This window comes from Zosterops lateralis (assembly GCF_965231275.1).
Source record: "Zosterops lateralis genome assembly, chromosome: 21".
Lineage (NCBI taxonomy): Eukaryota > Metazoa > Chordata > Aves > Passeriformes > Zosteropidae > Zosterops > Zosterops lateralis.
Window position 1 is genome coordinate 2,141,718 of NC_139781.1, and position 245,057 is coordinate 2,386,774.

General features: G+C 41.1%; 3 protein-coding genes and 1 long non-coding RNA gene across 7 annotated transcripts; 2 read left to right on the forward strand and 2 right to left on the reverse strand.

Annotated features, from left to right (window-relative positions):
• The first annotated feature begins 4,209 nt into the window (after positions 1-4,209).
• Positions 4,210-33,642, forward strand: TMEM164 (transmembrane protein 164). The gene is made up of 6 exons (XM_083876418.1): positions 4,210-4,676; positions 14,335-14,384; positions 15,348-15,414; positions 21,169-21,247; positions 28,840-28,940; positions 29,383-33,642. The coding sequence occupies exons 1-6, from the start codon at positions 4,311-4,313 to the stop codon at positions 29,587-29,589; spliced, it is 870 nt and encodes a 289-aa protein (XP_083732544.1). The 5' UTR covers positions 4,210-4,310; the 3' UTR covers positions 29,590-33,642.
• Positions 33,643-38,661: 5,019 nt separating this feature from the next.
• Positions 38,662-118,658, reverse strand: AMMECR1 (AMMECR nuclear protein 1; the record flags this gene model as incomplete). 3 transcript variants are annotated; one of them, XR_014591517.1, is made up of 7 exons in its annotated part: positions 38,662-39,024; positions 39,402-40,316; positions 42,051-42,147; positions 43,750-43,840; positions 49,407-49,521; positions 68,068-68,178; positions 96,967-97,991. XR_014591517.1 is itself a non-coding variant. In XM_083876507.1 (7 exons), 7 exons carry the CDS (start codon positions 118,656-118,658, stop codon positions 40,202-40,204), a joined length of 1,227 nt encoding a protein of 408 aa, XP_083732633.1. In that variant the 3' UTR covers positions 38,662-40,201. The 3 variants fall into 3 exon arrangements, 2 of the variants coding, with proteins under 2 accessions (XP_083732633.1, XP_083732632.1); XM_083876507.1 differs by adding an exon at positions 118,487-118,658 and having other exon boundaries at positions 38,662-40,316; positions 96,967-97,492; XM_083876506.1 differs by having other exon boundaries at positions 38,662-40,316.
• On the forward strand, positions 96,788-106,487 carry LOC310917896. Its single transcript, XR_014591518.1, has 3 exons — positions 96,788-96,841; positions 98,078-98,155; positions 105,596-106,487. It is a non-coding gene; the product is annotated as an uncharacterized lncRNA (long non-coding RNA).
• Positions 118,659-149,193: 30,535 nt separating the features above from the next.
• On the reverse strand, positions 149,194-181,276 carry CHRDL1 (chordin like 1). Of its 2 annotated transcripts, none has more exons than XM_083876521.1 (12): positions 181,254-181,276; positions 178,443-178,588; positions 176,614-176,726; positions 172,697-172,790; positions 162,762-162,904; positions 161,914-162,007; positions 160,285-160,352; positions 159,415-159,589; positions 155,980-156,174; positions 154,183-154,350; positions 152,976-153,065; positions 149,194-151,723 (listed from the first exon to the last, which is right to left on the reverse strand). In XM_083876521.1, the coding sequence occupies exons 2-12, from the start codon at positions 178,537-178,539 to the stop codon at positions 151,593-151,595; spliced, it is 1,368 nt and encodes a 455-aa protein (XP_083732647.1). In that variant the 5' UTR covers positions 178,540-178,588; positions 181,254-181,276; the 3' UTR covers positions 149,194-151,592. The 2 variants fall into 2 exon arrangements, with proteins under 2 accessions (XP_083732647.1, XP_083732646.1); XM_083876520.1 differs by having other exon boundaries at positions 162,762-162,907.
• Between the last annotated feature and the right edge of the window lie 63,781 nt (positions 181,277-245,057).

Consider the following 245,057-nt stretch of genomic DNA (forward strand, 5'->3'; position numbering starts at 1 on the left):
GACATGCCTCACCATGGTCCTTACACGGACTGCAGGGGAATCTCTCTCCAGCATCTCCTTCACCGACCTTGGCATTTGCAGTTGTTTCTCTCACATCTTCTCACTCCTTTCTTCTACTGCAGTTGCACAGGGGTTATTGCCCCCTCTGAAATCTGTTATCCCAGAGCTGTTGTCTCTGTTGGTGCTGGACACAGCCTTGTCCATCCTGGAGCCAGCCAGCCTTGGACATCAGGGAAGCTTCTGGCAGCTTCACAGAAGCCACCCCTGTAGCCCCCTCGACTATCACAGCCTTGTCCTGCAAATCCAATACAAAGGGATCAGAGCAGCCTTTTGGTATTTTAAAGCATCTCATTTCAGGGGTTATATTAACAGAAATGTTCAAGTGTGTGACTGATATCTGTGCATGTTGATAAATGATTGGGAGGGTTTAACAGAACCCAGGTTTGGCTCAGAAATCTTTGTGAAAAATGGACACTGCTCCATCACTCACTGTAAAGCTGAGGTATCCAACATCTCCTTCCCAAATATCACAAATATCATAAAAATACACTGTGATAACACAATAAAATAACACAATAGATGTGGCCACATAATATTCCGTGATAGAACAAAATGGTACAAATTTAATACTATTTAATTAAGAGATTACACCATGTTACAGTTCTTCTTCCTACCCTTCGTGTTGTTTCTGAGACTGCCATTACATTTGTTTTACATTCTGTTAAATATAGCAGTTCCCTGACTTTGAACACCAAATATCACTGTGGTATTAATAACAAAGGCAAATTCCACACAGAAGGTTAGGGAAGACACAGTGTTCTGAATCTCTCGTGTTGAGGTTCATGAGTAGTGACAGTGTCTCATGATCTGAAATTAATTCTTAGTTTTAAACCTAGGAACTCAGTCATAGCCAAAAGGGTTTTCAGTAATTCATCATGGATGTCAGTGTGCTCAATAAACCAGCAAAACAGAACAAAAATAGAAAGCACACATTCTTCTGCCTGCATATCTATGTAGATTTGGAGTGTACCTCCTACGTATACCAGTCACAGCTTAAATCAACTCTAACAAACAATTAGAGGCTGAGAAAAGTGCTGGTGAGGCTCAGCTTCCCAGAGAAAGAGTTTGGATGGTTCTTTGTAAAATGCCTTTTATTATACTTAGTGATAATATGGGGCTAGTACTGGACATAAAATAAAGCAACTGCCTTAAAAACTGAAAAATGGCTGAACAACACAGGACACAAACACAAAAGGGAGTGTTCTAAGGCATAAATGTTTGCTTGCAGATGTGTGAAAGGAGCAGTCATCTTATTTTCATTAGTTCTCAAGATAACTCAAGTTTAAGGAGAACATATGGATGGAAACTTTAATTTTCTTAAGAGCACATGTGTTTTATAGCAGATCCATTTTTCAGACTCAACAAAAATATATTTCCCCAAGCTCCAAACAACTTCAGATATTGTGTTTACTCATTTAGCACATGAATCTACAAAGAAATATTCCCATTTTCAGGTGCCTCCTCCACCTGTATTGCAGACTGACTGTACTGTTTGACCTCTTAATTTCAACACAAGTAATCAATGTGCAGATGAACTGTCAACTATGATTTTCTTTATCTCACAGCAAACTTTTCTTATTCATGTTAGTTTTGTACTTTCCTCTCCTTTTGCATCCACTTTTTTTTTTTTTTTTTTTTTTTTTTTTTTTTTTTTTTTTTTTTTTATCTATTAATACTGCAGCATTTTATGTAAGGGGAAAGCAGCATTTTATGTAAGGGAAAAACTAAATCTCATAGTGCAAACATGACAGAAATGTGAATCAGTGAGAGGCTGGTTCATGCAGTTGTCATTTAGCAAGTTTCTGCTGATGCTTTACATTGTTTTCAGTCCATCAGGTTAAAAACATGACAACGTGATATGGTTTTTAAACTTCTACTGTGAATGTTTCTAGTTGACATTGACTTATTTTTCAGTATAGTCTAGCATATGTTCTAGCAAAGTTAACTGACAGGGAGAGATATGGTAAATGCAACAGACTTTCATCTTTGTCTCAAGAAAATTCCTTGAGAGGAAATAAGCAATTACACTACCACAAGCCTTGCTTTAAATTCATAAAAAATGCATGGGAGCAACTGAGTCAATAGAAGGAAGTCAGGATAGCTGATGGAAGAATCTTTATGAACCTAGATTTGTAGCAAGGAGAAAAAAAAATCCAACAAAACAGAAAAAAAAAAAAAAAAAAAAAAAAAAAAAAAAAAAATCCACCCTGTAGTGAGTGGCTTGCTGTGTCTGCATCCCCTGGGACCACAGAGGTGTCCTGCATGGCAGCTCATGGTGATATCTATATATGTGTCTATACAGAAATCACTTTGAGCCACTATTGATATCTAACTGGTCTTTTCAAAGTTATTTGTGGAACTAAGCTTTTATTTTTGATTAATCTGGCTCGACAGTTTGGCCAGTGATGGTGCTGTCCTGCTGCTGTCCTGTGGAGAAGGAAAGCCCTGAAATGATCAGGTTGGGGAGAGTGATGTGCTGTGTGCAGGTAGTGTGAAATAAAATCTGTGGGAGACAGCTCTCAGGGGATGTCCATGGCCCTGATTGCCTTGAAATTATCCCCTTAACCTGCAACTCTCTCTGCATCTCCGCAGACCTTTGCGCAGAGTTACATATTTGCAATAAAACCTCTTCGCAATGCTACAAACCAGGAAGCAAACCCTGACTCTGCTGCCTCGGGCACGCACAGCAGTAAATCATCTGAAAGCACAAAGACAGGTGGGGTCTGTGCTCTGTGCAAGGACTGGGCACACCTGGCTCAGGTACCTGTGTGTGACACTGGGCACACCTGGCTCAGGTACCTGTGTGTGACACTGGGCACACCTGGCTGGAGGTGTGTGTGTGTGACACTGGGCACACCTGGCTGTGTGACACTGGGCACACCTGGCTGGAGGTGTCTGTGTGTGACACTGGGCACACCTGGCTGGATATAGCTGTGTGTGACACTGGGCACACCTGGCTGGAGATGCCTATGTGTGACACTGGGCACACCTGGCTGGAGATGCCTATGTGTGACACTGGGCACACCTGGCTGGAGATGCCTGTGTGTGACACTGGGCACACCTGGCTGGAGGTGTCTGTGTGTGACACTGGGCACACCTGGCTGGACATAGCTGTGTGTGACACTGGGCACACCTGGCTGGAGGTGTCTGTGTGTGACACTGGGCACACCTGGCTGGATATAGCTGTGTGTGACACTGGGCACACCTGGCTCAGGCACCTGCCCATGTCCACACCGGAGCTGAGCTGGAGCCCCGCTCGGGTTTGTGCCTCCTCAGCCGATCTGGCTCTATCTGCTGCAACGGCACTGGAAAAACCCGTTTATCGAGTTAAGGTCGCTGCTGGGGCCGGGCACAGGACCGCCGGGCGCGCAGAGCTGTGCCCGGTCCCTGCCCCGCCCGGCCGTGGCACTGAGGGGGGAACCGCGGGCAGCGGCCATGAGGAGGAGCAGCAGGAGGAGGAGGAAGGGGGTCAGCGGGGCGAAAGCAGCGGCAACAGGCGTGAGGGAGCCGGGCCGGGGAGCGCTCGCCCGCCGAGGGAGCCGCGGCCGCGGCGGCGGAGGGAGGCGGAGGGAGGCGGGCGCAGCCTGCAGGAGGGAGGAGCGGGCGGCCGGGCGCAGCCAATTCGGGGGACTCGTCCATTTTTCGGCGTGAGTCAGGCACGTCGGTGGGGTGATGCTGCGGCGCCGGGCAAGGGCCGGGCCAGCCGCGGGGAGCGGCCCGCCCGCCGGGGCCCCGAGTGTCGGCCGTGCCCGCGCTGCCGCCCAGAGCAGCGGCGCTTCCTCCTTCCCGTCCCTCGCCGGGGCCGGCGCCATGGCCGGGGGCGCCGGGCCTGCCGCTCCCTGACACCGCCCGCCCGCCCAGGTACCGCGGGGATGTGGGGCGGGATGGGGGGACAGCGGGGCGGGCTGGGGGGATGGATACGGCGGGATGAGGGGATGGACACGGCGGGATGGGGACAGCCGAGGGCGGGCGGCAGAGCCGGGGGAGAGGAGGGGTCCCGGTGAGGGGTGTACAGCCGGCGGGCTCCCTGCAGCTGCGGCCTCTCCTCTGCCTCCCCCAGGCTGCGGCGTGCGGGGCTCCTGCGGGCGGCGGAAGGGAGCGGGAGCTGCCCGTGCCCCAGCGGAGCCGCGCCTCTCCCGGAGCCCGGCAAGGGACAGTCCTGGCGTTCCGTGCCTGCTCAGCCCGGCAGCGTTTTGGCTTCGATCCCGGCTTGCTCCTGCCCGTTCCCGGAGGAGAGGCACCGTCCCGCCATGTCTCGGTACAGCCTCCACAACCTCCTGGACTGGCTGTACGGCGGGGTGGACCCCAGCTTCGCGGGCAATGGAGGGCCGGAGTGCGCCGCCTTTCTCTCCGGCCGCCAGCGCTTGCTGGAGAGTTTGGTTTTCCTCAGCGTGGGCGCCGTGGAGATCCTGGTGTCGCTGTGGAAGCTCCGGCAGCAGCACCTCCGGGAGCTGGAGAACCTGCTGCAGCAGCCCCAGGCCAAGCAGGAGAGCCTGGGCAAGAACGCGCTGCTGGTGCTGCTCTGCCTCGTCTTTGGGCTGGAGGTGGGGTTCAAGTTCGCCACCAGGACTGTCATTTACCTCCTGAACCCCTGCCACGTGGTCACCATGATGCAGGTAAGGCTTGTGCAGGGTCGCCTGGAGGTTTGCTTTTATCATGTACTTGCGGAACAGTATTTTTTCCCCACCCATGGCCGTTTGTGGACCAAAAGTGCCTAGCAAAAGTACAAATGTCACGAATGGTGTAATTGTTTTAAACTTAGCTGTTTAGTCAGTTGAATTGAAATCTATCAAAAAATCCAAGTCAGATGAAAAGGTGACATTGTAGCTTTAACTAATGTCCGGGTCTCTGGTTGAAAGTGTAATTAAGACTTTCTCATCACTTGTCTTCACCTGGTCCTTGCTTCAAGAACAGAAGGTGCTGTTTTCACTGACAGCAGTGCTAAAATTTGCACCAAATCTAATAAAAGCAACATTGATGCAAAACCAGCTATGTAATTTATGTGCAGCTTTTTCAAGCAAGTGCCTTCTAGGGGTGTGATTGTATTTTGTGAAGGTGTTGGAGAGACTAATTACTCATTGTGCAGATAATGTTGGTTTACCTTTCTAATTTTAGAGCCTGAATAGTAAAGAAACAGGTATTACCTGTTTGTCATCTGTGAGGTGAACAAACTGATGTGGCCTAATACACCTTTAATGACTTGTGGCATGGTTGTTGATGTGTAATAATGTGCAGTTTGTGTAGATTTCGAAATAATGGATACACAGTTACTGAACTGGGCTATCTAAAGCTTATAAGCTGTGTTTGTTAATAGTCCTGTACATATACTTAACTATCTGTTTTGCTGAGCTTGTTAAGGAGTGTGATAGATGTCAAAAATATTATTTTTTTGCTAATTTTGTACTCTCAACATTGAATAGCTTAAAAAATCCACGGTCAGGAATGAATCGAAGAACGTCAAAAAGGCTTTCATAAAAGTTGCCATGATAGCAATGTCTGTCCAGGATCAATAATAGATGGAAATCAGATCAATGGCATTCTGGGTCTCCCATTGCAGTGATGTGAGGTGATCTGGGCTGAATCAGATCTAGCCAGTTGTTGGATTTACACCTGGGAAAATATCTTTTATGGTTATTCCAGTGGTTCGAGGGAGATGAGTTTTATTTCAAGTGGGGCAACAAGCTACTCCAGCAATATTCAAGACCTTTGCAGCAATTAATTTACAGTTCCAGAGATGATTAGTAGGTTATGTAAATTCCTTGGCTGTGATGCAGTGTTTGCTCAGTAATTTACAGCATAGGACATTTCCTTCCCGTGAAGTGATAAGGATTGTTGTGAAATCTGTCTGTCAGTATTGGGAGTGAAGGTATATAAGGGCTGTGTAGAAATAATTAAAATAATACAGCCACATTCGATTTCTAGGCAGTACTCATTGATAAATGGGAAATTTTCCTATTAGTTCTGTGGAGAAGAGGTGAGGATATATTAACAATAGGATTTGAAAGTTTAGTTGTCTTTATATTATGATATTAACAATAATTATTCAGCTGAATGCTTCCACAGACCTGGGGCAGCTAGATCTGGTCATCTCTTTCAATAATGCCTCCTGAAAGGGAGAAGGAGTCTGTTAAGAGTTAAGCTCTGCAATCAGGCATTGCCATTTCTGAATCTCTTTTTGACTAATTATGAAGTTTTTAGAATAAGCCTATGCTAATTACTCACTTGAAATGAGCATTTATGACATTGAGAAGGTGAGCATGTTGGCAAAATGTAGAAGTCATGCTGCTTCATCCTCAAAAAGATGTCATAGAAATAGGCCTGGGCTTGATGTAGAGAAAGAAAATAATGGCAAAACCAATGGCTTTCAGCAGACAATGAAAGTTTGATCCAAAGATAGTTAATGACCTCCGCCAGCAGACAAAAAATACATAGTTGGAATCTTGAAAACATTGTTTTTCTAGCCTGAATTTGCTGAGGGCAACAGATTTGTAAGAGGAAATACATGAACATATAATTTGTCCTTCACTTCTGTTCTTGCAGTAGTGTGTACATAATCCTGCTGTGTCTGAATAATAGAATGAACAAAGCAGAAGGTGAAGAGATGAAATGTGCTACAACAATCAAGATCACTTCAAAGGCAAGCCAACAGTAGCTGTTGGTTAAAGGTCTCTTCTTTCACTCCATTTCTGTTTTCATTTTCTTCAGCTGAGACTGTTTCACCTCAGCAACAAAGACTCTGGGCTCTGAGCCAGAAATATTTGAAACTGAAAATTGTGCTTCACATTTTCCCTGCATAAAAGCAAAAGTCTTGTTCTTAAAAGACCTAAGACTGAAATAAGATCAAAGGAAAATGGAAGTTAGATGTGTGTGCATTTGGGCAGACAGAACTGTGTAATGTAATGGCTACTGAGTTTTAGACATGGGTCTGTTCTGGCCAGGTGTCTTAATTTCTGCCTATCATGCCAACCTGTGTTCAAATATTTTTGTAAATGGGAAGAATTTGTTGCCATCGTGTCGTCTGGCGGAATTACCTAAAAGCCATGGCACTCATTTCCTCTTCTGGGTTTTGGCTTCTTGCTTAGCTTTTGGAGGAAGAAGAATGTTTCTTCACCACTGTCATGCATGCAGCATCATTGAGAGAGAAAATCCTTCAAGTCTTAAAAAATTGTATATATTTTGTAACAAAGGTGAATGGAAATGGGTGTGATTCCTCTGCCATCTGTGGGATGGGGCTTGTTTGTGCAGCAAGGGGAGAGGTCTGTGAAGGAATTCATACTGAACTCTTTCTTTATATAAAAAATGGTCTTTGTGAAAATTATTGGAATACCTTTGTTAAAAAAGAAAACAAAACCAAGCCACAAACCCCTCTCCTTTTAGGACTAGCAATATGATTGGATCAGTGCTGCTGCAGACCTGGCATAAAAAGGAAACATTAAATCTCTGTTCAAAACCTATTTGCCTTTCCATAGCAGGAAACAAAAATCCAGCATATGTTTAAGGAGCCAGGTGTTATATTTTCAAGACATTGATCCTTTCTAGTATTTTAGGAGACGTAATTGTGGTATTGAAATTGGCTGTGTGAAGGAAATCTTTGAAGTCTCTGATTGAGCAGTGTGAGAGGGAGGATTTCCTCAAGAGCTAAAACAGCACTATTGATTTCTTTACAAGCTTTGTGAAGGAGACTTTGAGCAGCAGCCAGAGTGTGCTTGTTGGGAAGGATTGAGAAGTTCTTGTAAACTGTTGCAGATTTTGAACTTGATTTTAGTATTTCTAGGCCTTCTTCCAGAATGGTGGTTTATTACCAATCTTAAAATAAATTTTGTAATTTTGTTTCATTCTAGAAAGAGTTTTGCAAAAATCATCTCTCAGTGCTAAATTCTCAGCTGGTCAGTTGTTGTAATTCTCTTCCAGTTCTTCACCAAATTATTCCACTTCAGCCAGTTAAGCACTGACATTTTTTTTGAATAAAGAAAAGTGTGTTTGTAGGAAACATCTGCTTTGCTGGGTTATTGCTTTGGTGATCTTTTTAGGCAAAGAAAAGTAAACATAAAGGGGAAGGAAATATGAGTTTCACCCAGTTATCTTGGTCTGATGTCTGCATTAAAAAAAAAAAATACAATAATTGAGTGCTAAGTGCATCTACAGCTCAGTAAATACTAAATTCTGTGTTCATTATTTCCAGTTCTAGTTTCTTTAGAGACCTGGATCCCTTCTGTCCTCTGCAAAAGAGGTTACTGTTTTTTGAAACAATGAGCTGTTTTCAGAACTTACATAATAAAGATAGCTTGACTGAATTCTGCATCATTTGGGAATATGTCCCAAAAATATATCTGATTAATTACTTACTTCCTCCTTTTTTTTCCTTTAAATTTGTGTACATGGTTCCTAAATGCTTAGTAATATTTGGAAGAGTCAGTTAAATTGTGTGTTTTGTAATATTCTGTCTCTTCAAAACCTTGAATTAAGGGGCCAAAATTGCCTACAAATACATATACATTTTTCAAAATGTAAGTTTATGAACGTAAGTGGTTTTTGTACAGCTGCAGGTTAACTTGTAATGCTTTTTCTTACAGCTGATGGCTAGAGAGGAAATTCATGCTGGTGTGTGGTGAAAAAGGGCAGATGAAGAAGAATTAAAGCACTGGCAGCAGCAGTGTTTCTTGGTAGCAAGCCTCATTTCTTGCAGAGGAGAGCATTTTCCTTCCAGGAAGATTATGGCAGCCTCAGAGACAGAGCAGGGAAGTGACAGCTCAGGAGACAATCCAGCAGTTCTTTATCCCAGCTCTGCAGTGCTCCAGAACCTTTGGTTCACAACACCAGGACATGCTTGGATTGCTTGACCTGCCCCTGGTTCCCAGAACAGCCATTTTTTTTTTTTTTAATTGTTACTTTGGTCTGAATTTGGTTTATTTGTCTTATTTTTAAGCAGTGATTTTGTTGTGTTTAAAAACCACAGTCAACGGAAGTTTGGAGGTTTTTACTGATACTGCAATTATTGTAGTAGTTTCACATAGGACTGAGGAAAAGCTTTTCTGTGATAGCTTTAACACTGTGTATACTTTGTTTCACCATTGTGTTTATTTTTAGCCAATCCCAGCATATAGTAAAGAAATGGAGAAATATAGAGTGTAGGCAAGGTTTCTTAGTCAGAAATAAGAGTAATTTTTTAATTTAGTATAAAGAGGATAGCAAATGTGTTCTAAGGCTGTGATTCAGTTTTCTTTTTTTAAAGAGATTATGGACGAGCCTTTTTAATTTAAACAAGATTTTAAAGCCAGTGATGTTTTATCCTAAGCTTTAGTCCAGGGACCAGAGGAACTTGTTGTGATGCTGGTGAATGTTCTAGTTCAGGAACTGGAGTCTAAAGCTCTTACTCAAGCCTTTGTTTTGAAGTTGCTAGAATATGGAAATACTCATGTGCTGCAGGCTGTAATGCATTCTTTGATAATTCTCTCCTTTATTCTGAATATTCTTAGGAAAAAAGAATATAAAAAGTAGGGAGTTGACAAGGGATATCTTGCTCTCTAAGCAGGAGTAGGAACTGCATGACTGGAAAGTGTGGATGGAAATGCTTAGCTTTCTCTGACCCCCAATATTTACACTGAGTGTTATCATCTAACGGCCACTAGATGAATGATTAGGTAACCAGATATTGGTTTGTTTTGATGAGATCATCACAGATTTAAAGCAAATATCATTCAAAGTGTGACAAATGTAGTTTGAGCAACGTATTAGGGAGATAAAGGCCTCTTTTTGTTTCTTTTTTCTTCTTCTGTTTAGATTTTTATTTTCAGAACAGATCTGTTAATAATTGTTTCCATCGAGTGTTATGATGTATTGCTGTTGGCTGTTTTAGGATGGATTTTTTTCTCCTATTTGGCAGTTTCACACACCATTCCATGTAGGTTGTTTGTTGGTAGCTCAGACTGATGTTTCAGGAGGAGCTGCCTGAGGCCATTGGGATTTCATGGTGAATGAGAACAGCAGCAGTGACCACACTGGACACCAGGGATATAGATACAGATTCCAGGGGCTGGGATGTCTTTTCTCTCATGATTTCCAGTCTAAGAAACCCTTATTTGCTGTCTCCCTGCCCTGATGTCAGTGCTGACAGTCCCAGTCACAGGTGATGGGTTTTACTGAAGTGTAAATTAAAGTATTGTGGTGTGCTGATGGTTGTACAGCAGCCACAACTCCTGCAGCAATCTGAACCCTGTTCACCAGGAACGAGTCCTGTGCCAGGAGTTTGAAACCTGCAGGGTGTAATGGCACTCCTGTTTCTGGTGGCACTTCCTCAGGGCTTCAGATTGATGTGGTGGATGGCCAAATCAATAGTGTCAGGCAAATTTAATGGTTTGTATTGTAGTACTTTGTTGGTTAGTGAAATGCCAACTTAAATGATCAGGGATACCATGTTGTCTGCCTCAACTTTTCATGGATTGTGTTACCATTTCGTTGGTAAAAGTTGGCTGTAGGAAGGCTGTTACTGTCTTCAGTTTTTAAAGACTAAAAATTTCTGTTGTAAAATCCTACAAAATGAGGAATTCTGAACTGTGGCAAGTAAAAAGGCATTGGTGACTCAAAGCAGAGTAGAGCAGGGTTTTTATATGATGATTTTGCTTTGGTAGGAAACCAATACAAAACATCCTGCTCAGGAGGAAAAGATAGAAAAGTGAATATGCACATGAAAATCTTCTTGTGAACTTGTGTCACTTACAGAGGGAGATGCAAGTTAATCTAAATTCAGTGTAAATTAAATTTTCTTAAGAAATTGGAATTAGGATTTTTTTTTTTAATTCAGCCTCTTTGTTCTTTTACCTCAGATACTTTTTTAATTGTCAGGTTTTGTTTAAGCACTGATTTAAGAATGGGGAATGAAGTAATCCACTACTAGTGAAGGGCTGGTGCAGATAGTAGTCAGAGAAAAAGGAAAAGTAACTTCAGTGACCTCTGAAACACTAATTCCTGAGGTGTGATAGCTAATGCTACTGCACTCATAGAAAGACCTGAGTCCTGTGTCAATAATTAACCCTGAACTCTGAGAAGTCTAGAAATCTTTCACCTAAGACTCTAACAGGGAAGGAGGTGAGTATGGGTTTGCTGAGTAAACAAACCAAGCCTGTGCAAGGAGAGACTAACCTGGAATGTCCCAATGAACATGTATAATTTACAGTATATGAGATTGTGGGGGATGGAGGCTGTTCAGCCTGCTTCACCTCTTCCATCCCTGGGCAGAACTGAGAAGCTGAAGGGTTGGAACCAGGGCCAGGCAGCTCCTTGTGTTTGGTTTATGTAACACAGAAACTACTTTTACTGTGATATTTCTTAAAGCTCTGCCAGAATGTTGCTTTGAATCATGAGTATCGTTAGCACTGGATTAACAGGGGACACATTAATCCCTGAACCTGTCTGACAGCTGCAGTGAGGCAGCAGTGATTTTTATGCTAAAATATTGAATATATTCAACTTGCTCCTGTTTAACAATTAGAATGTAACATCTTTTGGTATCTTTTTTTTTTTTTTCTCCCAAATTTGGCAGTCTGAACTGGTCAAACCGTAGATATGTTTTTTATTTTTTATTTAAATTCCCTTTTAGAAGGCAAGTGATGGCTTTTAAGTGGTAGCTGTTCTATGCTGAGTGGATAGTTTGTACAGAAAGAAATGCTGACTCAAAGCTGCATGATGGAGATGTTAAATTATTGCTTTTTGATAAATGATAGAATGATTGTTTTGAATTTACTTAAAAATTAATTTTAGAGTTGATTGACAAAATCTTTTACATATTTTAAATTGTCCATCTGGGATCTTCCTTGCCTTATTGGGAGGGAAAGTGGATGATTTTTACAAGTACAGTAGAGTACACTTAAACTTACTACCATGAGGTAAGTGTACTTCAGTATATCTTAGCCTTTTAAACATTCCTCTTAATCTCTTCTGCTCTGGAGAGTATTTTGATAGACCTAACTGAGTGAAAAATGTTATTTCAATGGAGATTTATTAAAGCCTATCTCTATCTCTTTGTTCCTTTTGGTTTTAAATTCATTCCAGTTTTGGATGAATCCAGTTCCAGGAATTTTTCACGTTGCTCTGAACATTGCCAGTAGAAATTAAAATACAACCTCTTCAAGTTTTCATTTTGAAACAGTACAAAAAACTAATCCATTTATGATCTGGTTAAGTAATTTCATGGCTGAAATGTTTGAAAAAGAAGGATGTGTTTCCAGTGTGTAAATCAAAGAGGCTGCTCAGGGACAGGTAAATGAAATATGTGCTGCAGGTTGGGGGTTTTAGGGACAGTGTGCTCAGCTACTCAGACATCCCTAAGTGTTCCCATTGCTCCCACCAGTGCTGCTGTGGTGTTACATCTGGAATGGTTGGAATTGTGTGCCTGGCTCTGTTCTTCTCTGGTACCTTTTCAATTGTCTTTCATCTCTTTAGGTTTATGATTAAACAAGATGATCTTTGTTGTGCATGTTTCTGTCTCAGCAGGGCTAGGGCTGGTAGGAGAAAAACCTTTCATGACCAGTTTTGACTGTGCTCTCTGCCTCAGTGTACTGAAAATTAATGTCAAAATTAAAATACTTTTGAGGAGAGCAGAGCAGGTGGGAAGTATAGTGAGATAATTTCTGATTTTTCATTTTCATCTGGGTCCTCGTGGTGGAAGTGAACTCCTGTGGATTGACCAGTGTCATGAGATTCTCTGCAATTTTCTGCCTGAGAGCAGTTGTAGAATCTTCTGGTCCTGTGCTTCTGAAGGACTCAGCCATCCTGACTCTCAGTATTGTCTCCTCTAGGACTTCTTATCTCTGCATTTCCTCAATGCCACACACAATTTTGTACTTTCTCTCAGACCCATTATCCTGCAGTCTTTTACAGATAGTAATCCCTGTGTGGAAGATATTCTGTAACTTTTTTTTTTTTTTTTTTTTTTTTTTTAGTGGTGGAAGGGAAAGGCAGTGGTCAGAACTATGCTCATAATCCAGCCTATCAGACAATGTATATTTTGTAGTTAATTTTTCCCATCCAAAATAGCTAATTTTGTCCATTTGGGGCTAATTCTTTTGTTCTTCTTTCATTTGTAAGGTGAAAATATAACAGGTGACAGAACTGACAGAAGAAGGGGAGGGATATTGAAGTGGTTTCCTGGTGTTTCTTCTAAATTGAAAGCTGAGTTATTCTGCCTTGGGCAAGGAGATCCCATTCCCTGTGCTTTGCCATCCACACTGCCTATGTCTGCTGGAGCTCTGCAGTGCCAGCTGGGCTGGGGGACTCTGAGAGCCCCCAAAACTCAGGAGTTCTGCAGGAGGGCAGAACTGATTTAACTGAGGATTCTTCTGTTTATGGAACAGAGCTGCTCCCTCCTGCAAGGCAAAGGGTTGGATTTCCAGTGTGACAGTGAAAAGTAGTAGGATTATGGGATCAGTGTGGGAACACTTGTGTTGGAGCTTATGAGCTTGTCTGCTGTGAACTGTGTATTTAAGACTGCTGATACTCTGAGCTGAGTAATGACACCCTTTATACAGATCTTTGAAAATCAGATACAAGTGTGGCCTTTAGAATTTCCCTGACATCCACAAAGCAGACATGCCCTCCAAATATTCTCACTTCACTCAGTGATCATTTGTTTTGTTGGTTTGGTCAGTGAAATAAGGTATTGTGACTTTATTTTAGGAACAGCAATACAACTGTGATCCATATTTTTGGTGAAATACTGAACAGTAAACCAGAGTCTCTTCTTTGCAGTAGTGGACAACATAAAAAAAAATTAAAACGTTACTGAGCATTTATGTAGTAATCTCCTCATATCTAGAACAAGACTTGCTAACATAAAGTCTTAACAGTTACTGTGTGAGGTTTTGGCACTGGTGAAGGGAAGGACAGTGGTGATGTTGTTGTAAATGCTGATATTTAACACAGCAAGGACCTCACCATGATTGAGGGAGCTGCTCTAAAAGATTGGTGATACAGTAATCTGGTTCTTGAGAGACCTTTATAATGACCTTTTTATAATAATCACTGGCTCGAATTTGGTTTCGTAGGCACTGGCAGAAGCTGAACCCTCACTGCTGCTCATACTGCTCACATCTTTTTATATGGAGGTAATGGGAGACCTTTTGATTTGGTAAAGACTTTAAGTCTTTTCCAGCTCTGCTGTAAAACATGTCTTCTGGCAAGAAATGATTTGTGATGTACAGAACTGACTGGGAAAGATTTAGAAAATGGATTCTAAAAGAGGTCACTGTCATTAATTTAAATTTGTTTCTGACATTTCAGATTTTTCTCCTTGCCTGTCCCCCATGTCGGACTGCAATGATTCTCTTCAGGTAATGCCTCTTCCTTACTGTATTTCTGTCTACTTGTACAATGTATTTTAGAAATTAATCACAGCTTAATTTATAAAATACTAAGGGAAATAGCAAGTTGGAAAGGCATATTGGTTGGATTGAAAACTGACCCCTTGAAAAGGTGTGAAAAGTTTGTCTGCTGTCCAGGAAATCTTTGCTAAGACCAGTTGTAGGGCAGAGGCCACAATATTTGTTGTTTTTCAGAATGGATATATCTATTTTCTAACACGCTGACAGCATAGAAATTATATTTGAAAATCTGTTTTAAAATTTTCCTCCTTTTAAGTAACTTTTAAATTCCTCAGAGTTTGACAGACAGTGGTGGGAGACAGTTTGTTCTTTACTTTGTGTCTGATGTAAAGTAGACTGAAACAGTTCTGATACTAATTTTCTGTTGCTGTGATCAACAGTAGTTTAGAAAAAGATGGCTAAAAGCTATAAAATTACAGTGTATAATACTACTTCCCTGCCTTGTGCTTTGCTTAGGACTTGCTGTTGCATTTTGAAAAATGTAATTCTTTTATTTAAAGGACTTCTTTCAAATTCTTAAAGCCTTACTTTGAAGCTGTTCATGCACAGCAGTAAAGAGCAGTAAAACCCTTTATCAAAGGTGCTATTTTAAGCTCTGTAAGACAAATGAACAGCAGAATTCCAACTATTTAGCAGCTTGCATCATGGACAGGATTATGGGCAGTCCAGGCTTTCTAGGAATCCAAAGCTCATTATAGAAAGCAGTCCTACTTTAGAAAATTCTTTAAGTGTGTATTTAAAGATAGGATTTTGTCCAGTTTGGTTGCATTTAACGGTGACTTCATTCAAATTCAACCCAAACCATTTTTGAAATGCCTTGCTACCTTTTATTGAAGAGGCACTACATAAAATACCTGAAAATATTACATTTTATTTCCATCTATGAAAACAATATCCCCTCTCTTTTGCAAGGTTGCAGATGCACATGCTGAATGGGGCCCTCTTAGCTCTGCTGTTTCCTGTTGTTAATACACGCCTGGTGAGTGCACTGTGGTTTTCCTCCTCCTTTTCTTATTTATTTCTCAAAGATTATCTTTGGAGAGATGTCAGATGTTTGCTTTGCTTGGCCTTTTGAAGTTCATTTTACCAGGCTGCAGACTCCTGGTCACTCTAGTGGAGCCAAAATTGCAATTTTAGATTTTTGGATGTTTGTAACTCAGCACTGCTGTATTGAGTGTTAATTCCATTCTGGCCACTAATGGAGGGAAAACTTGGCTTTGAAAGAGGCTTTCACAGGTTAACCTTGTGGTCAAAATTCAGGCTGACTTTCAGGCTTTTCATACTCTATGTAAATGTAAGATTCCTCAGGCCTGGAGAATACCAAATGTTGTTGTTGGCTCTCACTCCTCTCCCCCAAGATTAGGCACAGCAGATACTTTTTTTTCCCCATACAAGTTTTAAAACCTGCTGTAAAACTTCAGTCTCCTGGACAAAAAAAATTAGCCTGTTGGTGTTCCTAGTGAGATTCTTAAACCCATTGAGAGTTACAGGTGAAAAAAGCTATTTTGAGTGTGAGTGGAATGAAGTATTTCTAAGGATTATTTCAAGAGCTGTTATCCATACATATGTAGAGGGGGTATATATGTATGTGCACATATGACTAGATGCTTTTAGTTTTTTTCATGTGATTTATCTGCAAAAATCTGTTGTTGCAGCTATTTTAATGTCTGTTTCAAGACAGATATGAGTACTTTATATTTAAGCAAATTATGTCCGTAGTAGAGGGTGAATTAATATTGTTACCAAAATGGTTGTGGGCTTCAGACTCCATTTCAGGTTTTGTTGGTGGCTCTCCACTTGCAAGTCTAAATTAGATTAAGTATGAACTTATCCTTATGTGCAGTTTGCAATTACATTTTATTAAAACTTGGTCCTGTTGAAGAGGCAACAAATTAATAAAACAAGTGTTATTTTACTGATAAGGAAAACACTTTTTATTTTGTATTTAAAACCATCTAGTTTTTAATTAAATATAATCTTAGGCATGACAAAATTGGTCTGGGTAACCTTTGAAGAAAAAAATGTTGAAGTATTTAATAAATCATTAGCTTGTATTTTCTCTGCCATTATCACAGATCTCATTCATATTAGGGCACTGATGATTAAACAAGGAAGACATAGACTGCTTATAAATTCTTTCTTGCAATTGGGAACAGAGTAGCCAAAAGATACTGCCCAAGAGTAAATATTTTTGGAATAATTACAACTTAGGATATTTTTGGCCTAACAGCTGCTTGCCAGGCTTTTCACTTTTCCATGTTTCTTCTGGCACAGGATAACATGGGTGATGTTGTACAGCCCTGCCTCCATCCAGATTCTTTCATGGCACACGCACATTCTGCTTCACAACTCTCGCTGTGCTTTTAACACCAGCTTTGTCCTAAAAGCAGGAAATATCTCCTAAAATATAGTAGGAATTAAAAAAAAAAAACCAACAAAAAAACAAAAACACCAAAAAACCTATCAAATTTTTCTAAGCTGACTGCTCTGGTTTTGTAATACCTAAGTGAAGAACTTTTGATTCAGTCATTCAGAATGAGAGGCAATCATTGCTTCAGCAGATGATGGGAATCAGGATTTGGGATGTGTTAATTTGTTCCAAGTAATTTCCAGAACGCCTCTTACATTTTGTGGCACAGTCTGTTAGGGTTATGTGGTTTTGCTACCAATTACATTATTTAATGAAATATAAATGTCTTTTTGTAGATATGCTTCAGTGTCAAGTTAACCTGAAGTAGAAGTTTCTGGCATAATTTCATGGTTTCCATTTTCTTATAATGTATCTGCTAATTTATTTTTTTGTTTGTTTTTTTAGAACCTCAGTAATTTCAAATTTTTTTTTCAAACAATAGTGTATTGCCAGTGAAAATGGAGAGTTGAGACATTCACTGAAACTACAGTAGAAAGTTTCTACCTTCTGTTATTTTAATCTTTCAGTCAAACTGTGCTAAACAATGCAGTTAAAAATCTTGTTGGAATGTAACAGGCACCTGGGGTAATGTTCCAGAAAATGTAGCCTGAAAGGTGAGGTCAGTCTGTTCTGTTCTTTCCAAGAAAACATTTCCCTGCCTTGGCATGAGGTTGAGGTACCAACAATTAACAGATTTAAGCAACAGATGCAGCCACTTGTATTTGTTTGGCACCTAAATATTGCAGTTATTTGCTACATTCTTTGCCATGTGCTGATGGAATTAAATTCTGTGCTTTGGGATAGGCACTGGATAAAAATAAAACTGTTTCTTGTCCAGTCAGTACTTTTGTGAGTTCTTCTTACCCTTTCAGAAATAAAGGAGAAAAAGATGCTGAGGGAATTGGCTTGTTAGGCTCCCAACAGGGGCCAGTAAGGCATAAGAGGATATACAAGAGCAGAAAGATTTCTTTTAATTCTGTATTTATATTCTGTGGCACACAGTGTAGGTCCTGATAACCTGGCTGTGCATGTAAATTCATTTAACTGCCACAAAGGCTCCAACTGTTTGGACAGTAACTGGGTTTGCTTGAGCTTTCATGTTGCATTAATCAAACTTTAACAAAAAGTCTTTCCACTGGTTTAAAAATGGGGATTTTTTGCAAGCTGATGTCCTGAAAATGTTGATATAGATAAAGTAAAATACAGGACATGTCCCCAAAAATGTTGGATACATGGGTGTCAGCTCACATGGCTGATATGGTGCAGTTCTAATGCTTCCAGAAGCTGCTATATTCTATTCTTAGAACTATTTAGCCCGAGAGGCGCACATTCTAAATCTGTGTTGGGGTCAGAATCATACTCTGAGCAGGGCTGTGAGTACATCCCATCATTGGCTGCTGTGCTGTTGATTTTTAGAGCAATAATTCACTGCAGTGCCTTGCCTGTGCTGGGTGTGCCTGCACAGCAGGATGGAACAGGCTGTGGTAGCACATTGTCATCTCCAAACTGGCTTAATCTGTCTGGCACCAGGGAAAACAACAGCAACAGCAACAGTGGGGGCTGTGGAGAGATTGGGCTTGGGTGGCTGGGAGGTGATAAAGAGCTTGTGCATATTCGGGCACTTACGCATGCTGTGTGCATTAAAATGGTATGGGTGTGTCATTTACTGGTAATGGCTAAGAAGGTGGCTGGTACAGTACAACATTGGGTGGTTTTTTAGGCTGTGTTCTAGGTGTACTACAGGAAAGACCAGAATGTGAGAGTTGAGCTCCTTCTATTCCTTTTCTGCCACACTCTGCAGTCTTTGTACAGAATGGCAGAGGAGCTGCTCTTGCACAGTGCCAGGGTAGAAATGATAAACAGAGAGGGGAGTGTTTCTGTCAGAAACCAGAGCAAAGTGTTAACCTGTGAGCCCCCTGAAAACCAACTGCTGTGTCTGAGGGTTTAATCTAAACTGGTATTATGTTCATACTCTTTTGGGGTGAACTGAAAATATCTGACTTCTGGGCTCCAGTCTGCTGCTGCCTTGGAGAGATTTTTCTAAAGCTGAGTTCAGTGCATGGAAAGATCTCATTGTTCTGTGTGGGCAGTAGCTGGTTTAAGTTAGGACGTGAAGTCTTGTTTTCACAAAGAGATTCATCAAATCCTTGATTGATGGGTGATCCCTTGTCTTCATTTCCAGTTTCTCCTTGCATGTGAAAGGTGCTTATGCTGAGTGAATCTTTTATTGATAAAACTGTTTATAGACAAGGCACAAGATGCAGGTGGGTTAGTTGCTCTGGAAAGCTTTTTGTTTGTTGTAGCCTGGCTGTACAACTTGAGTGCTTGGCCGTACAGCAACTCTGCAGCTCTAAAGCAGGAAATGCACTTGCATAATCAGCCAGCCTTCAGAACAAGCCATCTTTTACAGTGGGGAAAAAGATGTTTTGTTTTACACACAACAAAATACTGTCAACACTACTGCAGCATAACAACTGTTAGTCTGTTCTCAGGAGTGTCCCCACACAGTGTTTGTGTAACAGATCCTCACAACTCCACGGCTGTGGAAGCCCTTTTGACACCACAGATAAATGGAGAATGCTCCTTGGCAGGAGTGAGTGCCACATGTTGTGGTGTTTATTTCTGAAGTGGGATAGGTACAGCTTTTCCTCCAGTTAGGAACACTGCTTTAGCCCCATCCCAAATAATTTTAATTCCCTCACTTTGCTGTCTGTGTTGAAGGACAGCAGGAAAGGTTCAGATTTAGGAAACCGCACCATTTTCATGAAGTTCTTGTTTTTGGATACTGTCACCTTGCATGTGTTTGTTTTGGTACAGAATGCTTGGAATGAAATAACCCAACAGATTGTACAGGAGGGTTGTTTTAGCTTAGTCCCCACAGGAGCTGGCTGACCACCTTGGAGGTTGCCATCAGGACACAGACAGTGTCCAGTGGGGGAGTGCCAGGACTGCCATAATCCAGTTGTTGGGTTTAGAATCTTCTACCTGCAAAATAGGATATAAGAACTGTAGTTGAATTAAAAAGATCACTATGTTGTTTGCCAACTGTTTGACTGCTGTTTAGGAAGGAAATTAAACTCTTCCAAGCTCTCTTCTGTTGATGTAGAAATTTCTGTGATGTTTTAGTTTCAAGGCTGTGTCTTTAGTGTCAGAAAAGGAAGGTTTTCTCCCCACTCCTGCTTCCCAACACACAAACCACAGTGGTAGGTCCTGTGCCTGAATTCTTCTGCTGTAAAATGACAGAATCTGCCTTTGAACCAGGGCTTTTCATTATTCCCATGGGATTTCATACTTGTGGTATTGTCCAATTTTCAATCAAGAAAAATAATGCAAGTGTGGCTTTTCAGCTCCACACTAAAAAGCTGAATTCTGATTTTTTGCATGTTTTCTACTACTGTTCAGTTTTGTGCAGTTTTAAATGTGCTGCTTTAGTGTCATAAATAGATATAGGCTAAGGTACTTACAGATGGGAGTAATTTTCAAATACAGCGCATCCCTTTTGATAACTGATAAAGGGCTAGAAATAGGTGTGGATTAGGAAGCTCAAACACAAACTTATGGTTGAAGTTATTTTTAGTGTTATTTAGGTGTCTGACTTCTTAGAAAAGAAATTACACTAATTCAAATAAACACAGAAATTACTAATTGTAATTTCCCACAAGTTGGCAGCAGGTGAGAAATACCTGATTCACTATTAACTGGTAACCTGTTCACACATAATTCTGCAGTTTGTCTTAAAAACCAATAAATGAGTGGCCATTTTATATTTTAATTTAATTTATATTTGGTCAAGCTTAGCAGGTCTGTGCATGCATGCAGGATGCTATAAATCAGGTCTTTTGATTTTTTTTTTGTACAGACCTCCTCAGTAATTACTTGTATATATATATTTATATATTTTTATATATAAAATACCTCACTTATAGAATTCTCTCAGAGGGTGACAAGTATATTTTCTTTCTAAAAAGACTGCTGTGGGGATGTGCCTAGTTTCTGATTTAATTACTTGAGTGGTTCACAGTGTTATTGGTAATTCATGCTAGCATAGAAAGGGAAGGAGCAGACTTATGTTATTCCTTCTTTGTTGTGCTTGTGGCTAATTTTGGGAATTTCCTACTGGAAGTGCTGTGTTTGTGTTAAAGGGGGATGGAATGGGTACAGTTTGCTGCACTTCCAAAGCACTGACCATTAATGTTTGTTATTATACACAGATGATAAAATAACTGAACTGAAGGCATTGCCATGAGTCAGAAAGAGAATTTTTCCCTGGAACTTGGTTGTTAGCAATGAAAAATACTTACAAATATTTTCTTTATTCCACAGCTTCCATTTGAAACAGAGATTTATTACATCCAGCATGTGATGCTCTATGTTGTGCCCATTTATCTGCTGCAGAAAGGAGGTAGGTGGGCAGTTTATTCCTTATGGATTGAACTGGTCCTGTGAAATTAAAACACTCTGCTTACTGGATACCACTGGCTTTACCCTCTTTTTTACCAATTTTCTCTGTTTTTAATTAATAGTTCTTGATGTTCTAATGTTGGAGTTTTAACCCAGGTAATGAATTATGTCAGGCACTGAAACAAAAATTTAAAAAATCATCTTCTGCCTGAAGGGATATTTAGAATGTATTTGCACAATGTGCATTGTCTTCTTGAGCAGCATCTCTGCCATCTTGCAATATTCTCAGTTGTTGGTGGGATGTATTTTTAATATATTTATTTTTATATGTATTTTTAATATATTTTCTTGGCTGTCTCTTGAGAAGTACTGGAACTCAAAATGAGCCAAAAAGAAAAAAAAATAAATTAGTTGTCTAGTTAGATAAACCCCAGAAATTCTGAAGCTCCAGTGGAATGTAGTGACACATATCATTGGAATGAACTAGATTGCTTGTTATCTCTTCTGACAGGATTGCTGCCTTGCATTCACTTATGCCATAATAGTTCAGTGAGTCTGGGAATCCTAAAATGTTTCCCTGGCCAGTGATTTTTCCAGTTGTGGATCCTCAAAGGGAATGCAGTGCATATTCAGCTGCTGTGGTGCTCTGACCCCCTCTAGTGCTGATGTGCCTCCAGCTGCATTTTCTAGCAGAGCTGGATTGTTCCACCCAGGAAATAAAATATGATCATTTGTGATCCACAAGCCTTTAATGAAAGCCCGGAGGGATGCCAAGCAGTGAAATACAATCAGCCTCTTCCATCCTGCTGAATCCATTTTGTTTTATAGCAGGAGTCGCTCCAAATCCTTCACTCTATTTCACTGTAACCTTTGTGTTGCCTGATTGCACTGTGACCTGCTGAGTGAAATTAAGAAAAATGATTCAAAGGAAAAGTGAAATCTCATACTTCAAAAGAGGATTCTGTTTCTTTCTTTTATCAGGGAAATATGCCAGCCATGTTTAATGTTAATCCACCCTTGATATCCTAAAATTCTGGCAAATAATGCCAAAGTGAAGAGTATTTGTAGGAGGTACACAAACTCATCATCTTTGCAGGAGGAGGGTGAAGAGCAGGAGGCAGAAAACATTAACAGCCATGGAGTGAACTGTAGGCAGTGACAAACAAAGCTCTTGTGATGTCAGTAAATCACTTGGAGGCCTTGGAGTTCCCATCTGAGGTCACTTTTAGACATGAATGTCCTTTGCTTTAACAAGGCTTGGCCTTGGATGACGCTGGTTGTGTTCTTTTCAGTTTTGATTGCTTGGTGGTTTGGTTTGGCTTTTTGCTCATTTTGAAATAGAGCTTCTCAGGGTTCTTCAGGAGCTGGGGCTGAGGAGAACTGGATTTGCAGTTTGAAGGGTTTGAAGGTTGTTAAGTTTTGACTGGATTTGTAATTTGAAGGGTTTGAAGGTTGTTAAGTTTTGGTTGGATTTGCAGTTTGGAGGGTTTGTTGTTGGACAGTTGTCACCCTGGCTCAGCATTCTGAACGCCTGCCCTGTGTTCATGGACAGGTATTTGCTGCCATCTAATGTTGATGCGGTGGCAGTAAAACTGCTGAAAGATCTCTGTTGGCTAAACCTGACAATTGAGATTGCTCTGGGCTGTTTCACCAACAACTGCTGCATTTCTTATGCACCTGGCTCCTTATCACTTAACTGGCTTTAATTAACAAAACACCCATGATCTCCTGCCACAGATGACCTAATCATCATTTTTGATGAAAAAATGATTTGTTAATTTTGTAATTTCACTACCACCTCTGTTTAAGTACCTTCTGAGTAGATCACACAGGCCTTTGTCCTGAGTCCTGTATCTTGTGAAAATTGCTTTTTCATGGCTGACATTGATCAGCATGCAGCTTGATTTCAGTATTGTAAATAGAAATTTCCATCAGTGAATCTGTGGATTATGACTGAGAGAAGTAATTGAAGGGTAGGAAATTGAAAAAAAAAAAAAATGAAAAGTAATTTTATTTGGAAAAATATGCTACTTCAGTTTTATTGGGAATCTGCCTATGTTGCTGGTGACCTTGATAGGATCCAAACATTTCTCAAAGGTGGGGTGAGCAGAACCCCTGAAGCAGAGTGGTTTTGAGGCTCAGGCTATAGAGAGCTGCACCCTCAAGTTTGCTGACACCCTAATCAGGAATTGCACCAGCCACGCACACAGATCCAACTCCCTGCTGAAGTGTTTCCTCTTTGAAAGGAAACTGGTGACGGTAAGCAAGGGCTGTAATCATTTATTTTCTTGCTTTTCCTGCTGTTTTTTACAGTGGTGCAGGCTGGTCATGCTGCACTGGCAACCTTCATACATCAGACTGCTGTGTCTTCAGAGCTGATTTGCCACTAAATAAATGAGTTGTTTGCTGGGAATAGAAGCAGAATTTTCTTCTTAGGCAAGTGCTGCATCTTTCTAGCAATGAAGAGCCAGTGTCTGACTCAAGTCCTAAAGCCCTTTGTTGATCTAAGTGTCTCCAAAAGTGGCATCAGAAGAGAAGCTCTGTGGCATTGTCACACAGTCAGTTGCTAATTTTATTTCCCTTTTCTTCCTTGGAGAATGCCTCTGTTGTGCCCAGCACAGGCAGCTCCCTCAGGGCAGGGCAGTTCCTGGCCTCAACCTGCACTTGGTGGAAGATGCAGCACACAGATACCAAGTACAGATGAAAGGATCATTTTTTCCTTTGGTTGTAAATTAGGAAAGTGCAATTAAAACACTAAACTTGTGTTTTCCACTTGCTGGTAGGACTTGCTTGGGGATCACTATATTTAAAGACTTTTTTTAGCTGTTGCACCTTTTATCAGCCACTTTCCCACATTGTGACACTTGCCTGTATTTAGCCAATTCTTTCCTTAGCTTTTGAAAGGAGTTATCAAGCAGGCTACCTTTAGCAGTAATCCAGGAGAAATATCACTTTATGTTTAGATATACTTAGGTAGTCATAAATCTAGTCCATCTTGATCTTCATTGAAATGCTTGATAATGTGTGGTACAGCTCTTTTACTGAAACTGAATTACTTAGAGACCTGCCAACACTTTTGTGTTCTTCCCCTACTCTGCTTCTATGTTCCTATTCCAGATTTCTCTACCTGCTGAATGCCAAGGACTAGACACAAATGTGTGATTTGCTGCTGAGCTGTGCTTGTGCTGTGGCACCTTGAGCAGCAGGGTAAATCTGTGTGCTGTCACTCTCTCTTGTAGCTTGAATATTGGAGGATAATCTTGTTTGATGATTTAAGAGAGAGGAAGAGGAGAGGAGAGGATGCGTCTCTGTCCTGTGACCCTCCGAGCTTTATGCACTGGGCAGTTACAGTCAGTTTGAAAAATGAAATATCTCTCCAGGAGATGGAGAAGTTTAGAAGGGCAGGTGCCAGTATCTGGAAGAACTGCTGCTGTATGAAGGTAGAGGAGGAGCTACTGCTGCTGCTTTTTGGAATATCAGAAATGATCCTGAGAGAAGCAGGTACTGTAAGAGCTGGTTCTGATGAGAGGAGCTTGCACTGAGGGGAAACAGAAACCTCCCGGCACAAGGTACTTGTTTGAAACCTACACATGGAGTCAGAAGAGCTGTAGGGGAAATGTGGATTTCAGGATCATCCTCTTGAAAACATTTTTTTCCTGTTTTCCCCTGTAAAGGAAGTTTTATCTCTAAGCTAGCTCAGTAGGCCACTCAGCTGGAATTAACCCTCTGATCAAGGGAAATAAAAGGAAAATAAATTTGCCCTCACATTTTTGTAAGCTTGAAAATGAGAGAATTGTAATAGTTGCCCTGAGTTTTGGATTAAGCAGGTCTACTTGTAATTGTAAGACAAATGAAAGAGAGTGTGCAGCAGTGGAAAACTCATAAAGCTCTATCAAATGTAGTGGGAATGAAAGCAAGACATTAAGAGATTATTTTAAACCCTGCTAAATTAAAAATTCCTACTATATTTAGATTCTAATTCTCTAATTCAAGCAGAGGAGTAATTTTCTCCTGCATTATGTTTTCACAGAAATACAGAAGGAATATTGCTTTCTATTAAGTTGTGTTCAAATTTTCACAAGCCTGTGTATTGAGAATTTTAAATAAAAATAATAGTTTGAACCAGCACATTGTGGGGAGGGAGCAGCATTTAAAAAATGGCATCTCTTTGTTGATCTTTAGTTTTTTAAAGCCATGCTTCCATTTACTAGATGGCAAAATGAACAACTTGGCACATTCAAGGTCAGCAAAACCTTGTTACAGAAGCAGATGAAGAACCCCCAACTCCAGTCTCTGTGGAATCCTTCCTATCAATGCCACTGAAGTAATGAAGTTTAATTTAAACTGAGGGATCCCCTGCCAGGCTGTTTCACACAGGAGCAAACCTGCAGCCTACCTAGATGGGCCCAGCTTGGAATGGTCTCAGCTGGCTGGCTCTGGGTGTTTTTGAGAATGAGATCAGGGCCAGACTAAATTTCTGTAAGTGATTCATGTATAAGAACTGCCCATGACCCTTCATTAACAGTGAAACTCTCTGCTCCCACCTCTTGAAATTGATTTCCTGTGCAAGGAGCTTTTGCCAAAGCCAACACAGCCCTTCAAACAACCACTCAGCTGGCTCTCAATTTTCCTGTTTGTGTTTTTCTTTTAACAGGCTGTTCTATGGAAAATAGACCTCACTGCTCCATTGAACAGCCATCTGTTAAATAGCAGGGCAGTAGAGTAATAAAATCTATAGTGGGTAAATCTCATTTATCTAATGAGAAATGTACAGAAAATATATGTACAGAAAATGAATTTAAAATTAGTTTCCCAACACACACTGTGGAATTTAGAGTGCTCCAAAATGTTTTTGTGTGGAGCTCAGTGTTTCCTTTTTTGTCCTTTGATGTCCAAGTGATGCTATTGCTGAAAATCACACCATTATTTTCAGGATTGCAAAGTCTAATAAGGAGAGATATTTTTAGCATGAAGCAAGACCAAAAATCTGTAGGGAGCAAAAGTTGCTGATTTTTTTTTTTTTTTTTTTTTTTTTTTTTTAATAGAGCAAGGATGTAGCAGAGTGAAATTCTTTGTGGGGGAACCTGAACAGCTCTGCTGAGGGTCCTCTGAAATGCCATTCCCTGGTTAGACTGAAGCTGAACATGAAGAAGGTTCAAAGCCAGGTTGTGCCATGGGTGTGTGTTGTCATCCTGTGCAATTTCCTTAGACTTTTAATGACTGTTGTCCCCCTCCAGTCTCATTTTATAGCTGAAGTCCCTTGCCTGTTTTAGTATTTTTACCCTCCCTGCCCTGTAAGTCACCTGGATATGGAGGTGTCTGGATTTTAGATTTCCTGGGTGCTTTCCCCTTTAGATCTCAGCAGGCTTTATTAAATACTTTTGAAATAACACAGGCAACTGCCAACAGAAACCTAATTTGGTTTAGCACTGCTCAGCCAGTTCCCAGGAGCTGCTTTGATATCTTATTTAAATTTCATGTTGTGTTTTGTATCTAGGTTAAACACGCACCTAAAACTGCAAGGACAATATAAACATATTTTGCAAGTCAAAGCAGTGTTTTCTTTACAGCAGAGGAGGGAGCACAAAGAGTTTCTGTAAAGCTTGACCAGGTCACCTAAAGCTGGTGCAGCCAAAAATAGAGCCATGATGTCCTGCACTCTGCCACCAAGGTTCATTCCTCCTCCTTCTCTCTGCAGTAAAAAACCACATTTAGGGTGGTGTCACCTCTCTGAAGTTTTCAGGCCATGGAGTTTAATGAATATCATTCCTATCTAAGTCAACACTTTTGTGCCATTTTGTAAATAGGATGCCAGCTCTCAGCTCACACTTGCCAAGTGCATCCTAAGAATTTCTGCTGGGGTTGTTTCCCTTTACCTGCAGGACTCAAAGTGATTCCTGTGAGTTCTCTTATACCTTTGGTTTTACTCACTGTTCAGACACTTTTGACCTTCACCTTCCCACTGGATAAGGAACTTTACAAGCTGCCCTCTCCTTTCCAGGCAGCTCCTGTGCCCAAATTTATCATGGGCTCCCCAGGCTCCACCTGCTCAAAATGCTGTTTATTTGAACTTATTTCAGGTAGTTACTGCAAAATCAATTTGAACTGGCATGATGGGTACAAATTATGGAAGGAAACTATACAGAAAATAACTTTGAAAGGGCCACAGAGCTTGAGGCAGAGAATTTCTCTAGAGACCCTAAACCTGAGCTGGGATGCAGCATTAAACAGGGCTGTGGTCACAGCAGTTACTTGTATTTATCCCCACAGGATGCCATCCACAGGCATTTCCAGAGCAGCTGTGGTCTGGTGGGTGCTGTGGTGGCTGCTCTGCATGTGGAGTTATTTCAGTTCCCTGTAGCCTTGTACAGTGTCTGCTGAAGTCTTTAATTACTTCCTGGTAATTACAGAGTGTGCTGGCTAGCCAAGGCCAGTATCAGTATTGCATTCTGTGCTCTGAGCTGTCCTTTGAGTACTGGATACATGTTCCAGTATTTAATAATATCTAATGGATCAGAGACCAGATAAAGGCAGATAAAAATTGTCAGTGTGTTTTTATAATCCTCTGAAACTCTTGCAGCAGCCAAGCAACATGACATTGTGCATCTTTCTTTTCTGCCCTCAAGCTAAGTTATTAAAGTCATAAGGAAAGTAATATTTCTCCACACATCTTACAGTGCAATTTTCATGGCTGCTAGTAAGAGTCTAGAGAACGCTGTAAACTGGTTTTGTTCTTACCATAGGAAATTTGAATATTTAATTCCCAAAATAGTCTTGTGTCTCTGAGTACTTTTATTAAATCTGATTCCCTTGGTACATTCTAGATCAGGGAACATTGTGTTTTGTCAGGAAAACCTGGTTTTGAGAGAGTAGAGGAAGGTTGGAATAATTTATCTGCTACTTCATTTGAAGGGAAAAGGTATTTTACAGTATCTGTGATATCTACTGATTATAAACCTATTTGTAGTGTATATCTGAAAATATCTTCACAGCAGTTTCCATTTAAAAGCACAGCCTGTCATTATTGGATTGAGCACCTGATACAGCTTTTCTCTTCCTTGGCATTATTGGTGCAAGTTCCTTTTTAATACTTGTTAAACAACCATAAAATTAGGAGATGCCAAGCTGTGCTCTAATATAGAGGCTGTGCAGGACCTGCTGCTGCCCAAGTCACTTCTGTGCATGCTGAAATCATAATCCCTGCCAGAAGCAGGTGATTAAATATAAATAACCTGAATTTTTTTTTTTTTTTTTTTTTGAGATTCATTGTATGCCATCATTGCATTTTATTACTTCTGTGGCAGAAGGAAGAATGAAGTAAAAATCATTGATGTTGGTGAAAAATAGACAGATTTAGTGAGGTAATATTGTATATTTCACTGCTGGACAAGGAGGAGGGAAGGAGCTGATCAGGATGCTTCAGGTAAGAATAAAGCACTCAAATATTAATTATTATAATGGCATTGAGGAGGTTATCAGCTCAAGCCAGATAGCCAGATGTCCTGACATGCAGATAGCAGGGAGAGAGAGGATTATTCACTGAGTGTGTGATGGGCACAGCACTGAACATTAATTTATTCCTTTCTTTTCAAGGTATCTACACCCCTGAACCGCTCTGCAATTTCTGGTGGGCCCTTTTATCCACGGGGTTCATGTTTGTGTATCATTTCAGCATCTTGCAGATCCTGGGATTGGTAAGTACAGCCAGGGTAATAAATGGATAGCCTGCAAGTACATTCAGAGTAAAAAACATTCAGAGTAAAAACTGAGTAGTTTGAATGTCCAGGTCTACATGGATAAAACTTCTTGCATGCAAATTTTTGATTTAAGTCAGCTCGTATGCAGATTGCATGTTCTAAATAGCATTCGTGTCTTATATCTATATTTTACCTTGTATCTGGTAAAATATTTCATAGTTTGGTTATGTACCTGCATAAATCCATTTATTAAATACAAAATGGAATTTGGATCTGAAATCTTTGTTTCTGAAAGCTGCCCTGCTTGTGTTGAGCAAATCTGTGTCACCAGAACGTTTTTTTAATAATTATAGTAATTCTCTAAATTTTCACTGGTTTTAGGTGAATCAGTGCAAGATAAAAATATTGCTAAGTGATAAATTTATTGTTGCTTCCTCAGGTTACAGAAGTGAATTTGAACAACATGTTGTGCCCAGCCATCTCAGATCCTTTCTATGGGCCCTGGTACCGAATCTGGGCATCTGGACATCAGACTCTCATGACCATGACTCATGGGAAGCTCATAATCCTGCTGTTCCACAGTGCTGTCCCCACCTTCAGATGGAGCATGGACTTGCTTAGACTTCCAGCTAAGAAAATAGACTGAAATTTCTCCCCACAGAATAGCTCATACAGGAAGCAAAGATATACTGGAAAACAAAGAGGGGGGATCAGAGGACAATGGCTTTATACTTCTTCCCAGAGTTTTTTGCCTCAAAACCAACTCTGTAATGAAGTGAGGTTTTTTTTGTTTGTTTGTTTGTTTTTTACCTGCTGTTTCTCACTGCCTATTGCCAATGGCAAAATTAGTGGCCTTATTCTGGGGAAGGTTGGTGTTTTATACATTTTGTATAGATTACAGTAGAATCTTGCTAAGCCACCATTTAAAATGAGGCCAAGACCTGTCCACATTCCAGCAGAGAGAGTGGCAGTGCTACCTCGTTTGGACTCATTTTCCATTAAACAATAAAACACTTCTAGGATAGGAGATTATCTGAATTGTAGCACCCCACTGGTGTGAACCAACATGCTGAACTGCATCATCCTGGCTCAACTCTTAAAGCTTGAATGTTCCAAAATGGTCACAGGAAATGGTGCACACTTCATCCTCCAGTCAGAAGTGCAGAACAGTGAGGTTCTCATGTATTTTCCTTAGGCTGGTTGAAAATGTTGGGGAACAATAACTCATTAAAAAATAATAATTAATCAACTACTTAATTTCTAAGCTGCAGTGGATAAGTATCTATGTGGTGAAGTCCCATCATGATGCTTTGGAGATGTTTTTATTTTGGTGAGGGGGGAAAAAAGAATGTTGAAATAATTTCAAAAGCCTATGTTATGTGTAAGCTGTGATAAGATATTGCATTCACTGTCCTGACTTTGAACAAAATGTTTTTTTTCACTTACCTTGGACTGGAGAAGGAGTGTAGATACAAAGTCCAATGTAAACATCTTTTTTTTTTTTTTTTTTTAAATACTTAGTAGCTTTTGAAACATTCCTGCTCTGTGTGCTGATCCTCAGTGACCAGTCTGGTTGGTGAGAAACCAAATGAAACTCTGTTCTCTCCCTACAGCTATGCTAGATCATGTCTACTGATTTTAAAATACAGGTCTAGAAAGGAATGTCAGATCAGTGCAGGCCTCTAGTGCAAAGAACATATTCCAGTTTTTACCATGACCCATCAAGATTTCTTTTGGAGAACAGGATGTGGGTGGGCAGAATGATCAATTGTGTGCACTTGCTCAAATTCTGCAGGAGGAGAAACCACTGGGCAGAAAAAAGGGAAATCCTGACTGTGCTCTTCCAGAACTGTGAGCCCATTGTTCAGACTGTTGTGTTTCAGGGCTGCAGGTTTTTCTTGTACAGAAGATTTGTGGGAATTTCTAGATTCTTTGTGTTGTCAAAGCTGCGACTTGTAAGATAAACCAAAACCATCATACCTCCTCCAGCTGGATCACCTGAAGGTTTGTGCTGAAGTTAAGGTACAGATGTTTATACCTCAGGAAGCAAAAGTAAGTTGACTTTTTTTTTTCCCTTAAAAATTTTCCTTGGTGAAGGATTAAGTGGCTACTTCAAATATTTTTACTCAAATATTGTACACCTCAGTCAGAAATACATTGTCCCATATTCTGATTTACAAACTGGTTTCTGGCTTTTTTCCATGCCTTGCTCTGTGTGTGTGTGTGTGTGTATACATGTACTATATGCTCACAACTTGAGAGCATGCAGCATGTACCTAAACTATCCCTCAGGCATACACAGCTGGTGTTAGTTAGTATTACAATGGAAGGACTTCAGACAAATTTTGCAAATACTATTTAGCATTATCATTTTTTTAACTTAATGGTTTTGGGGTGGGTTTTTAAAATTTTCTCTCTTTTTTAAGCATCTTCCCTTTTTTTTTTTTTTTTTTTTTTTTTTTTTTTTTTTTTTTTTTTTTTTTTTTTTTTTTTTTCTCTCTGTCAGGATATTGTAGTTACTGGACACACTTCCTAAGTAGGAACCTTTCCTTTCCTTTCCTTTTTTAAATTATAGCACTTTCTATCTGCAATCATTGCTTCAGGGCCTTCTAAAGAATAAAGCAGCTGCTGTTTGTCACCATGGATGGCCTCCTTCCCCATGCCCTTCTTTGAAGGCTTTTGGAACTTCATGTTGATTTTTGGTGACCCAGCACTCAAAACTGCATCAGCATAGCTGAGACAGGCTCCACAGAAGGGGAAGGACAGGTCAGAATGGGAGCAGAAAAGAAAAAAAAAATTTAAAGCAATTTTTGTGGAACTTCAAATCCTTCATTTCTCACCTGTCTCTGGTATGTGCTGGGAATGTGCATTAGCCAGAGCTTGCTGTATGTGCAGGGAATGGGAAAGCAGAGAACTTCATCTCTATAGCACTTAGTTGTTGTTTTCCCTGGCAGAAGCTGATTTTTGTTTTCCCTCAGTCGTTATTTTATAGGCAGTTACACTATACAGATTTCTTTGGTTGCTTTATGCTTATTTACACTGGAAATGAAAGCACAAAACTCTACTGCTGTTCTTGAGAGGTGATTGCATCCTCTCCTGGGGTGTTACACACCCAATCCCTGTCAAAATAACTTGAAGCAGTTGCCCAGTACCTGGTGATGAGATTTTACAGTGCTGCAGTGCAATGCACAATTAAAATGCACAATTAAAAAGGGTTGTCTGGGCCTCCTGGTCAAACATGCCCAGAAGCATCCTGGCACTGGGAATTTCAGCAGCAGTGGCAGCAGCTCTGGGGCACAGCCAGACCCAGTTCCCAGCAGCTGAAGCAAACTATAAAATTTCACCCCAGAGTGGCTTCATTTGCTGGCCAGAATACCCCAAAAAATTCTTGTGCAGTGTCACTGCCTGGCCTTCAGAGATGTGGTTTGGGTTAAGGGGCCTGTACAGAGTTGTTAGTATTGGGGCATTTCAAAAGAAACAAGGAGTTAAATTCATTATTCCAGTTGCCACTGGCTGCATTCCCTCCAGGTGTAGCCATGAATGAAGCATTATTAGCTGTGATAAATCTGTTTACGGATGGGTTTATTGACGCAGCCTTGGAGTAAGTAGCCCTCCAGAACCAGAGGTCAGCCAGTAACATTTCTGTCCCCACCACCTTGTGCCATGGCTTCAGCTGCTCAGGATCTCTGCAGTGCTGTTTTTCCAGAGGTTCAGACACTGCACAGTGCCTGAGATGGATCTATTTGGTTTAACTTCCTCTTTTAAGCACCAAAGGAGAATTTGCATCTTGTTTCTTTTGAAGGGTGCAAAGGAACAGCTCTTGCCCATGTGTTTATAAATGGATGAAAAGCCAGAGTATGAACACGCTCCTGGAGCTGGTTTCGGTTCAGCTTCTTGGTTAAAAAATGCTGCCCATAAGCAAAGCTACATGTGCTTGAGCAGCTGCTGCCTTGGTGAGCCTGGGAAACAGGAAAAGTCACTCCATTTGCAGCCCAGTCAAACCTTGAGGTCTGAGAGTACCTCTGAACAGAGAGTAGGTTTCTCTTTCTGGCCACAGAGTTTTAATATTTCTGTACATTTGATAATTTTATAAAGTTCAATGGTATTTTTCAGAAATGGCAACTGTAAACTGACTGTACTTTTATGTCCTAAGTCTTGCATCTAAACCAGAAGCATTTGTTTTCTATGCATCCAGAGCTAATGGAAAACAGTTGTGTTTTCTTCAGTGTTGCAGTTGTTTCACTCCAGGTGGATCCTTAGGAATTAAAGGATCCTTAGGAATTAAGAAGCTCTGAAAAAGCCAAACCCAGGAGGAGGGTGTGTCAGCCCTGGTGGAGGTTTCTGCAGGCACACAGGTCAGCTTTGGTGTTTTCAGTTCTACAGTGACAGGACTCATAGCAAATCTGTTGATTTTTTGTGATCTCGTACTTCAAGTGATATTGCTGTAAATCTCTATTGCAGCTGTTGGTGTAACTTAGTCAAAGCCAAGCTGTTTTATAAATAATTTTATTTTTCTTCAGGGTCAATTTTGTACTTTTGAAAACTCTTTCTGCATTTCCTGAGTCGTTTTCCCAATGCTGCAGAGGACACAGCAGGCAGAGCAGTGAGCACACTCTGCTCTCCCCAACCACGCTGTGCCAGGGGCTGGGCTGGAGCTCCTGGGGGGCTGCAGGAACTTGGGGGGGGCTGCAGAGCTGCAGGAACCTGGGGGCTGCTTACCCCACACTCCAGTCCCAGCATGGCATTATCCTGGCACAGAATGGGTTGGTGAGGGCAAGGATGGATGTGGATGGGCTCAACTGCCACATAATGCTGTTAGTTCTGAATAATTTCTAAGAGTGTTATCAATTTTGTAAACTTTTTAATGTGCTAAACTTTGGTTATGAGGTAACATTTACAAATAAGGGGTAATTTGTGTACTTGTTTTCGTATTTTTGCTCTGGTGGGTTTTTTTTTTGTTGTTGTGCCCTAAAGTCCAGATCATTGGGCAAATAATTGTTAAACCTCGGAATTAAAACAAATAAATGCATTTTACTGGATACTGAATAATTTTGTCATCATTCTGACTGTGCCAGGGCTGAGTCTGTCTTCCTTAGGACTTTTTATAACTAAGTAAGAATCACAGAGGCACATAATATGAGCTCTTCATAAATCAGGTAAGAAGATGGAGCTTCTGTCCAGCCTGATGTTGTCTACCTTGCACACAGCAGTTCCTGGGAGCACAATGGGATTTCTGGAATTCTGAGCAGTTCAGTCTGACTTGTGCCTGTTCCCTGTCAGCCAGGAGCAGTTCAGGGCCACAGCTCCCTGCAGGGTATAAATCCTTTCATCACTGTCCTTGTGTTCCAGGTGCAGAGCTCAGGGAACTGGTCCAGGACAAGGATGATGCTTCTCCCCAGCCTGGGCAATGTCCTGCGGTTCCCCTTTCACACCCCTTCAGCACAAGGTGGCAGAACAGGCACAGAAGTTTCCAGCTCACGCCTCTGTTCAGAAAGCTGCTGTAGCACTCAGTCCCACACAGCAGGATGGCAAAGGAGTTTTAATGCACTTTGCAAGTGCTGCTGGCTGTAATAAACATGATTGCAGCCTAGTTAAATGTATTCCTGTGACCCAGAAAATCTCAAACAAGCAGGTTATTGCCTTGAGTGCAGTTCTTGGCAAGTGCTCTTCCTGGAAAAAGAACATACTGGATGTGCCCACCTTGTATGATTATACATCCATTGCAGAGGATTCAATTTTTCATGTGGCTGGGGAAAAGAATCAATTCTCCAGCCTAATTTCTCTGCAAGAGTACAAAGACTGATGAAACAGCTTAAGCAGAAAGTCAGTTTGAAGTGCTGTATGGCAGCCTGAGCTGAACCATTTCCCACTGCAGGCACTGCTGATTATTGTCAGCAGCTCTCTAGAACTAATTGGAAATCAGTTTTTTATTGTTTAATACCAACAAATATGTAAGAATAAGGTTTCTACATCTGAAACACCTGGCTTGAGTTTTACAGCATGGGAATTGGAGAGCTCCTAAAGCACTGAGAGGAGTGGAAACTCACTGTAAGAAGTGGTAACAAGCTCTGCCTTTCAATGCCTCAGGGTTTTAGGTTAGGTTTAGTGTAGGTTTTACACAGTTCAGACTAATGGCACTAAATCTCTGGGCCAGCTTCCATCACTGGTTTAGTATTTACCCACGCAGGTTTCCCTTCAGAGGTTTGTTAATCTCTTAAAGCTTCAGAGCAATGAAGTAATGGCTGCATCAAACTTCAGCATCCAAAAGCTCCATGGATTCTATTGCTCTGCTTTCAAAGACTTTGCATCTGCAGCCAGCAGAGCTATTAAAGAGTGTGAGGCAAGCAAAGCCCTTCTAAACTCAGAGCTGAGTTCCAGGGAGATGGAATGCTTTGTCTCAGGAATTATCCTACAGGGGAAACATGCTCCCTTTATCCTACAGAAGAAATATACTCAGTAGAAAGTGTCTCTCAGGAATTCTCTCAAGAATTTGGCTGAGGGACCCAAGTTCTCTAACTGGATTTTGGCATTAGCTGTGCTGCTGCTTTGACAGAGGCTCTGCAGTACCCGCTGGCACAATGTCCTGTTGGACAATCTGGCTCTAGGGGGGACCAGTGCTGTATACCTTTCTGCAAAGGAGTTCTGCTTCAAAAGACTGAAAACCACTTCTGCCTCTCACAGGAGGGAGCTCAGGCCTGGACAGAATTCCATGTGTAAAGTTAGACTTTAGAAGTATAAAACTGAACTGACAATTGATATAAATATTTATAAATATCCTGAGATAAATAACTGATGGAGCTGATATAAATGGTGATTTCACTGGGAGTGTTTAGCTGCATGTACCTGTCCCCAGTTCGTTCCCACAGCAGGCAAAAGGGAAAGACAGGAAAATATTTCTAACACCCCATCAGCCTGTGGCACTAACACCAGGTACAAATGGTTCAATAAAAACATGGACCAAGCCACACAATTAAGCAGAGAAACATAAAAAGAAATGGTGATTCTTTTTCCTTATTTTATTGGGTAAATGATTTAAAAGGTAATAACAATAGTGTTAAAACTACTACAATATCTTTCCACAGCCATATCTCACAGACCCACAGATAACCTTCTAGCATTTTTTTTTCTTTTTTCCTCATTTTTCTCTTTTTTTAAGCCGTACTGAAAAATGCCCATTTCAACAGTTTCTTCACACTAATAGCAATTCAATGTGGAAGGAAGAAGGATCTAGTTATAAAGGAAGGGGGTTCAGGTAATCTGTGATATTACTGTCATCAATTGAGTTGTTAAGGAAGGAAGGAAGGAAAGGACTGAGGCTTTCCAAGCTACTCCAGGTAGCTCTGAGCCCACTGTGTGTCACCATGGCATTGGAGAGAACTCAAGATACTGGTGAACAATTTTAAGTTCGTTGGTTTTTTTTGTTTTTTTTGTAACATATAAAACACTAAAATAACTTAGAAACTAGATCCAAATATCTTGAAAAGAACTTTGATATACAAAAACAGTCGTAAGTTCTTACAAAAGTTTCAAACAAAAGTTTTTCTCAGTGCGTTTATGTACCAGCGCAATTACTGAGTCCAGAGCAAAGAAAGAGGTTTTTCTCTTTTATTTTTTTTCTTTAACAGTAATAAAAAATGAGGAAAACATATCTTTGTATATAAAGAATCATTGCTGGTCTTAAGAATAAATGTAACCAGAAACCCTTAAATCTGAGAGGCACACTTTGGGTTTCTCTTTTTTTTTTTTTTTAAACTTTTTTCTTTTTTTTAACATAAAATGAAAGTCACCAGTTTATTTAAATTGAGGAGATACTCAGACTCCCCAAATAAACTTAATTCAATTAACATCACTAGCAAAAATCAGTTAGAAACTGTACAAAAATAAAAAAGTTAACACATTTAATCCTGCAGGGATTTAGTAAGGACTGGAAGGCAGGCTTTAGGAGCAGCATTTGGGCATGGCTGGAGGCTTCTTTGGTTCGATCTAACACACATAAGAGATGTAACCTACTCCAGACAAGAGTTTTTAAAAACCCGCACAGTTGAAGACAAGAAGAGTCCAGATACAAACTCCAGGTGTGCCGGGGCTGTGCCCACCTTGGTTCCAGAGGGGGCTGAGGTCGGGTCCACCCGCGCCGGAGCAGCGTCGCTGGGATGGCGCCTGGAAGGACACTTGAAGCATCACCAAGTAACAGCTTCGTGTCAAGTCTATGGTTTGGTTGTCTCACTCAGTTTACAGAACAGAGTTTTTAGGAACGTTAGGCAAAAGAATGAAAAACAAACCCCAAACAAACAGAAAAACAAACCAAAAGCCAACAATCTCTTCAATGGAATAAGGCAAACTGAGTAGTGCTCATAAAAAAAATAATCAGCATTTCAACTTAACAAACAGTGAAATAAGCTACTTGGTTGTACCTTAATTTCTATAAAGTACCCCAAATGAAAAACAAATCTGTACTAACCCCAACAATACAGCTAAGAGCTACTCAATATAACCACGAGGGAATGACATCTGTGAGAGCAATTGCTGATCAGCTTTAAGCAGACAGACCTATTCTGTGCCAGTGCATGTCACAGTGAGCTGCACGTTTGGTACAAAGAATCCCACAATTAGAGAGAAACAATCTGCAGCAGTTCAGCACAGTGTGCTGAGGAGGTAGGTGCCCTAGAAACACTGTAGGTAGACTGATTATTCCAATCTTAAAAAAAAATAAATCATACAATCTGATTGACCACAGACTCTGTAACAGTTTTTTTTTTAATTAGTGATACAAAACTCTGGTCCAGAAGGGTCTGGCATGAGCTCGCTTCAAAAGCACACCTTTACAGTTTGTATAACACCCTTGAACTGTATTTTTAAGCAACAGCTACTAAGAGATAGACAAAAATGCATTGTGCATTAATGCTGTATACAAAAAGGAGACAAAACTATCCTTTTCTCCCCCAAGCCATGGTGGGAAGTATTGCTGACCTTGTCCTTCAAATCCTGCAGGATTGTTTTATTCATCAGTATATCATTATTACACTGGTAAGAAATTCTGTATAACATCTGCATATATTGAAGATTTCTTAAAAAAATTCTGATATGATTTTAGATCCGCATGACCAGTCACGTGACCTCCTTGAGGTTGATTAGCACCTTTCAATACATATATATTTTTATATAGAATAGATCTTTCTTAAAAAACTTCTAACAATGAGCTCGTGCAGAAGCGCGAGCGAGCTGTTAACGAGATGACAGATAAAGATGGGCTTGGATGACTTTTTTTTGTTTGTTTTTCGCAGCAGAATGATTCAGTTTTGTGCTCAGGTTTCCCTATAAGGGCAAGAAAAAAACAAAAAACCACAACTCTAGATCAGGTAGCCACTTGTTCAGATTTCCACTTGAAGATTAATTCATCTAAAAGTGTTCCCCAAGTAGAAACAAGACAACAGTATCATCCAAAATAGCCTCTGTATAAACATCTACTCATTTTTGCAGCTTCTGGCTGGCATCTCTTGGCTCCTGAAATTTCAGGCCCTCTGCTTAAAAATTAAGGCATCGCAACTGAAAATAGTAATATTTGGACATAAATGCTGTGGATGAAGGAATGCCAAAGACCTTCTACAAGAACCTCCATAGAAATTAAGTGGCAGACCTAACCTCACATAAGGGAAGAACATAATTTATCCTTATCTGACTTTGAAACTCTATTGAAACACTTTTACAGTTAATCCAATTTCTTTTCTTTTCTTTTTTTTTAACAACTGAATTTTATATATTTGATTTTTATGTATCTGTGTATTTACAAACATTCATTATTGAAAGTAACTGGGATTTCTGATTCCTGTGGTTTACTCACACAGATTAGGAAGGTCTTTTCTGTACCAGGCAGCCTGTGCTGCAACAGGCAGCAGTGGGAGTTGTGCAGGCACAGGAGGAAGGAGAGAGCTCCTGGCCTTGCAAATAGACCACACATACCTTTGACTAAATCCTATTTTTACAGCAGAAAAAAAGTTCCAATGGGTTTTCTTTCTTTCTTCTATCATGTGGAGGGGAATCAGAATTATTACACAGTACTTACAGCTCTCAAGCACTATTCCTGCAATAGATGAAAACATGGAACATTATGGCATACTTGTCCTGGCTCTGTCACAATAGTCTTTTTTTCTTTGATTAAACAGAAGTTAACTTGATTCATGACTTAATAAAACTCAATAAGTTCAAGATCAAATGAAAGAACAAAACAGGGATTTCTCTTTTCCAAAATCATAATTATAATAAAAAAAAATAAATCTCACTTCAAAGAGGAAAAAAAAAGTGTCCAAAACCCTGATGCCAGAGCAGCCTCGACAGGGTTTGCTAGAATGTCTGGAGTATGTTTTCTATGAATTTTATATATAAGTATATAATTATGTTATAGTCAAAGGCACTAAAATCTAAATCCATTTTCTTCCTAATATGACATCTGCTACTCACCAATCTGTTTTTAGGACACAAATTTGAGTCATCAGGAAGGCATCATCTCATTACAAATGCATTCTGGTGACTACTCCTGACAGGCCTGGGCTGCCTGTGACTGCCAGCACAGGGAGGGACACAGAGTGTTGGACTGTGCCCTGTCATTGAGGCCACTTGATTCTGAACATGCTGCCATGTTAACATCACCTCTTGCTGAGTTGCTTCTCTTCATGTCAAAAAAGCATTCTGTGTGTCAGCCTTGATGTTGGGGCTGTTTGTGCTGGATCTGGAGATCCTGTACAGAGCTACATGGAATCTTTACTGTGAGGGTGAGATATTGGACACAAAACGTCATTAAGAATATCAGGAAAATGCAATTCATTGTCTACTTCAATACCTGAATCTGATATGTTTCATTCCCTATCACACCCATTAATGCAAAAGCCTTTTAGCTAAGCAAAGCTTCCCTAACTGCAATTCCTAAACTCTTCCTTCCATCCACAGTTACAAAAAGCCTTGATTGATATAATTCAACGTTAATGAAGTAGAAATTTAAATTTCCATAAAAAACCCAAGGGGATAATGCTGCAAAAAAATCTGCAGTGACTCAATAATAAAAAGGTATGGGATCTTGGTAGTAATGCAAGTTTTCCCTCCCGTTGCCACGATGAGCTGAACCAACTAAGGAGCCTCAACATGGCAACGGAAACTATCATCATAAAATGGTACAGTAATAGAGATAGCTAGACCAAGAAGGGGCAGGGTCTCCTGGGAAGAGGTCTGCAGAGAGGTCCAGTGACTGGTCATGCGGCTCAGTGTCAGGAATAATGGTTGTAGGGTGGGAGGGGGTGCCCAATACCATTCTGGAAGTGATGGTGCTGACGATGGGCAAGGTACTCTGTGTAGCTCATGGTCATCTTCTCACTGCGGTACCTGCAAAGAGGAGAGGACAGGTCAGGGGTGGTACCAGGGAGTTGCAGCAGCAGCAGAAATGCTGCACTGCTGGGGTGGTTGGTGGGAAGAGCTCTGTACTTCTGATGCTGATAAGACTGAATTCAGCTGCACAAGGGAACTGCCACAGTTGTCAGGGTCATTTCCTGACTCTTATGACAAATCACAACGTAACTGCTTATGAAAAAATACTTTAAGCAAACAGAATTGTTTAAAAGGGTTGACTACTATGTTGGTTGAAGTAGAGGAAATAGAGAATGTCCTGTATCTTCAGCCAAACCTCTACAGAAACCTACTAGGAAAAACCATAAACAAGAACTACAGATTTTTGGGCTGTTTTTAAACAATCAGTGTCAACCGTCTGCCAAATTCTGCTTTTAAAATTATCCCAGCTACATTAAATGTAGTTACATTCTTTTTAGACTAGAATACAGAGTATCTCCAGTTGGAAGGGACCCATCAGGAACATCGAGTCCAGCTCCCCACTCCTCACGCAACTACCTAAAACTAAACCATCTGCTTAAAAGCATTCCTCAGACCCCCTTGGCCTCCAACAGGCTCCATGCCATGACTCTGGACAGCTTGTTCCACTGCCTGACTACCTTCTCAGTAAAGAATATTTTCCTAATGTCCAGCCTGAACTCCCCAAGGCAGCTCCATTCCCTTTCCTCATGTTCCACTGCTGCTCACCAGAATGTGGAGATAAGCAGCTCTGTTCCACTGCCCCCCAGGAACCTGCAGACCCCAATGAGGTTTTTCTAAGCCCTCTCCAAACAGAACAAAACATGACCTCAGCCTCTCCTCTTAGAAGAATCCAGAATGCCAAACACTTATTGAGACCCAAAGTCTTTATGCCCTTGAAGAAGACAAGTGGTCAAAACTTTCTTATAACCTAAGATTATAAAAAAGTCCTATTTCTCCATGCATGACTAAATAACTGGAGTTCAGCAGTTGTTTTACACTGCAGGCTTATACCAATAAATAGCTTTAGAGCCATTCCTACACACTCCTCTACCCTTCAACATCTAACAACAATGTTATGGGCAGAGCATCTGCTGCTAATTCTGAAATAGTTTGGCTGCCACACACTAAGGAGCCCTCAAGGGCGCGTCGTAATAAATTAGCAAAACTAAACTAAACTAGTATGAAATAAAATATTAAATTCTTGTCCCCACTCCTGGGAATTCCCTGCCAAAGTTTCACTAATGCCCTGGCTGTCAAAGCAGGGCATGGCTGGCATGTCTCGCACCTTAAGATAAGGGAAACCTCTACTCCATGGGGCATAACCCAAAGGTTTCTCTGAGGATCCAGCAGATCAGGGATCTGAGGAGCCTCGATGACAATACAGCAGCAGTCCCACCATGCACCATCTACCCAAATAAATCTAACAGGAGTAAGTAATCCTTGTTAACCACAGCCCTGAACAACCACCACAGCCAAAAACCCCTCAGTGAGAACCCAGAGCTAAAGCACTACTGTGAACGTGCAGAGTTATCTACCAAATATGCAAATATCCAAATACTGTGCCCTGGTGTTAACAGCCACCTCCTCCTCCTTAGTGCCACTCATCCTTGTGCAAGGCTTCTCCTCAGTCTGCTCTTGTCCAAACAAAGGAATCATGAATGAAGAGTTCACCATTCCCATCTGCAGGAGCACTTACCAGGAAGGAGCACCTCCCAGCATTACAGGGGCAATGTGCAGGATCCCAGTGCATACCTGGTTAGCTTTATTGTTTTCCTGAATTCATTAGTAATGGGAGCTTTGTAGCCTCCTTTCCTCAACAAGGAATCTATGGTTTGAATGTGGTCCCATCCTGTTGAATTTTACAGTAGCACAAATTAGTGAGAAATGGAGCAATAGGAACAGATGTTGCAAAAGCAGAGAACAGTGTGTGGTGCTGTGAGAGCACAAGGGCTCTGCTGGCATTTGGGATAAACCAAAATTCAGAACAGCTGAAGGAAATACCACATTTAGGATTTCCGTACACACACAACTCCACAATTATTTTTTATCTCAGAGCTGAAATATATTAAAAGTGAACCCACTCTACCCAGGTGTCCTGGACTGGGTGTGGGATACAAAACAGACCTTTTCCAAAATATTCAGGTATGATTATGTATCACAGCCACTTCAGACATTATAAATGGTTATGACAATATGGAAAACTAAATTTCCGTGTAACATTTAAAATAATTATTAGCTGAACATGTGCAGGGAACTTGAAATCAGACTTCTACATATTTACAGAAATATGGCTGATTTTAGAACAACTATGTATTATAGGTGTCTGGGTAATTAAAGAAGTAATGGATTAAAAATACAAATTCATTACTGTTCTCAGTAAGATCTTCATGCTATCCAAACTTCCTATTTGTTTAAAAACTCTCCTATTTTAAATAGCTGTTAGATATGTTATTTCCTAAAGATGCAATAATTAATCACACTGTTGCATAAAAAAACCTGCAAAAACCAGCGGATTTGGGCACATACAAAATACAAATGAGTAGTTCTGGAGACTTTAAAGAATCAGAATGCAATTCAAGGTCTACTAAAACTATTCAGAAATTTAGACACATTCCCCTCACAGTTCCTGATTTTTTAAAAAGGCCTGGAACACCTCTAGACTTTTAAGAAACTGTCTGGAAACAGAATTATCAATTAAAAAGAATTCTCAGTAAAGATGCCAGCTGAACCCTTTGTAGACAAATTTATATATAAAAAGGTGAAAAACAGAAGGGCATAAGCAATGCAAACTGTAAAAGACTGAGACAGACTGAGACACTATCAACCTTGGAAATAAACAATAGTGAGTGCTCAGAGTCAGCCAAAGACTGTTCAACAAAATCTACCATAATTTTTTAAATTCACAAACTTAAGTCTGTGCCTCTATTGAAAGGGACTTTTAACAACATTATTTTGTACTTCCATATTGAAAATAATTTCCTTCCATCCATTAAAAACCCTGGGAAGTCTGTGTTTGTAACAGGAATTGAAAGTACCTAACTGAAAAACAATTTGATCACCAGGAATGCAGGAATAAACCAGGGTTAAGGTAATTGCCCAGCCATCCCAACACTTAACAGAGCTTCTGCATCTCCCTTACAGCCCAGCCCAGCAGCCACACACAAATTGGAGGCTTTGCAGAACTGTTAGCCTGGCTGACAGCACTGTACCACCCCTCACATTTGATTTTCCTAGAGCTAGGCTGCATTTATGACTGGCTTCAAAAACAGCTCACTGAATCCCTCTAGGAGACTGACACAGGCATTGAATTGGCATTTTATATAGGAGTCTTCTTACAATTGAATATTGCTTCATCATCTGACATCAGTGCAAGGTCAAATACTTGCATTTTAGATTTACAGACATGTTTAAATTCTTCAGCAGCTCATAGGAAATAAAGTGCAACAATGACCTTGCTCCTTGGCGACCTCGGGCAGGTAGGTGGCCGTGCGCTTTGATCCTTTCTCGTTGATGAATTCTATCCTGATGCCGTGGACACCCACCTGCAAGAGATGGGCACCTTGGTTAGGACACAGCCAGGGAAAAGACACAGCAGCTTTCTGGTAAAACCCCAATGTGAACCTTTCAGTGGTTTAACAGCATTTCACACATGGTTTCAGGAGTGGCACTGCAGTGGGTGTCATCTTTTGGAGGTGTTCACTTACAGCCAGGTAAGCTCAGCTGCAGCACAGGATGTTCCTCTGCTCCCCACATGTGGCTTCATCCCTGGGCTGGAGGAAGTCCAGCTGAGAGCTAAAGTTGTTCTGTCTCCTCTGACACTGTCACCATTGTTGCTGATAAAATCACCTGGTCACCAGCTATAATCTGCAGGCAAAACAGCTGCCAAATCTAATGAGGCTTCAATTAAGAGCATTAATTTTGTTCAAAGCAGCAACTAAACAATCAAAGCTTTGCCACTCTATGGACTCGAGTCTGGAGCCTTCAAAATTTCTGCTCACGTATGAGAAGGAAATGGGAATATTACAAAGCACCCAGCCTCAAACTCCTATTTCTGTGCTACTGAGAATTGTAAGGTGACAAAATGACAGCACAGAAACCAAGATTACTAATACTAAGGTGCTGGATGCAGATAATCAAAATGACAAAAACACTGGAAAAAAACTAACAAAGAGGCTGGACACCTTTCCAGGGCATTGTCTAAGCCCCTCTGTTTTCAGGTTACAATAATTCTGTGGAGAGTACCTGCACTGGGATCAGGCCATTAAAGATATTCCATTGCCAGAAGGTTTTCAGTTGCTTTTGAATTCTGTGCACAAACACAAAGCATTATTAGATGGCCATTTTTATGCCCACATAACCAAGACGTTATTTCCATTTGAATCCAAAGGTCCCAATGCTGCATGTGAAAATGAAGAGTCAATGTTTTCAAACGGCATCATGTTGTTTGGTGTGGCACATCCTTGTGGACACAAATTTAATCAAAAAATGCTTCGACAGTTTCTCCAGTAATAATTTACTTACTTTACCGTAACTGCAGGGCAGTCACAAAACAAATATGGAATATTTATAAAGCTCTGCCATTTCTTCAATTAACATATTTGCTTATATTAAGACTTTAATTTTAAAACTTTTCATTCTTATTATATATGATATAAGCAGGGGAAATGGGAAGAAGAGTCTCTTGTGGCTGGCCATAGCCAAAACCATTTTTCCCTATGAATCTTACATTGTTCATATATAGGAAAACCGTAACTTTGTGACTAATTAAGTCACTGCAGCTTTTAACATGTTATTTCATTACCAAACACTTCTAAACTCCAACTTTCATTACATGGATATATATAAAATCACTAGAGAGATCAAATACTCAGAAGCTCAAATAATTGAGCCCAAAGGCCTGAAAGTAAAATGAAATAATGTCAGAAGCTAAAAAAAGCTTACAGAATTTATGCCCAAACCAACAAGTTTCTGTAGCTGGTGATTTTGTAACTGTGCATATTCAGTATTAAGATGAAATATTTCCAGGGTTTGCACACCTTTAAATCCTGCATAATATGAGATTCTAAATGCTACACAAGTGTTCTGCATAATACTGACAGTAATATTCATGAGTGACCAACCAGGAGCACTAGTGAGGTATTAAGTATGATGCAACATTCCAGTTGCATCACTGCTCTGGATGTTTCCCATTAACCATCTGAATAGACTTTTAGGCCCATGTCAGTAGAAAAAAATGGGAATATACAGCAGAGGGAAATTTCATAGCATCCTGTGGAGCATCAGTTCCAACTGTGTAGCTGAGCAGGACAAACAGCTTTTCATTGTTCAGCTGCAGTTACCAGGCTTGAGTTAAATAAATGGAAGCAAAATAAAAATGATCCACACTAAGACTGGCATGGGCACAGTGTGGAATTTATTTTGACTTCTTCAAGAGACTGGTGTTCAACTGATGCAAACTTCCGTGAGATTTCCCAAAATAGCCCTGTCCAAGATGGGAGGGAAGGCATTAACTGCCCTGCTACCAGGACTGGCACACATCTTCCTACACAGCCTCAGGTCTGCTCCTCAGACTAAAAATACTGATACACCACAGGCAGCATTCTGCAGAACAACATCATCTGTCTGTGAAGTTTAGAAAAACAAACCAATCTTGTGCAGATGGAGCTGAGTTCTGTCTCGACTATTACCATTTATTAGGGAAATGACTGCCTACAGGTATCCTCTGGAGCTGAAAAGGGACCACACAATTGCTGCTTCAGCCTCCCACGTGGATAGGAATCTATTTAAATTGTTGCTACTGGGAGAGAAAAGCAAGAGAAGGAGAAAAACTTAGGCAAAAAACAATCTCTGCCAATAGAGATATTTCTGTAGGGTTTTACAGCATGGAATACTGTGTCCTATATAAGCACTACTTGTAGATATCAACTCTGATCAGTTGTGTAAGTGGCTAGAGGCTACCTAAAATTAGGTTTCATGACAGTATTAACTAAATTAAGAGACTTTTCATTACATTTAAGGATTGCATCAAGCTACATTATTTTACTTCTGAAATGACCTTTACAAAACTTCAGATTTCTCAGTTCTACAGAAGAGAAACTGAGAGCCACTGGTGTCGCTGCACTTGCGGGCAGGAAAGAACTTCCACAACTCCTGAATATACCCACTTCATCAACAATGAAAAGCTGCCTTTCAGTCAACATTATTGGCTACAAGTATTTCAGCTAATATTTAAACCAGTGCACACAGGCTAAAGGCCTTTTGTGTCAAGACAGCATGTACAATTCTGCAGATTTAACTTCACTGAAGGACAGCTACTTCAGGGCAAAGACCTCTTTTCAAGGTATTTTCAGGAAGAATTACTGCTCAAGTCTAGCCAAAAGGTTTCTTAGTTATAATCACATGCAATTGCAACGCTTTAGGATCTTCTAATAAAAATCAGGAGAGGATCTGAACCAGCAGGTCTGAATTAGTTTATGTAGGGAAGGAACAACTGCTATCAATAGCATGTGCTTAGAAATAAGTCATCTTTATGACTTGTCTTGTAACTAGTCCTTTGCTGTCTGATCTTTAATAAAAGAGCAGTAGCATCACCAAAAAAACCCTGTATCTTTGAGTTTTTCATTCTGTCCACTTCTCTGAGATGGAAAGGCTGTGCAACTGTGCAACTCCACCCCAACTGGAGCACAGTGGTCTCTCCTGGGCTCTGTGAAGCAGAACTGGAGATGCAGTTCTTACACTCCTAGTGTTCCTTTCAAAGCCCTGCAATTCAGACAAAGTCACAGGTATGTAAGAATGCTCAGTTGTATTTTAGGAAGCATCCTTGTGAACATGGCATTGAAGGGGTCCTTTAGAGACCATTTTTCCCCAGTTATTTTCATAAAAGGTGAAAATTGAGCCATTTGAGAAGTCATGTGGGAGCCACAGCAGTGAATTCACACAGATCTCTGTTTACTTGATGGAAGCTTCTACTGCAAAAGGATCTCACGTTGCTTTTTACAGCTGAAATACTAATTTATTTAGTCTGGGAAGGTAATTCTTCAATGTGACAAAACATCCACCACTGCTTCAGGATAGAGAAAACACTCCTGAGTTGTCCTCAGACAGCTCCACTCCTGACTTCAGGTGACCTTGTCTCTAAGCCCCTCAGAGCACTGAGTTGTCTGAACTGGCAATTTTCAAATATTGTGACCTATGTCAGCAAATTGCTGACCTGGCTCCAACAAGATCATCAGCAGGACACCTACAAAAGCAAGGACTCCTAACTAGCCAGATGTTTTTCAGGATGATCTCAGCATGACAGGAGATGAAAGATGCAGAATCTCTCTTTACATCATACTCTAGACATCCTGAAATGCCCTTTTCCCATTAATAATGTATAACTGCATCTCCATTAAAAGACACATGGGTGACATAAGCAATCTCACTGCCAGGCACACACAGTGAATGAATCATTCTTTTAAGGACTAACAATTACAAATTTTATAATCTCATATTTATAGGTCATCCCCCTCCTCTGGACCTTGTGCATGGAAACGTAGTTTGTGACCTTTCTTAGAATTGTAGGAATTGATAAAAGGTTTTAAAAACTTATCATTAGAAAACCTTAAAGGAAATAGGAGAAAACAACCAAGCAACATCAAGGCCTTTTATAATTCTGACCCCTGCATTCTTCTCTTGTAAGTCAGGGCTTTCCAATAAGAACAACTGTAAGAATCCATAACATCAATCAGAATTCAGAACACTGGAGTTCTGCATTATGCTTATTTACACAAGTCTCACAAGTTCTGCAGCAAAATATAGAAAGGGCACAGGAAGTAAAAGTCTCTTTTTTTTCCAGTATTAGTTAGGAATCAGCAGTTGCCCAAAGAACAAAGGTAAAACCAGGGATAAAAAAGCCTCTCCCAGGGAAAGTGGATTTTTGAACTCAGGCTTCGCTTTCAGTTTTTCCTTAAGGATGAATACTGGGGTCATCTTAGAAGTTTATTATTGACACAATGAAACAGCACCTAATGATATTTATAGACTATGGCATGCAAAGACCTGAATATGGTTCTTATGGTTCTAACAAGTACAATTTCTACTGAATATACATTTTTTATGTTTAAATACAACAGAAAACCTCTCTTTCTCCAAAGTTCTAAATACTTAGGCAGGCTAAGTTATTATTAAAAGGAAATACTGTAGCTTTTTGGTGTCTCTGGCATTATAATGTCTGCTATTCTATGACAATTTCAAAATTTCTTATGTCCACTCAAAAATAGATTCAAAGAAGAATGAGGAATGAAACATGATGACTGAGATGTAGAGTTCATCTTAAGTCAAGTACCTTGTTTTTTGCAAGCATCTAATGCCAAATAATTTGGAGAAAAGAACATTACAGACTAGTACTTCCATCAGTATACACTGTCATACACACGTCAGCATTTGCTTCCTAATCTCTTTTCTGCTGCTGTTCCAAGAGGATGCATGCAGGTTTCCTAGAACCTGGCAATTAGAACAGATTCAGCTCCATGTGTAAGCAGCAGGAGAGCAGCGATTTATGTGGCCTCAGTGTATCAAGGCTTTGTGAGGTCTGGGCAGGACACTCACTCTGAAAGCACACAAAGTTTGGGGGAAGATGAATGTCTCTACAAGCTAAATGAAGCAGCTTGTTCTGGGATTGCAATTTTGTGCAGTGCTTGTTTCCAGAAGCAGACATCAGACTGTTAACTTCCATACTGGAACACTCCTTCCCAGAGTCTGGGAGTATCCCAGAGTAATGTACCAGAGTCTGATGTACCACCCTTGCTCAGACAGCACCTTCCTTAATGGAGTCTTAAACACCAGGACAGCTGTGCAGACCACTCTGAGTGCCTCTGTGGGCAAAACCACAACTTTATTCCATTTGCACAGCTCAGACTCTTGAGGTGATGATGGTTTTATCAAAAAAAAAAAAAAAAAAAAAAAAAAAAAAAAAAAAAAAAAAAAAAAAGTCTTTTGAATATATGCACATAACCACGTGTAGAGAGTGCAATCCAGTGGCAGCTAAACTAACATGTGCAGATCATTTAAACAGTGTCACTATAGCTATAGATATTCATTTTCATAAAAGATATCTGACATTCTTACCTCCCAATCCATGTAGTCACATACATCTTCAAAGTTAGTGAGCAGAGACACTGAGCAGAAAAGCCGTGGCAGCTCATCCCTCGTCACTGGGGGGAAACGACTATCTTTAAGGGCACTGTTGGAGACAAAACACAATTTCAAAGGATTTTTTTTTTTTAATTTCAAGGATCTAATCTGAAGAGTATAAAGGAGAAAAAAGAAATCCTGATGAAGTGATGACCAGTTTGATAATCCAGTCACCAGTGTAACACTGATCAACATTCTCAATTTTTTCCTTAGACATTTGTTTTGGTTTTGGCTGGCCAATCAGGTATGTTCTGAGGGTCATTCTTTCCTGAGCTGGTTTTGCCACTGTGACAATCTTATTATTATAGCAGCAGAAAGCTTTTGGAAAAGAGTTACAAAAGCAATAGGTCTTCCACTTGTAAACCCCATTCAAAAAGGATTAAACTTCTCAACACAAAGTGGAGGGGGAAGCTCTACAGATTGCAGTGATCAAACACTTAATACAGCAATCAAATTGTAAAACTTAATTATTCAGTGAAAAAATGATCCAAACAAGCAGAATATTCTCTAAAAAAAGCCTAACATTCATGCTTACTAGCAGAGGTGAACATAAAAAAGTGAAAACATCCAAGGGCTCTAGAGGCCTGTAAACCTACAGGACTTGAGGAGGTTCTGCAAAGCAGATGTCATGATTAGTAACAGGAAGCTTGCAAACAGCTAATCCATGGCTGACATACCATTCTACAGACAAACACACCTACTGGGGTAAAATCCACATCAAGGGAGCTACCTGTGCTCAGCACAGCAAGCAGTGCAGGAGTAAGACATCTGTAAAAACCTACTTGCATAAGTTTGGTTAAGAACCAGTTAAATTGGCAAAGGGAAGGTTAAAGTGAGGATGGCATCTCAATCTTTTATTCTCTTAAGCTCTGATATGAATACAAACATGCTCATCTCCAACAAAAAGAGCGATCTGTTCACTGAGCTTTTGGATGAGTAAAGAGAATTTAAGAGACTTACTGAAATACTAGCAAGCTCTTTACATGTCTCATTGTTTCATCTAACAGTTAGATTGTTCTTAATCGTTTCACTTGGCCTAGAGCCATTGGCTGCCCCTTAGCTGATATAATCACAGCCATGGCCACGGTGTTAGAGTAATGGCTAAGGCTCTGCACCAGAATTCACTGTTTTGTATGAAGAGTAATAGAACTTCATTAAAGCAGACCATGTAAGGACACATGAGAAAAAAAAAAATGTAAAGTTTAACTAAAGGAAATCATCATATGTATAACCAGAAATAGTCTCCCATCAAGAGCTAACAGCATACACTGAAGAGTTGTATTAGACCCTATGTTTTTCTGGGGTGAGGGGGAAGGTGAATCTTTTGTTGTAGGTATTACAAAACACAACACAACAATACAATACAATGGTATTGGAATTCAGACGCTGAAGTCCTTTTCACAGACCTGTGAAGAACTGGGAACACTAAAGAGATTTAAAGCATAAGGCCTATGATATTTAAGTAATGACTTCCACTGAAGATGGATCAAAAGTAGGTAATGCTGATGGGATTTTCCAGGCTACCTTTGAAACTGCTGGAACCAGGCAGAATTCCCACCCTCTGCTCTCTGGTGTTCAGAGTCACATCAGAGACACCTCCTACAGCCACAGTGTACCAACAACATCCCAAAATACCAATAACCCAATTCAGCTTTCAAATCCCTCCCAGTGGAACAAGAGGATGGTGCCCAGTAGTTCCTCAAGGGCAGCTTCCATATTACAGAAATCTCAGCTCCCGGTGCTTGACAGGCTGGTGTCACTCTCAGAAGTGTCAGCAATGTCAACACTTAGTCATCAAGGATAAAAATCCTCACATGAGCTTTTACTTTCACCACTGCTGTTCTGGGAAGAAAGGGAATCAGTTTTTACAGGCAGCAGTTTAGCCCTTACCACACAATTCACACACTCTATCAACATCTGTGGATGGAAATTCAGACCTCTCCTGACATGTCACTGCACTTGCCCAGGTGCCTCCTGGTGACCAACTCCAGGCAAACAGAGCTTTTTTTTTTTCCTCAAAAGCTTCTCATTGCTCTGAACTAAAAATAAAAAAATCACCATCTAACTGTGGGTCATCAACATTCTGAACTGGAATCTGGAGAATCTGTACATGTCTATAATTCTGCAGCCTTAGAATTTGATATTACAGTCTTATTCAATGCTGTATTTTTCTGTCAATTCTTCTGTTAGAAAAAGCAATGAAATCTGGCATATTAAATACCAGGTTTAAAAAATACTAACTCCAAAATTTTTATCTTAAACTTAGAATTAAGGAATGGTAAGTGGCAATAATCAGCAAAAGAAGTTGGAAAAATTAGGTGGAGCTCAAAACTGCTTTTAAAGAAAAAGCCCAACAATTGTAAAAGCATTTCCTAGGCCATCTGTTCTTTATTCCTTCATGCCCAGAAATAGATTACATATATTGCTGCTGACTAAATGGAAGTACACAGTACTGAAGAGTTGAAGAGAGGTGGTGCCAAGCAAGGGGAATTCTAGCTGGCCAATAAAAGGGCATTAGTTTTTCCACACAGAGTCTGTTGCATGTTAAAAGTGAAGCAAGTCAAGTCAGAATTGAATCCTGTTCAAGGAAAACTATTTTTAGATACAAAATGCATGCACGCATACGCATGGCCTTTCTAGTTAAATATTTATGCAGTCCTGGATGTCCTACTCAGATCAAGTAATTGCCAGCTAGGAAAAAAGCCAAAACAAAGTGTTATTCAGCTATGAGTTTTTCTTCAGCTGAGCCATACTATACAAATCTCAGCTTTTCTTCAAATGGAGTTTATTTGGCTATAGGAAATGTTTATCAGTAATTTCATTTTCCAAGGATCACTCCTCCTCATATGTGAGATAAAGAAAAGCTTGCAAACACTTTAAAGATACTGAAAGTATAAAAAGAAAGGGGAATTGTTTGAAGCATTTTGAGTTGCTGTGACAAGCAGCATGATGATTCCAAAAAAAGAAAAAATTCCATTCCTTACATATTTATGTTCCTTAAGACTACACCTCGTTTTCTATAAAATACCACTAGAGAAGCTCTTACAACAACCTGAAATGATAGTATATGTGCAGGTGAACCAAAATGAAATATATCATTGTGTTCTCCCTACATAATTTCTGTAGGCTATAAAAATGCCTAAAAAAAAAAGTCAGCTTCAGTCTTTAAGAACCACAGGCTCTCACCTGTGATGTGGCAGATGGGTAACAAACAGTAGGACACAAACTGGGGAAATAAGAAGCAGTAGTGGAGTTTCACTGCTCTGTTGAAATGCCTCAAAATCCTTGTGATTGAATTAAAAAGATCCTTTAAAAAAGTTTGATAGCATATAAGCATCAAAGATAGTAAAGAAGGATTTTGATGCAGATGAATGGTGGCATTAAATGAATTAAATTCCTAGTATTTTACTCACTGTTATTTAATAGCAAACATTAACAATGAAATTTCCCACTAAAGCTCTTTTTTGGGGATAGTCCATCTACAGACCTACACTGGACAGAGAGTTTGGATAAAGCTGGACACAGTTCAGTACATTGCTGGAAATTACTTCAAAGGCTTAAACATGACACGGGAGGAGGAGATGCAAAGGAAGCTGTCAAACACTGGGCATGATGTAAGTAATACTCACTTTTATAGGAAGTGTGAATGAGGCAGAGACATGAACTGACTCATGCAATTTTAGGAGGCTTACACAGTGAGTAAGTGACAGAATTGAGAATAGAATCCAAGATCCATGACTCCTAAAAATCTCCTTTTTGTGACAGCCTCTCTTTCAGTCTGCTCACCCTACCCTGTAGAAATGTAGCTCCCAAAAGCTTAATCAAACAGAACTAATACATTTAATCCAATTTAAAAATTAATTTTCCATTACTTTTTCAGTTCGCTCTTTTGCTGTCAATTCTCTTTTAACCAGTTTCTGATAGCAAAAACAGTTAAATCAAACCATAATTTTCTGGCATTTAAACAATTCTTCAAATATCATCAGCAGACATATGAAAAGTAGGCTAAAGATCTTATTTTACAAACTATTACGTTCTTCTGATGAACAGTACCATGGCACTACTTTCAGATGGTAGAGAAAAGACTTAAATCCTACCAGGTCTTCATTAGCTCAGTAAGTGCAACCCCGGGATTCTGGAATTTTCACTAAGTGAGCTGAGCTTAGTAGAATTACCTTTAAAGAGGTATTTAACAAAGAAATGGCCCTCTGTCAATGAACTCAGCCCAAAGGGCTCAGATATTGTTCTTCAATTAATTCAAAACCTCCTTAAACTAATGAGTGGCAAACTCACTGGATTTCAGAGAACAGTGAAGACAAGACAACAGCAAGAGATACTTGGTGCCAGGGTTTCAGAAGAAAACAAAAAAAAAAGTATTTATTGTCCCATTGCTGGGTTACTGAGCAGTGAAGTTAGTTCAGATTTTTACTTTTTCATTCAGTAACTTCGAGAGGAAGAAATTAAGGAACACTTAAGCAGACCACCAGTATTTTCCTAATGAAAATCAGCTCTCATAGCTTGGTTTGGCAGAGACCAGAGAAAACTAACAGCTTCCAAGTCACGACATGCAATTAATTTTTAAGCCAGGAAAGCAGGGCAGAGTGTGCTCTACTTCAGAAAGCAGAAATTATTATGAATACAATCCTCCTAGCTGTCAGCATAAGCTATCAGACAGCCCAACACAACCCACAGGTCAGCCTTCTACAGACTTTTATTTATGAATAGCAGAATTCTGCCAATTTAAATGGAGATTTCAAGGAGTAATTTAAGTGCAACATCAAATCACTTGAATGCAAGCAAAAAGCACTTATTTTATATTGTTGTCTTTTTTTGGGTCAGACTGGAAAAATTTCCAGGAAACAAAACAACTGTGAATGACGTGCTTTTCCTGAACCCTCCCTTACATTTGGGAGACAGAAAGGGAAAGAACAACATTTATACTTCCTGCATATTATGTTGCTGAGTGGTAGTCACAGGATAAAAAAAGAAATACAGACTTGTGTGGCACAGAAGGACATCTTTGAAGTTTCTCAGCTGATTTTATCAGCACAGTGCAGCAGGTAACAGCAACAGCGTTCCAGGTGGGACAAATAAAATACTGATCTAGCATCTCATTATTATTATTATATATTATCATATTTTGGCTCTTAAATTAATTATTTTTTTTTTACTCCACAAAAGTGAAGTATGCCAGAAACCAGTCTGTCTGAAATCAGACATGTAACATAAGAGGAAGGAAAAACCTGCTACTTTATTTCAGACAGTTATTTTAGCTTTGAAAAGAATACCATTCCTTTTAAGACAAATCAGAGCCATCTATAAATTAAGCATTTAGAAAAGCTCATCAGAAAAGGCAACCTACGCTGGCTACATAAGACAATTAAGTCTCTATTTTAGACAGCCAGCAGCTCCTAAAATAAACTGTCTGTATGCTCTCCTCATTTAATGGCTTCAACTACATTAAGAGTATTTTTATGTGCACACATGTATTGTGGAAACCATACCCACAATTAAAAATCAAACCATACTGGCATTGCTGGTAAGGTTCCTTGTTTTTCCATAAAAAAGTCCACTAGTTGTTTAAATCAAAAGAAGCCTTTACAGAATGTTTCTAGGAGTATTTAAAATTTCCAGACAAATTCTTATTTAATTTCTTATTCCGGCTACATGATACAGATCCACTCCAGAGCACACATGAAGGACTGGCATGGTCTGAGATGCTGCTCTGACAATTACTCAGAGAAATATTCCATCACACTGGATTCTTCCAAATAAATCTAGTTCATCACTATGCCTATGATGTTACACTGTGGACATGACGCCTGAAATTAATTTCTCTTCTTTCTGCCATAAGTATAGAGGGAACAACAAAGGTTTGTATGGATAGGTTCTTAAAGTTGAGGAGAATTCTGTGTATATGCTGTTATGGACTTCAAGTGGAAAATTATGATCACAGGAGTCACAGCTCTTGCAGCTTGCTCCCATCAAAAAGTTCAGTTAAAACTAAAAAGATCCACCAAGTGATATTGTAGGTTCCTGATTACATTCAGGAAGCTGAAAGGTGTCAATTCCCATGGAAATGTTTGGTTTGCTACATAAAAACTAAATGCACAGCATTTAAAGCAATCTCCCAGCATAACACAGTCGGTTTGTCACAGTGATTCCAGACGCTCCTTTAAAAACTGAGCAACAAAACTGACCAGGGTTTGGTGTGTAGGTTTTTGTTTGGTGAACACATAATAACAGACTCGTCAGAACACCCTAATTGAGCTCCAACTGGACTAAATTATAATGTCACTAAAAGGCTTTCCAGCAGATGGCAAAGTTTAGATAATGAACAAAAATGAACTGCTCAATTACACTTAGAACCACACAGCTTGAGCAACATTAACCAATCAAATCTATAGGAATATAAAAAGAAATCTCTAGAATACTTTACATCTCCAGTACATCTCTCAACATTGACCTAAGACCATTATTTTACCCCAAAACAGATAATGAAGTCAAGACAAAAATCTTTTAAGGCCACATAGTTGCTGAGTTCAACTCTCATTTAAGTGATTCACAAAATACTGTTCCCCCACTAAAGGTGCATTCAAAGCCATAATTTTATAAAAGAACAAATTAATGAGGTATTTTTAATTTATTATGAACTTTGAAATGACCTCATCTTAAGTACATACAGAAAAATATTTCTAAATGTGTCAGCAATGAAGTTATATAGAAATACAGAAAGATAATTTAAATATTTACACTTTTGAATTCCTGCAGCTTGTAAAAAAGAGGGTCTGCTGCTGAGATTTTAGAACACAAGAGTGCTTAATTTTCTCAACACTTCTGTCACCAGAAACACTGTATTTTTATATAAAAATATATATAACAATGGAATTTTTATTCTTCAGCTTCAGTAGTTTGCCACAAACACTGAAACTGCTTTTTGATCAGGACTTTGAAATCAGTGGACAAAATAAATATATATATATATATAATCAGGTTAAATATAAAGAAAGCAAAAAGCATGGTAGATAATGCAGTAAATCAATTAAGAAGGACAAATATTGCAGAATCACAGAATATTTCTGGAAGTGACCCTAAAGATCATTTCATTCCAACCCTCTGCTGTGGGCAGGGTCACCTTCCACCAGCCCAGGTTGCTCAATTGTATTTGCTTATGTGAGGTATTGCAGTAAATGGTTCACAGAAAAAGATTTAGACAAGAAAATATGCTAAAATATTAAGGTATTAGCAAATATAGTCTGAGAAATGAAAGGTGACAGGATCCAGTCTTGAAATTCTGTAACAAACACAAACTGAGAATAACCCAAGGTCCACACTGCCTTCCAGACTGGAATATAAGCACCCAAAATACAGAGCACAGAATAATATCCTGGCTGATTTCCCAAGATGTGTTTCATCAATATCACAACTCCACTTGGATTGTGTTCAAACCAACTGGTTTTTAGCTAAGCACAATCTCTTACACATCTCCTGTGAGTACATCTGCAGAGACACGCAGATCTGAGTGCTGGCAGCGTGGAGGGTGGCAAATGAGCTCAGAGCATCTTACTAATTCAGTGTTTTTATAAATACAGTGCAAGATAGGCACAAGATGACTCCCTTGTGGCACATCACATGTAACAAGACCTCAGGGAAAGAAATGGTCCCTCCTTACTTCAGGAGACTTTTGTTTCTAGGCACTTGCTCCCACTATCATGAAACTATTCTAGAATGCAGCCATTAGAATTGCTGCATCAACAGAATTTAATTCCTATTTAAGGCAACAAAAAGGTTTAACACTTTTTTTCTGTTCATTTTGTACATGTGCAGGTTTTTACTTCATGTCTGAATCTCATTAAAAGATCGAGCTATGATTGTTCATTACCTCTACAAATCTCCAATTCAAAAACAGAATATATTTTAAATACATTAACACATTCTATATATCTGGAAGCTTTGCTTCCTGCATTTCCTTCCCTTTTACCTTGCACACACAAAGAAGTTGTCTGTAAGCCATCTTCTTATTCTCGTTTTAGCAACTCTGCCACTTCTCCCTCGCTCATGAGAGCGGGTCACGATTCCATCCTTTTATTCCTTCCAGATTTCTGTCACAATTCTGTCGACTTGGATGGCACGTTCTGTACCACCTGCAACCCACTCAGCTTCCAGAAGTGCCTGCATGGGGCACTCACAAACCACTCTTAGCTAAGGTCAAGATGCCCAAGCAACAGAACATTTGCAAGCTCAGCTAAACAGCACATTCAGCTCCAAGTCTGCCAGCTGTCACTCTGTAGATGTTTTTCTCTCTAAACCAGGTTTTGAGTAGCAAATAAAAACAGCTGAAGTGGAATGAAAAGGAAGTTCTGAAATTAAGAAAAGGCAAAAGGCCCAGGTTAGGCTACATCTGTCCACAGCCCCAGGAACTGTAACTCAAGTATTCAAGGAATACATTTACATCAACAAGCATTCAAGGAATGCATTACATACATTGGAAAAGTCTGCTTATGAATTAGATATTTTAAATCACATCTTCCTAGAGAAACTACAGGTCAAATTGTTTTGCCTTTGAAGGTAGTAGAGTTTTGCCATTCACTGCAGTGAAGCCTAAACCAGGAAAGGACTGTTCTGTCCATGTGTCTATTCAGCTTTTAACTACCATGAATATCTTGCATTGCTACATACGTTTAACTAAGGGACTTGTACTGAGATCAACTGAAGCCCAAATATTCAATGTTAAATGAAGATACAGTGTGGACACACAAAAAATTGCTTTAAGTCATAATCATACCATTAGAGATACAATTCAACACATCTATCTGAAGTGGTTAATATTTAAATGGAAATAGATTTCATCACCTTTCTAAAAAGTGACTCACGAAATGTTTCACCTCCTGAATGTCAGGAATGCTTTAGTCAAACACAGTCTTGTGAAATCATATGTAACAGCTCTTGGAAACCTACATTTTTGGGGAATTAAAAAAAAAAAACCATGCATTGTAGACTTCCACAAAACTGAAGAGGGTTTTCTGAGCAACAAACTAGAAAGTCACCCTTTCAGTGATAGAAAAAGCTGAGCACACAAAGAGGGGTGGCTCTGGCAAATGAGGCTGCATGTGGTGCAGAGACCTCCACAGACAAAGCACAGCTGCTGCTCTTTGCAATGAGGGATTAGCAGTCTAGGTCAAAGGAAAAAAGCCTCTCTGTAGCTAAGTGAGCAAACTGCAGAATGCATCCTCAGCACAGATGAGAAAGGGCCAGCTAACCAGCTTGCAAACTGTGCAGAAGCTTCTGGAACAGAAACAAAACCAGCATTAATTTCTTGACAGAGCATGTAAAATATTTCTGGTAAAAAGCAGGGATGCCCTGCTGTAGAACCAAGGTTACAGTGACCTCTCAATTCTTTAAAATTACATTTCTCCTTTCCCTTCTTTGTGTTCACTTATATAACGAGCATTTTTTCTTCATGGCCAAACGAACACATTGCATGTGGGGCTTTAACAACAATACCTGGAAGTAACTGGCCTAGAGATAACACAAGCAGCTCTTTTAACTCTAGTTCAATAAGAACTGAAGCTGTTAAATGCATATACACATGCATACAGAATTTTTTTCTTCCATACAGACATATTTTTCAACGTTTGTACAGTTGACTCATATTGTATTTTGGTTGTACACTGACACTTCAGTTAAATGGGATATAAGCCAATATTTGAAGAAAATAATTTAACCTTTTTTTACATACTAAATATACTTTTATTCTACATCATTCACTTTAGCAACATTAAATGAAAGAAATTATGAGTCTCCTGAAGTAAGAAATACTGTTTGAATGTACCAGTGTGAATGCATTTTTAATCTGGCTTTTATTAATCAATAAAGCACTGAGAATGTTACTCACAATTAGGCTGGTATCTAAAGTAGCAAATTAATTGCATGTTACAAGAAGCTTGACACTTATTTCAGTCTGTGGCATTACAGAAGACATAAAATTACTTGAACTACAATTACCAGAAAGTCATACTGTTCAAAAGAACCCAGGAGCTTTTCTTTTCCCCTGTAAAATCAAAACTAAGGGAATTCTAATGAACTGAAAAATACAATAATAAAAAAAAAAAATCACCTTTCCTTGCTGGTAAAAGTTTGCCATACCTGATTTCATATACAGACTTAAACCACAACTGTTAGTAACTGCCATGATCACAAAGGGCTCTTTCACTGGGGCTGCAGCTCCCGACAGATGGGAAGTTCCCAGGAGCTGTGCCCAGGCTCAGCAGAGTACTTCTTAACATCTGTACCAGTTCCCCAAGTTCTTGGGGGAGTTATTTATATACTGTACTTCTCCAACCTGTGAGACTACTTGCCTGACAACTGACCCTTTAATGCAAGTAATCTGCACTAAGAAATAAAGATTATAGCATTGCACTGGAACAGCAAACCTAAATTTAAGCATGTGAGCTGACACTTTGTAGCCTACGTATTATATTTAAGAGGCAGGCACATGTCACCATTCCCCCACAGAGAATATCCTTGCTTGAAGAACTGAGTGTTACCAGTCCTACAGGAATTTGTACTGAAGGCCAAAAAAAAGCTCTCCTCCACCACGGTCAAAAGCTATTCACCACATATAAGTTACAACTATAGTTAGAAAAGTTTTAATTTAAAGTCTTGAAAATGCAAATAAAAGTAGGAATCTTTGAGATTAGAAATACCTTTTTGGTCATACAACAAATATTCCTAAGTAATGGTTTATGAACATACTTTTGAAGCAGTAGATGCTTTGTGAACAGCATCAACACAGTTATTTACAGAGCTAAAAAAGTAATCAAAGTACATTCAGTTTGTTTCTAAAATAAAGGCTATCACAAATATACACTTGTTCAGAGTGTATACAGCACTCCGTATACTTTTCTAAGGAGTACAGTTGAAAATGGCAGAATGTGAAAAGTGCATCTGTAATTCAAAGGAAAGAGATGAACCTGGAGTACCTCTGTCCCTAATATTATCTTTTAAAATTAATGTTAGCAAAGAAAAAACTGGTTATTTTCAGATAAGTAGATATTCTTACCCCTCCCACCACAATGAACCGGAGATGAACTGGGATAAAACTTCAGACATTTGTAAATGATGAAGTTCAAGAAGTCTCTCAAGACTTTCCTGGGTGCTGTTTCTCCCTCCCCACTCCGAGGTCACTTGCTCACAAATACACACATGGTATGAGTTGAAATAGTGCAGTGATTGGGCTTCTAAGTCTTTAGACTACCTCAGAGTGTGCTTAACTTCAGATATCTTCAGACATTCTTCAGCATTTATATGGCTGCCTGTGTTCCAGCAGTGGATAGGCTATTTCTTCTTCTTCCAAGAGTTTTTCCACCATCTAAACCGCACAGCTCTTGTAAAGGACATAACTTCTCCCTTCCTAGCGTCAACAGGAGCAAATTTTAGAAGCAGGTATCTGTCAGTACTATTTCAAAATTCCAGAAAACACCGCTACAGTTTACAAGATCATTGTAACTCTCATTACTCTGATCTATGGAAAATGGTAAAAAACAATTTCAAAAGCTTCAACACCTGTGTGTTAAACTGAGCAGAGATAACAAGGGCTTTTGGAGTCCTGTATCCCACACCCAGTTCGTGGTATTTCTTCTTTATAGTCTTAAAAGGAAGCATCAGAAAACACCTCAATGGAGGAGGTGCTGACAGACTGAAAACTTTAATTGAGACTCCTTTCCCACAGTGCCTCCCACACAAAGCTGCAGAGTTTAAAGATTTTAACAGCTTGTAAGCATGAGACAATTCTTTTTCCTGTGACCTTGCTTAATCTCTGCTAACTGGTATTAAAACATCAGATTTCAGTAAAAATCAGTTCCTTGAGCCAAACTGGGCAAGGTATCTAATATACCACAGCTGCACCTCAATTCCCAGAGTCTTACTTATGATGTCTCATATTTAGTACACATAAGCACTGGTCAGTCTGTGCAGTGGGATGTTTTACTGCCCTCACAACAAAGTTATGGAAATCATCCCTTGCTCTGTATTAAAATTTAACATCTACTGCTAAGCTGAGAACAGCCAGAGAGAAAAACTCACCCAGAAGCAGGAAATTTCTATGCCAACTTTTTCCATTCTGTCCTGTCTCCAAATGGACAAATCCTTTCTTTGCAATGTAAGTGCTCTGGGACACACTTCACCTATGCCTCTGTCTGCTGTGAGCATAGTCCTATCCTGTATTCTGCAGCACTGGCCCATAGCTCAGCACATCTTTGTAGCACTTCAGAAATCAGTACGTCAGCAAGAGTCTCAAAAGAAAACAAATGTCATTATAAAAGATTATTAGGGAATGTTTTGGTGATGTTCCCCTTAAGACTATCAAATAAAAAGATTAAAAAATTGACTAAAATCCATGGAAGTAGCAACAATTACCTGTACTAGTCAAGGAAAAGTAAGTTCTGGTGATATAAAGCTTTGCTAGGAAAGCCAGGGAGGCCAGTTCCTCTGCCCCCACCCTCCCTCCCAAACACTTCTGTCAAGTAATATCCACACACAAATAAGTATCTGACTTAGATCAAACCAGTGTTTCAACTCAACTAGAACTCTGTCTTTGAACTTACAGGGCATGCATCATTTTGTTCACATAACAGGAGCCTGTGTGGGAAGAACATGAAATGCAAGATCATCATGGGAAATTGGAGTCACAAATGACATGGCTCCTCCCTGAAACCCATCTGGAAATTCTGAGTAACTGCTTGGATAGAGCCAATTCAATCAAATTTCAGCAACATCTGATTTATTCCAAATACCACAAGTTACATCAACTCATGAAAGTTATCTTGCTTGAGCATGTCCTTTTCTAAGCATGAATTTCATAAGGAGAACATGTCTGAAACTCCTAATTTTCAATGCATGTCTTTTAAGTAAGATAAACAAATAAGTATTTCAAATCTGGCCATTTCATTAGTTACACCAAATTCTACTGCTGAGACCTTAAACTTATGACAGTAAGTTTAAGTTTCAGCAAAACTCCCTTTAAAAACTTCATGGAGCCCCCCGCCCCCCCATAAACTTCATTTTACAGATACAGTAATTTTGTAGTAATTTTTGATTATAAAATTTATTTTTCCTTGATTTTCAGGTACCTTTCATAAATAGTCAACTCCCAGAGTAAATTTGCTCTACAAAACACAGTAATGCATTCTCCTGTGCCAAAGCATTCATATTCTATAATTCAGTTTTCCCAGAAAAACAGTGAAATGGTTATCAATATTTGATAACCCTGGATCTATTGAAAAAGCTTTGGGACAGCATCATTATGCTCTCCTCCTTTCATAAAGATAATAATCTAAGGACTGTCCTTCCATTTGTGGCATTTTCCTTTGCTTTCTTTCAAGAAGTGTTGCTAAGGAAACAGACTCTCATCTACCATTAGGTCCAAGGGTCTAGCAAGGTTTTTCTCAGGAATAATAGAGTCACAATTGCAAAACCAGGGGTTTTTGTTTTGATTGTTTGTTTTTAAATAAAGAAAAAAATTAAGGCAGAATTATTACATTCTCAACACATGCAATACACAAAAAACACATATTCCCTAGGACACACTCTTCTCTTCTAAACAAGATTTTCCCTCCTAACAAAATAAGGAGAATCTTTTAACCCATCATTAAAACAAAAATTTGGGTTTTTTTTTTCATTTAAAGAGCCAGTATGGTATTAGCTTTGCCCTTTGAGAGAAGGCAGCAAACAGTTCTGTTAAGCAACAGTTCCCTGAAGTAACGACCTGGCACTGTGTGCACAAAATCATTACAGACCTGTTTACTGAACTGACTCACACAGAGTAACTAAGCCTGGCTCAATAAATTCAGATTTATATACTTCATTTGGACTTTCTGTTATTGTGGGTTTACACCATGAGCCATTTTAGTAATAAACATATATTCCACTAGAACAGATCTTAGGATTTGCCCAAATTAAAGCGCTTGTTATTTGTAAAGTCAGTGTCTACAAGCAGACTCAAAGCAACTAGCTTTTATTGGCTTGGATAAAATTTAGAAATATGAACAGCTCCAAGTTTTAGTAAAGTCTCATCTATATAGAGATGAAATGGCAGGCAAAGCCAAGAGTCAGTACAAAATGTCTATGTGAAAATAATTTTGCCTCAGTTTCAACAGAGGTAATCAGTAAATACTTGAAGATCACAGTGCTAATACCTTAATTTTATATTTTAACAACAGCATTTTTGAAAACAAAAAGGAGTTTAAAGATACAATATTATTAATCCCTCTTAAGGGCAACACCATCATAAATATATACAGATCTATATACCCCTTCTAATTTGTGAAGTGAAATTGAATGCTGAACTGCCTTAATATACTTCAGCCCAGTTCTGGCTCAGAACATATCTGTGCTATGTATTGTGTGCTATATACAAATATACACATGTATATAATAAATGTGTTCAGTACTTATGTATTTCCAAATGCCTTTCAAACACAGCTCTTGCTCAGACACCTCTTTCTTTTGCTGAGGAGCTGTAGTGATAGGAAATTGTTAGAAAGTGATAAGAACAAACCCCTCTCACTCTGCTGGAGCCTGGTGGGTGAGCAGAACCTGCCCCGCACTGGGTGATGTCCATGTCACAGCAACACAATCAACTACCAACCTCAAGGGGCCCAAATCAGCACAACAGCAATCCTGAAACCTCTTCAGTGTCCTTGAACCTGAGGGAAAAGCACTCAGTACACCCTCTCAAGTGTCAGTTTGGAACCCCAATCCTACCCCTTCAGGAATGTGGGATGCTCTGAAATCACTCCTACACAACCTTGTAACTCAGGATATGTTGTTAAAATATAAAATATGATGGTGTAACTGAGAGTTGCTTACACTGGAGATGTTCAGCCTGGAGAAGCAGAGGCTATTTCCCTCAGGTGGAGTGGTTAAGTGGAACACACAACAAAAAGACTGATTACATCACACAGTCAGTAGACACAGGTCTATGCTGGTTAAAAAAAGGTGGGTTAAACCCAGTTTTAGCCATTAGGTTAATGCACTTAAGCCCTGGAGTCCTCCAATTTCTGTTTCCTACTTTCTTCTGCAGACTCTGCCATGGAAAATCTCCCTCTACCTGCCTGTTCCCTACTATCTCCCTCCTCTATAACAGATACATATTCTAGCCTTGATGGGCTAAACCAACACAGAGTTAAAAATTTATGCACCTATGCTTTTACATCCAATAGGCACAAAGTATTACTTCAAATTCTATGAAATAGATTAAAAACTAAAACTAAAATAAAGAATGGAAACCATTTTGTTCAGTATTTCAAGTGTCTAAAAGCAGGAGTTTAAAACTTCAGTGCCAAAGCCTAGAGTCTTACTGCTGTACAGAATACATGAAAAAGTAATTTATCAACCTGTTATGAAATTCTGTGGTAACCTGCTTCCAAGTTCAGAGTATTTTCTTGAAGGAGCTGTAAAACATAAGGTATTTTTCATAATCTGGATTGGTTTATTTTTATGCATTCAGGTGGGATAGTCAATTTAACACATTCAGTCTAAAGGACTATTTTGCCCATGGAAAAATTTCTTCATTCTAAAATGCAATATTCAACACTCTAGAACATTCGGACATGGTTTACCTCCTAGTAATGAAATAGAAATCACCAAGTCTGAATCTCTCTCTCTGCAGAAGGTTTTAATCATACAGTTCCTTTCCACTGCGTTTCACTGATATAACTGAAGAGAAAATCAAATTTAACATGTAGGTTTTCTAAGGAATGCAGTAATAGCTTTTTAAACTATGGGTATTCTCATCCCTCCTCAGAATTTAGGCAGATGCATCCAATTAATGATGAATCATTCCACATAAATTTCCTGTTTAGAACATACTAGCAATATCAGCACAACAACCTACAGAGCTCAAAATGGTCACAGATCACCATTTTTGGTTACAGACCTGAAAAAGTGCAGGGTGGGGGCGTCCCAAGAAAGAAATTGCTCACTCCAGATTCCTAGATGACCATTATGCTGCTTCAAAGGAACTACACTACTGTATGCAGATAGAGATGTGTATGTCACAGACTGGATATGATATACAGCCAGAGATCACCAGCAGAAATAACTGAATTTATTTACTGTGATCCTAAGGACTACTCAGCATATTTGCAATAAAATTATTTGTGAAGGGAATTGTGTATATTTTGATTGCTAAGCACAAGGGCATTTAAAAACAGCTGTTCTTTTGTACCATTTTACTGAGAAAGCTGGGCCACAACTCCACAGAAGGTGCTGAAAAGAGTAAGAATGAATTAGACAAACAACCTGGTTCTGTTTATATCTCCAAAATAACTGAAGCAAAGTGCCTCCCAGTATCAAAGGAAAATAAAGTCAGCAGCCATCTGAACTGCATCCTCAACTGAAAGTTTTGGTCAGGTTCCACTTTCTGCAGTAGAGCCCATTCTCATTCTCTATCTACTTTGTTGATTAATTTCTGCCTTTCCTGAGTAAGTTTTTCCCTTTCAGGAACTGTCACATCTTCTGCAGCAGCCTGTTACCCACATACGTATTGCTGAAGCAAGCTGGAATGTCCTGGTCTCCAATCCTTCCCAGGGAGGCCTGTGAAGCTCCAAACTCTCCAAGCCCATGGACATCTCAATGGTGCTTCTTTTATTCCTCAAATGCTCCTCTGGAAGCCCCAGAGTTGAAAAGACTGGCCACAAGAAGGAAACTGATCACAAGTAACCCTCTCTACCGTTTTTTATATGACTGATAGAAGGGAACACCTTTTTTGTACATTCTGATACAAACTCTACGTTTCAGTGATATTTGAAGTTTGGTTGTTATTAAAAAAAAAAAAAAATGCAACCTGGAAATATTTTAAGTACCATAACCATAAAAAAGATTTACCATAAAAGGTAACAAAATCCAATATGCACTAATTGTTACATTTTATTTTAAGTGCTTCTGAAGATCTTTCTTAAAAATAGGTTGGTACGTAGTTCCACTTTCCTCATCTTGAAAATTACTGATCTATCCTCTGAAAAGCCTCATATAAACTTCCACAGCATGTGGCCATCCTGTAAATACTGCACTGAAATTTCCATTCCCTTTAATTTTCATCACTTTTCACATACTTTGACTTCAGCTTTCAGAGTTAGAATGCAGTGACAGGGATCTTATAACCAATTTTAAAGGTATTTAAGAGTACAGCCCTATTTGTGAGAATGGAAAAATCTATGAGGAACAAAAACTTTTTTCTTGACTTTATCAACTCATTCCTAGCCTCAGGGGGAAATTTTCTGTACAAGCTCATTGTTCTTGATCAGGCACTGTAAAGCACACACCTAAATGAAACACTTTCCAGTACAGGGGGAAAGTTGTTTTTCATTCAGTCTGGCTCACTAATGGTTAAGATTTTAAGCCTTTCAATCCTCAACAAAGAAATTGCTTTGAATTTTATTAAAAGGTTCTTCTCACTGACCATTTTGAATGCTGAGGTTTTCAAGGACACAAGCAGAGAATTCCAAATTTCATAACAAATAAATTGAACACAGTAAAGGTAACCAGGTCTTTCAGAAGTTTGTAAGGGCTCCAGGAGATGAGCAGTTATCTTCTTCAAGCTCAGCAGAGAAACAGGAAATGAACTTCAGGTTGCAACTAACTAGAGAGACATGTAAGAAACAACATCTCCCATTCTAATATTATTTAATGCCAGGACAGACAAGGCATTTTAACAGCAAAGAGGAAGATCCTGTAATGGACAAAAGCCTCAAATCTAAAGTGATCAAGAAGCACTAATTATTTTAAGTGATGACAATTTTAGAGGTTTACACGTGCCAGAATACAGCTTCTACTTTAAAGCACAATAAAGTCTATTGTAACTGAGAGGTACTAAAATCCATTGATTCTTTAGAGAATGAACTTAAGAAAACTCTTAGAAAAACAAGTAGAAAGCTTGCTACTAGCTCTAGTGATAAACTTATTAGTTTTCACTCTATGCAAAGGGAATGGAACAATATTAAGGTGAATGAATTTAGGTGTAGATCAAAACATGAAGATTATGCTGCCAGGGAGTGAAGGATTATCATCACTTACCTCCCTCATCCAGAAGATTCCCACTCAGGGGCTGGGATGTATCTGAAGAGTAACATGTAATGGAAATTTGTAGCATTAAATTAACTGCAGCTGATTGGAAGCACCTGATGGAGAAGAGGTGAGAATACCTGCTGTTTTAGAAGTGTGAATAGGATAATCCCCAAATCTGACTTTCTGGTCTTCTGGCCTGACATTAACTACTAAGGTTAAAATTTGTCTGAAAACTGGAAAAATACTGTAATAACCAGTTACAATAAGCTACTGAAGAGTAGTTTACAGACCAATAAAATGAGAATAGCTTCAACTTATGTTTTTTAACTGCAAGCATGGCCTCATGACACCAGTAATCAAATATCCAGGCAATACTCTTAGCATCAAAAGGAGACAGGTTTTCACTGACCCGTACAGTGACACAGCCAAAAAACCCAAAACAAACCAAAAGCACACCTATCATCTCCTCAACAGACTAGTTAAATGCAAATACTAGTTAAAGGCAAGGCTACAGAAAACAAATTCTTACCTAGTAAGTGTGTACTCCCTGAGTCCTGAATGCAGGTTCATGGCGGAAAAAGTACCTATGCATCCTCGCAATCGCTTATCTCGACCGATCTTCCACGTTACAAACAGTGGGCTGTGGTGGGGAGGAAAAGAGACATCACAGTGACCACACGAGCAATTCCGAGAGTTGGTGTGAAGTATCAGCAACAGTGCCCTTTCATTTCAAGGCAACAGGGGGAAAATTTCTAAAATAACTGTATCTGAGCAGGCCATAGCAGTGAGAAATGTCCTTAGCAATTCTTTTGACTGCTCTAGAAACATTGTTCGTGTGATATAACAGAAAATAAGATTACTGAAAGAGTTTAGGGACAGAATGACACTGCTTGGTAACAGATCCGATATGCTCAGTGTACCTGTTACCCATTAACCTTCTCTGTGAATGGGGAAAGCCTCACCTTGGAGATCTGTATATAAAGAAACCTTAATGGAAGGGAAAAATACCCCTGTCACAGTAGCCATTCATCCTCCCGAACATAAACACTTTGGTCCTTAATACTGCTGGCTACAAACAGATATCCTTGGAAGACAACAAAATTTAGGAATACCCTCTAAACATAAAGAACTACCAGAGGAAAGGATATTTCTTCCATGAATTCCAAGAATCCCAAGTTAGCATTAGAAAATATCAAAAATGACCAGAAGTAGAGCAAAATCTCTAAGTTGAACACATGACCATGACAGTTACAAAGAAATACTAATAACAAACCAATCCATACACTAAATTAATCAGAGACAGGAGAACCATCCAGCTCTTGGGAACCAAACCTTTCCCTGCAGTTCTAGAGAACCGCATTAATCAATACACAAGCAAGAGGAAACTACACTAGCTTGAATTTCTCCAGGGAGTGCCCATGGCTCCTGGATACCAACCCTAACAAATATTTCTAATACTGACATGAACAGGGATGTTTCAAGAAGAAAAGCACATAAAATTTACTCTTTTTCTAGCAAGGTGACAAATCAAAGTGCATTGTATTACATGAGCAGACCAGTCACTGCACAAGTGCAGAGTGCAGCAGAGATGGGGTTAACTGTGCTGGGGGTACATCCACAGGAATGGGGCACTTCGGGACTCTGAAGGAACAGCCCTTTTCTCCTTCCACACCATTGGCTTTGTCTGGTGTGGCACAAGATGCTTGTCCTGTGATGGCAGAAAAGGACATGCCTCAGTCTGCAGCATTAACACAGCAGCACCCAGCCCTCTCCTAACTTGCCAAAACCTGTTATCACCTGCTGGTACAGCAACTTCCTCCTCTACTCGACTGAGCTGGACAAGTTCCCTTCTTTCAATGATGATGAATAAAAGAGGAAGCTGAAGGCTGAAGTCATAGTTTTCTTTTGGATTTCCTTTTATTTCTTTTTTACTGCCCCCCCCCCTTTTTAAAAAAAAGTAGTTTAGTAAGTACTGGAAAGCATAAAGCCATTACCAAACATTTAATAAAATGTGGGCTATTTATTTTCCATTCAGATCAACAACTGGCATTTTACCACATTTTCAAGAAAGGTATCCCAGTCACCCTTAATGGTACCAACAAAATTATTAGATCGCAATGGCATTGAAATCCGTCTCTCTTCTTGAACAGAAATAAGCATGAATAAGACTCAGAATGGACTTCAGGATTATTCTCTTGACCTTTATCTTTGGATTATGAGATTTATTAGCTGTAATACACTTAGTGAAGGGTTGGAATTCAGGGAAACATATACATATTTACTTTCCTGTCAAAAGTGAGTTCCTTTGAAGATGTATCATTGCTGCTACTTTAAAAGGACCAGAGAAGAACAGAGAACTTCACTGAATATCAAATACTACTTAAGCATTTGCATACGCTTTGAAGGTCCTTATCAATGAGTACCAAGACAAAATGTAAAAGTTATATACGTATTTTTGTACTACTACTGGCACTAGGAGTTCTATAAACATACTGTTCAGACTGAGTTGGGTAAATGAACCACCACTGGTAGCCATTATTACCATACAACACAAAGCCTGACTAAGGATGTTTTTCCAGCCTTTCAACTTCTGTATTGCTCCCCAGAAGCCACTAAAGGTACGAGGATGTCTACACAGGAAATCTAAGCCTACTGAACAGAATTACTTAATTACCATCACAGATGTCTTCAAAGTGTAATATGGACCAGAGGTTCAGAACAGTCAGTGACCCAAAAGGATTCTAACTCCTAAAATTCAAGGAATAAGGCTGAAAAGAGACCTTCAGGGCTCCTGCTATTGTAAGGAATAATTACATAATTTTGTTCATAAATGATCCATGTTCTACTGTTACAAGTAGAAATAATGGAGACAAAATCCCCAAAATGAAAAATTTGAAGGTTGCTTCAAAACCTTGCTGAAGTTCAAAACCTCTGGAAACATTCTGATTTCCTGCCAAAATGTTTTCCCAGCCAGACTGTACCTAGCTATTCTTGTGCCAACATTGTTCTTTAGTTTAAAGAGTTTTTTCCCTTCCTGGTTATTATTCCTCAAAGTATTTACAGAAATAATTCACATGAAGTCTCTTCAGACTTCGCTGAGCTGAGCGGGATGTGCTCATTCAGTTCCCTCTCAAAGGAGACATTTCCATTCTGACCATCACATCTCTTCTCTACACTTTTTTCCAGTTTAAATTTCCTTCTTCAACATCCATATTTGGAACCACAGACAGAATTACAGAGGAGGGTCTTGCACCTGATCTCTGAACTAGGAAGACTGACTGCTACTTTTTAGTACTAACTCTTACAGCCTAAAATGAAGCCTTCAGAGAGCATTTCTAGTCTTACACTAAACAAAGAACCTGCTCACAGAAGCTAGACAAGCTGTGGAGAGAAAAGAGTTTTTCTTACTAGTGATGTTATTTTGCTTTTTATTGGCATCCTTGGCTTCAGCTGCCAGCCTATCTTCCTCAAGCCTGCAATTCTTTTCTTGTGTTCTAAAGCCAATAACCCACAAATAAACTTGCTATCTGACATAACTGCAAATTTAAAGTTGAAGTCCCTGTCAAAAGCAGCTAAGTAAATCAGTTCATTTTCAACTTGAAAAAATAAATTCCTTTTCATCTGTTACCTGTTTTTCTAAAAGTAAAAACAAGGGGTTTTTTGTGAGCAACACACTGTTAGACCTAAAAATCTTTAGTAAGAAGCAGGAAAGGTGGCAGATGCTTGGATTCCTTGTTATCCAATGATGTACAGCAAGGAATGCATGACATCCTGGAGACCAGTCTTCTTTTTGCCTAAGGAAGTTTGAAGCTACAAACCCCACAAGAGTCACAGAGCATACTGGGTGGAGTGCTCTCACCTTTCAGTCTGGTTCCCTCCTGATGTAGTCAGAAAGCTGCAGATGATGATGTTGTTTGTTAGTTTTAAAAAAACATTCACCAAAGCAGACTTTGCACTTCCCTGGGAGGTGCTCTAATAATCAGCTTCAAGCAGTTCTCTTACTCAGTTTAGGATGAAGCATAAAAGCAGAACAGCTCCGAGCTTGGGAGTGAGCAGTCCTGAACCACCAGACTCGGAAATTTTTTTGTTCAGTTTCCCTTTGTGGTGCCAGGAACCTCTAACAAGCTGCTGACAGTGTAAACAGGAGTTTTGCAAAGCACCACTGAGAATCAGTAGCTGAAAGATGGTGGAAGGCACTTCAAACCATAAAGGAACAGAAGAGACTAAATCCAGATCCTCTGAAGCCCCTGTAAACATGACAATCGTTCTTCTTTCTTAAGGGTCTACATTTTGATTTTTTCGTTTGTTTGAGAGCCAGGCACTAAAATATTTCTATCCAAAACTATTTACAGCAAATTCACAAGCAACCTGAAGACTGGAAACTCATCACCCAGACTTGCATAACTTACTATTTATCAAAAAGTCTTGCCTAGCTCTAATCGAAATAGCAGGAACTGTTTCAGATGTTTATATAGAGGTTGTCAGGCACTACTGCATGAGAACCAGCTGATCATGTTACTGTTTCTTCCGTTCAGTTGCAAAACTGAACTGAAGAGACTGCTACAACACAATGAGTTTAAACTGATATTACTTCCTTATATGCAGTCATCAAAAGTGGCACACGTACACAGTCTGTCTCCTTGTCAGATTCTAAAACACACCCAATGCCCTCAATACCGACCTTAAAGGCAAGCCAGAAAATGTGTGGCTGAAGCTCAGGTGCTTGGGTCACCCCATCAGTGCTGCCCATGTCACACTCCAGCTATTACACCCTCCTCATTAATGAAAAAACTAGGACAGCCCAGTACTTTACCTGACCATTAATCTGCTGCAACTCCTGGAGAACTGGAACAATCCCTGTGCAGGCCACAATGTATAAACCCACCTAACAGTGAAAGCAAGTATCAGAATAGTCTCTGATACATCATGCTAAAGTGTGCTTGGGGCATTGGTCATGTTTCACAGCCAAAATCTCCTTAACCAATTGCTCACCTGTTGCTATACATTATTGAAAATATTTAGACTGAAAGCACAAGTCAAAGCTATTTTAGCAGTCAGCTACCACAGTTAAGAGTCATCATGCCAATAACTTACACTGACATCACACAGAATGCACTGTTAAAAATATCTTCTTTCAATATAAAGCAGCACTGGATACAAGCTGCCTCTTATTTACCAAAAAAAGTGAAAGGATTCTTCAAGTTTGGGTGTGGGAGAGAAAGCAAGAACCAGGAATAAACTGGTCTTGTCCTGGTACCACCAGTATGAAAAGTTTCTCTTCCCTGTTATGGATATGGAGAAAAAGAAAGTGGGGGAAGGTGAGAAAAACAGGGGAAAGAAAGGGTAACAGATGAAGAATATTTCTTTACTTTTATAAAAGATGAGTGAGAAATGTTTGTTTCATTTGAAGACTTCAAGTAATAAAAAACTTGGAGGACTTTGAAGTGAAAAGGATTAAACTTGATGAACTGGAAGGTAAAATGATATTTAGATAGACATTTTAATTACAGTTATTTAACTAGTACCTTTTATAACCAGAGGAGGTAAGAAAGCCTCTACAGCCCTCATGTTACTTGACACCAGAGCTGCAGGATGTGACACTTCGAAAAGCTGCACACTCATCCCTTTGTAAGACCAGAGTGCCTCCACTTCAGCTCTGAAGATCTCCAGGCTCTCACATGCCCAGGAAGTGCCTGGAACAAGTGAACAAACTATTGTTCCCAGTTCCAGAAACTTTAACATTTATGTTCTTTTACACAAAGCTTACTCTGTTGGAAGAACAACTCTTCCAACTACTGTATTTCAGAAATCAACATTTATACATCAATTTCTTTATGCATAGAAGCCCCTTAGTATATTCAGTGATTTTCCTGAAATGATCACTTGCCCCAGAGAGATCAGGCTCAAACCTGAGCTGCTAGGTGTGAATTTGTTAGCAACTTCTGCTTATCTAAGCAGCTAATCTTAAGGAAGGTCAGAAAGCAGCTACTATTTTAAGAATATCTAGTTTAAACAAGAGTATAATCAGGGTTAAAAATAAAAGAACTGCTGCCCGGTAGGTCATTTCTAAAGAACCTACAACACCTTAATTAACGTCACATTAAAATTTTATTTTTAAAAAGGAGATAAATTCACAAATACAGCGAGATGATGTGTCTGCTCCTTCAGCTGCAGCATCAGAGCTGCTATTCTAGTACACTCTATTACACGAGCTCAGGCAATACAGGCAGCATTCCAGGAAAGAGAAGGTACAATTAACAATTAAAAAAGGGACAACAGGAAATTTTAGGTATGCTCAGACTGAATGCTTAGTCAGACACGACCAACAAAACACCAAAACAAAGGAAAAAAGTCATTATTTTGCACCTCTTCCCTTTAACTCTCACAAGACAATCTCCCTCAAGTTCATGAAACAAAATGAGTTTCTATGACATATGTTTGCTGTTCACTTTGCTAAAATAAATATTTACATACAACAAAACCCCGAGTGCCTCATAAATCACACACGTTGGTTATGTATAGCTTATTAAGCGTAGCTAAAAAAAGTCTGAATATTTACAGTTCCTCAGAGTGCACTTCAAGAAACAACCTTCAAAATCATGACATTCTCCACAGTGTATTTCTTGGGGCAGTACAGTCACTTAAGTCTGCAGTCCTATGGGTCACAACACACCTGGAAATTCTTCAGGATGGCATCTTCCTTACAGGTGAATTAATTACTCACTTCATTGCTCAGAGTTACTGATGAATCTTTAGGCCTATATAACTTGTTTTAAGGTAAGACACTTGAATTGTCCTCTAAAATGAATGTTTCTCTTCCCCAAATTCCCAACATTATAATTTCAAATGGGTGTAAATTGTGTTTGTCCAAGGGATGTACACTGATGTGTCACACAGCTGAGTATGCACACACTAAGAGGACACACCAGTTCATCAGCTCAGACTGCTTCAAATTACAACACTCCAACAATGTTCCAACCGCAGATCTTGTCTGCCACAAACTCCAACATCATCAAGCTGTTTTATACCTTAGTCAGCAGGTATCAGGTTTATACATCTGGATAGATGCTAAATGATTAACTGAAGTAATCTAGAGTTGAGTATCTTTAGAGCATCAAAGCCTAGGGCTGTACTTAAGTCACTAAAGCCACTTGTATCTCCAAGAAATTAAGATCAAGTTAAAATAAGTATCCAACCAGAGACACTCTTCAGTTAGGCCAGAGGGGATATGTAAAGATATGGCTATGATATTTAATTGAGAAGGGTTTTTTTTTTTAATTAAAAGAAAATAAATAAATCAAGCCTTAAAAGTATTTCTAAGCCATACAGCTGTGAAGAAAGCTTTCCAAGTATGACCCAAGTCTTAGCCAATGCAGTATCACAAGGTTATTCCAGCTCCTTGGCTGCTGATCTTAGCAACAGTAATGTTAGCACAGCCTTTATGTTTACTATTCCTTGTCAGAATCATCCATGCAACAGGGAAACCATTAGTCATTTCAAAGTGAAAATATTCTTTGCAATGATGAAGAACAGTGGCATGAAGCCGGCACCCACACAAAACAGGGAGGGGAGCACATGATTACAGAGTAGATAGGAGGAATCAAAACTAAGGCAGAATAAAATGGAAAATTCAATGCTCCTCAAAAGACTACAGAAGTGAAGGAACTGTGGGGAAAGAGTAGAGTTTTTCACTTTTCTCTGAATGTTGAGTAGAACATGTCTCTTAGTTTTAAATAACAGAAATTAACAATGTAGAATAGAACTAGCAGAATGGGACAAGGGGTTACAGCCTCTTTATGCCACAGCACTTGTGAGGCCAAGGCTCCTCACCAGGGTATTTTCACAGAACTTTCCGTGATCATGCACACCATAGTCCCTTGCTCTTCCCTATTTACCTGACTAGCCAGGTTTAGCCTTTGCCCTTGCAAACTTCTGCTAATCTTATCCAAGTCCTGACCAGCAGGGTAAACACACAGAAACCTGTTCCTCAAAACCAACCAACCATCTGTATTTCAACACCAAAAAATTAAAACACAATAATTAATCAGCTTTGCTTTTTAAAAAGGCTTATTGTTCCATACATATTCTTTTCAATAAAGGTGCCTGCCAGTCTCTCAGCACAGCTCTGGAACAATGCAGTTGAAGACAGACATCCCTTGACAATTTCTAGGTGAGCACATTTATCTGAGCAGTGCAGTGCCATATGTGGGAGAGCAGATAGGATGGTTCTGCACCTGGCCTAGATGATTCTGGCTCTTATTGAGCACCAGATCAGGAACTGCTGGACTGTACACTGTCTTGTAACAAAGCCATAAACATGTCACACTCCTCTGATGAACACTATCACCCTCACACAATTTGAGATGTGACAAGGTACTACAGAATAAGCGTGTAATCCTGCCTCCATCGCACTCTGAACTCATTACGTTTCAAAATTCCTTCTTCTTCTCATTGTGCTCATTTCTGTATTCCATGTGGTTTTAGCTTTCTTCCCCTTGCCCCACCCCTTTCATTTTCTCTTCCATTTCTGTCTTCCCTCCATCTTTTTCATACTTAAATCTTCCTTTGCAACCAGTTTTTAATAAGGGGGGAAAAAATAATGTAATACTCAAGTTATTGCATTCCACATGCCCATTACAAGTCAGGGAGAAAGTCCTCAACCCTCACTAAATAAGTCTCTATTTGTTTCATAAATTCTGGAACCTTCATTTTGATTAAAACTTCTGGAACATTCAGCATGTTCCCCAAAAAAAACCAGCAAAAAGTTACGAGAAAGTGGGGTTTGAATTTTGAAATGCAGACTTTAAGGTTCTTTGGAACTTCTCTTATCAAAGTAGTGCTTAATCGTTCAAGACAGTACATACGCTTATTAACTACATCCAGGGAAGGACTTTAACTCCAGATAAAATTCTGCTCTAATGTCAAAAGCACCCAAGAACAAGTGTCACCACATTCTAGGTTATTAACTCACCATAATTTGCAATATTTAATAAAATTATGTAACAATATATATATACATGTTATAGAACTCTTCACATTTATGCTCTGACCTACTTAAGCAATTTTTCTTCCTCAATTGCACAATTATGAACCAGAGCAGAAAAATCAGACTTTATGAAGTTAATAAATCAATTCAGTGTCATTACAAATTATTAACATTATTGCTTCAGAATCTGCAATCCCCTGATCATGACTTTCTATGGGACATTTTAAAATGTTCTGAAGAAATATACTTTTGTTTCCTTGATACCTTTATTAGTAGTCATCCATCCACAATCAAATCAAATTAACTTCAGATTATACATTGAAACTACTCGTTTGTTAACAGAAACTACTCACAAAGCAAAGCTGGTATTTCCACCTTTCCCATTCCCCAGAAGACATTACACTATTTTATGTTCCCATAGGTAGCTCTTGACAGAAACAGCAGGAAAATATTTATCAAGAAACTCTGGCTACATTTGAAGTTTTTCAAGGTACACAGGCTGCAGCCAAAGTCACCTCCCCACCCAAGTTTCAAAGAAAGTGAGCAACTTCAAACCACAAGCAGCTCTCATATCTAAAAATGAGCTCAAACAGATGCACCCATTAACAAACTGACAAGTCTTCGAGTTAACAAGGACTGGCACTATCTATCCTCCCAAAGTAATTACTATGGAGTCTCCTCTCCAGAAGGACCAAGTAGTCCTCAATTAGAGATAATCACGCCAAAAAAAAGCATTTTAAAGGGGGCAAAATAGTCAGCCTAATAACATAACTGGACACTTTGCAAGTCAAAATTGAAGCAATTTCAGGACCACCAAAGATCTCAGTTATAGTTTGTGCTCACTCTAAGTACAGACTGGAATTAAGACAAAATATTTCCACTGCAATTATCTTCTTTTTGACAGTAACTTTTCTGCAATTCATGCTTTGAAAGGATTCACCAGAAAACTTTAAAAATTCCATGAATGAATCCAAACCCACATGTTTTTAGAACACCACATGCAACATGGTTTAGAAAGCTGTGTAAGATCCCTAGAACTTCTACCCCAGAAATGGCGAGAAGACATTTTTAAAGAAATCAGGTAAGAATAGCTCCAGCTCCAATATTTTTATTTCCTTAGAAGTCAGTAGCAAGAATGCAGCAAACATTAGTTTTGATGCACTGTTATAATGTTTCCCCTTCCATCACTAGCAGAATGACGCAGGCATAAAATTAGTTTTGAAATTTGATAGAGAAAAAGCATTCTCCAAGCACTAAAAGTCTGGAGGCTTTGTGCCAGAGCATTATTTCCATTCTTTTAAGAGAGAAAACAATTCCACGCTCAGAAGCTGTTGCTGCATATTTACTGCAAACCAGGAGCCAGCAAACATTGTTTTGCGTAGAGTTCAGACAGCACCTTAAATTACCCCTACCTTTAGGAGTCTGCACAGATTAACTTAAAAATGTCTGTTCTCATTGCCAGTGAAGATACTGAATTTTTCACTCTGATTAGACTTCCCAGTTTTACCCAAATTGCCAGTGACCACTGGATTTTCATAAACTTTTTTTTTTTCTTCTGCTGAAATATTACTTGAAGCAGTTACTCAAGCCACCAGTGAAAAATCAAGAGTTACAGTTAATAAAAGGTCACACAAAATTTTATTGGAGCTATAACTGGGATTCTCCTGCTACAGATGAATCATAACTTACGTTTTAATCAATTTCAGCTGTGAGACACACTGTTCATTCAAAATATTAGGTCAGTGAATAGAAGCAGGCAATGCAATGTATGCGATTTGTTCTGGAAAATAACTTTCTTAATTAAGTTCAGACACTTTATACATACAAGACACTAGGCATAGTCATAAAAGCATCCATTTGGACCTTTAAAATGCTTTCTGTTAGTTGCCAAATGCATGATGCATGCTGAGACAGAAGCACCTAAGGGCACAACATAAACAGATGAACAAACAATTTATGCCAATAACTTAGACTATGCCAAGCCTGTGAGAAATTAACACATAGTGGAACTTGGTTCAAAGGATTGAGAAATATTTAAAGAAACCTAAGGAAAAAATTGAAACTATACAGGATTTTTTCATAGCAATAATATGTTACAAAACTCATACATCAAAGCATGGCAAAGCTGGCAGGAGAGACTGCAGTTCAACCAAACATTCAGAATTATTCCTTTAAAAATCGTTGTTCCTTCTCATTGTAAATTATGTATTTTAAAGGTCCACTGCATAACAGTAGCTTGCAAGAGACTTGAAACACAAGGAAGAGCACAACAATACATTAGCATTTACTTTCAGATTTTTAGAATTTATTTTCAAAACGTTTAGCTTTGAAAATTTAGTAAACATTCAATTATTTTGGAAGCAGTTTCAAGAAGCTCGCAATAATGCAAGAGGAGCCACAGAACAAGGCTCAGAAGAATCTGAATTTGCCCTCTAATTCAGACTTCACTAACTCAACAGCTGGAATAAATTAATCACTATTAAATCAATGCATTCCAGATTGCACTGTTTGCATAGAACTTAGATATGTAATTTAAGCAATGAGGTGATACTTTAAAGATAGTCTAAATATAGGGCTGGAATTAAGAGCCAAATGGAATTTATATTTTTGACAAAGACGTAATAAAAGAAAGCAGTTTTAACATGGACAAAGATGATTCAACATCAGAGTTCTCACCGGTTTTGAAAGTCTATGGGAAACTGGATGTTTTTAAGGACGACAGCCATCTCTCAGTCAGCATAGGTATATAACACAGCATACCATGCCTTCAGATGAGCTGGATGATCTCACATTGCCTTCCCACCCCTTAAATCACTAATGACTGCATCAAGGGTCGAGTAATAGTGAAGTCCAGAGTTGTTTCCTACATAAATACAAACTTGCTCTAACCTCCCCTCCCCAGACAGCCTCCTCTTTTGCTCTGCAATGAACATGTGTGATGGGGGAACTGATATGGTTAAAAATATCTCTCTTTTTGCCAGTTTTGCTAGACCAAGTGTGTTTCTGTCCTGTTTCACTGTGCAGGGCCATGCACAGGGATGTCAGCTCAAAAAGAGCAGAGGCAAAAGGGGCAGTAAAAAAGGGCAACAAGATGATTGCTGACATTTGCATCTCCCAAGAAGAAACACATGCAGTACAGCTTAAACAACAGGGAACAGCAGTAAGATTATTGAAGAGAGGTAATTACCTTCATCAGGACAGACTATACTGCTGGAAAAAGCAGAGGAGCTTTCAGACACTGCTTTAGCAGATTATGCAACACACAAGACAGAACAAAACTGGTCATGAGGTAAACATAACCATGCTAACCTTGAACAAGAACACACTCAGCACTCAGGCAACAGAGAAGTGTGTTAGCAATAGGCCAGATGACTGGTCTCTGATCCCTTTGGAAGAGGAATACGCTGCAGTTAGTGACACAATAATGCAGTAATACACACAGCCAGGACTGAGGCTACAATTTTAAGCAGGCAACAGACATGACTTAGTTACCTTCAGACATCCAAGATAACAGAGCATCATTTTCTGAGCAAGTATTCCATGCCATCACCAGCCATACAATTAAACAACCCATGAACACAAAGACACCAGCTCCAGTATAAGAAATTACTGGAATATATAGAAGCATTTCACAGGTTTTCCCTGTTTTTACATTCTTCCAGCAGAATCTTCCACTGGCCATCCCTGGGACACTAATAAAGCAGATCCTCACTGGGGACATCAGTTCATTCACAGTCTTTTATCAAACACAAGTTCACACAAGTACAAAGATGTTGTCTGCAATTTAGCTTCCCAAATACGCATTTTTTTCCCTATTTGAAGACCGACAATTTTAGGGTTATGCCTTCATTATGAAGGAACAAATCTACCAAGTTTTAAAAAAGCCCACTACCTCATATGAACCTCACTGCAGTTTTATAATAGATAACCAGCAATATCACTGAAAAAAGCTCTTGTGTTGCCTACTTGTTTTCTCTTCCATGCTTCATCATGCCTTTTGCCATCTCTAGCATTCATGTGGACCAAGGACAGGTCAGAGCTAATCTCTTCAACAATCCACCCCCTGCTTCCTGTTGACACAGGAATCCTCCTTGGAGCAGTCAGACTTAGGACTAGGGAGAAGCAGGTGTGGTTATCAGCTGTCTTTATTTGGTACAGAGCTTGCTGTATTTGTGACGTCTGGCACAGCACCCAGCAGATGGAAAGGCAGCAACCTCACAGGGCTGAACACACTGAACACTGACTACTTGGTGATTCAGCAAAAAACCAAACCAAAAAACCCCAACCAAACAACCCAGCAGTCCACTCAATCCACACCAGTAACAGTAGTGTATGGAACCACAGGATGGATTCTCTGGAAAGTGAACTGAGGTTGATGGACTGAAGAATTACACTCAGGATTTCCATGGTTTGACTTGCTCAAGAGCTGCCAGATCCACATGTGAGGCTGAGAAAGGAAGCCAGTGATACAGACAGCAAGGATTTAGGCACGATGGGAACAGGAAGAACTTGTTAGGCACGCACATTAGTCGTGCCAGAGTCAGCCAGACTGGCAGGCTAATAACAGTTTTGGAACTTACAAACACTTCTGCACTAGTGCTAGAAATCTGGCCTCACCTGACACCCTCGAAGTAAGAAGGATCTCCAAGATCTGGTGGAAGGAAGACAAACCAAACCAGGAGAATGCTGAGAGCCTGGCAGCATACTCAGTAATTCCAACGGGAGTGACAAACAGGCAGGTGGGGAATGGAACTGTCCGTGAAGGTTATATAAACATTTCATGGCATAAAATGTTACAGGAGAGGAGAAGCCCAATGAACTTCTTATGGTGTAAGTGATACAATCAAGTAATAAAGTTATTAAAGTTAGACCTAGTTAAAGGATAGGAAAGCTGCTCTGAAACTGTGCCTGCAATGCAGTTATATTTCAACATCACAGTTGAATACAGTGAGACAAAAAACTATTGGCACACAGATAATTAATGTTAAGGAAACAGTGTAAAAAAAAGTAATTAGTAATCCTCAAAAACAACCTAAACCAACAAACCAAAGCAAAACCACACAACCCTAAAAATAGGGGACAAAAATTACAAAAAAAAGCAGACAAAATTCTGTATTAGGAAGATCAAGTAAAAAGTCCTCACAGCTGGAAGCAAAACAAAAGCAGTCAAAGGAGTACATCAGCCCCAGCAATAAAAGCATGATTAAATGGGGAAGTTAGGGAGCAAATCTGAGAAGTCAGCTTTTAAAAAAAGAAAGCTTTCTCAATGAGAACAGAAGAGATTAGAATATACATGGTAGGTCAAAAGTGAACAGGAAACATGTTTGGGTAGCACCTTGCAAACTTACTTAACTAAATCAAAAGCAGGAAACCAACTAGAAAAACCAGAGAGATCTCTTGCAGACCAAAATGAGAAAGGGACTGACAACACCAGTGTAGAGAAGCTCAGTGGAACACTATTCCCAGTATTTACCAGTGAAGCAACTGGGGAAGACATTCACACCTATCCTCATAGTACAGGTCAGAGAGATGAGGTCAGTTTGAATTAAGTACAGGGGATGCATTTGGCTGAACAGACAAGTCAGACACAGTTCAGCAAGACCAGCACAGGGACAAGTTCTGTGGGATAATTCCAAACCTGACACTGAGGAAGTGCTGGGCAACAGGTTACCAGTGTAACTCCAGAGCACACCAAAGACTCTGAAGGGACTGACACTACAGAAAAGCAAATGCAATTTCCATCCCTGCAAAGTAGCAGCTGATCAGATCACTGAGCACAGACAGGCAGTGTGCTGGAAAGAGAACACACAGCTTCTCTGAGAGAAAATCCTACCAAGGCCACGATCCTTCCCCCCCAATTCTGGTGCCAACTTATATATCCCTCTGAATTTGGGGACCCAGCTGTCGGATCCATTGAGTTACTGGGCTGAACACCTGATGGCCTTGTGGAACCAACCCATCAGGACTGTTTTGGAAAAAAACCCTACTTGTAAATGTAACCTTCAGCCACTCAAAATGGGCTAAAGACTTTCTGTGACAGTCTGCACATGGTTCTGCTGCATATTGCAGCTTCTTCACTATCTTAAAATCCCAATCCAAAGGTTTGCCATACATTGCAATAATTGCAATTATGTGCATAAAAGCACCATGATGTACCCAGATGAACTCAACAAGGGAAAAAAAAAATCTCTGTTTAGCCTTATATTCTAGCCTGTAAGCTTTGTTCTGATGGCTGGGGAATTGGATGTAGGGCAAACAATTGGCAATGCTGTTTACAGCAGAACCACAAAAGGAAATCTGTTAGGTGATTGCTTTTTCTTCCACAGCTTCTGGATGTACTTGCAGGAAAGTACATCTACCTGCTCAATGTGCCAAAAGCTGGAAAAAGTCATTGAGGTGAGTCCATTAAAAAATAAAAATCCCTTCACTGTAATCTTTAGCACTGCTGGGTACAGCAGCAGGCTTAAAGTCTCAACCAGGAGAGCATTCTCAGAGCAGAGGACAAATCCAAGTTAAAACAACTTGAGCTACAGTTCTTTCAGCCTAAAATTAATACTGCCTGGTTGCAAGGGTCCCATCTTTCCCCAGACCACATGGGAAGATCCTATCCCTCAAGCCAGCTCTGGCATTTAGGATGCTAAAAGACTCAGCAAAAAAAGCCTTAAAACTCAGCAAAAAAAAAACCTAACAAAAAGCAGCGGAGTATCTGCTGCTGACTTATCAAGCAGAAACAGCACAGCCAGCACACACTGATCAATGCAAGCAGTTCAAGGGAGGGTGTGGGGCACATGTGTGAGGATGTTTTGTTTGCCCTGGACATGGAGTCTCATCCAAAGGCTGTATTTAACTCCCATTTAACTCCTCTCCAAATCAGCAAACTATAGTCAGAGCATTAATTATGCCTGCAGTAGTCTTGGTATGTGAGTGAAGTCAGAGTGGGAAATTGCTATTCTATATAGTTCTATAATGTCATTCAAGTGGCACAGGACACAAATAGACTGCATGAGATAGTCAGCTATTCACCACTAACAAGACTAAAGAAAAAAACAAAGTTCTGAAAGACCCAGAATTAATCTCAAAGACACTACAATGTTTCCACAAAGCTTAAACACTTCTTTCTAAAATTAAATATTCTCTCAAACACCACATGAGATGCAAACAGTCTCTCATAACTATGTACAGAAACCTTCAGTGAGATCCCTTCAAATGTCAAAACTGAATTTCAAAAATCATCCTATCAGACCTAAAACTCTGGAAAATAACCAGAGTGCATTTTAATTTTGATGCATCAAAATCTCTGCGTTCATGTTTTGCTCTGGTTTTGCTCACTAGCTATTTTTATGAAAGCAAAAAGCTAACGACATCTTCAAATTCACCTTGAAAATGACACGTTTCTGAAACTAACACAAAAAACAACTACACTGCACACCATCAAAGTATATATATAGCGCCTTTCGAAAGTAGCATCAGGAGTTCTCTGAAAATACTGTATTCCACAAAAATGTTTAGTATTTAATTTAGTATAAATTTTCTAGTTTTCTTAAAGTCAGTTATTTGGTATACTACCAAGAAACCCCAGACCAACTCATCACCTATGAACAGATCCCACACAACCATGATTCAATCGTTTTAGGAATTAGCTAAAATAAAACAGCTACAGACCAAATCATTGATCTAAAGATGAATATTATTTTGTTGTTATTTAATCTGTACATTGGGTCATCAGTGAAGTTTCTAGAGGTTAAACCACTGAAGATTTATCTTAACTCCAAAAAACCTAAACATTCAAACATCCTACTGGCCTTATGTCTTTAAACCAACACAGGTAAGGTTAGCTTTTAATGGTCTGTGAAAAACACTGTAAATCCTTTGAAAACAACAGAGAGGTCCAAATTGCTCTTTTTTGGATTTCCCACTGCAATGCTTCAAGGAGCCAGATCTCCTATTTTCACCTCTTCCCAGGCTGAGTAATTCCATTATTGTGGCACCTTGCTCCCTGACCTGACTTCAGGCTGCAACCTCAGATGTGACAGCTGGAGGTTGGCACCAATTTTTCTTTCAGTAACCTGGGAAAGGGGGGTCTACACTGTGATCAGCAAGGTTTAATGAAAACTAAAGCGTGGATTTACACTTGACTTTGCTCAGACACAGCCACTGGCACAGCCTCCACCTCATGAGCAGCACACAGCTCTGTGCCAGACCACACTCGAGGTGGTGGCACTTTCCACTCATGGTGTGAGGTCAGACTTCCTCTGATCATCATTTCCAGTTTTAGCCCCACAGAGGGGGGCTAAACTCATTCCCTCAACTGCATCCAAGCCTAAAACACAGGTGGCAGTGGGCACACTTCAGCTGATGGGGGAAACCTAAACTGAGATGAGGAGGAACATGTAACCATATAAAAACACTGATTAACAAATATGTTACCAGCTCTAGAAGCAATGATCACCTACTATATCCCTTTATTTGTTTGTTGTTTCAGTTTAAAAAAAAATAAATAAAGCCACACAAAAACCCCACCAAATCACAGCTTTGCTTTAAAAGCCCTTTACATACCGTAATTTCAAAATTATCAACTTGAAGTCTTCTGACATTTCAATGTAAACGTGGAAGCCCCATCTTTCCCTGGCACCTCAGGGTGAGCTTCTGTTCAGCTCCTTGTTACTCCCTTTCATAGAAACTGTGCTCCCACACTGCTCCATTTCTTTGCTGCCATGAAATGCTGCGCAAATAAAACCCATTTATTAGGTGGCTGAAATCAAGCAGTAAAGTCTCCAGTATCACTACTCCAAAAAACATTACTGCTTAACATATGCTTTGTTTGCCATTTGAATCCTTTCCTTGAGTTTTATTTTGGCAACCATTCTTATTAAGAGCAAAAGATATTGTGTTCAGAAAACCAATACCCCATTCCCTGTTCAACATGAACAATAGCAGAGTTATGGTTCAATTCCAACCTAGTGAAAAATTATTTATACTCATAACATTCTCCAAATTCATTACCTCCACAGAGTTCTGTTATTGACTAATGTTTGCTTCTATTCATCTCCACCTCAAGAAAGTCATAAACCTTACTCAAACCAAAAGCAGGCTGGAAAGGAAGGTAAAATTTCTCTGTGAAAGCAAAACAATTTATCAGAGAACAACCCCCATTAAGTCAGTCAGTAATTCTCCTAGACTTGACCAGATCAGAGAGCACCAACTTGGGCATCTCTGAATTCACAGTGAAACAAGTAATCTGCTCAAAAATAAGTTCTATCAGAAACTGCCTGAAGACTGTTCACTAATAGTCCTTCGAGATAATAAGCTTCATCTATCATCACTATTCTTGAAAAACAATCTTTCTTATACAAGAAAAGCATCAGTGACACAATTTAAAACTGTGACTTGTCCCCATATTCAGATACAGAATTCATTGGTGACAGTACTTAACTTCATGTCAGGACTATCAAGTGGATCATTACTAACTATCACAGCTGCACATAAGGACACAAACATTTGGCAATGATTGCCAGTGTCAATGATAAAAAAGAGGAATTTTCAGGCAAGAAATAAACACAGTAAGATGGTATGGAAAAGATGAGCTTTGTCACATTATCTTGATAATTTGAAACTTCCAATGGCAAAAATTACTGTCTTCATTCTTGAAAACTTCATCACCAGAAGATTTCTTAATCTATAACCAAAGCAGAACCAACCAAGGACCAGGATTATTGCCATCTATCAGTCCCCTTCCATGGGGGACCCACGAGAAGGTAAAATGCTACACTGAGGCCTAAATCCCAAGTCCACTCCAGTGAACCTGAGGGATTTTTTTAAACTATCAAATCTAGTAATCTTATTACCAAAGGTAATGTGTCATATATCTTATCATAAAGTAATCAAGATCTATCTAAACTATCTGGATTGCTTGCCCCCACCAATCCTATTAGTGGTTACAATAATGCCACACTGCTCCAGAAAGTAGAAACTTTACACTCTAAATCTAAAACTAATTCACAGTCTTTTTATATCCTTTTGTTCTTCTAACAGTACTGGCATCAAGTTCAAACAGTTAATTTGTGTCCCTTTGTCCTTCTCTTCCTATAACACATACATATGCACACACAAAGATATATATATAGACAAACCAGTCTCTATACACACATATACACACACACCTCCCCTCAATCAAATTTTGTACCTTTTAGTCATTGTTCTGATCCCCTAAAGCAGCCCAGCCCTTCTCATCTTCCTCTGCAAGCTGATTTCACACCTTCAAGCACTCTGGCTGTCCTGCTTTGCAAAAAAAAAAATCAAGATGTCTTTCTCCTGAGAGCAGCAGAACCATAAACTTTTACGAGTAAGCTCTTAGCCACTCCGTTTTAAAACTGTATTTAATACTTTCCTATTCTTACTTATAATTACTCCTTAAAATAGCCACTTGCCCTTTATATATCTATAGCATAATGAAAGTTAAGCAATCTGATGGTCAACTGGTAATACCAGAAAACCCAGTAAGGAGAGAAACAAACTCCTAACTTACAGAATCAGTTTTTATGCACTCCTGAAGTGCATGGCATTGTTCTAAAAAATACTGATTTTCATTCCATTTCTAACAGCATAGCCCCTGAAGTATTTCAACCATTCCTGCAAAACATTCTCATGCTCCTTCTAACTTCACCTCAATAAAACTTCATTTATAATCTACTCATTCTAGTGAGGTGGGTGGAGTGTTGGGGAGAATTACTGGTAGAACACATCACTTCTGACTCCAGATGTCCCAAACTACTAGTTCCTGACCATTAGAAAAATATTTAGGGAAGTATAATTATACAGTCACTGCTTGTACTTCCTTGCCACCCTACCTCTTCTTTCTGCTCATCTCCACTTCCAACACTCAGTAAATCAAGAGATCTTGTCTCTCAACACAACCATAACTTACTGGCTCTAGAGGACATGGAATGTGTAACCATAACCTCCCCACAGTTGCAAAATGTCCATAAAAGAATGGTGTTTATGCAACTTGAACAGAAACACAAGATGCAGTATGATTTTCGGCGGGTCTTGTCTTCAACTTCTATTAGCAGAGTTAAAACTGCCTCAACTATTCTCGGGGTAAGGATTCACTGAACAGTAGCCTAAAATATGAAGGAGGATACTGTGACTATGAGAACCCCAAATGAAAAAACCATTCTGGAAAAAAATCATTGTAAATTCTGTGACTTAACTGAGAAGCAACAATAGCCTTTAAAGGAGTCAAGCTAACATGAATACAACTGTGATTCATTTCAGATATAGTGGATTACAGTTTTTAAAAAGGGGGAAAAAAAGGAAAAAAAGAAGTGTATGCCTCCAAGTTGCCAATTTAGGCAAAAATATCCTGAGCTGAATCTGGAGAGCTTCTTGGCAGGGTAATCCAGTCAAGGGAAAGAACAGTTGCAATAATAGCCAATTTCTCCCTGTACTAACTTGACAAAGGAAAGTAGCTTGAGGTGCCTTATTTTTTCTCTTAAGAACACAAGGTAGAGTGATTGAAGACCTCATCCAGGTTTGTCCATCATAATTACATGGCCAGGAACAAAACAACCCTTCTAAACACCACTGCAGTGATTCATCCTGAAGTCCCACTCGCCTCCTCTAATAACTTGCATGCAGAGAAGTTGGACAGAACCTGTAAAGCCCCAGAAACACTCAAGAGGTCCAACAGCCATTCAGTGATTTTATGTAAGATGGTCTCTTCCTTCTTTTGACTAATCCAATCTCTTAAAAACAAGCAGAGGTCTTATCAGTGGAACCATCTGAACATTACTGATCTCTCTGCAATGGCCTGTTCCAAGAAATTTCTGGCATCTCCAACCCCCTAAAATTTAGTGCCAAGATGTCAGAGACCATTCTGAACTGGCCTAGTTTTCCCCTCCAGAGCAATTTCCATTAAACATTCTCCATAAAATGACAACCAAGAAAATTGTGCTTATGTTGCCTATTGGATGTGTATCTGTCATCCATATATTTATATGACCACTGATCAGAAAGAGTAGTATCTCACACTGCAGCAGCAGAGTGCTCATCACGTTCCTCTGTCTTCATCTACCCTGTCTAGTGTAACTATTTCAGCTCAGGACAAGCAAGAATCTGCTGCTGCTGAGCATCTCAACACATTTGAAAAAGAATAAAGCATACTTAAATTAGCAGGATGGCAAAGGGTAGTAGGTAGTCTTCGAGTAGGTTATTCCAAGACATTTACATTACATATGTGAAGAAACTTAACACCTTGAAATCTCCAAAAGGAAAAAAGGAAGGGAAAAAAAAAACAAAAAAATGCAGCTGGCACCAAACAACCTGAAGCACAGATTCCATATTCTCCCAAAAAGAGGTACTGCTGGGAGCTACTTTTTGCACTGGTTTAAATTTTCTACCTTAGAAGCTCAAGTTGTCCAAGCACAGAAAACTGCAATAATTCATCCTTGAGGTAAAAAGCGACCACAATGGTTAAGTGTACACAGCAGTATTTGTTTCACTTGAGCCTTTTTCCTATGAATTAACAAAAAAGTAATTTGTGTTCCATTTATCCTTTATAACACTTCATTTTTAATACCTGGGTTAATCCAGTGTTCCTTCCAAATGAACAGCCCCAATTTTATGTATTCTCTCAATTTTTAGTCCCAGTATTTTAAAGGAACGCAGGTACTATGGTGGGAAACTTCTCACATGAGATTTCTGCCGCCTGCCTCTTCTCTACTTATTTTTCAATTTTAGTTGAACTGAATCAGAGCCAGTATCCTGCTCCTATTTCTTGAGAAGAGTGAGCCTCATTACCACTTCACCTTCTATCAGCATCTTACTAGGGATTAGTTTTAATACTACATTACCATTTGGTTCTTCAGAGTTTGGATAACTGCTGGTACAACACTGTACCAAAAGAACTTGCCTTCTATTGCTTGGCTTGCAGTTTTTCATTTGTGCCAGTGGCTTCTGGAGCTTTGGTCCTCTCATGTCTAAGAGATACTTCAATTGCAATTAATCACCTCCCTTCAGGCACTGCAGCACTCTTTGAAGAGGGCTTCTTTCCTCACTACACCTTTTCTGTGGGTTTTTCAACAACTTGCTCAGCCTCCAGCACTCTCTGCAGAAACACTACTTAGAGAAGGTTGGTGAAGCACTTTCTTCTTAATGTGGCAGTCAAATAAAGTACTGAGGACTACAAAAATATGGTTTTTCTTCCTCATAAAGGACCTTACAAGGAACCTCTGCCTAGCACATCTTTCCCAAAAGTCAATCTTTCAGCAAGTTTATTTATACAGAAAAGAACAGCCTTGCAAACTTGCCATTCCTGGGCAGCTGAACTTACCCTTGGGCTCACTTACTGAGTAAGGAAAATAGTGTGGCACCCAACCCTTATATTCTTACAGTCCCATAGAAAAAGGGGCTGAAAGCAACCAGATTTACTTAGCTGACTCACACTGCTCTCCACCAGTGGAGAATCACACACTTTTTTCTACCTTAATACACCTGAAACTCATGAATTCTTGAGCTTCACCCATAGAACTCTTATCTCTGTACAAAGCATCACATGGGAAAGTGCTTTAACTTTCAGAAAAGATAAATCAGAAGCAATACTGATGTTAAAGATAAAAACTCATGACAGGGATCCTTCTCTTCCTCTCTCTTCTGTCTCAAACATGGTCTCCAAGTCCCACTCAGAAAAGCAGCCAGCCTCCCAGATGCCAGAACCCATGGTGTGCCAACGAAACCTGGAGAGGAGGCATCTTTGGTGGCAGAGGGACAAAATATAAATTACAGGAGAATGTCCATGGCACATATATTACAATCACTGCAGCTTCAGGTTCAACTTTGCCAAAGGTGCCACAGATTTCAAGCGAATGGAAAGAAATGCATAAGCATTTTATATAACATTTCATTTTATATAGCATTAAGGATTGCGAGAACTCCATCTTGTAACACAAGAGCGCTCTGGGAAGACATACAGATCTCTATATGGCTGCTGTCCCAGTGACCTTGCCACAACTCTGTGGAGCTGTTCTGCATTCCATAAAATGTCATTCTCATGAAATTAGCACTCTAATAACCCTGGCTGCAAGTACTTGGTGCAGTAAAGCAATATCCATGTACTCACAACAAGCACAATTCCTTCCAGGAAGTTATCAAAGCTCAGTCAGACTACAGAAGCTTCAGGCATACCCTGTAATTAGGGGACTCTAGTTGTGAAGGGATGACAAATGCAAATGCAAATGCAAGAAAAAAAATAATCTCAGCAAATATGTTTCTGACCTATGGAACAGGAAGGTATCCCACTTCAGAAATGAAGCTCTTTACATTGATTCCTTTAGTCAACACCTCAGTCATGAAAACAAAGGGCTTTTTAGAAGGTCCTACGAGCAGCCCAGGAAAGATGTTGAATTGTTTATAGTGTTTGGACTGATAAACAGCCCAGCTTTTGGTCAGTCAGCATATACCACAACACTACCACACAGTGAGGAAGGGCAGGACCAGCCAGGATCAACTCAACAGCTAAATTCCATCTGAGAGCTCCTGCGCTCCCAGCACGCTTTGTTGTCAAGGACATGTTGTGGAGAATTAGTCAAGTAGCTACAGTAGAGCTGCCCCATCTTGTTATTTAAATGCAAACTTTGCAATGCTAAACTGAATATCAATCTTAATAACCCACTCCTTAGGAGCATAAACATCATAAAAAAAGTCAAGCATTTTCATAATGCTTTGCTAATGAGGGTCAGGGCCTGACTGGACTTGTTTTGGCCTCCAGCCTAGCAACAGTTTCTGTATTGGCTAAACTCTGGTGAGTCTACTATAATATTTAAATAATTTACATATTTCCTGTCTTCCATGGAAATTCTTGCCACAAACCACCAGTATATGGCATATATCAAACAACTAACACTACTACTTCTGAAGACAATATTTTGATGCTAAACAGAGAGCTTCACATACTGAGCTTGCTTCATTAATTATGGCTTCATTAATTCATTAATTATGCTTCATAAATTATGAGTTTTGGGAGAACTAAGGACTACATTTCATTCACTGACTGGTCACAGTCTAAATCTGTAAACTAAGCAAAATAAGCCAGCCCAGGGTTCCAAAATTTTATTTTTGGGTTATCTCTTAACTATGAGTGACCAAAAAGTGGCAACATTAAATTTCTCATTTCAGTATTCAATCCTAGGTAACATTACTATTATATTTAACTCACACCTGAAGAGAAGGCAGAATTGCATACTCTTACAGCAGCTCCAAATAAAATATTTGCATTCTTAAATCATGAATGTCTCAGCAATCTCTAGCAAAAAAAAAATACTGAAGTGAGATGTACATGTGAAGTAAACCAAATCTAGACACAAAATGTATTTTTTTGACAGTCAGAGTTTAAATGTCAAAAACAATATTAAAATTTGAATTTCCATGAAAATCTTTAGCAGGAACATAAAGCCCAAAATTGAATAAAGAAAATATGACAGACAATATGAATGTAACTAAACCAAAGGAGGCAATAAAAATGAATGACCAGACTGATGGCACAGGGAGGGGTGGTTGCTGCCTCCTCTTCACCCTACAAGGAGTAAGAGAACAATTAACTTCCACAGAACTAGTACTGCAGAGAGCACTTAGTGTAACTTTGTGGTGACTGCTTTGAGCTAAAGAAACAAAACCAGGGTCTATCCTTAAGACTGCCAATGATTTGCTTTCCTGTACTAAAAGAAACTACCTCATCTGCACATAAGAACAGCTCACTAGAGTGAACTTATGAAGGAAGAAGTCCTCAAGTTACAGATAACCTAATTTGGAGTTTATCATGGCATTATTTTCTCAGTTCACCAATCCTATCAGAGAATGAACCTACTGGTAGAGGCCACCTTCTTCTGAAGCCATGCAACCTTATCCCTCCTGCCCCTGGGCTGCACCAAGATGCACTCACCAGATCTGCTTTCAAATATGCTGGGAATTCCCTGCTGAGCACTGCCAATGCCAGCCAAAATACACATTCTCTACTGCACGGTATTTGCAAAGTGTCACCACAGAATGCTACTCTGAAAGAACCACCACTTTTACATTCCAACATTTAACATTCAACAATAAAGACCAACACACCCTGTTAATTCAGGAGAAAATACTGAACCTTACACAAATCCACATGACATACACATGAAAACCAGAATGAAATCAGACACACAGACATGAAAAAACACTTCCTTGTGTGCTTCCTTGTTGTTCTTTGGTGATGACCAAGCATTCATTATAGCTGTTGTGTAATATTGGAGTGTAACAATAAATACAAATTATTACTGAGCCTGCCACACAACCAAGTCCTGCAGAGAAACAACAATTTCATATTCCTGGCATCAACAGCAGTAACGACAATGGAAAGAACACTGCTGGGTTTTTTAAGACAATATGAAATTCTAAGTTTCCAGACAAAGTTTCAAAGAAAAGCTTGTAAAGAAGAGTATACCAAAGCAAGCAAGAAGTGCAATGTTCCAAGTTGTAGAGACTAAAGCAAGAGATCAGGCTTGAAACAAGAAATTGAGAAAAGAATGAAATCCTATCAACTGCAAGCCATAAAATTTTTATTCATGTGTATGTGTAAGCACATGTGCACACCTACAGACAAGTGTCTTCTCTCTTCAGTGGCTTAATAGAAAGCACTGGACTGTTAACACTGCAGGAAAAAAAAATCAGCTTTGGGGCTGTACAGGAAGATTTTAAGACTTTATTTTCAGATTTCAATCTAAATTACCAGCAATTCTCCACTATTACCAACACTTTACACCAAGACACAGTAACTAAGGAAAAATCCTGGATATCCAGTAACCCTAGAACCGTTTCTTAACTACAAGGTTAAGTTACACTCACTTTGAGTAGAATCACAACTTTCTTTGAGTGAGGAAACTAATGGGCACAAGACTAGCCTTCTGCACATGTAGTTTGAGAGCCACTACATTGGCAGAAGTAAGGCACAGGACACATCCTGTGAAGAAAGGAAAGGGTGGCTTAGACAGCAACCCAAAGTGTAGTGAAATTAAAGGTATGAGAAAAGTTCTTCAATTAAGAATGACAGAATGTCAGCAGATCCATGGAGCCTACAAGAGGAGAGGAAGCCCATGGCTGGAAGAACCTGCTCAGCCTATTCTCAACACCACACTGCTGGAGAGATTCAGTGTCTTTCAGCTATCTTCTTTTGACTCCATGAGTCACCATCCTCTCCAACCCAACACCTCCCTAGCAATACCCCCAACAGCCTATTCTCTGTGCTTTAGGAACTCCAGAGACAGGAAGATGCCAACTATTTCATCCATGTATGGGCTGCCCTGGAGTTCAAAACCCACAACCTGTCAAAACAAGCTTTTCCACTCATTCCTACTGCCTTGAATTTGTTGCCCTGATGCTGTCCTCTTCTTGCCATAAAGAAGTCAGAAAAATCCGGAGGTGTCACAAGCAGGTTTTGTTCTAAAGACAACATGCCAGAACCCCTTGTCCAAGTGAATCAGCCACCTGTTTTTCTTTGATCGTGCCCAGTTTCATTGTTCAAAGACCTGCAAGAAATATGAGTCATGTTTGTATGAGGATACCTGCTCACATGTCTTTCATCCTTCCCTGTAATTAACATAACTTAAAAAAATAATTCTGTAATTTACATCCAAATCCTTATTTTAAGTTATGGCTCTTAGACCAAATATTTCAATCTATGGACAAAACCTCCAAATGAATTCGAGGCAGAAAGCTGAAATGCACATTCACTGAAAACCACCAGTTCTGTTCAGGTTATTTTTGCTGTACAGGATGCAGCCCAGCTTCAAAGTCAACATCCTATCTTTGTGAGTTGCCCAGTTACCGATAAGACTGCCTGCAAATCTTGTGAAAAACTAGAAATCATGTTGCCTCTGAACACTCAATAGGAGCAATTTTTTCACTGACCTAAAATTTTACGTGTAATATTGAACAACTTTTTTAAAGTTGCATCCCCCAACTGCACAAACATAATCAGCTCACAAGGCTGCTGAAAGCAGCAGTTCTGCCATCTGTCTGCTTATTTCCACCTCACACTTGTGCGGGCACAAATGTTTGTGAAGCCATGCAATGATCCTGAGAGAACCAAACTCTGTAACCCATCTAGGAAAAATATAAAATTATTGTTAGATCATTTTCTGATCTACACAATGCATGCTGGCACAAGCATGGGAATAGACAGAAATTACATTACTAATTTTAATTACAGTGTCACTTTCAGAAGTCTAGAAGTTCAGAAGTCGATGCAGCAACTTTTCACCGGGTCTAACAACCAAATCTGAAGAACACATAATTATTTCTGAAAAAATCAAATAATTTTACTTAGCTTGCAATTGTGTTGTTGTTAAAGTAAGAAGTAGGAGGAAAAAAGTGAAGTGATCTGCTGCTTACTAAGAGGACTCAAAGTGCTTACTGGAAAACATTTCAGTGCTGAGATCTTCACCCCTGCCTCAGTTTCCTCCACTAATAAAAGAGACAGCAGGACTAATCTGCCCAACAAAACATTCTGCAACACAGATAAAAACCCATAACACCAAGGTAATATTGTTACAGAAACACAGACAGAATTCAACTCTCTTACAGCAATGAAAGAGTGAAACAGCACAAAGCTGATGTTGCAACCTATAGTGGTCTGGGATGGAGAACAGACACAGGACAATGCACAGCAAAATGGCTACTCAGAGCAGCAGTTGCTAAACAGTTGATATCTACAAAAGGACAGACACGGATTCGCAAAAGACCTGGGTAAAGAAACTCACAGTGGAGTCTCCCTGCCCTCCTTTCATTATTGGTACTCTGATGAAATCACATAGGAGTTATGAAGAGCATATAGGGAAGACTTGCTGGGGTGGCAGGTTAAGTAGGAATCCACAGAGCTGGGTTGTCATGACAGCAGCTGAAAGTATGCAAGAGATGTATAGATCCTGGGTGTTAGAACAGCAAGGACTACAAATAAGATCATTAATACATTATATTTTTAAACACCAAGAAGCATACACTACATCTCATTAATGAAACACAGACTGCACGATAACTGTTTGCATTGGTGAAGGTGCACGAGGGTCCAGGACATACACAAAAGAACTTGTATTCATTAAGTACTGAGAAAGCACAGGTTCTCACAAACTTGATAGTCATGCTATATACATGAGAGGAAAACAGTGACATGCACTCCGGTGGACCAACACAGTCGAGTCTCAGCTGGAGCTTGGAAACTCACCACATGAGCTCCATTCCATTTAAAAGCAAAGTAAAACAGCGGAAACTCTATTTCAACAACCCCTTACGTTAACTCTGCAATCAAACGGACTTGGATCATGCAGCGACTCGGTAACTCATCCTGGCTGAAAGGAAGTAACTTCCTGTCACAGAGAAGTTACTCCCTGAAGTGGCTGAGCTCTCTCTGCAGCAGCATGCCCGGCTCCCCGGCACAGGCAGGCTGCAGGTGCTGACATGCTGGGCAACACCGTCCTGGCAGGTCACTTCTGGAGGCAGTGGGGCACAGGGTTCAAGACAAACACTGAACAAGAGTGGCCAGGGATGGGAATGAAACAGGCCCTTGTTGGACACTCTTGCAAGGAAGCTTGGGAGGCAGAGGGAGGATGGAAGTAACAGGTGTTAATGTGATCTGTTCAAAACTCCGGGAATTTGATGCGGTGGATTACTCAGGGGCTCGGGTCTAACACTAGGTGATCTTCAGGAGTCATCACAAAGCAAGGACTCCGCACGATCTGAGACCAAAGTACCGTTACAAGTGCCTGGCACAGGGAATGTACAGGTACACCAGTGTTCACAAATCCGGGACTCGCACGACAGGGCTCTTACACTGGGTACTCACCATCCAGCACAGGTGAAGGAGGCCCGCACTCATGCAGAACACATGGACAGGAGAGCCTGCCTAGCGAAGGGGTCCCAGTAAGGACTACTGGTGAATCGAGCGGGGAGAGGGAGACTCGGGCGCTGCTGAACACACACAGCCCACGAGCGGGGACAGGACACTGCCCACGGAGCGCGGCGGCCGGAGGTGGCCGGGAACCCGGCACAAAGGCGGCCGCTCGGACCGGAGCGCTGCCAGCGGCGTGAGGGATTACGGGGAGATGCCACTAGCGAGCCCGACGGGCCGAGAGGGGCCGGGGAGGGGTCACCGAGCCCGCGGGCAGCCCGGCGCTCCCCGGGGCGAGCCCGGCGCGGGAGGGCAGCGCGGCTCCCGGGGAGCGGGGGCGCCCGCGGGCCGGGCCCGGGGACAGGCGCGGGGCCAGGCGAGGACAGCGGCCGGGCGGCGGCAGCGGGGAAGGTGCCGGGCGGGAGGCGGGAGCCGGCGGGGAGGGAGGGAGGGACGGGAGGGCGCCCGGCCGGGGGGGAGCCGGGCGGGACGGGCGCGCACGAGGCGCCCACGCGGGCGGTGGCGGCGATACTCACTATGGGTCGTTGGTGAAGCGGGGGCTCCGCGGGGGCTGGTATCCGTACAGGTGACAGTAAAGCACATCGAAGCAGAAGCAGCACATCTCGGCCGACACCACCATCTTCCTGCAGCCGGGCCCGCCGGAGCCAGGGGAGGCGAGCAGCGAGGAGGCCGGCGGGGAGAGGCCGGCGGGGCCCCCGCCGCAGCTGGGCGGCAGCGGCGGGGACAGGGCGCAGCCGGCGGCGCCCCCCGCCAGCACCCCGATGCCGTTCAGGCGGGGGCCCCCCGGCGGGGGCAGCGCCCCCGGCTCGCCCCCCGCCGCCGCCGCCCCGCCGCAGTGGGAGCCGCCGCCGCCGCCGCCCGGGCCGGCCGAGCCCGAGGGAGGGGAGCTGGAGAGTTTCTGCTTCTTCACCCCGCAGCAACCCGCCGCCATCTTGGAGCCGTCTCCCCCCACGCAGCGCTTCCGACCCATGGCGGGGGGGCCGGCCGGCCGGCCGGGGGACGTGCGGCGGCCCGCTCCGCCTCCTGCCGCGCCCGCTTCGCCTGCACGGGGAGGGGGCGGGAGAGGGGAGGATGAATGAGGAGCGGGAGGAGGAGGAGGATCGGCGGGGGAGGGGGGGAAGAAGAGACAGAGAGAGCTGCGTTAGAGCGACCCGGTGTGCGGCCCCGGCGGCCAGGGCCGGGCCTGAGGGGGCAGCGCGGCCCGCAGGTGTGGCGGCCTTTCCCCTCCCCTCCACACGCCTGAGCCGCCCCTCTCGCCTTCCCCCCGCGCTTTATCTCCTCCTTCTCCCAAGGAAGTGGAGCAACTCCACCTCGCGTGCTAAAAAAAAAAAAAAAAAAAAAAAAAAAAAGGAAAAAAATAAAATAAACCCACAAACCCGAGCTCTGCAGGCGCCGCACGGCAGGAGCAAAGCCCTTGAGATGGTTAAAAACACCCCGCTAAATAATTCAAGTGACCTGAAATGCCTTTCTCTGGGGAAGAGAGGGGGAGGGCTGTGCTGGAGCCGCCAGGCTGGGAGGCTGGAGAGTGCTTGGATGCAGCTATTAACCATGCAGTCGTAATGGCTAAAAGCCACGGCCTTTAATATGTGCACATATATATTTTATATATTTTTTCTTTAATTACAGCTTTCGCAATTACTTCAGGAGCAATAGATAGCAGCTCGGAGCGTAGGCCCGCGGCTGCAGAGCCAGCACCGTGACCCGGTGAGCCCACGGCCCTGGGTGCCGGCAGGGGAAGGGAACCTCTGGGGAAGGGAAGTCCAGAGAATAAAGGATACGAGTCCCTGCTGTTCTCCAGACACCAAAAATTAAGCTTATTAAGGCGGGGGGGAAATGTGTTTTATATTAGTGTTTTACGTTAGCCTCGCGTATAGATATGTCTGAATGGATGGAGACACTTGCAAACGGCCATAAAGTACTTCAGAATCTGTATGTATATTTAGAAAATAACACCTCACCCGTCAGTGTTATGCAGCCATCTCTGGCATGGGATGTAACAGCTGCTTTACATAGAATAGCAACACTGCAGTATCAAGGAAGACAAAGGGGTGAGGACTGCCACACAGAGTTAAAATAATATTTCAAGTTTAGAGGTTCAGCCATTACACAAGCTGAAATGGGGTATACACAAAGATTTCAGTCTCAAACTACTACTCAATTTTACATTTCTTGGTGGAAATGGTGTCTCTAACATCCTCATATTAATTCTGGCTGCATCTTAAATCATCTTAAATAATGGATTTAAAGAGAAAATCCCAATTTTTCTAGATCTCTAATGCTAATGGGTTAAAAGTCCCTTTGAAGATTTCTGTCCAAATACTGGCCTAAACTTCTCTTGCTCTGACTGTGAATCATAGTCTGAAGTAAAACAGCTGCAGGGAATAATAGCAAACAGAAAAGAGAATTAGATGGTGTGAAGCAGTCTTTTCCATTTTTAAATGTAATGTTTATGTTTGGAGCTGGTGAATACTTGAGAAGGGAGCCCAATTACCTTCCCAAACAACTTTCAAGTTTCTTCAAAACAAAGGCAGTGTTTTCCACTTACGGATTCATTTGTTTAAAATCAGTTAGCAGTGACACCTTCTGTTGCTTTTGGGAAAATAGTTTTTCCAGGTATTGAATTCTGTCTTTTTCTCATTTTTTTAATCATCCTATATTATTTAACACCAATCATTATAAAAATATTCAGTAATTGCAAAGTGCTTACAATACAGACTGAAATATTAATTGTTCACTGGAACAAATATTTGGAAGGTTCATTGTAAGGCTCAGAGCTAGGACTGATATCCTTATACGAGATCAAGATAACTGATAATGAACACTGATAACTTTCTGATTAATTATTGTATTGCAATGGTCCCTAAATGAAAGGATAAACTAAGTATATTACTTTATCATTACAAAGACCTTACTTTTTCCACTTCTGCTGATGTTCTTTGCTGTATTTCCTTATATTGTGCTTCTATTTTATTTCAATGCATGTAAAGCATACCAAATCTCTGTGTAAAACAACAACAAATATACAAACACAACTGCGGAAGCCAGGGGAATAAGGAAGATTTGTATTATCAAACATCTTAAAGTGGAGAGAACTGCAGACTTACAAAATGTTCTTCATAGCTCTATGGAAATTTTCCATTTCTGTTTGAAGGAGCATTTATTCTTTGGATAATATGGTTTGGGTTAACTGCAGCATGTGTTTCATTGGTCCTTTGTTTCAGTTAAGTGTCAAGGGCTTTTGCATTTCTTACTACAAGAAACCCTGAATATATTCAGTTCCTGAAAGTGCTTCTATACTCTGCTAACTTTAGCAGAGTCTTTCCTGTTGGTCGATGACTGTGCTGTGCCTCATATGCAGTCAAATGTCCCAAGTGAACTCCAGATGAAAAACAAACTCTTTAGCAGAACCAACAGAATCAGAATGGTTGTGCAATTAGGTCAATGCAATTTAGGAGTGATGTAGCTGTCCTTTATGACTTCAGCTGTTCAGCACTATTGCTCACCTCGTGTTCTAAAGCCCCAGTGATTTCAGAGAAGTCACTTGTTACAAGCAACAGATTAAAATTAATGTTTTAATTAAAAAGCACAGCTCATTATTCTTCAAAAGAGCTGTAAATTATTACAAGAAACACAGAATTATTTGCAGAAAGATATTTCTCAGTGATATGAACCTGCTCTGAAGGATTGCCCTTCTTAAACAAAATAATCAGAATGATTAATATCTGAGGGAAATTATATCCTGACAGATACAATCTAATTCCTTTTGACTCCAAGATAAAATTTGCACTAACTGTAGTAGAAGTCAGATTGTTGGCCTGTGGGCCAAAAGATCGTTTAAGTTTCCCCATTGTTTCCTACAACCTGATTAGAAGACAGATCGACCAGAACAAGGAAACAATGAGCCAAAATTTGGCTCCATCAGTAAGCAGGAGTGATCTAATCCATGCCTTATTAATATCAATTCTTTTAATAGGCACTGGAACAGGTGAGGGATTAAAAAAGGTACTTAAAATAGCACATTTAGGCTGTTTGGCTCCATGTGCACTTCTGCAAGACTAGTAATGTTGGTTTAAGCAGCTCTACCTCAGTTAATTGTTCCCTTTCCTGCCCCACCCATTCTGCTGTGTTCATGCAGCTGTTTGTGCAGATGTGAGGCAGAAGATCAAGTTTAAAAACACTTTCCCCCCTCAATTATTTTTCAGCCAAATCAATTCTACAGTCTGATTTATCAGAGGGCTGCACAAAAGTCTGTGTTGGCCTCTTGGAGTGGCTACACAAAATTGAGAATTAATGGCCTTGTGCAGTTTAAACAGTGCTGGTGAAAAATTCGAAGATGCAGCCTAAAGCATCATTTCACATATTTATGGAAAAACTGTCAGAAATCACAGAAACGTTTAAATTTTTAAAATAATAGGTGAAGAAAACCAGTCAAGGAAAGTTAAAGGGCCTTGAATGGGAAGAAAATTAGTTTATGCTTGAGACTGTAGAAAAAGTCAGAGCCAGGCAATGAAGGAGAGGGAAACAGAAAGTCTTCTTTTCAAAATGGAGAATATTCCACTTTCTGACAACTGAAGGTAATATTATACTACAAATAACCTGAAAAAAAATACAAACCACAAAAACCCTTCAAAATTTGAAGGATGTAAACAGCTAGCATGTCTATGGAGTTGTTAGTTACTATTCTAGAGAAAAGTCTATACATACATCTTCCAAAACTCAAAGGCTAAAATCTATCTTTCCATCTTCCCATCATAAAGAGCTGTTTTGGATGGGCCTGCCATAAAACTGGAAGATTTACATGCTGAAAATTCCTTTGGTCTGAGGAGTTTCCACCCATTGTAGAGCCAGTCTAGGCAACTCTTCCCTTGCTCTGCAGCCTACAAGGCATCAAGGGTGTAGCTGGAAAAAAAAGTAGGTTTGCTTGTATTACTTTCTCACATTTTTTTCCCAAACAGGTCTATCCCACTCTCAAGGCTCATGTGAGTTTTCCTCAGTATATTCTGCTTAGACAGAATAGTTACTGTTCTTCACTTACACTCTGTGTCTCAGCTGTCCCCTGGAGAAATTAGATGCAGCCCTGAATCTAGGCCAGCAAGTGTGCACAAAATCTAGCAAAGTTAATGAAAGTTAGCTTGCACATGTCTGAGAACAGCAATTGTTCCTACCAGTTAGAGGCCATATCCTGCTATTGTTCCATATATCAAACCCCTATTGAAGTTTCTTCTAAAAAATCTTGTACAAAAAATCATCTCCGGATGTGATAAAAGCCAGCAGACAAAAGGTCCTCACATGTTATTTTACTGGAATCCTGGCCCTGTTTCATATTTTGGGCTGTGTTATAATTTTACCATACTGTGAATCCAGTCTCTATTATTTTAAAATTCACATTGTTTTCCAGGCATTTTTCACTCCAATGTGAATTTAGGGTTTGGTCCTGTTAAACCATCTGAGCTTCCACTGCAAAACTGGGGATTAGTTTGGGCATTAAAAAAAACAAACCACAGCAAAACAAACAAACAAACACCCCACCACATAAACCCTCCAAAACAAACAAGTAAAGCAAAAATTCACCATGCATTCTACAATGTCATTTGTCCAAGTGAATAATCTAGGACTGAACAGTTTCTGAACTAGAGATAAAAGCATTAAGTGTGTCAATGGAGTCAGAAAAATTATTTAATTAAAAACCAAAAGTTCAAAGCACTTGTAATAAATGGAAGGTGAGACTACTAGTAGCTTTTTAATGGAATTCTTTTCAACTAATTCTGTGAGCTGCAGTGTTCCTAAAATATTATGTTAATGCCATATCCTCTCCTTTTTCAGTGTATTTTTCCATTGTACAGTGACAAAAGGAGATGTAGCTTACATAGCTGTATTCTCAATGTGAATTCATCATGGCTTCATTGAGGTCAGTGGAGCTACAGTGATGTATTCTAGCTGATACATTAATAATAAGCCTTAGGATATATTTTTTGACATGGCTGTTCATAGTTGGTCTCCTTCACAAAATGTTTGCCACTGCTGTGGAGAACCTTTTGTATTAGTAGCATTTCTCAATTTGGAGGAGTCAGAGCTTTAGGAGTTGTAAGTTAATTAGAACACTATTGTCTGTTTATCCAGTGCTGCTATACAGACACCACTAATGAATCTCAGAACCAGTCAAATAGGGCACAATAATTGAGGTGTATTAGGAAAAAAAGTAATCATTAATTTTCAGGTGTGTGAGTGGATTAGGAAGATAAAATGCATGGTGATGCTTTGCTAAGAATTGAAATCTGATCAGGACACCACAATACAAGCTTGTTTATTCCTAAGAGTTGGACTAAACCTTTAGCCCTCCCAAGGGGCCAGCACTTGATTTTATATTCTACTAAAAATACCACAATGAAACTTTCATATAAATTTAGTTAATGCAAGGAGCAGCAATTTCAGAAGAGAGGTGAATGTTAACAATACCAATTATTAACGATGTTAATACTGATTATTAACAATGTTACTTGATGAGGATGACAGAAATGCTCCCATGTAAGGAAGCCAACAGGCATAAATTCTCATCTTCCTTTTGATATGAGACTGTATTCAGCTTCCTTTTTCAGGTGTTATTTAATTTTCTTGTGAAAGATTTGATTTCTTCCAGCTGCTGCTTTTGCTATCTTTTTGCACATGTTATCTAGCTTTTGGTGTTAAGGAATTCCACCTCTGTTCCTCTGATGTCCAGTTCTTAGCTCCGGTTCATGCTCCCTTGCTCTGGTATTTTACTCTGTTCAGATAGCATTGAAGCTGTCATCTCTCTGGTCCTTTCAGAGAAATGAGATACACTGTTCTTTTCTCCAGAGACTGAAGAACTTTTTCCTTTAATCTTTGTGAGCAGTGAAAACTCAGCGAATCCTTCTGCTGCCCTTTACCATTCTCAGCTCTATAAAAGAATCTGTGAATCTTAAGGTGGCTGAGAACTACTCCCACTGTTCCAGGTGGAAACATCTAGTCACTTGACATTGGATAGGTTTAGTTTCTCCTAATGAAATATTTTGGCTATTGTTTTGAAAGAGTGTTCATTAGTAGACTATTGCAGCTTCTAAAAATATGCAAGCGGGGCATTCAAGTATTTTTCCATCTTTGGTATTGTAATATATTGCTCTTTATCAACTGTATTTCTTTTCCATTTTCCCTAGCAGTATCAGAATTCTTTATGCTCAATGCCTCAGTTACGTACACTTATATCTTCTGATCTGTAGGTGTCACCCTGAATGATATGTTCATCCTCCTCTCTGGTTTGATAAAATCACCATTTCTGTCACTTTGTTCCACTTCTCTCTTTTTCTGTGCAAAGTAAAAGCTTGACAAATGCCAGTGTTTTGCCATAAAGGTGCTGGTCCTTCAGCACTATGAACTGCTAAAATCACTAAATACATTGTCTTAACTTGATATAAATTGAATGTTAGTTAGGAGCAGGTGTTACCTTTTGTGGCAAAAAGCCGGCTGGGCTCCTAAAAACCCCTGTCATTGCAGTTGTTCCTTGTGAGGGCAGCCCCAGGGTGGCTGATGCTCAGCCTCACCCTCACCCCAATCTGCTTTCACATTTTCAGTCCTGCAAATTCTTTTCTTTCAATTGGGCAGGAAGATCCAAACAACGTGTGAGCACCAAATCCTCACTCTCATATCATTATGGCTTAAGAGGGGACTAGCAATCCTGAACCCCAACTCCTGCAAGTTTCTGATTTAAATTGGATCTGTTGGAACTGGTAGAATTCGGTGCCTCACTTATTCATAGTTAACATTTTCATTAGTTTTATTGCTTCCTTTCTGTAGGATTCTTGTTCTCCAACATATTTTCTCATGTACTTTCAATTGCAAAAGTCAATTCTCCTTTCAGATGTGTGTAAATCAAATTACTCCAGTGAGGTGAATAGAATTTCTCTGTTATAGAATGATGAGTTCAAACCCTTTCAAACTGATAGGTCCCCTTGTAAATTGATGAATGATTTGTCAATTTCTAGGACGCCTGAGCTCTCCTCTGTTTTCAAGGAAAGTGATATTTTTATAGATCAATATCCATCCCCACAAAACTTTATGTCTTCCCATTTTTCTAATCTCCCACATTTGTATTGTCACTCTAGGGAAGGGCCTTCAGGCTGCTGGTGATAATTTCTGTCATAGTTGTTTAATGTATAAAATAAACACATTGCATTAATTTTGGATAAAAAGCAGCTGATGAATATGCAAGCTTCAAAAGTGTTCCCTCTCCTGTGCACTCTTCCTTTCATTCACTAATTCTGATATTCCTTGTTCACATTATCCCTATAACTCACTCTGCCATTACAGCAAGTAAAAGTAGACCTTTTGTTTGTAACAAAAAAAAAAAATCATAATTTAAATAAGGTAAAACATATTTTAAAATATTAAAATAAATAGTATTTCTTTAACTATGAAAGAAGTCAAAGCATTAAGGAAGAACTGTTGCTTATATTTTCTGCTAACCATTATAAAAGGTGAAGTTACAGTTTTTAACATCTGGAAATATATGTGATATTTCAATGATATTTCAAATATCAAGACTTGTATCTGAGCCTTGATTTGCATGCCTGTTTTTCTCAGTGGTTTCTTCGTGGTTAATATTCTAATAATCTGCTGACTGCACAATAATAACATATTTTTATTTAATGATTTGAGGAAATTAGTATTTCCATTTTTAATACTAAAAACAAATCCTTGCTACTTCAAATTAAAAAATAAAGAATATCTCTCCTTGTGTTTTTTAAAGTAAATCTATAAGAATTTTGATCTACAGGCTCCAATTATAAATGAGATTCTGGGTTTATTACCATCTCCCTTTAAACTGCATCTCAATAATAATTAATTTGTTTTGATTAGCATTTCTAAGGAGCATTTCAAGATTGGAAGTATCCCTATGACACAGCTGTGGAGAATCCTAGTACAGCATGTCAGGTCTAAGGCACTGATATGTTTCAGGGGTATCCTTTCAGGGGTAGGTCCTTCCAGCTAATGCTCAGTTTAAATTAAGGATATAGAAGAAATTTGAAAATAATGTAATAAAAAATCCTGTGTGCTTAACTCTTAAAAAAAATCACATAGGAGTTTGAATTCTCTGTTTTTTTATTGCCTACTTTGTGGTTGCTTTCACAGGCCAAAGTCCAGCTGTTCAGTGTCATCACATTCAGATCCTGCCATGACCTCTAAGTCTCTCACCTCTCAATTTTCTATTGCAATGGAACAGCTGCCTGAAAACTGTTGTGGAATACTGAAATATGTCTTTCATTGAATTATCATGCAAAAATATATATTGGATATGGCTTGTCTTGTTATGTTATATCCATGTAGTTCAAGCATATATGCTTCTAGTATAATACATCTGCTTTTTAAAATACTAGCTTATGATAATCTCATTCATTGCATTTTAAATGGAAGGCTCAGAGCTTATCAAATCTACTCCTGTTTCTAGAGGTACCCTTACTCTAAAATTAGTTCTCTTTCTGGTTAAATCAGAACTGAAAGTTATCAAAGAAAAATATTACATTTGCCCACTGATGAACAATTACCAAGCATTACATGTCCAGAGTAAAAAATGGATAACGTTTTATTTTATGAGTCCACTAACTAATAGTGAATTAGAATAAAACTCCCGTGGGAACACATTTGACATTCACATGAATAACAGATGAGTTCATTATGATCCTCTGCTTATAAAAGAAATGGCAAATGAATTCATAATTATTAAGCATTTAAAAGTAACATTCCCCCAAAAGATAAAACTCTGCATTAAGCACCCAGCTGTGGTTCAGCTGCAGGGCTTTAAAGAACCTGGAATGAAGTGATACCATAAATGATTTGGTCATTTGCCACATTGTTTAACTACTTGGTTGCCAAAATAATGAAGATTTGAAAGCTAGTTAATGCCTTTGAATTAATTCTGAAAGTTTGAGATTAATCTTGCTTCCAAAGCAGAGAATACAGATTAGATACATGGTGCATGAAAGGATTATGCTGGTCTATGTATAAAGAGGAGGATTACAGCACATATGGCTACTGACATGTACTCATGTTGTAAGTGCCTCTGGGCATCTAATTTGAAATATGTATTAGAGTTCAATTTTATTGGGTTGTTTTTTTTTGTTGTTGTTGTTGATAGATATGTGGTTTTATATGTGACAAATACCACTCAGGACAGTTATTTTGCTGGAAGTGACATTCTGAAATACTTGCCAGGCTGTCACAATAGCATAGAGCTCACAGCCAGGCAGGAAACAGCTCTGTCATGAATCCAACCTCTGCCCTGTGATGACACCAATGGCACAGGGTCCAAAAGGTTGCCTTGTCTGCCGGGCAGAGAAAGAAATAAGAAATGCTGAGAACAAAGTCAAGAGAACAGCAGAGAGAACTTGCAGAGGAGAAGGAATAAAATCCTTCTCTTTATACTACCAGCACTAAGGAAATAAACAGAGAAGGGAGGAGAAATAGCCCAAGTTAAGACTGTTCTAAGTGCTGTCAGCACCAGAGATGCAAGATTCTTGTGTATGGTACCCAAATTAGGCGTAATTGGTAATGATTTATTCACCAGAAGGTTTGCTATTATCAGCTTTGTTTATGTCAGATGGAGATTAAAAAATAGTTCTCTTTCTTGCTAAGTGCTATGCAAATTTCATCTGCTTTATTAGATGTCATTATCTCATAGGAATGATATGAGACTCTTCTCATAACAGAAAAAAAAAAGATAACCAAATATAATATAGGACTTATATGAATTTTGGGGTTTTAATTGACAGAACCTTATTTATATGTATTATATCTGTAACATATAAGCTTTCTGTTCTGCTTTGGAGTAATGTTGCTGTAACCATTCATGCCAACAAAGAAATAAAGCTGGTGAGTGTAATATATATACATACTGTATATTTAGCAGGAAACATGTAAAGAATTTTAAAATTTATTTATAATTTTGCATTACTCCATGCAGTGCTTTTTGCTGCTTTGAGTCAAAATGTCAAGAACTCATTAGGAAACCATATATATCCACTGCATCTCTACATTGTATTAAATAGTATAAAATCACTTCTTAGCTCTTGTGAAGATGTGCTGTTTGAAATTTTAAAGATTGCAGTACATGAGTAGCTCTGAACTATTCCTTTTGGCTACTATTTTGATAAATTTGTCTTTATAACATATCTCACTGATCTTCAGTTTTACTTGTTTCAAAGGATTAGGGAGGGTATGTCTTAAAATATTAGTTCTACTTAGAAAAATTAAAAGAAGAAAAAGGATTAAAAGGTGCTCATCATAAAGTTCAAGCTACTTGCTGGCCTGTGGATGGAACTCCTTCCTTGTCCCCTGCATTGTCCTTTTTCAGTGCTAGGAAATGTACAATACACTACTTGTAGCCACAACAGAAAAGATACAGAGAATCCAATTAGTTTCTTTCCCTCTGTAATTCACTAGATGATTAAAATTCAGCTAGATACATAATTACATTTATTAACATACAAATTCATTTACATTTCTTATTTATGACCTTGCACATCACTGCTCGTTCACCAGTGGTGCAGGAAGATGTAGTTTTATGTTAGTTTATAAGGAATTTCTTCTTGCTGGCAAGCACTGGAAATGTGGTGCAATGCTTTAATTTCAAATACTTCAAGAGAATTTTAAAATCCAAGTAAGTTATTTATTATAGCAGGCTGCTTGGAAACATTTACTCTAATTTTTTATTCTAAAAACTAGAGTTTATTTATTTGAACTTTTTACTGATTTTCCTTCCCTACACATGAAAATTAAATGCAGAGTTTTAATGTTTTAGATCGTGCTTTCACGCAGCTGCATAAATTCATCTACATGTTAAAAACTCAGAAAATATGCTGCCTTTTTCAGAGAAAAAAAAATCTTGAGGAAATAGACATTTCTCTTCCAGAGGTAACTTCACAGTTGTGGGGGTTTGCTTTGTTTTCCTAATGATATTCTGCAGGGATTCTTGGTTGGAGTTCTATACAAGGATTTCTGAAATCAGTGGAAAGGTCATGCACTTTGGATTGAGGTCTCAGGCATGGAAGAATATCTTCATTTCTGCGTCAGAGCCAGACGACAAAAAGGAAGGAGAAGGGTCCCAGGTGTCCATGGCTGGAATAACCTGCTCTCAGCACAGATTAGAGATGTTTTAGAGGCAGTTATGTGAGTGAAGAACGGGCCATGGGATCCATCAGAACCATCCCATTTTCCCCTTATCAGTATGCCATGGTATAATTGGAGTGGAGTGGATGGTGGAGTTACCATCTCTGGATGTGTTTAAAAAAAGACTGGATGTGGCACTTGTTGCCATGGTTTAGTTGAGGTGTTAGGGCTGGGTTGGACTTGATGATCTTGAAGGTCTCTTCCAACCTACACGTTCTGTGATTCTGTGATTCTGCAATTCTGTGATTCTGTGATTCTGTGACTCTGTGAATGGTTTGGCAGGAGCCAAACCCAGCAGTCTCCAGAATTCCTGTGGCAATCTGCAAGTCTGATTTGCCCTGTCCAAGTCCTGCAGGGTGGGCACATGTGGTGCCCATCTGAGAAGAGGGCAAAGGGAGCTTGGCTGGGGAAGCCCTTCCCGCTGAGCCGTGCCAAGGGCAGAGCTGTGCCTGCTGCTAAGCTTGGCTTTATTCTCAACCCTGTCAGTGAGTGCTGCATGGCTGGGCCTCTGCAGGCTTTGCTGCATAACTTCTAGTTGACTGGAGAGATAAAAATAATCCCTGACATAAATCAACTTCGTTCTGCCTCAGGAGATCATTTAAATACCTTCTCCTGGATGTTCTTCCCTCCTTATAAAAGCACCAAGTTCACTTTCCAGCTGTCTAGAAAACATTTCACCAGGGAGTGCCAGAGTGAAGGTAGAGCTATTGCTGCATGAGGATCCAAGGACTATCACAGAGGGACACAGTGGTGGGAAATGAAAAGGTATTTTAGAAAGGCTCTTGAGTATTTCCTTTCCCAAGATTCTAGTGCCAAAATGTTGCTTGAATTTATGAATAGAGGTGGACAAAATTTTTGAATGGTTTTTAAATCCTTAGAATAACAGAAGTTTGAAAGGACTGGGACCATTCTTGAGATTAGATTGAACTAAAATAGTTTCAACTGAAATAATAGGAAACTATGAAACATTTTCTTAGTTTTTAAAGGAAATATCTTAACATGGTGAACATGAATTTTTTCATCTTTTGAAACAGAAATATCCCTTTCCACTTCCAAGTTAAAATAAATTGAAAAGTAAAATATGTGTGGTTTTAGAAAAAGTCACAAAACATTTTATTTTTAATTAGAGGTAATTTGGTGTAGGATTCCTATCTCTTATAGGTAGTTGTTTGGTTTTTTGTTTTGTTTTTCATGTCTTTTAAAGGAAAGTTATTAGTGTTGTTCTAGTAGCCAAAATCTTCAGCATGGAGATGACATTAAGGACAGTGAAGAACTTTTACTAAGAAGTTCTGTAGTCAAAACAGCTAATAAGATTTTGCAATCTGAAGAGACGAAAGTGAGCAAAAAGAGAGAGGAAGGGATTGCTGTCAGTGCAGTTTTACAGATGGAGAAGGGGACAAGCCTTGATTCAGAAAAGTATGGAGGCAGATCCTGATTTTTAGCATTACCAAATGTGTACATTTCAACATACTCTGTTTGATCCTGGAAATGCTTTATGCCTACGCATTTCTAATTTTAACTGTTCTGATTTTTTTTTACTATCAAAGCGAGGGGCTTTTATAGTTTCTCTTCAAACTGATTTTTTAAATACGCTGGAGCATCTCTATTCTCAGCACAGATCTCCAGTATATTTTCAGATTTTCAGCAGTTTTTGTATAGGTATGTGGGCTCTCCTCCTCCTGCTTTCTCCCCCCTCCCCAAATTTTACTGCAACTGCAGACATCCAGCAGAGAGACAAGTAGGAAAGGACAGATTTACATACATTGACTGGCTGTGCTGACTTTTCAATACAAAATAGGAGGGTTATTATACTGCATCAAAGTAAGAGTCTTAGCCTGGGAGGGATGTTTCATTGACATTGAGCTGAAAACATAGGCACAGTGTAATGGATCCTAAAATTGGCTGGACTGTTTCTGCTTGCCTGTGTTCAGTATCCATATAAAAATCCCTGTGCACAGCATAAGCAGACTAATGAGGTGAGACCTTTTCTTCGTAGTATAATCTTTAAGACAAGTTCTGTCAGTCAAGCAGGAAATCAGAAAAATGGTACATTCAAGCCACTTGTCTTTGTCCAGGACTCTGGTGATAGTTTGAATTGAATGATACAGCACGTGAAGAGGTTTATTGCTCACAAATGCCTTGACACACTCTAGTGGCAGAAGCTCGCAGTGCCACTCAGACAATGGAGCCCAGTTAATTTCTTTCCTTTTTGATGTGAAGTAGTAGTTATCCTGGATGAGAATTTAGTTGATCAATATTGAAAATAACCTGGCAGCTCAGAAACTGCCATTCAAGTCCTGTGCTTTTATAAAATTTGTAATTTTAAAAATATTTTAATATATAAAATACTGAATTGGGAATTTTGCTTGCTTGACATTTGTACAGAGTTTTGTGCAGCAACACCCTGACCTGAGTCGTTTACACATGGCCATGATACTTATGCAATGTGTGGAAGTCAATAAGCAGCACCTATCCACAAGTCCTCAACACTTATCCTTTAATAGTTATGGATACAGATCTTGGGCAACCTCATCTTTTAACCAACCATCATTAAATAGTAAATCAATAGCCACATTAAAAATGTATTTATAGATAAGCTTGAAAACCAGTGGTTTTGCTGATTGAACTTGCTATAAATGATTCACTATTTTGTCTTCTGAGAACACATAATGGACCACTTGGCTGCCTCAGTTCTCTTCATTTTTACTTCAGGGCTGTGCTGTGGCAAATCCCTCTGGTAATACAGTAAAGAATTTAAATATTTAGTTTATCATCACAGTCCAACATATGGTGGAGTGTTTTCCCCAGAATCAAGAAATTTCTGTGGCAATACTTTTGGGTTGACTGTGGGCTAGTACTGATCCTCTGACCTCATTGCTGATACCTTTTGAGCTGCAAATGGACGGACTATCTCTCTGTGTTTTACTGCAATTTACACACTAACATGACTCAAGTATTTCACTTAGCACAACTTAAAATTTCCCTTCCTCAGCAAGATTTGCTGTTTTGAAACTCTCAAATAGCCGTGTCACAAAGAAAACAGAAATCCCATTTTCCACAAAACAAAAAAGTAGAAGCATCTCTTTCTGATTTAATGTTTGAATTTATTATTGTTGTGTAAACAATACAAGCAGATTACATGTATCTACATGTATCTGCTAGTTAATTATTTCTAATTATTCTCTATTTCAATGATTCCTTCTATTCTTTCCTCTTTGGGTGTTACTTTCTGGTTATCTGGACATAAAAGAGCCACATTGATATTTTAGACTGGCCCTTGCTGCTGTGCCTCTGAAGTTTGTTAATTTTTTCCTAATAAATTTTCTCTTTATATGGGAAAGCTACTCCAGTAAAAGTAAATCTAAATGTACTATCTAAATGAAGATGCTTATATGAAAATATGCATATATTTCCCCAGCTCTCTGGAGGTTCTTGCTTTGGGTTTAAAGTCAGTACTCTTTAGGCTGGTGCAACTCGATCATAAATATTGGGAAGATGCTGACTAAAAATTAGAGCTGGAGTGAACAATTAAATCTCTCATTGCAGTCAAAGGGAATACTGCCAATTTACACTGGGAATGAATTAGACCTTGCATTTTTGGATCCTCGTTTTACATGCTGTCCTAAAATAGCATTGTCAGACTAGATCTATCATAAATTTGTAGTTATGTCATAATAATTATGTCATTATTAGTGATTAGATCAACTTTAGAAGGTTGTTTTTTTTTTTGATCTTTCTCCTGATGCCAAGTTCCATGAGGACACAAACTATGAATTAGGTTGGAGCTCTGAATTCTTTTTTCTTGTGGAATGGACAAGGCACTTTCAAGACCAGGAACCTGTTGTGCATACAAATATATCTACATACATTTGGGCAATATATTATTTTTTCTCACTGTTCTGTAGTGATCTAATTAGCAATGGAATGGTATTTACCATTCTCTGGTAGCTGTGCTATCAGGAGATCCATGCTCCTGGTTAGCAGAGCTGGAAGGGACTAACTTTGGGAACAACTCACTGCTTGCTTAGTACAGCAACACATATCCCAGGATTATAAGTATTCCTTTATATTAAGGTCCATTTTTGATCTCAACCCAAATCCAAGCAAAGAATTAACCATGTCATAAGAAAAAGTAAGACAGCAATGGATGAATCAGCACACAAGAACACCACCTTGAAAGATACAATAGCTTGTATCTAATGAGGCTTCAGTTGTTCACTGGATGTCTGGGCTTTGTAAAGCTGCAGCATCCACTGAAGCAATAATCAGTGGTGAACTTTTCAACTTTTGATAATTAATGTGCTTACTTTGTCCATCTTTGCATTTTAAAGTAATGCCAGATGACTCTAATTCACTTTTGCATCTAGGTTAGGCTCCCAGTACAAACAAATGAACATTTTAGTATTGCATGTCAGTGCCTTCAAAGTCCCCTCAGGGCTGCCTTCACCAAAGTGTTTTTTTTCTCTCTCCTTAAGACACAAATGGTTAGACTTGCAGCGGGGAAGTTATTTTCGAGAGAAAATTTGATTAGTTTCAATGGACAACAACAACAAAAAATTAACTAAGTGTATAACTAACTTGATTAGCTTTGGGCAAGTCATCTCAGTCACACGGAGGATTTATGTCTTCTGGTGCAGTCAAATGAATATGACTCTTTTGCACTCTGAGCCAGTTTAGATTTCAAAAAAACACAGCTCTTTTCACTGCCAGTGTAACAATGGAGATTGGTTGACAGATTCTTCCATCTGTTATGCCCAGACCATACTTTGCAGTGCAGATTTTACTAACTATGTAATCTGATATTTCTTTGTGTGGTGCAAAATTAGGCTTCCTTATTTCTTCCCTCTCCCCTGAACAGTAAAGAGCTTTATAAAAAGCATCAGATAAAGGTATTTTGGGCTGTGAGATGACAAGCTGTCTGACATGGCTGTGGTTCCATTCTTTCAGCTCAAGGAGGTTTTAATTTGGAAGTGTATAAATAGTTTTTCTTTCTGATTATTTAAACACTTTGGTTACCTTTATGAAAGAGGCAAGTTTATGTTAAAATTCAGGAAATACATTATAAAAGTGCAGAAGAGAAGCCAGTGTATTTCAATTTAAAAATTCTGTGAAGTGACTCATTTATTTGCCCCATGACTCTGCAAAGTCGCTAGATAGACAAATGCATTATGCAGCTAGAGAACTGGAGACAGAGGTTATGTGATGCCCAAGGCCATGCAGTGAGTCAAAGCTGAGCCAGGGCAAAGTTCCCATTTTAGTGTGTCTATTAATAACACCAGCACAGACAAACTGCATTAAAGAACTAAAATTGGGGGCCATGTGATGTCAGCACACTCTGCAAGACTGAGATATTGTTTGTTTCCATCTAACTCTAAAATGGTATAATTATTAGGCATAAATATGACTGGATCAATATCTTATCTGGAAGCTTTCTCATACTTAAGGATAGTAATCTCTTTCCTCCCTCCTGACTGAGACCTTTTCTTTTTTCTTTGCCAAACATAAAAATGATTTGTTTACCTTCAACTTTGCAGTACTGACAGGTTAATACCGTGTCTGGCATCAAAAAAGACAGTCATAACAGAAAAGATTTAGGGATAAATGTGAGCCAGTGTTAATGAGAGCCAAATTTTACTTGCTTTTGCTATCCTTGTTAAAAGCAGTATTTGAATTTAGTAGACCATTCCCTCATTGATATATTATGTTATTTGAGTTTGTATATTTTATCTAGCTTTAGATAAAGTTAGTGGCTTCAGTTACTAACAAGATGTGGCAGAGGAAAAGATGTTGCATAGTAAGTTGCATAAATTGGAGTTTAGGAGCTGCTGTGTATCATTAGTATCTATCACTGACTTGCCTTAGTGACTTGGACTTTCAAGTATAAGAACTTTTAGGTGCCTTTGCTAGTGACTCTACTGCTTATGATTGCTAGTTTGATCATTATATGTAGTAAAACAAAAGTCAATCCAGAACCAGCGAGATTATAGAAATATCCACAAGAACTGTCTGAAGAAGGGGTTGACATATTTGATGGGGACAGCTAAGGAATCCATTGCAGCTATATTTAATTGGAGCCAATGTCTAGAAATGCCAAAAGGTGGTATCAGGGATTATATTTAACTTGCAGCCTACAAAGCATTATAATGGAAATTCATGTAACATTATTGACAATGGTCAAGTCAACTTGGCTTTTGAGCAATAGAGGAAAAACTTAACATGAAAGTAACTTTTTGGTTCTTATTTACACTGAAAATACATTCAAAATATCCTAATGTATGCAGTCTCATAATAGATTTCCAAGGTTCTCTAGAATATCAACAAGAACCACGATTTCTCCATTCATTCTTCTTTGACTTGAAGTGCTAGTTTTATTTGTGTATCTGAAAGAGCCTGATGTTACTGCATGTGTTATCGTAATCTTTGTACAGAGAGAGAAGTGATGTCAGAAGGAGCAACATTGCTAAAGTAAGTTATAGCACCTATCCTTTCATCACACCCAGACACTGATTCGTATCTCACATAAATTAACATGTATGACAGTGACCTAGAAACAGTCCTGGAGCAATTATAACATTGCAGCAACTTGCAAAAACAGACAGTGCTTTTGGTAATTGATCATTCTTCGTCATAAAACCCTGATAATTTTGTTTCTTGTTCCCATCTCAATACTTCACTGTATTCTCCTAATTCTAGTTCCTATGTTTGATTTGTATCTGTTTGTTCTTGGGCCAACATTGTCATAAATCTTAAATACTTCATTTCTGTAATGATATCTTTACCAATAGCCTTCATACTCCTGCCTCGTTGTTATCATGCACATTGATTTTTCTGTGTTGTGAGTAACAAAAACTATATGTTTTAAATAGGGACTGACCCACACTTACAGGATGCCATCAGTGCTGTCCTGTCTCTAGTATCTCAACCTTTAGTGGTATATCTGATCTGGTTTTGTCTCTTTCTCAGCTGTTTTACACTCGGAGCGTTGGGTGGAGGCAGCTGTGCTTTTGTCTAGCTGTCTCTGCACAGTCCTCCAGGATGTCTGTGACCTCTCCATTCCTCTGTTACTTCCACCCTGCTGTCCAGGCCCTGTAGCCCCTCTCTGATCCTTCCCAGGCAGCCCTTACTACCTCCTGCTGCTTCTCTAACTGTTATCAGACTGAGGTTGAAATGAGATCCAGAAGTGGGCCAAGGCCTACTCCAGCTGTGGGAGGATGTGGGGAGAAATGGAGGTGGGAGGATCCAAGAGGAACAGGCTGCAGAGCATTTTCATCCTGCTGTTGCCATCTGGGAGAGGGCTGGGGAGGGCTGGTGCTGCCAGGGCTCAGCACTACAGGGGAGAGACAATGGAATGGGAATGGGAAGACAATGCTCAGCTCCTGGACTCACCAAGCACCTCCTGCTCCCTCACACACAGCTCTGCAGCCTTGGCTGTCCCCTTGTTGGCTTATTCCTCGAATGACACCTTAATTTCCTACGACATTTTCTCTCGTTTCTGCAATTCTGTGTTTTTTCTCCTCTAAAATGATGTGCTGCCTCCCAACAAACACCAGCACACCACTAAATTTGTCAATTTTTTTGTTGTTGCAGAGCCCTGCTTTGTATAACTATTAAAATTCAGACCCAGTCCTTGAAGAATTTTTACTATTCACTTTTTGTTGATTCCTCTTTCAACATAGTCCTTCAACTGGAATTAATAGAATTCATCTGGTGCAAAGTGACAGCCAGGAAAAATAAAACTGTCCCTTCAATTTTAATGAAGGGCTCAGCCATCTGATCAGGTTGTTGCAGTGTAGTAAGTTACTGCATGTCAATGGAGCCATTGAAACTATGGGTGGTTTTAGTCTAGCAAATTGCAGAGTAGTACAGGACCAATTAACCTTTTCTAAACTGATTTTTAAGCTAAAATTGTAAAGTGTAAACCAAGTAAGATGAATAGAATATAACTGGCCAATTACCATGGCTGTGTTCATGCTCAGTATCTTATTGCAGCTTTAGTGTGTCTGAGGATTTCACTAAAATTGGAGGGACCCACTTCTGTGATTTTCTGAGAAATAATCAAGTTTTTGACTCATGTTCTGACTCTAGAGCAAGTTTTACTTCACATCAGCATGAGTTCCACTTTAGCAATTGCCATTATTGAGATCCATTAGCCCTTTTTATATCCTGGTTCCTAGGAAAGGATCATCAAGTCTGAGTTATGGAGTGCTGCTGCTGAATTATAAATCACTTCATTTGTAGAGTCAATTAATCTTTAGTATCTTGTGTGTGGCTGATTTAGTATATATGCACACCAAAAATGAGTGTATTAACATGGTATGAGTATATGCTCAGTTGGGAGGGTCTGGAGAGTTACTAATATTCCATATTCCAGAAGTCCATATTCCTCCTCTAACAAAGACCTTTTCAATTTCCAGAGAGCCCCTGTATGCAACAGTTTGTTTTGAAAATAAACAGTTATATATGTAATCTGTTTTTTCATTATTCAGATTATTTCCTTTCTGCACATCTTGTGACAACATGCATTGTCTTTTTAATTTTTATCAGTGGCACAATTTAGGACAACATTTTCTAGAATGAGCCCAAACAAGCACCACTTGAATGGTCGTACAGGTATAATGCCCGTTTTGGGTTTATCTCATTGAATTCCCAAAACAATCAGTTCTGCACAGAACTGTCCTGTTGGTAAAACTTCCTTCAACTGTCTTCTGTTTGTGCTGAGAGCAACATCAGTTTTTTGAGAGAGAAATGCATGATGTAGCTTTACTTGTGTGCTCTGTAACTTGTCTAATGATTTAACAGTTTCACTGGTGGCAGTAAACAATTGAGTGCTTCGCTAACTTTTACTAAAACACATCCATCTTTCTTCCTGTGCTGTCTGGAAAATTTGTTGAGTCTCAAGATTTCGAGCAAGCTGTGTGCTAACATTAGCAATTGGGTATAAAACTGAAGTAGGGATTAGAGGATTGATGCCTATTTATCATTCAGCTAATTTAGTATCAGAGATTTCAGTGAAACTGAGGCAGACTCAGCAGCTGGATGAGAGAGCCAGGCTCAGGTATCAGCCTTATGATCAAAGCAACATGGACAATACCATAGAAATTGCCTCAAAATTGTTAAGAGACTTTCAGACGTAAAAATACCACTTTCAGAGCCTGATCCTAAATCTACTAAATCTCAAATACTGTAATAAATTGAAATGTCACCATTCTTGCCGAGGTTACTTGGTGCATTTTTGTGAGTAAATAAAATAACTGCATGATAAAATCTAGTCCTTTTTAGTACAGCTCTGTCTGCTGCATTGGTTTTATGCTGTCAATCCCTTTGTAGTGTTAGTGTACTGCTCTGTGGCAGCCTCAAGGTATTAAAGCAGAGCCAGAACACAAGACAGGAAGGCAATGGATAAAACTGTAAATCAGCAGGAGCAGGGCTTTTTTTATAACATTTCCATCTACCGTGCATAAAACCATTCCATGATTTGAATAATTTGCTGAGCTAAGTAACAAAATTAACAATACACCTTCAACAGGGAAGATCAGGCAATAAAAAATCCACCGTTTCAATCAGGATTGCACATTACAGATGTCCAAAAGATAGTAAAATGTAAAGAAAACTCCCCGACCCCTGGAACTGATCAAAATTAGTGTCAGTCATTGATTTCTAGAACACACAAAGAGACAGTGAGTATAAATGTGTTACTTACAAGTGCTGAGGATTTTAGGGAATGAAAATGGAGACCAGGAGCTGGAGACTGCCTGCCATGCCAGCAGTGTTGATTTGGAAGCGATGGACACAAATAAACGTTCAGCAAAGCTTAAAAAGCTGCAATGCAAGGCTAGCCAAAAGTGTCCATGTCCTTACCGTGCTGTGGCTGGCAGGCAATCCGTGTCTGGGAGCCTTCAGTCCCTCTAATCAGGCTCCAGGGATTTTGTTTGCAAGAAAGATTGTCCTTTAAGTGATGAGTGCAGGAAAACAGAGAAATAAAGAGAAATGAGCAAATTGTACAAGGCAAATAGCTGCAGGTCTTTAGCATGCTCCCTGCGTTTTCCTAAGCTGCATCTGCAGTAGAGAAAATATCCCAAAAATAGCTCAGGCTGCCAATGACTTGCTGAAACCTGAGAAAGAATTGCTGAATTTAAAGATCTGGGTTGCTGTGGGTGTATGATTAAAGTGAGAAATTGCTGGCAGGAAGAACCTAGGATGAAACCACATGCTTAAGGAGTAACTTGTGAGTTCGCTGATATCAGAACATGAGCTGACCTGTGATTTCCCCTCCTCCACCCAAAGCCAGTTAACCCTTAAGAGTTCAGAGTGGAAGAAAGTTCTTCAATAACAGATGGAAAAGGAATTATGATCCAAACCCCACTTTTCTCACCTGTAATGTAGTGACAGTATTTTATAGCAGTGCCCCATTTCCTAAATTTCAAAGCAGTCAAGGAAGCTGATGTTTTGCAGATCTCTGACTTGTGGAAAGCTCAGTCTGGTGTAAGGTATAAGCTAAATACTAATTTTAAGCTGTTTGTGGTCCCACAGAGTGAAAGGGATTTCAGATAAAGTTTTGAGAGATGGATGGAGGGAGGGAGGGAGGAAGGAAGGAAGGAAAACACAACATTTAGGAACTTTTCTGCATTAAGGACAAAATGTCAAGATTTGCAGAGTGTTTGGCACAGTCTTGGAGGAGACACTGCCATCTCTATATGGTGCCCAGAACAAATTACAGGAGCTATTCCAGGTTCTTGTGGATCCCTTGTGCTTACACAAGTCACTGGAGCTTAGTGTGCTTCAGCCCAGTCCTCAGCTTTCTCCCCAGCACTTTTTAATGGTCCTTCCTTGATGCAGAAGAGAACAAGAAGCAGTTGGCACAAGGCAGGGTATATTGGCTTGACATCAGTTAAGTTTCCCAAGCAGTGCCAGAAGTAATCCTCAGTAACCTATTTAGGCCAATATTAAAGCTGCCAGAGTATGGACTAGGAGCTAGTCCCCAGCTTTCTTTGTACTGACACTGAAAAGGGAAGAGGTTTCAGTGCTGTAACTGGGTTAGATTCAAGCCACATGGGACTGGATTATGAGAAGCTGCTTCTTTGGAAAGCAATTGTGCATCTGAGAGAAGAGCTGAATTATCACCATTAATTCAGGATGTGCTTTTGGTTTAACATCAGTTTTTTGATGTGTGCAAAAGAATCATGGACTCATAGGGAGAACAAAATATTTACTGTGCTTCAAACATATTGGTGTGTAATCACTTAATCATTATGGTAGGACTGTCTACTTTATGCAATGAAGCTGTGCTTAAAAGTCTGAGCACTTCATCGTGAAGATGCCCTGAATATGTGAATGTATTTCATATATACTGGGAGCTGTAGTTTCACACTCATAATGACATTCTCTGGGCCTGAGGAACTAAACATTTGTCCTGTGACAATAAATACCAATTTAAGTTGCACATGTACAGGGGCAGCTGAGAATGCCCAGCTATGAAGGTCCGTTTTTTAGGTACTTTGGAGAAAAAGGCCCATTATCAGATCTTTTCATCTGTTTTACTAGAAGCTAGAAGAGCAGACAACCCCTGAAGCAGACTGGTTATTTCATCTGTATCTATACCCCAGCAGGACCTTTCTATGTACTTCTGCTGACAAAAAGGAAATGTAGAATATAATAAATTATGGCCTGAATAATTATGACTCATGTTGCAGCATTCACTCTCAGACAATAGGCAGGAAACACTCACACACAGCTAGTGTTGATTTATAAATATATCACATAAATTTCACGGTGAGTGCAGGAAGTCTGATTACTAATCTCCTAAAAATTCCTAATGCAAACTTCTGTTCCCATATTTGATGCAGTAAGTGGTAATACGGAAGACTTTGTAGGCACCTTTTTCATAAATTAATAAAACCTAAATCCAGTAGAAATGATGGCTAGTAGGTAACTCATCATGTATGGTGCACTGCTAGTGATATATCAGCATGAGACTATCATTAGTGTCTGTGTGTTAGCAGATGAATGAACTATGCATTAAAAATGAGACTCTCTTCCCCCCCTACCAATGAGGTAATTAATTCAAACACTTTTTGTCTCTCCTTGATATGAAGAGGTTGCTAATGCAACACAATAAACACAGTGAAGCAGTGGTACATCTTGAACAATCTGAAATTTATTATTCAAATCCATTCTCTCTTTGTTATTGTTGAATTTCTTTAACACCGAGGGTCTAGATCATAATGTATAGTTTTGTATTTTTGACTTAAATATAGCATAGGGCAAAAGTGAAAAGGAAGGAGTGTGACAGAATTCTGAGCAGAGACCAGATGGGTGGTTTGGCATGGAAACAAAGGCATTAACATACATTCATCGTCCTTTTAGTGAAACACTAATGCTTATGGTGCTTATTAAATAGATGTATGGAGAAAATACATCTTCCTCTAAGCATGATGCTTTAGGTCATGATTCCTCTAAATTGTCTAAATGTGCTCCTGAGAGTTAAATGTTTGAATGTTCTTGTTCTTTTTTTCATCTGAGTAATTTCTTTAACACCATATGAGTTAAGTTTTGCCCGGTGTAAGTTGAATACTGGCTTTTGTCTTTGATTTCCCTGGAAAGAAGTGGCAAAGTACCTGGAACTAGAGCTGCCCTACCAGGACTGATTTAGCTGTGAGCCCACCCTGAGTCCAGTGTGATCCATAAACCATGTCTGCACATCAGGGTTTGGATTGGAGCATCCAGGAATGTGGGAGTCTTTCCCTGTAAGTGCTGGTTGATCTGGACAACCAAAGTCCTGTTTCCACCAGTGCAGTTGAGTCACCAGACTGGTGAGGGTGTAAATAAGAATTCCATTAGAGAAACTTGTTGAGCAAAATAGACTGGGTAATGCAGATGAATGTTTTACACATGGGCAGGATGTCACCAATTGTTTTTCTTATGAGGTAGTCTCTTTTTTAGGGAGCTCTTTGTAGCATGAATTTCAAAATTATGTCTGGCACATGTAAATAAATCACTGAAGTAGGAAGATTTCCAGTGGATTGACAGATAATTATCTTTTTATCACAATGATAGAGCTGGTACAAAAATGACACTGCATTATCCAAAGGTGTGACCATAATTTGAAATTAGGCTTTGAATGCCAGTCCTGGTAAAATCAGTGGGAAGAGAAAAAGCTCTGTACCTGACACTGCAGGATGAAAACTTTAAGGATGAACTTACCTGCAGTAACTTGGAATTAAAAAAATAAGACTGGAGAGTATCATAATAATAAGTATTAGTGCCTTGAAGACTGTGTCTATTTGGATTTTTTGAACAGTCAGGATCCAGGTTTGGTAGCACAGGGAAACCTGAGGAAAATGGCAAATAGTCTTTTTTCATGTTAGAGTACAGTGTCCCATAGATTACCCTATTTCTCTAGACAATGTACAAACACTTGCAAAATACATAATTTATGCCAGGAACCTAAAAAGTGAGGCCTCTCTTTGTACTTGACAGCTGATTTGCAGGGGCTTGTTGGAATATATTTCCCCCATTTTAGCTAAGGCTATTTGGACATGGGCAGTTGCTGCTATCCACCAGAGTTTCTTCACTCATTTTTTTCTCTCCTATTGTTTGCTTTTTTGCCCTATTGTCTGGGACATTCTCCTCAGGGTTTTAAACCCAATTTAATACCTGTTTCTCTTGCCAAGTGCATTCTGATTGTGGCTCATCCCACCCTACTCTATTCCAGACCCATTCTGTTGCCTTATATTTTGGTTTTCTTCTTTAGTTGGAAACCTATTGTTGGAATGGATAAATCTCTTTCTGTATAACTACAGGAAAATTGCCAGTATAATAGAAACTGTTTGTAGAATTGATTTTCTTTTCTACAAAGAATTGACTGGAAGATTTTTTCCTGTAATGATTCTATAGCAATCAGTAAAAAAGAAAATGAGAAAAGCCAAAACAAAACCAGAGGAAAGCCACAACCCTCCCTCCCTCTAGGCATTGAGTTTCTCATCAGTTGTCATTGCAAATTTCCACAAATGCTTTTGGCACCATTTCGAAAATTTCATCTCTGTGTTATGCTTTTGTTTGATTAATGACTAGTTCCAGAGATTTCCTCTGGTGATCCTCACATGAGACATGAGGAATTATCAATTGCCTCAGTAGTGTCTGGAAGCAGAATATGTCAAGGATGTATTTTGCTTCCCTGAGTTTATAATGAAACATCACATTGTATTCCTTGCCCTAAGGTACTAATTTGATACATTCTGCACCTGCCTGGCCCAAGCATTGCAGGTTTGCCATGGCAAAGTGAGAGAATATATTAAGAAATTGCTATTAGCAATCATTAAATCCACACTTATCCCCATTCTATGAAATGTTCAATTTGGCCTTCCTGTATTTGTTCCATTTTATATGTAGGATAGGATAAACTTGAGTACTCCAAAGCAACCTATTCCTGAATACTGACAACTCCATTACAAAAAATTTATTCCAAATGGTTGGGAAAATATTGAGCAAAAATATCCTGTTTCTACTCCACTGAACAGCTATAGATCCAGGTAATTCTTTCTCAACTTACACATTTCAGAGGTGTGAAGAAGGTAAGTTTTGTAATTGATACATCCTTCCTTGAGATGAGCTACCCAGTGAAAGAATCTTTATCTCAGAGTTGTGATAACCCAGTTTCCAATGCATAGACTTCTGTGACAAGAGTTATTGTTCAGCTTGATTTTACTCTGAAGTGTACAAATCAGAAAAGGTTCCATTAAAAGTCAGCTGCAGCCTGGAGCCCATCAGTGTCATTCTCTTTGATATTTTGACTGTGGGGAAACTTGGCTATTGCAGCTGCTGCATTGCCTTTCCCTTCTCTCACCATCATTATCTGTCTCCATGCACTGATTCTCGTCTAAGATGGCTTAGAGGTCCCACTTCTTTAAAGATGCTTTTTGTATCTCTGCTGCCTGCAGTCAGACTATCTACATATCCTGGGCAAGTGTGCAGAGCAAAGCAGTATGATGTTGGGCCTTTGAGATAGGGGAGTGTTTTTTATAAAGAAGAAGGAGAAGGAGAAAAAAGGAGGAGGAGGAGAAGAAGAAGGAGGAGGAGAAGAAGAAGAAGAAGAAAAGGCAAACTAAGAGGAATGCAGTGTTCGAAATTAGGGTTTCATGGTTTGTACCATCGTTTCACAATTTCCCTTTACCTCAGAGACTCCTTGCTACCTTTTCTGTCATTTGGAGCATTTTGCTCTGCATCTGATTTCTCTGTGGAAGTGGTATTTTTATCAGCTCCTGCTGCTTTCCCTTGACACCTTTTCAGGTGTCAAGCATCTGACCTGGCTACAGGTCTTCTTGAAGTTTTGTATTTCTCAGTTTAGAAAGTACTGTTAATAGAAAACTGTGTTCATTAATATCTTGAATCTGGAAAGCACTGAAGCGTGTACCTGAAGATAAGTATACATTGCAATAGGACTTTATTCAGGACTGCTAGGACTATATTTAACCATTCTCTCAAATTAATGTAATTTTCATAAGTTTTTTTCAGTACTAGGGCTTTCTGGTGTCCCCCTACATATGCAAATTTTGATTTCCAGAGATAAGATTTTGCAGTAGCTGAATAAAGTCTAACTGTGTAAGTTTTTCCATTCCTGTCCAAATAGCCTGCCAGTTCCAACACCAGTTTATCTAATGTGTAAACTGGCCAGCAGGGCTTCATAAAATTATTCTTTCCTTCAACAGTTTTAGCCCTTCGTCTTTTCTCAAGAAAAAATTCTCATGACTTCAGTAGGAATTTTGCCTGAGGCCTGTAGAATCCTATTTAAGATCTAACTGTGCTATTTGACAATTATTGGTTATAACACACTGTAAAATTATCCAGTGTGAATCCCTAGTGGTCTAATTCTGACCTTTCAGCAAACTGGGTGTGGACAAGAAGCTGAACATTTCAAGAAGTGTTGTTATTCATATTAAACAAGGGAAATATTGATAGTATTAAGAATGTCCCACTGGTTAGTTAAAAAGATAAATTCAAAAGTAATATTTAAAATCAATTCCACATAATCAGCCTCAAAGACTGTTGTACAGGATTCCAGTGCCATGGTTAATGGAAAAGAGAATTTGCTTGGAAAAATAGAGTGGAGGCTTTAACCTACTGATTTGTTCCATGTAACGTATTTTTCCACTACTGCAACATGCTTTTCAATAGTGTCACGTATAAACCCCTCCCAAGGTTTGAATTTATAGGGAAAAGGTTAATGGAAGTGCTTTGAGTTCAATATGAAGTTCAGAGCAGATGCAAAGCAGCAGTTTACCCTAAAATGAAGTGTCAGTGCTGCCCCTGAGACAGCTACATTACCGTGCCTTCACCTCTCAAATGTTTATTTAATGTTGGATATGTAACAAATCAACCTTTCTGTCCTTTTGGGCAACACAAAAGCCTCCTCAAACACACAGCTGAGGTATTCCAATGCAAAGTGCTCTCCTGGTAGACATAACCTCTCCACTTCAGCTGTCCACCAAAGACACTGAAGGGAAGTAGGGGAAGAAGGACATGTAGGTGGGCTTGAAGGACATGTAGGTGAGTTTGAAGGACATGAAGGTGAGTTTGCCCATCTCAAGCCCCCCAGCCTGTGAGTGCTGTAGCTGTGGCAGCTAATTCAGCTTGAGGGAGTGGCAGGGAGAGAGGAAGTCAAATGCATCTTACTGATGTCTTCCTCTCAGTGGTTCCTCAGCTCAATATGACAGCAGTGATCTTTTTCTAAGTCCTTAGGGAGTATACTCTGTAAAATACAAATTTCTTTGCCTTTTGAAATACGTATCTGTTGACATCTGACCTTTACTTTACTTATCAGTCAAGTATCTATATGTTTATAAAGCAGTTGCTGTTTCCAAATATGTTTAACTTCAACCATTGCAATTAAGTAGCCAATTTTGCTGTTGCTATTAAACTAATGAGAAAAAATACCAAATAAGAGCCTTAAAATGCAGATTAGAGAACAGATGAGGCAAATAGGAAAGGGAAAAACAACTTGTGCTGTGAGAAAACCTTTCATGAATGCTGTGCACTGGTTTTCGTTGCTAGAGGGCAGCCTGGTATAAATAATAAGGCTATGAGACCTTAAGGTCTGTGGGCGTGTAACCTCTCTGAGTTTAAATGGGATACTTTTCAAGGACATCAATGGCTTCTTAGTTTTATGATCAGTATTTAATTAAAACCCCCTATTTCTACTTTGATTTCTGTCTCAGTGATGTTAACATTCTTGTGTTCCAAATTGGGAGCTACTTCTGATTATTTGACTATAATTGCTCTGGATGCTGCTACTTTCAGCCTCCTGTGGAGATTTATTTTGGTTTGGTTGTTATTCATTTAACATAATTCATAGAAATAGGCAAAAGCATCTACAGGGATGCCCTAAGCTTCCCTCAGCTAGGCTGGATCTCAGGGATGCTCCCTGTGTCTGGGAAAGGCAAGATTTGTCCCTGGGGAGGGCAGGATTAGTCCCCACAAGGGCAGGATTAGTCCCAAGGCAAGATTTGTCCCAGAGCAGAAGGGCTGAGACCCCCTAGGGAAGGGCTGGGATCCCCCAGGGAAGGGCTGGGATCCCCCCAAGCTGGGCTGGGGCCCTCCAGCCTGATGTGGACCTGGATGTGAGGGATTGCTTAAGCTGAGTTTACCTTGCCAGAAAAAACACATTTCATAGAGGAATCCTCAGTGTCTTTTTAGGGAAACTTTATGAACTTGTAAACTGATATGAATCTAAGTGAAAATACCAGAAGTAACATTAGTGACAAAGTTTCTTCCATATTGTCCCAGATGCTGTCCCTACATTTTTAAGCTCTGCTGCTGCCTTTGAGATCCATGATAATCTGAGAAAGGAGGTTGTAAACAGGTAGGGGTTGGCCTCTTCTCCCAGGTAAAAAGTGACAGGACAAGAGGACATGGCTTCTAACTGCACGTGGATGGTTCAGGTTGGACATCAGGAGGAATTCCTTCATACAAACAGTTGTAAAGCATTGGAATGGGCTGCCCAGAGAGGTGGTGGAATCATCATCCCTGGGAGTGTTCAAGAAACAACTGAACATGGTACTTAGTACCATGGTCTAGTTGATAAAGTAGTGATCAATCCAAAGTTGAACTTGATTATCTTGGAGGGCTTTTCCAACCTAATGGACTCTGTGACTCAGTGACTGGGATTGTCAGTCCTGCTGCTTGGGCATGAGGTGCTGCTGTGCTGAGACAACCTCCTGTGATCTGTGGTAGCTCCTTCTACAGCCAGCAGCTCCATTTCCTCCCATTTCCTACAGTGTGAGCTGGAACAGCTTTTTGGTACTTCCCAGATCTCTTGGGTTAGAATAAACCTTGCCAGGGCAAGTCCCCCCATCACTGGTATGTAGCTTTGTCCTCTTTTCCCCTGTACCTGCCATAAGCCAATTTGTGCTGGCAGGAGGATTTTGGAGTGTGTACTGCACTGCCCTAACCTCCAACATCTTTGTGCAGGGGGGAGCAGCAGTCTCTGCAGGCTGGCAATCTGCTTCCTTTCCCCAATACTACAAACAGTTCATTTTTTAAGTCTATGCCTTTATTTGCAGGCTCTCAGTATGAAATTTCTTTTGGTTGTTTGTCTAGTTTTTAGTTTCACAACTAAAGAACAAAAAACACTTTTAGACCTTCTTTAAAACCTAGGGGTTTTTTACTGTGAAGCTAAAGGAGCCAAAAACACACAGTTCTGAGTAAGTCAAATTATACTGCATTCTTGTGTTTGAGTAAGACACAGAGCAACTAAAACAAACTAACATAAACAGGGAAGCCAAATTAAATACTTACATTTGTATAGTGCAAGAGGATCCTGGGCTCAGGAATGAAATTCAATCTTTATTTATTTTTTAAGTAGGCAGTGCATAAAATAGTTGAGGATCTTTGCAATGCAACTCTACGGTCGTGGAATATTTTTGACTGAAGAATCAGCTCATACAGTATTGTAAAAGGATGAAGTGTTTGCTCAGCATGCAAGGGAGCTTTCACAAATCTAGAGGATCACTGAGTCAGTCATAGCTCTTCATAATGCAAAAGCAAATTATCAAATGGACACCTGACACCAAATGGGGAGAGAGCATTTGGGTGTCTAATGGGCACATACACAATCTGCTTAGCATTGGAAGTGTGAAGTTCTGCTTGAAGCAAAAATGATTGTGGCATGTAAGGAATGCAGATGTTTATCTACATATCATTGCCACTGGGCCTTCTCACAGCTCTCCTAATAACAGCAGAAAGAGCTTTTGGGCTTTTCCAAAACAAATCTGACCTTCACATCACTCCCCACTTCAACGTGCTCTGTACGAAAGAAGATGCATGAAAAAGTAGCTGCAGCATAATATAGATGTAAGGAAATTACAGCAGCACTTTATTTTATAGCTGAAGATGGGGGTAGAAAGATTTCATTTGCAGCCACTGCAATTCACTCACAGATTATTCACTCTATGCCAGTAACTCCAGTGCTGCTTCTGAGGTCTCCCAGCATTTTATCAGGTGCTGGCAATTGGTCCTGGAAGCAGTGACAGAGAAAATGGCTATTTTCTGCAGCTAGGTTGAATTGAAGAAGCTGCAATACATTAAATACTTTACTGGTTACTTTTCTGTGCACAGGAATGCCAGCAGCCATCACTGGGATGTTTGGGGAATTAAGGAAATGTGGTACAAATCCACAAATGAAATGGGTGTGAATCATAACCTTCTTTAAGCAGTGGTCCAGTTAAGGCCTATGTGGGTGACCAATACTTTCAGATTCATTTGCCTTTCTGAAGAGTTATTAATCTCTGTAACAATGTCATCAGGGATTCCAAATCCATGAAATCCACACTCATACTCCAGATTGCAGATGACATGAAGCTGAGTGATGTGGTTGACACACGTAGGGGGGTTGGAAGGAGATGGTCTTTAAGGTCCTTCCCAATCCAAACCATTGTACGATTCCAAGATTCCCTGTGTTAGAATTGTGTATGGAAATGTTTGTGTGGAACTTAAAACTGTTCTAATCCTGAATTATTTCAGCCTATCAGTCTATCAAAGGAATAGCTGTTTTCTCCTATTTCTCACCCCTCAAGTGTCTGCAGCAAAGAATATGTCAGGTCTCTCTGGAGCTTTTTCATTTTAATATTCAGTCTGCACAGTCTCCACATAAAAGGTTACCAACCTTGGCTTTTGCTTATACAATTAATACTGGGCTGGTGTGCTAATCCCACTTCAGTTTGCTGATCAGCCTTACATCATCCTCAGCTATTATGGTATGGAAACCAAAATATCAAGATTTTCTTGCTAAGAACAGTGGCTCAACTTAAGCTATGCAAATGCATTTCTAGTGCCTTGTAAGAGACTAGATTTCTGTATAGCACTTTTCACAGAAACTACAGGACACTCAGTGGTCCTGGAAATCAGGCCCTTTATTAGTGGGGTTACATATGGATACATAGGCACCTTATTACAGCTGAAAAATAAAAAGATTTAATATTGGAATTATCACTAGGTGTTTCCCCTCTTGCCCCTCTGTGTCATATCGTGTGTTGCTTTGGCACCTGTGTTACCCAGCCAGCTTCAGGGCCTGAGTGGCTTCCTCGCTGAAGCAGGCCAGAAGTGAGCTGTCTTTTGGCAGTGAGTCACTGATGAATTTTAAACAGAATCCAAGACTCTGGACTGCTGTCATCTGTCAGCTGAAGGTCATGCTGTCTGTGTACTGGGGCTACTCAAGTGATGGACTCCAATGTGGATTTAGAAATAAGGCAGATTTGCCTAGACATGACATTGTGTAGATCCCACACAAGAATTCCCCCCCCCCTTTTTTTTTTTTGACTGATGGTGAGAACTTCTCCCAACATGGGTTCTTCCTACAAAGTGCACAATTTTTCACTGCACCAGTGTGATCCTTCTCAAAGGGTGCCTTTCTTCAGGAACAGAAGAAAGGCATTCCCACATGGGTTTTCCATGGGGTCATAAGTCTGGCCAGTAAACCTGCTCCAGTGTGTGTTCCTCTCTCCACACATCCACAGGCCCTGCCAGGAGCCAAAGTCCTAATACTAGGACTCTGGGGCTTCCGGGGCTGCTGCAATTCTTGACAGGATTGAGGATTGTCCCCTTCTCTGCCTATTTCTTTTTGAGGGCCAGGGACTTTTCTTCCAAGTAATCTTCACTGATGGAGTGGGAAAGCCAAAGGATAGTAAGCATCCATAGAGTGTAAGACTGCCTATGGACCATCCCTCAAGACAGAAAGGGAAATGTTTTACTATAGTATATGTTGAGATATTAAAATTCCCATCTTAACCACCCTCTAGCTTCAGATCCATTTAGACTCTTGGAGCTGAGTGGAGCTGATAGCATGAAGTGCATTGCATCCCTTGACAGTGGATGTGCAGTGCATATGATGGGGCAAGCCATGAAAACTCCTCTGTGTATACATTGTCCTGTCTGGGCACATCCTTATAAATAGGCTGAGCAAGCCTGTGGGCTTTAGACTGAATGGACTTCCTGGGCCTCAGTAGGTAATACACTTCTTATATTGGGTTTTGCTGCTGCTTGCAGGGAGAGGAGTCTGGAGCACCTGCCTTGTCCAGCAGCACTGCTCCTTCTGCACTGACCTGCTTCCCAACAAGGAAACCTCCACATTCCACCCAGTGGACCATGGTAAAAATTAGCAGAGTGAATTTAATGTTCATGATTTCCTCCTCCTCCTCAGCAGTATTCCTAGCAAATTTGGTACCTGAATTCCTAAAGGGCTCAATTCTGGATATAATTACCTGTTTGTGGGGGGCTCACAGGATGTCCAACATAATCAATGCTCAAGGGAAAGCCATGGGAACAGCTGGAGCCTTGCTCAGAGTGGGAGGGATCTATTCTGTGAAAGGTAATGGAAAACCTGATATTCTCTTTTGGTGCTGAGATATTTGATCTATTTTTATTCTTTTCTGTTTACATTTTCAGTGTCCTTTTCTGATTTTCAGACATATATGTACTGTTTCCTTCTCTCCTATGAGCTCCTCTCCTACAAGGATAGAATTCTGCTGAAACCCTTCCCCCTAAAACCACAGACAAATGCAGATTAAAGGTATGTGCTTTTGCAAGAGCTCTGTATTCACGCTGTCACTCTCTGGATTAAGATTGCTGTGGTTTATGTATGTGCAGCTGCTTTCTAATTAAAGCCCACATCTGCCCGGGCTTTAACACCAGTCAACTGTAGTGAAGCCATTAACCCTCTCTGTTACTCCTCCCCTCTGTCCTGTGGGCACATGGAAGGCTGAGTGGATGGAGAAAGGAAAACCCAAAAGCATAGTTCTCTGTCTTGCTGGGGTTATGCTCAGGACATCAGAAGAAGGAAGGACATGGAATCCAGGTCTCTCTCTGGTCCCTCAGGCTTAGTGAGATTCTGTCTTTTAGTCCAATTCAGCACACATTCGAGGCTGAGCTGCAGCACTTTATTCTGCTGCCCAAAGACTTTTTACATTATTATGTCTGCTCCCAATCCATTTAGTTGCTTAAAACTCCTGACAGGCCCTTTCTGGGAAGCATGCACAGTTGTTGAGTAAAGTGGGTTACCCTGTCATCCACCCACCCAAAGGATCCCCTGTGTCAAAGGAAGGAATCCTTGATAATTTTCCATTTGCTCTGTGTTTCTTCAGCTGTACAAAAGGAGAACCCTGTGGTCTGGCCCTGGAGACTGTGGTCTTTGCTCACAGCCAGCTTGTGGAATTCAGGAGGCCGTGTCATTTACCCAGAAGGGATGTTTGTATGATTCTCCTGAATGACAGAGAAGAGAAATCAGTACAGATGAAAGTTTTGTCTTGTTTCCTTGGAACTGAGTAATAAAGTAGGGAATCACTAATATGAATTTAAAAAAAAACCAGTACCACCAAAACCCTAGAGGAACTATGGAAAATTTGGCCTCTCTGGCTCCTTGAGCCCTGTTTAGGCTTTCAAAACTGAATCAGCCCAAGTTCATGGCTGCTCTTGATAACTTCTGACACTTCATCCAAATGAACTCTTCAGATCCTGGGTGGAGTAACACTAATGGTGATGTAACAGACCTGAGGTCAATGCATCTCCTCCCAGTGTGTGGTCTGTGAATAATATGTGGGCCTGTGGGTCCCAGAAGCAGTGATCTCTTTGTGAAAGAATTTGACAAAAAGGGTAGCTGTATCACAGTTAATGCTCCCATTTCCTCAAAGAATCCATTCACTGCAAAGGAGGAAGGAACATGCTTTTTCAACATGTGTCTTTTGAAAAGCACTCAAAGAGAAGGCACTCTGGCTGACTGGGGTTGTGTACACCTGGAGAAAATCTTTATTTGAAATGAATATTTGAATATTTCAAAGTATATTGAAGGCAATGCAAGATGCAGGTGGCTGGTGGTTTCTGAAGTCAGGTTTTTGTTTTGATACCTACAAATGGATTTCATGGTAGCATATGAGCTGTGATTATCACAGACTACGAGAGGGTGTATTGAACAATCTTTCCTCTCTAAACATACTAATGGATATTTGAATTACAGAGTCAAAAAAAGTTTTTATGAAGAATGCAAAAACACACCTGCTAACTCAGTGACGGAACCCAGACTGGAAAGGGCTTACTTGTGGATAAATCCACAGATCTTAGGAGAATGGCCATTTGTGTCTCATAAACAGGGAATCCTGCATGACCAGGTTTTGTGAAATTTTGATTGTATAGCACCCTTTGAGAATTTGCTAATAGCAGACTGAAAACATGGGGATGTCTTTCCCCCAGGTATAAACACTTAGAGGAATGTGAGTTAGTGATGAATAAAATAAATAAAAAGTATAGCAGCAAGTGGTTTTATTTTCCTGTTTTAGCTAACAACCAGATCAGCCCCCATTGGGACTGGTATTTATTTCAAGAAAGAAAAGTTCCTAGAAATATATAATGCTTTAACTAGATAATTTCACTGTAAGTGTTGCTAGTACTGATTTTTTTGTCTACTGAAAGTATTTTTTAAGATATTTCCTACATCACATTTTCAACTTTCAAAAGCTTGTTGCTGCTCTTGGTTCAAGTCTTGTCTCTTTATTGCTGATTGTGAAATTGTATATCAAATCTCCCATCCAGTATTTATTCACAGACTGGCTTTGGACCAAAAAATGACCCCTTTATTTGCTCCTGACACACCTTACTTATGCAAGAATAGTATATCGTTTTCCTAATGAACAGCTGCATTTTAATTGCATGTTCTGGGAATAACCATCAACTGGTGAAACAGAGTCTCAGCCTTCAGTGCATGAATGCAATCACCACTCTTTGGCCACAAAACCCCAAATTTTCTTGCGTCTCTTTAGTCTGGAATGGATGCAGCAACCTTCCTCAAAAGAACATCTGTGGAGGGAACCAGGTCACTAAACTACCTAACCCAACTGAAATAGCTAATGGCTTTTTGATGTTTTTCAGTATTTTTTTTTTTCCTAAAGCCTCAGCTCCTAGAATAATTTAATTCTGCAAGCATCTTGGTTTTCAAAAAAATTCTCAAACCCCTTGTGAGAAAAACTCAGAAACACAAACCTCAAAGACTTAAAATCTGTTTCAAAAAGTCCAAGGTCAATGAGATAGTGTATTTGGATTTGACTTGTTTGTTTAAATGCTTGAGACTGACAGTCCTAAATATCCCTCATACTTCATTACTGCTTAATGATGTCTTTAATTATGAAAATTCTAAGAGATACTGAAACACTAGCAGAACATAACCAGTTCCTACTAAAACCTGTCAGCTCCACAAAAAATCTGTTCATGTATTTCCATGAGTTTCTGTACTGAAGCAGGGCTGACTCACGGAGCTGAGACACCATTCCTGCAGCTGCTGAATGCAAAGGCAAATATCTCCGTAACATAATAAATATCCCTGTGTTTTATGGGACTCTTCCAGTGCACTTAGTGCCAGGGGCAAAGTAAAAACTCTCTCCTTTAGCCTTAATTGAACTAAGTTCTCTTTGATTCAAGGGTTAGCTTTGCCTGAGCAATGAGTGCAGAACTGGACCAGACAAGTGGCCCCAGTCTAGATCAGAAGATGATTGTATGTGAATATTAGCAGCTAATATTATTGATATTAAAGAAGAGACAGACCATGTTTGCCATCTGCAGATGTTGGAGTGGGTGGGTAAGATCTGGGTTTTAGGGAATTGGAAACATCCTGGTTTGGTGGGGGTTTTTTTCCATTTGGTTAATTACGAAATTATTATTTAAACAGATAACAGCGACTAATATGGCCAATGAATTTAATGGGATGAAAGACAAGTGCAGAAACGAAGCAAAGAAAGAAAAGAGAAAAAATGCAGAAGCTTTAGCTTATATTTAATGATGTGTAATTGCATTGAGCACTGCCTCTGCTGAGTCAAAAGGTTGCTTATGCTGCAAACCAGGGTGCTGCTTCACAGGCCTTCCACACTCATTACATAATGTTAGTTAGTAGCAATGACTGTTTTCATCTGATCAGAGCCAATGAACCTTCGGCTGCCTGGGAGAGGAGAGGTGCATTATGTGGGAATTACAGGATGCTAGAGTTGTCCAAGAACATTTGGACATTAAGCTGAATGTATTTGATATTATGCAGAAATAAAAAGACTGCAGGTGGCTGCTCCCTCTGCTTCACCTCTTGACTTTTGGACTGTGGTGCTACAGAGGGTTTTCAAACACTCCTGTGCCGGGACATTAGACAGGGGAAAGCTGCCCAGATACAACTTGAGTCCTACTGGGAGGAGAAGAAATGGCCATCTTCATGTTCAACTTATCTGTGCATGGCTATTTCATTTTCCCGACAGGAATGGAAAAGAAATAAACAAAAGAATTACACTTTCAGCAAAAGCTCCTATTTAGCTTCTTAGAACAAGACCTTTGAGCAGTATTAGTAATAAGCAATAAGCAACTGATTGACTGTTGGAAAAACATTTACAATTGTGGAAATACATTACTGAATTAGATGGATTTTTAGCTGACCTGCCTGAAAAGGCATGCTTAATGCATCAGGTTTTATTTTCTTTCAGTACTGTTAGAGGAGTGGGACTGAGAAACACTGGTTTGCATTGCCCTTTAAAAAATGATTCTCATCAATTTTGTGTCCTTTTATCATACTTAATTGTCGGGATAATTTTAAGTTTTTATGAAAACTTCTCATATTAGACTAATCCAGTCTAGACATTGATTTCAGTGGGCATTGGAACTTTCTTAAATAGTTCCAGAAAGGTTTCTTTCATCACTGGTGAACTTGGACAGCAGACAAATGAAATGGATGAAAAATATGTATTTAGAGTGTGGCATGTAAGAAAGGGATCTCAGTGCAACAGCCTGTCACCAAGATATTTGCTTTTGAAGTAGTTATTTTTTTAGAAAATACTTAACTTGCTGTAAAATGCATTATTAGTGAAAAGCTTCAAAGCAAAACATTCTTCCCTTCCACTTTTGGTTATTTGATAAAGACAGGATTCTTAACATAATCATATGGTTGAACTGATTATGTAAAATAGCTTTTTAGCAATTAATGTTTGAGTGAATGCCTTCTCTAAAGTGCAGCCATAATGGATCTTTGTTGCACTATCAGATTTCCTAAAAAGACTGTTTAACTAAGCTTCTTCTGTACAAACAAAACAATAAAAAACAAGTGTAAAAAATTTATCCTTTTAAGACTCTTCTGCTGTGGAATATCAGTGTCTTTGCTGTACTGGGGCAGATTTCTCTGTAATTCCCAATCTTCTGTTTTGAAATATTTTCACATAACCAGTGCAACTGTGATCATAAGGTTTCATTATTATTTTTAAGAAGTTAAAAAAGAGAGTGGTACTTTCACATGGATTTGCAACAAGCTTTGATGAGTTCCAGAGAAGTGACTGTTATACAAATATACAAGGAATGAAAAGAACTTGTTATCTTTAACAAGAGCTTGATTGGATATAATAAAAGTTCCTTGTTAATTTACTGAAGTTAGCAGCTATGCTGGTAATGAATTTATAATCAACAACATTTGATCTTCTGCGGAAGCTTTTGCCCCTTTCTCCCCCTCAAAATGTTTCTGGAGAGAGTCCAGATAATTTCCTTTAATGGGGATTAAAACTTTAAAGGAGTGTTGCTTTATAGTGACCCTTTTTGGCAGTTTATCAGAACACTTATACAGCTGGTAAATGTAACTACAAAATTCTGTGCAGGGATGACTATTTTTCCTTAAAACATCTCTGCTCTCCCCTCCCTGCCATGAGCAGCACATTGTTTACAGCAACACTGACAAAATAAAGAATTGCAAAATTGAGTTACGTGGACAGGAAGGCTTTGATTCTATGGGAATAGCTCCAAAAATGTCTTGTGTAATGCATATTAAATGAAGTCATTATCCTAGAACTTTGAAATAAGTCTATCCAAATAGACATGACCTGTTTTTTTTTAAATAATTATGTTCCATTGAGAGTTCTGAGAAATTGTCTGTTTTTAACATGAATTAGGACTGACATTCACCTGGGTCTCACACAAAGGCTATTGAAGTGTTGTGCTGCATTTGTAGAGAAGTTTTCCTGTTGACTCATTTTGATTTTACAGTCCTTGTTACAAACTGGTGTGGTTGGAATCAGTGTTTTACTGGGGAAGTGATCCTATGTTGTTGTTTTGTAATTTTTTTAGAAGTCTCTCCATCACCTCTGTACTTCTTTCAGCTCCAGCCCCTGCCAGGTACTATCCTGGTCCATGGGAGTGAACACCAATAGAGGCACAGATGGACAGGGTAGACAGACAGCCCATATAATCCATCCTATGCTGCTTTTATAAGTCTATAAAAATGCAATAAAGGAAAGAGTCTCATTAGGTAGAGGCAGGGGGCTGATGGATTTGCAGGCCACACTCAGTTTATAGCTGCCTTCTGTGTGAAAGTCCACCCTAGAGTGTGAATATACTCTGTTTGCCATGGCTTGTTTAGTTAGACTTCATTTACTTCTGGTCATGTTGAGCATTTTTCATGTTTTTGTGGTGCTTTTCACCCCAATTTGGCACCTAAGAATGGACCCACTCTCATTTTACTCTGTAGAAATAAAACCCCTTAAGCCAGAGGTCAGGAGAAAAGCTGAGTGAAATGTTCCTAACCAAATGTGAGTTGTCTGGAAGGCAGGAGCTGTTTAGTTGAAAGGGAAACTTAATGTCAAAGTTCTCATTTCAACTCCTGTGTGTTTTTCTGCATTGCAACAAACACCACCTCCAAATATTGGAAGAGGCTAAAAGAAAAAGACTTTGTACATAATCTCAAAGCAAGCCATTTTTTCTTTTGTTGCAAGAGCCTTTCCAGAGGAGAGTTTTTCCTGTAAAAAAAAAAAAAAAAAAAGTAAAAGCATGTTATTTTTAAATGAGAGTTCGTTTTCAATCTCTCAGTGGTGCTGGGAGAGCTGCCTGCAGCAGTGCTGAAGTTTTTATCAAACCAAGCCCATTTTTCTTGTTTTGCACTGCCAAAGGCTGCTGCAGGTGGATTCAGGGAGGGAGGAGAATGTGATGCCCGTGTGTATTTTTTGGGAATCCCATCTAAATAAATGCCGACAAATTCCTAAATGTGAACTGTTGATAAAATCTTATGGAATTTTTGATATCTTTATTAATTTATTTAATATTTCAGTAAACCAAATTAACCTTTTAACCTTTTTTCAACTATGTCCTGTGCCTGTAAGTTCTGCTGATCGTTGTTCTGCATTCAGTGTTTTCCTTTTATAATTTTTTAAGTTGCTGTCTCTAAGTTTTAGTTTGGAGTCATAGAATGGGTTGGGTTGGAAGGGACCTTAAAGATGATTTAGACCCAACCTCTTTGTTACGGATATTACCAATTAGCAGATATTATGGATTCATAGTAGGAAGAGTAGTTCACAATATAGGTAATAATTTGAGGAAAAGACCAGTCTTAAATTTAAAACACTTTATAAGTTCAGCTAGTGGAAATTATTTCAAAGTGTTTACAATTAATGAAGTTCATAAAAAATCATCCTTAATGTGTCTGTCATTTGGATAGCTGCAAGTTCTCACCATTTATGTTTAGATTAATTTAATTTTTTTCTTTCTAATGACTGTCTAATGGCCTGTAATTAACCTTAAGAGATTAAAATAATGAAAATGAGCAAACTTAAAAATAGGTAACTGTTCTTCCAATAATGATTTGCTAAATCGTATCATCACACCCAAACAGATCTGAGTTCACTCAGGGAATTCCAGTTACCATTATAAACCTTTCCACAATGTTTGAAGTTATTGAAGTCTATTGGGAAATTCTATCTGTTTTTTTAGTTAAATTTCTGTTTTTATTGTTGTTGTTGTTGTTACTATTGCTGTTGGGTTTTGTTTTCCTTTCCCCCAATTTCTTTTTATTCAAACAAACATACAAGTGACTCCCATGTGATGCAGTGAACCATACAACTCATCCCTGCTCTTTGATACTCCATATCACCTCCACAGAGCTCGTTCTTCAAAGCCACTGACTGGGTTTGAGGAGCCAGTTTCTGTTCATTTTAATGGGGATTAGACATCCATCCCCTAAGGCAACTCTGAAAAATCTCCACCATATTCTTTATGGCTCTTCTTGGAGGCAACAAAATGTTTACCTAGTTATATAGCCACATTTCTATTTCATTTCTACTGAGTCCTCTAAACGACACAGTTTCAAAAGGATTAGTGGATTATCATTTTTGCATGCAAGGAAAAATTATATCTTGTTTTTTGACATGTGCCTTGTAACAATCAGTTCATACCCTGTTCTTTTCTGGAGAACACTGACAGCCTTCTTCAGAAAACTGATTTCTTTCCATCCTTCTTTGAAAGATGTATTTAGAATGTGTGTGACGTTAAATATGCAGGCTTTCAAAACAAAATTGCTGAGTGAGCAGGAGGGAAGAAGAGAATTACCTTATCCAACAGAACCAAAAAGCAGCAAACCCAAACTCATTTTCCACTCATTGACACACATCCCCCAGCAGCTCTGGATTCCCTTTCTCAACCAATGCTCCCCTATCTGAAAAGGTTCTGAGAAACAATAAGAGCAAGCCTCAACTCTTATGTTAGACAGATACCTAGAAGAATCCACTCTGCAAACATTTCCTTTTGAAAAAAGTAAGAAGTTTGCCATGGATATAAACAGAAGTGTTCTTCGTTATAGCAACATGGACGGCTGCTAAATTGCCTTTAAATTGTCCTTGTTTAATTTATGTTCTGTGCTGCCTGCCATGTATATATGCCTTAGTTATGTTTTTGTCAGTTGTGTTTCTTTAAATGCATTATAAATTTGTATTTCCCTCATAAACCAGTCTCAAACAGGGCGTCTGTACTGGAAACTGGTTTTAGTGACTTGACACTTCGGTTCTTTTATGTTGTGAAATGAGTTTTAATTTTCTTAACATAGGCCAGGCATGGTACATAAACCTCTACCCCCCCAGGGAGGCTTTTATGTTTGACTCCTTTAGTGGCAAAGCTTTTGAATTTCTCCCCTTGATTGACTTGATTATGATCTTCCAAGTATATATCGTTCATGCTGATGAATTCCTGGTAGGGATCCTCAAAGGAGTTTACAAGCTGCAATACTAGATGAAACAGAAGAATTAAATTATCCTTGCAAAAGCTGCTACTAGTGAAAATAGGAAGTTGAATATTAGTGCTGCAGATTTATTTATTCTTTGAGTGTCTAGTTTTAGATACCAGGGAAAGATTAATTTTTAAATAACAAGTGCTGAGATTTCTGCCAGGTGACTGAATCTGCACAACCAGAACCCAGTTTGAAAGTGTGGGACAAAGCCCCCCGCAGTCATTGTTGGCTTACTGTGCTCTGGTGCTTTGCTCATGCTGGGATGGAGCGGGTCTGACCATGCTGATGGAGATCTTCTCCTCCCTTAGGAGGAAACGGTTGGTAGAATCTCACAGCTGGATTGAGCAGCTTCTCTCACAGTCCATAAGTGAACTGTGTAGCCACTATCTTACAACTCTGAGAAAAACCATTTGGCCAGGAAGGCTCCTGCTTGGAGTACGTGCATGGCAGGCAATGCTTCTGTCTTGTGCTACTCAACATTCCTCCATCAGAAGAGGCTGGAGTTTGCACTGGGAGATATATTCAAAATTTGGTATAGGCTTGGCTTCCTAAAAACTGGTTCTTGCAGGTCATTGCTGCCCAGGGTGCATTTATCTGTTGCCATTACACACCAGAAGGAGCTCTGGTGTGTGTGTGTGTTTCCCCCCTTTAGTTCATCCCCCTAGTTTGAATGGCACCGTTTGGTCTGGGACATCCCCTGGATCACTTGGGCTCAGCTCCCCCAGCCCTGTCTGCTCCCCCAGCCTCTCCCTGGTGTGGAACAGAACAGGCTTTGAGTGTGTGTCAGCACTGCTCAGCAATAAGGAAAACATCCCTGAATTATCAACATTGTTTCCAGCAGAAATCCAAACCACAGCTTCATACCAGCTACTAGGGAGAAAATTAACTCTACCCCAGCCAAAACCAGGGCAGGAAGAAAAGACAACCAAGTGGAGAAAGGCGGGATGAATATAGTATTTCCCAAAAACATCTATTTTTTTTGGTCAGAAAACTACAGTTCGGCCTTTTTCAGAAATTAACAGAGATGGACAAGATATTAGGAGAGAACTGGAAGGGCAGGCAGGAGGGAAAAAGGTATAACTATCCTGAAAACAGACATAAATTAAGGAATGGAAATCTACGGGTATAAATTCTTTTATAAACACATAAAATAGAAATAATACAGAAATGCAAATACAGGAAAGCATGAATCCCTCAGTGCAGAGCTCTCCCTCCCTCCTACACTTTAAGAGCTTTAAGACTCAGCTGTCATTTGTCATTGGAGCTGGCTGAAAATTGTCCAAATTCTATGAAAACTATCATGACCTTTTTTCCTGACTTGACAAATAAAAGGATGTTTTTTCAGGGTGGGGAGAAGTGTTATTATCTGTAGTGAAAGCAAGTTTATTTTTTTTAAACTGTTTTAATGGTAGTTGTTTCTATTTTGGTAGGTCTGTGTATGGAAACTGATGCCAGAATGCTAACACTGCACACTGCCAGAAATCAGCTCAGATTTTCTTCTTTCTCACTGTCACATTGTAAAAATGATTAGGGGTTTAAATATTGATTTTCTTATTCACACAAGTTTCTAATCTATTTTTAACACTCTGGACTCCTGTGTGTGGTCCCCTGCCACAGTGGTTTCGAAGGCTGCTGGCAGAAGAGATTTTCTTTTTTACCACTTTTGAACTTGCTGCTCTTCTCTAGATCAAAGAAGGAGAAAGGCACAGTTTTGTTAAGATCTTGGGGTTACACAGTTCCTGGAGGTAACTGTTTGACTTAAACACAGTGAGACCCTCACATCACATCCATACCTGTTGTCCTGGGGATTTTCTTGCTGACTTTTGCTGTGTATTGATCAAAATCCACACTACACAGACCTGGGATTGTTCTTCCTCCCAAATGAAAGGTGATTAATTCTGTAATTGGTTCCAAATGAAAATCTAATAAGGTATTTAATACAGAGCTGTATGTATCTAAGAATATATCTAATACAGAGTTGCATTTTCAGATGCCAGAACTAATAAATGATTTTGAGTTACATAAAAATAACTTCAGTGGGAAAACTCTTCCATTAGCCAAAATTTTTTGAAATTTGCAAGCCAGAGAAATAGGAAAAAATATTGCTCTGTGCATTTTCTGGTGTGGTTCTGATGTTTACAGAGCTCCATGGATAATTTTGGACCCCCCAAATGAAATCCAATGATCCAGATAGATTCTGGGATTTGCATTTTTGGAGTGAGACCACAATGAAGTTTGAGATGTCATGTTTGGTTTTTTCAGCATGTGCTGGGTATCATCTACTCAACAACAGTGAAACGTGAGCTGTGAGAGCTGGGGCTTGGCCCAGTGTGGTTCCTGTGCTGGGACTGGCAGATACCTGCCCTTCTCCCCAGTCATGCCATTCCTATGCCATATAAATTGGCATTTGTGAATGGTTCAGGGAATAGTTGATTTTGTTGTGACCAGTTGTGTGGCTGTGAATGTTCCATAGTCCACTCTAATGGCTCTGGTGGGGGAAGGATGTTTGGAAATCATGTTCATGCTACACAAGAACTGTACCAAACATGGGAGCTCAGATCACAGCTGGCATGAAAAGCAAAGAACACAGTAATGCACAGGAAACTGCTCAAGGATTTGCGGAGTAAATCAACCATACCTGTGCAGCAAGATACAAGACAAGACTGGTGTGGAAAGGAAAGGGAAAAGAGAAAAGAGAAAAGAGAAAAGAGAAAAGAGAAAAGAGAAAAGAGAAAAGAGAAAAGAGAAAAGAGAAAAGAGAAAAGAGAAAAGAGAAAAGTTCCTTTACCTTTTCCATTACAGAGCCTTCCCTCACGTTTACCATCTGGACAACTGTAAAAGTTTTCCTTCCTTCCTTCCTTCTCACCATCTCCTATCAGGAGTGACTGTTCATGTCTCAAAAGGGCTGATTTGAGGAAAGCAGACTAACCACTCACAACCAGCCATCTCTCTAAAACCACAGGTGCATTGTAGGAGTTTCAGTCATTGTTTTGCCTCATTTTATTTCTCCTTCTATTTTTCAGGCTTTTTAACAGCAGCCCTTGCCAATAAGATGAGAGAGAAAACCCCCACACTGTTCTCCTATAGCCTTTGGCATTTCTGAGTTGGTGGCCAAAACTAATTGAATCTGTGGAAGGAGAAAATAATGAGGAAAAATGCAGATTAGGTAAGGGAAAACCTTCAGGGACTGGACTAGAATATAGATGAAGCAAGTAAGATCCTGGGAATAGTCAGCTATGGAATGGCTTTGACATTTTTAATGAACAAGAATTGAAAAATACATATTTATTATCATCTTGTTTAATGGTGTAACTTGTTAACAATGTAACTGTCACCTAGGGACACTTTCCTGAGCAGCAGGACAGCCTTATGGGGCTGGTGCCTCCCCACTGTGCAGTGTGACACCACACACTTTCTCCCTTTAACTAAGCTCATTCTTTTGGCTCAAGTGTATTCCAGAAGACCATCCATCACCACTGTCTTTTCACTGATATGATCAACTGCATAAATAAGATGTTTGGAAAAGAATGTGCATTGCAGTCTGAAGGGCAGAGGAACTGAAAAGCAAGGAGAAATGATAAACCCAGGGAAAATGATAGGGCCTGTTAGCAAGAGGGATAGGGCAGGGAATGAGGGTGAAGGGATGGGGCTGAGGCTGCTGGGCAGCACAACAAACTGAGTGCAAATCAGGAGCACAGATTCAGGAGTAATCTGGGCTGAACAGGAGAAATATCAAATCAATCCATAGTGAAAGTGAGATTGAATCAGCTGTGGAGGTGACATTCCATAGTGCTACAGCTTCTGCTGAGTCACATGGATGGAGCATAAACACCCCAGGGCTGCCTTTGAGTACAGTGGTCCTCCTGTTTCTCCTAGTAAATCTACCTCTCATATAACAAATTAACAGGGTTTAGAATTTCTTGAAGTCTTTCTTGTTGGATTTATCACAAACATTTTGGTATATTTTGATGAGAAGGTTCCTGTTTCATTGAGAAAATGAAGATTTGAAGAAGAACTCAACAAAGAAATTACATCAATGTCCACCATGGTACTGGATGACTTTTGTAGTTCTTTTCCCCCCATCTCTGACCTTGGTGGGGCAGGGGAGCAGAGTCTTTCAGATGTGGCATGGCTAGGTGCTCCTATAGTGTGTCACCTCTGTGACAGCAGCTTCTGTGTCATGGGCAGTGTGATCTGATGGCAGAGACGTACAGAGGAGAGCAGGATCACAAAGTACTTGGACTTCACAGAGCTCCTCTCCTGTTGTAATCCACTGACTTGGTTTTCTTCCTCTGCTTCCAGATTTCACATGGAAAGCTTTTATAGTGGCAGAAAGTTTAGCTTTTGAACCAAGACATGTGTCTTTATTATTATTATTATTATTGTGTCTTATTCTGTAGCGCTTTCTGGGATACTTGGACTCTCTTTTTCCATCTATGTGGGGAGGCTCTGAGTGTTTACTTGGCTACCACTTGTCTGATTCCTGGGACCCACTGAAATAGGGTGTATTGCAAAACAGTCAGCTTCTGGTGAGCAAAGGAGAAATTCATGGCAAGTCCTTCAAAAAGTGAGAGCTGTAACCCTTTGGTCCTTTAAAGCCCAGCTCCCATTGGTGCTAACTTCCCTTTCATTGAAAGATAATGAACCTTCACTTCTGTTCTGCGTCCTCACCTCCAGCCTGGGTTCTCTGCATAGCTCCCGTCGGGGTCAATTATCTGGGGGGTCAATTATCCGGCAGGAGAGGCCCCCGAGAGCAGAGCCTATTGCTTAATTGTCACTGTGGGATCCTGGGGCAATGTGCACTTCTGGGGCTCATTTACAATTCTAACACATCCAGCTGGCCCCGCCTCGGGAGCGCCGTGAACTGGACAAAAGTTAGAAAGTGGCAGCGCTGTTCCTGGCCAAAAGCTCATTAAGATAGACATCTCCTGCTAGGGAACATCACACAGATGACACACACAGCTCGCTGCAAATGAGAAACATTCTTTTGTTCTGTCCCACTGGGGCTTTCAGATAAAAAAGAATTTGAGGCCAGCTGTGATATGAAGGGAACAGGTTTAAAATAGCTCTCAGGGGCAGTAAATGCTTAATGATCAGATCTTTCATTGCTCTTGGAACATTTGAGGAAACTCAGCCAGCTAAAATTCTTGTTGATTACTTTAACAGAGGCCCTTTGTTCATATTATCATGCAGAATAATTAAGCCAATGCAAGCAAATCCTTAGCTATATACATAATTAAAATGTTGGGCTGTGATTAAACAGACAGTATTGGCACAGACAGCACCTATTCACTTCATAAAAGAGTTCCATCACTATCTTATGCTTGGTTTTACCCTATTTTATTTATTATTTTGGAAAAATAAGTTTTATTAGGATAGTGGAAGATGTGTTTCCAGTGAGGAATTAATGAGATTTTATAATGGAGGAAAAAGATCTAAGCATATCCAAAGTAGTTAGCTTAAAGGGCAGAATTAAAGGTGAAAAAAAGAGCACAAAATCTGTTTTAACTTACTTAAAAGTTCATTTTGAAGGGGTTATGTCAAATTTTCTCATTTCCTCCCCAAGTTTGGCATCTCTTATGCAGCAGTGAAATCTTCAGATTGAGGAGTCTATGAGGCACCTGAAAGTTTGTCAGAAAGAAAACCCCTTTGATCTATAAAATACTTTATTTGAATGCACTTTCAACTCATTGGACTACCTGTTTTAAGTCAAAAGCTTATTGTCAAACATGACATCATTCTGAGCTCTCCTAAGCCTAATTGCCAACTTTCTTTTGGGATTCTCTCTTCGATGGCAATGACTGACAATAACAGTTCTGCTGTTGGCAGGGGCAGAGTGACTTTTCACAAGCTTTTTTAGAAATGGGCCAGCATCCTTTGTGATTTCCCAGGCAGCAGAGATGGAATTTTACAGAGTTCCACCAAGCAAGGTCATCAAAAGTTCTTAGGAAGCAGATTTTGGCTCTTCTGCTTTTTTGGGTCACAAAATCTTGTTTTACCAGATTTTTTTTTTTCACAGTGGAATAGGTGTCCCTACCTCTGGGACTGGAGGGAGGCTGATAGAGAGGTGACACCTGATAGAAATCAGGTTATTTTGACACCAGGGAACAGTCTGTAATTTTAGACTATTTTTTTATTTTAAATATATGTTAGGCCAGATATTATAGCAGAGTAGCAGTGGCTTTAAGGCAGGTGGAGGCAGCCCCAGAAGAGATTCTGGGGTTCACCTTGGCTTCCTCTCAGGTACTAGACCAGAGCAATCTTTTTTTTTTACAAGGGAGGTCTTTGGATGTGATTTCTGAGATCTGCTGAGATTCCTGAGGTCTGCTGGCTTCAGCCCATTGCTCTGAAGTAGAACTCAAAGTGACAACTCCTCTTCTCCCTTTACTGATCCTCTGGGCTAAGCAGCCCCCTGGGAGCCTCTGTTTGGGAATCTGTTAAGATTTCACAAGTTCTTCAGCAGGAGCAGCAATTAATGATCTGCAATGTCTCTGAAAACTTCAATTTAAAATGAGAGCAAGATAAGAAAAGTCTTTCTCCTTGCACTTATAAGTGACAATGTAATGTTTTCCTTAATTTTTTGTGCCTTCTGTCCAGACCAAACTGCTCTTTCCTCTGTTGGGTCAGATGTCCCTCTAATGTGCAAATAGACTGATTTGCTCAGAATTAGATCTAATAATTTCCTCTGAAATCCTTCTTGATGTATCTTTTTCTACCAAATTTCACAAAAGCCTTCAAGGGACTATTATGTAGATTTGTGGAGAAATGTATTTTAAGGGAACAGAGGCAGGCAGTGAGTTTTTGCTGTATTTGAGCTGTGTAATCTAACAATTGGAAACCCCATTTGCCTGTGAGTGGATTCTTGGATTCAAAAGTCTTCCAGCAGATAGATTTGGCTGGAGCTTTATTTTAGAGGTACTGTTCAAGCAGAAGCTCCTTTCAATATTTTAATAATAGCCAAAAAAAAAAGTGTCTTAAGAAATGCACTACTTGGTGGAGAGGCAGGAAAAAGACCTGCACTTTGCAATGTTCAGTGTTCATTCAAATGCAGTTTTGTAGCTGTCAGGAGTTTCTCTGCTCCTCAGTTTCTCTAGGGTTTGCTTAACTTCTTACTTGAAAAGTGTATTTTCCTAGACATTCAATGCATTAATGTGAGCTGCAATCATTGTGGGCACAGTGGTTATGATAGTTTTGTCTTAATAAGAGTGATCTCATTGTGGACATCATTTGGAGGCAGTAAATAATTCCCAACACATGCAGACTATAAAGACATTGGGAGCTTGTTACAGGCTGATGTCATGGGAAGAGCCCAGTCTCTTCAGCAGGGACTCATCAGTGCAAAGGTCTCTAAAAGACATCTGACTTTGAAGTAAGAAGAAAAATCAGGGTGGGAAAAGCTGGTGTAAGTTCTTAAGTCTCTGTGGGCTTTGACCATTATCATCAATAGAATCTTTCAGTTGCTTATGATTGCAAAATAAAAGAGATTGTAGGCCAAATTAATAAAAAATCTGCTTTTTTTTTTTTTTTTTTTTTTTTTTTTTAGTTTTTTTTTTTTAGTTTTTAGTTTTTAGTTTTGTTTGTGAAAACAATTCATAATTTATAAAGTAATCCTTTCAAACAAAACAGCAGCAGGAGTTTTATTACAGAATTCTGGTACATTTGCTGAAGCTCAAAATCACTCTTTTATTTTTTAAAATTTTATTTATTTATTTATTTATTATTTTGACTGTGTTACCATAATTTACATAGTGTGAAGTGAGTGAGAAGGGCTACTGATGAGATTTGGTTGCATAATTTTACACCTGGTTTGCATTAATATAAATGGTAAAGTTAAACTTAGTGGATAATCAGTTCTGATTGTAAACATCCTCTAATGCTTTTTAATGTTGTCATTGGACCATTTCTGAAAGGAAGCCACTGCCTGGCCAGATCTAAACCCAAAGATTTTGTGAGATTTAGCTTATGTGCACTTACAATATGGTGCTCAAAGCAAGGAAATATTTTCTAATAGCACAGAATTGAAAACATGATCTCAGATATGAAAATTCAGCTTTCTGGAACATATCATCACTTGGAGTAGTATATGTGTCTCTAAGAATATGGTTTTGGTTAACTAAATAACCACATTTAGAATCTAATCTTCCTTTTTCTAGGCAGACCTTTGTGAAGATTGATCAGTTGATGACTGTTGTCTATCAGGTTATGGATATCTATGCAGCCATAACTATAAACTTCTACATAACGGCTTTTTATTTCACTAAGGAAAAAGCTGGCCCAAGAGTTCCCTTTTCTTGTTTGATGCTTCTGAAACACTTCCCATTCCACCCTAAGTACACTAAGAAAAGTTTGTGTAGAAACTATTTCAGTCTCTGTTGAACTGCAGCTCTCATAAACGGTGTATTTAGCAGCATAAAAGCTTGGCCACGCTGCCCAACACTTGAGTACAGGAAATGAAAGTCAATGCCATGTTAATGTCAAGCTCCATGTGTTAACTGGGAAGTCTGGCTCTTCTCTTTTAGAGATGTGGAACAGAAATACCCCAGTACATAAACCTTAAGCATCACTAGACTTCTATTTATACCTCTATAATTAGAACTGAAATTCATTGTTCCATCCTGGCTGTTGGCAGAGGAGAGAACTGAGCTGGGGAGAACCTGGCTAGAGCAACAGTTCTGTCCAGGGAACATGAAGTGACTGGGAATCTGTGAAAAATATAATCTGTGAAAAAAATGTGAAATCTGTGAAAAGTGACTGTGAAAAATATAAAATGTACCTTTGGTACACATAAATTTCTAGAGCATGCTGCAGTGGGTTTACTGCCAGTACAGTATCAGTACAATCCCTTTTTAAAGAGCTTGGAATTTTTGCTGTTTTCACCAGTGGTAATAGAACAGTTTTAATTTATCGTGGCCTTAACACACCTGATTTTGTGGTGGTGTGATCCTGGAACAAACAAAATAGAGAGAAAGAGGAATGTGAATCTATAGGAGATAGATTTGATCTTGGTGGATAGATAACACTGTGGGTGCTGTTTGTAGTAGTTAGTGTGATGTACTGTCTGTCTCCTGAGCTGAGGTCACTTGAGGACAGGTTGGGAGTTTTTACTTTAAGTGGTAGAGCAGTCAGGCTCACTGCATTTACAGTGTGAACTATCATCCAGTGTGTCTACATTAAAAACTGTTTTTGTGGGGTTAAGATCAATTATTTGTTTTTGCTTTGGATGCTTTGCATTCTTGCTCACGGCTGGGTTGGTGTTATGTGAGAAGGGAGGGTTGTGGCTCCATACTCATATACTCATGTAGTTGCAGACATACTTTACCCAAAAAGTAAAACAGTCCAAAACCTCAGATCAAAAGATGAAGACATTTTTTAAACCTCAAACAAAAGCAATAAATGGAAATAAGGATTAACTTTGTCAATTTTCACCCCTCCCACAATAAATCACCAAAATCTTGGCTTTTATCTTAGATGGATAACACAATAGGCACTAGAGCACACCAACATTACGCAAACACTTCATGTGCTATCAATTATTTTGGAAGGAGTCATCATCTGAATTGTGAAATGCTTTGACCTTTTTTTTAAATGGAGAGTGTAGGAAGAGGAGAGTGTTAGTTAGGCTGACACATTGTTTCTCTTGTACTTGTGTGGGTATTTTTCACAGTGTTCAGAGGAACAGGGCAGTGAATGGGGCTCTGGTTTCCATACCCAGCCCCTCCTGACCTGTGGAGTCACCTGGAGCCAGAGATCATTTCTTCTTAACTTGGTTTCCATAGATGGATGTCAATGCTTTGATTTTCAAAATTAATCTTGCTGGGTAGGTGAAAGCTGAATTAAATGGGGTATTTTCCAGTCTGACTCTTCCATATCTCAGTGTTGATTTCAGAGCAGGCAGTTCATACACTGCACCCAGCTGGGCACACGGGCTCAGACTCTCTCTGAGGTGGCAGCAGAAATGCAAATGGAGCTGAAACCAAACATGTTGACCAAACAGCACCCTATGCAAACCAGCTTATTTTATTATCAACTTCAGAGTTTATTAATTTATCAAACCAGGTCAAAGTGATACAACAAGTACATAAATAAGTACCATAACAGACATACATCTCAGGAATAGAATGCACAACATGACACTGTGTATTTTGTTGTCTTTAGTGACCAGAAACCAGAAAAACGCAACACTGCATTTTACTAAATCTTGCTTATGATTGTTTTTTTGTTTTTCTTAAGAAGTGTTTATTATAAAATAAATACACAATATGGATTCCACCAGTCCTGTCACAAATACAAAAAGCAGGTTGCTTTCCTTGTAAAAAAAAAATTACAAACACTGTACACTTTCCACTCAGTCTTTTTTCACCAGCTACTGCTACAAACAGACAATGCCTGTTAGGTGAGAAATTAACTGCTGGTCTTCTCACCAGAACACTACAGTTCCTCAGAACCTCTTCCTAAAGATTTATAATAAAATTTTACAGTCCTGCAGCACATTTCAACCCAGTAGATGCCATGTGCAATCAGTGCTTCTCATGCCAAACTGCTTCTTTTACAGTTACACTGCAGCTCTGGTGCAGTGAGGTCTTAGTGCCTTTGTTTAGATATGCTACACCCCTTCCCAACACCAGGACAGGACTTATCGAAGCTACAGTCCCCTGGAAAGGTGGCAGGACAGTTCACTTAATTCTCCTTTTAATGAACAGTGATAGAGGATTTCTCTTAGCCAGCTCTTCCTGCATTTCAACTTGCTGCACTTTCAAATGGCCTGGATGCCCAAATCTTCCCTGCTCTCTGTCCAGGCCTAGGAACAGCAGGGTGGTCCTGAGATCACCCTGTATGTTTTCTCCTAATTCCCTTCAGCCTTTCCTTCACCTTCCTGTCTGTTGTCCTCCCTTGCTGCTCTTTGTTGAGAATCTCTGCAGCATTCCCCTCCTGAGGCTGCACTGCTGATGGACTCTGCCAGGCTCTGCTGCCCAAGCCAAGGATCCCTTTTGATGGTGAAACTCTGCCTGAAAAGGCTTTTGGCATTCAGTACCAACCTCTCCCACGACTTCATCCCTTCAGGAATGTGGACACCCTTGAGTGCTGTCACTGGCAGAGTGACAAACCTCAAAATCCTTGCTGTCACTGTTGATTTCACTCCCTGTGAAGCCTCAGCCCCTGGCTCAGGCCATTTCCATAAAGCTTTGTTTCCTAGCATGTGTTTAAACAGCACTATTGCTGTCTGCTTGTGGAGTAGAAAATGGGAGCAAAAGCAGGCAGAGTCACTTGCATCTTGGGATTTAATCCAACATTGCAGCCACGGGGCCAGTGCAGGATTTTGGTGAAAACAGTTTTCAGATTGTTACAATTACCCTGCAGATGAAAGTCACCTCTCCAAAACACACTGTAGACATGCTGTACTAAATTTAACAGAATCTCTCAGATTTGAGGGTTTTTTTCCCCAAGTTTGTTGTGCTCTACAAGCCTGTAGCTGTTTGGTGTTTGTCATGGGAGAGAGCTGTCCTTGAAACACGAGAATTGTTTCAGAAAAATGCAGATTATGTTGGTGACAAATCAGAACAAATAAATTAAGTTCTGTCCCAACTTTTAAGGCATTATTAATCGTGAGTTTTAATGCTTGAGGTGTTTTGAAAACACTGCAAGTGCTTCACCACCTTCTGCCACGTCACTTTAGAAGGTGGTTTACCAGCCAAGGGCATGTGTAAATAGGGCCCAGAAGGATGAAGTTATGAGGGTTATGATAGGGAACTTACACTTTTAGAGAAGTGGGTGGAGGAAACAGTGAAAACCACTTAAAAGCGAACATTTGCTCCAATTGCTACAAAAATATAGTGATTGCCACTAACACCTGCTGTTCAGTTTATGGACTTTGTTTGCTCAGCTAGAAGACATCATCTCAAAGGCAGGCTGCTAAGGAGTCTGTTAGTTTAAATCAGCTTTTGATGTCTCCAACATGAGTATTGTATCACTTGTATTTTTCCTCCACTACTACAAGAAATCCATGAGTCATTTTAACACCAGGAACGGTATCAATTCAGGACAGGAGATAATGCTCACCACAGCTCCTGCACATTTATTAGGTGTCCTTCTTTTCATTAGTTTGAATAACTTGCCAAACAATAATAGCAAAAATGCTCTGTTTTCTCTTCTTTACTTGTAAAGAAATGCAGCTCTAGGAAAGCACAGTCTTTCTTCCTTCCCCCACCAGGAACACAGAGCCTTCTAGTCTTTTGGAGGAGATATTTGAGTAGTTGACACAGACCACTACACATAAAGCAGCAAATTTGCTGTGCATGATGTGAATAATTACTGCATTATAGTTTTGGGGTTTAGGGCAACTGTTGACTTAAGCAAAATAAGCCTGCAGTCCAGCTGCAGATCCAAGTTTTCATAAGTTTTCTTGTGTTTTTCCCTCCAGTGCTGTCTCCCTTAACAGTGACCCTTTTCAGATTTTTCAAGGTACAAAACCTTTACCAAATCCTCGAGCTCAGTCCTGCACACTCTGCTTTCACACATTTGGCTGATCTGAGCTTCTCCCTCGCTAAATATTTTCCACTGGCCTGAAAACAAAAACACAAAGGAGACAGATATTGACTTAGGAAAGGGCACAGGGACTTGGAAGACATTTACAAGCACTCTGCAAACCAACTGATTCACAATGGTCAAAGAGGGAATGGCCAATCCTCCCATGGAAAATATTTAAAGCATCTTACAACCATGTAACATATTCCATGCAAAATAACTTCGTTTAAAAAAAGAAATATGGATCAGAAAATTACCATTTTCTTTAATTAAGTAGTTCTGTAAATTGGCTTCATTTATCCAACTATTTTATGACACTGGACACCCTGGTAAACCAAAGCATTTAGAAGTTGGGAAGCAACACAGCCAAATATTTCATGTGCTGTGAACTCCTCTTACCTGTGTGTAATACAGAGTGTGGTGGAAATTAATATTTCTACACATTTATGATAGTGTTATTAGAGATACATGCTGTCCTGGTAACTAGAACACTACACTACAATAACAATGATGAGCTTATGGAAGGCTGACAGCAAAAAAATTAGGGAATTTTTTATATGAAAACATATCTGTATCTCAATAGGTCTGTAACAATTAAGAATATTTTATTTCTGGGAAAAAGATTTTTTAACTAGGAAAAAAATAGAAAAAAGTACAAGTTGTAATTCAAAAGAATTAGGAATTAAAAATATCGACCTCTTAATTCAGTTAGCAAATTAGCTGAATTAGTAATTGTTAACTACTGTCACAATCCCAAACTGGATGAAATACAGAAACCAAACAGAATTAAGAGTGATAAAAGAAGTACATGTCCTTTCATAAAACATATTTTAATAATGAAGATGTTGTTAAGAACATAGAAAAGTAATCTTTCAAATACAACATAAGTGCATGTAGAACCCCTTTAAAAATATCTGAATTTTTCCCTTCTAAATTGCTTTTGAAAACACTGGGGTAACTTGACATGTTACATAAATAAATCCAAATTCTGCAGCTGTGCTGACATTAGTCATATTTCAGACTTATTCTAGCATGGGCAGAAAAGATCCTATATTGTACTTTATCAAAACACAGAGACTGAGACAGCATGTACCTGAACTACTGTTATATGTATCTATATTTTAAATTGCTGTATTTTGATTACTTAAATCTAAACTTATCAAATATTGTGATCATATACTAGAGGAAAATTCAGTACACCCATTTGACTGGGCTGAGTAACAGAGAATGTTTTTCATGGCTGTGATTATATGGAGAGTAGAAACCTCAATAAGTCAAAATTTTACTTACTAAGGGTTGTTCTTGTTACCAACTTGAAGTAAGGAAGTCCTTCAAATTCTCTCTTGGACAATTTTTCAACATAGAGGTGACGCAGAATCCCTTCAGCAAAGAAATGAGAAGTGCAAGTTACTGGAAATGTGCCATTGTTCTAAACCTGGAGTGCTGTCCTGCCTTTTTGTAAAATTTTCAGTCTATTCTTTTTTAAATTTTGTTTCTCCATCCCCCTGTTTTTTTTTTTCTTTTCCCCTGTAAATCCTCCTGTGAAACTGGGATTGCAGCAAGTTTGTGAGGGGTGTGAGAATTAGCCAATTCTTTTCCAAAATACTGGAAATTATAATACTCATAATACTCCTTATTGTGAGTAAATGTTAAATTACAATAGGAGCCAAAAGTCCCAGTGTCTTGGAGAAAACCAGCATAATTCTGCAGTCAGATACCATTCTGAGCCAGCAGGAAACATGACTGTTAAATCATTATTAGGCTTTGTGGCTTTTTAACACACAGGGTAGTTGTGAACCATCCAATGCTCTGTGATTTCTTTTCTGCTCCCACTTTGGCCTTGGCTTTCTCCTTTAAAGCATCTAGAGATGTATCATTTCTATGCAAAAGGTGCACTATGTAAGGGTTTCCTATGAGGATCATATACCTTTTGCTTAAAGTAGGAAGAAAGGATTTTTATGAGGCTGGAGATAATTTTTATTGCACTGAAAGTTCACAATTTGCTTTGGGCTTCTGAGTGCTTCTCTATTTTATTCTAATTTTACCAGTTATTTTAGTAAAATATATTGTTTCCATTCTCAACAGATTTTTTGCCCATATTCTCTATGTACCATCCTGGGTGTATCATCACTAGGACAGACAGGGCAGACTGATTTCAATGGAAAGCTTTTTGGTCCATCCTAAGTAAGGTTCTCCAGGCACTTGGTTCAAACCCTACTACCCATTTATCTGCAACAAATTACACAGAGTAATACTGAAAACCTGTTTGTCATTGTGCTTTTGCTCCCACTGAAGGGTAGGAGTTAGCAGAACTACAGCTTTGTGTGTTTCTAATGAGTTTTGTACAGAAAAATTCGAGTATGTTGGAGGTGGCTGTAACAGTGATATCCTAAAGAGCCACAAGAACAGCAGTCTCAAAATGCTTGGATCTGTAACATGTCCTGGGATTTTAATGGAAGATGATACACTGTTTAAAGAAAGAACTTGCTCAACTCACCTTTTCTAATTGTCCACACATGTATTTCTATTTGAGGTGGCTTTTCAATCTCTATTGCAATTTTCCTGATGGTTTCTCCTTCCTCTGTGAAAGTGGATTCATAGACAGGAAATGTCTCCTTCCCACAGAAGTAATCTTTGTTGTCAAAGGTTTGACTTGGCACATCTTCTGTTTAAAAACCAAAAAGGACAGAACACATACTACAGCTATAATCAAGTCTTCCAGAATTTCCTTGGCATCAGTAGCCAAGAATGATTAGTTTGAAAGTCGAATGTTCATTTGTATGGCCACACAAATCCATCTCCAGCTGTTAACACAGACACTTAACAGTGTTCTGTTCTGCCAGGTTCTGGTAGCCTGTCCATGGTGACAAGACAGTATTTATGTTTGTAATCCAGTTTCCTAAGGAAATGAGCTGTCTACAACAATGTGGTCTGGGAGATTCCTCACAAGCTGTGAACCTGTTGTCTACGTTTCAAGCATATTTCAAATTATGTTAGAAATCTCAGGGTAAAAAAAAGAATTAAATGAAAATTGGTGGTTGGTTAGAGTGAACAGACCCAAATTCATGGAAAAGAATCCATGAGGTTTGCATTTTGCTCAGCAGCCATGTGGCCACTGCAAGCCTGAGCCAGCCACAGGGCACATTATCTCCTGCCCACCTGGTGAAGTTGTAGAGCTTAAATAGAAATTGTAATTATTCTGTTTGCAAATTGGAAGTTGGACAGGAATATAAGAGAGAGGATGTGACTTAGAGGCTCAGACCACCATTTGTGGAAACATCTAATCATTAATACATCTCCACATAGACAAGACAGACTGCAGGAAAAGGCTCAGCTTTCTTAAAAATGGGCTCATAGGATCTCAAAAACCAAGGCAGTAACCTCCTTTTTGCCATTAATTTTTCTACTGAAGCCTCTTAGCCAGGCTTTGTTGGCTGTTCCTTCAATGAAAGCTGTGGATCTCTGCCTCACAAGTACCCAAAAGACCTTGATGCACACCTCCTGCCTGCCTACTGCCACTGCATCCTGGTTTGTTCCCAGTGAGCAAGATGAACAGGAGATGGGAAGTGTGCATTCTACCAATGTTTCTGCATATGGCTGAGCAGCTCATTTCCTCAGAGCATTCTTGCCCAGTGCATCACCAAACACTCACTAATGGTACATAAGGGAACTGGACAGTCCTTTACCTTTTGCATTACATGAAACATGGCTTTTCATTTGGCAAACCATCAGCAGAATCTTTTTAGGAGATTTTTCACTAGCTGTAAGCATTTATTTCAGTAATGTCTACGTAAGTTTCATCATTAGTGGAGCATAGACACAATGTTAAATCTGTGATAAGTTAGTATTTATTTTAAGGATTAAGTTATGTAACTGACACCAATCAGAGTTTTGAATCCTTCTGGTACATTTTATAAAGCAGAAATGATGTTATCTCCATGAGGATTTTACAAGCTATGAAATGATATAAAGGCTCTGTGGGCACTGTGGTGGGGGAAGGATGGGAATGAAATTCTGTATACATTTCTGCAATACTCTCTTTGGAAATGAGCATCAGGAAGTCATGTTAACAGCAGAGAGAAAGGCAGTGACTGCTCAGGACATGTGCCAGCAGCATGTCCCCTGTGTGAGGAGCAGCAGCAAGAGGAGAGGTGGCCAGGCAGCTCTGCCTGTGTCACACACTGGAACGTGGCACAGCAGCTGCTGTTCACATCAGAGCCTGTGACCAGGAGGCTTGAGCCAAGCCCTTCGACATGCACAGCAAAAAGGTGGTCTGTGATCAACTTTGTTTTACCTGGACAGACTTTACAGCATTTTCCTTCTATTTTCTGAGGGTATTTGCAGGGATATTGTTCTGGACAGTGAATTTTCTTACATTCTTGTTTGGTGATGTTGCAGGTGCACAACACACACTCTACGATTCCAAAGGCCCGGAGACTGGGATGCCAAGATTCACCATGTGAGTATGTTTTGCCATTTGAAACACAAACTGCAGAAGAAAAGAAAAAGAAAAGAAAAAGTACAGCTGGAAAAGGTATGTTCATTGGCTACCTATCTATAAATATTAATTTGATTCATGCACATTTGTTTAAAGTAGTAGTCCTTACATCATCTGGTCCCATTTCTCTGCTTGATAATTTTAACTTATAGTTCCTTTACTTCAAATGAGTCTGACCCTGTGGTCACTCTTTTCTGAGGAGATTTTCCTTGATAAAGGTGAAAAGTTTTGCCTTGAGTTTTCCCTTTCCTCTGCTGATGCTGATGTCCATTATGTTTTGAGGAGAACAGTGAAGGTGTCTGAATCAAGTGTCAGAGTAGCTCCCCACCAGTTCATGCATTTCAGCTTAGAAAATTCCCTCCTTCCCCTCTTTTTCTCAGTCCACACACAGGACACGGCCTGCTACAGTGGCTTTGGCTGCATTTGAATTGAATTGGCAGAGGAAAGGTACATGTCATTTGCTACTGAGTCATCTGCACAGCTCCAGCCATTTGCTGGAACTGGCCTTTGCAGTGAGAGCAATGCTGTCAGTGCAGGGATTAGTGATACCTGGGCCTTTTACTGCTTCTCATGAGAGTTCTGCTACACAGCACACAGAACAAACCACAGAATACTTGCAAAATGAAGGTTAATTCCTTTGTGGAAATATGAATGTCAATAGGTATATAAATTCACTTGGCTTTTGGAATCACAAGAAAACATGAAAAGATGCATATGGGACTGAAATTTCATTCCAAAAGCTTCTAAGAACTTCAGAGTATTTATTCATCAGAGCCCCTGGGAGTCAGAGAAATACAGCTGACACAAAGTGAGTGGAAAAATCCATGCCTGGTAGAAGCCACTTTGGGTCACCCAGCAGTTGATGGGAATTAAATCACTTTACACCATGTTTCCATTTGTCCTATAAATCCTACTTCTTTCTTTTTAAATATTTTATAAACACAAAGAAAAATGCAAACTAATCCTAACAAGGTGAAAGAAAGGGCACTGCCTGATTTCTAAAAGCAACAAAAGTGAAGTTGGGTATGTTGTAAATATTTCCAATTCTTCTAATATGCCATCATTTTTATTAATGTTTTTATTTGTAAAATATGTTCCTATTTTGCCTGTAACTTTCAAAAGCAATTTAATTTTTATCTGTAATCTGAAATTTATATCTAACTGGTAACAGATGTAACCAACTGGTTTATACTTTAGTGAGTTACTGAGATTTATGGGGAGTGTTTTTTGCAAAGTCTTTTGTGAGCTTATGTTATCATTTGGTTTATAATTTGCTACTTCTTAACTCTTTCTTAAGACACGGGGCTTTTTTAGAGGTAGGAAACAGTTTTGTTTCCCAAATAAAAGGGAAGTTTTATCTGTATACCAAGAACATGGGAGAAAAATCTATAAATGAAAAGAACTGGTAAGTACTCAGCTGCTCAGCAGGTTTCTTACATGGTTAAATAGCATTTTATTGCTATTTTGTATGCTTAGATGGACTTCTTTTCCCCCAGCCAGAGCTCTCCAGATCTTTTATGGACATAAATACTTCCTGAGTTCTCCCTGACAGGGGAAAGGATAATACATGACATTGTATGGATACATACAGAACTATTAAATAAATACTCTGGAGTGGCAGATGAAGCCTCCAGTAGAAGCCAAATATTGGCAAATAAGTTGTAGTTGCCCTGTTTTTAGTGCTCTTCGTGCTCAGAATGATAAATCTGTATCCACACAACCATGTAGTATTTGCATGTCAGGAGAGGAGTTGTGTGGGGTTTTCTTTAGCTTGTCAAAATGTGTCTCAAGGGACATGTGCATTAATTAATGAAACACTTGTTAATTGCACAGGAACAAAAGAAAACACATGGTCAGCATTCCTGTTTCCATCATGGGGATCTTTCAGACACTCTCCAGGCAGTGAGTGTCTGAAGTTCTGGTGCATCCAGAAATCTGCTGTTCGTCTCTAGGCCCTTTATTTGCTGAAACAAGTCAGTTAGAAAGTGCTTTGATGATGTCTTCATGTGTGAATTACATGTCAGAGACATTGCACTGCCTGGAGATTCCTGCTCCTGGATTCACCATAAAACACTGGCATGATCTGAATGCTTTTTCATGCTTGTTCAGGTGGATAATAAAGATCCTATAGCCAACATTCCTTCTGTTAGTTAATACCTTAAAAGATTAGTTGGCCCTAATACAAGGGATTTTAACTCTTTGTGGGTAGTTTCTAAGTGTATGCTGACTGGTATTTGTGGACAGATGCTCTTCTGAGCATGTGTTTTTACAGTTATTTCTTTTATAACTCCCTGGGCCTGGTCCTGAAGACCTCTGTTCACTGAGGTACACTCCCTGTGGCAACTGAGCATCCCACCCTTTTTACTGTACTGGTGAACTGATATTATCCCTTTGGTTTTATCCTTCCTGTAGTGCATGAGGAATATGACTTGAATATGGTTCGCCACATGGGCTCAAAATTCTGCTGTCCTCAAAATGTGGCATGTCCGATATTCTATTAGCAGAAGGCACTAAAGGATTCTTAGAGTGAGATTCATGACATTGGTTAAATTTGCCTCTCTACAGCTCAGGCAGCCAGTACAGGCTAATTGCCCACCCTGCCTCTTGTGACAGTCACAGGGAAGGAAGATCATCCCTTGTATCCCTCAGTCTCAGGAAACTTGTGGGGGAAGACTTGAGACTGTCTTTCGTGACAATGATTTGCAGAGTCTTGGAGGCAGAAAACCTCCTGCTCCTGTGGCAAAGCTTTATGGTCTGAGATTTGCAGGGCAGTTGAAATATAAGCTGTTTACAGCTATAAAAGTTACAAAATGGGAGAGAGTGTAAAGAAAATAATCACAAACAATTTCCTCCAGGATAAGTCCCTGTGTGAAAAGGTTATTGACTCTAAAGGCATCGTGGTGTCCCTAGTGGCACAAAGCACTCACTTCCCTGGCAGCCACCACATGAGCTCTCAGAATTATGGGACACAATCCCACAGAGTAACTCAGAGAGCAACACTGCTTCTGCATAGTGAAATGCATTGTTGTACGTGCAGGCAGCATTGATCTCAGTCAAGAAGGGATTTCACATCCTCAAGAGCTTATTGCTTTTGCCTCCCTGGTTTGCGCTGGATTTCTCAATACCAGTGTGAAGTTCCAGGACTCTGCTTTATATTTTGAGAGGTCTTTCTGAGCTCTGGGTGACTGACTCCTGACCCAGAGCACTGCTGGAGGAAGTGCTTGTCTTTACCTCGTCCGTGCTTGTGCCTGTTGTTGATGACGATTTGTACGATGGTCCCTGAGGCCTGCTGGGGGTCTGGGAGCACTCCACGGTTGCTCCTGGCACTGGGAAATCGGGGCATGTTCACCACCTGCCTGCCTGAGCTGGGGGACAGCTCATAATGGGAGCGATGGTACGAGTGTCTCTGTTGGGAGGCAGAAAGAAAGCAGGAGAGGAAAAGTCTCATTCCAGTGAACAAGGGTGATGAGCACTGCTGGACTCCAAGTAGGTGTAGTACTGCACAGCATGTTTTCTAGAGCAGAAAAACTGCTTCTTTTCAGAGAATCATTTTCCAAAATGCCCATGAACCCGATGGTTTCATATTACATCCCTTATTTTATAGACATGATTCTTCCCATTCATCCAAACATCTGCTGGTTCATATATTTAGGTAGTGCACCTAATGCTTAAAAGCCCTCAGATTCTCTCCGAATGCTGTTACAAAAATCATCTCTTGAGCAGTAAGTTGTTAATGGATACTTTTATCACCAGTGAAGCCCTATAGTAAATATATATGTGTGTATGTGAACTGGGAAGTAAGTATTTGCAATCGTTATTTAAAAGCAATTCTTGCATAGCAAACAAATACTGTCAAATTTTATTCTTATAGAGCATATACAGAAAAAACCAAATCCAGAGACTTCAGGAGCTCCTGCTCTAATTCAGCATTATTCATGAATTCAGGCTGAGTGAAAGAAACCTATTTTGGGCTAGATTCACAGAACCAGGATGAGGCAGGAGGTATTCGGACCCATTGTCATCCTTTTCTCTTTTTTCCCCCAATGTACTGCCATGCACAGCACAGCAAGAAAACATCTTTAAACTGTAGGTGCCACTTACAGCTTCCCTGTTGGCTGGCTGCCTGAAGATGTCTCCATCAGAGTGTTCCCATGATAATTCTCCATCTCCTGTACATGAAGCAGAACAGGATCCATTAGAGGAGTAACTCAAGCAACACCTTGGGAGATACAGAGGGGAAAAGTCTCACCTGGCTTTAGAGCTGTCTTAGGGTCTAGTCAGTAGCAGAGGAATGAATATGAAAATCAGCCCATTTTGATAGTGTTATACTTGGCCATGCAGGGAGCAGAAACTGCCTCACAGTTTTCTCCTCATGAGCTGTGCTAGATCTTTGCAAATATTTTGTTTAGGTTTGCATTTCATAGAAAACACAGAGGAGGGATAAAAGAGCTTCTGCCACATTGAAAAGGACAAGATAGGTTGTGAGATAGATGATAATTTTAACATTTTTAAATAAGAGCAGTAGACAGGAGAATACATGAAAAAAGCCCTGGATAACTGCAGACAGTGGGTTGCCTCTAGTGCATAATCTGATGTAATCTCACCTCTCATATGGAAATGCTAATGAACTGGTTTCTCATTAGTGACTGTGTCTGGAGTGGTTGCTTTCTCCAGTGTAAGGCTGGTTTACTGCACAGCTATGTTTGGTACTTTAAAAGATGGATTTTTGTAACTGGAAGAGGCTGGTTTCAGATACAGCTCAAATAAGTACCTGGTAACCGACATCAGACAATTAACAAGGATTTACTTTAATTAACTGTCAGTGTATTGCATTTAAAACAGTGTATCATTGTATTTCTTCCTGGGAGCAGAACTATCACTTTGCTTGTTTTGCTTGTAGCTTCACAGGGCAGTTTGCCTGGCAAAAAGTTTCAAGATTTGTTTCAAGTACTGAGTTCAAAAAAGCAGAATATCAAAAGATTACAGCAGCACAAAGGTACAAGCAGGAGAGTTTTTCAAAGCATCCTGGCATCACTAATATTACGAGTGGTACTTCTGGAAAGTACAGGGACCTTTAGATGTTTTATCTGCATTGAGAACAGCACATAGATGCTTAGATAGCCTGGAAGTGGTGATTCACGTGCCATAATACTAATAGTGAGATAAAATACATTTAGAAACTCTCAGACACTTTGGGCTTTTAGACAGACAGTTAGGTTTAGACATTCAGAGAGGCTGGGAAGGCCCCTAGAATCAAGTGTCCTGTGAGTATCAGATCTAAAATGCAATTGCTAGTAAAATACTGAAGTCACCTGAGTATTGTCTGACACCTAATTAAAATTGGAGTAATTGCTCTTGCCTCTGAATTGAAATTTTCGTGTCTTGCATAATTTGATAGGTCTGGTAACTTGTCAGATAGAAGCTCATCTTTTATTACAAAGCTTCTCTACCCAGAGTAACGGCAGCTACATCATTTGAAGCCTTGATTGACCTCATTAGGGGGATGCAACTTTATCATCAGAACATTCTCACTTGTTTCAATTTAGGAAAACAAAAGGTAGCAATGTTACCTTGCTGGCACTGGCAGGGTAACTTCCCAACATACATTGGATTGTAATTACATGGGAAACTTGCAGACAGAGTCCTGAGTGACAGTGCTGCTGCACAGACAGGGCTCTGAAAGGGGAAGGAATAAATCCAGAGCCCTTCTGTGACTCTGCTTGAACTTACCTCTGCAAACTGGACAGCAGGACTCTGGAACAGAAACTGGGACAGAGCAAGTTAGTTTGGGACAAGTCTTCAATCCACAGTACACATTTCCTTCCTGCCAGTAAAACACAAAAGGGAATTTAGAAGGAGTCATCGATTGTCTGGTACTGTATATTCATTTCTTTATGGACATGCTTAAATCTGTGTTTACATAAATGCCACTGTATGGAAAAGCAGAATATTAGATAAGAACAGTCAGTTCAGTACTTGCCCTATGAAATTCTTAGTTCATGAAGAATATGATGATGATTTTATGAGAGGAAGTAGAGAGCTGCCAATACTTGATAGTGAAGAGCTGGTTGGATTGAGAGGGATGTTTTAGTTCAGACACTGGCTCTGAAGAGTCACTGGGTGACTGCTCAAATACACTGGATTTGAGTTGTGACATCTCAGGAATGGCTCTGTGGCCCAGTGCCAGCTCAGAGTTGTCCCCTCCCAGCCTTGGGGCTCTTTACTCATCAGCTCAGGCTAAATGAAATCAGTCATTGGTTTAGTGCTATATTTTCCAGTTAGGTTGAAGGGAAATATTCTATATATGCCAAGCAGCAATATTTTACCTGCTGCCTCTGCACTGTAAGCTCAGTTACAGCAGATTACAGCAGGGTATGCATTGTGCACTGTGTTCAAGAGATCATCTGGCATTTATTTACCAGGTACTGCACACTAGCTCAGAGCACTCTCCTGAGTTTCAGCATTAATTCTCAATTCCCAGCCTTTGCTACGCATTGCTTATATTTCAGTGTCACATCTTCTAGAAAGGAGAACTGGAGCATACACAGAGCAGGCATCTGTCAAGCCATGTTACTTACTGAGCAGCTGCACTGGGCACACTGGTTTGCTTGCCTGTTTTGGAAAAGCCCCTCAGCCACAAACATTTCTCCATGGTGGTAGGTGGTGCCATTGTATTCACAAGATTTCCCGGTGATTTTGCTGCTGACTGAGAAAAGGGAGTCTTCTGGAAGCAAAGGGAAAGGAACATTTCATGCTAAGGTTCTTGATTATTCACAATGTCATAAACACAGGGGAGAAAAATTTCCCTTCTCCCTAATTTTCTTTAATATGGAAGGACAAGTTTTGCCATGCTGCAAAGTACAAGTGATATGTTACTATGTTGGTGAACTTGGGTAAATCACACTCTGTGTTGACTGTCCCACTTAATCCTGGGATGCTGAGGACCAGCTGCAGTGCCAGAACTAATGGTCCTTTCTCAGGCTGCAGTGTTTTCCCTTATGTGTCTATTTGTTACTTGTATGTGGTTCTTTCATGATTTAATGAAAAAGGCATTAGGTGCTGCATACATACAGAATCCCACTATCAACAGCACTGTTCTAGCAGAGTTTCCCCCTTCTTAACTACTGGATACTGATTTAAAAAAAAAAATTATTTTCTAGTATTATAGCCCAGAGAGAACTTAATTGCAGGTTAGCAAGTTGTGCCACCGGGCTGGATGATTCCCTGCCATCCATAGGCACAAACCTTTTGGGAGAGGAGCAGCAATAATGATGATGGGACTGCCAAGAGAGAGCTATGTACTAAGTGTTTGTTCCTAGTTGTCTTCAAAACAGACAAAACTTGTCAAAAGCAGATGGCAAAAGCTGACCAAAAGTTGATTTTTCTCTGACATAGTTTCTAATGTCAGATGTGCACATGAGGGAACTTTGTTTGCAGAATTCAGTGCATATGACAAAGTGCACGATGTGGCAGTGCCAAATCCATTCTGAAACCTCCTGCTTTAACTCAGCATCATATTGAGCTCTGCACCACATGGGTTAAATGTTTTTCTAAGACATAAAGCTATCCATACCTTATGCTAAACCATCCCCTAGACTGTTTAGCTATTAGCAGTTGATAAACTGTGCAAAGGAATTACACTTTACCCATGAAATGTGAGTTACTTGATAGGCTTGGGCAGTGAACCTGGCACTACATATTTATATTCACATGAATTTAGCATCTCAGCATGGGAAAAGACATTTCAAACAAGGGCTCTGTGGAAGTAACAGTGGAGTGTTTGTTCTCTGGAGCCCAAATCACAGTAAATTTCTAGGAATGCAGCTGAAATTTCAATCAGTGGGTTTGGGCTTTCATGTAAAAGAAACCTGACCTGAAAATTCAGGTCTCCCTATAGTCCCTTTCATTACCTATCAGATAAACCTGGAGCTATTTTTTTGTGAAACCATGACACCACAGAATGTACATTTTTCAGCTGTGAGCTCAAGTGAAAAGACAGTTTTCTGCTGGTATGCACTGACATTAAACACTGTCATTTAGTTTTCCACAAAAGCATATATTAATTACATTGGTCCATCAAATATTAATACTTTAAATGGTAAATATCAAATCTGTCTGCGGAACATACATGTACTACAGGATTTGAGAGGGTATGGAGTCAGCAAAGTCCATTCTGCAGGAGACTGGAAGAAGTCAGGGTTAGGGTTCCTGGCCTGATATTTCATTGCCTGACACACTTGATATTTGCACTTTGCACTTCCAGAACTGAAGCACTGAATACATCATTATTTCACTGCAATCAGGAATGTCAAATGATACCTTTCCAAACTCCTATAAAGAGTACAGAGCCCTGGCCACACCTGTGTTTGACACAGAAATGCTTTGCTTTTGGCACTTGCTGTATGGTTTGCTAGAAATGCACAGTCTGGAATGGCAAGATTCATGCTCTAATTAAGACATCCTTCGAAAGTCATCAGCAAAAGATTCAATTGACAAATTCAGCTACTATTTAGGCACAAAAAAACCTTGCTTCCTAATCAGGATTGCTCCCAAAGCTTTATCTGGCATTTTAATGGTGCTGACTAACATTGCTTTAATTAGCTGCCTCAGTAAAGTACCAGGCAAACCATCTGTGTGAATCCTTTTAATTAATTGGGTTCAGTTTGAGGGGTTTTTTTATGCTATTCTTAACATGTCAGTGGAAGCAACATACAATGTATAGGGTAAAGATGTTGTAGCATTAAGGTTTGAGGGAAGAGTAAAAAATGTACACACACCTAACTTTCCAGTCTTCTGGGAGAAACACATTCTGTATCACATGGATCACAGTCAGTTTTGGAAACACCATCTTTCAGCTTTTTATGTTTACAATTCTATTCCTTTCTGGATTGTTATAAAAACTTGGTCCTGAGATGCTTTATCCTTACTTGGATATGAAGCAGAAGAGCATCAGTTATTTGCTACTAATCCCTTGAATAGCTGAGAGAATTTCTATGGGCAGTTCCTGATGTTTGAAACACTGGTAACTTCTGCAAAACTATTTATGTGCAGAGTGAAAAGCAGTAACCAGCTATGAGCAATCTGACCTTTTGAGAAATGGGGGATGACTTATTTGAGGAATGGCTTTAGGATCCAGGCCTTACTACAATCAAGGGTTGAACTTGGATCTTTCTGGATAAAGACAAGAGGTGCAGGTATAATTACTAATGAACAATTTAGCACACCACCTAACAAAGTGGGAAAACCACCTCAGAAGCCATGGCATGATAATCAGTGAAGTGTTTATGATGTGACATCTGAAAGACAAAAAAATCAGCTGCTTGTGGGCAGTCCTTGCCCTTGGGGACAAGGAGACAGCTTGGCTTTCTGGCAGTCATGGTGTGAGTTGTTCTAACCTGCAGTCAGCAGCAGGCTGAGGTGAGTGTCCTCCTGAAATGGACCCTGCACAGCACCTCAGGAAGGGTCTGTAGGGGTTTATTGCATCTCTATGAGGTGCTTTCCTGTGCAATATTCTGCCCATTTGTGTTAGTACTTAACACTCTCACTATTGCTTATTTTAGTATCAGAACATCTGGCAAAGAACATTTTTAAAAAAGCCTACAGACTCCTGGCTTGCTGAGTTAGAAACTATTTTTAAACTGCAACATTCAGGATCACCTAGTGTCATTTAATGATAAATATAGGCTTTTAGTGTCCAACAGAAAGGCTGGGTGCCCAGCCTGTCTTGGGTTTTACAGTTTGTCTATTTTATTAACCACCCTTATAAAAACAATCAAATGCTCAACAATATGAAATTAATCACAAGGTCTAATGCCTTAAGAAACTTACCATACTGGGAACTGTTTCACAGATAGTCTGTTTTTTTTAAAGCAGACAGATGACAGATTATGAATTTGAATCCAGAGGAGATTTTATGAAACATGTTTTCTGAATCAACACAGAGCATAAGCATGTACAGACCAGGACACTGAGGATTGTTTTGGAACCACATTCACTAGAGAAGCAATTGGATTCTGCTGGGACTCCAGGACAGCTGTTTGCACTGACATCCCTTCTGCACATTTCCTTCTATTCCCAGTGAGTTTTGCCACTTAATGTACACAACTGGAAGTGTCAGTGTAGTTGCACCAGGGGCTGTAGAGCTCTCTGGGCTGTATCCTGGGGCAGGAAACTGTTGTTGGACACCAGCTGACCAGTTGATCTCACATGCTGCTTTCTGTACACCTCGAGTTGTAACAGCACCATGCAAGGCTGCATTACTTTCCTTGTCACTTAAAATTTGCCTAAGAATGGTAGGTTACCACATAAAGAGCATTTATGAAATAAACCACAATTCTTGGAAATGTGCAGACCACATTTCTAATGCCACTTGAGTGTCAAAGTACTTCTTCCTATTTTGCTTATTGAAAATTCTGTGAAATCTGAATTAGCCCAGGCACCCACACTGCCCAACACAGGTGGGCAGAACTTTCATTACCTGACATCTGCTTTTGGAAGACTCTTTGCTCAGGTAGGAGCTGCACAAAACCTGTCACACTGTTTCAGTGTAGGGTTGGCTTCTAGGGGTCAGCTAGGATTATTTTAAACACTCTTTGGGGTGGAGGTCCTTGGGGAATTGTAGCACAGCATTATGAGACCAAATGGATTTCTTTCCTACTAAAAATTCTTCTGCTTAACTTCTTCCCTCTACTTTTGTTTCCACTCTACACGAACGTGTCACCTCAAGGTCTGAAGCCCATTGAACTAAATAGATTTGGAACCTGGCCCAAACACCTACTCTGTGTGGCACAGCAAAAAGGCAGTTCCCCCTTTCATCTTCTGTCTCATATTTCTACCATATTCCTTAGTATTTCTAGAGAGAAGGACTACATCATAGTCAGTAACTGCATCTGTTCTCTTAGAAGACTGAGTCCAAAAAGTTAATAGAAATCTGTTGATTGACTACAGTAGGAGGTGGATCAAGCCTCAGTCCACGTGCATTTAGCCTTTTCCCTCAGTCATGCATCATAATCCAAATTATTACAAATCTGTTTTGTAAGTTTGTAACATTAAAAATTAAAATGACGTGTGAAGGTTCCTTTAAAAAACAACCAAAGCTGTGCAATGATGTTGTCTTTAAAGTAGTGGTGGAGGCTGACAATAAATGTGGATGGAAAAGTTGTGCACTATCCAAAAACTGCAAACACAAGCTCTAAATAAAATCCATATGTGCCTCTTGGAGGTGCAGGTGTCAACGATATTAAGCCACAAAATGCTTTACATTAAAATAACTTTAAGGACCAGGTTAAGCTCTAAAAACTCCAGGGTAATTCAGAGTTAATCACCACAGCTAGTCTTTAATATGGTCAGAGGGTAGAAAGTGTATGAAATTCATTGCTTGAAGGAACTAGTAGCACCTTATCTAGGCACTGTGAACTTCCATCCACACTCAAGGCAGAGATGGAGTTTCAGTTTAAACATTCAAAGGGCTGTTGGTTGTGTTTTAGCTTTCTAGGGCTAAAGTCAAGCTCTTCACATTATTTCAATATATTTTCTGCAGCTTAATTTCCTGTGTTTTCTTTTATAGTTGCATAAAAAATTGCCTATCAATTGCCCAGCAACTCTGAAGGGCTCATAAAACACTTTCTAGGTTGCTCTAGTTTAATTCTTGCTCTCGAGTTAAAATATTATATGAATCCACCAATCACTCTCCCGCCAAGGAAACAAATTAAATGAAGCTTTGGTGCATTCTGAATCCTCTCTGAAGTCTCTTTGAAGGTCTTGGAAGTTATCTTGGAAAAATTCTGAGTAGCTTATCCTATCCTATCATGTCAGTCCAAAGAATTGAAGTTCTGTCATCCATGTGGGAAGATACGTATTTTTTCAATCCATTTTGGATGCTGATATACAGATAAATGTTTTTAAATTTTTTATGGTCAAAAAAGCAGAATGGAAACAAGCAAATAACCTCAACCTGGCTGTGATAGCAAACATTACTTGTGAAGATAGTGTCAAAGGCAAATCAGAAACCAAATCAAATCATCTAAGCACACATCAACAGGAAAAAATGAGACATTTCCCTGTAATGCCTATGCTATTGTATTTCTAAAGCAAATTTACTTCCAAATCAATAATTAATTTAAACCATCTGACAACTACCCATTGTTAGAACTCTCACTTGCTGATATGAGGAGGGTAGGTGGTAGCAAGAAGAGTTGCATAGAGAATGGAAGAGCTGGGCACAGTATCCCTTCTATCCCAAAAATGCTCATGAGTGGAAGGGTAAGAAGACTGGAACTGAGAGCCTGGGAGCTGTGGTGTGTGAGCTGGGTAGAACCCAAAGCTTCTTCACCAAATGGTTTAATGTCTGTGCATTCTGTAATGGAAAAATCACTCCAGCAGAGCATTCCAACAGCCAGGGTTGAAGATTTTGGTTGTAATTCAGTGCTAGATGTGCTGCACTACACACACATACTGTGTAGTTACTTATAAAATGTCTGTCAGGTCAAGAGGTGCTGTGCATGCCCTGCAATGCTGAGTCTGAATCCACACTGCAGAGTGCAGGGTGTCACCTGGACGAGCTCAGTGACTGAGTGAAGACAGAACTGAGCTCATGGCAGGCACATTTTTCCTGCTTCTTCAGTGAGTTTTACAGTGCAGTGAGTTCTGTGCTAACCCAGGATCTAAAAGAGCTGGTTCAGAGATTCAGGTATTACTGGAACATGCTGCAGTCTACCATGCAGACAGAGCCTCACTTTTTTTTACGTGATGTTCTCAGCCCACTGTTGTGAGACACCTCATCTTTAGACCAGCCATGTATATAGGTGCCACCTGGCATTTCTGTATCTAAAGAGAAAGTGCATCAGAAAAGTTGGTTGAATTTGATAAAGAAAAACCATAGAACCAAAGGAGCTGAAACTTAAACCTGTTGCTAATAATGAATGTTCCTGGAAGGCAGTGTGTTTAGTCGGGGCAGCAAGCTTAAAAACACTGGAGCCAGATGGGCTGATTCATACATCAGTGTGCAGCCTTATCTGCTGAGACATCAAGCCAGCAAGTGGAATGTGGAAACCCTTTCTAAATCCTGCAATTGTGAACTTTTGCTTCTGATGTAAGCTTTGCTTAGGTTTACATATTTGATCTTTAACGAGACTCTAAATACTTTGATTCATAATTGTTGAATGTAGAAATTATACAATCTACAATAAATGCTCCAGCTTTAAAGGCACTGTCTATAAAAATGCCATAAAGGACAGCCACAGCTAAATGCTCAAAGGACTCCTGCATGAAGTTTATTTTCATGACAAGAGGCAGAAGCTCTGAAGTCCACTCTGGGTCAAAAGCTGATCCAGATCTAAGAATGATGGTAAATTCTCTCCCTGACTACAAATCACCTCTCCTGTGATGATGCCTGGAGCATCCTGAGGTGGAAGGATGCATGGGATGTCCTTTGGGTCTCACTAATATGTAAAAAGAGTCCAAATTCATGTGTCCCTAGGTGTTTTTGGTTCCATATGTGTGATGATAAGAAGAATACAGTTCAGATGGTAAAATACTTTTCAGAGCTACAAAAAGGAAGGAATATCCAGATCTGTGTAAGAAACAATATCTGGATTTTGCCAACGCTAGAAAGAATGGGTTTAAAAAAGAAAGATTAGCAGTGAATCTGTGGTAGAAGCTGGTGAACCACTGATGGAAGTAGAAGATGCTTCATAACATATGTCTGAAAACTACTTAAGATTCATGATGTCTGGTGCCAGGGAGACAGGATACAAACACTGCATCTCTTTGTGTCAGGGAGTCCAGTGTCACTATGGATGCAGAAGACATTAATTCCAGGGGGAGAGCAGTGCCAGCTTTTCTCAAAGGAATCCTTTCAACAGCTCCTTCACTTAGGTAGCTAAGAAGTTCAATGTCCAATGAAAGATGCTGCCTCCTGGCATTACCTCTGCTCCATTAAATAAGGAGACAGTGATTTGTGCAGTTACACTCTACAAGGCCTGCAGAGAGGCAAGAGAAGAGCCCCAGGTCACTCTGACTAGCATTACTCATTTCTGTAATGCAGCTTGAGAAATGGAGGGGAAACATATGTGACAGAACATAATGAGCATTTATGAGAGAAATTCCCATGGATGGCCAATGGCCAGAGCTCTCACACGTTCCATTAGAAAATAACCAGGAAAGCCAGAGAAGTGAATTTCCTGCTTATCATGGAATGTTGCACAAAAGGCATTGTATGCTGGACATACAAGAATGGAAAGTTGGCATAAGATCTGCAAGAATGCCTGAGATACCTGCTCAGATCAGGCATGAACAATTACCAGTGAAGAAAGAGCACCAAATATGATACACATAATCACTGCAGAAACCAGAATGCAAATAGCCCCTGGAATCACAGGAGACTCCTGGTTCTCTTCTACCTAACGTTGTTTCAGATTCAATTAGGGGAAAAACAGACCTTAGTGGGACTCACATTTTTAATGAGATAGTGCACAGCTAGCAATATAATGGCCCATCATTTGTAGCAGATGGATTACAAATAGACTTTAGGAGCAGCTAAGATAATAGATCACAATTCAGGAAAGGCTTATTCTGATAATTTGCCATATTTATCAGTTTAAACATGGAGTACAAAATTCCAGCTGAAGACTGTGAATAGGGAGAACTTAATTTGATAAAATGGATATGAGAGTTTACAAGGGGCCTCTTACTCTTCTCCCTACTAGATCATTGTAGAATGTTTTAAAATCTTCATAGGTATCATGACATCTACAGGCTCATGAACAGAAAAAAAGCCCAAACAGTTCATTGCGAAGGAGCACTTGAAGCAAAACCAATCAATCTAGAAGCATTTATATTTCTATAGAAAATACAATACAGAGATACTAAAAAATAATAGAAAAAGTTGCTGACTGCAAATGCCAATTATTGAGTAGGGCTTCTGTGATTTAACTTCAACTGTCAAAAAGTAAGCATCCAGTTTCCCTGTGTTCCCTCAATAATCAGTGCAGAGTGACAGCCATCTCCAGGGAAAAAAGTCTTCCCATTCTGGGTGACAGGATGAATCACCCTCATGTTTCCAGCTGCTGTAAAGGGTATCTAGATGATTGTCTTCCCAACTGAAGATTAGATTAGTTGGAAAAACAGACCAGGTTTTGGGCACACCAGCATACCAGTCCTTCTTTTGATCTGGAAACAAAAGAGGGGTTTGTGTTCTCAGCACCTTACTGCTTTACTAAGTTTTACCTTAGGCCAAAGAAAGTGTTTTGCCTTAGAAATTTTCTTTCCTACACAGTAGACCATTATAGAGAAAACTCCAATCATCAGCTGGATGTTCCAACTCCAAAGAGTTGGATTTGAAGTTGAATGGGCTCAATCTCATCCTAAGACACAAAAGCAGCATCACAGCATCAGATGAGTGAGAAGCTCCAAATGGTTCTTCCTTGTCACTGGTTAAAAAAAAAGGATCCTAGACACCTAGATCAGATATTGATACACATAACTGATAGAGAGTGAAAATAATTGTCAAGGCAGATGAATCCAACCCAAAACGATGTGTGGATACCATTTATCATCCAGTAAGTGCAGTGAACACATCTACCCCATCTGAACAGCGACCTCCTTGTGCACTCATGTCCCTCTGCCATTGTGCACTCACTGCCTCCTGCTGACAGTTTCTGCTCAGGGACAGCTGTTTTCCTCATACAATAAACTCTGAAGAAAGTCAAATAAAACCCTTTTCTGTGATGCTGCATGAATACTCTTTTATAAATGGGAATGTGGGGTGCCACTAAGACAGACATGGAGGGAAAAGCTCCAGTCAAGTCTCCCAGCCATTAGGCCATGTCGGGAATGCTGGAACAGGCTCGTGAAAGATCCTGCTTAGTCTCCTTCATACAGTGGCTCTTAATAATGAGCATATAATAAATGTACAGTCTGGAGAATTTACTATACAGTATCCAATTGGATTTATACAGTCATAAACTTCTACAGCACTGCTTCTATGATTTACAACAGTCTCTGCTAATTATGAAGCCATGCCTGGCCCTGAGATGTGAAAGGTGAACGTTACCACACTGATTGTACAGTGACACTACACAAATGCACATTTTGAATTGCTTGTTAACAGACAGCCATTGCAAACAACTGTGTATTTTGGTCTGCTCTTATGAAAAGCACCAAAACCAGAAACGTAAGAAGTTTGTGGGATGGTGTTTTATTGTGATAGAGTTTAGAGATAAAGAGTCTGGAATGGACAGTCAATGAAACAACTGCTGCTTTCTGTCTGGACTGTAGGGAATTGGACTTGGTAGTTTACCTGATCCCTTCACAAATCTATACTTCTGATTTCCTAAACAGAAAACACCATGGGAAATACTGTAACTTACTGTAGGACAAGCCTCTCATGACCTAAATGGATATAGGAGGAGGTTTACTTCACAGACGTTTTCCAGCACAGACATTTAATTTTGTTGTTACTCAGCATATTAAATGACTATTTCAGAAAGAACAGTTTGTCACTAGTAAGAATTACCTGGGCATCGTGGGCAGCACAGCTGTGGTACATGCACAGGGGAAGCACAGTGTAGACTTGGGCATCTTATCCTGCTGCACAAAACGTTTCCATTCTGCAGATGGAACATAGTACACAGTATTTTAATGAAATGTGCTCTGACAAATTTCTGTGTTCTCTATTCTACATCCAAACATTTTTTAGAAAATGCCTTTTTTACAACATTCTGGTTTCACTCACACTGAGATATGCCCAGATACTTCCACTGCCTTTGAATTTATGCTGGAGGTCAGAAATCCTTAAAAACCTTAAAATTGGAGGAGTATAAAAATGGATAGCAACAATCTCCATTTCTCTTTTTCTTTCCATTTGTCTTTTTTTTTTAGCAGATTAGGCTTAGGAATTGCATTTCCAAAACTAAGACATGGATAAATGGTAGGTCTCTGAGATATCCCCTACTGAGGGTTAGTTCAAGACCACAAGAGACAATAGTGTCTGTAATTGTTCCTGAAAACTGTGGAGAGTCTTTTGTTTTCATTTTATTACTTTCCCAGTAGACAAAAAACCCCAGATGGTAAGTAGCTATTTTTTTAAGAAATCTGAGTTAAGTCTTGGGAATAGGGTTCATTATTCATGTCATTAACATAATATTCTATTTGACCACATCTAAGTTTGATTTATAATTAAAACACAGGGAATTTTCATTCTCTGTTGTGTGTAACCAGAAAAGACTATCCATTTCAAATTCCCATTTCCCATCTATAATTCATCCTCTTAATTTACCTCTGAGTTCCTCATGTTTATAACAAGAAAGATCTTTCACCATGAAAATTGATATTAAGTTATGACTGTAGTTTTAGGTGGTGTCAGGACTAAACCCACCTTATTTTCATATGCCTTCTGGAGCACTGAAATGTTTTCCGTGGATGTGCAGACTTCCCTAGACAGCAGATGTATATAGGCCTTTCTAATCATCTCTTTCAAAATAATTCATTGACAAATATCTGCAGACCACAGGCTGGAATCCTGCTATTAGATCACTGCTAGCCACAAACTACAGTTGTGCATCTGCTTTGGAAAGAGACACTAAAAATGATCATCACCATCTGTTTCCAATGAAAGCACTGAAATGAAATATACTGATTTTGTAGAAGAGGAGCAAATCTGAGACTCCAGGATCTCCACAGAACAGGGACTATCCCTGCTCTGCACAGCTCTGGCTCAGCATCCCTGGGAGCCTGTGAAGCACTGCTGAGGAGGAAAGGCTGGCACTGCCTGCTGACCTGGCTCCATGTTGCTGACTTCTCCTGTTCTATGACCTCACTCTTTTTCATTTTAAGTCCTGCAGGATCTCCTGATGTGAATGTTTACTTTCTGTGCATGGTCAGCTGTGATAAAATTCTGCAGGCAAACATTGCTGCTCCACGCTGCCAGCCAGGCTCCATCCACTGTGTGCTGCAAGACAGAGCTGCTTTAACTGATCCTGTGCTTAGGGAGACTGATCTTATTCCCAGTGATATTTGGGAACAGCCCCACTGACCAGAGCAAAGCACTGCTCAGTCTCTCTAAGCCACGGCCAAGGTCATGTTTCTGCATCAGGTACCAAAGAGTGTTGATGCATCTCTGTCTGATGCTGAGTGTGGAGAGCAGTCATTTAGCCTGAGGTCTGCAAATATAACTACAAATGCAATCAAAAGCAAAAAACTGCTGTATTTTAGGGAGTAAAATAATGATCTGACAAATTGTGAGTGCTCAATTTTACTTGACAGTAACAGTCAACAGGCTCCACTATGAACTAGGGGGGAGGAGGGGTTGTAAAAGGAAGGGGGAACAGGGTGAGAACACTGAATTATGTTTAGTTTTATTCTGGTTTAAGTATGTAAATTATAACTTGTAAAAATACAATACTATATACACACAAAAACAGGAAAGCTTTTTTTTTTTTTTTTTTTTTTTTTTTTTTTAATGCCAGGCTGAATAACTAGGCCTCTGTTTAGTTAATTTGCCTAATTTGCCTGGCCTTTTTCTTTAGCATCAGAAGTGTGTGTGCTGGGGGGATGGACAGACAGACTGTTTAGAGACAGAGCAGAGACCTCTGTCTGCTGCCTGGTTTGTTCTGTGCAGACATCATGTGGATCACAATGTCTGTGGCCAGCAAAGACATTTTGATATACTGGACATAAAGACCTCTGGGGATTTTTTTGCTTTTCTCTGCAGTGTGTGGGAATCAGTTTCTGCATCAGACTTTGCCAGGGAATCATACATGGTTTATGTATCATCTCTCTTACTTGCTATCTGTGGCACACTTTACTTTCATCTTTTATGCTGTCATAGTTGGTTTATGGTCTGTGCTTGTGCTTTTAATGCCTTTATTTTGTTAAAATTATAAATTGTTGAGGGTTTCCTGAAGGAAACTTCATGAAACTGATGAAGCTTGAGGAGTTTTTATGGCAGGTCAATGCTCTGAGGGGATGATTTTGGCCAGGACAAAGCTCAAATGAGTGGCTGGACACTAGAGTTGTTATTTGGAATCTTCCTTTTAGAAAACAAGTCACATCCAAGAGATCCCTCACTGCTGAAATGATCCCAGGTCACATTTTGCACCCTCATGGTATACCAAAGGTAAAACATAACAAACAAGGGAGTCGAGTCCAATGCACTTCTGAGCTGCCTGGACTGGGAACTACCATAAGCAGTTTCCTTCTTTATTAAACCTTTTGCCCTGAACTATCACGTTGTCCTCCACACCCAAGTTAAAAAATAAGACAGACTGTGTTTTTTCGAGGCTCAGAGTGTGTGGGTGTGCCTGGGTTCCAGCAATGCTGTTGTCTAGAGCAGCTGCCCAGACACTTTTCCATCCCTCCAAACTGTCTAACATCTCTCTAAAAATCACTGAGCATTTCTTTGTATCCACATCTCTAGGATTTCCAGCTAATTTTTTCCCCACCCAAGACACATTCTTCCAGTGATTTAATGAGTGTTTTACTCCACACAAACTCCAAGGGAGTTTTCAACTTTGCATATACATCAAGAAAAGTTGAGTGGACACTCCTTTTTTGCTCTAAACAAAGATTTTTTCCTTTCCTTCCTACTACATTGTTTTTTCTCTCACAGCTGCATTCTGCAGCTAAACTTGTGGAACTACTGTTTCTGCATCTCTGCGTTGAATTGTAGTAGCAGATTCCCTCAGAGCAAATGCTGCACAGGGGCCCAATATTTTACACTTGCAGGGAAGGAAAATAACAAGGAATACTTTATTCTGCATTAAATATAGCAGACAGAACTCAGCATCTGGAGTGTCTCATGTGTTAGTGATTAAGATCCCTTATTGTTTATTTTAAAGTGCTCTAAGGGACATAAACTGCCCTCACTTTTGTGCCTCCTCCCAGCTGTATATGACATACTATGGGGATCTCTGACTCCTGTGTTTTTGCATCAGCCATCAACTGATGGGAGCCCTTTCATATTCTACCCAATTCTCTCTACTCCCCATAACCTTTTCTCATGTTTCATCATCTCATTCTTCTTTGACTGACTTGTACTCACAGTGATTATCTAAACCTGTTCCTTCAGCACTTCATGCTTTGACTGGAAGTGTTGGCACTGCAGATAGATCAAAGTACCAAATTCAGGTTCAGCATAATCACCCATATTGGTAGAACTGCAAGGATTATACTTTGGCAGTGGGGCCTGATCAGTTGGGATGTAATGCCCAGCATCCACAAAGCTCCTGGCTAATGAAGGAGTTGTTTTGTCTATGCTATGCAACTCCTTTTTGCCAGTATTGGCCTTCTCTGTTAATATCTTCTTTTCATAGGATCAGCTGCCTGTATTTCCTGCAGCATAACCAGGACCTAGTGAAAACAGGTTTGGGCTTTGTCAAACTGTAGCTACATCAGAAAGGAGGAGTTGTAGGATCAGTAACTCAGCAGTCCTACCTCTGAGCAAAGACAATTAACGCAGTAAACGAGGCCATAGGGTTCTAGATAAGGATGCCATCTTTCTCCTACATGGTACTTCTTATCTTGAAACACACAGTATGTGTCTGAATCTGTAAAACAGGAAAGAATTGAAAAATCTATGAATGAAAATTTCCATCCCATGTTTATGAAGTATATTTACATGCGCAGAGTTTTCTGTGAACTACTTTTGCTTTTCCTGGAGAATTACACAACATAAAGACCCTTAATTCCACATGCTGTTTTTTCTAACCTCCCAAACCAAAATAAATGACATAGCCTCCCATTTTTCCCAAATTGCAAATGATGATAAAATAGCTTTTGTACAGGTGAGTTTATCCTTTCACTTGTTTAGGTAATAAAATTGAAGTGCCTGATCACTCAGACAGGCTTAAAGGAAACAAAACCTCTTCACTACAAAACCAAAGCAATTGGTCCAACTCAGGAAAATCCCAGGTTGTACTGCAGAGAGATGTTGAAATAATTTATGCATCAGCTTTCAAAATATTTTAAGATCTTTTGTTCACTAAGCACTTCTGATCTTGCAGTTGCAGTTTTGCAGAAATCCACGTACCTGTCACACATTATTGTCCTGTCCCTTCCTGTCACATTATGGTTTCACATTGAAACCTCAAATCTCTACAATAAAAGGTTGTTTCTCACATGTTTCCATGTGGGAGTGCCTTTCTGTTATCCTAATGATATCCAAATTCAGTTTAATTCATTACCCACAGTACAGATGATACTTCAGGACATCTTAACACAATACCCATCTTCTAAGTGATGATAATCCCAGCCAGGGACAGTCTTCACATTTACTGGGCTTGAAGAAAGTACCCAGAGCTGGGGGCTGTGAGTAGAAACTGTGATCTGCTTTCCCTCCACACAGAAGCATGACAAATGAAACACAGGATATGAAAAGGCAGACAGCTGGAGTTTGGTAATTTCACCCTGTTCTTTCTTTAACAAGGCTCCTGCACATGGTTTTCCTGTGGCTGGGTTCAGTGGGGCAGAGGGCTTTGTGCAACTCTCTTTTGTTTTCCCCCCCATCTACTTCCTTGAAAGCAGAAGCTGCTGAGACTGAGGCTAAAAATTTTAATTTCTCAAGGGTAAATAGTGTCTTTGGTAAGAAGGAGGCCCAAACCCAACCTGTGCACGTAGGGAGAGCATTCCAGACACCTGGTAACAAGGCTGAAGCAGTCAAACACTCCAAGACTTATTTGGGTAGCTGTTCTTCCTTGCCGTGATTGCTGAAATGTGTTAACATCTCCCCTAGATGACAGGCTTTGCAGAAATGCTCCCTTTCTTTTGTTTGTATTCTTTTCAGATCTTCTCATCAAGTTTTTGACAGGTTTTTTTTTTAAGAGGGAGACTCTTAATTTTCTCAAAGGATGTACCTAATCCAGTTCATATGAGGTTGTTTTTACAACATAACAGAGCAGTCTTGGACCAGCTTTACACTACTGAAAACTTCAGCACAATATTCTTACACATGGGACAGATCCAGATAATCTGTCAGATGTTTACAGAGGTTACTAAATAGAATTAAGCCCGCTCTTGACTGAGGATATTTGAAATAAAACAGATTCTCCAACTGATGTGTTATGTTCTTCAGAATGCACTATAACCTGTACAGCTTTAGGAAAATGTACCCCAAATGTGGGTGTGACCTGATTCTACTAAATACAGGATTAGAAAGAGGAAGAATGGTAGAACGTTTAGGACATTCTTTTCTGAACCACATCTGAAAATAGAAGGAAAATGTCCAATTTATGTGAATGTGACAGTTTTGTTTGAAGTCTACTTACGTTTTACTTGTTCTAGTTTACCTCCATCTATGAAAAGGAGACAGAGCACACCAAAAAAGATAAAATGCAAATCCTCCAATATCCACTTTCTTTTCATCTTTATCGTCAAAAGGAAAAGAAAGAACCTCCAAGAAGATAATGTCGAGCTGTTAGGGAAAAAAATATTAAATTAATTAAAGTAAAATCTTGTAAGATACTCAATGATTTCATCCAGCACATAGAAATCCTAAACTGCCAGGACAAAAAAAATATGTCTACATCATGCATCTTCCTTTCATGGAAACAGCTTTGCCTTCAGATCATTTAATGTTTGGAAAAGGGGCCACATTCCTTTTCATGAAAGCTGAAAACTGGATATTCCTTCTAATAACATCCTTATTCTACTTCCAAGCAATCTGGCAAGTAAGCAATCTAAATTCTTAAAAGTTCTCTTTCCCAAGAAGCGAGTTTGGGATATGTCCTTGTAGAACATCACTTTTAGCTGTATCTTTGGTGTCAGTTTTAACATTTGCTTCATCCCAAAGTGAATCTTGGATGTCCCTGGATTACAGGTCCTGCTCTGTGGGAATCCCTGTCCAGGCTGAGCCTCTGGCCCTGCTGCACCAGTGGGAATTTCTCTCACATCTAAAAGGCTTCCACCAGTATTTGGCTCGCCCCTTCGCCCCTCTTCCAACCACTATTGTTCTGGTAACTGTGTATAATTAATTTTTCTAGAGTTAACCCTTCTGCTGCCTTGAGAGCTGAGAGCAGAATGGGGGAATGACTTGTCATCTTCATTCCTGTAGATCTTTACTGTCAAAATCTTGCATGTGGGGCAAAGCTTAATGTATTCTTCTCTGTGTGGTGCTTGCTGGATGTGCCATTCTGTTTATCTTTCTCTGGGCTTTAACAAGTGAATTATTTTATGGAAATAATTACCTAATTAACTAAAGCGTATTTTTTAAATACAGCCAACTTAAGATTCTACTATTTTGATGCCCCAATGTTTATGAGCATTCATTACAAAAGTCTTATCTTCCCAGAGTGCACTTGTCCATAACTTACAATGTTGGAAAGATTTGGGTGTGATTTTAAAAGCCTTGATATGGATTCACTATTAGTTTTACAGAAGTTAAAAAAACCCAAAAAGAGTCACTATTGGAAAAATGAACTGTCTGTTTTGTAAACTAATTTGGCCTCTCCAGATTTCACGTAAATAACAGAACTATATATAAATATGTTCAAACTCACAGATAAGGAAAAAAATAATAATTTATATATGGATAAGTAAAGCGGTGGATAACTTAAAGAAACTAATCAGTAAGTTAAGAAGTCCTTACAATTAAGATCTTCCAATTAAGACTGTTGAGACCTTGAATACTGTAACAAAGGGGGTGTGATCTGATTTTATCAGCTCCTTCACTGTTCAAGAATTCTCTGTATTCCCAAACCACAACCACAATGGACATCTTCCTTAACTAACTAAACCTGTGCCACTACTCTGTACTCAGTAAGCTCATTCAAAACAATGCAAATTGCCTCTGAAAATGTTTTGTAAAAAAACATTCTTTAAAGCACACTCCCTCTTCAGTAACAAAACACAACTTTCCATTTATTTTGCAAGTTGAGAATAATGTTTCAATTTCAGAAGAAGAGTTTAAGTAGCTTTTCCCTTTCAACATTTTCAAATCACATAGGACATTTTTGAAGCCAAACATCCTTTAAAAAAACCTGTTTAACATTAAAACCTCATAATTTAGTCCCAGGACATCATGCATGCATTGAAAACAACAGTAGCACATCACTGGGACTAGCAGAAATGGGAATGTTTAAATATTTCAGCCTTCCTAGGGATTGCTTAAGCAAACAATAATTATAAATGGCACACAATTATCCTTTGTGCAGCACCTTATCTCTTAGCTAGGTTGGTAAGTTGGAATAGAAAGGCTCAGGAATCCACCCATTTTAAGTGTCAGGTCTTCAAAAGGAAGAACATTATAAAACTTTGACTCCTTCTTCTCAGAAATGCTGCAGAGCAATGTGAGATGGAGGAGTTGATACAGAAATGGCATGGAGACTTTTGATGTCTTTCTTAATTCTCTTTAATTTCTGTATTGTTGTTACTCCAAATATAAACACATACTTTTCACTATTAGCACACTCCCTTTATTTCCCCAAAGGGCAATGTCTTAAAAATATTCCTGGATTTAAATAATCTCAGTTAGTATTAACCTGTTAATTATTGGTGTATTTTCTGCATTGTAGAAACAATTAAAGCGATCCACATCTTACACGAATTACTCAGTGAAATAAAGCCGATGGGGCTCTGTTTAACGCCTCGCCCTCCAAAGAGCCCCCTTTGGTAACTACAAGAGGCAGCGAAAAAAACCTCGATTAGGGAAAAAGCCCCGCAAAATCCAAACGTGTCAGCGCCGAGGGCGGCAGGCAGGGGCTGCGGCGATGCAGCGGCGGGCAGGGCTCAGCCCCGACGGCCGCGCTGGCCCGTCCATGGCCCGCAGCACGGGCCCCGTCCCGCTCCGCTCCCGCCGAGCCTTTCCCCGGCGGGAGGCGGCTGCAGGCGGGCGGAGTCCCCGCTGCTCTCACACACAGCCGGGAGCGGAGCCGGGCTCGGGGCTGCCCCCCTGCCCGGGGCCGGGCCAGGTGCCGCCGCTGCCCCCGAGAGGGCGGCGGGACATCGCCCGGAGAAACGGGACACACGGAACGCCCGGGAGGCGTCGAGTCCCCGCGCCGGGCTGTCTGTGCCTCGGGCACGGCTCCGGCAGCGGGACCGCGCCTTCCCGCGCCTCGGCTGGGACAGCAAAGCTCACAAACCTGGGGCACGGCCGGAGGGCGCTCGGAGACGGCGGCGAAGGGCGCTGGGGCTGCGGGAACCGCGCGGCTCCGCTCGCCGGGCTGCGGGGCGGGGGGTCCGGCCGGGCGGCTCCGCCGCTCACTCACGTTGCCATAATCTTCTCCCGCGGCTTTTAGGTGTCCCCTTCGATTCCGTGGTGTGGGGAGCGAGCAGGGGACGGACGGGGTCCTGCCGCCGCCAGCCCTCGAGCCCCGGCTGACGGACGGGAGCGGAGAGGAAGGATCGGCTGCGCCCGGGCTGGGCTCGCTGCAGGGTGGGCGCTCCGGACGGTCCCGGGCTGGGGCACCTGCCGCCGCCGCCTCCTGCCCCGCGAGGAGCGCAGCGAGGGCCCGCGGCCGGAGGATGCTCGGCGGCGGGTCCTGCCCCGCAGCCCCGCCGGCAGCGAGCGGCGGGAGGCGGGGTGAGCGGGGCCGGCAGGTCCGCCTCCGCCCCGGCCCCCTCTGCCCGCGCCCCGCGCCCGCCGCCCGCACCGCCGTGACTGACACCGCGGGGAGGAGCCGCTCCGCACGGGGGGCCGCCACAGGGGCCACACCGGCCCCGGGGCCAGAGCCCGCCCGTGGGGCTGCCCTGCCGCCCTTGGGACCCGCACCGGGGCCGGGCTCCGGTGCCCTCAAACCAGCTCCGGTTGGGTGACCGCGGCTTTTTTCTCCGCGGGAACAGAGCTCCACGCGTGGCTTTCTTGGAGAGTGGACTCCACCCCGAAACGGCTCTTTAATGGACTTCTCCGAGGCGGGGTGCCCCCCAAAGCAGACCCGATGGAGTTTTAGCATCCCCTGGGATCTGCCAGCCACCTTCTGCTGATAGCCTCTGGTCTGATTTATTGTGTTAGAAGGTTTCAAGGTCACATTGAGATTCTGGTGGAACTAAATTAAACCCATGACTCATTATATGCTTGGTCAAACATTCTTTTTCTGTCTTCTTGTAGCCCCTGTAACTAATAAGAAGAGATCAGTGAACTCTTGACAAATGATCTGAGAAAAAGGGTGAGGTATGAAAAGACATCATGTGGAGAAACAAATTACAACCTATTTCCCATAGTTTGGGACCAGGGTGTTTGGGAAGCACTGCTGGGAGGTCACACACCTCTCAGGCCTAGTAGATATTTTCAGAAGGCTGAAAATTGAGCAGAACTTTTGTTTCTTCCATTGTACCTTGGCTGGACAAAACGCTGAAGGTACAGGCTATGGTGAAACCTTACACTAACTAGCATGAGGAAAGGAGAGATTACTTACTAAGGCTTTTGTTTTATCAGTAACCAAGGCTGTGTGTCAGTCAAATGCAACTATATGACTTGTAATATTAAATAATGAAAAGAGAAAGTTGTGGAGCTGGGCATTTTGAAAACTGCTCCATGCCTACTTCTGTGTCACTGCCACTTTGCCTTGCTGTGCACAAGCAGTAATCCATGTTCCTAAGGAAAAAACATTGCTTGAAGTTCTTAGTCCCCAATGTGATGCCTACAGCTGCAGGCTGAGAGTTTTAGAAGAGCCACTGTATAAAACAGGGATGGGCAAAAGAGAAAGAAATGGTAACTCTGAATCAGAAGTGTGACTGTAACTTGCACAAGAAGGCAGAGAAGTTGTGCTGTGCCAGCTCCAGCCCCACAGGGGGATATCCCTGCTCACGGAGCAGAATGAAGCACATGCCTGTGCTTCTCAATTGTGGGGCTGTACTAATGTTGTTCCTTTAGGTGTTGTGCTGGGTTAGACCATGCAGGCTCAGCCTGTGAGATAAATTCCCTATGAATAATACAAAGACTCAGATGTGTGACTGAACTGACCCTACTGCAAATCTTTGGGACTAGGAATCCACAGGTCTTTGTAGACAGGCTTAAGAGTTTGGGTTGATAGCAGCTACAGGACTTTAGAAAATCCAGCTTTGGGCCTGGGCAGAGACATCCTCCAGAACAATCCACCCAACACAGCTACCCAGCTGTGGCAGTGTTCTCTAGACAGTATTTATTCCATATATTTTCTTCTCTGTGCTGATACAAAGTCCAGTGTGTGTAATGACAACAGTAATTTGCAGTACTCTTTATGCTTAGTCAGTGTAGTAGCAATGAGAAGTGAAATATTTTCTATAGACTGTGTGACCTGAATTCTTTTGCAGAGGAATTCTTTGAAAATAAATTCCTTATTTGGCCTGAAGAGTGCTTTGGGAAAGTTGCTATAGATGCCAGCACTTTCCACTGCATTCTGTAAGACTGTTTCAGGAGATGCTGCTATCTGATGGTCACTGGAGACACTAATTCAGGTACAAAACCTTTGCTGAACATGGAGATATTTGAACTGGAGTTCTTTTCCCACTCTGGCAGATTTAGGTTGCAGAGAATTGGCTGAAAGAGCCTTTCTCTCCAGTGAGGTTTTGGGACTCACTGAACTGGCTACTTGGTGGAAACCCAGATTTCCAAGGGCTCTAGTCTGACTCCCAGTCCTGGTCCTGATGCTCAAGCTGTTCATCCATTGCTGGGACATCCCTGAGAGCTTTTAAAGACTGAAGATGCAGTCTGGCATCTCTCTTGGTCACACACAATGGTTTGTTTCTTGTCTTTCATCTTCCCATGGCACAGTGCTGGGTTGTGGTTGTTAGGCCAAAGGGTAACGTGGCACACGCTGGACATTGTGCATGAATGGAATGTTCCAGGTGTCCTCTTGGTGAGTGACCCTTGTGAGCTGGCAAGGTTTGCCAGTGCCCCTGGATCCTGGTAGTGCTCCACTGTGCTCGAGCTGTTCCTTTTCTCCCAGCTTTGCAACTTCTCCAAGTCTCACCAAGAAGTACAAGGACAAGCCACTACTTTTTATGCTTTTCTTTGTCTCACACCTGACACAGCCCCATGGTAAGAGTCTGTCTTACCCCCTTGGACCACAGCACTGATGACTTAGCAAACCCCTTGCTCTGGCTCTTGCTCAGCAGTGGGCTGTTAGTGCAGCTTGTGAAGTTCAGGGCTGTATGACACAGAGAACTCTGGAGAAGGATGAGATCCCCAGCTGTCACCCTTCATGTTGCCAAGCAGAACTCAGGGCTTGAACATGCTCTCTATTCTGGTGTCAACACAGGGAAGAATTGCTCCTGATAGTGGGCATTAAAGATTGAAGGATGACCTAAGTTTTTAACAGCACTGAGATTTATCCATGCAATTCTCATTAAAGACAATGGAAGTGAGGCAGATCAGTAATGTGACACTGCCAGGAGAAGTCCATGTCCCTGTGCTGTGCCTCACAGTGTAGGTATCCTGCTATTATTTCTCAGTTCTTGTGAGGGGAAAAAAAACAGGCTAAAAGTTTCATGCCAATGCTAACATGTTTACACACCATGTGGAGTTTTCTTAATTGGAACAGACATTGAGCTCTGAGAGATGTTAGACACACGACACAACACCCCTGTATATTTTTTCCCCTCTATTTATCTCTGGTCAAATTTTCACTCTAAAAATATATGAAAGGAAATTCTCAGCATAATGAATTCTTTTGGGTTTTGCATTCCCATAAATTCAGTGAAGCCCTTTGCTAAAAATTATTCCCAGGATTTTATAAAAATCTCTAAATTATTTTTTGTGGTTTGGATCAGCCCCCTCAGTTATCACACTGGGAATACAATCTGGATGTTCACCAAGCAGGCTTCACATATTCTGTTCAACAAAAAGGGCTTCAGATGCGCATGATTTTGTGATTATGGCATAGGATGGTCAGGAGCATTCTCCACCCTCCTGTTTTCTCTGTAGCATGGACTTCATCCACAGTGTGTTGTCAGTCCTCTAGCAGTAGAAATTAATTTATTTATTTGCCAGTGAGACAGATGGATGTAGTGAGCCTGAGATTTCAATTCAGTTTGTCTAAACAACAACAGCATTATGTAAAATGTCAAACTGCAACCCAATTCCTCATTACCTTGTTGTGGATATATTAAAATTGGACTGAAGAGTAGCTGAAAGTCTTTCATTGTTCTGTCAAAAAATGCAAATAAAATACATCCCTTTAATTTTAACTTCCAAGTACACAAGTGAGAAGATACTCACAAAACCTACCAGCAGCAATGAAAATGCAGGAGAAGGTAACCACACAATGTTTAATTCCATCCTAGAGTAAATGACACTTTGCTAGTGGGGTGTTGAGGATCCCAATGTACAGGTGTAGAATAAATATATGTACTCAGAGGTGAGGCCCTCCTGTGTTTTGCATGTGCTCATCATTTCCTCAAAATGTTCTTCTGCAGATGTTTCTAATCTAATCTAATCTAATCTAATCTAATCTAATCTAATCTATCTATTCTAATCTATCCCAGATATTTATAAAATACCTATTACCACCACAGTGTGTGTGTAGCTGCAATTATGATCCTATAATTCTCTTTCATATCTGTTGTGTCAAAAACTTCAAGACAATTTTAGGAATATAGATTTCTTTGGTATATTCATGAGATGCATGAATAGCAAGTTCAAATCTTCAGTCCAAACTTTCATCTATAATTCCTGTATGGGCAGTGTTTTGTGGGCAGGAAGCACAATGACACTTCCAGCAAAGGATAAATCCATATAACATGCAATAGCATCTCAGGGACTATTTTCAGCAATTGAAAAGCAACATCAAAGAATTTGTATAAGTGATTATTTCTGAGTTCTGGGATCAGCTTCACCTTCATTGTTTGTTCACTATCACACATTCTTGAAAACAGCAGAAGGTGGCATAGTTCACATAAAAACAACGTATGTTCTTTCTTGCCATTGCAGTTGTTTACTAGAATCACACTTGGCAAAAATTTTCAGGAGTTTAAAAGGATCCCAGTGATTTGTTCTTAGTCCTGCTATGCACAAGAAATGCTGGAACAAATCTTACAGATTATCACACCATGATAAAGATCCACTTGCTGAGCCATTTCTGTGCAGCTGGCATCCACCAGATAAACCCAGTCAGTCCTGTCTCCTGTGCATGGGAGAAGGAGTCAAGGCTGAATGAGGCTCCGATTGCAATTCAAATACACTTTCACAAGCCATGATTAGTGCTGCTAATCTCACCTTGGTAAGCCAAAGACAATAACAACGTTACTGAACACCTCGGGTATTATGTAATTCTTTTGCTTAGAAACTTGCTGCTGCGAGAGTGCTTTTGAAACCCATTAGTAAAACTGAACTTGCCAAATGATTGATCTCTTCTCTAGGGAGAACAAAGTCAAAAATGTGCTAGTATGGAGCCGAGCCTGCCAGAGGTTGAGGACTTGCAAATCCCATTGCTACCAGTGAGAGCTGAGGACACAAAGCTCTTCGTGTAACTGAGCTCAGTTTTAAAATGAACTATGAGCTGTGGAGCTGCTTTCCCTCTGATAACAATGGTGTGTAGTTACTCCTAACAGTCCTTAACGTATTGACTTGCACTAAACTGTGACTCCAGCCTGCTTGATTCTGACTGCAGGCTTAAGAGAATCTGACTGAGTGCACTGAGCAGCACTGAGTTAGGCCAGAGGGGGACCCCACTCCTTTCTCTTGTCTAGCTCATAAAGCCAGTCTTCAACTTTCCTTCACCAGAAGATGGTGATCCTTTCACATGAACAAAATTGTACAGAGACAGAAAAAATAGCTGAGCTGTCAAAAAGTCACAAGAAATTTTCAACAGAGGACGGGAACAGTGGAAATGTCCATGAGGATAAGGGTGAAATTTGAAATGACTCTTTGTGAATAACCGGCTACAAAATAAAGTTTAAAGTGAGGAAAGGGGGGAACTTCATTTTGTCATTAAAAACACCAGTATAAAATACATGGAGAAAAACAAACAGTGAAGACACTGTTGCTAGTGGGCTGGCTTTTAAAGTATTAATGGAACATCACAGAACAAGAGTTTCTTTTATTCTTTTTTATCCCAGCTCCCTGCATTCAAGGTTCTTGTGTGAACATGCAGCAGTTTGCAAGGCTGTGAAATTATCAGACCTGGACCAGTGCCAGTACAAACCAATTTATTGGAGTCCAGCAATTAACTAAAACCTAGAAAGCTTGATTAATTGTGGCACTGCTCAGCAGGGAACACTGAGAAAAAAAAATCATGACACTCCATGAGTGTCTCTGTTCCATATACCAATTTAAATTATAAGTGAAGTTTCTTCTCTGTAAATATCCTTACTTTATTCTTTTGCATCATGGAGAAAGAATAACTACAATGCCATGTGAGAAAATGCTTGTTGGCTATGCAGATAGCTCTCTGGATGATAATTTCATAGTAGCTGTTATCCTGTTACATATTTTTTGCTACAGAATTAATATCTCATTGTAACCCCAACAATAGGATATATTATTTTAAAACATTGTTTCATTAAGCTTCTCTCTGGAGGGACATATTGAGAATCCAGCACTGCTCTGTTTCCTTCCAGTTCTTCAAATATGGATGTGTCAAAGAAAGATGAAGGTTTGGTAGTTGTTCAGAAATATTTAGGATAGAAAAGCAGCAAACAAATAGTTGGGCTGAGAAGCAATTTAGCAAGGCAGAGTATGTTGACTGAAATGAAATCCTGGAGTCTGAGGGGGCTGACATTATGAGAAGCAACTACAAAGTATAATTTAGGTGTTAGCTGATTTTATTATGATAGTATTAACAAACAGTGTCTACATTGTTTGTTTTATTGTAATGCTTATCTATGCATAAGGCAGAATTTAAAAATCGCATTCCTAGATGCCTTAGTGGCACATGAATCATAGATAGCTGAGAAGAAAATAAATATTCCAGCTCAGTGTAATCCACTGCAGCATATTGTAATGGGTAGTACAAAACACTGGATCTGATTCATCTTAGCTCTCCTTACAGCAAAATAATTCAATGGTTAGTACTGGAAACAAAAGCTGTTTAAAGATAAAAAGTAGTGGTAAAAGACTTGTCACCTCTGCCCAGTGACAAGGAAAAGAAAGATACATAAAAATATTTTTACCTTTTCAACATCATTTTGTATCCTAATCTGCATTCAACCGCGACACTGTCACATTCTCAGATTTAAAGAGTGCAATCCACAGACAGGGCTAAATCACTAAATTAGGCAGCAGTGATAATAGAGCCTGGGCATGCAGAACATCCCAGCAAGCCTCTAGCTGGGGCTCTGGGGTGATTTGGGACATTCAATGAGGTAGGAAGGGCTGTCTCCTCCAATTTCACTGTATTTACTGGGGATTTAATGTATTTTTTTAAAGATATTTGCAGTGGAAATCAGTTTGTCGGAGGTCATCTAATTGAATCTCCAGCCCTGGCAACCCTTCACAAAGGCTGCCAGGAATGACCGAGTTGCTAATGCTTAACTGTGAATACCCAGCAGGGGTCCTCCCCAGGCCTGAATACAGTCAATTATGTTATTTTTCTAAATATTAGTGACTCAGCTGTCTCTGGTTGTGAAGAGTTGCCAGGGTCACAGATACAATCAGACAGATCCTCCCCCCCGTTCACTTCTAAGGGATGGGGAGAATCTTTTAAAAATCGCTCGGAATAGTCCCGAGGTGGAGGGCAGGGCTCTCGGGGGGGTCAGAGGGTTTGGTGGTTTCAGGGGTGCCAGGGCCGGGCAGGGCACGGTGTTAGTGCCGGGGGAGCGCCCCCAGCTCTGCGATGGAAATACACATTTCACAGCTCAGCTCAACAGGCGCTAGGGCTGAGACTTTATAAAAAACGGAGGTACGAGCAGCTTGTCTCACCCCTTTAACACTTTTTTTTCTGCCTTGTCCTCTCCCTCCCACCTCTCATTGTGCTCCAAACATCTTTATGAAAGGCATATTTTATGTACTGTAACAATTCAGTTTTCCCTTTTCCTTTGTAGACTCATCAGGGAGAGACACAAAAGTGGTGGCTAAGAGTGCATTCCTGGTCTGGAGGGCTCTTCCCTGACACTTCTAGATGCCTCAGCAGCCACAATCCTCTGCCCTCTACACAGAGCTCTGCAAATATTTTAGGGTTTTGATTGTAATTTCCTTAGTTATTGCCAACAAGGCTTTTTTCCAAAGCCCAGCCTTCTTCAGAAACAGCATCCCTATCCCTGTGGTCCAGAGCCCAGCTCTTATCTGATCAACAGTTTTTGCCAGAAGGGAAAAATCCCTCTAGAGCATTTGGGTTCCTGTGCATCGTTTTGGCCCAAGTTTTAGGTAGTGCTTTGGAGTTGGCAAAGTCTCCTAATTTACTGCTGTTAAATTTTATCCGACTTTAGGAATATTATGTGGATGTGGCCAATTTCCAGCTATTCTGAATCCATTGCAAATACTTTGCCAGCATGTGTCCAAATATAATCCAGTTTTGATGGTTTTAATGCCAATACAATTTCTCTGTAAGTACCTTCAGGCCTGGCATCTGAACTGCAGTGAGCAGGGGTTCAGCTGCTTGGAGCCCAAAGTCCCAGGAGGTGAGAACTCCATTCCTTTGGGTCCCTGTCTGTCCTAGAGGTGGAAAGCCCAGACTGGGTCTCGAGTCACGGCTGATGTTGCATCTCTGAGTTGTTGAACATGCATTATTTGATGTGAGAGTGAAGATCTAGGCATTTCCTTAGAATGAGCAGAGAGTCTGCAGTCATAAGGTGTCTTTTGCTGTTTGACGTATGTACATTTCAAATTGGGGTACTGGTGTTCCAGCTGTTAGAAATACAGTAGCTGGATAAAACTGCAGTGAAAGCAGAACTGAGGTTTCACATGTTTCAGTACTGCAGGGAACTTGACTTTGAAGAACTGGACATTATCAAAAGGGTGCCTTTGTAGCTTGTTCTTGCTATGAAAACAGGGAGGAAACCAAGGCACCTCTGTTACAGAGTTTTCCCTGGCTGGAGCTCCCCTAGGGAGAAAGAAAATAACCCAGCAGGGGCGAGGAGGCTGCTGTGTTTAGACAGCCTGTCCTGATCTGCATGTGCCCCTCAGGAGGAGTGCCCCAGCAAGGTTTGGATGTCTGGCTGACTACCAAGGCCACTGTCTCCCTCCTGTAGGAGGAGATGGTTTGGGCAGCAGCTGTGGCACTCTAACTGAAGAAGAGATGGTTTCCTCAGTGTTTTCACTTTTAATTCGTTGTCTTCTCCCCAGATTGTTGTCATGTGTGAAATTCTGTCCTTAGGCAGTGATGAGGACTCCATTGTGGAAAACTGGAAGCTGGATGTCCTTAATGTTGCAAAGTTATGTGTGACCTACTTTGGTCACAGAAATGATGGAGACAGCAACAGCCTGTCTTGTGCTACAGCTCATCCAAGTATCCATTGTTGATGTAAATTGTGATGTCCACTGTTACCAGCAGCTGACAAACATGCATCAAAAAGAGAAATGAAGATATTTCTAACTTCTGTTTCAGCAGATGCACCTTTTCTTTTCTTGTATTGACACTGTCATCCATAATTCTTAACAAGACTTCCTGGTTTTCTGTTCAATAACATTCAACAACTTCAACTCTTGGCAGAATTATATCAACAACAAAAGTGACGTGTGTGTGTTCAGGCTTTGTGAGGGGAGAATTCCATCCTGAATCTATCCTCAAAGAGTTCCACCCTATTCTGTGCATCCAGAGATACATTATACCACTGATTGGTTATGAGCATTTTGCAGGCCCAATTCAAGGCTGGAGGAAGCAGGCAGGAAAGCACTAGTCCAATTTACTTGAACTCATTAACATCAGCAATTACTCACTTTGCTTTGGGTATTTCAGAGCTCAGGAGGACTCAAATCTCCCTCCTCCTCAGTTAAGAAATGGGAGAACCACATTATTTATTCTTGTACCGTGACCTTTTAAAAGAGAAAGGAGAAGCTGATACTGAAAAAAATGTAACACTCAAACCAAAGCCTCCAAAAGCTGGGTAAAAGTTTTTTTTTTAAAGCCAATCTTCTGCTTGTTTTTATTTTAACGGGCCATCTTCCAAACTTACACAAGGCTAACTATATTATAAGGCATGGATTAAAACAGAAAAGCTCTCTAAAGCAGACCTGTTGGAGTTGTCTTTAAAATTAAAAGCAGAGTGTTTGTTTTCTTTAATATGGAGGGCAGCACCAATAAAAACACCAGGGAAAGGCCAGTATTACTAGATCACATATCTGCTTTTATCTCACAGCAGAGTTATAGTAGAATGATTTTTGCTTGGAGACTTGAAAGCTGGACTGCATCCTTTCATGCTGAAATCATATCTCTTGCAAGGATTATTGGAGGATATAATGTTTCCTTCAGCTTCTTATTCTCTCCACTCCTGAACTTGGACTCCTGACCTCAACTTTTCTCTGGTTATGACCAAGCATTGGCCTTCAATTGAATAGCTGAGCATTTTTACAATCAGCTCAGCTTCTGCTCTTGTAATTTCAGACTCATTTGGTGACATTGATATGGTAGATCTTAACTAAAAGCCAAACATTTTATATCTTGGGTAATGACCATACAGGAATTCCCAGGTTTTGCTCCCATGTGTGTAACCATCCAAAACATTCAATATGTGTGACTGGAGTCTCAGGAGCTGTGCACACTTTGCATGGGGGCCCCTGTTCCTCTTTGTGTCCCTTTTGCAGCACAGCTCTGCACCTGTGCTTTGCTCTGGGGGTCACACAGAGTGGGCTGTGAATGGCAGGTAATTCAAGGTTCATGGTAGCTGAGCCTGGACCCTCTCATTAGCTGAACAGCTAATCAGGCAGAAATCTGTGGGGCTCTGCAGTTAATTACAGGGCAGGGTTAGAAGGTGGGTACTAAAAATATCTATTTCTTGGCTCTGCCACTGTTGCCTGCTAGAAGCAGTGGAGGCTAATTGCACTGGATTATCTGCACAGATAAGGTTAGAGGTACTATTCAGAAGAGCACATAATCCAGGGAGCCTTCTGTTCATGGGACTTGTGATTTTTCTTTTAATTGCTCTTTATTAATTGGATATGATGTGCCTTGTGCTTTCTCTCACTGCACTATCAGCTTGAGTGTACAGCTGTTGATCTCATAGCCAACAAATTTGAATGTCTTCAAATGTTTGAGACACTAAAAAAGGTACTGGAACGTGGTCTTGAAATCATACAGCACTGGGCTTGGTACAGTCATTTGTTATCACTGTAACAACTACTTCATGGACATTTCTTATTTGTGAGTGTGAAAGTAAGGATAACCAGGTAGCTCTGTTATATTGTCCTGTAAAAACTTGGCCTTTTGAACATAAGCCACAGCCTTACTATATTTAAATTACTTTCTGGTGAGAGTGACTGGGACTCTCAGAGTATTTTTTAGCAACACAAATTGAATGAAGATTATTATTTAGCAGAATATTTCAAGCTGATTAAACTGTTTTCCAAAACACAAAATATGCCTGGAAAAACAGGACTGCTAGTGAAGTTTTGCCTTTGAATACAGTAGACATTATCTTCACTCTGAGTGAAGTCAGTGGCAGAAGCGTCTCTGGTACAAAAGGAAAAGGAAGCAGTACCTATCAAAGAGCATAATGTTGGAGATTTTCCAATATTTGCATTGCCAACACAGATGAGGACAGTTAGGAGATTTTCACAGACAAAAATTATGTATTTGAGGGGAAAAAGAAGTGCAAAAGTGGATGTGTTTTGCAAAGCTTTTGATTGACACCTTAATGTTAACCATTTATTTTAGACTAGCAATTCTCTTAGGCTTAGGAGCTCTTAGGAGGAATTACCTTCTCTAAATACACTTTATATTTCAGTGTATCAATGGCAGTGAAAGTACATTAAATGGGCTTGTAATTCACTGCAGTGTGGAGACCTAACTAACTAAACAAACCTAACAGAGAATGTAAAACACTTCAAGCACTAAACAGAGGCATTACCCATTGCTAATTAAAATTGAACTTGCAGATATGGCATTCATTTTAGTGGAAATGTAGGGAACACTGTCCCTTAGTGGTGGTGAGGAAGCATTGCTTAGGAAATAGCTGCACACCTACTTGTTCATCGTGCTGTGTACGTTGTAGTGAATGTCTATTGCTGGCAATTAATAGCAGCACAGGGTGTGCAAAGCCTTGGGTTATCTCCTGAAATTGTACATTAACTAATGGAATCTGGAAAAAGAAGGCGAACACTACTCAGAGGTTGTTCATTTCCAGAAGAGGCTGAAAAGTACTGAACTTGATCCCAACATGATTTGTACCCCAGTGAGTGCCTCACTTTTACACCAGTGCTCCTGAATTCACTGTGTGACACCCTTATGCTGTAAGAAAATAACGCTTCACTTCCTTGTGCAGATGAAAAGAAGCTGGTATGCATTTGGGCAGGCAGAGAAAACCATGTAATTTTTCTTCTTGGCACCCAGGCTTCCTCACTGCCTTCGGGAGAAGGCATTCCTGTGCTTCAGACACTGCTCTGGAGAAACTTGCTCCTTTTGCTCTGTGTAGTCATGATCCATGGATAGTCTGAGAATTTAGTCTCCAGAGCTATGTAGTTTGCCTGCAAGAAACTCAGTATCACTTAAAAAAATGTGGGCTTTTCATTTTCTGCATTTATCTGTTCAGTTTAACAGATGTAATTGCCTTGTAAGCATAGTAAGACTATTTACACACGTGTTTGCACAGCTTCTTTCAGATCTTTTAAAATTCATTCTGTCAATACACTATTTTTGCCAGCAGTATTTTTGTGTCTCAGCCCTGGAACATGATAACTGATTGTCAACAATATGAACAAAAGGGCATTTGGTGGGAGTGATGCTGCTAAAGTCCAGCAATGCAATTTTTGTACCTGCTCCTGGAGAGTGCCAAGGCCTGGCACTGCTCCATTACCCTGGCACAGCATGCAGAGACAGTGTAAGCCAGGGAGGCTTGCTGATGATTGCCTAGGCTGTATCTGCTTAGACAGTGGGCTTTTGGGGGATTTGTCTCTTAAATCCTAGATATACAGGATTCTGGCTGTTGGGATATATTAGGTGAAGCTGGGCTGGCTCCTAAGAATTTTCCTGGTGTAGAGATACGTCAACATGTGAGCAGGAAGAGACTCAGAATGTGTAACTGTAATAATCATGATTAATTTTTCTCTGTAGCTCTCTAAAGACAGAACGGAAGGAATCCTGTGAGTAGTGAACTATCTGCTACCTCACTATTGCTTTTAGCCTCATTTCCTGCACTCCCAGCTTTCTTTGGTCACAGTGGCATATTCAGAGTGAAACTTGCACACTGAGCTTTTGATTGCCTTCAGCTGAAAACTTGTTCCAGATCCTCTGCTGAAGCTTTTTAGGAGAAGAGCCTAACTTATCCAAATTATATGGATGCTTTGTCTGGATCTTGCAGTTTCTTCAGTCTTCTTCCCTCCTAAGTGCATCCTTACAAAGCTTTAGAGAGAATCTTCCTTAGGAAATATCTGTGGGAATCTTCTCTGGAAGCTCCTGGGTTACTAACCATTAGCTTACTCTGCTAAACTAACAAGCAGATGTTTGACTGCAGCACTGGCCAAAGTAAAAAATGTGGTAGTGAAAAAAAGCACAATTTTTCAATAATAATATAGTAGCATGATATAAAAATTGCCAAGTTTTGAGAAGAAACAGTCTTCATAATTTTTCTCTTGTAATTACTTGAAATGCAGCAGAATGGATTTTTGTCTCAAATTTGTGGGTTTTAAGACCATTCATTTCCTTTGGGAATTCATCTGCACTTTATTAACCGCACATAATTTCTTCATATTGTAGCATTTATCAGTTGAAATATTTACTTTTTATAGACACTGACAGTATTCCTGATAATAACAGTGAGACATCAGTTGCTGAGTTCTTGAAGAAAAACTCAAACAAAAGCAGGAACATAGAAGAGGATGTTAGAGAGGTAACCCAGACATGATATCAAGAAGTGACCAGGTCTGGCCAATTCTCTCTTTTGTTCTGACTTTCATAATGCTCATAGCCACAGGTAGCCTCATATTCCATGTGATGCTCTACACATACACCAAGGCAGGGCTGGCTTATGGGCTGTAGGACTGATTGTTGGGTAGTTTCACTTCTCTCCCAGCAAGAGAATGACCAAACACAGGGAGTAGCACAGCTGGTGCCTTTTTAATGCACAGTGTTGCTGGATGTGTGTTTTGGTAGCCTCTTGAGGTCAGTGGGTATCTCTGTAATTTAATTGGAGACATTTTTCAGGGCTGAACTGTCAGATCTCAGTGCTGCCTGTTCCTCACTCCTGCTCTCAGCTTGTACCCGGGGCATGGAGGTTACCCAGAGAACGATGACAGCATAAATCACACTGAGATGGGGTGTGTGCATGTATTGAGGAGGAAAGGGAAGAGAGGGAGCTCAATCTTCTTGCACATTTATTGGAAAACACTTCTAAGGGTACTTCACTGGCCTTCTACAGCTCTCTGGCCAGTGCACATTTGTTTTCCCACTTCCCAGCTGAGCCTGCTTTTCTGGGAGGTCTCAGAGCACACACAACATGCCTGTGAGATGCTGGCTGATACACTGGGTGCTGATGTTCTCTTCCTGTACCTTTTGTAGGATCTCCTGATGTATGAAAACCTTTGACTGCATCCCATATCTATCACCTGGCTGTACCAAAAGATGGGCATTGGAAACCAACAAAACCTTGTATGAATTCACAGTATATTGAGTGCTGCTCTGTAGCTGCTGTGTGGCTCTTCAGACACAGACCTGAGTGGCATCATCCATTGGATTCTCAAACCCCTGCTTCTGTACCCTGATTTGCCTGTGAAGCTGTCAGTGGATGGCTCAGGGCAGCCTTCCAGGGAACAACTTTCTGTAATTACAAGCAGATGTGCTGGAAGTGCTATCTAGTTGGAAGAGCAAGGCATATGCGCAGAGAAGACACTTTCATCTTTCCAGTCATTTTAATACTTCCTGTTGGATGATGAGCACATCTCTGTGCTCACAGTGGAAAAAGAATGAAGGTGGTTTAGGCCTTCATTTAAGCACCATCTGTGAGGTGCTTTGAGATCCCTGGGATGGAAGAAAGATAGTGATGGATCTGTGTGCTGACATATCATGGAAATCAGCAATGTGCTTTGGGCTGTGAGGAGCAAGTTGTAATAGTCTGTATTAGATTGTTAGTGGCAATTTGATTTAATAATAAAACCATGGATTTGTTTGCATCAGCTTCATGCACAGCCATGCTCCTTTTCATGCAGTTCAAGAATCTGACAGGAGATGGTTGATTTCTTACATTCATACACTTTGGAGAAGAATTTTGAAAACTTGAAAACACAAACAGTGCTTTAGTGGCTTCATGAAATTGTTGATTTTTTAAAATTGCTTTTATTTAACTGCTAGATTACAACAGATGGGTTAATTTATCTCACTATGTCTTTATATGTATTTAGATAGTTCCCATCTCTGTAGTACTTGTGTGCCTCTCAAGTATTTAAAAACAGAAAAAAGCCTTTCCTGCACCTTTCTATCTAGCCACTAAGAGGAATAGCTTGATTGGACTACAGGGATTGTATTTGTTGGGCTGGCTACTAGCCCCCTTTGCATGATTGTGTGTGAAACAATGAAGCTCAGGAGAGAAGTTTTGCATTTGCCTCTGATTGCATTCAGATCTGGGTTATTTCTATCTCTGTGAGGCAAACTTAGTTCCACAGTGCATAAATACTGCCTGGGAAATGTGAAACTCCCACAGTCTTTTCTCACCCCTTGGTCAATGGTGGCAGTGCTCCAGCAGGAGCTGGCTATGGAAGATTATGAAAGGCTTTGAATATCAGAAAAGACCAAAGTCTGCACTTGGTAAGAATCTAGAATGAGCAAAGCACCACACTGCTCTCCTTTGCTATGCAGACATCTGCTGTATTTTACACCTGCTGCGGTTTATTTCAAAGCACAGAGAATTGCAGTAATTAAGCTGCAAGACACAATTTATGCACCAGTGTGTCCAGGCGTGCACTCCTTAGGATGAGGTGCAATCTTCTGGCCAGTCCCACCTGGCAGAGGGAATTTCTGCTGACAGTGTTGTTCAGCCATCCACTGGCAATGTGGAGGACACAGACACCCTAAGGCTGTGAGACAGATGCAGCAGCTGACTAAGAAACTCAGCTGCTGTTGGGATGTGAAGGAAATGTTTAACACAAAACTGAGCACAGAGGTGAATCTGCGCAGTCCAGAATGGCAGGTCCTAAACAAGACCCAAGAGATATCAGCTTCATTGACCATTTCACTGTTCCCACAAGTCAAAATTTTACAGAGTTTAAGTTCCACCATGATGTTGAGAGCAGTTGGCTTCTGGGGACAACAGAGATCTCAGTAAAGTGTCCCAGTAATTTCTTATGAGCATGTGAGCATCTGATGTGAGTGAGTTACTCCTGTAGCAGAGTTTAGAACCTTTTACAACCCATCTACACCCACACAACCCTGCACCCATATGCCACAGAACAATTAGCAGGAGTTTCAGTTTATATGTGCTCAAGCCTGCCCAGGCTAGCCTTAATCTTTCTGGTCAGGGAAATCTGAGCTTTATAAATGTGGTGGCTGGATCTTACCAAGCTTGCCAGGGGCTGTGGAGACATTTGGAGGTTGATGCCACCACAATAGCATCCTGTAAGCTGGAATCCACTCAGCTCAGCTGTGCCTAACTTCACGGTTTCCTCCTGTCTATGGACAGGTTGCGGTGTTTTGGTCCCTGAGTTCAGGTCTTTTTCACGGTCTTTTTTCTGCCACAGGCCATGAGAGCATCCCACTGTGCTGTGTGACAGGGAAGGTGGGGAGTTCTCTAGAGCAGCACAGGCTGAGGAAGGGACAGAGTTTCACCACCTCATCTCTGCTGTGCCTCTTGGCTGGGGGAGATGTTCTGCAGGTCTGATCCAACATGATGGCACACGCTGCATTCAGAAATTACCATTTCCCTTAGTCAGATGGATGTGCACTTGGGGTGTCTCACTCTGCCCCTCAGCCCGGCACGGGGCCAGCGGCACAGCTCAGCTCCGAGCCCTCGCTGCTCTCTGGGGTTCTGAGGAAGATGGGGAGTGTTTGTAGGGCACAAACCCCGGAGCAGCTCTGCAACAGCGGGCGGCACAAGGCGGCTTTAAAAGCAAAAAGCGAGACACTGATGCCGATCTGTGCCCCTGCAGGAGCCCCCCGGCTCCGGGCTCGCCGGCCATCAGCAGTAGTGTCCCCGCACCACGGGATGTCACTACGGAGCCAGCGGACACCTCGATATTTCACCGCATTTCACAGCCTTTCCTCTGGCGCTGTGGCCGCGCGTCACTGAGGGCCCCGCTGCCCTCAGGGCTCCGGGGCCGCCCCGCGCTCCCCGCGGGCACCGGGCAGCGCGCCCTTCGCCGGGCTGGGGAAAACGAGCCTCTCCTTTTCGCCTCCCAAGTAACCTCTGCCTTCCCCGGGAGGGCACCGCCTGCCCAGCCGGCCCGGGGAGCTGCGGGCAGCGGGGCCCGGAGCCCGGGCTGCTGGGGCCGCCCGCATCCAGCCCCGGAGCATCGCGGAAGGAGGCGGGGGGCGAGAGCGGGTTCACTTCCGCCTGGCTGCAGGAACCACAAGCCCCCAGAATATATTAGAATAATAATAATAGCAAGGTCCCCGTCCCCCACGCCCCCCAGCCCCAGTTTTGCCGCCCTGGAAGGAGGGGGTGGAGAGCGGAGCGGCGAGGCTGCGGGCGGGCGGATCGATGCGGAGCCGCTGAGGCGGCGGCCGGGCCCAGCTCCCCGCGGCCGGGCCGGCAGGACGAGCGCAGCCTCCCCGCGGAGAGCCCAGGGACAAGGTCTGTGCTTTGCCTTTGAACCGAGCGTGCCCGGCAACAGGCTGTGCCCCGGGCGGGCCCCCCTCAGCCCGCCGGGCATCCCAGCCCAGCCGCGGGGCCGTGCGGGGCTGCAGCCGGCGGGGGCTGGGGAAGAGAGAGCCCCGAGCTCTTTGTCAGCACCCGGCTCTCCTCCGTAATTCCCAAATCTGTGCCTTCTCACCGCCCCGAGCCCTGTCCTCGGCCTGGGAGTCTGGTGATTTGAGGCTTCAGGGAGAACTGGCTCCGTGGAAAAGGCTCTGGCGGTGCCGGTTGGGCCTGGATGCCGCGGGACAGGGATGCCCAGAGACAGGGATGCCCCTGGACAGGGATGCTGCGGGACAAGGATGCTGCGGGACAGGGATGCCCAGGGACCGGGATGCCCAGGACCGGGATGCCCAGGACCGGGATACCCTCGGACCGAGATGCCCAGGGACGGGGATGTCGCGGCACCGGGGATGCCCTCGGACAGGGATGCCGCAGGACCGGGATGCCCAGGGACGGGGATGCCGCAGGACCGGGATGCCCAGGGACGGGGATGCCGCGGGGCAGGGATGCCCCAGGACCGGGATGCCCAGGGACAGGGATGCCGAGGTCCCGGCGATGCCGCGATCCCGGGGGTGCCCAGGGACAGGGATGCCGCGGCCCCGGGGATGCCCTGAGACGGGGATGCCGCACTGCCCGGCTGTCCCTGCAGGCGGGCACAGGAAGCCTGGCGGGGGGGCAGAAGGGAGGAGAGGCCAAGGGCTCTGCAGGCTCCTCCTGTGAGCCACCGGCGGGCCAGGCTGCTTGCCCGCTGGGCCAAGTTGAATGCCATTAATGCACCTTCCCATGCCAGATGCACCTTCAGTGACTTGCCATTCAAGTATCTTAAGATCATTGCTTTTCACGTATTAAACATTTTCCAACTTTTAACTTGTTATTTTTAATCTGGAGGCTCAGTGGGTTGGTCTTGAGTGTCTTTACACGAGTCACTTCCAGACTCAGAGGAAGATAGTAGTTGGAATGGGCTGCCTTTGAAGCCAGTCACAGCCTAAAACTCCTCATTTTGTCAGTGACATAATCCACCTGCTGTGTAGCCATTCCCGGTTTGGATCTGATGCCCTAGTTTAAGAGATCACCATCAACTGGCTGAGCAGTTTAAGAGATTGGTCATGGTAAATACAATATTAGAAGTGGAGATGAGCACTGTGGACTTCTATGAAACAGGACAGAAGGTTAAATTAGCCATCCTCCCCTTAGGTTGGGTGCAGAGCTCCCCTCTGTCCTGTTACTGTCACTTGAGTGCAGCATTCTGCACTGAAGAGAGGTTTTCTCTCTTGGCAGACTCTGGGCATACTCTGTCCAGCAGAGATAGTGAGCACTGAGATCCTGTAAAAACTTTGCTGCAGTAAAGTCTCTAACACTGACAGAAGTCCCAGAAGGGATGACTTACTGGCAGTTGGAACAGTCTTTTCCCATTATTTTTAAATAAGTAACTGCTCTATTCTGAATTCTCTTCTGCCTGTGATGTGACTTGAATTTATGGTGGGGACAGGATGCAACTCTCTCTTCTTGGTCAGCTGGAGAGGAAAGTGCTACCTGGTTAGGTGGTTATGTAGATCTGCTGCTGTAGCATGGTTGACAGCTACAATAGCATGGTTACCTCTAATTCAGCTGTGAATCTTCCCTGCAAACTGAGTCTTGTGAAGAGAGTCATCACTTCAGAGTCGCTTACACTCAACTGTGAGCTTGGGATTTATACCACAGAAACATTTGCCTTAGCACAGAGACAAATGGGTAGGAGTAAAAGTAGTAAAATATGAGCTCTGAACTATACTGTTCAATGCAAAGATGTCAAAATAAGTGAGAAGTGCTTTACTTCTGAATGAAGAACAGTTCTGAAAGGTAGAAGTACAGCATGGTGAGGAACAGTATGATGCAGGTAGAGCCATCCCTCTGCCACAGGCAGTGATACAGAACATGAATCCTTCTGCATCTGTTGTCTGATGTCAATGTTTAAATTACTGAGATTTCATCTTGATCTGTAAAAACTAGGGTAACATATCTCCCAAACCCCTTACCAGCAGTTGTGATGTTATTTGAATGCTGTTGTGTGGATTTCTCTTTAAAACCGGGTTTACTCTCTAGAAGCCAGGGAAATCTGAATATTTATCTGCATTAGCAGAATGGTATTAAATGCAAAATCCTTAGCTGCCATGAATATTTATTCTTATCTTAGCTGGCTTCAAACTGCTTCTCTGGCTGATTGCCATCCCTGAAGGTTATTTTCCCAGAGGTTTTGGAGTGGACCCTCACACACTGATGCACCTTCAGATTTCATGTTCCTTGATATTTCTAAACAGATTGTCAGTACTTGGCAAACAACTACATAAAAACAGTAAGTGAAGAAAATATGGGCCCAAAAATACCTTTGGGCATCAATAGATATCACTTTAAATCATCAGATCATAACCATTTCAGTATATGTAAATAGTCTCAGTCTCTCATAGTGCTTTGAAATGATCCTAATTGAAGCCTTAGCCTTTCAAATAGAATAAAATACATTTTAAGATCCTATAAGATTTTATTTTTTTTAAACTCCCCAGTAATCTTTCAGTGCATCATATTGTAGAAAGTTTCTCTATGGAACCAGGGGTCTGTAGTGACAGGTCTGTTGGGCACAGCAGGGTGGATCCATGGTGGATGAAATGTTCACTGAGTGCACTGGAGGAGGTTTCTGAGTATAAAACTCTCCAGTGTGGGTGCTGGCCCCTGTGGGTATTTTGTGGGTAGTGCTCTTATTCCTTTTAGCTGAGTACTGGCAGCCTATCTCCATTCTTGATCAGTACAGAGGGTCAGTTTAAGTAGTATAGAAATATATTAATATTTACTAAGGACTTATGGTCTGGTTCCAAATTTACCCAAGAAAAATCACAGAATAATTTAGGATGGATGTGACTTGTGGGGTTGATACAGTCCAACCTGCTACTGAAAACAGAACCAATTTTTAGCAGGTTCCTCAGGGCTTGCTTCAGTTAAATTAGCAATACCTCCAAAACCAGAGATCCTACAACCTCTCTGATGCAATTTCAATGTTTGACCATCCTCATGGAAAAAAAAAAAATCTAATCAGAATTCTGCATGTTTCAGTTTGTGTCTGTTACCTTTCCCTGTTCACCTCTTGGAAGAGTCTGGTTCTGTCTTCTGTACCTTCTTGGCAGGTGAAAGTATATACACAAATAGGTTGATATATAGAGAGAGTGAGGATAGAAGAGATGTGAAATAGCTGCTTTTCATTACAGGCAGTTTTCCTAAGGCTAAGATCTTCCATGTAGTTTACTCTGATGTGAAGTTAAGATTGTCACAGCTGTAGCCTTGCAATGAACCTGTCTCCTAAATCCTGCCTTTGAGTGCAGCATTATGTGACAGACTGGGCACTGTCACTGGACTGGATGAAGTGCTGAATTAATTTGTCCCCTTTTCTACCTGTGGGGTTTTCCAGGAGCTTCTTGCAGTTTCAGTAATGAAACCCATTTGTTGGCATGTTTTTCCCCCAAGGGATTAATTTGATTTTTGGGTGGATCCATCCTGTCGTATTTTGTATGGTGTAAGACATTTCCTTCCCTGACACCAAGTGTGCCCCAAGCAAAGTCACTGACCAGTGTCAGCAGCTTCCCAAATTTTAAACCTTGGGTACCATCAAGTGGCAGCATTATCTGGAAGGCAGCTTGTGACCATGAACATCAAACACTGTGGAAATCATAAATTTCTGTGGGAAAGGGGAAGGGAAGGGGAAAGGGGAAGGGGAAGGGAAAGGGGAAGGGAAAAAGAAAGGGAAGGTGTGGATCATCTGTACTGGTCTCACATGTCACTAGGCCTCATAAAAAAGGGTTTTGAAATAGCATGAAGCTGTGTCAGGAGAGGTTTAGGCTGGATATTAGGAAGAGGTTGGGCATTGGAACAGGCTCCTCAGGGAAATGGTCGCGGCCCCAGCCTGACAGAGCTCAAGAAGCATTTGGACAATGTTCTCAGACACATGGTGGGATTACTGGGGTTGTCCTGGGCAAGGCCAGTTGGACTTGATGATCCTTGTGGGTTCCTTTCAACTCAGGATATTCTGTGGTTCTGTGATTCCATGAACATGTGTCAGCCACAGCAAAATGGAAATTAAACTGTGTAGGAGATAAAAACATCTTTGTAGGTGAAATAATGGATAATGGCCTCTCCTAAACACACCATTTATGAGTTCTGAAGTTGAGAAATTTATATTTAACTTCTGCCATCCCTCCCAAGTCCTGGACCACTTCTCCTTTCTCTTATGTTGTTGTTAGGTAGTACAGAGTTTGTGAATAAAATCTTTTCCAATGGGCTCAAGCAGGTTAGTGCACTTTGATGTACACATGGTGGTGTATTAAAAAGTCAGTGAAACACTGATTGAATTTTCAGTCACAATTTCTGTTCTAGTCCTTAAGGGCTGATTTATGCAGAGGTTAGCAGAGAGCAATAATCAAACAATGATCTCTTACATAATAAGACAGAGGATCAGCTGGAAGAACTGACCTGCTGTCTGGTGGTTGGTGTGAATGTTTTATTTTTGTGGTAGCATAAGGACTGCAGTATTAGGGTGGTTCTGAAGGTCACCTGCTCTGCTGTTCTAGCCTGGTATGACTAGGTTCAGGTGACAGTAGAAAGATCATACAATAGGAACTTGGTGTCAGTTCATTTCCCCACATTGCAGCTCATTTTCTTGCCTTCATAGATCAGCATACAAAGTAATATGTTTTTCAGAAGTTTATCCTTATCAATTTAAGGACACTTTCCAGCACAGGGATAGTAAATTCTACAACAGGCTGCCTAGGGAGGATGCAGCACCTTCACTGCTGAAGATTTTGGGGAGTAAGAAAGCAAGCATTGCTAAGGACATAAGTATTCTGGTGGGGGATTCAGGTCTGCACCATCAGTTAAACATCACTGAGAGCTTTTATTTCACACACAGGTGGTCACTGCTGAATCTCTGCAGGACAAGCTCTCTTCCTTGCCCACCTCCCAGCCCTTGCCATCAAAAACATCCCTTTCATCCCACCTAAGGGTGGATGTAGAGCACAGGGCTGATGGGCAGGGCAGAGCCTGTGACACTGCAGCTTTTCTGCCACATTAACTAGTTCATAACATGTAGGGTGTGGAGCTAAGCAAAGCATGGTAGAGGTTTCCATTTCCATCTTTCAAGATGGAATACATAAAAATAGGGGATAGAGCAGTGGGAAAAGATACATGTAGAAATACCAGTTCATAATTCTGTTGAATTCAATAGGAGTTTGTGCTCTGGTCTTCAGTTTTGCTCTACACCTAACCTTTAATGTATCTAATCAATCTTCCCATTGCTCAAGGGCCTCATCAAAGTTTGATTAGCCGTTTTAAGGAAAACAGTTTATTGCTGAGTAACAATGAATCACAGCCTTCAGATGAAATTAAAAGTCAGGAAGAGCCCCAAACCAATGAAGGCAGGAAGATCCCTGAGCTCTGGAAGAAGCCCTGGAAAGGCTGTTACTGAAGGAGCTTTCTCTGCTCATCCACACAAGCTTCTGCAGCAGGTCTCCCAGATCTTTGGAGAACACCTTGGCAGGACAAACTTCTCTGAGAAAGAGGCTGTAAGTACAGGAAGATCTCCATTTAGTGCTGAGGTCACAGGACTCTTATCAGCTGGTTTGGATTCTGTCTCCAATTCTCCTCTTGTCCTGCCGTGAGAGACTGGATTTTTCACTTAACCTACCTGCACTTTGCATCTTCCAGATAGAAAACTGTTTTTATTTATCTCTTTGAGATCTCTATAAAAAGGATGCTATTTATCATCCTCACTCTTTACAGTCAGCTAGAGGCAAATCATATAAAACTCCCTAAGTGCAGCACAGTTTGGCCTGACAGGTCTTTAATAACCATTTCACTGGGACTCCTTAATAGCTGCAAGAACTGAAATGGAATATCCTCCTCTTGCATATTCAGAAAGGCTCTTCAGACAGGTGTCTGCCCAGGCCATTGTCCAGCACAGAGAGCACTGGGAGAGCACAAAACCCACATGAGATTTTATCAGAGTGTGGGGTTTCAATCCTGCCTTGCCACCTGCAAGCCATGGCAGCCCTGTGACAAATGGGGCAGGAGCCTTTTGCATCTTTTGTGGGGCTTTCTCATAGGATCAAAGAAACTGTCCATTTTCATTTTCAGATTAGTGCTTATATTACTAATTAATAAAGAGGGGAGATAAAGAGGTCTGTTGGCTTTGCCCCTCTTTAATGTTTATCAGGGGAAAAATTATACCTTGAAGACCTGTTTATTTTAAGTTGGTTTTTTTTTTTTTTTTTTCTCTCTGCTAACAGCTAATGGTGTTTACCACTGATCTCCCCAGCAGTGGCTGGAGTGTCTTTGGCTCTGAGCCTGGACAGGAAGAATAAGGGAATAAGAAACTGCAAGATTATTTTTAGGGGATTTTTGATCTTTGTTTGCTTTCTTCGTGATGAATTCGAGGCTTGTCTCCATGAGAAAACTCTAGGTAACCACAGAACTGAGGAAATCAGTAACTTGGGAACTGAGGAGTGAAAGATGAGAAATATGATAGAGAGCAGATTTGTGGGAACAAATCTCATAATTCAGTGGAGTCCAGTGATCTTGTGACCCAAAATATCCTCCAGTTTATTCAAAAGTTTTCCTTAGTTCTATGAAATTTTTAGAGAATTCATAATTTTCAAGTAGTTCATAGAGAAGGAAATGGTGCTGATCAAGATGCAGAAATAATTATTTGCTCTAACTGTTCAGATCTGGCTTCTTGAATTTTCCAGTCAAGCTCCAGAACTACTGGTATTTATTCAAGTAAGATGATGACTTATTTTCAGTTGGCAATTAGTACATTGGCTTTAGGGAATGAAAACTGTGTTCCATGAGCAACAAGAACAGCAACATCAACAAAAGATTTTCGTCTGTTCCTCGAGCCAGTCTGTGTTGTGTGTAAATCTGTAATTCTCAGCTGCCTTCCCATCAACCATGTCTGGAATCTGGGGTGTGCCTGTGGTGTGGAGTGACTTGCCTTCTCTAGCTCCTCCTTGAGAGAGCAGCTTGGGGAACTGGAGGTTTGCTGAGCCTGCCAAGATCCATTCCAGGGAATCCATGGCACTGGCACCACTGGAGCTTTGCACTCTGGACTTGGAATGAGGTTGGCCATCTATTGGACACCCTGCAGATTTTTAATACCAGTCTTGGCTTCAAAAGTTCACATCACGGGGATTTCAAGGGGGATCCCAGCAGGTGAAGCCACGATTGCCATTTTCTAGAGTAAGTGCAGTGCTAAGGAAGAGATGTGTGGGCACACAATGTGTGTGTGAATTGTTTTAATTCATCCTTAATCCTTCAGGTTTGGCAGTGGAAGTAACACCTCTTTTTTTCCTTCCTTTTTCTTGGATGGAGAAAAAGAAAAAAAAAAAAAAGAAATATCTCTCCCCTTCTGTATCTTTCTTGCAGAGAGCTTGTAAGGTAGTAGAATATCTCTCAATTATTGTGCTGTTTTTTTCAAAAACGGAGTTCTTCCTCAAGGTTTGCCAGATTTGATTTGACTGATGCATATGATGAGCAGACTTGAAGCATTCTCTTGATGGTTAATAAACAGCCAGGAAACAAACTCAGCTGAGGATCCCTGTCCAAGTAGCACAAAATATGAGCATTACAGAGTCATATTTTCAGAAATCAGAAGTTAATTATTAATTAATTATTTCAGAAATCTGAGTTAACTCAGCCAAGAAGACAGACATGTAAACACCAAGGCTTTGTTCATTATTGATGTTAAGATATCAAACACACATTCTGTGAGACTTTATTTAAAGTGAATCTTACCTGTGTTTTCTAGAAAGGACAAAATATCTCATGAAAGTTTGCATGTGATATCCTGAATATCACTCTGAGCTTCTCTCTGGAGAGTCCAGTCCTCAGCTGCTTTTTAGTTACCTCTGAGGCTTCACCCTCTGAGGGGTGAAGTTTTGCCTCTTTTGAAATCAGAACAGTCTTAATTTTAATCCAAGTAGGCATATGGGTTTCATACTCTTTTAAAAGAATTTGAGGCCTAGTTTCCAATTTTCAATTTGGGATTTGCTCTGATTCTCAATGAGAGCATCAAGTTGGAAATCAATGTATATGCCATTTGTGCTTGCAAGAAATTACAGCTGTAATTGCACACGAAATTAGAAGCAATTTTAGGAAAAAAAGTCTAATTTTAGGAACTCTTAAGTAAATTTGTCCAAAGTGTTTTAACTTATGTTAGCATATACTGTTCATTTCCTTTTGTTGCACGTGCAGTTTGTTTAAGGTTTTTATGGAATGCAAGTAGTTACAAAGGAGATAAATTTTTTGCTTGCCTTGTTTGTGAGATACATTTTATGTCATGAAGCACTGATTACCTACATTAAAAATCCCAAACAATGGTGTCTCATTTGGTAGGAAACAGAGACTGTGTGGACTACTGAAAGCTTGCTGAAAGGCAATCTGTGACCCACTCCATCCTGTCCCTATGTTAATGTGAGAATGGGTATCCTGGGCACCATCTGCTGTCCCTGAGGTTCCAGCCTTGAGCACTCAGAATTGTTTTGCTTTATTAATGCCAGGCCATTCAGAACAGCAGCAGTGCATTTGTTATAGTCTGTGAAATCACAAGTTCCAATTGTGAGCACACAGAGATAACTGTCACTTTGAATAATTCACTCAAACATGATAGCCACCACTTTTTCCAACCTCTCAGGCAGAGGTGCCATCTTCCAAGCTGGAGTTACCTTCAGCAAATCCAACAAAGGCCTCTCTGGCTTTTCAGGGTGATGGGGTTTTACTTCCTTGGAAGGTCATTTCATTAGGTAAATTTATTGGATGGATTTATTAGCTGGCTCTGCATTTTAACTTTTGTAAGTGCCCCCTAGAGAAACAGAAGAGTATCTTGATATAAATAAAAATTAATAAATAGGACATACAATGTGATTATTTTTAGAGGGGCTAAAGGGCTGGGTTATCAAATATCCTCAACTAGCCTAATTAAATCAGTTGAGATTTAAAGGACACACTGCATCAGTTTTGCCTAAGCTTATTGTCAGGACAAATGGTTACAATCTCAGTTGTAAGTACCTAATAAAGTCTCATCCAATGATAATTCTGTTTGTGCTTATTAGCTCTATGGTTCTTCCTTTGGTGGGCATGGCTAATTAGAAAACAATTCTTGTGGGCACCTCACGTTGCTCATTGCCAAGTTCTCCAGGTAGAATCAGGATAGTTCATCTGGTGGCCAGCAAGCCCCGTGCTCTGCCCTGCTGCCTGTGCCCAAAGAGCTCAGAACCTGCACATCTCCTGCCCCATCCCTGCCAGGGGTGCAGGGCAGTTCCTGACTTGACACCCACTCCACAGCCTTCTCCAGGAAGTAAATTCTTGGCTTCCTTCCATTTTCCAGGTGAGGGAAGTAGGGCATGGCTGATGCTGTGCTCTGTGTCCCCAAGCCTGCACCAGCACTGGGAGCATTGGGGCTGTGCCAGATTCAGCCCCAAAATGCCCACAGTGGGTGTGCAGGGGGAACTGGAGGTGTTTGGGCTGTGGGGAGGAGGTGAGGCCATGGTGGGCAATGTGACAGGCTGTGCTCTCAGCTGATGTCAGGCTTTTTGTGGTATCCTAGTGAAAGAGGATTTTATGGTACAATGGGTATGGAACAGGTCCCCCAAGGCTGTTGGGTGATCCAGTGAGAGTGTAATTTTAGGGGCTGACTCTCCTAACTCTCCTGATTGCTCTGTTTCCACTTGATCTGTATGCAGAATTTATTTATGATGACCTCTGTGATGAAAAAAATTAGCCAGTTACTTAATAAGCAATACAGCCAACAGGGAGAACAACTTTCAGCAGCTACTTCTGTTCCCTCCCTTGCCTCCAGAGCTTTCTGTTGTTTCTTTCAGTTATGGCTGAAGGAGACAAGCACTCCAGGGCCAGGGAAAATGAGAGTTAATTACACTGTGGGACTGGATTGTTGCTCAGTGCTGGTTCTTTCCCATCCCTGTCTCAGGTGCTTGAGAGTACAGCAGAGCCAGCAGAGTTCTTCAGTACTAGCCTTTGCTTATTTTGGGAGCACTGGAAATACAAAGCTGGACCTCTTTCCCTTAAATGAAGACAATGAGGAGCAGGCTTCTTTTGTTTAAGTTGTGCTAAGATCGAGTGAAATTCAGCAGAGGTGGATCTCATTATTTGTGTATTTTAGAAAGGAGAGTAACAGTGTGTGTTTGCACTCAATAAAGTTTCTGGGTGAATCTGTGTTTCAATAGGTTTGCTGTAAAATCTAGAAGGAAGTCCTTGAGACATGCATAGAGGAAAAAATATTTGTATCTTGAGGACTAAGTTGAACATTTGGGATATGGAACGTTGTCCTAGAAATCACTCTGAATCACAAAATCCATCTTCCTTACTTTCTGAGTTCTTGGTTAGGACGCTGTCTTAAAACAGAAGTGGAGAAAGGGGAGATGTGGCATTCTGCAGAATAATGAGGGACAAACTGACAACAATGTGCCCTTTGGCTCTCCTCAGCTGAAGTGCTGAACCTGGGCAGAGATCTGAGGACATAAGACATGCTCACAGATACTCTTCAGTTTCTCAGTGATTGAAGATGATCAAATCCTTGTGAAGCAGAGCCCTTACTGACCAGAGGAGCATTGCCAGGCTGTTCCAGGGGCTGCTGCTCTGGCAGCTGCACACGTGGAAGTTGTTCAGCACACTGGTGCATCTGCTTATGAATGTAGTCCTGTAGAGTCCTGCAGAACTGGTGCAAGCACTGAACCAGGTATGAGAGGCTAAAGTCCCTCATCTGTCAGGACAATTTTGTCTCACATCAGGGACTAGTGTTTAAATCTGTCACATCTCAGCTTAGTACAATGATCACTGCGTTTGCCTGTCCTGATTGGAAAGATTCCCATTTAAATGTGGATGATGCTTCAGAATTATTTTGCTGCATTATATTACAGAATATGTTTTCAACTCATTGTAAAAGGCACTGAATTACTGAAGCTTCAGAAAGTGCCATGAAGCAAAATAGTTGTCTTCTTATCAAGTCTTGTATGTAATCCCTTCAGGTCACACAAGCTGGGACTGAGGAGTATCTGCAGGGCATGTGTAAATGCACAGCAGAGAGGACTTAAAGAAATGTTTATCATCTGGGATGCCAATCTCTTTTAGTGGTTGGCAAAAAAATCTGCTCTGTTTGTACCTTGCCCATACACAGCAGTACATGGTGTGAAACAGTAAACCTTTCAAATTAAGTTCTGGTGTTCTCACTTGGTTCTTCTCAGACAGATATGATACTGACAGGGTTGACTGAACACTTTCGAAATATGTTTTTAGTTTCTTCCCTAGAAATAACATGTGCCACTCCACTGGAAGATAAGTGACAGCAACAACTAGGTTCTGATGAGTGAGGGAAATCAGAAATGACCAGAAGCAACTATTGTTAGAAATTAAGAGTTGGTGTCTGCACATGTCAGTGCAGTGTTCCTTATGTTTTCATTGTTGACTGGGTAGGAAAAACAGTAAGCACACTGGTGCTTACATGAGGTGTAGGGATATCTGTCAAAATCTATTGAGGTTCTCTGAAAAGTTGTGAAGCAACATCTCTGCAAAGGAAGGACTGCAGCAGTGCTAGACCACCTTCCAAGCCTTTATCACAGCCTGGAAGTCTCCATCTTCAAAAAGATCGTGTTTATACTTGGACACAGCAACAGCAAGGGAAAGTTTGTGTCCAAAGAAGTTAAAAATAAATTGTGAAGAGAGATATATTCAGAGATGACATTACTGCAGTGAGCAAGTAATTCTTCTGTGCAAGACTCTCTAGAGTGACAGCTTTAGTTAGGGAGAATGTAATTGTTTGCTTTTGGAAGGCTTAATATTGTATCCTTCGAGCTGAGTTAACTTAGTGCCACAGTATATTCCATTTGTTCCCTTGTCAGCAGATACAGGCTGTCTTCTGTTCCCCTTGTTAGAGGGAGGACAGTTGGGGAGGCCAGAGGACAGGGATGGCTCTCAGAGACACTGAATGCTGACAGTGGTGCAGTTTTGCTTACAATTGTTTTTGTATCTCTGACTTGATTGAAGCTGAACAAGATACTTGGTTCCTAGGTAGGTATTTTGATATGCTGAGATATCAGTAGTACACAAATATTTTGAAAAATGGTCCTTCTCTCCTCTCTAATCACAGTGACATTTGCTGCTGCTTGGTGCAGTGTCCCAGCTGGCACTCAAAGCCTCCTGGTTAACCAGGAACTGGCACTAGGAAGTTGGATCTTGTCCTTGCACTCTTTCTCAGACATCACATAGAGCTAGATACAGTGGGTGGGCTTTGGAAGCTACTAATTATAACAGCAATGGCAATTCCTCCTACCTTGCAAAACCAGAACTTCCAATAGAGCACCTGAGGTGAGTGTACCTGGCCATACTGGGATGAGTTGGCTGGAAAATCAGAGCTACACTGTGCTCCCAAATCAGCAGCTTCTCTTTCCCCAGAATTCTCATGAGTACTCACCTTATACCTGCAGATTAAAACATCTTGTAGCATGATTTATATTTATATATTTATATATTTTATATTTATATGCTAAGAAACGTCTTGTAGCATGATTTATATTCTTGCATTTTGTGCATAGTCATGGTTCCTTTCCAAGCAGAAAAGATCATAGCAGAATACAGGCAAGGAAGAAAGCTGAATAAAACAGGAACAGCAGAGGAGCTGGGAAGAGCAGGGCTGCACTTTACCTCCTGCTGGTTCTGTTCATCTCCTGGTCCTGCTGGGACACCTTGCACTGGCAGGTCCATACTGCATGTGCTCAGCAAGACTCTTCCTCACTCTGTGTGTGTATCAGGGCCTTGGTTTGCAAAGTCTCATTTAAACTGGTAGATCAAAACACTTCCTTCCTCGGGAGAAAGAAATGTTTTCTCATTCTTGTCCCACTTCATATTTCACAGCTGCAGTTTGTCTTGTTTTCTCCCTGCCTAAGGCCCAGCAGGTGCTGCAATGCACAAGGGTTTAAAGGATTATTTATTTTAGGGCATTGAGGCCTTCTTGGAAAAGCTGTGTGTGTTTAGTTTGTTAAGAGACTCTCCTTAGAGCAGCATGGGGATTTTGCAGGAAGGAAAAGGAGGCAGTAAGTGTGCACATCTCTCTTCCCAAAGCAGGTTACATAAAGGCAGGCCTCTCCAGTTACCTTAAGCAAGATGGGTTGTGATGATCTTTGCTCCTGAATTTATTTTTCTTTCAGAGTGGCTGTACATCCCATTTCTTCCACCTTTGTATGACTCCATCACTGATTGCACTGGTAGCTGAATGTCCTTAAGTTATCCAACACAGGCGAAAATGGTGGGGAAATTAATTTCCATTACCTTCAGTAGGACCATGATTAGTCCTTAGCTGTGCCACCTCCAGCTAATGCTGACTGTGGTTATAGTTTTGGAAGTGAAGCATCAAAAAAGAGCTGCCAAGTCCTGATTTCTGGCCTGTGGGCCTCTGCATCATCATGGCAATGGCACATTGCTGCTTTACTTCTTGGAAAAGGAGGTGGATTTGGAAGAATGGCTTGGAAAGGAACCTGCACAAGAAAATGTGCTTCTAATGGGGATATGCACTGCTAATCACTTCTGTGAAGCATCAATCTGATCAGGTTGTATATTTTTTCTAAGATCCAAGCTCTAAATATCAGGTGATTTATGGGAAGATTCTCTGTTTTCATTTAAAAGACAGTTTCTGATTCTCTTTGCTGAGAGAGAGAAAAAAATAAAATAAAAAGAAGCTAGAAGATGCAAAACGCAGATGCACCATAAGGCAAATAAAACCTTTAATATCTAAATCCATCTTTATTGCTAAGCCAATCTCATTATTTTTTAGGATCTGAGCAATGATTTTTGAATGTCCAGGTTGGCTTTGGAGCCAAGAGACCTGATTTTCTCGAGTGCTAAGTACTTTACTCCAGCTGTCACACCTATAAAAAATCACCCATTAAAATCCTGCCTGGGGTCCAGTAGTCAGACATCCCCAGCTGGGGAGTGGAGAGGAGAAATGCAGATCCAGGGCACATGCAGAGCTCTGCCATACCTGCCCTATAGTGTGGTGAATGTGCACTGTGCTAAGCAACCCTGTTGTCTCTTAGGCAGAAACTAGAAATAACACTAGAGGCTTCTTCGTACAGTCTTTTAGAATGTAAAATATTAATGTAAAAATATTATGAACTGGTTACGAAATCAGCAGAGCTGAGATTTAGATCTAAAGAACAAATTAGGTGAAAGGGAGGGGGAAGCAGAGGAAAACAACATGATAGCAAAGTCAGAGGGATCTTTCTCTGGGGAATATTCTGAAGTAAAGCTGAGGAAATTGGGAATTTTGTCTTTGTTTGGAAAAGGAGGTGTGTGGATACTTATGCATAAGTCTTAATTTTGCATCTTGAAGTGTTATTTCATTACAAATGTTGCTGGTTTGGGGTTTTCCTTAAGGTGTCAGCTCTTGAATTCAGGGGTATCTCTCAGCATCCATAAGGACATAATTTCCTGTACTCCCCATCCAAAGATGAGTAAGTGGAAATTTGAACCATAGAGGAGATGCCTTTCTCTGTCCCCAGCCCCAAAACTGCTGTTTGTGTGCATTTATTTTTAATCCTGACTGTTGATTTTCAAGTGCCTGGGGTGACTGATATTCCAGCTTTTATCCCAAGGTCACTGATTGAACCTTGTACTCTTCCCAGTGGAATTTACCTCACAGAGAACAGTCAAGGCTGGGATGGCAGTGCTGCATCTCTGCTGCACTTTAGTCTAAGGATAACACTTCCCTGCAATTACACTTTTTGCTCTTCTTACAGTGGAGGTAGGCTTTTTTGAAAGTTCAGGTTCAAGGCCAGCAAATAACCAGAGATAATAGAAGCACTCAAAGCTTTGAATGTTCTGTAGTTTTAAAATAACCTAAAATCATGAAACAGAAGTAAAAGGAGAGAAATTTCCCAGCAGAAATTTTTGGGAATCTGTATATTTTGTTTGTCTGTATTTTTTTTACAGGTAAGCCTGTTGTGAAATGTGGATCCATGTTTGAGTTTTTGGCAACAAATTAGTAAGTCAGATGCTCAGTCTTTGCTTTGAGTTACTTTTTATGTTTAAAAGATGCTATAATAGAAACATTTTTTCCAGCACGTTCCCTGGGCTTTTCAGGTTTTTGATGGGTAAAAGAGATGACTTGGTTTTTGAGTGAAGACAATAGAAATGCGTGTAAATACAGAGAGTCCTTACTGTGGGTGCATGCTGTATGTTCCACCTGCTTACTTTTCTAATTAATATATACACACCAAACCCAAAAGTCCCTTTGTGAACAGCATCAAGCCAAAACCTTACTAACAGAGTACTCTGGGAAAGTGCCTTTCCTTCCACAATTGTCCTCATGCTTTGCAGTGAAATAAGCTGATAGTTCCACCTCTGTGTTGTGCTGTTGTAGGAGTCCTTTCTCTCTTTGCTGGGGATCTTCCTGAGTGTGGAGGGTACACAAAGCCCCACTCCCTGTAAGTGAAAGCAGAGAGCTGTTCTGTCCAACATAATAGTAGCTGGCAGATGAAAATCTGTGTCCATAGAAAGTGAAAAGTATTCTTTTTTTCTGCATAAAGGGGCTTAAAGTGGGTTAATTAACACTGACCCCATTTGAAGGGATGGCTTATGTGCCTGCTTGAGGGAGAAGTTGGAGTCTCACATGTCTTGGTGGAAGTCTCTCTCAGTGTGCTGGGCTGGACAGGCATTGAAGCCTGAAAAATCAAGCAGCTGTTTGCCCCACAAGGAGCCAGCTGGTTGGAAAGCCAGGCTGTGTCCCTGAGCCCCCTGCCCATTCAAAACCAGGGCATATTTGCTCCTTTAATTAGTGCTCCCCCTGGTCCTTGGAATATGGGTTTGTGACAGAGAGCTTGTTGACGGGAGATCAAGGGAGATTTCTTGCTTTCCCCGCCCTGGGTGAGGGGGTTTCCATCGGGCTCAGGCCCAGGGGTGGAGGGGAGCTGCTCCTGCTCATGGCAGACAGGGTTTGTGCTGTACATTTTGCTGAACTACAGCATTGTTTAAACTCCAGGGAGGATCCTGGGAGAGATGGAACCTTAAGGACTTTAAACTTTTCTTTGGGTTCATCTCATCAGGTGAGTGGAGGTGACTGCTAAATCCATGTGCCTGGTGGTTGTCTGTAGTGTGAGGGTCCAGCTGTGATCCCAGCAGAGATCCTGCACAGGTGCATTCTCCACCAACTCCAGCAGTGAGAGGAAATCCTCCTGTGGGACTGATGTAGTGCAACTCACTGGGCTTCTGTTAAATGACTTACTCAGCTCAGTTCTGATGGTTCAGTTGTCTTTTGCCCTTGCTGGTCCAGGCTCTCCTGACAAGGTAACACAGTCCTGGAGCCTTGCTGATAAGCCCATGGCACTTCAGAGCACAATGAAGGAATTTACCTGATGCTCCCAGTCTCCACAGGGAATATTTCCTCTTGGTGTTCTTTATCAGTGGCTTCTTCTGGTGATACAATCAGGGAGCTGCTTGTATTGGAGTATTATTAGTAACACTGAGAGCAGTCAGATCACTTTAGGTGGGTTTGCTCTCTCTCCTCTCTCACTGTGTGCAGGAGAGTCAAGGCAAACCCTGCATTTCCAGGGAAACAAAAGGTATTGTTCCACTTCCAATAATGCTTCTTTTTAAATGAATGATGATAAATTAGCAAACCACTGAGTGGAGTTGTTTGTGCTGTGGAAGCAAAGCATTGATCCCTCCCAAGACTGACCATTTTTTTTTCTCAGCAATCTAATTGGGAATGGATTAAACTGTGATTTAGTTTAACCCTTTGTTTGTAGTGATGTTACAAGAATCCAAATGAGGATAAAATGGAAATTGGTATTTAGAGACTCAGAAAAAGGTGGCAAATTAACAACAGTTTGCTAATTTTTCATATTTTCATTGCCTGCTTTTAAAACTCACAGAGAAATAGAGGAGGTCTGAAGAATCTCATTAGAAAACCTGATCAGTTCTTGCACAGAATAATTCTGCATGGTGTTAAGAGGTGTAATAGGGGTCAGGACCAGGCTGTTTCTCTGCCCAGAGACTTTAGAGCTTCTTGGAAGTGGCACTGAAGTAAACAAAAGTGTGGCAGATCATCTTCCTCTGTGCTGCATTAGTTGTTGAAAGAAATTGTACATGTTGTTTAATTAAGTTTCCAAGATGTATAATAGCATGTTTGCTGGAGAGAAACTTTAATGGCACCACAAAGTGTCCTTGAGCAAATTAAAACGATATTACTTTGAAAGGTAACTGCTCTGAGCCACAGAGGGACTTCTGGGAAATGCCATGGATGTCTCAAGCAGAAAGACATGTCTTTGTTATCAGGGTAGTCCATGCTCCAGGGCATCCACAAGGAAGGATCTGCCAATCCCAGGAGAACCTTATAATGAGGCTTCTGCTGGGGAGTTCTGCCCCCAGCCCTCCAGTGGGGAAATGGGTGAAGTTCTGAGATCTGGCAGCAGTCCTGCCCACACCCTCAGGGAAATCCATCTATGAGCTGCCTTGTGAACTGAACCCTGCAAACCCAGTGAGAGGATTCCCACTGCTCTTGGTAGCTTTGGAGTGGGCCATAAATGCTTTGTTGCCATATTGAAGGGGTTTGGGGACAGCAAACTGAGGTGGGAACTATAAAATATTAGTCATGCATCCCATGTCTCTCTTCTTCCCATCTTTCTATATTTCATTGTCATTTGATTTTCATTTTCCTTTGTCCAGCTCCTTGTTTTCTGGCCACTTAACCTGCAAACCCCCTCTGGTCAGTGAAGGGAAATTCTCAGACCAACTCCTCAAGATTGTGGACTTTTCACTCGAGGCATCAGAAGAGCTGCTGAGGCAGCCTGGGCACAAACAGCTCCTGTCACACCTGGATGCCACAGCAGCTTTTAAAATCCTCTACAAATCCATTTCCCACACACCAGCACAGGGTGTGGGGCTGGCTCTGGGTGTTCATGTGGATCTGAATTTGCCTGTGTAGAAAGGCTTGGATCAGGCCTTCAGTTCAAAATTCCCCGAGGATGAAGATTTAGGCTGCTCCCAGAGCCAGGGGGGGTTTGGCTGAGGCAGTGGGGACTTGGGATCAGCCCAGGGGTGGAGTGTGAAGCTGCAGGAGATGCTGGCAGTGAGGGCTGGGGCAAAGTAAAGCTCATTTCTCTCTGTTTGGATCTCTGCTGCCTTTCTGGAGGCTGTTGTGCTGTAGCAGAGGCAGGAAAAGCAGAGGTGTCCTCACTCTGCAATCCATCCTCGTGCAGCAGAGAGGGACCTGGCAGGAGGTGAGGTGTGTGAGCAGTGAGGGGATGAGGGTTGCCTTGGGCTTGCCACATTACAGACAAATGCCCATGGGAACCCTGGGGTTTGGTTTCCATTTCCAGCTCTCCCTGCTGGAGTCTTCACTTGGCAAGGCTTTGGATTTTGTGCCTTGCCCTCTGTGGGTGCTGCAGGGAGGTTTCCCACATGAGGCTGTTTTGCTTGGAAGTGTCTGGGATGTGCCCCAAGTGTGGGGCCAGCCCTGCCCTGCCCCTCACTGCTGGGGCTGAGGGTGTGCCCAGGTCAGGACATGACCCCCAGGGTGTCTCCACAGCCAGTTGTGTTCAGCTGCTGTGTTTGGTGCGCTCTGCCAGGTGAATTCCCATTGCTGGGTGTCCTTAGCAGGCTTTGCCCTCCTGGGCTCTCCTGGCTGATGGAGAGCCCATGGCAGGGCTCCAGCTCCTGGGGAATACACAGTTATTGCTCAAGTGTTCAGGGCTTTAGAAATTATTGAATTCTGCTGCTGACAAACTCCCCTAACACCAACACTTTCCCCCTCCTTTCCTGGCTGCTGAATTTTCTTTTGATGAAAGCAAAGCAGCATATGTGCTCAGGGTGCTGGTGAAAGGGAATTTCCTAACTCAGGGTGGACTGTTAGGGCATGTGTGGGCTCCTTTAGGAAAGTCAGTATGTTTGTAATAAAATTTTTTCCTGTGTAGAACAAGGAATTTTTGATCTAAAAGTTCAGTCTGCTTCTTGCCTTCCATAATGGCTCCCTGGATTGTTTGAAAATCTTCACTTGGTTACAAAGTCTGATACAACCTGTGTGCATAGCGGTCCAGTGCAGAATGGACCAATATTTACTGGTTATTTCACTGGAATTCAGAGACTCAGGGGAAGACTGTTAATGCATCAATATTTTTCCTGTGTGTGGTGACCTCACTGATCAGTTCTGCCTGAGGACAGGGATGTTTGCAGTTTGTTAGTCCCATGATTTTCACAAGATACAAGAAAAACTGGAGGCTCCCTCCAGCCAGGAGTGCACTGGACAGACATTTCACATATAACACAGCAGACAGCCATGGCAGTAGCTTACCAGGCACCTTTCATTGGGCATGTCAAGCAGCTGTGCTTTGAAAAATAGAATGAAAATTACTTTTTATTACCCTCCAAAAGGTTTTGGTAGAAAATTATGCATAATTGAAATGAAATACTTGCCTGTTCTTTGACAGAGAGGTGGAAAGCAATCAAAACTCTAGTTTTGTTTGGAAAGAAAGCATTTCTTTTGTGCTTGACTTTTTTTTTTTTTCCTTACTTTGGGCTTTCTTGAATGCTCCTTTCCACCACCCACAGCATTTCTGAACTCCTAATACAATTGCATGAATAAAACTTAGAGTCATTTTAGGCATATTTTCTTTTGAATTTTCCTTTCCCTACTCTGGGGAAAAAAACCCCAAAACCAAAGAAACCCATTCTGTGTAAAATTTCCAGAGTGAAACTGAGAAGAAGAAAGCAACTGTGTAATTTTGTCACTGTAACTTTGCCAAAATTAGAGAGGCTTGGAAAGGTAGAAAATAAAAAGGGGGGGGAACAATAAAAAGCAAGAAAATCAATCTCCTTACTCCTATTTTTTGCATCTAGGAACAGAAAAGAGAAGGAGCTTTGAAAATTGTTCATTATAGCAATGTTAACTTCCACTGCTGTCTCCCCATGTGCTTTTCATATGTTCTATATTCTGGATGCTTTCAGGGAGGAAGGCTGGAAGACAGGAGAAGGGTGTGAGTTTCAGAAAGCTCTGATGAGAAGCACCTTGGGTGTTTTTTGTCTCCTGGGAAATAAAGTTTGCTGTGTGCTGCTGCCTTGGCTCCTCCAGCAGCATCCAGGCTGATGATGCCACCAGGGAAGAGGCTGCTGGGATTTCCTCTGAGTGCTGGACCCCACTGACAAACTGGTTAACCAAAACTAAAGAGAGCATTGCAGGCAGAGTTGAGCTGAAGGAGAAACAATGGGAATCTAATTTCACTGGGTTGCTAATTACAAGGCTTGTTTTTCAGACTCTCTGTATCCTTACAGGGTGGAGGGGTGTAAAAGCTGGGTGAAGAGTTTCTCTAGGACCAGAAATCCCTGCTGCTTAGGGCTGTTTGTTCACCGTTGCAAGATGTGGGAAGAGTTCAAGATCCAGCTGGATTGTTTGGTGCAAAAGAGATACTCAACTAAATCTTCAAACTTTGCAGGAGATCAGTGCAAATGACTTTCTGTTTCGTAATGCTGGGTTGAGTTCACTGCCACGGGGAGTCACAACACTCCTCTTGCAAGCTCTTGCTGTATTTTGTGATACACCCCATACACATATATACACCCCAGACTGTTCAGCATTTCCCTATAATGCATAGGTGAGTGAGAAGAGATTTGTCATCTCTTTTGGGACTCTCCTAGGCCTTTACAAATTGTAGCAGGAAAAGCACTAGCAGGAGTGGGGCCTCCCTGCTGAGCTTCATGGCCAGTGTTTTTAAATTTAGTATACTTGTGATGTGGAAAGTAAATTTACTTTAAATGGAGAGAACAAGAGTGGTTGATCTGGGTTCTGTCCATTGCTTATCAGCAGGATTTGTCTGTCACATGCTAAGCTGTGACTGGAGCAAGTGAGCAAGCTGAACATGTCTTGAGGAACTCTTATTATTTAAGAAATGAGTTCTCCATTCTCTTTTTTGTTTGTTTTTCATGTTTCTGTAGAGTGATTTTCTTCAATTTTTTTGAAGTGTGGTGGAGCTTGTGACAAATTCTTAAAGATTTGTAATCTGAACAGGATGGCATCCAGCAAAACCCATTATTTTTAAAAGCAGGTTTAGTTTCATGATCTGCTTGACTGCATTTGTCCAGTGTAATCTGATAGTAACAGTTGCCATCATGTGTGGTTTTGATCCATGAGAGGCTATTTCTTGTTTGAGCCTCCTGATTTCAGGAAAAGGAACTCATGTTGCCAGCTTCTTGTACCAAAACCTGCAGAAACAAAGTCCAAATAGATTGGCTAAGCAGATTCCTTTGGCCTAGCAACAGTTTGTTTCACCCCCTTAATTGGATCAAAATGGCTTCTGGAATTAGTTCTGCTGGGAAATGCTCATCTTTGCAGATGCAACACTTACTCTCTGTCTCACAATCTGGTTTCAGCAAACATTGCAGTTTTCTGGTTTCAGCAGGCTGGGTTTTTTGGTGAGGAATGTAATCTGCCAGGAAACAGGAGCAAAAGGAAGGTGAAAGGAACGTGGGCACAGCCCAAGCAAGGAGCTGGTGTGGACATCTGTGAGCCACGTTTGTTCTGGTGGAGGTGCTGAAACCAGCTCTGGATTCAGCGTTGCTGTCATGATCCAGTTCTGTGTCTGCTTTGGTTGGGGTGATACACTGTGTGGTGCATTTGTAAGCAGGATATGCCAAAATTAGAACCATTTATCTGCCTGCCTTTTCCTTCCTTCAAATGTACTACTTTCAGCCACAGGGCCTTGATCAAAACCACTTGTGATTTTTGTTCTTTTCTGGTAAGAAGGGTGGAAGAACAAGGTGAATATTTGTTGTTTTCAGTCTTCAGTTTCTCTTTGTTGGTTTGGATTTTTTTTTCCCTGGGATGGCTTTGTTTTGCATATTGGAATTCAAAAGGCAGAGTTGACTTTTCTGTCCAAGAAACTGGTGGAAGAGCTGACCTTGTTGTAATGGCCATGGCTGCAGAAAGCTGTTCTGTTGTGCCAGAGCTGAGCTGTGTGCAAGGCCAGCCCGTGCAGGCTCAGGGGATGTGGGTGATGAAGAAAAAAGGTGAACTTACTTTGTCCTATTGAACAAAACCCCCAAATCTGGAGCAGACAAAGCAAAGGTAATTTTGCCACAGAGAGGTGAGGTGCTGGGATAACCTGTCATCCTCTTTGGTTGAAGTGCACGTGACTACACCATGGAAATCAGCCTTGTCAGGGACTCAGTGTGCGCCTCACTAACTGACTGTATATCCAGGCTGACAGGGTTTTCCCAGTTTATTAGGCTCATTTGAAGAGGAAGCTGGATGTATTTTGCTGGCACAGCGTTTTGGACACCTCTGTGATCTTCAGCCACACTCTTAAACCTGGATGTAAATTCTCATTTAATATAGGGCTTACTTTTCTTTTCCTAAGTCAGTACAGTACAGTACCCAGCTATTTTGGACTCTGAGCTGCCTTGTCATTTCCCACAGATGTAAGGGCTGCACAGGGTGCCCTTCCCTCAAGCCCCAACAGCAGCTGCTCACTTCTCTTGATCTCCTTTGCCATGAGCAGCTTCCTGAGTGGATCTGTGAGCCCCCACTCACCCAGTTCCCCTATGGAGCTGAGCCACCAACCCAGGAAGTTCATCAAGGGAGAAGGTGCTGGAAACTGGGGGTGAGATCTACCAGAGCCTTGTGTTCAGATGAGTCTCACTCAAAGGCAGCCCTGTCCCAGCAGCTCCCAGAGGGGCAGAGGGGGTCACCTCCTCAGAGAAGGCTTTTTATGGCATATGGATTAACAGGATAGTCAAATCTGTGCTCTTGAACACTGCTGCTGGACAGCTGGTGAAATGTTCTTTTTGATTCTTGCATGCAGGGGACAGTGAGATAAATAGCTGCTGCTTTGGAAGGGTGTGATGGGCAGTGATCAAATGGAGGAGAAGGCTCCTCTACCTTTACCCATCTAAAGTCTGCATGACAGCAGCAATAATTTGACCCTAAATTCTGCAGTAAAATTCCCAAAGACTCAAGGTGGGTTATTTTGGGCTGCCTACTTTCTCTGTCTGCAGAGGAGGTTATCTGAATAGATCTGTCCAGACATTTCTAGAGTTTCTCTTTCCCTGGCTATGCCATGCACAGTGCTCAGCTTGGCTGTTCACAGCTGACTAAATCCTTTTAAGAATGAGTCACTCCTAAATGAGAGGTGACAATGGATATGCAGACAGCGAGAAGTCGAGAGTGAGATAATGAATATTAGAGAAAGGCTAAACTAAATGGGGAATGAGCAGTATAAACTTGCAGCTCTTATAAATAGCACTGCACTGAAGGGATGGGTTTTATTTAGAAATGTAGTTCCAAGGGAGAACTTAGATTTCCTGACCCATAAGTTTGCATCTGGGAACTTGTCCTTTCTTCCCAGCTGCTAAAAGAGAGACAGGCTGGCACAGGTTAATATTCACCAGGGAGATTCCAGAGACAACATCCCCCTCCATATTCATTGAAGTCGTGGTATCAGTGTCTGATGAAATGATGCTCTTCCCTGTCAGTCAGCCTTGCTGGCCTGTGGAGCAGAGGAAAACTGCTTGTCCCAGGCTCTAAGTGTGACATCTTGTGTGGAGAAGTGCTCCAGTGGCTCATGGCTAAAGGGAACATTCCTGCTGGGTGTCCTGGCCACAGTGGCTGCTTTCATTCTGGAGTTACCTTAGCAGAGACGTTACCCTGTACTTTGTTTTACACATTGATTTAGGGTGGACACTGGCACAAGGTCATTGCCTAAGGCAGAGATTTGCGAAGAGCTGAAGGGAGTTAATTGTCCAAATCCCATTAAAATGCAATATAATTATAAAATCTCGTTTAAATGCCATATAATTAAATAGCTTTATTTTATTTTAGTTATTTATATTTTGTGCTTGAGCTCATGGTTGTGACATGGTTGATGACCTGGAATGTGTTTGCATCTTGTCTGAACTGGGCAGATACAGAAAGGGAAATCTGCATGGATGCTACAGACACTGGGCTACATGTAAAATGATGGTAGTTCAGAGCCCAGACTCACACAAGGGACCTGGGCACTGCACAGGGAAGCACAGATATTCTCAGAGTCTGCCCAGCCTACAGAACTTCTCCTCATAATAAGACGGAGCCAACGTGAACAGTTATATTGGCCATGATGATGCTGACAGTGCAGGGACATAAATATCCACCATGTCATCCCTTACATTTTCTTACCACTTCTTTATTGCTCATCTTCAAAACTTCATTATTAATATTAGGCAGCAACCTATGATAGGTTGTTGAAAATATTTACTTATGCCTCTCTTAACCTAGATAAGCACATTTGTCTTCCTGCTTCCCTGGTTGGGAATCAAATTTTGGGATATTTCTGCTTAGCAGCCAATATTGCATCTAAGTCCTGTTTAATCTTCCCCACATGCTGAAGAGCAAAAGGCCAGAGCTGTGCTGCCCAGTGGCACAGCAAAGGTCCTGTCCTGCTTGGAAGTGATTAGAGAGTCCTGCTGTTGTCAGCTTTTGAAGTGAAGTGTTGCCAGGTTACTTGACCAGTCAATAATGAATGCTCATTAATCTGTTTTCTGCTCCTCAATGACAGTTGTTTGATAGCCTGATCAATTTATGATTTCCATTTGTGTGATGGCCTCCTGCTGCTTTCCTCTGCCCTTTTGTTTTAAGAAAGAGGAGAGCAAAAATCTGAGAGCCTGTGTTTTCCTGAGCTTTGGAGATGAGGTTTAAATGCCAGATTTTTTGTTATAATTTGCATCGGTATTTAAGATCAAAATCTCTTGCAATGTTTTCTGTGACAACACTGAAAGTATAAATATAGAAATCACAGACAGTTCCCTGGAGACTGAAGGCCTAATATGTGAATAATCTCACCTCCTACTTCATAACAATATCATAGGGGGGAAAAAAAGGTGTATTATGCATATCTGCAGCTCTGTTTCCACAGTGTCTAGTCTGGTGTGTGAAGTGTGTGTGTGTAAATATTTGAAGGGTAGATCTCAAGTCCCCAGTCTGGGAGTGAGACTACACAAATAAGGTGCTGTAACTTGGTGCTAGCACTTGCTGAGGTTTGGAATGTGCCCTGGAGCCAGGAGCCAAAGCACACTTGGTTCTGGGCTTGCAGCTCGTGCAGTTAATGCAAGGCAGAAGTCTCAGCAGAGTTCATCAGTGCTGAGGTGTTTCATGTGAAGGTACTAATGCTGTCCACCTAAAAGGCGCAAGTTACCTCATCAACTGTATTTAAAATTGCACTCTAGTTCTGCTTTGTCCTCAGCAAGCATCTCTGGATTGTAAAATCATTCTGAAAGTGGCAAAATCCAGCTAGATTGCCAAATTGTTAAATTAATTATGGAATTGAAGGGAGTTCTTCCAGACTACAGAGGTTAAGGCTTTAGGAGTAAGGGAAGGAATGACCAGAGACTCTGGGTTTAGAAAAGTCCATGGTTCTGCCTCCAAGACTATATTCATGGCTATGATCCCTCTAGTCTGGGATTTAGTGATGTAATTCCCAAAAGTTTTCATTGATGGAAAGCCAGAAAGTGATTAGAAGATCTTGCAATGTGTTAACAAATCACTCACAGATGAATGTTGATTTATCTGCAATATAAATCAAATGAAATGGTCTGGTTTATCCTGCTTACTTGTAGCAGGAGGGACTGATTTAGTGATGCTGAGCCCAGCCATTACTGTACCACGTTCATAAATCACAATGGGCATGTATTAAACTGGGATTTATAAGCCCAGTCAGAGTTTCTGACTTCACCCTGTAGCTTTGATGTTGGGCACCTTGAAGGTTCAGCTGTGACAAGTGTTGCCAGGCAAAGGACACTATTGACACCACCTGACCAGGGATTTCCTCTCCTGCAGCCTGGGGATGTTCTGCACTTCTGAATTTGGAGACCAGATCAATAATCTTTTGTTTTCTCTTTCTCACTGCCAAGTCAGCAGAAAGGAGAGATGTGGGAGAATCCTTCCTGATGGGCACATGGGGGAGAAGGGAGGGTGGGGCTCTGTGCACATGTCTGTGCTCACTGTGGTTCCTTTATTGCCTGCTTTGTGTTTAGTGGAGTCCCAGGAGATCAGTGTGGGGAAGAGGGGGACAGGATTTAAAGTGAGAAGGAATTGCTACTGTCCTTCAAGCTGACTTGCTGAATTATTCAAGAGGTGGTGTTAAGCCTTGTAATTCTCACACTGAGGGTAATAGGTTTGTAAGTGAACCTGGCAACTGTGCAGAGAACCAAGCATCCTCCCCATGCCTCATGCCAAAAATTTACTTTCAGGTCTGTGCTGCACAGAGTAGGTTTTGTGAGGTATGAAATACAGCTGTGGTTTTGCCCTGCAAAGCTGTGAGCTTTCCATCTTTATAAATTTTTAGTTTGCAGTAGTACTGGGCCATAGGGAGCCATAACTGGCCAGCTCTGTGATAAAGATTTGTAATTCATGTTTTTCCACCAGGACATCCATGGTGCAGGGGTTTCTTGTATGTAGCAGTTGCTTTTAAATGAAATTGCTTGTTTCATAATTGCAGGTAGGCATTGCTATGCTTTTAAAATGGAAGGTGGCTTTGGCTGCTGGAACAAAAGAGAATTTTAATTAGATTGGGAATTAAAGCAAACTATCCCCCACCACACTCTTCCCCAATGCCAGGTAATGCCAGATGAGGCTTGATTATAATTATGGTGTCATGAGTGTTAATGCTTTCTAATGTACATAATGATGCTTTAAAAATGACCTCCTGCACGTGGAGATTTATCAAGTTATCATCATTGCTGGATGTCTGGATTAATCAATCATAAACAGAGCTTCAGGGGAGCTGAGGAAACTCTCTGAATTGAATGTTCTCCTGAGACCCAAAGCTTTGGGACAGGGTGACTGAGTTTCTGTGATTTAACCTTCCAGTTTCTCCCTTGCCTGTGGTTTGATCCTGAGTGTGTGATGCTCAGCAGGAGGGGTGGCTGTACAGCCCCTCACTGGGAGTGAATCTAAAAAATTTTCCATTCCTCCCAACAGGAGTGCCCTTCCCAAAAGGATCATGAACTCTCTGCCTGTTTCTTGGACTTGGTGCTTGCTCTTGCACCAGCCAGGCACAGCAGCCCTGCTGTGGAGGAGCTTTTGACACCCTGAGGACCTTTCCCAGGTCTCAGGGTCAGTGTTGAGGCTCTCTGCTGCAGTGTGACCCCCTGAACAGCTTCCAGCTTGCAGAGGGCCAGTGAAAACCCTGACAGAAATTTTGGTAATTAAAGGCTGGAGAGGTAAAAAATTGTGATTGTGAGAAAGACTTCTGCAAACAATAAACTGGCATTAAACACTGTTGCAATTTCTAGCATTTACTAGGAACATCCAGTGCCACAGAGAAATAATAATTCTCTTTTCCCCCCCTCCAATTATCATCATCACTGCAAGTAGCACTGTTTACAGTTTTGCTTTTGTCTTTAGAACTGATAGCTCGCTTGTTTAACAACTGCAGGGAAATCTGGGGCAGTCCCAGTTTTGCTTAGTGACACTCAGAGCACTAAATGTTGCAATGAAATCCCAGTTCTCCTGGAATCAATAGCAACGTTCTTGTTGACATCAGAAGAGGCGATGTGCGTCTGTGGATGCTTTCAGGTTTTTCCTGGAAAAGCCAAAATAAGGCTAATCTGATCTCAACTGATGTCATTTCAACTGAATAATTATTACGCTGTGGTTCTGATAAGATCATCTTGTTAAGAAAGGGCTGCACAAAGCAGTGTCAGACTGCTCCACAGACGTGATCCTGGCCACAAGTCAGGAGATGCTTCATGTGTGTTTAATTCTGAGCTCACTAATAGCTCCTGTGATTTCAGGGAGAGGATTTGCATGCCCAACCTTCAGAAAGTGCTGAAATTCCCAAACCATGCCTAAATTAAGATCTAATACACAGACAGCCTTTCTTGAATTTTAGGTTTCTCTGCCTGGCAGCCCTGACCTTCTGCAAGCCTGTGGAGGGCTGATAACTTGTTTTTGTAGGTAGTCCCAGCCAGTTTAGTTAATCTAGCAATGATGATGGCTTCAAAATTCAAAATACAGATGATCCTTAAACTGCATGTGCTTCCCTACTTCTGGAAATTTAAAGGGGGAGAATGCTGTTAAGAGGAGAACTCTTTCTGACTGTAAAATGTAACTACAGCACAATAAACCTTTATCACTTATTAACATATCTAGCAAAACCAGAGCAGAATGGAGGATCTGGAGGAGCCTTCCAAAAGTGCCCAGGGCACACTGGGGTGTGTGAGGCTGTTCCCTGTTTGCACCTTGCCCGCTCTCAGGAGTCACCTGTGTCTGGAGAGGCAGAGGCAAAACAGTGTGTGGAGAGAAGATGGATGCTCTCTTACAGAGAGCTTTTCTTCTTTTTTTTTCTTTTCTTGCTTCTTGTTTTTTTGCTTACATCAGTGTTGAGATCAAAGGCATTCTGATGGGACTGACAAACAACTTTTTTTTTTTTTTTTCCTGTGGGAAAGAAGAAAGAGAAATCCAGTAAGTTATTTTGCACAACTTTTTACTATGCCAGCCATGTTAATTGAGTTTGCTCCTGTGGTTAAACTAAAATGGATGTTGATCATAGTTTTGGACACGCTTTTGGCTTCTGCCCTGTGAAAACTGCCTCCCTCAAGTGAGAGTTCAGCCTTTAGAGCTCTTCACCAGGCAGCATCTTCTAAGCAGTCAAGCTGTTTACCATTATTTTTGCTTTGTCAGTCCCAAGAGAGCCATTTGCTGGTTCTCTGGTCACGTCACTGTGCCTCTGAAAAACTCCCCAAATATGAGGTAACCACCCTGCTTGTTTTCCTTTGATACTTCCTCTCAGCTGGGAAGGGGATGTGTTGCACTTACCTGGCAGAGGGCAGACAGGAGCTGAGGTTTAGTTCCTGTGCTCTCCATTGCCTCAGCTCTCTGTCCTTTTATACTGCCAGCAGCAGGGCTTGCAAGTGGTGGAGGACAGGGACAGACAGGCATCCCTTCTGCCTGTCCATGCAGAAACTAATATATTGGTTAATTCCTTCTTAGGGTGATAGGGGTAGGAATGAGCTACAGAAGCCTTCAGAGGATCTGTTCCATTGCTGACCCTGTACTTTGAACAGTGGATTCCTTCCAGCTGTGTCTCTCCCCACATGTTTTATCCATTTTCTTGATTTCCTTCTCTCCTTTCATTTTCCTTTTATATTTCTACCTTATGAGGCAAGTAAGGAGATCATCACAAGCTCCATGTCTGCAAGGAGACAAGGATGAGTTCACTAGTGATCACAATAAATAGTCCTTCAGTGGCACTGCCAGGCTTCCAGAGATCTACAGGCAGAGATGACCATTTCCTTAATGACAATGTCTGCATAAACCATCATACAATCCAGCATATAATCCTTCTCCTTGTCCTCTCTAACATTTGTTTCACTGCAGGAGAGTGCTTTTGGGTAATTATTCCCAGCATTTACCGAGTTTCCTGATGCCTCCCTGTAGATTTGCTACAGGAAAATTCCAACAGGCAATTCATGCTGGAGAGCAAGTGTGGGGCAAGTGTCTGTGATGGGGAGGCACAAATTATCAGAGAGCCTGAATTCAGCAAGATGCCATTTTTCTCCTCTGGGCATTCCTCCTTGCACAGCTTGCTGTTTGTGTGGCCTAGTTTTAATGAGAGATTTTTGACAATAGTTGTGAATGTTGACATTTCCCTCCATTTTATTTATTTTTTTTTCTTTGAGTTTGAGCTGAGCACACACTGCAGTGGAGGAAGCTCAAGGGTGACAGATTCAGTTCTACTGACAGCAGGTATCATGTCCTAGAGTCTGCTTTATAAATGCCCAAAGATGGTTAAACATTTCTTTCCCCCATTTTTGCTATTGAGAAATAGCTTCTGCCTCATCCTTCTGGTCATAGAAACATTATAATTTCCAGTGCAAATTTGCTCATGGCCTTTTTATTCTTTGGTTATTTCTAGTCACTGATCTTGACTAGCTATTTGTCTTCCTTGGTGTTTGCTTTTTAGTTATTTCTGGATTGCAGTGATGACCCTTCTTAGCCTCTGTTTGGTTAAGCTAAAAAAAGCTGGCTACTCTGGTCTCTCTGAGAGGAATGTGCCTTATTCTGATTATCCTACCAGTCTTCATCAGACTCTGGCTTTTTTTTATAACACACACGTACTGAAGATCAGTGTGTGTGTGCTGAAGAGCACAGCCCCCAGATTTCCCCCTTACTGTTTTAAATGGCTTTGCTCATCACAACAATCACATGTGATTTTCAGTAAATAGATATTTCTGTTTTTTAAACCAAAACCCCAATCACCATTCACTGAATGCAAAAGCAAATCCTTGCCTGTGCAGACTAAGGAATGGTGTGTAATTCTTTGGTGAGTTTGAGGGTGGAATTTTTGCTGGGACAGTCCAGGTCCTGAAAGTACTTGAATAGTTTGATTGCCTTGCTCTGTAAGAGCAGGACAGTGATTGCCATCAGTCCTTTACACTTGTCTGCTCTACTTTAAGTTTCAGTCTCTGCTTCTCTAGGCAGGATCCTGTTTTGTAGTAACAAATGGAACATTTAAGTACAGCAGTTACAGGTTGTGTCTGAACTCTCTGATTATTTTCAAATCACTGCAAAAGCTCCCAAACCCAATGCAATAAAGTCCTTATCAGAGTAAGTTTTGCCAGGCAGCCCAGGTGCTGCAAAGGGTGACCACTGTGAGCCTGATGCAGGGAGGTCTGAGAAAATCAGTCCCTCGTCTGCAAAAATTAGTGAGGGGAGTTACTGTGCCATTTGAAAGTGTGGGAGGTGCAGGTAGGAACTAGGAGCTTCAATGTTGTAAGCCATAGGTCAAAACGTCAGTCCGGGTAACAGAGGAATTGATGGCACTCTGTGGCTTTCTGCCAGCTGAAGATTGGGCCTAATATTTGTTTTCCTGAGTAAAAGGGTGCAGTCAGTCAGACAGTCTGTCTGGAGAAGAAAGGAGCAAAATAGATTTGAATTGCCCAATGGCCATTCTTTCAGTGCAGATCTGTGCTTATATGCCAAAATAATTTGGGTTTGTGTCTGACACAGGAGATCTGACTTGTGGAGGGACTTCAGACTGGGCTGTTATTCTTGGAGAACTGGGGAAATGAGAGTATCCTCCCTGCCCTTAGACAATGCACCTGAAGACACCTTTCAGGTAGGAGTTGTTTTCTATTGGTGGCCAGAATGGTGAATGATGTGCAAGCTCTCTTTAGAGTAATGTGAGAGGGGAAGGAAGAGAGAGAGAGAGTGAAGGGACATAAAGGTCCTGAAGGGCTTTCTTCAGCCTGGCTTAATTTGGAGGTGGCACTTCATATGTCAATTTAAATTAAACCATTTCAAAGAGCACCCACCCCAGAGCCTCTGCTGCACTCTTAAGACAGCAAGTGTGGGATACATTGGGTGACTGACACAGCTGAGGACAGAGAGGGAGGGAGCAGCAGGAGGAGCTGAGATGAAGCATTTTATGGCAGGGCTGCTTTGTCCCCTGCCATGTGTGCTCACATGTAATTACCATGTAATTAATGTTTTCTTTATCACATGCTTGGGCCTAGTGCTCTGGTGTGTTAAGTCCAGGTATCTTATACTTATGTCATGGTTTTCTGCAGCTCTTCTGATCTGAGCAAGGTTTAAATTGGAGTCTTGTCTGGGTGTTGAACAGTTAATGTTCCAGAAGGCTAACACCTGCATCTGCAGCCTGGTCGCCTCCTATGCAGCTGAATAGCATTTCATGATGGCAGGGAAATAATTCAGTACCACCAGGCCCTGCTCTGTGGGCAGTGAATAAGCTCAAGTGAAGTAGAGGTCATTTATGTTAATCTGAAGCAAATAGGATTGTGGGACTGGGGGAAGAGGGTGAACCCCCTTTTATGTACAAATTCTATAGCTCAGAGGCTTAGGAAACACTTAATAGTAAACATTTGCAAAGAATCCATGCCATTAACCTTTTCTGTGAGGAGAGACAAACGGTTTTCCTGCTTCATTTTGTGCAGGTCTGGAACTTTGGTGTGTATGCAAATCATGCTGGGTGGCAGTGTCTCATACAAATCAGCTTGAAATGCAGAGGCAGCCATGCAAGCAAAATGGCTTGTCTTTCCCTGCAGCTGCAGTGAGGCTTCTAGCACAGGAGAGCTAGGCAGAGAGACAGCCTGAATTGTAAGGAAGCATCAGGAAGCAAACCAGAAATCCTCCTAAAATGCTGTCCCACTAGCAGAAAGCTTTGTGTTCATGCTACAGTGCTGGCCTGTGTTTTTGATGATCCAGCATTCTTTGATTTTTCTTTGGGTTTTGGAGTGTCCTTATCCTGACTTCTCAAGGCAAGGAAATATATGATCAGCTCATGGCTGTGCAGAACTGGGTAGGTGATGTTTGAGAAGAAGAGATGAACAGCACTTTTCTGAGATCAGGACTGAAATGGGCATGGAAGATAACACATATGTGAAACATAAGCAGGCACCTTTGCAGGAATATTGACTGCTCATTGTAGAGACAGTGGGTGAGGGCTGGGCATTCCATTGTGCTGCTGCTGTTCTCTGTCCCAGATCCTTTCTGGATCTGTGAATCAGGTCTTTTCACACTGTTTAACAGTAGCTACTGATACACCTGCATAGAATCATCTTAATTCTAAATCTAATGTGTCTCTAACCCCTTTATACTTCCTTTATGAGTTGGATAGGCATCAGACATTTACATTTCCAGGAATGAGTCCCCTGTTTTCTCCCTCTTATACTGTGCTTTTCCATCAAGTGTACCAGAGCAAGTATCCAGCAGGGTGGACTGAGTTTGACTTTCTGAGTCTGCAGTGTTAACATGGCAACAAGACCAAGTGTTATTTAATTTTAATGATAGGTGACAGCAAAACAGAAGAGGAAAGGGAATGGAAGCTGATCAAAGTTCATAAAGACAGGTACTTCCTTGGCTTTATTTTTTTGCAGGCAGCCCATTCTGGAGTTCTGCCTCTTTTGTCCCTGCTGTGCTGTGGAAAGGGGCTGCTTGGCATTGCCAGCTTCTCTGTGAAACTGCAGACACTCCCTGCATTCAGGGAGGTGAGCTGGGAGACAACAGTGATGTGGCTGCAGCTTCTCACTGTGCCTCGCTAGATTGATTCCTGTTTGCTCTTTGATCTTTTTTCACACTGAGTTACAGGCAGCATGACTGCAATGTGATGCTCTGGCTGCAGACTGCATTGTCTTATTGAAAAATAAATTGCCTCAGAGCCTTCAGTCTATCTCCTGAGCTATTTCCTGTTACAGCCAGGAAAGCTGGGACTTCCATGTGATTTTGAAACTCCAAGTTCTGATGTACAGTGAAATCCTGTCTCTGTGTTCATTCATTACTGCTTTTGATCCCTTCTTTTCTCTTCCATTATCTCAAATGCTTTTGGAAACTTCATTTTCAATGCACTATATCGTCTCACTTGAGTTCCCTTCTGTGGGCATCATAGTTCAGTAGAAATGCAATACTGCTTTGAAACGTTTGCAGACAAGATAGGGAAAAACACATCTGTGAGTTATTCGGGGCAAGAGTTATGTCTTTTACCTTTGGAGCTTAGAGATGTTTTTTGCCTTTTTATCTGCCAAATACTTACACTTTCCAGCACTGTCTGCATCTGGAGGTTGTGTCTTGGCAGGGAATTCTGTTGGACATGCAGCCTGGGTGAAGCTGCCTTGGGCATCTCCTGAGTGCTCTGGCTCTGTGGCTCAGCCCTTCTGCATACTTGTATTGGTTTTAGCATTTCAGCTCTGGTCACTCATGAACAGATTCTGTACTGGGAGATTTTGGAATTTTATTTTTTAACTGACATAAACTGCAGGTTTCCATAAGAACCTAGGCTGTCCTCTTACCCTGGTACCTGAACACCTCCTTCCCTCAGCAGTGACAGCCTGTGCTTGTGGCACATCTGCCTCTGCACAATGTGGCAACAGTTGGGTTTTCCCAGTGAGTTCTTGACAGACCTGGCTGGCAATAAGCCAGGTTAAATCCAGCTTTTTCATTGACCAGACCATTGCCCTTTATAAATGCTCTTTAGACAAAAACCCCTTTTTAAATTGTGGTAGAATTGTCCCATCTGTGTGTGGAGGTCAAATCTTTGGTTAATGTTTTATTTCCATGGCCTTTTGTAAATTGTGTCCATTCCATTACTACCGTGTTCCTGGCAGAAAGGGAGGAGAGATACAACACAAGTACTGCCTTCATTTCTCCAGCTTCCCTGTGATCCAGAGATATGTGATTGTCACTTGTTTCTGTAGTTTTTGGCAGAAGTAGTCTTTAACTCCAGCCACTAAAAGCATATTGGAGTGGTGTTGGGTTTAATTGCTAAGGTGCAGGAGCTGCTTTCTAGAGGTGCCAAACACAACTTCATTTGAAAGTGTTTGGTGCTTCTAAAACCAAGTTTACTGTGGAAAGAAGCACTAGGAGGAGCCTTTAATATTTTCATTTCTCTCCCTCTGCCTTGCAAGCATCAATCTCCAGTGGTGCTTCCATGAGCACAGTTGGTGCCATACTGGGTTTCCAGCCCCATCACAGGGCTGTTCCACTCTCTCCACAGTTAGAAGGTGTTTCTTAGCTTGCAGCTTAATGTATGGACAACCTCTACCTGCTGCCAGCATCACAAGGAAGAAAGGCAAGATGCAAAGGCTGTATTTTAATTAGGCTACAATCTAATTAACTCACATGTGAAAACAGGGAGACTGCACACTGTCACTTTCTTGCTCATTCCCACCTCTTTGGGGATTTGTTACCAACATTTCTCTCTCTGTGGGAAGAACCTGGAAGCCAGGAGTTCTGAGCTCTGTTTCTGGCAGTGCTATTGCTTCACTTGTGACTTTGTGCAAGTCTCTTTGGATTTTACTTCTCGGGGTTTACAAATGAAGGAGAGAGACTAACACACTTCCTTCACTTCTCAGCATTGATTGTGAGCCCTAATTAACAGACTTTTGAGGAAGAAGCCAGTACAGGAATATGTTGGGTGAGTATTTTTTGTGTTGATGTCTGGTTACCCAGATAGTGGAAGCATCACTAAGAATCTCTTGAGGTCTCAAGTGTTTCCCTAACTCTTATGCTTAATCCTACCAGGGAAACTTGTTCATTTTACTTAAACAATTAGTGTAACAGATTATAGAATGGACCTGATTTATTTCCAGCAGCTGATGAGATCAGAAAGTTTGGGATATTGGAGAAGACACAGAATTTTTCCCCTGCTAGGAAGGGGACAGGAGGCAATGGTAGCTGTGTGCTCAGGATCTGGAGAGCTCCACACTCCACTAAGTGCTTTGGAAAGGTTAATGGAGAAGGTGCCAGCAGATGGCACTCATGAATTCACAACATTGTCTCAGGGTTTTGAAGGGCCCCAATCACTTCTGGCATGTGCAGAACAGGGCAGCCTTCACCTGCTGAGGTCAGACACTGTAGGGAAGGTGGCCAGTGCTGCAGTAAGCACAGAGTCTTGGGTTGGTGAGACCCTGTTTCCATTCAGAGCAGCTCATCTTTCATCTGGTGGGTACAAGGGCACAGAAGGGATGTAGAGATGCAGCCCTGCTAGTTCAGTGCTGACTGGTGTCACCACCAAAGTTTGGGGTTTTCTGACAACAGAGTGGCCTACACAGCACCAGGCATGCTGGCATCACATGGGATGACACATTCCTGCCCAGTGTCCCTCTCCTGGGGCAACAGATGGTCCAACTGCTGCCTGGTGCAAGGGGTGGCCAGAACTGGGGCTTCATGCTGCTGGCATTTGTTCCTGATGAGGTGAGCAGTGACATTCAGCTTCCATTAGAAGACAAAAAGGGCACACCAGGACATCTAAGGGAACTGATTTTCAACAGTCACTGAAGGCAAAGTGTGGGCTCTGTTTCTGAGCCAGAAGAGCAGTCTGTTCCTGGTCCATGGGACTTGTCAGTCCAGCAAAGATTAGTGAGGCAAAAGCAAAGGCTGTAAAGCTCCTCCTGCCCGGCACTGGTGAGAGAAGGTGATAAGAGATTCATTGTACAACCAGGAGATAATTGGCAGCAGTAATCTGAAGCAATGCCAGTCTTTTTGCCACAGCAATTGTCCAGACATTTTGTTCACAGCTGTGATTCACCTTGCTGTGCAGTCAATCTGTTCTGGGCTATGCAGTGTTTCCAAAAGAGCACAGCTGCCACACAAAATCTCGTGGGATTGCCCAAGAGTGTGTCCAGGACTGAGTGTGAAAATCCATTGTGCTGGTGCAAAGCTTGGGGAAGGCAGGTGGTGAAGGGACTGGACCTCAAAAGGGCGAGTCAGCTCCTCTTCCTCACTGCAGACACCAGTCAGTGTAGCTAAGGCTGTGTAGTCACTTATCTCCTTGGAGGAGCTGGGTTTCATGTGCCTCAGCCGGAACTGACAGATCAGATCTCTTCTGGGAGGTGGAGCCCATGTCTCATGTGATGACAAGCTTGAAGGAGAAGGGGTGGGTCTTGTGGTGATGTCTGTGTGGAGAAGAGAACAGAGAGATTTTGGCTTAGCTGAAATGCATAATGCTTGTCTTAGCTTCTTCTGTGTCTCATACTGCAACCTTTGTAGGCTTGAAGTGTCTGCCCTGTGCCCAGGAAGAGTGGGATGAGGCTGTCACCTGAACTGTAGCTTGACCTGTAGGTGTCAGCTCCAAGGAGACACTGTGGTCAGTGTGACTGGGCTTGACTAAGGTGCTCCCTTGGGAGCTTCAGTCCAAGACAACAGAAGCTGAAACATTGGTGATGGGTAAGCCCATGCTGTTCAGCAATATATGTCGCTACTGGCCAGCTCTGAGTCTGTGACCATGTGTCATTTTGTCCCGTAAAGAGTGAGTGTGACTGTGTGTGCCCTGGAGTTGCCCAGCCCTGCTCTACTCCCAGAGCTCTGCCCCAGGGAGCTGCTCTGTTCAGAAATCTCTCCTCATCTGCATCTGCAGGGTTGTGTGCAGCTCTCTGAGGTGTAACAAAGACAGCATGTGCCAGAAGGATGGTGTTTCTCTTCCTCTGGTGATGAGGAATTTAGCTGGCATTTCCTCCCATGCCTTGTTGAGACTTTCTGAACTTGTGGGATTTCCTCCCCTCACCATGGGAGAGCAGCTGTTCCCACTGGGGCAAGCACCCCTCTCCTGGAGCAGCGGCTCTCCCCTGAGTTGTGCCAGATAATTGGGTTGTTCCCCTGGTGTGGAACCAATGGCTGTGCAAGGCCACTAACGAGAAGGAGCCAGGGTAGCAACAGGATTAAAAATATGTATGAGCAAACATCTTGTTTCAACTGCAAGGATGCAGTGGAGCGTGAGAGTCTGGGTCCTGCAGAAAGCCAGAGGCAGAGTGGATTGGCATTCAGACTGGCAGCTGCACAGTAAAGCCACGCTGGGAGCATGGGAAAGGGAGGGCAGGAGCCCAGTTTTATTTACTTGGTGTAAGCTGGAGTCATGTAATGGAATCACCTTTATATTTGGCTGTATCCTGTTGGCTGGAGTGCAGTGTGGATAGGTGGGATCAGGAGAGCAGGTGGGTTCCCACCAAATCCAGTCCTGGCTCTGGCTCTGTTCCTCTCTGGCAGTACCTCCATGTGGGATGGGATCTGTCACTGGACATATTGTTTGTATGGAATCATTGCCTGCTCCAGACAATTTTGGGAGGTGAGCCCTGAGTGTGATGCCCCATCCTGCTGGGCCCCATGGGGCACTGGCAGAAGCCAAGTGTGACTGTCAGTGGAGGTGTCACAGTGACCCAGAGCTGGAGTAGGTGCTCCAGTGGAACATGCTGCTTTTTCCTTCATGAAAAAATAAAGATGCCTAATTTTCATTTCTGTTTTAAGGGTGATTGTTCTTGGCTGGGTTGGGTCCCTATAAAACTTCACAAAGTCATTTCAGATAGTTGAAAGCTGTCAATGCACTCCAGTCATTTTCCTCTCATTCAGTGAAGGGTTTTTTTGGAAGGAAGGTTTATGACATTACAGACTCATGTGGCCAAGGTCTCATGAACTTATCTTTCCTTAATCTTGGGGTTCAAAACTCTTCTGCTGTTCAGGTAAGACTTGTTAAACCTGTGTTGTTTTGTACACTGAAATGCATAATTCAAGAAGGATGAGAAGAAAAAACACTCTTTTGTCAGAAAACTCATGCTGCACTGCTTTCTGGACTCTGAAATTATGATAAAAGGATTATTTCTGGGATAGTGGTCTTCAAACTAATATTTGGTTCCATCTATGCTATGTCAAAGCAGACTGTAGCTGTCCCAATGACATGGAAGATAAATGTGTGGAATGAACTTCTCCTTGCTTAGTCTTCACTACTGCTTAGCCTTTGCCACTGCTTCTGGGGTTTCCTTTGGGGCCAAACAAAACCAGGAGTTTGGAGACAAACAGTAGAAATACTGCTTGGCATGAAAAAATCTTGCACGTTACTGCCTGTGTCCTGATGTAAAGTGAACTGCAAGTGTGTGCTGGGGAGAAAGGAAAGGAAGGTGCTGGAGGGTTCACAGTGAAGAGAAGGGGATATTCTCCTCTGAAGATGTAAGTGCACTGAGGTGGTCTGTACACCTAAGTTTGCTTTTTGGCATATTCTCCATTTACTCTCATGATGTGGTCAGTCTCACTAAGTCAATAGTCCTTCTTCTGGGCCAGTATTCTGAAATGCTCTTTGAAGTGTCTCAATCAGGTTTCAGAGGAATCTTTCTCTTCAGCTGTTGCAAACTATTGGTATCACAAAGACCGTCTGAATCCTGCTGCTATAGCTGGTGTTGGGCACACTAAAGAAGAGAGGGGCACTTCAGCCACTGCAGTTGATGACTGTGTGCTACAGCAGAGAGCCTTGAATCTTTAATCCAATATCAACCACTTTGCCTGGTCAGCAGCTGGAGAGTTTTTTGCATTTTAATTTTCCAGGTCACAACCCCAGTAAGCTTGGGAAGGGAATTCTCTAAGTCAAGATAGGCACTCTCTATCATGCCTTTTCTAATGGAAAGGCTTCAGTCTTGCAGGCTGGAGTGGAAGTGCACAGATAACCCTTGTCTCTGGTGTTCTGGTGCTAGGAGAGCACTGCCCTGAGACAGCCTGGTAGTAAACTCTAACTGTCATGGGATGTTCTCCAGGCAATGAAGCCTTCCTTTGTGGAAAGGGAACCACATAAAGACCTTTTTCTTCTTCAGGGCCTGTGGGCTGATGTTATCCTGATGCCTATGGTACCTTTGCATTTCAGCAGTCTGGGAACCCACATTCTCCAACCCTCACAAGCCATTGTGCAGAGCTCTGTGTTTGCCACACGAAGATACACAGCATCTTTGCTCATGTTCACCCCTGGCACCTGTGAAATCACAGTTCATATTGCTCTAGTGTGAGGTTACTTCTCAGATTCACAACATTTGCTGTGGGAAAAGTGGACTTTCAAGGGAGAGCTGAATGAGCAGGAAGAGGCACATGGACATAAGGATCCACTTTCATGTGTGGAAGGGAAAGGAACCACTAGGGATGAAAGCAGCCTCAGCTGTCTCATCTTCTTTGAAGGATTAACTCAGACCCTCTCCTGTGACACCATGGCTGAAGGTCTGGGGTCTGTGAAGGGTGCAAACCTTTATGAGTTTGTGCTACAATCCAGCCAGAGGTAACTCAGCCAAGGCTTGGAGTCTTTCTGACTGGGTTATTATGGGATGATGAACTGAAAATAAAGTAGAGTCTTTCCTCTTCAGCTTGTTGGTTTCTGGATGTAAATCTCTATCTCCACCCTGTTCTGTAGTGCCTTGCTGCTTCCTTCACAGGTTGGCTCCCTTCCTGCTCCCATGGAGCCTGTCTCAGGTCTCATAGGGAAATCATGGACTTCAGTGGCATCAGAGTTTTCTGCTTTCACCAGAATACCCTGAAGGCAGCAGGAGATGAGGTATGGCAAAGTTTTCCTGGCAGCTGCTTGACACTGCTTCCCTTCCACAGCAAACAGCACTCCAGCATCTTCAGGCCAGAATCATCCCCATGTGAAATCTTGTGGTGATGGAGTCCAAAAAAAGAGGTCTGAATCCTTGGCTAAGCCCTTTCTGCTCCTGAAGCATAGCTGCATTCGGTGGAAAAGAGCCAAAGAGCAAGATTTTTTTATTGTGAACATGTCTGGCCGAGAAATAGGCATTTAAAAAAGATTCAATAGTGGTCCCAGGGTAAAACCTGATAATTCCATTTCATTTTTAACAGCCTTATTTGCTTGAATCAGTTCATTTTCATACTTTCCCTTTGGATGTTACCTTCATGTGGTTTTGGTCTGGGATGTTGAGATGCTCTGGACAGTCACAGGTTAAATACTGGCCTTCATATTCAGCATTTCTAAAACCCTAGAATGCCAGGTACCAATGGTTTACCCTTTTCAAGTCTGTACATCAAGGTGGGAGCTCAGCAGGTCTTCCACTGACAGAGCTGAGCTCAGGTATCAAGAGCTGAGGGCTGTGCAGGCAGGGCAGCTTCACACTTGCTCTACCTCAGTGCTTCATTAATTAATCTTATTGATTTACATCGAGGTGAATGTAAATTAAAACCTCAGATACAGACACTGCCACGGGATGGTAAAGCCTGAACTGCCACAGTGTGGCAGTCTGTAAAATGGTGACATTTCACCTCTTGAGCCTCTGCATTTTAATGTCTCTTGTCAGGCACAAAAATTGGTATCATTCCTGTTCACAAGTGCTGAGAAGAAAATGGAGAATGACTTGTGTAAAAATCCACTATGTTGGCAAATGCTTTTCATATTAAACCAAAGATAAACACTCTGGAGAATGGTTTTTATATGTTTCACCCACCTGTAGACACTTTGCAAGTTGAAAACAGAGGCATGGTGATGAGTGGCTGTTCCAGTGAAAAATCACCATTGAATGACAACTATTTCTGGAGAAGATAAATTTGCTGCACTTGCCCATCTTGCTGTGGTGGTTTTACTGTCAGATTGTGCCTTTAAGAGGTACTGCACCATAGTCATGTGTAGATGTTCCTACAGGGGAAGGGATCTCTCACTTCTGCTGAGATTCTCTCGTGCAGGGGATTGGGCATGGCCATGTCTTGGTAAATCTGGTGTTTGTGCTGGGCTGTGATAGCTTGCCCATACTCCTCTGGGTGAGGAATCCTATTTTCTGGTGCCAGGAAGGACTAGAAACTATTCTGTGCTGTTTGGCTAGATAGGGTGGATCTTGGCTTTCTCAGTCCTGAGAGCAGACTGAATCCAACATCATGAGCAGATAAAACTCAGCAGGCAGGTGGGTCATCTTTGCTTGTGTTAAGTCAAATGGGATGTTCCCCATGAAGGAGCATGGTTGATGTTTAAGTGCAAACCAGACAGGATTGGACTTGACAGGGATTCTCCTGAAAAATTCTGTGTCCCTCTGGTGTTTCTGCAGGAAGCTGTGTTCTGTTTACAAGCTGTGTTAAGGTAGGGCTCGATACATTCAAGCTGTTAGTCCTGCTACTCCTGTTGGAAGGTGATTTAAATTGCAATTCACAAAACTAAAAGGGGACTGGGAGTGACACTGGGGATCTGTGGGAGGCAGAGCTACTGTACAGCTGTCACTGAGCTGCTGCTGCCCAGCCTGAGCTGCTCTTTGCCTCAGTTTCCCCTCTGCCAAAACTGGAGGAGCAATGCTGTGGGAAGAATCACTAAAGACAGCTCAGGTAGGATTGCAGAGGACAGGGATGAGCAATAGCAGCTCATATTGTTTCTCTCTTGCAAAACCCTCTTCTAGGTTGGGGATCTCCTTGCAGACATTCCTGTCCTTTCTGAGGGAGGCAGGAGTTGTGAACCTGATGCCTCCTGTTAATCTGAGAGTATTTCTGTAATGTGTAATGTACTGTATCTTTATCTTGGCTTTGAAATTTATACCACACACCTCCCCAGAGTAGGAGAGCACTACATTCAGTTTTACTAGCTTCTGGAGGTGGATTATATCCCACTTGATTATTTGCAACAGTTGTAAAGATTCAACACCACTTTAATGAGGTATAGCAGTAGTATATTAAGAAATCTATTAAATGTGATCTTTAGTAGTTGATTGGTATTTAATTGACATGTGTTAATAGTCCTATTAGATCTCAGTCAAATCCACAGTTTAAGCACTATTTTTGAATAGGGAAATCATGGTTTGAGGTAAAAATATGTACTAAAAGTACAGCAGCTTTTAATATAAAAACTCTATTTCTAAATAAAGTGTTAAGTGTATTAATAAACTCTTATACTGTCTTTAGCAAATGTTTACACTTAGTAGATATTTTAAAAACAGATTAAAATTACATAAAAGACACATTCTGTCAATTATTGCTGGAAGATTCATAAGGACTTATCTATGGAGGTAATTTCTGTCTCTTCTTAGGAAAGATTCAGACTTCATCATTTTACAGGGAAGTTGTTTTTTTTTTTTTTTTTTAACTCTGTAATTTAACATGAATTCTTCTCCAGGAACTTGGTTCTGGGGATCAGCAGTTTGGCAACTTCTCCAAGCTATGGTGTTATTGCCATCTACAAAGGTTTCAGACTGCAGCACCTCAATCCCCTGTTATTGCAGCCAGATGAGGTACCACACAGGTCTCTTGAATACAGGGTGAATGAAATCCATGTTTCACAAGGAGAAGGTAAAGGACAAAGAGAATATCCCAGGGGAAGATGCGGTGTTTGGTGCCTTGCATGATCCCACAGGTTCAGTTTTCAGGGGACATCTTGCACCTGAGCTGAGAGGGATTCTCAGGACAGCAGAGTCTTGCATAAATTCTCTTTGGATGAGCTGCATTGCTGTGAGTCTGTGCCCTGCCCTGAACAAGATTTGCAGGACAGGAGTGGGAAGTATTCTGACCATTCACAGAAGCTACCTGCAAATGGGGTAAACTAAGGCACAGAGTCTTCCCCTCCAAGAGGCAGCAGGTGAGAGCTGCAGCACCGTGGGAAGGCCTCTGTGTGCCAGCCTCACTGTGTTACCTGTCCCAGGCCATGTCACTGCCCTGTTCCCTCATGAGCCCTGGGAACTTCCACTGCTCAGCAACTTGAGTCATTCCCAGGCAGCACCTGTGTGTCCTCCTTGCTCTGTCTTTGCCTGGATGTCAGTGTGGCACAGCTGAGCAGTTGGGACCCTTTGCTGCTGGCAGGCTGCCTGCCTGTTCCCATCACTACGTGTTGGTAGGTGGTTCCTGTCTAATGAAGCTCCTTTCCAAGGGAGGCTGTTGACGTGCTCCAGCATCACCAGATGGTCCCCTCACCTCTTCTTCCCTCACACTCCCTTGGAAACATTAATGATCCCTAAACCTCTCTGATGGAGGGGCTCCTTTTTGTGACAACCTCATTACATGGTTATCAGAAGCTGCCACTATCCAGGTTGTCAGGACAACCAGCTTGAGTCAGAGGCGCTGGGAAAGGTCTGAACCTCAGGCAAATAACCATCCCCAGCTCCCAGCAGATGCTCACCCACAGCTAATCGCTGGGGTGCTGGGAAGCCCTGACATCATGGGCCAAGCAGGCCTCCAAATTTAATTGTTAGCCTTCAGCATCTCTCTGTGTCCCCTCCCCCCCAGTGCTCCCCACATCAGCCCGTGGCACAGTTAATCAAGTGCTGCTCTTGTGCCATTTCAGACCCCCCTGGAGCTGCCTGGTCTCAGCAAGGCTGGCAGAGGGGCTCCCCCATGTAATGCAGCCTTGGGGAGGAGTGGGGTTGTGGGGCCAAGTGCTGGTGCCTCACAGTGTGCAGCAGAACCCTGCAGCCCCAACAGGGTCAGCCTCATTACAGCTGGGGTGAGGAGGAGGGGAGCTCTGAGGTTTGGGCAATTTCCCCTTTGGGGCTTTTGCTTCCTCTCTTTGTCTCCTTTGCCAGGAAGGCATGGGACAGCCATGCAAAATCAGCTTTCTGTCAGGTATGGGACATTGGCTTCCATTTAGCAGCTTAAAGATAGCTGGAGAACCCTGGAAAGCTGAAATGCACAGGTTCAGTGGCTTTGTGGTCTCCAAAGGCCAACCTGAAAGGCACAGACATTTAAAAACCTCTGTAATATTCAGGCAAAACTCCACTGTGCACAGTCAATGTTTGCAAAGTTTCTTTGGCTCCCAGGAGAGTTGTAGCTTTGGACAGAGCTGAGTGTAAGGGATCTGATCTCCTTTTTCACTGCGTGCAGTCACAGAGTCAAGTTTCTGTTCTTTCACTGGTGAAAGGAAACTGAAACTCTTCCTTCATCTGCTGTTGCCCAGCCTTTGGCAAAGTCAGACAGGAGCCAAACTGGGCTCGGTGCTTCAGAGAGCCTGCAGTTTTCTTATGGTGCTCATAAGAGCAGTTCTGCTAAAAGTTTATGCTAAAACTAGATTTTAGTTGGACTTTTTAAAAGGAATGGAAGTGATTCACTCACAGATTCAGTCCTAAGATCTGTAATTGCCTGATTTTGTGCTCTATCTGCAGCTTTTCCTTGAGCTGCCTCCCTCTTTTGGAAGCCTGTGAGTGGGACTTACACTTTCCCCAGCTTGTGGTACTCCAGGGTGTGGGGCTGGTAAATGACCCACTAGTCTTTCTGAAGCCATCAGGAATGATTTTTACTCTGAAGATGGCTGGGCACTGCTGGTCCCCCATCTGCTCAGTCCTTTCCAGCTCTGGGCTGTTTTAACCAGCAGTTTGCAGCAGCCAGTGTGGCTTGCAGGGCTGGGTGAGCCTGCAGGGACCCTGACAACTGTTTCAGCTGCATTCCCTTCCTCACTGCAGTCAAAGGGACATTCCTCCAAAAGCTTTGCATGGACTTTCATGGGAGAAGAGTTGAAGGCCAAAACCTTCACTCTCTGTTTTGGCTCAACAAGAAAGAAAGTGTCCTCTGCAGGAGTTACCTCACTGCTTGTTCCAACCCTCTTGGATGCACACAGTGCTGTCACTGGGGTGGACATTAATGCAGCAGAAAATGGAAGGCCTCTTCTTCCATTGTTGAGGGACAGCAGAATTGCACAATTCCTGCTGACCTTAGAGGATCCTGAAAGTCATCTATGCACAGGAGTAATTCTCTGTGGGAGTGGAAAGAACACTGACAATTTCCTCTATGGCTTGACTGTAATCACTGCAGAACCAGCCAGCTAAGTGACAGATTGACTCATACTAGGGAAGAAAACCTCAGTGAGACTTGGGCTTACAGCAGGAGGGGATGGTAGTGATTCAGTCGGGGCTGCTTGTCACGTCAGTGTGGACGTGGTGACTCAGAGAGCTCTTGCTTCTGGAGAACCTGCCCTTTGAATGAGCTGTGAGGCAGCAGCCTGGTCACTGGTGGTCAGAGGAGATCACACACCGTGTGCTGGGGTGGGATGGTGTGTTATCCCTTGGATGTGGCCTGCCTTACCTTTGGCAATAGCAGCCAGCAGAAGGTAAGTCTTTATTGCTTCCCCTTGGCTGCTCCATAATGTGTTATTACACATACTCTGTGCATCTCCATCAGGAAAAAATCCGCAACAAATCAAACAAAAAAATGGTCAAAGGTATGCTCACTTTGGTCTGTAACAGCACAGCCCCTTCCATTGGTGGCACTTGGAGCTGGTGGAGCTTCCTGCCAGCCCTGGGACCGGGCACAGCCCGAGCTCAGAGTGTGGATGGTGCTCCAGCCCCAGCACTGCTCCATGCTCATGTCCCTGCTGGTTCTGCTGCAGACACTGTAAAATTGGTCATGTTTATCATGTTTTTGTTGTTTTAGTTTTTTTCCCTGGAAATATTGTAAATGTGAGATCATCCTCATCAAAGCTGGGTCTGTTTCTGCTTTTGGTACCTTTCATGGAGGAGCTGAACTCGTGGATTCAGAAGGAGCAGGAGAAGGAGCACACTTTGCCTAGGGAAGCATAATTCTAAAAGAATGAAGGAGAAGGGAAAGCACAGACTGTGATTTTTCTTCTGGTGCGTTGGGAGATGTTTGCAAGGAAGTGCCCTCTTTGTCGCAGGAGTGGCCGGAGCTGGTTGCTCCATCCTCACTCCTGTGGGTTTCTCCCACCTCTGGATGCGGGCAGGAGAAGCCCACGGGCTGTCACACGCACACGTCATCCGAGGGAGCCCCGAATTTCACGGCGCATTTCCTATTCCTAGCGGACGAAGACCAGGCAGCGTGATGATGCCTCTCAGGACCCCTTTCACCCCCGGCCGGCGGCGGTAGCGGCTCCCGG

Excerpts from the sequence above, each read along its gene's own strand:
- TMEM164 (XM_083876418.1), top strand. The coding sequence starts at position 4,311 with ATGTCTCGGTACAGCCTCCACAACCTCCTGGACTGGCTGTACGGCGGG. Across the intron at positions 14,385-15,347 it reads ACTGCAATGATTCTCTTCAG|GTTGCAGATGCACATGCTGA; the intron begins GTAATGCCTCTT and ends CTCTTTTGCAAG. Across the intron at positions 21,248-28,839 it reads TTATCTGCTGCAGAAAGGAG|GTATCTACACCCCTGAACCG; the intron begins GTAGGTGGGCAG and ends TTTCTTTTCAAG.
- CHRDL1 (XM_083876520.1), bottom strand. The coding sequence starts at position 178,539 with ATGAAAAGAAAGTGGATATTGGAGGATTTGCATTTTATCTTTTTTGGT. Across the intron at positions 172,791-176,613 it reads TTAATTGTCTTTGCTCAGAG|AATGGAAACGTTTTGTGCAG; the intron begins GTAGGACTGCTG and ends TTCCATCTGCAG. Across the intron at positions 160,353-161,913 it reads CTGCTGTCCAGTTTGCAGAG|GAGATGGAGAATTATCATGG; the intron begins GTAAGTTCAAGC and ends CTTCATGTACAG.